General features: G+C 38.7%; 20 protein-coding genes and 4 pseudogenes across 24 annotated transcripts in view; 19 read left to right on the top strand and 5 right to left on the bottom strand.

The window, feature by feature from the left end:
* Nucleotides 1–9,063: 9,063 nt before the first annotated feature.
* LOC149115028 (trace amine-associated receptor 8c-like) lies at nt 9,064–10,240 on the top strand. The gene has a single exon (XM_089285814.1). The coding sequence runs from the start codon at nt 9,130–9,132 to the stop codon at nt 10,081–10,083; it is 954 nt and encodes a 317-aa protein (XP_089141940.1). The 5' UTR covers nt 9,064–9,129; the 3' UTR covers nt 10,084–10,240.
* A 4,176-nt stretch (nt 10,241–14,416) lies between these two features.
* On the top strand, nt 14,417–31,247 carry LOC110064808 (uncharacterized). Its single transcript, XM_089285776.1, has 12 exons — nt 14,417–15,127; nt 18,032–18,348; nt 18,744–18,891; nt 20,331–20,597; nt 21,348–21,521; nt 22,343–22,588; nt 23,262–23,447; nt 24,830–25,137; nt 26,866–27,013; nt 27,975–28,277; nt 28,932–29,222; nt 30,174–31,247. Exons 1-12 carry the CDS (start codon nt 15,055–15,057, stop codon nt 30,524–30,526), a joined length of 2,814 nt encoding a protein of 937 aa, XP_089141902.1. The 5' UTR covers nt 14,417–15,054; the 3' UTR covers nt 30,527–31,247.
* Nucleotides 31,248–32,396: 1,149 nt separating this feature from the next.
* Nucleotides 32,397–33,764, top strand: LOC149115029 (uncharacterized; annotated as a pseudogene).
* A 4,210-nt stretch (nt 33,765–37,974) lies between these two features.
* Nucleotides 37,975–43,581, top strand: LOC149115030 (perlucin-like protein). Its single transcript, XM_089285628.1, has 3 exons — nt 37,975–38,066; nt 42,650–43,054; nt 43,565–43,581. Exons 1-3 carry the CDS (start codon nt 37,994–37,996, stop codon nt 43,579–43,581), a joined length of 495 nt encoding a protein of 164 aa, XP_089141754.1. The 5' UTR covers nt 37,975–37,993.
* A 5,312-nt stretch (nt 43,582–48,893) lies between these two features.
* Nucleotides 48,894–51,097, top strand: LOC149115031 (perlucin-like protein). The gene is made up of 3 exons (XM_089285629.1): nt 48,894–48,963; nt 50,055–50,459; nt 50,907–51,097. Exons 1-3 carry the CDS (start codon nt 48,894–48,896, stop codon nt 51,095–51,097), a joined length of 666 nt encoding a protein of 221 aa, XP_089141755.1.
* A 3,565-nt stretch (nt 51,098–54,662) lies between these two features.
* Nucleotides 54,663–73,180, top strand: LOC110064778 (uncharacterized; annotated as a pseudogene). The gene is made up of 10 exons (XR_016206185.1): nt 54,663–54,995; nt 55,853–56,000; nt 56,424–56,617; nt 56,986–57,184; nt 58,923–59,168; nt 59,699–59,884; nt 62,407–62,687; nt 63,009–63,155; nt 63,956–64,258; nt 72,472–73,180. The product of XR_016206185.1 is annotated as an uncharacterized LOC110064778 (transcript).
* Nucleotides 73,181–77,296: 4,116 nt separating this feature from the next.
* LOC110064777 (macrophage mannose receptor 1-like) lies at nt 77,297–82,040 on the top strand. The gene is made up of 4 exons (XM_020771879.2): nt 77,297–77,871; nt 79,935–80,343; nt 80,774–80,818; nt 81,814–82,040. Exons 2-4 carry the CDS (start codon nt 80,010–80,012, stop codon nt 82,038–82,040), a joined length of 606 nt encoding a protein of 201 aa, XP_020627538.2. The 5' UTR covers nt 77,297–77,871; nt 79,935–80,009.
* LOC149115032 (uncharacterized) lies at nt 82,037–95,688 on the top strand. Its single transcript, XM_089285824.1, has 3 exons — nt 82,037–82,223; nt 93,386–93,676; nt 94,618–95,688. The coding sequence occupies exons 1-3, from the start codon at nt 82,037–82,039 to the stop codon at nt 94,968–94,970; spliced, it is 831 nt and encodes a 276-aa protein (XP_089141950.1). The 3' UTR covers nt 94,971–95,688.
* Nucleotides 95,689–97,761: 2,073 nt separating this feature from the next.
* Nucleotides 97,762–103,263, top strand: LOC110064775 (uncharacterized). Its single transcript, XM_089285846.1, has 5 exons — nt 97,762–97,880; nt 99,358–99,765; nt 100,936–100,983; nt 101,413–101,724; nt 102,134–103,263. The coding sequence occupies exons 1-5, from the start codon at nt 97,808–97,810 to the stop codon at nt 102,502–102,504; spliced, it is 1,212 nt and encodes a 403-aa protein (XP_089141972.1). The 5' UTR covers nt 97,762–97,807; the 3' UTR covers nt 102,505–103,263.
* A 1,671-nt stretch (nt 103,264–104,934) lies between these two features.
* Nucleotides 104,935–106,043, top strand: LOC110064776 (uncharacterized). Its single transcript, XM_089285825.1, has one exon. It carries the CDS (start codon nt 104,942–104,944, stop codon nt 105,770–105,772), a length of 831 nt encoding a protein of 276 aa, XP_089141951.1. The 5' UTR covers nt 104,935–104,941; the 3' UTR covers nt 105,773–106,043.
* A 272-nt stretch (nt 106,044–106,315) lies between these two features.
* On the bottom strand, nt 106,316–109,977 carry LOC110064773 (uncharacterized). The gene is made up of 2 exons (XM_020771874.2): nt 108,788–109,977; nt 106,316–108,386 (listed from the first exon to the last, which is right to left on the bottom strand). Exons 1-2 carry the CDS (start codon nt 109,518–109,520, stop codon nt 107,050–107,052), a joined length of 2,070 nt encoding a protein of 689 aa, XP_020627533.2. The 5' UTR covers nt 109,521–109,977; the 3' UTR covers nt 106,316–107,049.
* A 225-nt stretch (nt 109,978–110,202) lies between these two features.
* Nucleotides 110,203–132,498, top strand: LOC110064774 (crt homolog 1-like). 3 transcript variants are annotated; one of them, XM_089285793.1, is made up of 11 exons: nt 110,203–110,400; nt 113,205–113,383; nt 115,841–115,912; nt 116,846–116,915; nt 117,429–118,692; nt 122,543–123,261; nt 124,962–125,151; nt 127,928–128,121; nt 128,454–128,613; nt 129,269–129,414; nt 130,805–132,498. In XM_089285793.1, the coding sequence occupies exons 6-11, from the start codon at nt 122,744–122,746 to the stop codon at nt 130,983–130,985; spliced, it is 1,389 nt and encodes a 462-aa protein (XP_089141919.1). In that variant the 5' UTR covers nt 110,203–110,400; nt 113,205–113,383; nt 115,841–115,912; nt 116,846–116,915; nt 117,429–118,692; nt 122,543–122,743; the 3' UTR covers nt 130,986–132,498. The 3 variants fall into 3 exon arrangements, with proteins under 3 accessions (XP_089141919.1, XP_089141920.1, XP_020627534.1); XM_089285794.1 differs by lacking the exon at nt 117,429–118,692; XM_020771875.2 differs by lacking the exon at nt 110,203–110,400 and having other exon boundaries at nt 111,913–113,383.
* A 3,131-nt stretch (nt 132,499–135,629) lies between these two features.
* Nucleotides 135,630–147,067, top strand: LOC110064770 (SE-cephalotoxin-like). Its single transcript, XM_020771869.2, has 2 exons — nt 135,630–135,763; nt 141,946–147,067. The coding sequence occupies exon 2, from the start codon at nt 141,980–141,982 to the stop codon at nt 145,202–145,204; it is 3,225 nt and encodes a 1,074-aa protein (XP_020627528.2). The 5' UTR covers nt 135,630–135,763; nt 141,946–141,979; the 3' UTR covers nt 145,205–147,067.
* Nucleotides 135,773–138,612, top strand: LOC149115033 (uncharacterized). The gene has a single exon (XM_089285830.1). The coding sequence runs from the start codon at nt 136,494–136,496 to the stop codon at nt 137,280–137,282; it is 789 nt and encodes a 262-aa protein (XP_089141956.1). The 5' UTR covers nt 135,773–136,493; the 3' UTR covers nt 137,283–138,612.
* An 8,608-nt stretch (nt 147,068–155,675) lies between the features above and the next one.
* Nucleotides 155,676–175,150, top strand: LOC110064772 (uncharacterized). Its single transcript, XM_089285842.1, has 13 exons — nt 155,676–155,826; nt 158,204–158,310; nt 159,164–159,477; nt 163,558–163,705; nt 164,239–164,505; nt 165,305–165,484; nt 166,400–166,645; nt 167,648–167,833; nt 168,188–168,495; nt 171,647–171,794; nt 172,200–172,502; nt 173,116–173,424; nt 173,908–175,150. The coding sequence occupies exons 2-13, from the start codon at nt 158,238–158,240 to the stop codon at nt 174,270–174,272; spliced, it is 2,847 nt and encodes a 948-aa protein (XP_089141968.1). The 5' UTR covers nt 155,676–155,826; nt 158,204–158,237; the 3' UTR covers nt 174,273–175,150.
* Nucleotides 160,391–161,997, bottom strand: LOC149115034 (uncharacterized; annotated as a pseudogene).
* Nucleotides 174,910–188,093, bottom strand: LOC110064832 (uncharacterized). 2 transcript variants are annotated; one of them, XM_089285827.1, is made up of 10 exons: nt 187,896–188,093; nt 187,512–187,590; nt 186,554–186,607; nt 185,477–185,547; nt 182,372–182,430; nt 181,130–181,182; nt 180,881–180,939; nt 179,219–179,281; nt 177,897–177,990; nt 174,910–175,269 (listed from the first exon to the last, which is right to left on the bottom strand). In XM_089285827.1, exons 1-10 carry the CDS (start codon nt 188,091–188,093, stop codon nt 175,172–175,174), a joined length of 828 nt encoding a protein of 275 aa, XP_089141953.1. In that variant the 3' UTR covers nt 174,910–175,171. The 2 variants fall into 2 exon arrangements, with proteins under 2 accessions (XP_089141953.1, XP_089141954.1); XM_089285828.1 differs by lacking the exon at nt 177,897–177,990.
* Nucleotides 188,094–188,110: 17 nt separating this feature from the next.
* Nucleotides 188,111–193,757, top strand: LOC110064831 (uncharacterized). The gene is made up of 7 exons (XM_020771935.2): nt 188,111–188,248; nt 188,340–188,432; nt 188,706–188,819; nt 190,790–190,957; nt 191,961–192,020; nt 192,776–192,873; nt 193,369–193,757. The coding sequence occupies exons 1-7, from the start codon at nt 188,194–188,196 to the stop codon at nt 193,528–193,530; spliced, it is 750 nt and encodes a 249-aa protein (XP_020627594.2). The 5' UTR covers nt 188,111–188,193; the 3' UTR covers nt 193,531–193,757.
* Nucleotides 193,758–195,229: 1,472 nt separating this feature from the next.
* Nucleotides 195,230–198,048, bottom strand: LOC149115035 (uncharacterized). The gene is made up of 2 exons (XM_089285795.1): nt 197,285–198,048; nt 195,230–196,634 (listed from the first exon to the last, which is right to left on the bottom strand). The coding sequence occupies exons 1-2, from the start codon at nt 197,749–197,751 to the stop codon at nt 195,749–195,751; spliced, it is 1,353 nt and encodes a 450-aa protein (XP_089141921.1). The 5' UTR covers nt 197,752–198,048; the 3' UTR covers nt 195,230–195,748.
* A 1,847-nt stretch (nt 198,049–199,895) lies between these two features.
* On the top strand, nt 199,896–203,059 carry LOC110064837 (uncharacterized). Its single transcript, XM_020771941.2, has 3 exons — nt 199,896–200,236; nt 202,211–202,279; nt 202,758–203,059. Exons 1-3 carry the CDS (start codon nt 200,024–200,026, stop codon nt 202,803–202,805), a joined length of 330 nt encoding a protein of 109 aa, XP_020627600.1. The 5' UTR covers nt 199,896–200,023; the 3' UTR covers nt 202,806–203,059.
* A 7,431-nt stretch (nt 203,060–210,490) lies between these two features.
* On the top strand, nt 210,491–218,560 carry LOC149115036 (uncharacterized; annotated as a pseudogene).
* Nucleotides 218,561–236,481: 17,921 nt separating this feature from the next.
* LOC149115037 (uncharacterized) lies at nt 236,482–242,501 on the top strand. The gene is made up of 3 exons (XM_089285843.1): nt 236,482–238,038; nt 239,064–239,446; nt 241,832–242,501. Exons 1-3 carry the CDS (start codon nt 236,550–236,552, stop codon nt 241,904–241,906), a joined length of 1,947 nt encoding a protein of 648 aa, XP_089141969.1. The 5' UTR covers nt 236,482–236,549; the 3' UTR covers nt 241,907–242,501.
* LOC149115038 (zinc finger MYM-type protein 2-like) lies at nt 239,514–241,511 on the bottom strand. Its single transcript, XM_089283886.1, has 3 exons — nt 240,777–241,511; nt 240,208–240,691; nt 239,514–239,519 (listed from the first exon to the last, which is right to left on the bottom strand). Exons 1-3 carry the CDS (start codon nt 241,187–241,189, stop codon nt 239,514–239,516), a joined length of 903 nt encoding a protein of 300 aa, XP_089140012.1. The 5' UTR covers nt 241,190–241,511.
* A 12,291-nt stretch (nt 242,502–254,792) lies between the features above and the next one.
* The window catches only part of LOC149115039 (uncharacterized), a 26,482-nt gene continuing 26,274 nt past the window's right edge, over nt 254,793–255,000 (top strand). Inside the window, exon 1 of the mRNA XM_089285630.1 lies at nt 254,793–255,000. This exon is cut by the window's right edge and continues 677 nt beyond it. Coding sequence (XP_089141756.1) covers nt 254,793–255,000 — 208 coding nt within the window.

Genomic DNA, 255,000 nt, shown 5'->3' on the forward strand with positions numbered 1-255,000 from the left:
TCTGCGTCCAGTTCCTCGACACTCCTCCTTTCGGTCTGAACTATCTGAGTTGATGGTTCCGGAGGAAGTTGTGGTCCGAAATGCCTCGCCGGCACCGCTATTCCATTTACTCTATTCAATGTTCCTTCACCCGATAACGTTTCCTCTAGGCGGTCAATGTTATCCCATGCCAAAGTAGTACCAACATGAGGCTGGATGGTATCTGGCAATGGGATTTCAATTGTTGATGTCATTTTGTTAAGACACAGTGCGGTGTTGATTTCTTCAAGCTGGGAATAGGCGATTCCGTGGCCGCAGCGATTAACTCCATTTTGATGAGTTCAATGTTATCTGTCATGGCCTTCACAGCATAGGGAGGGAAGAGGGATCTGTTCGGATGGCTTAATCTTTCCTCTGCTCACTCCAAACATCAGCCGGATCTTGGGCGAAGGATTTCACCAACCTCTGCACTCTTGGATGACAGTTTTTATCTGGCCACTCTTTTTCTCCAGTCTGATATGTTTGCAAGAATGAACCCTGCTCTTTGGGAACAATCATTGCGATCTGAAGGGCGTGGAGACTATGAGATCTTGTTTTCTGTTCTTTGAATAGCTTTGCGAATGTCAATAGCAGCCCGGTGTATATTTGAGCTCCGAGAAGACTGGTTTGCATTGTCCTGTTTTTCCAGAAGAAGAGTTGTTATGTACTTGGCTACATGAAGTGTGTCAAATTGGCGGAAACTATGAAGACACTGGTGGTTTCTAACAAATTTTCAAAGAGGAGGACATCCGTCTCCGTCAGGAGATTCCGTCTGGTGTGCTTCTTTGTGGATAACTTGATTTCTTCAACAACCAAAGACGTGAGATACGTACGATATAAGTAGCTCTGTCATTTCAGTCAATCTGACTATTTTCTCGTTTGCAAGAACATCCGATCTGATGTAATCATCTGATGTAAGCATCTGATGTAAGCATCTGATGTAAGCATCTGATGTAAGCATCTGGTAAGCTTCTGACTTGAGATTAGCATACTCATCTTCTCAGCGATTCACCACAGCCATCGGAAGCTCCAGTGGACTTGCCTCAGCCCTAGTGTAGCCCTTGTAGCATGTCCTGTGGTAACAAGCTTCAGCTGTTACGATTTCACGCGACGCAATTGCGAGAATTCTACTGTCCTTTTTTTCCATGGCTGATTTTCTAATTGAGTGATCTGCACGCAAATCTCTGCATTGTTCCAAGGGTTCCCAATTTCTTGTTCCCTTAAGATACTTCTTTTCACAGAATATGCAGACATGTTCGTAAGCTGTGCTGGTGGTAGGGGACTGTCGGATCGAGGTCCTCTTAGCTGCCGTTGGTCGTCAGTTCAGCTTGTTGCTCTGAAATTGTTTCCAAGAGCTTTTTCACGGTAAACACGCTATGACATTTTCTGTGATGGTAAATGTTGGAATTTCTCCCTCATTTAATGTCTCAGCAACATCAAGGTGTTTTACGAACAGCAGCTGCTCGCCTCTTACAAGTGTACTTCAGGACTCCTCATCTTTTGGTGTAACTAGTTCCGTATCATCGTCAGTACAGTGAATAATACATGCACAACTGGACTGTTCTGAACGTGATCGCTTTTGATCGATGTTTTGTTCTTCAGGCGTCACATTTCCTCTTTTTGTGCCACCTATTCAGTGATGCAAGGTTCTACGTCAACATTAAGACTTAAAGGTTTTAAAAAGCCATTTTTAAACCGGTCTAATTTAAGCGCTGAAGTTTGTATTTATTTATTTAGGTGTTCGTTCTTCACCAAAAATGATTTTACATAAACAACAAAAGCAGCACAAAAGACCATCCGCACTGGTCATTGTAAATTAGCTTAGTCACTATCATGTATGAATGAAATCATCTTTAGCAGTGTATGAAACGACCCTCATATTAAAGGAAAACTATTATTTGATATCATTTTCCTTTTGATGTATTTCAAACTCCATATTTTTCAAAATCTCGCATTATGTCATCTACTGCTACACCTTTCGTATAAAATGACGAATGATATATACTCGAACGCCTATTTCGAGGATCTGTAAGTTTCTTGTCAAAAATCGACACTATCAGCTTAATATTTAGTTAATTGATTTCTCTAAATGTTTACCTAGATGCTTACTGTTTATTTATCCCCTGAAAACATTTCTCGTTTCTATAAGGAACCACAATTTTAGCACAAATTAGCCCTACACACCTGTCAAGAATGCCGCCATCTTGGATTTACCCATGAGGCAATGTGAATGACACCGTTGGTTGTTTATTTAGTTTTTCGTGTAATCCTAACACAAATTTCTACTTCTAACAACTTCGAGGAGAAATACAAATGTTTTTCTTTTTTTCAAATATCTAAAGTACTGATAAAACGATCATGAACATATATTTAGAGGTTCTTCTTCTGAGCCTCGTTTCCATGCTGAAGCCATTTTTTGCGAAATTTTAAATTAAAAAAATCTCACACAAAGCTACTCATTCAGAAAGGTTATCATACAAATTTGAGAACAACTCATGTAATAGTATCAGCTGATAACAATTAGGTTTTGTCCTTAGGTTTGGTACCGAAAAGTGGTCTGGCCCATGGACTAATACGGATGGGCACCAGCATGGCGTCTCCATACAAATCTCTATAAATTTGGGAAAAAAATTTCTCCGCATATCTCGCATAAGAAAAATTCTTGTGACCCGAATTTTGGCGAGTGTCTTTGCATATTTACCTTCTTTCATTTCCCAGATTCTGGACTTTATCTATTGACCGGTTTTGATTTTGATTTTGATCTATTTTTAATTGCGTGACACTGAAAACCAGCAATACTACACAACAACAGGGTAAGCAAATTTTATTCACAAAACACGAGAATAATGGAATTTTAATGCCAAACCGTTGTGTTCCCATACAAGCCCTTATAAATCGAATCTTTGTAACACAACACCGTTTATAAGCAAGAGTCACGTCCAAGGCAATCTCATAGAGAGCTTGGGCTGCCTGTGTGCTAGCTTGGGAAGGATATCTATGATATGCCCGAAGTTTGCCAAGATAAATCACCCTGTCTCGGTCACGTTTGTGACCACATTTAATGATGACTGATGACTCGTACACAGCTGTGTATTTAGCGTTTCAGCCTAAATTGTGTTTGCTGAATGAGTACATAATCAACTAAGAAAATTAAGATGTTACAAACGGTAAGCGAAACAAAGCAATGGAGCTTAGTTCAGTGTTGGGGTCAACAGCTTCAATACTTTAATGACTTTCATGACATTTTCTTACCTTATGGACTACCTTAATGATCAGTTAGGCGAATAAAATTTACTAAAGAAAGGATGAAGAAACATAGTACAAAGCGTTTTTTAATTTATTTTATTTGTTTTATTTGTTCGGTTTCCTCCCCTCCTATACTGAAACAACAAATCCAGAAAAAAAAAAAAAGAGAGAAAAAACAAACAAACAAACAAAGTAAACACAGAAATAACTGAGCTTATTTTGTTTGTGTGGTTGCCCGGGTTTGATAAATAACTAAATAACTAAATAACTAAATAACTAAATAACTAAATAACTAAATAACTAAATAACTAAATAAATAAATAATTTTTTAACCTGATTATTATTGAAGTGGAGCGTGGTCAGCATTTTGCAATAACAACCAAAGGTGAGAAAAATCAGTGTTGCATATTATAAGGATATTTACATTTCATTTTGGTTATCAAGCCAAATGAACTGAGAATTCAAAATATTTTAAAGCAGAAGCTTTACATGTGTCTTCGAAAATGTGCGTAGGTTATGTTCCTGTCCTTCTCCACCCACCTGCTCCCATTTTTCTCCTTCTGTGGTTTACATTGCGGTCTTATGCGCAACAGAGCGCGAAGAAAATAGGTGAGGTGAAAGGAGGTTTACATTGCGTAATAGTATCCTTTGATACAATTAGTGAGAGTTATTTTTGGTCAAAACGTACATTCAGGTAACTGATGAATGTCGTATGACCGAAGCGTTTTATATTACATCAAATTTTTATTATTTTTTTAACAAGTCATCAGAAGTTGTCTGTCCATTGGCCTTTTTAAACTATTTTCACAAATTCTACATGCCGTGGCTTGGGCTTCGTATCTCTTCGGGATCCTCCTGCTGACCTAACACCTTTGTTGGCTCAGGAAGCCCGCTTAAACTGCTTTTATATACATTGTATATACATGTACACTCGACTGCAGTTTATAATACAGCTAGTCGTTCCCCACCCACCCACCCCCACTTTTTATTTTTATTTTCATGGCTTACTTTACATAATAAAAGCCTTTGACACTTTTAGTAAGAAATATGTATGGGTTATTGACCAAGTGTTAGGTCAAGATGGCTGGATATTGGCCAAGTTCTTTTTTGCGTGTTTAGGGACCGAGACAGAGTCGAGGTCCATAAAGTCGCAAAAAAAGAACGAGGCCAATATCCAGCCATCTTCACTGAACAAGTTTGCTCAATAAAGGATTTATTATATGGCTTTCGCGGAAATTTTTCTTGCGGGACATGGCGGGTAGTCCCGAGCGGGCAAGATAGCTCCATTTTGCCCGCTCGAGTAGCCAATCACAGCGCAGGATTTGATTCATCTTGCCCGCTCACGGAGCTAGCCATATAATAAATTTAGTTAAAAAATAATTGTTTCATATAATTACATATACCCAACTACATGTAGGCCCTCTCCTCATTCAGCCTCATTACTTTTCACATTCCCTAACACTTACAGAGATCTCAAGAAAGTTTACTCGGAGCAAATACAAGTTAAGTCCAGGTGAAGAGAAAACTCTAACAATCACCAATTTGAAAATTGATCTTTATAGTGGCAATTTTTGAAGAGAATCCAGCGGTAGGTCTTTTATAATTTACTTTAAACTCATTCAAGGAAGTTGAAGCTACCTATTATTACACTGTCTAAATAATAAAGATGTACCTAAGGGTGTGACTTGCTATAGGGGAGCAATGCAATCTTATTTACAGTGGCCTCAAATTGCAGATAGGAGAGAGGAATTTCGTGCTTGAGATTTGAAGAAAAAAAATACCGACTTACATCTACATACTTGAAAATAACTATTGGAAAGTAGAAAATGTTTTGTATCCTGTTTCTTTTTTAGAAAAAACCGGAAAGAAAATAACAAACAGTGTGACTACGACAACTATTCTGTGTTTCTATCGAGTTACAGAAATGCGCGAGAGATGCTCACTGATTTTCTAATAATAAGGAATCATAAAAACGTTTGTCAATAAAGGGGTGGCAAAAATAAATTGAAAGAAATCCAAAAACTGATTATTGCTGAAGTGGGGCATGACCAGCATAAAATAAACATTTAGAATTTTGAGATGAGAGCAACTGGATGTTGCAAATTATACTCGTGTATTGGTCCTTTATTCCAAGTCGCACTTCAGGTAAATTCTTGTTTAACTAAGACAGTGTAATAAACACGAATTTGGGCAAGCTCAACTTTCTTGAATGGGTTTAAAGTAAAAGGCCTACTGATAAAACAATCGAAGCCTAAACGACCGAAACGATGCTAGCCAGAGTGCTCTTCCGGTAAGCCTAAAATGGTATCCAGGTAGCTTGAATAACGCTCAGGTTTGTTTTCAATAACGATAACGAGTTTCTCTTATATTTTGGTGATTTTATTTAGATTCAATAGTTTCCGCTGTCTCGATTGTTTCGGCGATTTCGTTTCGTTCGTTTCGCTTGTTCGACAAAACTTTCACAAGGCGGTTTCAAAGAGTGGACCAAAAAGCTTAGCGCAGAAATAAGACTTGCTAATAAAGAGGATTAGGTTAGAATAATTTTTCATTTGTTCATCATAAAAAGAGAAACTTCTTTAATAACTTGTTAAAAACCTTCGACCAAAAAGTGGCGGTCAGAAAGAAATTTCGATTTTTTCGATTTCGTGAGCAAATTCACGCCATGAATATAATGAACAAATGAAAGTTTCAAATTATCTTCGCAATTAAGGACCGTGCAATGGAAAAGTCAAACATATTGGTCACAGAATACATATTCACAGACATTAAAATTCATGTATCTCTAATCCTCATCCGATTTGGTAAACTCACACGGATAAAAAACAAATTAATCAAATAGCAGCTCACAAATACTGATGTTTTCTGGACCGATTACTGATTAGTCATGCACTTTTTGCACAACATGTAAGCATGGTAGTCAGTAGATTCCTTCAGAGGGATTTTATTTCACTTCTTGTTTCATTTTTCTTTTTACTATTTGTTATGTTATTTATATTGTTTCATCGGTGTAAACAACTGCATATTCGGTGTCTATTTCGTGAACAGAAGATCAATAATTATACCTCGTTAAGTTTTGTTACAATGACAGTTAAGCACCTTTAAGTTTGAGAGCCGCAAATGTTAATTCTTCTAGCAAAAGAGAAATATTCTCCTATTGAGACCCTTTCGGCAAACTTTAATTAATTTTGCTTTCTTTCTTTAAAGAAATCCACCGAGTTTATCATGGTTTATGTACTTTGGAATATTCTTAGATTTTTTTTTTTGTTTGGCTTTTTTTTTTTTTTTAAAATTCTGGCAGCAGAAAGGACCAATTTTCGATAACGAATTTAATAATATCATTACTTTGGGTTAACTTGTAGATAACTCTTCCCAATTTCCTAAATAAATTAGCGTTGCTATGATTCACTGAAATATCTAAGTTTAAACTGAGACTTGTATAGAATAGAGCTATTAAAAAAAACACATCTTGACATTATTTCTCGTCGGCTTTTAAAAGGTATCAAAGGCACAATATAGACTTATCATCTAAGAAATTAAGTGATGTGCCAGCTTTCCACAGCATAAATCTGACATAAAAGTGGAAGGCGATTGTACCGGGCTATCAAACTTTAAAAAGAGTTAATCAAAAAAGCTTAGGGCAGAACTAAGACTTGCTAATAAGAATGATTAGGTTCCTTAGAATAATTTATGACTTTTTCATAAAAAAAGAAGACAAAATTGTTTAGGAACTTGTTAAAAGCCTACAACCAAAAGTGGTACTCAGAAAGAAATTTCGACTTTTTTTCGATTTCGTGAGCAAATTCACGCCGTGAATATAATGAACAAATGAAAGGTTCAAATTATCTTTGCAATTAAGGAACGTGCAATAGAAAAATCAAACATATTGGTCACAGAATACATATTTACATACAGACATTAAAATTCATGTACCTCTAATCCTCTTCAGATTTGGCAAACTCACCCGGATAAAAAAATTAATTAATAGCAGCTCACACATGCTGATGTTTTCTAAACGGATTACTGATTCGTCATGCATTTTTTGCACAACATGTAAGCATGGTAGTCAGTAGATTCCTTCAGAGGGATTTTATTTCACTTCTTGTTTCATTTTTCTTTTTACTATTTCTTATTTTATTTATATTGTGTTATCGGTATAAAACAACTGCATATTCGGTGTCTATTACGTGAACAGAGGATCAACAATTATACCTTGTTAATTTTTATTACAATGACAGTTAAGCACCTTTAAGTTTGAGAGCCGCAAATGTTAATTCTTCTAGAAAAAGAGAAATATTCTCCTATTGAAACCCTTTCGGCAAACTTTAATTAATTTTGCTTTCTTTCTTTAAAGAAATCCACCGAGTTTATCATGGTTTATGTACTTTGGAATATTCTTAGATTTTTTTTTTTGTTTGGCTTTTTTTTTTTTTTAAAAATTCTGGCAGCAGAAAGGACCAATTTTCGATAACGAATTTAATAATATCATTACTTTGGGTTAACTTGTAGATAACTCTTCCCAATTTCCTAAATAAATTAGCGTTGCTATGATTCACTGAAATATCTAAGTTTAAACTGAGACTTGTATAGAATAGAGCTATTAAAAAAAACACATCTTGACATTATTTCTCGTCGGCTTTTAAAAGGTATCAAAGGCACAATATAGACTTATCATCTAAGAAATTAAGTGATGTGCCAGCTTTCCACAGCATAAATCTGACATAAAAGTGGAAGGCGATTGTACCGGGCTATCAAACTTTAAAAAGAGTTAATCAAAAAAGCTTAGGGCAGAACTAAGACTTGCTAATAAGAATGATTAGGTTCCTTAGAATAATTTATGACTTTTTCATAAAAAAAGAAGACAAAATTGTTTAGGAACTTGTTAAAAGCCTACAACCAAAAGTGGTACTCAGAAAGAAATTTCGACTTTTTTTCGATTTCGTGAGCAAATTCACGCCGTGAATATAATGAACAAATGAAAGGTTCAAATTATCTTTGCAATTAAGGAACGTGCAATAGAAAAATCAAACATATTGGTCACAGAATACATATTTACATACAGACATTAAAATTCATGTACCTCTAATCCTCTTCAGATTTGGCAAACTCACCCGGATAAAAAAATTAATTAATAGCAGCTCACACATGCTGATGTTTTCTAAACGGATTACTGATTCGTCATGCACTTTTTGCACAACATGTAAGCATGGTAGTCAGTAGATTCCTTCAGAGGGATTTTATTTCACTTCTTGTTTCATTTTTCTTTTTACTATTTCTTATTTTATTTATATTGTGTTATCGGTATAAAACAACTGCATATTCGGTGTCTATTACGTGAACAGAGGATCAACAATTATACCTTGTTAATTTTTATTACAATGACAGTTAAGCACCTTTAAGTTTGAGAGCCGCAAATGTTAATTCTTCTAGAAAAAGAGAAATATTCTCCTATTGAAACCCTTTCGGCAAACTTTAATTAATTTTTCTTTCTTTCTTTAAATAAATCCACCGTTTTTATTGTGGTTATGTACTTTTTAGAAATGATGTGTTCCAAGTTATCTCCCAGTTTTCCACAACATAAATCTGATATAAAACTGGAAGGCGATTGTACCGCGCTATCAAACTTTACAATGAGTTAATCAAAAAGCTTAGGGCAGAACTGAAATATCTAAGTTTAAAATGAGGCTTGTATAGAATAAAGCTATTAATCTCGTCGGCTTTCAAAACGTATCAAAGGCACAATATAGACTTATAATCTAGGAAATTTAATGATGTGCTCCAAGTTAACACCCAGTTTTCCTCAACGTAAATCTGATATAAAACTAGAGGGCGATTGTACCGGGTTATCAAACTTTCTTTCAACTCAAAATGACTAACCGGTCCGCGTCAAATCTAGGAAACATTTCCCAAGCGGTAACAAATATCACCAAGGACGGCGAAGCTCTTAACGTTCCACTCAAGGTTACCTACATCATCACCATCATATTTAACAGCATTACCTGCCCCGTTACTGTCGCTCTCAACTTGTTGGTCATAATGGCTGTGAAAAGAAGACCAAGACTTCAGAGTTACGCCAACATCTTACTCGCTTGCCTGGCGTTAACGGATACATTAACTGGTCTCCTCGTCAAGCCAACTTTCATAATCTGGGGGATATTACAGATACTTGGTGGGATAAACAATGATGCTATCTATAATCTCCACATTCTGTTTTTAGTTGCAGTTACTCTTTCGTCGGCTCTCCATTTGATGTTAGTCACTTGTGAGAGGCTAATAAGCATCAAATATACCTCTGTGTATCCTTATCTCGTTACAACACTTAACATTAAGGTGGTAGTATCTGCGTTTTGGGTTCTTGCTTTATGTTGTACAATTCTTAGACAGACATTTGTCAATCAGTTATTTAATGACGGGATGGGAAAAAAAATAGGTAACGTGATATCATTTATCGTCATGATTTCTTGCATCGTTTTCACAGTGATGTCTTACGCGATTTTGTACAAGGAAACAGCTCATCAGCAAAACAGAATTAAAACAGAACAGCTACTTCAAGAAGAGATGGAAAGATTTTTCAAAGAGAAAAAAGCACTTAAGACAACTGTTTATGTAGTCGGCGCTGTTTTGTTATGCTTTTCACCTGGGGCTGTTTTAACAATTTTGTCTTACATAGGAGATCTGGACATTCCTTATTCCGCACCATGGATCATCACAATTGTCATGTTAAACTCTCTCCTCAATCCACTGGTTTACTGTTGGCGTCAGAAAGAAATGAGACAATTTGTATTTCAAATATCCTCTCTAGCTGTAGCAGCTATAAATTAAAGGAACGAAAGACTTCGCCGCTGAAATCGATACTATCTAATTCAATATACATGTATAATTGCTAGGTCAACAATATGTACGTGGTCCTATCTAAGACATACGCGATTCCCACACTGGGTGTCCTTATTAAATGTCAGTAAAGATCAAAGAAATCGCGGACACGACTCACTGTTCAATTTTGCGCATACTTTGTACATTCGAAGGCCTTAGCAGGTGAAAAATATGTTCGTTAATATTAAACCTTCAAAGTTGTCATAAAGGGTAGCGTTGCCGAGTCAAGTCACCGCAAGTCTTAAATCAGTTTCACCCTAGTCCTAATATTAGTCTGATGCTTCTGCAATTTATATTGAATGACAGCAAAACCAACTAACAAACCAACTAACCAACTAATCTTCCCTTACATATAAAATATGTTTTTTTATTTTACAAGTGCACCTACAGCTGATCTTACATGGATTCGTTGGTACTTCAAGTAAACCAAGAAGAAAAAATAAAATGCAAATATAGCAGCAGACAACAGACCGGGTTCAGGCGGCAATTGAGCCTTTCTTGGAGTTAAAGTCAGGCGGTATTGAAAACGAATAGCAAGGCATAGCGGGTGACATTTTCGAACGAGCTTATTTTCATCGCCGAACGCCAATCATTTCTCAAGGTGAAATGAATAGTGAACTAAAAATTATTTCCGTTTCTTGAAGGGCGTAATTTGTTTTTGTCTTTGTTTTTTGCCTTTTTTTTTAACACGAAAAAGTTCTTCAGCAAAATGTAATCAAAGCTTAACAGTTACCCCAAGTAGAGGGGAAAGATTTTTCAAAGATAGAAAAGCACTTGGGACAACTGTTTATGTAGTCGGTGCTGTTTTGTTATCCTTTTCACCTACGGCCGCTTTGACAGTTCTAAGGACATTCGCGCTAATTGTTTCTGCGCATCCTTACTGCGCACCCAAATTCACACGCCACGTCATGCATAAGAGCGCGCGCTAAGTAATACAATGATAGGGCAGATGGCCATTGCTATAGCTTAGCCTGGATTTAACGATTTTATGGGATTCGGTGACCCCTACTTCTCTTTCCAGAAACAGATTTTATTTACAATTATCTCCATAATGTCCAAAACTGAACAAAAAATCAATGTGGGAAGTTAAAAAAAAATCAAGATTTCTGTCCACGGGACATCGAATCCTACCATCTTGCGGCTGCAAGGCGCGTGAAACTATGGGCGCTAAATGCGGCGAACTTGTTTTTTAAGGACCCTCACTAGTTGACTAAATTCACTTACTAGGTCTACTTAAACAATATTTGGCAGGGAACATTTCACTTCAAAGATTAAATTGCAATATTTTTGGGCTTACAGACACTGGCCTTATTCGCTAACGAAGCCCGATTTTTTCAGATTTCGGGTGTTCTTCTAGGCATGTTCTCTCCCAAACTCATCATCTTACAGTGGTAAAAGTCTCAGAAAAAAATCAATGTTGGAAAATGTACACCACTTAAAAGTAGTGTACATAGCTATAGTAGAACTGAATATTCCTTGTCCGGTACAATTGATCAATATGATTGCCATATTGAACTGTTTTCTCAATCCACTGATTTACTGTTGAAGACAGAAAGTACGTGGGCGCAGTTTTGTTTTGATTCTCGCCCGAGGCTACCCTACTACTAACTGTAGCAGAACTGAACATTCCTTATTCTGCTTCATGGTTCGCTACGATTGCCATGTTGAACTCTCTCCTCAATCCACTGGTTTACTATTGGGGACAGAAAGAAACGAGACAGTTTATTTTGTGTTTCAAATGTCCTCTCCAGCTGTAGCAGCTGTAAACTAAAGGAATGTAAAGACTTGAGAGTGAATCAAGTGGCAATTCTGGTTGTCCGAAAAAAAAGTGTGGTTTTTATGTTGTTGTAATATTTAATGTGTTAATGCTGGAGATGTCGGTTTTGCGAAAGAGTCTTAATACCGTTACTCAGTAAATGTACGCCGCGTTAACTGCGGTTTGTTAATCGAGTCGTTTGAGAACCGTTTACACAGATCTTAAAAATTTAAAGGAACCAGCAGACAGAGTCCAGTCCAATTTTTATACTATGCCAGGAATTGAGCTTTTGGCGGAGTGCAAGTCAGGTGCTGTTGAACTTGTCTCGCAGGGCATGCTGGGTGACATTTTTGATAAAGCTCATATATTTTCATCTGATCGCCTAACGGCAAACATCTCCGTGAGGTGAAAAGATATTGTGAAATTACGGTCACTTTACTGGTGAAAAAACTCTCCGAAGATATCATTTTGAAACTTTTCGAAGTTCGCTGGATTCATAAAGCGTCCATTCTTTCCCAGCGATTGGAAATTATTACTGTTTCGTTTATCTTTGAGTTCGATCTTGAACTTAGCATTCAGCACTCTTTTTTCTTTGAGATGTATCTTTAGTTATGAATGAAGCGCATTAGTGTCAGTTGCTGGTCAACAAAGTGCATCCTGTTTTGGTTTTTTGGAAGAACGAAAATTTATGAGGAAAAGCGGAAAAGCGGGGAATGAAATTCGAAAACAATTAAAGTGAGACTTGATGTAAAAATTCATTAATCGAATTTCGCTCGCTGTATTTCAGTTCTAGTCAAACGCAACTACGATGAGCTTGCATTAAAAAGAGATAGTTCTGTCTCTTTTGAAACAAAAACATTGAAAGATAGCGAATAAATATATAAATCTTAAATTGATTATTACTGAAGTGGAGCTTGGGTAGCATCTAGAATTTCGCAATAGCAACCCCCTAAGGTGATTATGAGAGCGATCAATGCACTTACCCAGACGCCATCAGCCACGCACTCGCATCCATGCTTACTTGCTGTGGCAGAAGTCTTTAGATGATACCAGCCTCTTACTAACCGAGTGCGCGGGTCATACTGGGGACTATTAGCCAGAGGTAGTACGTTGCAGAACGTACAAAAACGACCGAGGGCCAAACCCCAGTACAGGTCGAGCAAGCTACAGTTTAACACAGTAGTATATTATATGGTAGAAGAAACGAAAAGGAAATGGTCCGTATGGCAAGATCCCGACCGATAAAGAACCAATCGGTACGCTCTGATTTACCTTTAGACTACGTATACCTTTTCCGTACAATACAATGTTTGGTGTTTCGTTTGCATTGAATATGGATGACACGACAGCCTTTTCGCGGCCATCTTGTTGTAGTGTCATGTTAATGCCGCACTTTCAAACCGAAGGATGCTATTAGGCTGAAAGCTTGCAAGAAAAATGTGTGTTTTGGCCGATAGTTATAAATGCTCAGTGATCCTTACGATTTCAGATTCAGTAGAATTTGACGACGCCACGTGAAGACAAAGAACTGTGATGGCGAACAATGAAATACAAATCAGGTCCTCTTTTTGCGTAATAAGCACCATGCAGTTCTAACGTCACAACTGGGGTTTGAATTAACATTGTTATTTAGTGAGAATTGACATAATACGATTTCCAACTGAATTCATCATCATCATCATCATCATCATCATCATCATCGCAACACGTGCGCACACAAGAAAATGCATAAGTAACCTGAAAGGTATAAGCACACACGATAGGGAACTAAGGGGTCGCTGTAACTTGTTCCTGGTAATTTTTCTAGTGCAAGTACATATGTTGCAAGTGTCACGTTTTGCCAACTAAATACCGATACGACATGATAATGACGATGACAGCAATTTTTATTTATACACGATAATTAATTGAAGCTGTCGGTTCATGTGTAGAGCAACGATAGAAAAAAGGAAAACACAGTCGTTATAGAAACAAAAGCAACAGTTCGAAAACAAATGTCCCTTCGTACATTCTCAACTTAATTACATAAAGTTCTACATAGCTCCCTCTTAATTTTAAAGTACTCCTCTACTCTTCTTTTGGAATTCCCTCTCCCTGAAAAGCGATTACATGTATTTTATATGTGATGACATTTTTGTTTTTTAGTTTGTTTATTTTTACTAATATGGTAAGTGATTTCAACCCAGCCCCTTGTAACTCCTGTCCGGAAATAATTCTGACGAAAAGCCCTTCAAACAGAGGTAAATACTGTATTGTTCAAAGGTTTATTTTTAGACTTCATAAATGGCAGCGTGTATTGACAGTCACATACAACTCATATATTCTGTTAACTGTTGAATTCGGAACGACATGTGCACTGCGCATTTGGAGAATGTCCCCTCTACTTTAGTGCTCTCCAAAAGTCACAAGATGTCTTAGAAGTATTTTAATCACACAGTCACCATTTAATCACATCAAGTACAATTCTCGAACTGTCCGTAATTCTACTCGATCCTATTCTTGTATTAGCTATCTTAGTTTTGGTCACACAGGAATTTCCGGTAATTGTTAATTCTTATCTACTAGCTCAGTTTACATCAATGTGAAATCGCCATGCCGTATTTGTCACGCAACATGCTAACATGACGTTTCCGACACGCAGAGCTTAGCTTTTTTGACCAGTGAGAAAAAAGCAATTTTCTTTCCTTTCGTGACTCACTAGCATTATTGCATTCCGGACTTAAAGGCCTTACCGGATGTCAGCTTTTTGGTTGCAAGGACATCAATACCGGACCCACGTCATCGCGAGAGATATGTACAAATATCAACATGTTTAGCACCCCTATTTCGTCTTACCAAGGACCACTAAGAACATTGCGACACCGAGTGAACGAACAGTTTGCAAACAGAAAAGAAACAATCCTAACTGGTAGAAAACTGCTGACCAGTTGAATATTGACAAAGCGTGCAACACTAATGTTGAACTCGGAAATACGTAACGACAACAAATCCGCTTGTAGCAGCAAGGGTACTTGAGCAAGGAAAGTTCAGAGTTGAATTCCAGCGCCCGTAATGATAACTGGACCGCACATTCTTTCCCTTGTAATACCCATTGCCAGTATCGAAGAAAGGATAACAGCTTTTTGAAATCTACAATTTTGTGAGTGAAATAGAGTCACAAAGGCATGGGGATAAAGTTGGGTCCCGTACTCTGTTCAAGGCTCGCGTTCTTCGCAGTTTGTCTCCATTTGGTTTCCGGTGAGTACAGTTTTTTTTTGGCGATAAGTAGAATGATATTGTTTGGTTCAAGCATCTCAATGCAGTAACGTATTCAGAACCTTCCGATTAAATTTTTGTTTGCGACATGACGCAATCCCTGAACACGAATCAAGTCTGTTATAATTTGGTCTCTCATGTACCACGCTTTCAACAACACCTGTTGATACAACGTGATAACTTAAAAAATGGATCTTGCGCATAATTTCTATGATTAAGAACTTCTTGGTCTATTAGAGGACAGGAATTTTACTTGATGTCGTTTATTGACTAGGTGGTCCGATTTTTAGTATTTGTGGTATTGATTTGATCTTTCGGGGAATAGCTTTTCTAAAAACCTTATGTAAAAGATAACAACGCTTTAATTTGCAAATATATATTTTCTACATTTTCTACTTGATTCAGTTCTACATGAAATTCAGATAACTGAACGGTATTTACTTATAATCGTTATACGCAATTAGTTAGCGACATTCTTTTCCGGATAAATGATTTTTGTGGCTACCCAAGAACGATATTGAAAGTTATGTGAGTTTCCCATTGAATAGTTAATGGTGTAGCTTAGGGTGCGTTCCTTTGGGGTGATTTGGATCAGGATCAGTGATCCGAGATCACTCGGATCATGGTGCATCAAAGGTTCAGATGAATCCACTCTGATCACGGATTCATCGGTTTCTTTGATGAACTATGATCCGAGTGATCTTGGATCACTGATCCTGACCCAGATCACCCCAAAGGAACGCACCCTTATTTACATTCCTGTCTTAGCAACAAAGGATATTGTTTTTATATTTACATGCTTGGTCACACAACGATTGCTTTGATATAGGACTTCGAATCGTTAATGGCCACTTCGCACGAAGTAATGTCTTTCGGTTTTTTCCGTTCAAACAACCAAAAAAATAACAATGTAAAAACGTATGCCGGGGTGCATGCCCTTGCCCCCTGGAATACATTACTTTGACAAAATCGGTAGGTTTGGGGTCCGACATTTCCATGAATTTGTAACGAGTTTTTACAAAACTTCGCATATTTACTAAATTAGACAAGGTTAAATGATCTTTGGAAATATGCCTTTTTTCTTTATATTTATAAATTACAGGGACTTGTTCATGATTGGGTTACATCGTCAAAAGTGGTCCATTAAGGCACGCTTTTCCTGTTCTGCGATCATTTTCATGTATAATCCAATTGGGCATTTTATCTTAAAATATTTATGTTATAAATTAATGGATCGGGTGGAGCTTGAAAACAAACGTTAACCACCACGGCAACGGCAACAGGAACGTCCGTAAACAAAAGATTTGATCAGCAAGGCAATGGCTAGTCACGTGCGTCATAATTCTTGGTGCATGTCTTTATCGTCAGTGCAAAACAACAACGTGAGATGACGTGAACCACGATGTCTATTTTAAACTTATCGCTGTGTCGCCGATTTGATTTTACGATAGCTTTGACAGTGAAAAACAAAATACTGGGAGATACGTAGGTAAAATATCGTTGTCCTCGGCGTCGCCGTCGTTGATTATTTACAGGAAATCCCTATTATTAACGGCGAGACAGAATACTGTTAAAGCCGGACGACGCCATGTAGTGAGCAAATGACGTCAAATCCGCAACAAAAACGCCTTTTCCGTAAATACGACAACATTTTTTCGATGCCAACTTGTGAACAGGCATTAAACACAATAATTCAGTTTACCTTTTTTTATCATAAAAACTGCGGTGTTTTACAAGGATTTCCAGCCATGAAAATTACTGTAATTAAACTTTGATTACCAGGCGATGACGGTATGTTTGATATCATGTTTGACCCTTTAACTCTAGTTAAAGTCACTTCAAAGATTGAGCAGTAAATGCGACAGAAATTTATTAAAAATCTACCCGTATCTCGGTAACATTTTGAATACTATTTATAACATCTCACATTAATTCATTCCTCAAAGTGACACCGCGGTTAAATTCTCGAGCATTCTCGAGAAAGTTAATGTCCAACCTCGTAAAGATGCTTAAAGCGGTGATATTTTGATTTGAATTGACGTGAAACGTGCATTTTTAGGGCACTGATAACCTTTTCGGGGTCGAATTTTGCAATATTTTAAAAAGCTGCCAGAAGATAGCTCATTATCTTTGTTTTTGTCAATTCTGAACAAGAAAATATTTTTAAAGGTTTTTGTTTTCTTGCGGAGTTATGCAAAAATTGTGTTTTTGCGTGACTAAAATCTTAACTCCCAAGGTGTTATCAGATGTCAACACTCGGCAACACCTAAGAGCTCCCTCGCATGAGGCTTTTTTGGTAATTTTATTTTTGTTTTTATTGCTCGAATGTTTAGCGGAAGCCGTCTTAAATTTGTTCACCATTTTCTTTTATTTTCTTCTCAATCATTTATGGAAGTGCCAAAAAGCCTGATGACAAAAAAAAAAAAAAAGTAAAGTGGACGAGCAAATTTCGGCAGGTTTAAGTTAAGCTCATCGCCGTTCGCAAGCGAAATGTCAGCAAACCAGTTACATTAAACGAATTAAAGTATTCTTCTTTGCCATATAATAAACATCTTATTAACCGAGCTAAGTCGATCTGTATGGGGGAATCTTGACCTCGGTCGTGTGTACAGACCTCACTGCGTTCGGTCTGTACTCACGACCTCGGTCAAGATTCTCCCATACAGACCTCCAGCTCGGTTAATAAGAGCTAAATAATAATAATAATAATAATAATAATAATAGTAATATTTGATGGCTTGTATATTTCGTGTTTAACTATATATCAAGTTCAACACTCGAAGATAAATTTTATATCTACTTGCGCCCACGTATTATCCTCTTTATAAATCCCAAAATGAATTGGTACTGAAATTGTCAATATGATCATTACCCTTTCAACACAAGGAAGCTGCAATGATTTAGATCTTGGTATTAGAAGTGGATCAATTCCAGACGACAAGATAACTGCTTCTTCCGTTCAAAGTGTTCGCACATCAGCTAAGAATGGTCGATTAGGCTACACCGCAGGATCCTCCTGGTGCGCAGAAGCAAGCGATTCGAGACCATATCTACAGATTGATCTGAAGACACTTCACGTCATCTGTGCTGTGTCAACTCAGGGAAATTCACAAGAAGATGAGTGGGTTGAGACATACACATTACAGTCATCTACAGATGGGTCCCATTGGAAAGATTATTATGATGAAGCTGGGCACGTGAAGGTAAAATGTAAAGTTGTATACATCTGGATAAATGCATGGTGGCCTTGAAACGTTCTATATGGGTTAAGCAGATAGTACATTATCATACTTTAAGGTCGATAAGGCGCTTTTATCGACATCTTTTACTTTGGGAAATAAAAATACCTAGAGGCCAGTCCTAGATGTACCGACAAGTTATAATACTTTCCAATGAGCATTTGGTTCTCACATGGAAGTAATATCTTGACCTCTTTGACCTAGAGGCACTATAGACCTTGGAGGGCATGTACCTAGCTTGCGCTTGTGTCTGGTGTGTTCTGGAACTAAAGAAACCTTAGAACGTATTTATAACTTAGTTCAACACACAGTGAAAAAAATACTGATAAATGAGCAATGTTTTGGTTGGTTTCTTGCAGTTATTCAAAGCAAATGACGACAGGAATTCTGAGTTTAAACACATTCTCGATGATGGAGTCTTAGCGAAGTATTTGCGATTCTTTCCGAAAACGCACCATAACAGTATATGTATGAGAACAGAAGTCTTTGGAGCGAAACTAGAGCCAGGTAGACAGTTAGGTCCGGTTCAAGCGTCGAACTTTTCATGAACCGAACCTAATAGCCCGAATTAAGTACATGACGAGATCGATGTTTGAATCAATTAAGTTCGACACAAGTTATTTGGGTCGACCCGAGAATTACGTTCAACATGGCCAGTCGGTCAGTTCGACTACGGACAGACTCCGATTCAAACGTCGAACTTTTCATGTACCGAACCTAATGCATACATTACAAATACAGCAAATAAATTAATTTTTACCCAGAGTTCTGCATGTTTCCCATTTTTGTCATGCGTACACAGCTTGTTTTGAACTTTTGGAACAAAACGGCGGGAAGAGCGGGAAGATATGTGTTCCTCTTGCTTCGAAAGCACGAAATATACTAGCTTGATGTGCATAAACCACTTCTGTATGCGGTGTTCCATATTTAAAAGAGATAAGAGTGTAGCGGGTTGGAAAGCACTGAGGCAGTTTGGTGGCGTACTACGAGTCATGTTTTTGAGAGAAAATGACAAAATAAATGAATCTTGAAGAAACCGACGACAGGAACGAACTGGACGAGCCTCGTCACAGTTGAACTGTGATGTTTCTTTGGGAATAAGCAATAATAGAAGGCAAAACAAATTCAAAAACCATCTTCTGTTGTTAAAGGCTAACTGCATCTTGAGTCGCCTTCTTCGACTTGTTCTACCCTCCTTGATCGAACTTGCAAGAAAAGCAAGCTCGTCATTTCCACAATTCGTCTTTCCCACATTTTTTCCGCCATTTTGGTCAGCAATAACCGCCGTTTGTATTAGTGTCTCTTTTATTTTTGCAATTAAGTTCGACTAAATTAGGTTCGACGTTTGAATCAACAGCCGAACTTAATTACTTGGGTCGACCCAAATTGGTATTAGGTTCGGCGCATGTAATGTTCGATGTTTGAACCGGGCCTTAAATGTAACTTTCATAACTTCTCTTTGTTGTATAGTCCATGTCTTTTTCCTAAGGATTATGCGAATTTCGCGTCAATTACTTTCAACATGTGTGAAAACACGGAATTTGCAAAACTATAAGTGAATTGAACCATACTCTCCAAGTACACCTTTACTGAAAACTTTTAAAAAGTGCACGCACAATTTAGGTGCAATCGAAAATTTAAACCTGTCAGTCGGTATACATACTTGAACGCACGCATGCAATCCAGATTCAATTTGGGAGTTCCACGAGATCTAGGATAGCAATATGAGGTTGATGCCTCTAGCTCTGGCAAGCATGCACTGTATATCGAAAGACGGAATAGAAGTGGCGTTGAATTTTAGGGTTTGCTCGATGTGAAACTTGTCATGACTATATAGATAAAATTTAGCTTCTTTTGAAGCCTATCGAGTGGTGACCAACTCTCTCTCCTTCATTTTCTTCTCCCTCAAGCTCACTCTTGTTTCATTTTTATTCACTCTTGGACAGAGAATCTTGCCCTTGGTAAGCCTGCAGCTCAGTCCTCCGTATTTGGTAGTGGACTCAGAGAAGGTGCTGCGCGTAAAGCAGTGGACGGGAATGCTGATCCTAATTATGACAATGGACACTGTTCACATACTAATTCAGACAATCCCAGTTGGTGGCGAGTGGACCTCGGTTCAAATGACGTGCCAGTGTCCGAGGTGTTTATCGTTAACAGGTTTACATCAGACCCCAATTTACAGCTAAGGAGTAAAGATTATAAGATAACACTGGGTAAGTCATTTCAACTGCAGTAAACTGTTTTACCTTCGCATTACTAGCAAAGTGAATGGTGCCTTCAATAAAACTAACAGCAGAAAAAGCAATCCATTCTTTTTTTCCAAGGAAACTGACATTTATCAATACTAAGATATCCCTTTTTTATTTATGACTAGAAAAATACTTATTGTGATTGGCTGAGGGTAGGCAACATTATTTTATCTTTAATTTGCAATGTTATGCAAATAAACGCGCCGCATTAGTAAGCTTTCTTTTGTTACTATTATAGCAATCTACTACTTATCTCTCAAGATTATAGCGGTCTGGTTAGTTACGTTGTTCGCCGTCTATACTTTGACAGTTCTGAAAACTGTTTATCTTTTGCAGTGTTAATTGGTTTCAAAGGGACTATCTTTATCCAGTCTCGCTTATAAATAAAATTCAGATTTATACGGGAAGTATGAAAAGCCATGTTGAACACTACTACAGTCATTCAAATATAAAGGGTCAATATTGAGTAAGCAAAAACCTGTTTGGCGCGGATAACATTTTCCCGTCCAATCTGAACTACTTAGTTACATTTTACAACCTTTGTTATTCACAGCTGCAAACATATCAATCGAAAACAAACAATTACTGTTTGATATTTTTCCGCGTTAGTTGACACTACAGACTTCAACAATGCCCAAGACTTCATACAAAGCTTAATTAATTGTCATAAAACTTTTAGAAGCCAGTCCAATGTAATTGCGTCTTAAAATGCAGGTAACAACCCAAATGTGACAGAAAATCTTCAATGTATGGGACTCTACAGTTTCATTCAGTTCAAAGCATCAGCTCTATGTTTCACGAATCCACTGACGACTGGAAGATATGTTGGTATCATGACCACGAAGCAAGAGACGCTTACCCTTTGTGAAGTGGAGATATACTCAAGAGGTATTTACATTAAGCAATAGAGTACTTTTTCCGTGTTTAATTAGCCTTATCTAAACACGAGGGGGCTACATCCACGATTTCCAACGCCTCTCGAGTCTCGAATGCGGATTGAATAAATGCAAGTATAATTCAAAGTTTTCTCTTTTCATTAGTCAAGAAAACATTCTTCTTCCGGGGAGCTTTTGCAAAGCTTATAGTACATGTTTTTGAGTACATTTTGATTGTAATATGAAGTGATGCGATACAATGTAATATATGTAATGCATAATACGATGTAGAATAGGGTAAAATAGGCTGGGTTAGGGTAGATGAGGTTGGGGTGTAGGGTAGGGTGGGTAGGTAAGGAAAGAAACTGGATAGTTTGTAGGTACGAGAACAAATTAAAACATCCAAGACACTTTGCAGATAAAGAACAGGCAATTACGAATGTTTAGTTTGTATCCTGTTTCCCAGAATGCTCAAAGTTTTAATCCCATGTCCTAACGGGCAAACGAGTGATTCGAATTGAGCAAATGCGTAGAGCAGTTTAAAACCATTATTTTCAAGATCAAGCACTACTTCATGCAGACGCTTTTGCTGAATTAAATTCGTTAAAAATATCAACGTTGTCAAAACTCGATATGACTGATATTTATAGTCTATCATAACAACAACAGCAACAACAACAACAACAACAACAACAACAACAACCTTATTTTGCAAATTCAGATGGTCACTCTTGGTAGGCCGAAATTCATTGTACTAGCCACTAAAACCCACAATACAACTAAAAATGTACTTTGTGACTTACATCACAATCGATCTCTACTTTTATTTTCAAGAAAACTTGGCATCTGGACGGCACACGGATCAGATAAGTACATACAGTGGTTTCGACAGCAGCAGAGCAGTGGATGGTAACAGTAACACAAGCCTTTATGCTGGATCCGCATGCGCAAGCACAGAAAGAGCAAATCAACCCTGGTGGAGGATAGACCTGGGACGAAAAGAGCCCGTGTCTGAATTGTACATAGTTAACAGAGGTGACTGTTGTGGCGATCAATTGGAGAATTTCGAGATCAGAGTGGGTAGGTCAGGCTACTACGACGAACATGTCATTTCCGAATTACCTTAAGCCTTTTTTTCAAAGCGAGTATTGGTGCCCATCCTTTCATATGAAAATGATATTTTATTCGCATGCAAATTAAACTCATTTCATGTGAATGGTTGTGCACCAGGCCTCGCTTTGATAGAGAGGCTTAGTTCAACTCGGAAATGGGCTATTGAATCGAATGGTTGTTTAACCTGAGAGGGTAGAAAGTAAATGCTCAGTATCGGGTCGACTTTACATTTCGCATTCAAAACGCCTATTTACCAAACAGTAAGACTGTCTCTTTAGCTGAATGACGCCCTCTGACTGCATGTTCAAATTCTACAGCCGACATATCTAGAATATATAAAGGAATAACAGTTACTTCCCTAACTTTACATCGCGGTCGGAAACTCTTTCAAACGTCTTGAGACTCACGGAAGAAAGGCAACTAAAAACGTGACATTATTGCTTTAATTTATTATTTTATAGACTTTTTCAAGCGGAAACAATAGACATAACTGCCAGAGTATTGTTAATATGATCAACTCTGTATGAAAAACATCTCGAATTTTGCATGTACTGTGTAGCTTTTAATTTGTAACGGTCAAAATTTATGTCACTTTTATTTTCAATCAGCTAAAATGTCGTTGATTTTTTTCTCTAAAAAGGTTCATTGTCTAGTGATGGAGGTGTGGCTAATCCTAGGTGTGGTAGTATCCACGCCGTTCCTCAAGGAGTGGGTAAATCCTTTTACTGTCGTCCCTATTTATACGGGCGATACGTGACCATCAGAAGTCTAAGAAGCAATGAGCGACTCACACTCTGTGAAGTCGAAGTATATTCAGCAAGACGAGGTACAACATTTTTGATATAATGCTTGATCATTTAGTCTTAGTCACTAGAGGATGAATAATTATTCGCTTCGCTTCGTTTGAAACAAACCGGAACCTCCAGAAGGATGTTCCACTCAAAATCACAACACGGAAATGTAGGTGATATTGAATAGGGCGCTGCATTGTCGTCTAAGTTATTTTGTATACTCCGATCCTCACTTTTAAGGAGGCTCATAACAGCTCTTAGCATTTTTCATCACTTCTTCTTTGTTCTATCAATGGCACTTCTCGGTTTCGTTGATCATTCTCAAACATTGGTGAAAAAGTTATGGTCTTTTCCGTGATAGGTTACCATAGCAACAGTTTTCTCATGATACTTTGTGATTAGCATGTTAAAATACAAGTATTTGCCAAGTTCATTTTTTTTCGAAAGATTTAGGTGGCTCTAAATCTGCTCCCATATGGATCACGTATAACCATTACAATGAAAGATTCTCTAGATTTGAGCAGATTTTTCCTTAAGGAGAGCAGCTGCGGCGACATGTTTTGAATTTTCATTTAAGATGGTTATACATCTGCTTCCACATAGATCAGTATAACCATTGCAATTCTTTAGATTCAAACAGATTTTTCCTTAAGGAGAACTGCTACGATGATAGAGTGAGTTTTCAAGTTTGAGGTACATCCAACCGACAGTTGAATCACCCATAAATGAGCAGGAGAATCATTCCATTAATTAATCCGTTATTCAAAGAAAGACATATTGCCTACCATTTTGAAAGGTCCGGCATTATTGTTTGACTGCAGACAGAATATTTTAGACTGAGACGTTTTCGTTTTTCGACTTATTTTACCGACCTCGACATGACAAAAAGTGTCTAAATTTAGAGAAAGAAAATATATTTTGTAACGATTTGCTAATCACGCTGGAGCATCTTCATTATGTATGCTTCGTGTTAACTGTAGAGGTACTCTAGGCGGCAGATGTGATGAATCCCTAGATTTCAGATTTTGTTAGTTATGCAAGAGCCACTCGAAGGCATCTCTTTGAACTTTGCTTTCAGTTTTGTTTATTCGCTGCTGTATTTTCTGTATTATGATGTAACGCTCGCTGTATCCTGCATCAATATAATCGAGATGCCCGCTCCTAAGTCATGCTGTGTTTGTGTTTAGTTAGCTTAGTTACAAAATATTTTATAATCGTTTAAGGGTGCTTAGAGTAAAACTGCTCTTACACGGTGTGGTGTTATGAAAATATAACTAAATGAAAAAGAAAGCTACTCAAGCCACAACATTTGCTGGTACTAAGCCCAAATGTTACTCAAATAATATATCCATAAAGACAACGATAAATATTTGAACCAATAGGAATTTGCGTTACAGGCTGCTTGATTACGTTTCAGCATGTCAAATCCAGGCCATCGGAGTGGCAAGCAGCTACACTATACCAGACAGCAGTTTCTCGGCCTCGTCAACGAGGGGTAGTAATGCACCGTCTAAAGGTCGACTTAACGGACCAGGTGCTTGGTCACCCAGCAACAACAACAATCCTAACGACTATTTAGAAATTGACCTGCAATACGAGTTCCTTATCTGTGCTGTGGCTACGCAAGGAAGGTCAACCGCTGATCAATGGACAACAAAGTACAAGTTACTTACATCACTAAACAATAATGATTGGCATACTTATCAGGAAAACAAAACAGATAAGGTTTGTCTCAATGACGTGTGAGATAGTGATAACTATTGTTATTTAGCTATCTAGCATCATCAATCAAGGGAAAAAAAAAGACTCCTCTCGAAAAACAAGTATCATGTACGGTCAGATATCTATCATGTCATTGTGCATTTTGTTCCAAGCTCGTTTCACTATAGGCTAAATAACGACGGTGATTCATGGCACTGAAGAGTAACGGGCTACAATTAACTATGGGGATCTCTAAGGGGTGTTGTTCATGAATAGGGGATATTTCTGTATTAACTTGAGACAACAATAGATATATCTACTATAATAATAATGACAATAATAATAATAATAATAATAATAGTAATTATAATAATAATGATGATGATGATGATGATGATAACAAATATATGTTATTTGCCGGCTGGGAGGACCGTATAGTGAAAAACTGTGACCGGGGTCTTGAAAATGCTGAATTTTCAAGGCAGAGGTCACAGTTTTTCACAATATCGACCGACCCTAAGCGGACAAATAACATGTTCATTTTTTTTTTCCTGCGGTAACTTGGTTTTAATTACAAATGGGTTTGCTTACGAAACAGTTACTTTGTCATTGAATCGGCTTACATGCCGTCTACTAAAACTCTCACAACTTCAACACACAAAATTGAATTTACTTACAGTGACTTTCCTTTCCATTTTAAAGTAAATAAAGATAAATTTGCGTTGATTAAAGGAGAAGGTCACTCCAAAAAGGTTACTTTGTTGCCTTGACCTATAGCAATGAAACATTCAGCTTTCCTACTCACCGGAGTTTTAGCCCCCAAAGTGGCTGTTATCCTGGAGAAATTCGTCTCGAAAGAGGCCTAAATATCGACTACGGAGGCAGCCATTTTGAAACTGTATTTGGCGGCCAGGCCGTGTTTATGTGACGTCATTCTGTCCGACTCAAAATTGGTGGGAAAAAGAAAAACCTGCAACTGGCTTTGCATCCTTTACAAAGTCAGAAAAATGTATTTTTTCCAAGCGATTATCCACTTCACTTTCTTTAATGCTATCATTTTCGGAGTTTGGAGCATGTTTGGCTCAAAATAATACTGATCAAGAGTAGCCATAACCCAGAGTGGTAATTAAAAGGCTTGTCGGAAAGCCATTTAAGCAAAAGCTCTTGACGGAATGACGTCACGAAAACGCGGCCTGGTTGCTGAGTACTGTTCAAAATGGCAACAACGATGTCGAATTTTGGACTTCTTTGGAGAAGAATTTCATAAGGAAAACCTGCACTTCAGAGGCTGAAACTTCGGAAAGTGGCTAAACTAAGTGCGAGGTTTTTATTAGCGTTGACAAAAAAAATATACATTTGGGGAGTGACCTTCTCCTTTAATAGTCGATGAAAGCGTAGAAAAGACAAAAGATTGACGGGTACCGCTAGTTCGTTTACGAAAATAGACCACGACTTGTCAAGCACCATAGCTTACGTGGTTATGAACTTCTTCATATCACATCTGGTTCGCGCAAAATTCGTTTGACCGATTTTCTTTTTTTTTTTTTCGCTTCAATGAAATTCGATATACCAAACTCCAATCCATACCAGTTACTGTTGTAATTTTCATATCGATCCGATTCAAGGAAGACTGTTAAAAAAAAGCTGACTGAAAATGCTTGGAATGAACCAGAAAAGAAAAAAAAAAAGCAGTATACAGACACCTAAGTCAGGTATAGGATGTGACAATGCTGCTGCTACTTTGTTTTTTAGGTTTTCAATGGTAATTCTGGGGGAAACGATATAGTGAAACACAACCTCAAAGAAATCACAAGAGCAAGATTTATCAGGTTCCAGCCAACGCAATTCTCGACTCATAAGGCTCTCAGAGTAGAAGTGTTTGGAGTACTTAAACCTACAGGTACGTTTGTGATAGCTGCAACTATTACGAATATGATACGGTGTACAAAGGGTCCGATTTAATAATAAACAATTATTCACCGAAGTGGAGGTGAATATAAAATTGTTTTAGTATATACCACACAAGCTAAATAACTAGCGGACCAAAGAGTAACTTTATTTGTTTAAGAATAACTTTATTTGAAACGGGAAGCCATTTTGTTTTTCTTCGGCTGCTCAGAGGTGAATAGTACTTGGCTAATCACCTCCGAGCTAGCCAATCAGCCAATCAGTTCTGTAACTTTTGATGAATGGTATGGTGTGAACGGAGTAGTATATATGTATCGAGGGTAGTTATTAGCCCATTAAGGTTATTTCGGGCAGCCATGTACTCTTTTTATTTTAACTTACCTTTGTTCATCTAATTCTAATTTCTATCTCAGTACAAATAAAGTTGTTGTTGTTGTTGTTCTGAAAAGAACTGTTTTTGATAAATGACATTTCAGCAGCCTTGAAAAAAGTAATCCTGAACCTGATTGGTCAGTTTTTGCGTTGTGCTTCTTTATCGACAAGACTGGCAGAAATACCTTAAAGTTAGAAAGATAACGTAAACGAGTCACACGACATAAACAACACTGACTAACAGACCTCAAAACGACGAAGAGTCTTCCAGTGGGAGGTGCTACTGCCAATCCCTATTTAATTAAAAAAAAAAAGAAAAAAAAGAAAAAAGAAAAAGAAAGCCTCCAACATACTGAGAGCTCAGCTAGGCAAGATTGACTCTCCTTTGTTTTTGATGGTTCTGGGCTAAGCTTGACATCCATTGTGCCTTATTTTGTAGAATATTACGGGGTTTTACAAAAGGTCCATATGAGCAGGAAAAATGAAAACTGAAAAACTGATATCTGAAGGGCATTATAGTCGATATTTACCTGAAATTACATAGGTTTGTCTAAGATGTTACATAATTTTGAACACTTCAGTTCCTTCACAAGCGCCCATCGTGTTTACTGTGATGGCAACCAACTCTACCACCATTAGAGCATCGTGGCAGTTATCTCCAGGAGACTCCGAACGTGGAATCGTCAAAGGATTTAAACTGTTCTACAAAAAGAAAGACGTTGTTGGTTTGCCAACGACGTTAACTATTACCGGGTCAGAAATTCGCACTTATTATGCCACTGGACTTGATAGGAACACAGAATATGAATTTCAACTGTTGGCTTTCTCGCTTGCTGGTGATGGACCAAAGAGTTCTATGAAGGTTATGAGAACAATGGATAATGGTAAAGATTATTGTTCTGTATCCTACTTTGTAAGTTGTGGCCGTCTAGATCTTAATAAAAATAAACAGTTAAACGAGGCATTGCAAAAGTATGAATTAATTCGATTTAGTAAGCACCGTATTAGATAAAGATAACAAGTGTATTTTTGTCGATAAGTTTTGTTCTCGCTTTCAGTCGTTTTCCTATTTTAAATTGCTAAACCTTTAGGCAGCTGTGGTTCACCATACAGGAAAAAGGGTTTGGGATGCAAGCCAACCTTCCCCTGGCCTCCCATTTATTATCTTTGGGTTGCGGGTTTGCGTGTACATGAGATGGTTAATACATATCAAGAGGAAAGTTGACAACTTCATTATATGCCTTCTTCAAGGAATTCCTCTCTTCTGTGGTGTTGTAGTTGTAGGTACTAAGTGATTATATTGGTTTACCACCTGTTAAAAGGTTCTCATTTTTGCAATACGCTTATTTTTTTATCCAAAATGACTGCGTTTCTATTCATGTAGAACGTTAACAAAGTTCTGTATTGTAGCATTCTATATTGTAGTATTGTAGTACTGAAAAATAAACTTTAGACCCAATCCAAAGACCCCCCCCTCCTACACACACCCCTAAAAAAGTACAACCATATACTACAAGTAATTTTTTTTTGCCACCCAGTGCCACCCAGAATAATGAAAGACGTTTGTCCGACCTCAGTGACTTGTAAAAGGTACACAGTGTGTTCTCTTTGTTGCTACGCAACCAGTGATTCTCCAGTTAAATACTCCTGGACAAAGAATGGCAAGAAGCCAAAGAATGGGGAAATCAAGATTATAAACGACAACATTGTCATCACTCCTCGCAGTGCAAAGGATTATGGGGTGTACGTGTGCAATGCTTTAAACAGCTACGGTAGTACATCTTACGAAATTACCTTGACTGAAGACGAAATGTCACAGGAAGATGACGGTGAGTGCATTTATTCGTTTTATTTTTAATCAAGTTTTTTTTTTGTTGTTGTTAATTGGCTGGTCGGTCGACAGGATAGTCACGTGTGGTTGGTTAGTTAGTTTCGTATATATGGTTGTTTGCTTGTTTGTATTTTAATGCCATCCGTATACCGGCATGGGTAACCTTGCCCAATTGTTGTTGGTGTATGCATGGTGAATATAACACGTGGTTGTTGGCCGGCAGATCATTGTCCAGTAACTCCCATGCTCAGGGTGGAAAGGCAAATCCCATTAAAAACTACTGGTCAGTAAAGCAGTCTGTAAATATTAACTACCAATGGATCCTTGAAAAGAGTATCAGATCACCAATAAAATAAAGCGGTTTACAACTTGATGTCGCAAAGCCAAACTGAAGAAATCATTCGATCCAGTCTTAATAAAAACGAAGACAATTACCCACAGAACCAATCAAAGCTCGAAGTAAATAAAGGAAACTGACGCACAGTGTGGGAAATCGTGTGCAAACTAATAACGATTGGTTTTGATTTTCACTTCTAATTGGATTACAAAGTGGCAAAAGTACAGCACAAGCACAGTCTTCTGGCGTAGTAATGCAAAACCGAATCAAATTCCACGCTCTGGTGCAGTTTTCAATTGAGTGTCGAAAGTAATCAGGCAATTACTTTGGTTTTGGTTTTGAGGAGCTTAATTGGAAAGTAATTGGTTCGGTTTTGGTTTTACGATGAAAACCGCTCTATAAAGACATTTATACTCATAGTTGCTCATATTTTTCTTTACATTGCCGACAGCGTATCTTGTTTTTTATTGCCTGGTATCATCATTATTTTGATCAAGACGACCATAGGGACTATTAAACCCAATACTGGACTTATTTTTCCGAATCATTCATTTTCGATTGAAAGTGATAATACTTTCACTATTTTTTACTTTGCCTTTCTTAATGTAACAGGTCTATCCAGTGTCTACCGTATTATTGTCATCGCTCTCTCCTGCATTGTTTTGGTGCTACTTATTGCAGTTGGCCTGCTAACATGGCGCCTTACGCGAGCTTTGATAAACAAGAGAGAAAAGACACACGAGGGGGGCACTTCGTATGAAGTTGAGCACCATGACACACCACGTGACCAGCATGTGTCACAAGAAGATGGATATTTGGAACCTTTGGAAGTGATGCCACCGGCTATTTCACATTATCAATCAATACACAGCAATGGTACAGCTGCCAAATATGACAATTTGGTATCTAACAGTGGAACTGACAATGGTGAAGAAGACGAACTTTACTTAACAATTATTCCATGAGCTCACGTTGGATAAGAGGTTTTATAATCGTCCTGTATCCAACAACGAAGGGCAGAGGAATTGCTTTATTAACTTATTCGATCCACTAGATAATGTAGACTTTCTAGTTAGATTTAAACAAAGTGATGGTATGAAAAGGTTAGAAACTTTGTCGCGCCACTCGCACATAGTTCACTTTATGAGTTAAATGAAGCATTTTATCAAAGCGAGGGCGACAGTTTTCTTCCGAAATATTTAACCTAATATTAAGCAATGTTCACTCAAGGAAAATCGGACGTGTCACAAGATTGGTCTTCTCTAGATCCCTTTAAGAGTTCCGATATATAGCGAGAGTGATCTGTTGAAAACCTTCAGAGGAGTATTTTAGGAATAAAACCTATATTTAGTGGGGATAACTCTTGTACCCTGAATTCATTATTTCCCCTCCTCATATAGGATTATAGCCTATTTTGGATGTTCCCATGATAAATTTAGAATTAAAAGATTATAATGAGAATAAACAGGAAAATAGAACAAGCAGAAAAAAATGAACAAAAAATTCTTGTGGTAAACAGGGACTTCCTGCATCCGCCATAGACACAAAACAAAAATACAAGAAAAAAAAAAAAAAAGAACGAGAAACAAATGTAGTAAAACAGGAACAAATGAACGCAACACAAACCATGTTATCTTATTGGTATTTTATAGAAACGTTTGTAATAAACAGCAAATATAATTTTCACTGTTGGAATCACTAACTGTCTGGGTCTAAGATGTGTTGTCGGCATATGAGACATTATCGTTTGTCATCCACGTCACGGCACAAGGCATCTTTTAGCAACTTGCTTCGCTTAAAAATTCGCAGTGTACAATAATTTAGTAGAGTAGAGCGCCTTGGCAGCGTTCAGCGTAAATTTACGGGCATTTCAGTTTGTCCGATCCATTTACTAGTGACAGGATCATAACATTTTGCAGGTTTTTATGCTGCTTGACGGTGTTCACGACTTCAGAGAACTCATGTCATTCGGACGCTTCATTATTGAAGGACCGTGCCGTGGTATCTCCAAGCTTGCTACAAAATGCCATTCATCAGCCGTTTACTTGTACACTTCGCATGGTTTACACATAATAAAGGAGAGGTAGCCTCGTAGATTGACTCCACCAGCGATGGGAATTTGCCTGTGTACAGCGGCGCATCAAGCCCATTTTCTCGCTTCTCCTTGTAGCTCAACTGTTTTGTCTCACTTGTTTTCAGGGAAGTTGTACCTGTCAACATCTCTAAGTGCATTGTCAGTTCCGGGCCTGACCACACCAAGAAAATAACTAAAATTTTCGTGAGCTACAAAAACAATTCCCTCTAACATGGATTATTTCCAAAGGAAGGGGCGCTTTATCTTCCAATAAGCTCGATTTTGTACTGTACCTCGTGATGTACAGAATATGCTCTTCCCCACAAGGCGGTGTCATAACAACGTCTCCTTCTCGCCTGATCATTAAACACCAATCACACCCAGGGAAATGTATTCTGTTAGCGGTAAACAAAACAAAATCCTCATCTTCCTTTATGCTTAATATTGCGGAATCTCTGTAGTATGTGTACGGAATTAACTTCCAAACGTACGGCTAACAAATTTGATGGATGATAACTACTCGTTCTAGCAGTGAAGTATATTTTCCCATGGCAAAACATTAACTCTCGACTGTGAGTGAATCAAGGCAAAGCGTCATTTAATCGAGATCACCAAGTGTCCTCACGAGGAAATTAACATACACTATTTGCTTGTTCGTTTTTTCTGTACAAGCCACTATAACCTGCATTTCAAGGGACTTTCTAGGTCTTACAGAAACATAACCAAAGTCCTCACAGTCAATTAATACACCGATTGCAAATATGGCGACGATAACACCAAAGCGAGGCTTTTCGGTAGTAACCGTTGGTAAGGGCTGGCTGTCTCTGTTTTCCTTGGAATTTTGTAACCTTTGCACTGAGGAATCGGATACTGAAATTGAGAGAAAAGCCCGTACGCGTTCAAGAATTGATGTCCTCGAAATATTTCAAAGTACATCTTAGAGGAGGTCGGCGGCGTTTTTACTAAAACCGCCTTTGCATTTTCATTGTTATAAATTTTGAATAAATTTTGAGGCCTTACGCGCCACTTGGCGTGAAGTAGTTAGCTGAAGGTGAATAAATTTTAAAACCGTTTAGACCTTCGTTCGTTTCATTATTTCCGCGCATCTGATGACAAATATAAGATAGGCGTCCTATATTTACTTCCTTTTGTACAGTGGAAGAGGTTTTTTTTTTTTTGAAAGAAAAAAAAAAATTCACCCGCAGTGGTGACAGGCGTTCAGCAAAATGAAAATGACCATCAAGGAAAAGGAGCCTCATCTGTTTAGACAAAAAAAGAGTGATTCAGAAAAGAATGAAGAAAAATTCCCGTTCTGCCTCCAAGAGAAGGAAATGGAGAAACTGTTGGACGATCTTCCCCCATTCACGTTCAATTCTATTGTGAAGCGTGTTAGAAACTCTGATAAAAACATTCAACATTCGAGCATGGTGTAAGTTTCTTTTTCTTTTATTGAAGCTCACCTCCACAATGTTTTAGTCAAGCACCACAAAGGAAGCAAGACCTTTTACATCAGAGCCCTTTGCTATCGAAATCTTCGGGAAAAATGAATCCCCACATAAAATTAGGTTAGCAATTTCCACTGAATAACCCTATGATATCCTTGCATCATCTTGCACCTGTGTAGCTGGATCTATGTGGGCCTAATTGATCTTGTATCTCACTACTACATGACAAAAAATAAATCTATTCTTGATGATTTGGTTTGTACGTCCCTTCCCCAGCAGTGGCATTAGCCAATGGTTCTGACCTCATCAGAACCATTGATGTACATGGTTTTTTAGAAACCCATATTAGACATGCCAGGTGGGGGGACCACTTCAGTACAAACTTCACCTGGCATTTCCTGTTCATTGTATCCGGCAGTGAAGACAGCCCCAAGCAACACAGCGATTGAAGGTCTTAAACAACCTTTAACCTTTAAAATGGACTTAAAAAAAAGCCCATTGCAAAAGTCGAACAAGAACGTTTGGCTCAATTTGTACATGGATACTGAGGGTGAAAATGTACCCACCAGAGTTGGACCTGCCCCCTTGGGAGGATATTTCAACTATCAAATAGCACCCACTGAAGGAAACTTCAAAGTTGCATGTAATGTTGACTTGCCCAAGCAAAGAAACAGCGAGAATTGAGAATCAGTGAACTGAAGATGCTGCTGCATAGAAAAAGGCTACTCGTGAGAGCAACTCGGTAAAATGCTGGGGAGACATCCCGTCGAATTTTTATTAGCCACACCTAAAACGAAAATAGGACGTGTGAACAACAACAGCAAAACAAAACACATAATTCTGACTGTAACGGTAAGTATATCAAAACAATAGAGATTAAAAAAAGTCTTCCTGCATTTGTGGTTGGAAGGCTGTGATAAGTGATCTTTCCTTCGTCCGGCCCTACTCGATATCCGCTCTTACAGCATAACGGCACGCAACAGTTATCAGGCATGTTTTACCACTCAGAAAATCACTCGTATTGGGAAGAAGTCAGTTATCAGGAGTAAAACTTTTAGTGAACCCTAAATACAATGAAATGCAAAATAACAAAATGATTTTGTAGTACTATAAAAACAATTCCCTTTCTGTACAGCCTCTGTATACGATTCTGAGAACCGAACGTTCATGAGAAAGCAGGATTCGAGACGTATCTTCCAAACTATAACTTCCGTTAAAAATGGAAAATTATTTTATTTTGATGGTATTGTTTTCCAATTACTCAACTCTGATAAAAGAACGCAGGATGTAGGCCTAAGTAAACCGTAATCCAACTGGTGCTGACTGGCACAAAATACTTGAAAACAGACGCGGCCAGCCCTTAGCAACAGAGTTGCTACCGAAAATCCTCGCTTTGGAGTGATCGTCGCCATATTTGCGATCGGTATATCAGGTTTAACGCTTTCTTAGCAAGATCCAACATTCATTCTCCTTCACAAACACATTTTTCATAATATTTCCTTGACTTAGCACTAGCGCTTGTAAGTATAATCGAAGTGTACTTGAAACTTACTTTCGTAGATCAAAGAGGCCGAAGTGCGCCGCCAAGTGTGGTCTACACCACACTTGAGAACACACTTGACCAAGAGGAAATGGAAACCAACTGAAAGCGATATGCAGCGTTGCTAGAATTCTGATGAACGGTCCGATAAACAACTTGCTTGAATTTCGTTTTCATAGGTAACCTAAACCATCGCTTTTTATCAGTCATCCGACACCAAATGCTCTTCTGCAATTACAAACCAGTTGCTGTGTCAAGTTCAACCAGCTCATTTCTTTGCACCCGAACAACTCTGTTGAACATTGAACGAGTCACACGGGAATGCGTTTTCTAGGTTAGCTAAAGCCCTACAGCAATTTCTTTGCCGAAAACCGCGTTGTTGAGCCATTCTAGAGAAATACAGAAGGTGTCATTTGTTCTGTTGTGTTGCTGCCATTGCTGTGTGGCTCTTAAGCAACAAAGCAACTGTATGCATTTCTTTACGATTTTACTGCCGGACAATCGCACTTGTGATATTTATGACTGATTTTACTGCAAAAAATGCTGAAAATACTTCAAGTAATATACTTTGTCATCAGGTGTGAAGCCAAGTTTTCTAAAGTGTGAGTTGAGATTTTCAAGTATACTTGAGTCAAGTGCTTACTTAAAATTAACTTAGCTTCTAGTCTGAAGCCAAGTAAATATCAGTTTGTTATTGCCATCTGTAACTAAGACTCGCAAACAATGACGTCATCGACACTTCATTTCCATTTTGTTGTGGGTGAAAGCATCTTATAAGCATCTCTCTCATGATTTTGCCTACTACACAGTCACACTTGTTTCAATAAAGTTTTCAAATGCAAATGATTGCTTTTATATGCTACAGATCAAATCGAGCCTTCCTAGCTAAACAGACCGACCCAAATGGTCCAGCATGACATCTGCCGATTCAAGATTACCTGATTGAGGAAACAAGTTATGGCTTGAATGAACTTAACAAGAAATGGATAATTCTAAAGTACAAAAGCAGCTGATAACAACAACAGCAGCAACAACAAAAACATTTATTTTTTTTCTCTTCCTTTGGCTTACAACGATAAGAAATAGTAAGCAATTCTATTACAGCATGAACTTTATACCATCCTCAAGTTGATAATTAGCATAGTGTAGACTATAACAACATACTATAACTGCAAATGAAACAGACACAATATAATTCATTGCTATTTGTTTAGCCAAGTCTAATGCTTAACAAATCTCAATTATCACTTTTTCTAGAAAATAAATTCTTTTGAACAAACCGATAGTTGGTCAAAGGTTTATTTTGGGACAGCGGCAGCCCTCGCGTCCTTTGATACCTTTGTACAGCTCATAAATTCCCTTAACAATTGCTTTCACGTTGACTTAAAAATGAAAATTTTGACAGACCTTCCTTTTTTAGAAAATTAGAGAAAAAAAAGGTTTCCTTTTTCTCCTAACTGATCAGTATTGTTAAATGCCGGATTCCAAGCCTTTACGGATATCGGCATTTTGTTTCGGACGGGCCTCTATTTTGCCCACGTCATTGTTACAGTATATAACACTGTTCTGCAGTTTATCCGTCAGGCGTTTTCTAATTGTAACAGAAACACACGCTCATGGCGATAAAACGCGATCTCGCGTTCTGTAGACGGATTGCTCTCTTTGCTGCATTTCTTCATTTGGTGTTAGGTGAGTTTGATTTTCTTGGCAATGCCAGCTGAGGTACATCTTTTTGGTTGAAGTATCGCAATGCAGCCGCGTATATAAATACTTTTCTGATTCGATCTAAGGCATATAGCCCAATCATGCTCGAAACATATCTGTTATAGTGTGTTTTCTCATCACATTAGTTATGATAACGTAAGATCGATCTTACGTTACTTGACAACTTTTATCTCAATGAGAAGGAAGTAACGAATTTTACTTCCTAAAGAGTGGTTGTGTGATTCATTGATTCAACTTTGATAGTTGTCAGTGATGTATCAGAGAATAGCCTATCTAATTGCTTGATCTAAAGGCAATAACACCAGTTTACAAATGTAATAAAGAATTGGTTCATGCTTAACGTGGGTATATCGAGTTATGGATGCACTCGGGAAGTTTGGAGAGCACAAAAGAAGTGTAAGAGCAACTCTAACATCTTGAGTGCTCTCCAAACTTCCCAAGTGCATCCATAATTCGATATGCGCACAGCTAAAAGCATGAATTCACCAATTCTTCATTAACATGGCGACAACATCTCGGGCGCTAACAAATGATTTATTTGTGATTGACTACAAATTTCTCACAATGCACGGTGAAGAAAAACAAAGGTCATTAGGATCTTAACACGTCACAATCAGTGGAGCAACGGTTGAGCGAAAACGCTTAACGTGGTTTCTAAAATTGTCAATGAAAAATTCGCTATTTGATACCTTTGTACAGCTCATAAATTTGGCTAACAATTGATTTCGCACTGACTTGAAAATGAAAATTTTGACGGACCTTCCGTTTTTGGAAAGTAGAGAAAAAAGGGTTTCCTTTTTCTCCTTAATCATAAGTATGCAATTGTACGGGTCCGCAAATGATCCCAGGACCGCAAATGATCCCGGATCGTAAATGATCCCCATATTGGACCGCAAATGATCCCGGTCAAAAATAAGGAATGGCATGGATTTATATCAGAGGAAGGTGAGAACATATATTAAAAAAATACAAAGTAAAAAATATGTTTTATCATTTTACAAAAACATATTCCTTAGTTGCTGTTTTGTTGTTCGAAGGGTATAGTTCGTTTTCACTGTCACGCAATAACAAAAAATTAGATCGAAAACCATTCAATGGAGAAAGCTAATAAATTGCGATGTACGTTGTGCAAGATAACTAAATACGACATGTCTCCAATGTAGCGTATCTTGCATTGAATCTGGTCATAGTTTTACTGAGAATTGCAAAGAAATGCAAGCCAAGTCGTGTTTTGATGATTGAGGGGTGCAATTCATAGCATCGCAGTTAGCAACAAAATTTAGTCGAAAGTATGAAAAAAAGCAAGTTGTAAGCCATTATAATTATTTAGTATTCACGTACGCTAATTCTCTATCCACACTATTCCACCATCCATGCCATTCCTTATTTTTTGATCGGGATCATTTGCGGTCCAATATGGGGATCATTTCCGGTCCTGGATCATTTGCGGTCCAATTTGGGTAACATTAGCGGTCCGGGATCATTTGCGGACCCGAATATTGTTAAATGCTGGATTCCAAGCCTTTACGGATATAGGCATTTTGTTTCGGGCGGGCCTCTATTTTGCCCACGTCATTGTTACAATATTTAGCACTGCACTGCAGTTTATCCATCAGGCGTTTACTGATTGTAATAGAAACACACGCTCATGGCGATAAAATTCGATCTCGCGTTCTGTAGACGGATTGCTGTCTTTGCTGCATTTCTTCATTTGGTGTTAGGTGAGTTTGATTTTCTTGGCAATGCCAGCTGAAGTACATCTTTTTGGTTGAAGCACTTTAAAAAGGATTCCAATTGAAAATAAGCTTATATCGCCGAGGCAACTTCTTAATTTTCATAGCAAACGCAACAACAAAAGTCACTTACCGCAAGTTGGCAATTCAGTTCGGTCAGTGTAAATCTTCCTGGCAGGCAGAAACTTGCAGCAAAAGTTGTGAAGACTGAACTGAACTGATCTTTTCGGTAGATCAACGAATCAACCACTTTTTCCCGCTGTGTTTACCGTTTTGTAATTTCTCTTAACACTCAGGCACGTTTGATTTCTCTCGTTCATCACCTGACCAAATCATGTGACTTTACTTGCGCGGCTGCACAGCATCACATCGCGCGAATTTTGAAACATGATTGAAAAGTTCTGCAGTCTTCAGAGTCAATTTGTCGGGTACTTTCGCCTCCTTTTTATAGCGCTCGTTAGCTTTCGTTCACGGCATTGTTCGGTAATATTTCACCTCCTTTCTCTAGCCCTTGACTCGCTATATTTCACGGGATTGTTCAGTACTATTTCGCCTCCTTCCCCAGTGCTGGCCCGCTCTTTTTCGCGATCTCCTTCGCTACTTCTTTGCCTGTTAATTCTTCTGCTTTTTTGCTTCGGGGCAACCCTATCTTAAAAATATTAGATGAACCTCCGCTATCGTTTGTCGACATAACAAATAGAAATGAGTTTTCTTTTCTTTAAAAATCCCGCCAAGAAAAATGGCATTCTTCCGCTACAAACCGAGGGTGCATGTTTCTGTCAACCTATTAGCTGGAGTATGGCCGCCATGTTGGGCAACTCCGCCGCCGCCGCCGCCGCCGCCGCCGCCGTCGTCGTCGTCGTCGTGCGTACGCGCCCACGAGCAATACCGCTAGCCATGAAAACCATGAGAAAATCCATTCATGGGTTTCCTTGTCTTTCCCATATGAGTATGGGGCTCCGCTTGGCGGCCCTTCAGGCCGCCGGAGCTCCGCTAAAATTACAAGGATAAAATATAAACTTGCTGGTAAACAGCCACACATCACGCAAAGAACTTGCTGGTAAACAGCCACGCCACACACAAAGGACTTGATGGTAAACAGCTACATAACAAGACCTTGCTCGTAAACAGTTACGTCATATTGTTAGGGGACGACCTTTGAACTTTCAGGGGCTAACGAGGAATGTGTGAGCGATTCAAGTTGAGCATGAATTTTATTTATTTTCGGACCCTAAACGCTCAAGATATATCTTTCTCAGCCCTTCATGGATCATGATTTTCTTTTCTCGTTTTATCAGTATGTATTTTTTTTTGTTCTAAAAGTAGCCTGGATGACGTTTTCAACACAACTACTCACCCCACTCCCCTCAGTAGAACATTTTGCATAGCTTGATCAGCCTGCCAACCAGCCATCCAGCCTCCGGCCTGAGGAACACCTCGCTTGTCGGTTACCTAGGTCGGACATAGCATGTCCTCCAAAAAAGCGTAGTTACGTAGTTGTGCATCCTTTGAAGCATAATACTTGCTTGAGTTTTTGAACGGAAGCAAAAATCTAGCCATGGTTCATCCAGGGGTATAAAAGTAGCCCTGGATTCAGTCATTCTGGTTAGTTATACGGGTATTCAGCATTCCGTTCGATCAATCTCATGCTCAGTCGTTGTTTAGTATACGGAAATTCTTATCAAACCTCTGGTACGATCATTTTTATTCATTTCGGGAAGACATAAAGTGCTTTATTTTGCCCAATTGGCAGTTGTTACCACAGTAGTCTTCCTTGTTTTAAGAGAGTTCGTTCAGTAAAAGGCGCGCGTTGATGGTCAGGAAGGCTTTCGTGTTCTCTTTTGGGCAAAATCTACAGGTTTACCAGGGAATATCATATGCAGTCAATTAAGCGAGAACTTCTTGGCCAGCTGAGTTTGCATGGTTGGTACTGTGACTAGAGCAGCATCTTTGATTTTGGTTTTCTTTCGCTTTCGTTTTCATTTTTGTTTTGAGTTCAGAAGGCGCTTTTCTTAGGACGGGCCTAAACTATCCGTCAAATTGTACAGTTTTTTAATGGTTATTTAAAAACTCAGTAGAGTGCAATTTAAGCGCATTAGATCATATACCCATGTATTCTGCGCTATAGAAATAATAAACTTATGTTATGTTATGTTTAATTTGGTCTGAAATCATATGCTTGATTTAATAAAAAAGAAACGAGAGTTCGATTTGAAATCACGAGTATGATTTCAGACCAAAACTGTATGACACGAAGTTCAATTGCCACTTTATAACGTCCATTTTGAAATCACACGTTTAATCGCTCATAGTAATTACAGCAAGTTGTTCAGTAGTGATATTTTATTGTTCCACCTACAGTTTGTTAAAGAAGCAAAAGCCGGAAATGCTTTTACATCTTATATGCTAAACGGTAAAAGATGCAGTTTAGAGCAAAAAAAAAAAAAAAAAAGAAAAAAAAAATAGTTCAATAAATTGAGCTGGCTTTCAAGCAATCTGATTGGCTATTTTAAACAAGCCTTGAAATCCGACTGGTTGTTTAGTTTGAGTATTTCATCCTCATTGACTGGGAAAAAGATGCATGCGATTTAGAGCCAATCAGATCGCAAGGATCACTGGTGATTTCAAAATAAACGTAATAAAGTTTTAAGACTCAATAGAACGGATCAGTGTTTAATCAGCTTTTTCAAGCACTTCACTGTAATCACTTGAATTTAAAATTTACAAAAGATCCAATATTTCATCACAACAGTGAATTAATTTTCCATCAAGTCCTTCAAGTGAGCTTAATTAAACTGCAAAAATTGACTGGATTGATGAAGTCAGAATTGGACCTCTGTTCTTCCCTTGAAATATCTCTAGCCCTCTATAATGATACTTGTTGAGCAAAATTTTTTAGTTAGTGCACCGAGCTTTAAAATTTGTGAGGTATAATCATAACCTGTACAATCCATTCAATATCCAACGACATTCGACCAAGCCACAAATTGGCGATTTTGCAAAAAGAATATGCATTAATTTGCCTTTTTTGTCCCTCATGGAAATTTCCCATCGACTACAAAGGGATTTGACTTCTGGTGAAGCCACACCTTTATTTAAATTAGAGTGGTTGGTAGCTCGATAACAAAAAAACACACACCTGCTAGACAGTACATCATAACCATTACTCAGAAGGACCTTAATACAATGTGAGTAAATGAGTACATGTGCATTATAGGTTACCTAGAGACTAGGGCAAGCCTGAAAATTACTTAAATTTGTGAGGTACAATCATAACCTGTACAAAGCGTTCAATATCCAACAACTCTCTACCCGTCCACAAATTGGCAATTTTGCAAAAAAAATATGCATCAATTTACATTTTTTGTCCCACATGGAAATATGCGTGTCGAATTCCCGTCAACTGTAAAGAGATTAGACTTCTGGTGAATCCTGGTTGGCTCATTCGCTGATAGCTCGACCACACCTTTGTTTAAATTAGGGGTGGGTGGAATCTGGTGAATTCATCAGGTATTCTTTTTACCTCTTCTCCCTTTCGGTAGCCTGCGAGCAGGCTCACGTTGGAGCGAGACGAGAAAGTGAGCCTGCTCTAATCTCTGCAAATTTTTCATTTCCACCCCGGAAACCGCAGAAAAAATAAGCCAACTAATTTTCACTGGAAGTACGAACTTTGGCAGCTCAGAATTCTCGGGAAAATTGCAAATATTTTTTCATAACAACATGGAGGCCTGATATCCATTTTTGATCAACTTTTGCCGAATAAAAACCGTCAGAGCTTATGACTGGCGAGGACATACACTTCATTCCAGGGGATCTTGCTTTGGTATTTTGTTCTTTGATGATGCTGGTAATCGGGCAAACGCCTTCGTGTTGTTTTGTTGCCTCTTGCAATCACATACGTTTGTTATATTTAATTCTTGCCATATGAAGTCGGCAACACAACAAGTACGTCTTGATTGATTAGCATACTTTCAGCTGTATTTCCTGCTCCCTCTTTGGTTTGAAATTTAACCAGAATTATTAAAACATCAGTAATGCGCTCCTCATCAAACATAATGGATTGACAGTTTTCTCGCATTTTCCGCTTTTCGACCAATGGTATTTAACTTCACTCAGGCGAAGCAGAAATGAAAAAATTTCAGAGATCAAGGCAGGGTCACTTTTCCCTCTTCAACAGACTCCTTCCCGCCGGATCGCTTTGCCCTTCGCCCCTCGCGCGCGTGACTCAACGGTGAACCTGCTCGCCGGATACCCTTTCGAAAAAACAACAACAACAACAACAAAAACCTATTAGGTAGTACATCATAACCATTACACAGAAGACCTTAACACACTGAGAGTACATATACATTATAAGTTGCCTGAAGACTGGCGCGAGCCTGAAAATTACTTTATTTCTTCTAGTGCAACCCAAGAGCATATAAGGCATTTGTTCCCTAGCTCTTCGTTTGGTGATAAATTTGAGCGTTATTAGTTGAAAGACGGGAGGTGCTGTTCTCCATTCATGTACTGATACCCATCTCTTTTGACTTAAAGTTAACTGAGTTGTGTTTTGAAATTTGTATTCCAAGCCTTAGATTGTCCAAGTGGCTGGTATGGATATGGCAACTCTTGTTACATGTTTGTTATCCAGTCCTCGTCAATGCGAGGTCTCAATTGGGAAAATGCTCGCAGAGACTGCCTTGGTTATGGTGGAGACCTTGTTAGTGTAGCAAACTACTCAGAAATGAGCTTCGTTTACGGTAAATCTTCAAAAGTTTGGAATCAGTATTACTGGATTGGGCTCAATGATCGACGCAATGAAAGCTCATTTGTTTGGAGTGATGGTACACCTTATAATGCCTCAGTGTATAAAAACTGGTTTTCAGGGGAACCAACTAATCGCGCTGGTGAAGACTGCGTTGTGTTGTATAAACCACGCTGGAATGATTTAAACTGTGAAACGGAGTATGGCTATATCTGCGAAAAACCCAAAGGTAATTTGAAACTACATATCATTCACAGTATGGCATCTTGGCCTTGAATACAGAGGTACCTTGTAGATACTGTAGGTTAAAATGTATTTCGGGTCAGATTGATTTCAAGGTAAGTTTCAAAGGAAATGAAAGCAGGACTGTGTTTGCATGGTTTATTCAAGAAAGGAACGTATGTCGGTATGAAGCAGCCACATGGAGATCGGGAACTTTTCGTGACTTAAGGGCCAAAGAATTTGCTTTAAGGAAACAAAATCACTCGGGTATGAAAACCTATACTGAGCGTTTTGCTTAAGTGTCTGTAGCTGGATAATGTGGGAGTTACCGATGGTGGAGAGGGGAGGGGGACTGATGGAAGAGCTGCATGACAACTTATAAATGTGATAAAGAAAAAAATTTTTTTTCTTCTTTTCACAATGTACATTTTTGTTAGGACCTCCTATGCTTAACGTGACTCCTGTTACCCCTTTAGTCACATCTGGTGAGTTAATTATTTTGTGTACTTTTCTTCAGGATATATGGTTCATTAACTTCAATAGAGTGGCCTTTAGATAAGTCTTTTTTTATACTATATTTTTCTTATTAGAAAATATCAATCAAGTACTTAGAACTGTTAATCTATGATTGAGCTTCAAAAAAGGGTATGGCATGATTAATTGCGAGTCACTAAAAATGTGAGCCCGATGTTTTGTGAAAATGTGCTGTGTGATAGAAGTGTAACACTTCACAATTTTGTAAAGAACGCGTCTGTGTGTTATGTAGCTTTTTTGATACAAGAAGAAAAAGTGGGTTATCCGCACGACTGCTAAATACGAGCCAATCTATTCATTTAATTATTGTTTCTTTTTTTTTCACGTCCTTACTCTTTTTCACTGTAGTTTTTGTATCAGTGTGCACAGAGAATTGATAACATTTCCATTACTGCATGAACTTTAGAACATCCTAGAATTGAAACTAAAATAGACACAATATCAATCTTGCTTTTTATTTAGCCAAAGAGGATGCTTAACACAAATCTAAAATAATTATTATTTATGAAAAAATATATATTTCTAACAAATCTAGAAATAAGTCAACGGTTTATTTGAAGAATTTTTTTCATAACGACTTGATAATGGTATTTTTGACTGGACCTTCCTTTTTTGGATAAGTAAGGAAACAACGTTTTCCTGTTCCCCTAACTCATAATTATTGTTAAATGCCGGATCCCAAGCCTTTTTGAATACCGGTGTTTCTCGTAAGACGGCGTGATTTCATAATCGAACGAGAGTTCCATTTAGAATAACGGGTATGATTGCAGACGAAAATTGCATTACACGAAGTTTAATTGCTACATTAATTATCATGTTAATTTTGATATCAAACCTTTAATCCCCGATATATTGTAAATACTGGCCTTTGGTCAGTAGCAATATTTTATTGCTCTACATACAGTTTGTTAAAAAGGGTAAGTAGTTTTACATCTCATATGCAAACCAGAAAAAAATGCAATTTAGAGCAAAAAATAGTGCAACTCAAGAATAAATTGCGCTGGCTCTCAAACAATTTCATTGGCTACCTCAAGCAGGTCTTGAAATCTGATTGCTTGTTTAGTTTAAGTGTTTCATCCTCATTGCCTGGGAAAAAGATGTGATTCGTGAATAAATCTCACTGCTGAGAACCAATCAGATTGCAAGGATCACTGGTGATTTCAAAATGGATGCAACAAAGTTTAAAAATTCAATAGAATGGATCAGTGATCCTTGCAATGAAAGGTTAGGGATAATTCTCAAGAACATGAACACGTAGGCTCCCCAAGAATCGATTGAGGAAATATATAACCGATCCATTTTATAAACATTCCAACAACTTTTGGGTCCTTTGGTAAATTAAACATTTCCCGAAAGTCATTGGAAGATCAATCAGGAATGAGTTAATCACCTTATTCAAACACTTCACCAATCACTTACATCGGAGTTTCACAAATGTACAATTATTTCATCATAACAGTGAATTGGCATTCCATCAAGTTCCTCAATTGAGCTTAATTAAACTGCAAAAATTGACTGGATTGATGAAGTAAGAATTTACCGGTTACTTGAACATAAGCTTTAATTTGGTAAATTATTTCATCATACGCGTTACCTTGAGGCAGAGTTGACAGAATTATGTAATCCGAAGAGAATTTCTGAAAAAATAATAAGAAGTTAGGATAATAGTTGTACGAGCTTAGTTCTTCCAAGACAAACAGCAATAGTAAACTTAGCTTATATTTACATGCTCAGGCAAGGGAAAAGTTAATTGGACCTTTTTTTGTGCTCTTACAGTATCTCGAGCTCTCTATAATAATATTTGTTGTGCAAAATAATTTAGCTGGTGCAACGTACCTTAAAGTTTTTTTTTTAATTTTTTTTATTCTTTTTAAATGCTACTAACACTGCTTACAATACAATATTAATGTAGTTACTTACACTACCTACAAAAAACTTATTACTTACGCCACTTACGATACTAACACTTACTCTATACAATACGCATACTCACGCTACTAACAATACTAATACTTACACTGCTTACAATACAACATAATTAGATTACTTGCCCTTCTTACATTTCTAGCACGGTAAGATCATACCAGTTTACTCCTGTCACTAATGTACATTCCGAGTTGCAATTACAGAAAATATGCATGGTATATATATATATATATATATATATATATATATATATATATATATATATATAAATATATATATATATATATATATATATATATATATATATATATATATATGCGCCTTGTTTCTTTTCCTTTCATTTTTATTTTCGTTTTCAGGGGACTAGGGTCGAGTTGTCAAGAGATTACAAAAGAGGCAACAGAGGCTCCCACTTTTTTAAAACGATTGTAGTTGTATTTTTTTCCATTTCATAGATATGTTTTAAATACAGTAAGAAATCATTTAGTTTTGGAGAACATTTTTTCTGTCTACATAGCCAAATGTAATATTTAGCATTTAAGCAGCAGAAGTTAATTTGGAGTTTATGTTTAGAGCTATCCGGCCTTAGGCCCAGTGCTGTATCAGGCTCTAAGGGTGTCTCCTTGGCAATAACTTGGCAAGACTGTAGCCATACTTCAAAATTGTTCCAAAAATATTGAGTTTTTGGGCAAGCCCAAAATAAATGTACAAGTTTCTCTGTTTCTCTTTCGCAGAAAGTGCATTTCTCGCTATCGACGAGACCAATTTTTTTCAAGAAGTTGTTTGTTGATATTCTTCTATGAAGAAATTTAAAATTGAAAGTTATAAGTTTTGTGCTCTTTGTACATTGAAAAGCCATTTGGTAAACCTTTTTCCAGTTGAGCTCTTGTTTTGTTGTGAGAGTGACGTCTTCCTGCCACTTTTGTTGACTTTGGTTGGGTGGTTCACTTTTTCCTGATACAAGTTTCTTATATACTAGTCTACTAGGTTTTTTGCTTTTTAAAAATTTTGACAAGAAACTTTCATGTTTAATAGAGGTTCTGATGTTATGGGGTATATATCTTTGAAGAAGTTTTATTGAAGAAATGATTCCAAGAAAGGTTAAAGGTCGGGCTGTCAGGTCATGTATAGTTTGGAAAGCAGTGAGCGAGAGAAACTTTCCGGAGTCATCCATTAAATGTTCTACTTTTGTTATTCCTTTGAGGAACCATTCTTTAAAAAACACTGGTCTATTCCCAACTCTTATTAGTGAATTATACCATAAGGGCGATGACCGAAAGTGATAGTCTGATACAATCTTTTCTTCATAATTGGCTTCTGACCAGATTTCAAGAATTTCTTTGAAAAAAGGATCTGATACTTTAATAATGTTACGACTGTCTTTTATGTTTAGATTTCCAGTTAGTGTTACTTCACCTCCATATTTTTCAAGTTCTGAGTCAAAAAATCTTTTCCAGCTTCCATTGTTTTCCTTATCTAGATACTTCTTTATCCATGTGGCTTTGAGAGATCTATTAAAGGAGGTTATATCAATCATTTTAAGTCCCCCTTCTGAGTAATCATTAATCATTACCTTTCTTTTTATTTTGTCGCCTTTGTCATTCCATAAGAAGTTGTAAAACATTACATTTATCTCCTTTATTGCTGTATGATTTGTTTGCAGAGGAGAAAAAATATATACCAGTTGTGAAGCTATGAGGCTTTTTAAAACAGTAATTTTACCTAAAAGGCCAAGTCTGCGAAGTTTCCAGCATCCCAGAATCGATTTAATTTTTTCTATTTTATCTTCGTAATTCAAAGATATAGTTACATCAGGGTCTGTTGACAACCATACCCCTAACGCTCTGACTTTTTTTTTTGGCCATTTGAAGTCTTTTTCAGGGCAAAGTTTAAAATCCCAATCCGCACTTGCACCGATCCACAAAGCTTCTGTCTTTTTGCTGTTAAGTCTGAGGCCGGATATATCACCGAAATAGTCTATTATCTTCAAAGATTCTAGAAAGGATTCTTCGGAGCCGTCTAAAATAAGGGTCGTGTCATCTGCATATTGGCTAAGTTTAATTTCTTTGTCCTTTACAATTATGCCACGGATTTCTTTTTTTTGGCGAATTGCATTGGCGAGTACTTCCACAGAGAGAATGAATAGATACGGTGACAGAGGGCAACCTTGCCTGACTCCCCGGTTGAGCTCAAAGAAATTACTTGCCCATCCATTGTTTCAAATACAGCTTTCGCTGTTGCAGTAAAATACTTTTAACCAGTTCAGCAGTGATGGGCCGAAACCAAAGTATTGGAAGGTTTTACGAATAAAGGGCCACTCTAGGGTATCAAAGGCTTTTTCAAAATCAAGAAAAAGGAGCAGACCCGGCATATTGTTTGCTTTTGAAAATTTGATGACGCTGTCTATTAAACGAATATTTTCTCCGATGAATCTGTCTCTAATGAAGCCGGTTTGATCGTCAGAAACAAGTTTTGGCAGGAAAGTTTTGATGCGGCTTGCAATAGCTTTTGTTGCAATTTTGTAATCGCAATTCAAAAGCGTTAAAGGTCGCCAGTTCTTTATTGAATTAAGGTTAGCATCCTTTTTTGGTATGAGCTTAATAATGCCCCTCCTTTGTGATATTGAGTAACTTTCCAATTTCGTAGGAATAATTAAAAGAGTGTATCAAAATTTCCGCCACGTCATTCCAAAACACTTTGTAGAATTCGCAGGGGAGACCATCGGTTCCTGGGGATTTATCTGTCACCATACTTTTCAGCGCTTCTAAACATTCATTCTTCCTTAATTCGCCCTCACAGAGAGATTGTTCATCGTTATTTAAAACCTTTTTGTTTTCTTGCTGTGGAAAGAAGAAAGCCCCTTCTTGGTTGTCAATAGCTACATTAGAACTGTAAAGATTTTGGTAAAACGATTCACATTCTTTTAAGATCTCTTTGTCTGTACAAATGAGGTCGTTGTCATTGACTTTGAGCTGGGTTATTGTTCCTTGTTTACAATGTCTCTTTTCCAGATTGAGAAAGTATTTGGTATTTTCCCACCTTCATTGTACCATTGAGATTTAGATCTTAAAATTGCTCCTTTTGTCCTGTATTCTATTATTGCCGTCAGTTCGCGTTTCTTTGTTTCAAGGTCCGACCACACTTGTTCTCGTCGAGTTTCGTCGCTACTAAATTCAGGAAGACGTTTTTCAAGAGTTGCGATTGCTTGTTCTATTTCCTCCTCTTTTCTAGCGAGTTTCTTTTTCTTAGAAGTTCCATATTTCAAGGACTCCTCTCTCACTTTCAATTTAACCATTTCCCATAGTAAATTAGGGTTAACAGTATCATCTTGCACGTATTCAACCTTGGTTTGTTTTATGATTGATTTTATCCGATTAACATACTCAATGTCATTTAAAAAAGAGGTGTTAAGTTCCCAAAAGCCTCGTCCTCTTTTGTTAGAATGCAGCGAGATTTGTAATGTAATCATGGAATGATCCGTTTTGTATCCTGGTAATATGTCCGCACTGACGGTGTTACAAAATGTAGTCTGATTTACTAGGAAAAAGTCGAGCCTACAGCGAACTTCAGGTTTCTTTTGTCGCCACGTGAATCTGGAACTCTCAGGGTTTAAAACTCTCCATGCATCTATTAAATCCTTAAAGTTGGTGAGGTATAATCATGAACTGTACACAACATTTAATATCCAACAACATTCGACGTTTTTCTTTTGTATTAGCCCTGCAAATATCATATATAATTATCTAATGGCAGAACAGAGGGTACTGGAATTGAGGATGTTTTGGTGGTTCTCCCAATAAAGTTCGGAAAGTGTTTAATTTACCAAAGGACCCAAAATTTGTTGGAATGTTTATAAAGTGGATCGGTTTGAGATTTCCTTACTCGAGTCTTAGGGAGCCTTCGTTTTCATGTTCTTGAGAATTATCCCTAACCTTCTTTGAACCTAGCGTAGATCTGCGTGGAGTATTTTTTTTGAAACTAAAAGATAGTGATTTGCTTGTGATGGTCTTGTCCACATCACTCCCCAGTTCTTGAATAAGAATGAAACAACTGAGAACTTGGATCAGTAACTGCAGAACACCTGGCGAGTTACATAATTATAATATTGAACTTAAATAACACCACTTTTTAAAAGTGAATATATGAGAGATCATATATTTGAACTGCGGAGAAAGATATAAAGACATGATTGATCATCGCAGTTATGCACACAACTTTAGCACTTGGGAAATTAAAGCCTGAAAAAAAATCAGGCCTGAACGGGATTCGAACCCGTTGACCTCTGCGATACTGTTAAGACGGTAAAATTTTCATGCATATAGGTGTACTATTATTACGCAGAAATTTTTTGCAACTCCTGGAAATTTGAGTGCCGAATTCTTGTCAGCTACATGTTTAAAGAGATTTGGCTTCTGGTAAATCCTGGTTGGCTTGTAAGGTGACAGTTCAACAACACCGTGGCTGGCAGCCGGTGAATGTATCTCAAGACCAGTTGTATGTATGACCATTTGAATGTATTTCAAGACCATTGAAATTTCTATCTCAAGCCTTAGATTGTCCACGTGGTTGGGATGGATATGGCAACTCTTGTTACATGTTTGTTATCCAGACCTTTTCAATGCGAGGTCTCAACTGGGAAAATGCTCGCAGAGAGTGCCTTGGTTATGGTGGAGACCTTGTTAGTATAGCAAGCCAATCAGAAATGAACTTCGTTTATAATAAATCTTCAAAAGTTTGGATTCCGCATTACTGGATTGGGCTCAATGATCAACGCAATGAAAGCCAATTTGTTTGGAGTGATGGTACACCCTATAATGCCTCAGTGTACAGTAACTGGTATCCAAAGGAACCAAATAATCAGGGTGGCGAGGACTGCGTCGAGATGTATGGAACAAGTTGGAATGACTTAAACTGCAAAACGGAGTATGGCTATATCTGCGAAAGACCCAAAGGTAATTTGAAGGTATATATCATTCCCAGTGTGGCATCGTGGACTTGACTAGAGAGGTACCTTGTAGATGCTGTAGGTTAAAATGCATTTAAGGTCAAAATGATTTCAAGGTTAGTTTACAGGAAACGAAAGTGTGAGTGCTGTCGGTTTATTTCAAGAAAAGAACCTATGTCGGTTTGAAGCAGCCACATGGGGATGGGAGCTCTGCGTGACTTAAAACGTCGGCCAAAGCATTTGCTTTTAGGAGAGTACAGTCACTAGAGTATGAAAACCTATACTGAGCGTTTTGCTTAAGTGTCTGTAGCTGGATAATGTGGGTGTTACTGTAGGGAGAGGAGAGGCGGGGGGGGGGGGGAACTGGTGGAAGAGCTTTACGATAACTTCTAAATGTGATTAAGTGCTAAATGTTTTCTCTTTTCTACAATGTACATCGTATTTTTTTTGTTAGAGCCTCCTATGCTTAACCTGTCTACTGTGGTACAACCAGTCACATCTGGTGAGTCAATCATTTTGCGTACCTTTCTTCAGTATATATTTATTATTAACTTGCATGGACTGGCATATAGACAGGTTTCTCGTTTTGCAATATTTTTCTCATCGGTAAATATCAATAAAGTGCTCAGAACTTTTAATCTCTGATTGAACTTCAAAAAAAGGTATGGCCTGATGACTGACTGCGAATCAGTAAGATCTGAGCCTGATGTATAGACTATGTGATGTGTGATAAAAGCATAACACTTAAAAATTTGAAAAGAATGCGCCTGTAGAGACTTCCGTCTTTTCCAAGCTGGCTTTATTTTGCAGAGATTTTATGGTACCCCAAGTATGCCAGTTTACAGAGTTTTTATGGTGATCCGAGTATGTCAATTTACAGAGATCTTATGGTGCTCCGAGTAGGTCAATCTACGGAGATTTTATGATGCGCTACTATCATGGGAAAACTAGCATCAGATATTCGTGATAACTTAAGCGAATGCTTGTCGGACATATTTTGTATCTTGCCAAACAGCTGTTTGTTAAATACATTTTACATGATAAGGCTAAACGTGTAAAATCTTTAAAAGTGGTAGATTTACAAACATTCTTAGAAGATTTTGTAAAATCTGTAAATTATGAGTCTTATCCTCTTATTCTAGCGCAGAATTATGTAGCTTTTCTGTCCCAAGAAGAAAAACTTTTGCGTCTGCACGACTGCTAAATGCAAGCCAATCTATTAATTCAATTATTGTTCTTTTTTTTTCACTTTCTAATACATAGGTTTAGCCAAGCCTAAAAGCGGAACTGAACTTCTGATTGCAATAAGTTAGCCATAAACGAAAAAGAGGATTTGTTTTTCTTAGAATAGAAAATCCATAAAATGATCAGTTGTGAGCATGTAATAACCCCTTTCACGGTTATATTTGTCATTTGCATTACAATGTAATCCAACGTGGATGTGAGGCAATTTCGGGCTGAAACTACAAAATAGCCCGAAATTGCCTCACATACATGCTAGATTTTATTGTAATGCAAATGAGCAAAGTTAATCGTGAAAAGGGCTATTGTTCGGTGTGCAGTTTCAGTTAAAATTTGACTGTACCCAATAAGCGTAACCAATTTTTCCAAGTTTGTAGAAATTAAGGACGTTCGCTCGAAATTTTCAAGTAGATAGTTCTTTTTAAAATTTTGAGTTACTTACTTTGAGTTTAAAAACAAAAACAAAAAATTGGGGTCACCAACTTCGTCTCAGAGATAAGGCGTATGGAAAACTACCCTGATTTTGAAAAATTGGCGCACGTAATTTAACATGGTCTACAGGGGTTTATAGTTAAAAATATCGAAGGAGAGTCAACGGAGGAAAAGGATCATAGTCATGTTTTGTAGAAGTGGGCCTGTTGCGTAAATAATTCCGAATGTTACCAACGTTTTCACAAAACTTAACCCTTCAAGAGGCATTTGAAACCGTCCTAGATATAAACGAAGAGATAAAAAGAACGGAATTCGATGATGCATTTTGGAAAATTTCAAACTTCCAGTCGATTGATTTTCTTCATTTTATCGTTAAACGTAGAAAATCGGTAGAAAAAATGATTCATCAAAAGAAAAATAGTGGTCACCAAACGTCCAAGATCTTTAAATCCAGGCAAAGCTATAGCAATAGTAATCTGCCCTATAATATCATTGTTCATTATTTTTTATAATAAACCAAGCTATTCTCGCGTATTGATTGGTTCTCGCCTATGATCTAGTAGAGGACAGACGCATGATTTGATTGTTGGCACAGTTTGATTCCAGGAATTAAACTTGAAAACATCATCAGTTTAAATAAACACATAAGCTTGAGTTTAACCTTGTGTTCCAGTCCGTTTTAGAGCACAGTAACGAGAAAAGTAGCGCTCACTACAGCTCACGGCCAACTGTATCTCGGCTATAACGTGTTAGGGGAGTATGATTTCCTCCGATTTCTTTTGCAATGCAAGATGCAGTACATACGTTTTCGTTAACACATCCCAATACACTCAGGGGACCTGTGTAAGTATATAAATATTTTTCTTATTTGATTTGCGGTGTAACACACGTCTGCTATACCTCGTTTTCTCCGGAGTAATGGCAACACCTGTTGATGAAACATTTTATCGTAAGATCGGTCTCGAATTGCTTGACACCTTCTATCTCAATAAGGAGAAATGAATTTTTATTTCCTATAGTATAGTCGATTGATTCCGCAATTCAAATTTGATTAGTTGAGAATGAGAGATATCAGCGAAAAGCCGCCAATCTAAATACTCTTTCTAGAGCTGTCAACACCTGTTTTCAAATATAGCATGACTACTACATGTACTTTATATTAAGTGTAAATTCTGGGAGAAACGAATACTCGGAAAAAATCCGGGTCCCGGGTGGGATTTGAGCCCACGACCCTCCGCGATCTAGTCGGATGCTCTAACCACTGAGCTACACTGAGCAAGGGTCAAATTGTGGGTATCGACTGGAACCGCATCGCGCGGCTACACAGCCACGTAATGACTCCCACACTATAATAACAGTATCGCGCTGTCACATTAAGACAACTAGGGTTGTGGGTTCAAATCCTACTCGGGACTCGGATTTTTTCCGAGTATACGTTTTTCCCAGAATTTACATTTAATATCATGTTGTTGTTGTTTCTCCGTTTGACTACTACTTTCATTCTTATTTAAATTCAGATATTTAGAAATAAAAAAAAAAAAACAAAGATAGATACAGTTACGTCACCATGCACCTGAGTAACTGTGCTGACACGCAAGCTGAATATTTATTCTGGATTTTGACTTTAAGGCTGCCCACATATGATATTGCGGATTATCTGAGCTTTTGAATAATAAATAGGTGTCGCTAATTTATAGCCTTTTCTTAGCAGTGTAAAGGTATTGTATGATTACAGTGCTGACATAGTTGGTCACACATTAATTGTAGTATTGTTACTACTGTTCCATGATCATCTTAAGTTTGAGACCAGAATTATCAATGCCGACGATTTATGCAACTTTAGTATTTTTGCAGAGCAGGAAACTCAGTAAACCTAAAAGCGATAATGAAAGAATAGATGACAATCAATCTGCAACTTAAACGCTTTTTCTGTAGACATGAAGGGATAATTCGATGCCAGTAAGAGCATTCATACACTCTTTTTTTTTATGAGGGTATGTTTTATAAGAGTATCGATGCTGAAATTTGCAAGATTTTAACAATAATTATTTTAAGAATAAACTCGACGCTAAGATTTTGAAAAGAAGATAACTTTTCTGTGTTAAAAAAATTGTAAATGCAATACATGATATGTTTTTGCCTATACCGCATAAAATTCTTTTTTCTCTCTAAACGGCAAAACTGCCCAAACAGCACTAGCCTTATGTTCGATACTAATAACATTTCCGAAAGAAGTTATGTAACAGCATCAGGCTATAATGCCTGCAGGCTGGCTCCAAAATTACTTCAACACCATCAAGGCACCAAATACATTCCAAAAAAGATATGTCATATGCTATAATCTAAGAATATTCCCAGGAATATTTTTAGCTTGAAATCGGCAGAAAAACAAGTGTATTCAGCCTCGACCGAAGAAAACAACATTGTTATAAAAAAAAAAAAATACTTTTTCTAATAATCATTCAGCCGTTTACAGTTTAAGACCAAGAGCACATTTAATGAATCCGTGTTGAAGTTGATTCTATAATCACTGCCCTTTTCCCTCACGTCAGGAAGCTGTACCGAATTGGATCTTGGAATTGGAAGTAGATCAATTCCAGACAACAAGATAACTGCTTCTTCCGTTCAAAGTGCTCGCACGCCAGCTAAAAATGCTCGAGTGAACTACACAGGAGGATCCTCCTGGTGTGCAGGAGCAAGCGATCCTAGACCATATCTACAGATTGACTTGCAGACACTTCATATCATCTGTGCTGTGTCAACCCAGGGAAATTCACAAGAAGATGAGTGGGTGGAAACATATACATTACAATCATCTAAAGACGGATTAGTTTGGACAGATTACAATGCTGGAGCTTGTGAAGTGCAGGTAAACTCAGTGGAAAATGTTTGTATCTGGGTAAATGTGGTTGCCGTAAACATTGCAATGAGACGAGGTTTTAGAGATACAGTGCAATACATTGACGATCTAGGTGATCAAATCATATTCTCTCTGACAATCTGATAAATAGACATAAGGTATAGGAGTTTTCTAAAAAGACATGATTTTTCTCCTAGTTACTCTGGGCCTTCCCCGCTCTCTTTTAGTCCCACAGAGTACAGAAAAAAATAATAACCTCTTTGGTAGATCACAGTACTTTCTTGACACATGTCCAATTTACGTCCACTTTTTTTTTTCGGGCTTAACCCACCAAGACGTTCTCTTGCCTACAGGTTTTGGTTGTTTTTGTTGTTGTTTTGTTTTGTTTTTACTCCCAAGTTAGGAAGTGCAAATCTCGCCGCTTTCAATAGTTGTTGAAGTGTTTTCCAACTTTCTAGGCCATACAGTAGCCCTGTTCTCAACAATGGAGTCCCATTTTTGTGCCAAATAAATTTAAAAAAATAATCGAGTTATGATGTGTGCGGGAAGCTTGGAAAGAAGCGTAAGATGTCGCTCGAGGCGTAGCCGAATGTAACTGCATGTCTGTTGTTCAATCTTCCCAAGAACATCATAACTCCATAATGCACAGCTAAAAAGCATGAGTCACTTGTTTTATAATTGTCAATGGAAACATTTTTTTCTTGTGATGGGAAACTAAACGTATTAGCTTGCATCCATGGATTATGATGCCCGCTTACGTCTTCAGAGTTTGATTGCGGGGGTTTGCTAGCCAGGTTTTATTTTGTTGTTGCCCATGAGAAAGCAAATATTGACAAAATAGTAAGCTTTTGTTTGTTCTGTTGCAGGTATTCCAGGGAAATTATGACAGAAACTCTGAGGTCAAGCACGTTGTCGTTGATGGAGTCGTAGCAAAGTATTTGCGATTCTTGCCAAAAACGCACCGTAACAGTATATGTATGAGAACAGAAGTCTTTGGAGTGAAACAAGAGCCAGGTAAAGGCCGTGCTCTTAAAAATGCTGCACACGCTATTCAGAATTGAAAATTTCAACTGAGTCAGTCTAAACTTGCTTAAGGGGACTGGTAACAGTTTGTAGCACTTTCCAGCAGTTACACTTTGACAGATCTATACTATCACTGCACAATTTAGCGAGCGATGTTACAATGGTGATATGACACAAATGGCCAGTAACTGGTGAACAATCTTTGAGCTCTAAGATTAATTCACTGCCCATTCCTGAATGAGCCCCCCACCCCCACCCCCCCGTTCCCCTCGTTGACCGTTTCGTTTGATTGCTGAGAAACTAGTCATGACTACAAAAATACCATCATCGTATTCCGAAGCACATCCAAAGGTCCACCGTTTCTTTCATTCTTTTCTTCTTCAAGCTCACTAGGTTTCATTTGCACTTAAACAGAAAACCTTGCTCTTGACAAGCCCTCGGCTCAGTCCTCCACATATGGTAATGTTCACTCATCGGGTGTACCAGAGAAAGCAGTGGACGGGAATCCCGATGCTAATTTTGATCATGGGCACTGTTCGCACACCCAAGCAAGTAACCCAAGTTGGTGGCGAGTAGACCTGGGCCCAAATGGCTCAGCCGTGTCCGAGGTATCCATCGTCAACAGGTTTTCGTCGGACCCTAAAGTAAGGCTTAGGAGCAAGGACTATAAGATAACATTGGGTACGAATTATTTTCAGCTAAAGTAAACAGTTTACTTTTGTAAGACCACTAAAGTGTGCGCCCCCTTCAATGTAACTGACAGTAGAAGGATCAGTCCTTCAGCAAGGAAACTGACATTTATAACTGCTGATATGTCGATCGTCCTTAATACTCAGGAACAGTCTACCATAATAGGAACATCTCTTTTTACACCATGAGACCTTAAATTGACTTAGTGATGGCTTAATTGGTTAATCCAGTGACTGCATAATATGTTTAGTTCTCGTGAAACGGTTTAGAAGCTATTGCAATGTAATTTGGTTTGAAAATGGCAGGTGACAACACAGATGTGACACGTAATGCTCAATGTATGGGGCTCTACAGTTTTATTCAATTCAAAGCTTCAGCTCTCTGTTTCACGAATCCACTGACGACTGGCAGATATGTTGGCATCATGACCACGGTCGCGAAGCAAGAGTGGCTAACCCTTTGTGAAGTGGAGATCTACTCAAGAGGTAATTGAACATAACTTTCAGATGATTTGATACCAACATCTAATTGAAATGGCAAGACAGAACTTTTAGACAACTTCACCTATTTATATTTCGAAGTTCTTCTTGTTTCCGAAATAAACTGACACACCTCAATCTATATCCTGATCATTTCGTATCACCAGCGGGTCCAATATCAACCTTGATACATGTGCGCATTATGCAAAGATAAAACAACACGTCGCTTGACATTGGCTGATTTAGAATAAACTCTCCTTAGCTGGAGCTGTAGAAATGTTGGTAGCGCAGCTTTCTTTCTTACAAGTTGAGTGTAAAGTACTGAAATTTACCCCAGTATACCCTACCTAACCCTACAAAACACCTTGCATTGCCTTGCGTCAACTTGCATTGCCTTTGACTGCACTACAATTAAGAAATATAAAACATGTATCGTGTTTCTATCGAGACCTGTGGAAGTTTGTGGGAACGAGAAATGCTGTGGGAACACGAGCCTTCCACAGCTTTTTCGAGTTCTGTCAAACTTTCACGAGTATTTCTATTAAGCAATTAGATTATGAGCTCGGGATTTCTATCACGTGATAGTTGACGAGGGCGCCCCCGAGTCAACTATCACGCATAGAAATCGAGAGCGAATAATCTAATTGTTTTAGTATAAATCTACTGGTCGTTCAAAACTTTATCTAAATCCTCTTCACAGACTCTTCGAAAACGCCCAGAAGCGGACGTCATTTTGTGAACAAGGGCACGCTGCTACGCTACTCACTATCTATCACAGAATGCATAGTGAGTAGCCTAGCCAATCAGCGAACAGCATTCGTGATAGAACGCTAGTAGATTTATACTAAAACTCAATAGAAACACAGAACCAGCACGAGCTGTTGACGTAATGGTGGCGCGAACAAAGAGAATTTACATTTTGTTAATCAAAGTCAACAAGTTATTTTCCTTTTTTTCCTCGCGGTGTTTTCTAAACGAAATAGAAAACATGTTCTCCGTGTTTCTATCGAGTTTTAGTATAAGTCTACTAGCGTTCTATCACGAATGCCATTCTCTGATTGGCTGCGCTACTCACTATCTATTCTGTGGTAGATAGTGAGTAGCATAGCAGTGTGCCCTTGTTAACGAAATTACGGCCGCTTCTTGGCGTTTTCGAAGTGTTTGTGAAGAAGATTTAGACAAAACTTTGAACGTCTAGTAGATTTATTCTAAAATAATTAGATTATTCACTCTCGATTTCTATGCGTGATAGTTGACTCGTGGTGCGCCCTCGTCAACTGTCAAGGGATAGAAATCTCGAGCTCATAATCTAATTGTTTAATAGAAACACGATTTTAAACCAATCAGCGCGCGTATTTTCTAAGGACTGTTTTTTAACACAATAAATTGCATTATATCCTATACACTACATTACATGCATTGCGTTTAATGTAACCAAGTCTTAAAACTAATCCGCAGTACAGAGTAACATAAGACATCAGGTATTTCACAGGCATGAAAATTTTCTTTTCAAGAATGCTCAAAGTAGTCATCGCAGTTTCTATCGAGTGAAGAACTGATACAGCAGTTAAGTCTCCTTCCTTCTTTTTGGTCTGAACCAAACGGGAAATACAATAACACCAAAGTCATCAAAATTCGCCATGACTGATTTTTAAAGCATATTTTGTACCAGCTGCGGCAATCCACAATACAACTGAAGAACTACTTTGTGACTTAAATGGCCATCACTGCTTTTATTTTCCAGAAAATCTTGCATTTGGCAAGCAAACGGACCAGATAAGTACTAACCTTGGTTTCGTCAGTAGCAGAGCAGTCGATGGTAACAGTAACACAAACCTTAATGTTGGATCTTCATGTGCAAGCACAGAAAGAGCTTATCAGCCTTGGTGGAGAGTAGACCTGGGACGAGAAGAGCCAGTGTCTGAATTGTACATAGTTAACAGAGGTGACTGTTGTGGAGATCAACTGGAGAATTTCTAGATCAGAGTGGGTAGGTCAGAGTACACTAGATTCGATGGTTGCTTGACATGAACGGTTAGGTAACCATCCAGAAATACAGAGGTGTGTAAACTCAAACCATCTACAGTGCATTGCTGGTTTTCATTGTCACACCACCTTAGAGTAAAATCTAAAGCTTAAGGAATTAACTAGAACAAGCCAAGAATTTCCGACCACATTATAGAAGATTCGTAAACAATCATCTTCTCGTAGTCTCAGGTGCGTGATATATTATGTACTCAAGTTACCAGTCACTTAGGATGGGAAACGCCACATTTTGAGCCAAAAATGAATTTCAAAGCCACGTTAAGCTTGAACTGTTTCAAATTCGCGCGAAAACCCTTGGATACGTAATGCTGTTGGTAATACGGCTATAAAAACAGTATAAAAACAACTGAAATTTTTAAAATGCATCGCGTGCAGTTTTATTTATTTTTTTTGCATTTAAAGGTCAAAAGATGTCATTCTTATCTTCAGTTATTATTAACGTGTGTGGATTTCTGTCTTTTTTTCTCTAAAAAGGTTCAATGTCTAGTGATGGAGGCGTGGCTAATCCAAGGTGTGGTGGGACCCATGCTGTTCCTCAAGGCCAGGGTAAATCCTTTTACTGTCGTCCCTTTTTGTACGGACGATACGTGACCATCAGAAGTCTAAGAAGCAATGAAATGCTCACACTCTGTGAAGTCGAGGTGTATTCAGCAAGACGAGGTATAAAAGGCGTGATACTTAATAATGAAGTCTACCTTCTTAGAAGCTAAAACTTAAATGGGACCAGAAACTGTCTTGAGTGTTCGGATATATCTTGTAAATGGAAACTAAAACAAAAGGAAAAACTGAGAAATAAAATCGCAAACATATATGTAAATTACGATCAGGTATCCAACCCTCATCACGGTCATGGTTTCTTGGTTTTATACTTGCTGGATCAGTAATGAGTTTTGAGAATTTTAGGCGGTCTGACAAGAGTTTTTGAGGAGGTACATACAGCATACGACTCTGAAATCACCAATATATATATATATATATATATATATATATATCAACGAATCGTTGATATTGCCTGATGAGTGTGGTCATCCTTTGACCATACGAAACAGCGTTGTCGTAATAAAACGATGAATTGAAGTCTTGCTACCATTGTTTATTATCTACACTGCTCCTCTCACAGTCGAGCGCTCTATAAATTTATTTCTGTTCAAGTTCATGAAGTATATATATATATATATATATATATATATATATATATATAGGCAATTGTGGAAAACGAGGACGGACAACTTCGAGCGAAAAAAAAATATATATATACAGTAAAAAATCTAAGAAATCTAAAAAAAGGTTTAAAAATTTAATAAAAATAAACGTTTCGGTCAAAGACCTTCATCAGTTGCAGTGCAAGTGAATAATAAATTACAATGACCTTAAATAAGTTTACAGTATAAAAAATGACATCATATTACAAAGATGATTACATAACAGGGCGTGGTAACACATGAAAACGAAAAAATTAACCAATGATAAACAATCGGTGATTACTAAGCGAGATACTATGACAATGCGGTACAAAACTCAAAAGACACAAACCAAATAAGAATAAATAATCGAATATAATACAAATAAGATTAATATCAAAAAAGTAACGCGATTCGTCGAGTCAGCCGAAAGTGTGAAGGGACCCGCGTGTAAAATATTCAATGTTCAAAAAAGGCGGTCCCAAAATCCCCAAACAAAGCCCTTGAAACTATGCCGCGGCAAGGCACAACAGGCGCCCTAAACAGGGCCCTTAAACAACAATAATGTAATAAATTCCCCGATGGGAGCCCCTGAGAAAACCTAGCGCTAACAAAGCTAACAAGATCCAAGGTCAGGGCCTTTGAACACCTGAACTAAGATAACCGCCAAATTTGCAAGTTATTTTTGCGCTAATTGTAGTTTATTCTTTTTTTCGAGTGGAATTCCTGACGTTTGTTCAAGCCAAAAGGTGCCAGAGAGAACAACTGTGCACTCCAATATGCCTCTTTAGTGATTAAAAGCTTTTCGATGTTACTTGTATTGTTTGCATTTATCTGCACTTGATCAATACACTGGAAAGAAAAGTCGTTTAAGTCGTGTGGTGTTCTGTTGAAATGCACCGCTACCTCACAAGTCTTTTTCTTGGTCAGCATAGCAGACTTGTGGTTGCGAAATCTAACTCTAAAATCTGTTGTTGTAGAGCCAATGTATTGTAAGTTACATTTCTTACACGAAGCCAAATAAAATCATTTATTTAAGATTTCTTAGATTTTTTACTGTATATATATATTTTTTTTTTCGCTCGAAGTTGTCCGTCCTCGTTTTCCACAATTGCCTACAAATTTCATTACTCGAGGTTTGGACTACGAATCCTTTTGGATCCTTCTGGCGCGTGGCATCCCTGTTGGCTCGAAGCATCTTAACTTTATATATATATATATATATATATATATATATATATATATATATATATGGAGCAGGAAGATTCTCTCTTTGAGAAGAGCCTGCAGGGAATCTTGGACTGGATATTTGTTTTCATGAATGTAGCTACCATGATTCCCTGCAGGCACGTCTCATGGACGGAATTGGTCATTAATGTTATTGAAAGGAAGACATATGTCTAAAATGTTTGAAAGTTCTTGCATCAACCATTTTAGACTGGGAATAAACTGAGAGAGAAGAAACCATTTTCTTAGGCCCTGCCACCAACACTATCCCAGAGAAATGTTCAAACGATGTTTCATTTTTGCGGTTTGGCCTACCATCCACACTAATCCGTCACGAAAACGGTACTTTTCGAAAACGCTCTTCAAACCGGCGGAAATTCACATAGGCCGCATTTTTGTAGTGAGCAAAAACATTTTGAAAAGGGAGCTTCTCGAAAACGTTGAAGTCACGACAATCACGTCATTCCTCTGCCCGAGTGATTGTTGTCTTTTCAAATTTCCCCGATGTGACTTGGACGGAAAACATCATGCGTTTTCAGAATGTAAAACGCCGTTTTCAAATTTCTCCGGCGCAGTGTGGTTACATGTAGTTTGCGTGGTGCCAAGAAAATGTAACCTAAGGAAAGAGCAACTTTTTTCCCTTAAAATTACCCAATGTACGACGATGCATTTGATACAAATGCTACTGACCACAGAAAACATACAGTAAACATAACGATAAATGTTCAAGAGCCAATAGGAATTAGTGGTGCATGCCACTTGATTACGTTTCAGCATGTCAAATCCAGTCCATCGGAGTGGCAAGCAGTTACACTATACCGGACAGCAGTTTTTCAGCCTCGTCAACAAGAGGTAGAGACACACCTGCGAACGGTCGACTTAATGGACCAGGTGCTTGGTCACCCAGCAACGACAACAATGATAACGATTATTTAGAAGTTGACCTGCAATACGAGTTCCTTATCTGTGCTGTAGCTACTCAAGGAAAGTCAACCGCTGATCACTGGACAATCAGAATTGGGTTACCTACCAAGAAAACAACATGGATGAGGTTTGTTTGATTGAAGTGTCAGAACTTGATGTGTTCTGATTATTTCGAAACATCTAGGGACCTTAGGCATCCCAAAGTACAAGTTACATGAGAACTGGGTTACAAACCCAGGCTATAGAAACAAGAGCAGAAACGTTTGTCAGAATTGTTTTCCAGCATGGTGTACATGTAGAGCCCAAGACTTTTCTAACAGTATTTTATATTAAGAACGTCTTCCTATTGAACGAGAACAATAAAGAATCCATGACATTAAAGACTAACTGGTTACGATGTAGGTAATTCAGCATTAGGAAGTGATGATACTGTCACTGCTTTGGTTTCTAAGTCTTCAATGGTAATTCTGGGAGAAACGACATAGTGAAACACAACCTTAAGGAAATCAAGAGCGCGAGATTTATCAGGTTCCAGCCAACGCTTTTCTCGACTCGCAAGGCTCTAAGAGTGGAGGTTTTTGGAGTACTTAAACCTGCAGGTATTTTACCAGAAGCTCTCACTATTGTTCTAAGATAAACTGCAAACAGGGGCTGATATCAAACTGTTTAAAACCAGGCGTTATCTGCAGTAGCTCGTATACTTTTGTTTTGGTCCTATTTTTTTCATTTCATTTCGTTTTGTTTTGTTTTGTTTTGATTTGTATTTAATTTGTTTGCGATTTTGTTCTTTTTTTTTTCTATCAAAATATGTTTTTTATTGCTTTGCATTATTTTTCTTTATTTGTGTTGTTCTTTGTTTTCGCTTGTTCCATTGCTTTCCTTTCTTGGCTTGATTGTGCTTTCCTGTACTGTGCTGGTGTTGTATAAAACACGTAAAAATGCATTTTGTTTTGTTTGTTTGTTTTCTTTTGCTTTTACCGTCCTTAAAAAAAAGTCTCGTAACTCGATCTGGAAACAGTTGAAGAGGAGTTTCTCCGTAGTATGCGCTACAGCCAATTTAATAGAAGATCTAAATTAAAATCCAGCTTTATCCTATATTTATTCATGCCCAAGACTACGATATATTTATATTTTCAACAACGTCCCGGTCATGTGTTAGAAAATCGTCCAAAGAGATCTAGAACTGAGCAAGTCAAGCTTGACTTCTCTCTGTAGTGGACGTCCAAGTGCAAGTCTTGCATTGAGGGGTTTAAATTTTGTACCCGGTTTTACAACAGGCCCATTAGAACTGCGAAAACATATATTCGTGGAGCATTTGCTGGTATACCCAATTAAGAAATGACAAAAGAAATGTGCTTTAGGTTCTTAACACATTAATTATTTAACTAAATCATTTCAGTTCCTTCACAAGCACCCACCGCGTTAACTGTGACTGCAACCAACTCTACCACTATTAAAGCATTGTGGCAATTATCCCCAGCCGACTCCAGACGTGGAATAATCAAAGGATTTAAACTGTTTTACAAAAAGAAAGACATTGTTGGACTGCCAACCGAAGTCACTATGAACGGGTCAGAAATTCGCTTCCATTATGCCACTGGACTTGACGAGAACACAGAATATGAATTTCAAGTGTTGACTTCCTCTTCTGCTGGTGACGGACCAAAGAGTGCTTTTAAAGTTCAGAGAACTACAGCATATGGTAAAAATACATGTTTCGTATCCTACTGTTCAGCTGTATTTAATTTAGTAAAACAAATGGTGGTCTACTTTCTTTTATTTTATCTTATAGATGTCTAGCATTCATGTTCGTTACGAGACAAAGCAGCTCAATTTAGTGAACACAGTATTATAAACAATTACTGGATGAGGTTTTTGTGATATCCAGAATGATCAAGGTCGAGGTAGGAGGTTATCAGCCGAAGCTGAAGGTTGAGGCTGATTACCCTTACCAAGACCCTGGTTATTCTAGATATAACAAAAACTGAATCTAATAATTGTTTTATTATACATTGAACGAAAAGAAAAAAGGAAGTCAAGTTCTTGCTTCCTCACTGACGGCAAGCAACACAAAGCGCGCGAACTTGGCATGATCACCCTTAGAAAAACATGGACCGCTGTCACACACGACATGATTACCCGTGACCTTGGGTGTCCTTGACATGATTATTACATAATCTGCAGCTAGATGACATCACAGGCGTGGATTTCGAAAATTCAACAGAAAATAGATAGTAAATTCAATGTATAATAAGATGTATTATTGTGATCATTTTTTGTTGTTTTCGATCAGCTCCTCCTTGTTTTACATTTTATTTATCTTTTATGTCCCGGAAGTACATACACATACTTAGCTCCAGAGTTATTTATTTTTTACTTTAGTTAGCTATAGCAACGTTCAGGTCGTTGGTATAGAGTCATTTTTTTTTACCTCTTTCCCAAGGCACTTCCCTGACTGATATAATTTTGCAAGAAAATGAGCAGTTTGATGAGCGGTTGACTGACAATCTTGATGACAATAGTTTTGAATAGTTTTCTCCTATCCCTCCCCTGCTAAGTATGGTTTTTGTCCTAGACACTTCGCCCTGTAGGTCTAGCAGGTTTTAGGGGCGACTAGAAAGGCGAAATTTTGTCCGATAACATGGAGTTTATACATGGCGGTTAACGCGGCATGAAGATGGTTTTTGGTTCGATCTGTGGAGTTGTAAAATGAAAAGTTGTTAAGCTAAGCAACAGTAGCTGCGACAAATGGACATGGAAAGACTCGAAGGAAGTACTATACCATTCTTGTGCGGCAGCATAGCATATCGCGGCACGAGGATGGTTTTTCGTTCAATTTTAACGAGGAGACCTTCGTGGAGTGGTAAAATGGAAAATCATTAAGCTAAGGAACACTAGCTTCGGCAATGGACATTGAAATCCTGAAAGCTACGAGGCTTCCTGCGAAATCTTACAAGCTACGATGCTAAAAAACGACGATTTCGCGACCGAAGACGAATCGTTGTGAAGTCTTTTAAAATGTCACAGGAGGGGAATGAATCGTGTATCATCTGGAAGCTAAGGTAAGCCTCCTTGTTGTGTCGTATCTTTTACTATGCCTCTTATACTGGGAGGATTATTTCGTTCGGAAAGTAGCACTGGTACAGGGTCGACCGCTCTTTGAATGAAAAACAAAGACAGTTTTTTCATCATGTCTTACATTCAATTAAAACAAAAGATGACCCTCTAAGATTGCTCTTAGTGGAAGTGCTGGAGATGGCAGGTATATGTTGCAGGTTGCAGGTTGCAGGTTGAAATTTAATTATAACTGGAAAACCGCTGGCACTAAAAATAATTAATAACCTATATACTCGTCAGAGGTTCTTACATAAAGTAGTTCGCGTCTTTCACATAGTAAAAACACGATCGATCCGCTATAAGTACTTATTGATCGACACGATGATCACATGAGACCAGTGAAATCTCTTCAAAGCCATCTGGATGGCCACTCCACAGATGTTTTCATCGATTCCAGATTTGGCTCGGGCCTTCCCTCAACAACAGAAGATTGCCATCACAAATGAAGCAAGTAAATAAAGAAATGAAATAATATAAGTCTTAAGATTTTAACCGACGGAATATACTAGCACAAGCTCAGTGTGCTTTCATTTTGGTACTCACGGGGGAGAAACCGAAATTCAGCAGATATTTCAGATGATATTTCAGATGTTTCTTCAAAAACAATAATTCATTGCAGGTTTAAACTAATAGGAGTATACTCTCCTCCCATCGCTTCGGCCGGTTTGGGACTCAGTGGAAGCCACCTCACGGAGCGATTGTAAACGGTGTCATACCTGCCAATAGAGGTTTGAGTATTATGCACTGGACAGTGACAGACTGAATACCATTAGAGCAAAACTAAACAGACCTTGGGTGAATTTCAGTGATGAGATTTCTATGGTTGAAATTGTCATGTTCAACTTTTTGAACTTAAGGTTACAACAAATTATGGGAACTAATGAACCATTTGGTGAAATAAGCTTGGTAACTGTTGGAGATCTTTTCCAGCTTAAGCCAGTTTTTGATAAGTGGATCTTTGAAAATTGTCAATCTGGCTATAATGAATTTGTAACTAACGTTTGGACAGAGTACTTCACCCTCTTTGAATTGACATAAATAATGAGACAAAAAGATGACAAAGAATTTGCTCAGCTACTCAATCCTTTGAGAGAGGGAAAGCACTCTGAAGATGATATAACCATTTTGAAAGAAAGACTTCTGAATGTAAGGCCTGGACAAGATAATTACCCTATGAACATGGCACATTTATTTACTACAAATGCATCCCGTAGATGCTCACAACAATGCTCTGTTTACCCTCTCTAAAGCTGATAAAGCCAGGATTAAGGCTGTGGACATAATAGTCAGGGACATTTCTGATGATCTCAAGAAGCAAATGAAAAACAAAATCCCAGATGATCCATCAAACACAATGGGTTTATACTCGCTAGTGTCAGTAGCAACTGCAGCAAAATATGACTGACAACTAATATTGATGTGACTGACAGACTCACCAATGGTGCAGAGTGTGTCGTAGAACACATAGACTACTGAGTTGAAAATTCCACTAGACCAAGTATTATTTGGGTCTCATTTCCACATCCTGACATAGGCAGTAACTAGCGTAGAGAAAATGCACATTTGTACAAGGCAACTATAAATAGAAATTTGACGGATGTGTCGAAAACCCAAAAAGACCCAAAAACGAAGACCGAAGACCTAAGACCCTGTGGTCTAAAACGAAGACCCTGTGGTCTAAAACGAAGACCCTGTAGTCTAAAACGAAGACCCTGTGGTCTAAAACGAAGACCCACCAGTCTAAAACGAAGACCCACCGGTCTAAAACGAAGACCCACGGGTCTAAAACGAAGGCCCACCGGTCTAAAACGAAGACCCACTGGTCTAAAACCTTTTTGTCTTCAAGAAAGACTATACACTAGTCAGTCGGTACAACGTGTCAAATTGTGTAACGCAATGAAATTCCAACAGTATAGAGATATAGTTTAGTGACGATTTTAGTATAATTTGTCGTCACCACTATTCTATTTTTCAAATGCGTATGAGCAAATTATGATGAGGTGACTTTATTACTTTGCTTTACTGTCCTTATCATATAAAGGCGCAAAGGTCCACTGTGCGTGACTCGCAAATTTATTAATCACGTGCTACAAGAATTTGATTTTCCCGGGAAAATTACGTGATCACTTTCACTTGCATCCCTGCGTTGAGGATGTCGTTTTTTCGGCATTCCAAGCTTCCCCAATTCTTAAAAAAGCAACAATCTTCTGCGGAAAGTATCGCGGACGTAAAAGTCTTTGATTGCAACGCTCTGCAAGTTAAAAAGCGGCTCGGTCAAGGTGCTTTTGGCGATGTGTACACCAGAGAATATGGAACTGAGGAAAATGTCAAAACAGTGGTTGTCAAAAAAATGTTGCATGTCCTTGACCAAGACGAGAAGAAACTTTTCTTCAAAGAAGTAGCTCTTCTCAATAGACTTCTGCACCCCAACACTTTGAAACTGCTTGGAGTGTAAACGTGATCTGATACAAAATGAAGAGCCTGTTTAGTAAAAAGTCAAAGTAATAAACTTTTTTGTTTGTATGATGAGACTAAAATGAAATTTTCAAATTTGGTGTATGACAATTTTGACATATATCAAAACCGCAACAGTTCTGTAACTGTTGTTCGTTTTTACACTAGGCCAATATATAATCAATTACAAATATTGGTGAAGAAATAAAATCGTCACTAAAACGTATATTTTTATACTGTTGGAATTTAATTGCGTTACACAATTTGACACGTGGTACCGATTGAGATAAAGTACTTATCGAGTTTGTGGCGCGCTCAGATGACATTTTAATTGATGCGCTACAAAATGAGAGCAATTTAGCCTAGTGTATAGTCTTTCCCTGAAGAAAAAAAGGTTTTGGACCGGTGGGTCTTCGTTTTAGACCGATGGGGCTTCGTTTTAGACCGGTGGGTCTTCGTTTTAGACCAGTGGGTCTTCGTTCTAGACCAGTGGATCTTCGTTTTAGACCGGTGGGTCTTCGTCTTTGACCACAAGGTCTTAGGTCTTCGGTCTTCGTTTTGGGTCTTCGTTTTCGAGACATCCAAATTGGACACCAGTATTGGAAGTAACATGACAATTACGAGTCAATAAAAAAAGTAAAGTCCAAATTCTCCAGTGCTAATTTCCACTTAGACCCGCTGCTGCCAAGACTATTCACCGCTGTCAAGGCGACACATTAAACGAGGCAGTTGTTGATTTCCCAGCATCCACAAGAGAGCACATGCATTATGTTGGCTTGAGCCGTGTACGAAACAGCTCTGGACTGCATATCCTTAATTTGAATGAAAACAAAATAAAGGTTAGTGAGAAAGTTAGAAGTGAGATGAGCAGACTAAGAACACTTGTAAGCCTTGTGCCTTTAGCAGTCACGGACTGGCAATTTACCCCAAACAAAAACAATCTTGTTTCAGAATGTTAGATCTCTCCACCTCCACATAGATGATGTGCGAAGTGATTGCATCATTCAAGAAGCTGATGTCAACATTTTTGTTAAATAAAAACTTTTCTTGTTAGATAGGGATGATGCATATCAGCTTAGTGAATTTACTCTTTACAGAAATGACTTTAATCAGTCTAACATAGGAACTTGCTATGGAACTGCTTTGTACATTAAGAATGATTTGAATTGTACTAAAATTCCATACAGATATAACTTCTATTAATAATTTGGAAATCACTGTTATGGTGTTGAGCCAACCAATTCCAAATATTCATGTCATTAACTGGTATCTATCTCTTGAAAACTAAGTTACAATTTCACAGTTAATTGATGCTCTTACTCGTCTTCACGACTCAGTATTAATAGAATCTACAATTCCGACTGTACTGCTTGGAGATTTCAATATTGATCCAATGCAGGCAAATTCAGAACAAAAGGCTCTAAAAAATATCTTATAACAGACAAAGGATACACTCAGTTAACCAGTTTACTATGACTGCCGTACACAGATAGGTCATGTTTATACCACCGTACCACAATGTGTACAATCAGCAGGTACCCTGGAGTCTTACTACAGTGATCATACTTGCCTATTTATATTTCTATGAAAGCTGTTTGAATATTTCCCTGTATGTATCATATGAGATCATTATTAAATTAAATATATAATTTAGCTGAATATGGAAACTTTACATACCCAATAAATACATGCATCTAAATGCATCAAGCAACTATTTAAATCACACAGTAAAACAGTCAGGAAATTGATCGCCAGAAACAAAGAATGGTTTGAATTTACTGTGCTATTCATGTCCCTAAATTTCTAGCCTTCATAGAGATTCAAAATTACTTGTAACCCTACCAAAATTTGCAGATGCCTTACGTAACAATAATTTTTTTCAGGTAAAAGACTTATTTTAGCTCCAATGTTTCTTGAGGGAGAGCACGACATTTTAACTGGCATTTTCTTTCTTAACCCTTTCCAGAAAAGCAAGAACTATCACTTGGGCACCTTAGTTAGGTACTTAGCTCATTTTTATTGGGGGGGGGGGGGGGGAGGGAGGGGGGGAGGAAAGGAAGAAAATTAAAGATATACATATTTTTTCTGCATGTAATCATTTATACCCTTTTAAAATGTGTCACTATTATCTTTATTGTGTATTGCAGGTGAAGCAAGTTTTGCTATTGTGCATCTGCGTATAACCCAGATGAACACTGCAATAACAACATTACTGATGCTATACATGTTTATCAGCTGTCAAAAATAATATCAAAAGACTTACTAGAAACTGGCTTCAACAACACAAGTCACCCTTAAAACTTCATGGAATTATTGGAGAGCTTAAGCACAGACATTTTTGAGTCAAGGACGTCAACTGGAAGTCGAAGCTTCTCCTCTTAGACACGTATTACTCCCTTTTCATTGAAAATGTCAAGCTGTAAATGCTAAAATGAGAGCTTTGTAACTCATTTGTCGGGCATGAAAACGTGCTAAAAGCAAGAACATAAACTTCCGGTTGACGTCCGTGGCTCAAAAACGTCTGTGCTTAAGCTCTCTAATCTGAGAATTACAGATGGATGTCGAATTCTCCTGCTTACAAAGAGAATAAGACGCTTTCAAGACTTGTGTCAGCTGACGCTTGAACTGTTGAAACTCATTCTTTGCAAAAGACATTGGTTACAAGCATATAAAATGGCTCTCCAAACTGCAAGTATAATTACAGATTTGGAAACACTTAAGAACTTTATCCATGTATGTTCTTAAAGTCAAGAATGTCAACAAGTGAAATCAAACCTTAACTCAAGAAATGAACCTATAGCTTTACAGTGGAATACAGAAATTATAATACAGAAACTTAAAATTAGCAGTTCTATATAACAATAATAATAATTACTTTTACCAATTTATATAGGACATATTTACATATTCTGATCAATAACGCTTTACAATCACCATAAAAATAAAATAAATTTATAAATTTTAAAAAATTCTTTTCTAAAAATACTTCTTAAGTCTTAAGTCGAGATTTAAAACTGGCAAGTGATGTTGCTTGACAAAGCTCCACAGGTAGGCCATTCCAGAGTTTCGTAGCTGCTGCTGAAAATGATCTGGCTCCCAATTTTATATATGTCCATATACATGTACATGAACATATACATGTAGAGTATCACAATCAGTCTTTATATAAGGACTACAATTGAATGAAACTACTAGACCCCATCATAAAGGAACACAAAAGTTGAAAGTGTTAATCTGTCTGTATTAATAAAATACAAATTTTGCATTGTTTATTTGAAGTATAAGCTGTCCTAACTGTTCCAGCTTAAACCTGTTGAATTTCCATTCAGTTTTTAAAATGGTGGTTATCATGCTGTACTTCTGCTACATGTGTGTCCTGCTGCTGTAAAGATTGTTATTTATGACTCAGCAAAAATGGTATAATCTGTGTCTATAGGACACTGCTGGCTAGAATGTCTTCTCTTAGCTTTTATATGCTACATCATGGTAGTCAGTATTTTAGTGGACTTAATAGAAAAGAAAATGCTCCTAATAAAAGCAGTGTTCATCTTGATTTTGTTGTTGCACTCTGTTGAAATCTATTTTGAATTATGTAATAAATAATTAATTATGGTTTATAAAATAACTTTACCAGAGAGTAAATTCAGCCACCTAAAGGGTAGGAGGCGTGATAGCCTCATGATTAGTGCGCTCGTCTTCAGATCAAGCGGTCCAGGTTCGAGCCCTGGCCGTGGACATTGCGTTGTGTTCTTGGGCAAGACACTACTCTCACAGTGCCTCTCTCTACCCCCGTGTATAAATGGGTACCGGGGAACTTAATGCTAGGGGTAACCCTGAAATGGACTAGCATCCCATCCAGGGAGGAGTAGAAATACTCCTAGTCGCTTCATGTTACAGAAACCGGGATAAGCTCCGGCCTGGTGGGCCACTTGGCCTGTATGCAGACTTGACCTTTACCTAAAGGGTGTCAATAAGCAACCACTGGACATCAGAACCCATGCATCAAAGGATGTTTATTATCCTGTTTTTCGCTGCTGTACCAAGAAGAACTCCACAATGATCAATTCCTCTCCTCTCTTTATTCAACTAACTTTCCTACATTCATCCAATTCATCCATGAACTGGCTCACAGGAGCCTTTGATTACGTTCCATCATCAAGTTAAATACTTTACGATTTTCAAAAAAGTCACATCGTGTAGAGTAAGCTGTAGGCTATCTCTAAAACAGAAAATAGTTTCAATGTGGCTTATCACAACGACAACCCTATGGAGATGATGTGGTAGTAATGGGCATAACGTAATTGAGCCATATGTAATTTCGTTTTTTTTGTAATCTATGCATAGTGCCACCCAGAATAATGAAAGACGTTTCACCAGCTTCCGTGGTATGTGAAAAGCACACGCTGTGTTGTCTTTGTTGCTACGCAACCAGTGATTCTCCAGTTAGTTACTATTGGACAAAGAATGGACAGGATCTAATTAATGACGACATCAAGGCTATTTACAACAACATTGTTGTCACTCCTCGCAGCGCACAGGATTATGGGGTGTACGTGTGCAACGCCTCAAACAGCTTTGGTAGTGCATCTTATGAAATAATCTTAATTGAAGACCAAAAGTCATCGAAAAAAGCAATTACAGAGGGAGCTGACAGTGAGTGTATTCTTCTTGTTTGTTTATTTGATTATTTGGTTGTTTGCATTTCGCATTTTGCATTTTTGCCATCGTACAAATACCTGAGTAACCTTGGACACTTGCTTTTGCTGTGTGTTGGAAGCAAAACGTGATTGCTAGCGGGTGGAATATCGCTTAGTAACTTGTACGTTGATTTAACGATCCTCGGAGAAGTAATTTAACAACATAACAACGGGCCGCGCGAAAGAGCTTTTTTCGTGCGGCCAATTTCGTTCCGCTCGTAAGGGAACGCTTACTGCATAGGCTGAAATCATAGTGACCCTACATGTTTCTTCAAGCCATCAAATGTATTGAATCCTGAAGCCGTGTTAAATTATTTCAATATTCCCTGACTTTTTCTTTCCAGAACATTTTCTGACCTGTAGCAACCCTGTTAAACTCGTGACAATGTCTTTTTTCTTTGCTTTTTTTTGAACGTCTTGCAGGCTTTTCCAATATCTACCGTGTCATTGTTATCGCTCTGTCCTGCCTTGTTTTGGTGCTGCTTATTGCAGTTAGCATGTTGACATGGCGCCTTCGACGAGCTGTGAAAACAAGAGAGAAAAGACGCCACAGAGGCACACCTCTGATGAGGTTGAGTGGCATGACTCAACACGTGACCAGCATGTACCAGAAGAACTGTCATATACATGTATGAATTCAAACCTGGACCTTTGGAAGAGCTGCCACGCTCAACGCAAAATTATCAGTCAGTAAAGGGCACAGCCACGTCCTCTGCATATTACAATGCAGGATTTAACCGTGGAAATAGTAATCAAGAAGACGAAATTTACTATGAAATAGGAAATGCCCAATGTTAATTTTTCCCACTTTTAGATCACGATAACGCAACTGATCACGTAATCATCTATGCAAATAAAATTAAAAATTGTCGTACTCCGAGAAGGCCACAGCGTGTAGGCATAAAACGATGACGTCTAAAAGTCACTATACTTACGAGTAACCACGAGTAACCACGAGTGACCATGAGTGATCACGAGTGACCACGGGTGAGATTACGTCAAAGAATGTCAGTGATGTTATCATGACGTCATTAAGAAGTCATTGTGAGGTCATTTCATCAAATAATGACCTTACCAGTTACCATCAAACGGAGGCTATTTACTAGAGTGGTTATCAAAGTTGGAAGCACTGCCTGTGCAGTGGCGGATCCAGACCTTGAGCTAAGGGGGGAGCGGTATCCAGACCTTGAGCTATGGGGGGCCCTGGTTTTTTTTTTTTCTTTTTCCTTTTTTTTTTTTTTGCTTGCCCTGCCGGCTTTTCGTCCTTCTGCGATTCTTCTTTTTTACCCCCGTCCCCCTCCCCTAGATCCGCCACTGCTGTGCGTTCACACTTCGGTTGTTTTTTTCCTCTACAAATATTGGCTGTTGATCCTCTGTTCTTTCATGCTTCATATGTGATCTTTTTTCAATTGTGAAAGGTAAGAAAATCAGAGCGATTTTATTAAACGAAGTGGGGTTCAAAACTTCACGCCTGGACTTTGCCCGTTTTGTTTGATCGAATAACACATAACGATCTGCACGTGAGGCTGAACTACTAATAAATGAATTAAACTTGACAAACTATAAACTTTGTATCTAGGAAAAGCATTTCTTTAAGATTTGATTCCGAAACTGAACGCTCAATTTCAGGACGCCAAAACTTGTAATAAATATTTCTTGAGAAAATAAAGTTTCAGCCAGCCGACCTGCCTCACAGCGCGTCGCCAAAAATTTTTACCTCACGTTTGTATTTGTTTAAATTGCGCGCGTCTTGCTTTCACAATTCCAAGAATGCTAATCTTGGAACGAATAAACCATTCTGACGACTTATCGCGGCCTATTGGTAAAAACACATCATGGTCATTTGCTTAGCAAAAAGTCGCAAATTTATTTTTCAACTTGTTTTCAATCTATTTTCATATTTTGGGTTTCCCTTTCATTCTATGACATGCAATCTGAAATCTGTAGTCCACATACCACGATTTTAAACATCTCCGGGGGGAGGACATAGGGGAGGACCTAAAGGAGACATAGGGGAAGACGTAGAGGAGACACCTCCTTTACACTGAGTCGTCGCTAAAAATTATCGGACGTGTTCTAGTTACCCTAGTTGTGTTCACGTGGTGTAACGCAATCTAGTCCAGTCCGTATGAGATTTTCCACCTAGTTTTGTAGGTTGCCAAAAGGCCGTATTTTCTGGCCAGGATGGTTTACCTGTAATTCGATCAAACAAAGCATGCAAGGCCCACGCGCAGTTTTGAGTGTCGCTTGATTTAGTAAAATCGGGCGAATTTTTCTTCACTTTCACAAATAAAAAAGCAGCCAATATTTGAAAAGGAAAAAACAAAATTGTGAGGCACGGCCAATGCTCTAATCTTTGATTTCTACACCAGTTTAATAGCCTCCGTTTGGTGGTAAGGTCATTATTTGAAGAAATGACCTCGCAAAGACTTCTTAATGATGCCATAATAACATCACTGACATTTTTTGATGTAATCTCAGTCGTGGTCACTCGTGGTCATTCGTGGTCACTGGTAGTAACTCGCGGCCATGATCACTCGTGGTCACTCGTTCTCACTCGTGCTCACTCGTGCTCACTCGTGCTCACTCGTGAGTACTTTTAGACCTTAGCGGCATAAAACTGCAGGTTTTAGTGTAAAAGTGGGTGCTGGCGAGGGGGAAGCCGTCCAAGTAAAGTGCGGAGAGATTGAGGTCAGTGGAAGAGAAGTGTAAGCAATGTAAAGAGTGTTGAAGATTTTTCGGAGATAATTCAAACAGCAAACATCATTTCATATTAATATGGAGCTGGAAGAACATTTCGACTCAGAGATGGAGCATTTTGTCTCAACGCGCGAGGAACATTTATATCTCGCCTTCCAACCCTTTTTCTTTTTTTTTTCTTTGTACATCGTCACTTTTTGGAAAAAAAAAATTAATAGTGATTTCACCCTAGCTCGTTTTTAATGGTCCGAGCGACCAACGAAAATAAGGCCTGTAGAATTTTTGAATTTTTTTTTTTTATGCGGATAGAAAGAAATGGGCTGGGAAAAAGAATGAAAAATTAACAAATGAGTGGAATAAACTAGCACCACAGAAAAGGGAAACTTAAAACGCTTCGGTAGAAAATGGGTGAAGAAGAAGAAAAGCCAAACGGACCGTTCAGTTCCAGAGAATAAGCAATTTATAAGCATTTATTACAATGGCATGATAAACTAAATGTGTAAGAAGAATGAGAAATCTGTAAAATTGCCAACACGTATTGTATATATCTCACTGATTCAATACTGAATACGATGTATTTACTGCATTAAATAATTCCTAAAATGTGTCATGCATATTAAAAAAATATGTGCACACAAAGCACGTGTCGTTAAGTAACTGTTGAGCATTTGAAATGTATAAATAAACCTTCTAGGCAACACGCGCTAAGCGTAATTGGAGACATAAGAGACGACTTCATGTACTCCCGGCTTTCCCCCATGCTCCACTTGATCCCGTGCGCTCGTCGTTCCCGCTAAAATATCGCCGCCAGCAGGTCCACCAGGCAGAGAAAAATTTAAAATTAATCTAAATATCAATTGTTGTACGATAGTTTTGGCTTCGACGTTATTGAATGAAAGAATCTAAAACCAGGCGTTTTTGTTATGGACAACTAGTCTGTGAGACAGGATGTGGCAGCCCGTAAGCCTTTTGTTTTGGCTGCGGTTTCAGAGCAAAAGCATGCATTCACGCAGCACACGCTAGTTTCCGGGTTCTCTCATTCTTTCAAAATAATAATAGTTAAAAAAAACAAAATATTCAGTTACAAATATCTCGAAAAAGAAAAGAATCACATTTCCTGTTTCCAAAGAGCGTCCGTTGCAAAAAAAGTAAACATTTTCACAGCCGTTATGAGTTTTCTAAGACTCAGTGGTGTTTAAATTTGTTTCATCTATCCCTGTTCCGTACAGGTTTGATATTTAGGGGTAAGGGAGGAAGAGGGGGGTTGGGGGGGGGGGGGGAAGGAAACCCACAAATATTTCAACATCTCTCTCGAGTTCGTCTTATTAATAAGTATTTCAGTGTTGACAACATTACTATGACAAACATTACTTCACCACGCAGTTTTTCTGCGACAGAACCGTATAGAGTTGTAGGCTGATAAGGTAAATTGTAAACGATGACATCAGCGTGAATTTCCTTACAGGTACATTAGATAGTTATCCTGGTTAAACTTACATCATTGGCTAAAACAAAGCTACAACGTACCTATTCATACAGCCGAGGTGGTCATTCTTCGCGAGGCATTGTTTCGTGGAAATGATTTAAGATGGAAGCAAGAATTCCACTGACTAGAAGGCATACTTAGGATTGCCAACAATCCCTTTGAGCCCGACTTTAAGTACAAGACCCTGAGATTGGAACAGGATAGTCCACTTCCCGCAATGTTCTGGGCCATCGACTGTGTTATTCCAATGTTTTCCGTGGGGTTGAATATCTGAAGCAGTTCGTGGGGCCGATATAAGTATGTCACTAATCGCTGCTGAACAATTTATTATGTTTTCTTTGCTTAACTGAAGAGGGGATTTAAAGATAATGTTTTGCAGTGCTACAGCATCTTCCAGTGCTTCGTGGGCTTTGAAGTCTTCGTTGAAAAGGTGCGAGGACGAAGAGGATTGGTTTGTCTTGCAAAGCTGTCCTAATGGGAGTTGAAGAGCCGGATGTTTTTGTTTCAACAGATCTTTGGCAAAAATGTAACTGTCAGCAAAATAAATGTTAAAAATCTTAAAAATGATAATTTTGGCAGACCTTCTTTTTTTGGAAGAGTAGAGAAAAAAGGTTTCCTTTTTCTCCTAACTCATAAGTGTTGCTAAATGTCGGATTCCAAACATTTTCGGATATCGGCATTTTGGTTCGGCGGGCTTCTATTCTGCCCACGTCATTGTTGCAGTATTTAGCACTGTTCTGCGGTTTAATCCGTGAGGCGTTTTCTGATGGTAACAAAAACACACGTTCATGGCGTTAAAATTCGATATCGCGTTTTGTAGACGGGTCGCGGTCTTCGCTGTATTTCTTCATTTGGTGTTAGGTGAGTTTGATTTCCTTGGCAATGCCAGCTGAAGTACATATTTTTTGGTTGAAGCATCACAATGCAGCGGCATATATAACTACTCTTCTGACGTACGACTCAGGCAGTAACACCAGTTTACAAATGTAAGATGACTTCTACTTTCTGATTCAGATATTTACAGGTAAATAATAGCCAAACAGGTAAAAAGTAGCCACAAAAACACGCTAGTGAAGCATTTATTCTGGATATAGACTTTGAGGTTACCCAGATTTGATATAGACTTTGAGGTTACCCATGTATGATATTGCACATTATTTAAACTTTCGAATAATAAATAGGCGTCGCTTATTTATAGAGCGTTTTCATTGTCACGCAATAAAAAAATAAAATCAAAAACCATTCGGTGGATAAGGTCAAGAAATTGTGATATTACAGAAGATAAATAAAGAAGACAGTTCTCCAAGTTTAAGGTGTATGCGTTGTCCCAAAGTTGAGATATTCGTCGAAATGTTCCGCGCAAAATTACAGAGCCTAGAATGGAGCCGCCATGTTGGTGTTCCTCTGTGGTACACCAATATGGCGGCCGGAAAATAGTGTTAACATCTGGATTACTTTGGTTATCTAGGACAATGATTATCTGCACTGAAAGAGTAAACATTTAAATGAGCACTTTTGCAAATACGACAACGTCTCACGAGATAAATACATATTTTTCGACAAACGCGATCGCAGCTTTGTGTCACGCACCGCTATAACTTCGAAATTCAAAATGCGCTGGTTTCCAAACGAAGGGAGCTATTGAGCTGGAAAGTTGTAAACAGATATAACTTTAGTACCTCTTATGCCTGATGAGGATAAAACTTTGGCGGCTCTTTAGTTTTGGATTTAAGAATTTGATGACGTCACGTGAAAACGCTCCATAGCCTTGTTTTTGCACAAATGGATATTGCATCATTGACGAGCTGACATGGTTGGCCACATATTGATTGCTTCTATTGCTCCTCGAATCAAAGCTAATCAAGAAACAGTTCATGGCTTGAATGAACTAAACAAAACAAGCTGATGGCAACAACAACAATAATAACAACAACTTCATACTTATCTGTGTCAAAGGAAAAAGAGTACTTTTTTCCTGCCTTTCTCTAGTCTCAAAACGACATAAAACGGGCAAAGTGCAGTGTGGGTAATTGTGTATGCTTTCAAGCATGTTACTTACTTGAGTTTTTGAACGGAAGCAAAAATCGAGCCATGGTTCAACGAGGGGAGTAAAAGTAGCCCTGGAATCAGTCATTCTGGCTAGTTACACGGGGGTATCACGGAGTCATTCAGCATTCAGTGCGACCAATTTCACGCTCAATCGTTGTTTAGTATAAGCAAAGTTCTTATCGAACCTCTGATACTGTCATGTTTATTCATTTCGGGAAGAGTTAAAATGCTTTATTTTGCCCAATTGCCAGACGTTGCCACAGTAGTCTTAAAAATCTGTCTTACAGATTTTGAGCTAGTTTTGATTTCACATTTTCTTAGTTTGCGAAAAATCTGTCTTATTTTACTTTGCATGAATGTTAAATCAAAGCCAATTTCTTATTCCTAAAATTTTGAGGTGGGGTCATACGGGTAGATTTTGAGAAAAACGTGATTTAACCTACTAGCGCCCAGTCTCCCCTTAGGTACTCGGTCGTTCATTTTGGTCATTTGTTGACGTTCAATTGTTCAAGTTTCACATAGAGTGGTAAAAAACTTAAGTAAACAGTAAGTAGACAAAGGAAAAACATCTTGGAACATTTTTCAATAGAGTTAGAAGTTGGGCTGTTATAATCCATCAAAACTGTAGTAAGCCACCTTGACACATTGTAAGTACATGTACATTATAGGTTGCCTGAAGACTAGGCCAAAATTACTTTTCTTTGCACCAGTGCAACCAATAACATCCAAGACCTCAGTTTCCTAGCTCCTCTTTTGGTGAAAAATTTGAAAGTTGCTAGGAGAACGATGTGAGGTGCTGTTCTCCATACATGTACTTATATCCATCTCTTTTGACTTAAAGTAAACTGAGTTGTGTTTTTAAATTTGTATCCCAGGCCTTAGATAACTGTCCCAGTGGCTGGGATGGATAGGGCAGCTCCTGTTACAAGTTTATCATCCAGTCCTCGTCAATGCGAGGCCTCAACTGGGAAAGTGCTCGCAGAGATTGCCTTGGTTCTTGTGGAGACCTTGTTACTATAGCAGACCAATTAGAAATGAGCTTTGTTTATAACAATTTTTCAAAGGTTTGGAATCAGCATTACTGGATTGGGCTCAATGATCGACCCAATGAAAGCCAATTTGTTTGGAGTGATGGTACACCCTATAATGCCTCAGTGTATAGTAACTGGCATCCAGGAGAACCAAATGATCGCTCTGGTGAAGACTGCGTTGAGTTGTATAGAACACGTTGGAATGACAATGGTTGCAAAGACAATGGCTGCTATATCTGCGAAAAACCCAAGGGTAATTCTATATATCAATCACAGTGTGGCATCGTGGACTTGAGTACAGTGGTTCCTTGTAGATGCTGTAGGTTAAAATGTATTTTAGGTCAGAATGATTTCAAAGTTAGTTTACATGGAAATGAAAGCAGGACTGTGGTTGGTATATTTAAAGAAAGGAACATATGTCGCTTTGAAGCCACCACATGGGGATCGGGAGTTTTGCGTGACTTAACGGCCAAAGCATTTGCTTTAAGGAGAGTACCATCACATGAGTATGAAAACCTATACTGAAGGTTTGGTTAACAGTCTGTAGCTGGATAATGTGGGAGTTACTGTCGGAGGAAGGGGGGGGGGGGGGGAACTGATGGAGGACCTACATGACAACTTAGAAATGTAATAGTGCTAAATTTTCTTTTCTTTCCACAATGTACATTTTACTTTTTTGTTAGGACCTCCTAAACACGTGATTCCTGTGACCCCACCGGTCACAACTGGTGAGTCAATTATTTTGTGTACTTTTCTTCAGTATATATTTATTGACTTGAATAGAGTGGCCCATAGATATACAATATTTTTCTTATTAGTAAATATCAATTAAGTGCTTAGAACTGTTAATCTTTGACTGAGCTGCGATCAAGGGTATGGCATGATTAACTGGGAGTCACTAAAAATCTGAGCCCGATTGTTGAAAATTTGCTGTGTGATAAAAGTGTAAAACTTCAAAACTTTTCGAAGAATGCGTCTGTAGCGCAGAATTATTTAACCTTTCTGATGCTAGAAGAAAAAGTGGTGTATCTGCCTGACAACTAAATACAAGCCAATCTATTCATTTAATTATTGTTGTTTTCACTTCATTACTCTTTTTCATTGCAGTTTTTGTACCAATGTGTATAGCTCATTGATAAAATTCCCATAGCTACGTGAACTTTATAACATCTTCAAGATGTGAATTAGTGTGGTGTAGATTATAATAACATTCTATAATTGCAACTGAAACAGACGTAATATCAATCAAATCAAATATCAAATCTCAAATAATTATTGTGTATGAAAAAAAAAATATATTCTTAATAAATCTAGAAATTAGTCAAAGGCTTATTTTAAGAATTGTTTTCATAACGACTTGAAAATGATACTTTGACAGGGTCTTCCTTTTTTGGAAAAGTAAGGAAACAAGGTTTTCCTGTTCCCCTAACCCATAATTATTGTTAAATGCCGGATTCCAAGTCTTTTTGGAAATCGGCGTTTCTCGTAGGACGATGTGACTTCATATTCGAACGAGACGGCTCGATTTGAAATCACGGGTATGATTTCAGACTAAATTGCATGACAGTCACACGAAGTTCAATTGCTACATTGTTATATCCAGCTCTTCCTTTGCTGATAAATTTGAATGTTGATACAGGAACGTTGGAAGGTGCTGTCCTCCATACATGTACTGATATCCCAAAAATTAAATTGAGTTTTGTTTTCAAATTTGTATCCCAAGCCTCAGATTGCCCAAGTGGCTGGGATGGATATGGCAATTCTTGTTACAAGTTTGTTATCCAGCCTTCGTCAATGCAAGGTCTCAACTGGGAAAATGCTCGCAGAGATTGCCTTGGTTACGGTGGAGACCTTGTTAGTATAGCAAACCAATCAGAAATGAGCTTCGTTTATTATATACTAAATCTTCAAAATTCTGGAGTCAGCATTACTGGATTGGCCTCTAAATGATCGACGCAATGAAAGCCAATTTGTTTGGAGTGATGGTACACCCTATAATGCCTCAGTGTATAGTAACTGGTATCCAATGGAACCAAATGATCCGGATGGCGAGGACTGCGTTGAGTTGTATAGGACACATTGGAATGACGAAAACTGCAAAAAGGAGTATGGCTATATCTGCGAAAAACCCAGGTATTTTGAAACTATATGTCATTTACAGTGTGGCATCGTGGACTTGAGTACAGTGGTACCTTGTAGATGATGTAGGTTAAAATGTAGTTTAGGTCAGAATGATTTCAAGGTAAGTTTACAAGGAAATGAAAGCAGGAGTGTGGTTGGTTTATTTGAATAAAAGAATAAATGAACAAATGAATACTTTATTAAACCTCCCCAATGGGGCTTTTTAGGATCAATAATGATTACAAAGTAAGAATTTACATAGTTATTAAATTATTTACAAGATTAAAAGGATTATTACAAGATTATTTGAAGAAAAGAAAGCCAATTTGTTTGGAGTGATAGTACACCCTTCCTGTCCTTCTTCTCCTCGCCATCTACTGGCCAGTATGTTACGGACTCACAGTGTGACCAGCTCCCAGTTGGCTTGATAGCTCAGTTGTTAGCGCACTGCACCGGTATCGCAGAGATCATGGGTTCGAGTCCCGTTCAGGCCTGAATTTTTTTCAGGCTTTAATTTCAAAACTGCTTAAGTTGTGTGTATAACTGTGATGATCAATCATATCTTCAAAGGAACGTATGTTGGTTTGAAGCAACCACATGGGGATCAAGAGCATTTGCTTTAAGGAGAGTGCAGTCACTCGAGTATGACAACCTATACTGAGCGTTTCAAGTGCCAATGAAGTAAAAAATAATTGCTGCTTATCTTTTTCTCAGCTCGTGAGCGGGCGGAATTCAACAAATCCTGCAATCTGATTGGTTCCTGGAGCGGGCGAAATTTTCTCATCCGGACTGCCACAGCGGGCGGAATCCGTCAAGTTGATCTATTTTAGTGAACGAAGTAGCGGTAATCGTCATCTTTCGCCCTTTTTGCACTTCCATAGACGATTAATCAACGCAAGTTTATCGCTATTCACCTTTAAGAGCTTCTGCCTGAGAGACCGGGGCAGACTTGGAAATGAAGGTTGGCCGATTTCGCTTAAAATTGGTACACAAAGTCATTATGTGGACTTATGTAATATGCCAAAGTTTCAGCTTCAACGACGTTCTTTTAGTCGAGTTCTGGATATCAGCCCCTCAGGGGTCCCCAGAGGCTGATTTTCAGTGCAATTCTGGCCACTTTTCAATCTCTCTTTTAGCAATGTAAAATCAATTTCAGACAAAAACAAAACCATGTTTGCAATGCCCTATTCTTAGGCTTCTATGGGTAAAAACATTAGCTCGCGGGAATTTTTCGTTAGCCTGTGGCTGTTATCACAACTTGGTCCTATTTGAAGCATATGGGAAGCAACCGGAAATGGCCTGTTTTTAAGACCGCATATTTTCCGTGCCCGTGTTTTACATCCTGAAATCTTAGTATCCTTGCAAGGTTCAGCCCTTAGTTTAGTAATATCAAGAAAAAAATACTAAGGTTGAGGCCTTTTTACTAAGAAAAAACTTACGAGAAGATGACTAACCAGGCCACTTCCGGTTAAAATTTCAACAAAGCGTGTCTGTAAAAATCCGCCATTTAATTTCGATTAATACCTTTTTTTATTCTAAGTCATGAATTAGAGACTCTGAAGTTAATTGTAACCAAAAAGAGTTACCGTTAATCAGAAATTTTCATGTGATTTTGTCTTTGGACCGATCAGATTTTGGTCCAGCAAAGGTTATAAATTTTGTGGAAGAAGTCTTGAAAATTACGGATAATGTCAGTTTTCCCCGCCAAGTCGCTGAATGTCTGACCAAATTGCCAGAAAATTACTCATTGGCACACTTTCCATTTCTCTATCGGGATTTTCCATTTGTTGCATTTTCAGTTAGCACAGATCCAGACTAAATCAGTGTACTGCATATATCCAAAGATAGGACAGAGGAGGAGTGGATTTTCCTTCAAAGACTACTGCTTATGGCACCCTTAGCTGTAGAATTGCTGGCCCTTAACTCCAATTTCCATAATAAGAAGTGATAATCCCCAGGACGACCAGTATGCTTGCTGTGGGTGATATGGTAAGTCGTGACAAGGTCCAGTTCCTCATACCTGCTGGAGCTTAAATTGGTTATTGCTCTTCTTCCCTGGACAGGATGACAATCACTGGCTCTCATTTATACATCTGGGTGGAGAGAAGCACTGTGAAAGAAAATTGCCTTTTCCAAGACGACATGGCAACACCCTAGTAACCAGGAACGGTCGATCTGGAGTCCAGCCCCTTAACCATTAGGCCGCGACCATGCTGTGCGCTAGGCAGTTGCTTTTGTATAGGATCCGAATGCGTTATTACATTACATGTTTACTTAGTCTGTCCTAAATTGATAAAACGCAACCGGGAAATGAATATATGGCCAGCACGTGGATATCTTGCTGGCTGGATTGTTTATTTACAAGTAAAGAAACTATCCGCGATCAATTAATTAAACTTATTAAATCTATTCAGTCTGTAAGTGAATTTGTTTCATTTGAGTGTGCTTGAAAGGCAGAGGAGTAAAAGTCTGGCTATTACCCTTTTTATTCCCGTGCAAAATTAAAAACGTGTATACGGTGTCCTTTTGGAAAGAAGATGACATTTGCGGGGCATGAGATAACAAGACATCAGAGCCTGCTGTGACTCTCCCTTTAGCGACGTTAGATCGAGATGTTACCCACCTACTGGTCAAATTAAAATGGGCACTGGTGGTAATAAACTGGCCGTGTCTCACAGAGTTGACAACTTCCCTGAATGGAAGTTAAAGTATGAATTAAAGAAGATTGTGATTTGCCCACGTCACCGTGGAAAATTCACCTGTTTGCGTGACCAAAGTGCGCCATGTCAACACCCTTTTTTCCATCCAGGAGAAAGCAGAAATTGAAGAAACTGAAAAAAGTTATTGCTAACATTTCAGATAGCATATTTGAGGAGTTCGGCATTGTAATACCTATTGCATCCCATAAGTATCCTAGGGTAGAGTGACTGCATGCATGTACATCAGACATAAATTTATTTTGCACGTTCAAAGAGTTTTTTTTACACGCTTTAATGTCTTTAATTCGTTCCACTGGTTCAAGGATGGTTGTTCCATCATTGTGGTGGTTCGGGCGCAAGTAGACCAAAAGAGCTTATACAATAACAACAACAAGATTTATTTCTGCTCCCATTTCTCCGACCACATGCTTAGGTTAACCGCATCCCGTAATAGACCAGTGATCATGTGACTGACACGTCACAACAGAAACACTACATCTCCCCCTAAGTTATTACAAATGTCAGCACTAGAGAAAACTAAATGAACAGTATTACAAATCTAATTAATAGTCCTTAAAACAAACAGTCTCTCTCTTTATGTCTCTTGCACATTCTAAAACTAAGTGCATACGTAGTCTTTTAAATAGGCGGGTGGTTGTCTAGAGCGCGCAGGTCGCAAAACAACTGAATCGCCCGGCAAAGGGTTGGGTGGAGTCTCTTGCACCTCTGCTGGCTGGCTTGCAATTGTCATTGGATGCGTTTGTTCCACCTGGTCTGGCTCTTGGGGTAGTTGTGCTGGCTGTACCTGGTCTTCCTTTTCAGTGGTTTCAGGTGCAACAAATTTCTTCATGTGGGCTATGTTTCGCATTTTATTGTTCCCATTGGTGTCTTCCAGTATGACGGCATTTCCATCTTTGTGAACGACCTTGTATGGCTCAGGTTCATAATTGGGTGAGAGTTTGTTCTCTCGAACCTGTTTCAGTAGGACTTGATCACCCTCTTCAATGTCGCTGAATTTGGCAGCGCGTGTTCTGTCTGCATACTCCTTCTGTCTAAGTTTAGCATGAGCATCCCTCTCTTTTAAGAGCAGCTGCCACTGTGCTTCAGTGGCTCGATCCTTGGGGATTTGGACTTTTGGAAGTTTGTCACGTAGCTTCCTCCCCATCAGTAGTTCTGCTGGTGATATCCCAGTAACAGTATGAGGGGTAACTCTGTACTGGAATAGAAAGTCTGCGAGTGCTTTTCGCCAATCTTTACCCTCTAGGCGCGCGATTCTCACGATTTTCAGTAAGGTCTCATTGCAACGCTCCACCTCTCCATTGCTTTGGGGCCAATAGGGCACGCCCTTTTTGTGTTCAATTGCTAGATACTCTAGGAATCCCTCGAATTCCTTGGATGCAAATGGAGGTCCGTTATCACTACGGACAGTCTCTGGTAGACCATGTGTTCTAAAAATAGCCTCCATGGACTTGATTACATTTTGTAAATCTGTTTTCTTGAGAAGGACAGCTTCGATCCAGCGAGAATAGTAGTCTACAACTACCAGGAGGTGATCTCCACTTGTAATCTCGAGAAGGTCAACTGAGATTTCTTGCCACGGGGAGTCTGGTAGTCTGGTTGATCTCACCGGCTCTGGTTTGGATCGGGGTCCGACAAGCTGGCAGGGGTGACATGTTCGTATTGCTTGCTCTACTTGCTTGTCCATTCGTGGTCACCATACTTTCTCTCGCAACCTGGCTTTAGTTCGGACCATACCTTGGTGTCCTTCGTGAGCCAACATTATGGTGCGCTTTTGAAGGCTCTGTGGAATGAGGATGCGGCTTCCTCTCATCACCACCTGTCCTATCACCCACAGTCCATCTTTAACTGCTTTGTAAATTGTGCCTTGTAACTGGCTCCAATCATCTGTCATTACAGCCTGCCGTAACATCTTTAGCGTTGGGTCTTTTTCAGAAGCGATTTCAACCTCCTTTGGCACCAACGCAGCTGGTACAGCCTCACTTACTACGCTGTACGCAAACTCTTCTGTAGCTTGAGTTTCGTGATCATGGGTAGTACCCACCGGTAGGCGGCTCAGGACGTCTGCAGCATTGTCCTTGCCCCGTATATGTGTCAACTTGTATTGAAACTGCTGTAAGTAGAGAAGCCATCTTTCTATTCGTGCTGATGGGGGCTTTGACTTTGCTCCGAGTACGATGAGAAGAGGCTTGTGATCAGTGCAGATTTCAAAGCTAATGCCATAGAGGTACAAGTAGAACTTTTCACAAGCCCACCTTACAGCCAGAGCTTCTCTTTCAAATTGGGAGTACCTCATTTCAATCTTACTCAGCTTTCTGCTGGCATAATATATTGGCCTGTAGCTCCCATCTTTTTGCTTCTGTTCCAGAATCGCCCCAACTCCCACTGGTGATGCATCGGTTGTCAGACGAGTTTCTGCGCCCTGTCTGAAATATGCCATCACTGGTGCACGAGTCAGCCGGTCTTTTATCTCTTGGAATGACTTTGCTTCCTTTACTCCCCACTTCCACTTGATGTCTTTCGCGGTGAGGTCCCACAATGGACTCGATATTGATGCAAAGTTGGGGATGAACTTTGAACAGAACTGCACGGAGCCAAGAAAACTTCTTACTTCTGATGGGTTTTGGGGTGCTGGTGCCTCAACAATAGCTTTCACACGTTGACTAGGCACTTTCAGCCCTTCCCCAGAGAGTACATCACCCATGTAGATCATGCTGCCAACACCAATTTCACATTTATCATAGTTAAGCGTAAGCCCACTTTCTTCAAGCTTGCGCATGACCCTCTCTAAGTTTTCGTCATGCTCTTCATCATTTGTGCCAACAACTCGTAGGTCATCGTGCAGGTTGTATGCCCCTGGGCAGTATTGGATGATCTGCCAAACAATTTGCTGGAATTTTTCCGTGGCCATGTTTACACCAAAAAGCAGGCGCTTGTATCTGTAAAGGCCATTAGGCGCAGCAAAGGTTGTAATGTCCCTTGAGTCTGGGTGTAACTCAATTTGGTGAAAAGCCATATTTAAATCTAATTTAGAGAAAACTTTGGCATTCGAAACTTCTTGGAGTGTTTCCTCTACGGTGGGGACTGGGTGTTTCTCCCGCACAATGGCTTGGTTCGCTTGTCTCATGTCTAGACAGATTCTAATGTCACCGTTAGGCTTCTCGACCACTACTAAGGGGTTGACCCAGCTGGTAGGTCCCTCTACTTTTTCGATAACATCAAGCTTCAGTAACTCTTCCAATTTCTCCGTGACTTTTTCTCGTCTACTAAAAGGAATTCTTCGTGGGGGTTGAGCAACTGGTTGTACTTTTTCATCAATGTGTAACTTGAGCTGGTACCCTTTGAGCTTCCCCAGGCCCTGGAAAACTTTGGGAAACTTTGCCCTTAGGGAGGCCTTTCTATCTGCTTGTTTTGGATTGTTACTAGCACCATCAGATTCAACATCACAGCTGTTAACAGGGATACCAACCCTTAAAACACCAAGCAACTCAGATGCATCGCGGCCTAATAGCGTCGCAGCTTTGCCAAGCATAACATAAAACTCAACATTCAGGGACTTTTGGGTTTGTGGCACACGTACATCAAGATTACATTTTCCTTTGATTTGGAGTGGCTCTTCAGATGCATAAGCAAAAACTCTTTTGTTGCACTCCAACAATTTAACATTACCCCCCGTTACAAGGTTAAATACTTCTTCGGACATTAAATTACAACTAGCACCAGAGTCTATAATAACGTTGATAGTCTTATCTGCAATCTCCAGCTTCAGAGTGTTCCCGTCATCTGTCTCCCCAGTGTAGAACACGTAGAAATCATCCTTCCTTGCGGAGTTTCCAGTAGTCACGTCTTCGGTTACTTGGCGTACATCACGTTGACCCTGTGAACTTCCTCCTCTTCGTCCACGGCTTTGCTTTCTTCCAGAGTTTCCACGGTATTCGTTTCCACGACCACGACTCGAACTGCGACTAGAATCTCGCCCTTTACTCTGTTTGGAGTGACAGCACACTTCGAAATGACCCACGTTGCCACATTTCCCGCATTTGTGGTCACGCGAACGAAGACATTCCTTCGCGAAGTGTCCCGCTTTATCGCACCGCCAACATTTTCCCCCTTGTTTGGCGTCTGCAGATATGTTATTCACTCGGCCATCACGGATAAGAACGAGGGCTTCTTTGTCATGGTATTGACTAACGATTTCCAATAGTTTGCTCAATGTTAATGCTTCTTCGCGATACAACTTGGCCTTGAGGTTTTTGTCTTGAATGAAAGAAATCGCACGATCTCTCACCTGGTTGTCCCTTTCACCTTCGTATTCACAATGATCGGCTAATTTCTGCAGGCGTGTGATGAAATTGTAAATGGTTTCTCCAGCGGTTGGTTGAGCTGCGAGAAACGCCTGTCTTGCCATCGGCGCGTTTTTTCTCGGTTTGAAATGTTCGGATAGGCTGTCCATAGCTTTCTTGTAATCCTTCGCTTCGCCTCGTTTGTCGGCAGGAATTGAGTTATTAAAAACGTCTCTGACTTGGGGCCCGGCGAGGTGAAGTAGAAGCGCCTTCTTCTGTGTTGGGTCGCTGATTCCCGAGGCAGTCACGTACAATTCGAATTCGTCTTTCCAAGTTAGCCATCGTTGTGCGAGTGTAGCTGGCTCGCCCACAGCGTTGAATGTTTGTAAACCTGGCAGTCCGCTCAAGGATACGGCCATCTGTGCGAGTTTTCCACTGTTTAAACTCGTTATCCACTTTTTATCCGGTTTTCCTCGTCGCCAAATGTGGTGGTTCGGGCGCAAGTAGACCAAAAGAGCTTATACAATAACAACAACAAGATTTATTTCTGCTCCCATTTCTACGACCACATGCTTCGGTTAACCGCATCCCATAATAGACCAGTGATCATGTGACTGACACGTCACAACAGAAACACTACAATCATCATCTGCATACACATTTGAACAAAATGTCTCTAACTTAAATTGTCTACCCACACACAATTCAATTGCTAACATTTTCTACATTTTGCTAACGTTGGATGTTGTTTCACTTGAAGAGTCGAAAGGTCTTGGAGATGAATTAAGTAGTTTCATATGCTTAATATTAAATAACAGAGGAGACGCTTCGCATGTCATGCAAAAAAATGTAATCTCCGGACCCTCTATTGTATTATGAGGCTTACTTACCGACAGTCTCTATCGTACGATGGTATTCGTATTTAGAATCGATACCAAAGAGGAGCAAAGATTGAAGCTTGAAGGAGAGCACCTCTGGGTGTGTTGCAATTAAGTCGGAAATTTCAGTACCACTAGCCACACAAAGTATTTATGATCTTCTGGCAGGGGGAAGGAGAAAAAAACTCACGGCTTAAAATTCTAATAATAGTGAATAGTCAGCTATGAAGGCACGTGACGTCAGAATGTCATAAATTCCAAAACATCTGTCGTATTGAATCTGCTAGTCTCTAATATCATTTTTGCCAATCATAACAAACTTAAAAGAGAAGAGAAAGGGTACTAAAGGAATGAAAACGTGCAAAAACCTATGTTTGTCCCAAGAAACTTGAAAACGGCAATAAAAAACAGAGAATTAGATTAGAAAACTCAAACTTAGGGTAATTATGCCTGACAAAGCAAGGTTGCCATGGAAACAAGGCAGAGTCCCATAAATAGCGCTTTTGGTGTGTGTGTTTTTTGCTCAGCTTTTCCCACCTAACTTATACACTCAGTAAACAGCTTGTTTCATTGTATTTTGATTGCTTTTCTTGTTATCAACGTATAAAGTTTCCCCCTCACCTTCCAGTCACCTGGGTACAGGGTACAAATTTAGTTTCAAATCCGTCAGTAGGAAAATTGATTTCTAGTTTATCGTTTGGAAATATATATTTCCTTTAAACAATTACTTTGGGATAATTGATTGGCTGTTAATTGTGCGGCTGGCGTCTAAAAATCTCTCCTAATAAGGAAATTAGACCTTGACAGGAAGTGCGTAGTAGGTAATTTCTCTTAAAGTGTTTCCTAGTAAAAAAGCCTCAACCTTAGTATTTTTTTCTTGATATTACTTAACTAAGAGCTGAACTTTGCAGGGATACTAAGACTTTACCGTGTAAAACATGGGCATGGAAATTATGCGATCTGAAAAACAGGCCATTTCCGGTTGCTACCCACATGCTTCAAATAGGACCAAGTTGTGATAACAGCCACAGGCTATCAAAAAAATCCCGTGACCTAATGTTTTCACTCATAAGTGCCTAAGGATAGCGCATTACAAATATGGTTTTGGGTTTGTCTGAAATTAATTGTACGTTGCTAAAAGAGAGATTGAAAAGTGGCCAAAGTTACACTGAAAATCATCTTCTGGGGACCCCTGAGGGGCTGATATCCAAAACTCGGCTAAAAAATGGTCGTTGAAGCTGAACCTTTGGCATATTACATAAGTCCACATAACGACTTTGTGTACCAATTTTAAGCGAAATCGGTCAACCTTCATTTTCAAGTCTGCCCCGGTCTCTCAGGCAGAAGCTCTTAAATGCTAAGGAAAGTCACTGTAAGTAAATTCAATTGAGTTTTTTTGAAGTTGTGAGAGTTTGTTTGGCTGTTTGTAGCTCGGCGCTGTAATGGCGCGTAATCCTGTGTCTCTCGCTGTACAATTTTAAGTAAAAAATGAGTCAATTTCAGTCGAGTTTACCTCTCCGATCGTTGCCGTATTTGAGAGAATTTCTGTGGAATACACTTCACGAATTTCCTCGGTATCTACCACTCAATTTACGGTAGAAAAGTCTGATTTCGACTGATTCGCAACGACTGACAGAAACTGTTTTTGTAGCACAACTTCAAACTTTGCACGAGATTTCACGCCGGAAAAACACTTTTAGAGAACTTAAATGGTGAACTAAATGCAACTAACATAAAGAAGTTCGGTATAAATCTGTTCTTTAATACATCTTTCTTTGTCTAGTATCTGAGTTACTCGCTCGTTCGCTCGTTAGAGTTTTTTACGAATGATTTGTAGAGTCTGTAGACGGCGCGTAGGCCGATTCAGTGACAAAGCTGCGTAAACAAACCCACTTGTAAGCCAATTTACCGCAATATTAGAAAAAAAGATAAACATGTTATTGTCCGGCTTGGGGTCGGTCCGTATAGTGAAAAACTGTGATCTCGGGCTTGAAAATGCTGCCCTCTGCCTGCGGCCTCGGGCAGCATTTTCAAGACCTCGGTCACAGTTTTTCCCTATACGGACCTCCCAGCCGGCAGATAACATATATTTATTTGAAAGGCTTTTCAAAGTAAAGAAGAATGGCGTTTTCCTTTTTGGAATATCTTTTTTCGTTTTAGAGATATTTACGATTTTGAATTATGCAAAAATGAAAACTGAATGCAGGAAAAACGAAAACTGAAAAACTGATATCTGAAGGGCATTATAGTCGATAAGTACTTGAAATTACATAGGTTTGTCTAAGATGTTACATAATTTTAAACATATCAGTTCCGTCACAAGCGCCCATCGTGTTTACAGTTATTGCAACCAACTCTACCACTATTAAAGCATCGTGGCGTTTTATCTCCAGTTGACTCCGAACGTGGAATCATCAAAGGATTTAAACCGTTCTGCAAAAAGAAAGACGTTGTTGGTTTGCCAACGACGTTAACTATTAACAGGTCAGACATTCGCACTTATTATGCCGCTGGACTTGATAAGAATACAGAATATGAACTTCAACTGTTGGCTTTCTCTTTTGCTGGTGATGGTCCAAAGAGTTCTGTAAAGGTTGTGAGAACAATGGATAATGGTAAAGATTAATGTTCTATATCCTACTTCCTGTTCTTGTATTTTTTTTGTTAAAATAGTTGTGGCCATCTAGATCTTAATAGAAATAAACAGTTAAACGAGGCATTGTAAAAGTATTAACTAATTCGTTCTAGTAAGCACCGGATTAGATAAAGATAACAAGTGTATATTTGTCGATAATTTTTTTTCTCGCTTTCAGTCGTTTTCCTATTTTAAATTGCTAAATCTTTAGGCAGCTGTAGTTCACCCTACAGGGAAAAGGGTTTGGGAAGCAGGCCAACCTTCCCCTGGTCTCCCATTTATTACCGTTGGGGGCGGGTTTGCGTGTACGTTAGATGGTTAATACATATCAAGAGGAAAGTTGATAACTTCATTATATGCCCTCTTCAAGGAATTTCTCTCTTCTGTGGTGTTGTAGTTGTGGGTAGTAAGTGATTACATTGGTTTACCACTTGTTAAAAGGTTTTAATTTTTGCAATACGTTTAATTTGTTATCCAAAATGGCTGCGTTTCTATTCATGTAGAACGTTTACAAAGTTCTGTATTGTAGCATTCTATATTGTAGTATTGTAGTACTGAAAAATAAACTTAACACTTAATCAGAAGACCACCCCCCCTCCTACACACACCCCTAAAAAAATACAACCATATACTAAAAGTAATTTTTTTCTTTGCCACCCAGTGCCACCCAGAATAATGAAAGATGTTTGTCCGACCTCAGTGACTTGTAAAAGGTACACAGTGTGTTCTCTTTGTTGCTACGCAACCAGTGATTCTCCAGTTAAATACTCCTGGACAAAGAATGGCAAGAAGCCAAAGAATGGGGAAATCAAGATCATAAACGACAACATTGTCATCACTCCTCGCAGTGCAAAGGATTATGGGGTGTACGTGTGCAAAGCTTTAAACAGCTACGGTAGTACATCTTACGAAACTACCTTGACTGAAGACGACATGTCACAAGAAGATGACGGTGAGTGCATTTATTCATTTCTTTATTTTTAATCATGTTTTTTTTTGTTGTTGTTAATTGGCTGGTCGGTCGATTTCGTATATATGGTTGTTTGCTTGTTTGTATTTTAATGCCATCCGTATACCGGCATGGGTAACCTTGCCCAATTGTTGTTGGTGTATGCATGGTGAATATAAACGTGGTTGTTAGCGGGCGGATTATTGTCCAGTAACTCCCATGCTCAGGGTGGACTGGCAAATCCCATTAATAACTACTGGTTAGTAATGTCTGCAAATATTAACGACCAGTTAATCCTTGAAAAGAGGTATCAGATCACCAATAAAATGAAGCGGTTTACAACTGGATGTCGTAAAGCCAAACTGAAGTAATCATTCGATCCAGTCTTAAAAACGAAGACAATTACCCACAGAACCAATCAAAGCTCGAAGTAAATAAAGGAAACTGACGCATAGTGCGGGAAATCGTGTACAAACTAATAACGATCGGTTTTGATTTTCACTCCTAACTGGATTACAAATTGGCAAAAGTACAGCACAAGCACAGTCTTCTGGCGTAGTAATGCAAAACCAAATCAAATTCCACGCTCTGGTGCGGTTTTCAATTGAGTGTCGAAAGTAATCAGGCAATTACTTTGGTTTTGGTTTTGAGGAGCTTGATTGGAAAGTAATTGGTTCGGTTTTGGTTTTACGATGAAAACCGCTCTATAAAGACATTTATACTCATAGTTGCTCATATTTTTCTTTACCTTGCTGACAGTGTATCTTGTTTTTTGGCCTGGTATCATCATCCTTTTGATCAAGACGACCATAGGGCCTATTAAAGCCAATACTGGACTTACTTTTCCGAATCATTCATTTTCGATTGAAAGCGATAATACTCTGTCTATCAAAGATTAAACATAAAGTTTGATATGTCTTACTTTGCCTTTCTTAATGTAACAGGTCTATCCAGTATCTACCGTATTATTGTCATCGTTCTCTCCTGCATTGTTTTGGTGCTACTTATTGCAGTTGGCCTGCTGACATGGCGCCTTACACGAGCTTTGATAAACAAGAGAGAAAAGACACAAGAGGGGGGCACTTCGTATGAAGTTGAGCACCATGACACACCACGTGACCAGCATGTGTCACAAGGAGATGGATATTTGGAACCTTTGGAAGTTATGCCACCGGCTATTTCACATTACCAATCGGTACACAGCAATGGTACGTCTGCCAAATATGACAATTTGGTATCTAACAGTGGAACTGACAATGGTGAAGAAGACCAACTTTACTTAACAATTATTCCATGAGCTCACGTTGGATAAGAGGTTTTATAATCGTCCCGTATCCAACAACGAAGGGCAGAAGAATTGCTTTATTAACTTATTCGATCCACTAGATAATGTAGACGTTCTAGTTAGATTTAAACAAAGTGATGGTATGAAAAGGTTAGAAACTTTGTCGCGCCACTCGCACGTAGTTCACTTTATGAGTTAACTGAAGCATTTTATCAAAGCGAGGAGACAGTTTTCTTCCGAAATATTTAACCTAATATTAAACAATGTTCACTTAAGGAAAATCGGACGTGTCATGAGATTAGTCTTCTGTAGATCCCTTTAAGAGTTCCCATATATAGCGAGAGTGATCTGTTGAAAACCTTAAGAGGAGTATTTTAGGAATAAGACCTATATTTAGTGGGGGTAACTCTTGTACCCTGAATTCTTTATTTCCCCTCCTCATATAGGATTATAGCCTATTTTGGATGTCCCCATGATAAATTTAGAATTAAAAGATTATACAGAGAATAAACAAGAAAATAGAACAAGCAGAAAAAAATGAACAAAAAATTCTTGTGGTAAACAGGGACTCCCTGCATCTGCCATAGACACAAAACAAAACTACAAAAAAAGAAGAAAAAGAGCGAGAAACAAACGTAGTAAAACAGGAACAAATGAACGCAACACAAACCATGTTATCTCATTGGTATTTTATAGAAACGTTTATAATAAACGGTAAATATAATTTGCACTGTTAGAATCACTAACTGTCTGGGTCTAAGGTATGTACGTTGTCTACATATGAGACATTATCGTTTGTCATCTTCGTCACGGCACAAGGCATCTTTTAGCAACTTGCTTGGCTTAAAAATTCGCAGTGTACAATAATTTAGTAGAGTAGAGCGCCTTGGCAGCGTTCAGCGTAAATTCACGGGCATTTCAGTTTGTCCGATCCATTTACTAGTGACAGGATCATAAAACATTCTGCAGGTTTTTATGCTGCTTGACGGTGTTCACTGTTTCAGAGAACTCTTGTCATTACGACGCATCATTATAGGAGGACCGTGCCGTGGTATCCTCAAGCTTGCTATAAAATGCCATTCATCAGTCGTTTACTTGTACACTTCGCATGGTTTACACATAATAGAGTAAAGGTGGCTTTGTAGATTGACTCCATCAACGATGGTAATTTGTCGGTGTGCAGCGGCTCCTCAAGCTCACTTTCTCGCTTCTCCTTGTAGCTCAGCTATTTTGTCTCACTTGGTTTGGGGGAAGTTGTACCTGTCAGCATCTCTTGGAGCAATGTCAGCTCCGCGCCTGGCTACAACACCAAGAAAATACATAAAATTGTCGTGAGCTACAATACAAATTCCATCTAACATGGATTATTTCTAAAGGAAGGGGTGCTATATCTTCTCATAAGCTCGATTTGGTATTGTACTTCGTGATGTACAGAACATGCTCTTCCCCACATGGCGGTGCCATAGCAAATCTGTTCTTTAACCAGCAATCACACCTAGACACATGCATTCTGTTAGCGGTAAGCAGAGCAAAAACTTCATATTCCTTTATGCTCAATATTCTTACGAAAATCTCTGTAGTCTGTGTACGGAATTGATCTCCAAAAGGCTAACAAATTTGATGGATGATCACTACTCGTTCTCGAGGAATATTTTCCCATATGCATGGCAGAACAAAAACTGTCGACTGCGAGTGAATCAAGGCAAAAATCATTTAATCGACAGCAAGTGTCCTCACGAGGAAAGTAATATACACTATTAGTTTTTTTTCTTTTGTTTTTTTTTCTGTACAAGCCACTATAACCGGAATCTCTTTATCAAGGGACTTTCTAGGTCCTACAGAAACATATTTTAGCAAGATCCAAACAACGTTTATTGTCCCTCACGAACACATTTGTCATAATATTAGCTTGTTATTGCCATCGGTAACTAAGACTCTCAATCAATGACGTCATCGACACTTCATTTGCTCTTCAAAATCAGGGACTTTGACGTCATATGAGACAAGAAACATCTTGCTGTGGGTGAAAGCACTTATAAGCATCTCTCTCATAATTTTGCTTACTACACAGTTACACTGGTTTCAATAAAGTTTTTAAAATGCAAAAGATTACTTTTATATGATACAGATCAAATCGAGCCTTCCTAGATAAAAAAACCGACCCAACTAGTCCAGCATAACATCTGCCGATTCAAGATTACCTGATTGAAGAAACAATTAATGGCTTGAATGAACTTAACAGGAAATGGATTATTCTAAAGTAGAAAACAAGCTGATAACAACAACAGCAGCAACAAAGACTTTTTCCCTGCCTTTGGTTCACAACGATAAAAAGCAGTAACTGCAAACTTTTCCATTACTACATGAACTTTATACCATCCTCAAGATGGAAATAAGTGTAGTGTAGACTATAACAACATACTACAATTGCAAAATGAAACAGACACAATATAAATCATTGCTATTTGTTTAGCCACGTGTGATGTTTAGCAAACCTCAAATTATTAATATTTCTGGAAAATGAATTATTTTCATCCAACCCAGAAATTGGTCAAGGGTTTCTTTTGGGACATTGGCAATCCTCGCGTCCTTTGACACCTTTGTACAGCTCATAAATTCGGCAACGGTTAAGAATTGTTTTCATGTTGGCTTGGAAAAGCAGAGAAAGAAGGTTTCCTTTTTCTCCCAACTCATAAGTATTGTTAAATACCGGATTCCAAGCCTTTTCGGATATCGGCATTTTGTTTCGGACGGGCCTCTATTTTGCCCACGTCATTGTTACAGTATTAAGCACTGTTCTGGGGTTTAATCCGTCAGGCGTTTTGTGATGGTAACAGAAACACACGTTCATGGCGATAAAATTCGATCTCGCGTTTTGTAGACGGGTCGCTGTCTTCGCTGTATTTCTTCATTTGGTGTTAGGTGAGTTTGATTTTCTTGCCAAAGCCAGCTGAAGTACATATTTTTTGGTTAAAGCATCACAATGTAGCGGCGTATATAAATACTTTTCTGATTTGATTTGAGGTATATAGCCCAATCATGCTCGAAACATATTTGTTATAGTGTGTTTTCATCACTTTGGTTATGATAACGTCAGATCGATCTTACGTTACTTGCCAACTTCTATCTCAATGAGAAGACAGTAACGAATTTTACTTCCTATAGAGTGGTTGAGTGATTGAGTGGTTGAACTTTGATAGTTGCATTGATATATCAGAGAATAGCCTATCTAATTGCTTTTTCTAGAGGCAGTAACACCAGTTTACAAATGTAACATGACTTCTACTTTCTAATTCAGACATTTACAGGTAAAGAATAGCCAAACAGGTAAAAAGTAGCCACAAAAACACACTAGTGAAACATTTATTCTGGATATAGACTTTGAGGTTACGCAGATTCGATATAGACTTTGAGGTTACCCATATTTGATATTGCACATTATTTGAGCTTTCTAATAGTAAATAGGTGTCACTTATTTATAGCAAAAGGATATTGTATCATTGACGAGCTGACATGGTTGGCCATATATTGATTGCTTCTATTGCTGTTCGAATCAAGAAACAATTCATGGCTTGAATAAAGTTAACAAAGCTGATGCCAACAACAACTGCATATTTATTTGTGTCAAAGGAAAAAAAGTACTTTTTTCCTGCTTTTGTCTTAAAACGAGAAAAACGGGGCAAAGTGGGTAGTTGTGTATGCTTTCAACCATGTTACTTACTTGAGTTTTTGAACGGAAGCAAAAATCGAGCCATGGTTCAAAGAGGGGAGTAAAAGTAGCCCTGGATCCAGTCATTCAGGTTAGTTGCACGGGGGTATCACGTAGTCATTCAGCATTCAGTAAGACCAATTCCACGCTCAATCGTTGTTGAGTATGCGTATGGTACTGTCATTTTTATTCATTTCGGGAAGAAATAAAATGCTTTATTTTGCCCGATTGGCAGACGTTACCACAGTAGTCTTAGAATGGATCGGTGTTCAGTCAACCTTTTCAAGTACTTCACTAATCATCTGCATTAAGATTTCACAAAAGATCCAATATTTCATCACAACAGCTAATTTCGAAAAAAAAAAAACAAAAACAAAACAAAACAAAACAAAACAAAAAAACACACCCTCTAGGTAATAGACCATAACCATTACACAGAAAGACCTTAACACATTGTGAGTACATGTACATTATAGGTTGCCTGAAGACTAGACCAAGCCTGAAAATTACTTTTCTTTGCACCGGTGCAACCAATAACATATAAGGCATTAGTTCCCTAGCTCTTCTTTTGGTGACAAATTTGAAAGTTTTAGAGGAATGATGTAAGGTACTGTTCTCCATACATGTACTTATATCCATCTCTTTTGACTTAAAGTAAACTGAGTTGTGTTTTGAAATTTGTATCCCAAGCCTTAGATAATTGTCCCGGTGGCTGGCATGGATATGGCAACTCTTGTTACAAGTTTGTTCACCAGTCCTCGTCAATGCGAGGCCTCAACTGGGAAAGTGCTCGTAGAAATTGCCTTGATTCTGGTGGAGACCTTGTTAGTATAACAGACCAATCAGAAATGAGCTTCGTTTCTAACAAATCTTTAAATGTTTGGAATCAGCATTACTGGATTGGGCTCAATGATCGACGCAATGAAAGCCAATTTGTTTGGAGTGATGGTACACCCTACAATGCCTCAGTATATAGTAACTGGCATCCAATGGAACCAAATGATCAGGGTGGCGAGGACTGCGTTGAGTTGAAAAGGACACGTTGGAATGACGAAAGCTGCAAAAAGAAGTCTGGCTATATCTGCGAAAAACCCAAAGGTATTTTGAAACTATATATCATTCACAGTGCAGCATCTTGAACTTTAGTACAGTGGTACCTCGTAGATGCTCGAAAGTAAAATGTATTTTAGGTCAGAATGATTTCAAGGTAAGTTTACAGGGAAACGAAAGCAGGACTGTGGTTGGTTTATTTCAAGAAAGGAAAGCCAATTTGCTTGGAGTAATGGTAAATCTTTCCTGTCCTTCTTCTCCTCGCCATCGACGGGAGTATTACGAACTCACAATGTGACCAGCTCCCAGTTGGCTTGATAGCTCAGTTGGCAGAGCACTGCACCGGTATCGCAGAGGTCATGGGTTCGAATCCTGTTCAGGCCTGATTTTTTTTTTTTTTGTACAATTGCGATGATCAATCATATCTTCAAAGGAACGTATGTCGGTTTGAAGCAACCACATGGGGATCCAGAGCATTTGCTTTGAAGGAGATGTACAGTCACTCGACTATGACAACCTATACTGAGCGTTTTGCTAAAGGTGATTCCCTAGTAAAAGAACCCGCTATAAATTTCCCATGAAACTGTTGTTGTCACAGGACAAGGAGATATTAAAAACGTAGTAAAAAGAGGGGGTCACCGTGCTTGCTTTCACGCCACAATGCTGACAAATACGGTTATTTAGGTGACTTTTGGTAATCTCCGTACGCAACAAATAAGCTCGATTATTTTGCAATGCAGCGTGTTATATCACACAAAGTTTGACTTTCTTTGATTGTTTATTCACCTACGTCCCAGAAAAAATGTCTTCAAATACCCTGCATTTCTATCCTTTAAGGGAAACATATTTTGGGCATGCGCTGTTGGGCCCGTTATGTCTCCCTCTGTAGTATTTATTTCATTTGCCAAAAAAGTGGCCATAGATTTCTACTCATTTTTTCTCAGTTATTGAGGATATTGTTCTCATTGAAGTTATGAAATGAAAAGTGGGGGTCACCGTGCTCGTTTAAGAGAAAACGAGCATTTATTTTGCTATCGAGCTTAGTTTGAGGGAAACGTCTTAAGTTTTGTACGCGCACGCGCCTATGTACGCGCGCTAATGACGCGAAAATCGTGCTCAGTAGGGATGCACAATGCAATACTAAGGAACTGATAAATGTGATAAAGTCCTCATTTTTTTCTTCTTTCTACGATGCACTTTGTATCTTTTTTTTGTTAGGACCTCATAGGATTAACGTGACTACAGTGATACCATCAGTCACATCTGGTGAGTGAATTATTTTGCCTCAGTATCTATTTATTAACTTGAATAGAGTGGCCTATAGAAAAGTCTTTTTTTACAATATTTTTCTTATTAGTAAATATCAACTAAGTGCTTAGAACTGACAATCTTTGATTGAGCTGCGAAAAAGAGTATGGCGTGATTAACCTCAAATCACTAAGAATCTGAGCCCGATGTGTAAAATATGTGCTGTGTGATAGAAGTGTAAAACTTAGAAGTGCAAAGAATGCGTCTGTAGCGCAGGATTATGTAGCAGCTGCATGACTACTAAATACGAGCCAATCTATTCATTTAATCATTGTGTTTTTTCACTTTGCAATGTATAGATTTAGCGAAGCCCAGATATGGTGTCGTAGTTGTGGGTATAAAGTAATTGAACCAAGTATGATTTCCTTTTTTGTAATCTACATATAGTGCCACCTAGAATACTGAACCACGTTTCACCAACTTCCGTAATATGTGAAAAATACACGCTGTGTTGTCTTTGTTGCTACGCAACCAGTGATTCTCCAGTTACCTACGCGTGGACAAAGAATGGACAGGATCCAATTAATGACGACATCAAGGTCATAAACAACAACATGATTTTCGTCACTCCTGGCAGTGCGCAGGATTATGGGGTGTACGTGTGCAACGCTTCAAACAGCTTTGGTAGTACAACCTGCGAAATAACCTTAACTGAATACCGAAAGTCAGCAACTAAAGCAACTACCAAGGGAGAGGACAGTGAGTGCATTTTGCTTGATTGTCTGTTTGTTTATTTGTTTGTTTGCATTGTAATGCCATGGTACAAATACCTGGATAACCTTGGCTGGCCACTGGTTGTTGATGTATGGTGGATGCAGCACGTGACACACAATGCCAGACAAAGTAGCGGCTTCTAATAACCTCCCATGACAGCCGTCATAAGGCTGATAAGTTTTCAATACATTTTCCTTTTATCAAGTGACCCCAATTTTTTTTTCCACCCTTCAATGGGGTTTAATCAGCCGTGTTAAATAATTTCAATTTTCCCTCTCTTTTCTTCAAGAGGAAAAAACTTTTCCCCAGAACATTCGTGATCTGTGGCAAACCTGCGAAACTCATGACAAAACTCTTTATGTTTTTCTCTTTCCTTTTTCTAAACGTCTAACAGGTTTTTCCAATATCTACCGTATTATTGTCATCGCTTTGTCCTGCCTTGTTTTGGTGCTGCTTATTGCAGTTAGCCTGCTGACATGGCGCCTTAGACGAGCTGTGAATAACAAGAGAGAAAAGACGCCACGGAGGGACACCTCTGATGAAGTCAAGCAGCATGACTCAACACGTGACCAGTATGTACCAGAAGAACTTTCATATATGGAACTCAAACCTATACCTTTGGAAGAGCGGCCACACGCAACTCAAAATTATCAGTCACTACAGGACGCAGTAACGTCCTCTACATATTACAATGCGGGATTTAAATGTGGAAATAATAATCAAGAAGACGAAATTTACTATGAAATAGGAAATGCCCAATGCTAATTTTTTCATTTCCCACAGTTAGATAACGATACCTCAACTGATCACGTAATCACCTATGCGAATACAATTAGAATTGTCATTCGCCATGAAAGCCACAGCGTGTAGTCATAGAACTAGAGGTTTTAGTGTAACAGTGGGTGTTGGCGATGAAAAGCCGTCAAAGTAATGTACGAAGAGAGTGAGGTCAGTGGAGGAGAAGTGTAAGCAATGTGAAGAGTGTTGATATTAATATAGAGTTGGAAGAACATTTCGACTCAGAGGTCCGACATTTTGCCTCAACGCGCAAGGAACATTTATTTCACGCCTACATCCTTTTGTTTTCCGTGTACATTGTCAATTGTTTGGGGAAAAAATATTATAGTGATTACAGCCTGGCTCGTTTTGGATGGTCCGAGCGACCAACAGAAACAGGGCTTGTAGGCCATGTGGTTTTGTAGAATTCTTTTGTAGAATTTTTTCATGCGGATGTTGAGGAACAAATGGGCTGAGAAAAAGAATGAAAAATTAACAAATGCGTGGAGTGAACTAGCACTGCAGAAACGGGAAACTTAAAACGCTTCGGTAGAAAATGGGTGAAAAAGAGGAAAAGCCAAAGGGGCTGTTCCAGAGAATAACCATTTATTACAATGGCATGATAAACTAGATGTGTTACAAGAATAAGAAATCAGTAAAATTTGCAACACTTATTATATAAATCTCACTGATTCAATACCGAATACAATGTAATGACTGCATTAATAGAATTCCCAAAATGTGTCATTGGCTCTCAGTCTTGCAGATTTAAAAAAAAATATGTAGACACAAAGCATGGGTCGTTAAGTTGAGCATTTGAAATGTTTAAATAAACCTTATGCGCAACACACGCTAAACATAACCGGAAACATAAGAGGCGACTCATTTACGTCATACCTATAATCCTGGCTTTCCCCTCGTGCGTTGGTCGTTTCCGCTAAAATTTTGCCCCCAGCAGGTCCACCTGGCAAAGAAAAATTTAAAATCAATCTAAATATGAATTGTTTTAGGATAGTTTTGGCCTCAACCTGATCGAATGAAAGAATCTAAAACCAGGCCGTTTTGACATGGACAACTACACGCAATCGTGAACAAAAAGTCGTTGGGACATTTACACGATGCAACGAATTATCTGTGTTTTACAACTGAAGTTTGGAAAAAAGCACTGCTATCCTTAAAAAAACGCGTTGAGCAGCCAATAAAAATTAAGCACTTCATGCCAGTTAGCTAATAATAATTACCTAGCCTATGTTAGCCGATCAAAACCAAGGAACATTTCACAAGTGAACAGGCTGAAAGGTCCAGATGCATATCAAACATGGATGAAATTAACTGGTCCAATGACTTTTATTCAGATAGAAGAATCGCATGTGCTCTTGCATTTAAATCTTTGATTCCTGAGTTTCTTGCATTTTGTTATTGACACTATTAATTGGTAATTCAGGGGTAATCGTGCTCGTAATTTCAAATCAGCCTCACGCTACGCACTCAGCCAATTTGAAATCACTTAATTGCCTGATTACTCCCTGAATTGTACTCCACTCAGTCCTATTACCATTACTTATTACATGGCATAATACCATCATTTTAAAAAGAATAGCTTGTTTCATAATCATTACTTTATTTCTTATGTGGTAGTCTATTGAATACAGCATACAGTTCGACTGGCTTGTTTGCTCTAATCCGCTGTTTATAATTTCATACATTTGTATGGTTTTGAATCTAGAGTCCACAGACCAGTATGCTGTAAAATATCGATTACATCTCAAATTAGATGTCATTGTGAAGGATGTCAATCATGTGTGAATGCTTGAGTGATTTGTGTTATTTTCAGAATAAATTATTACAAACACTGTTAAAAATAATCAGCCAATTTTTGCCCCACAATAATAACAAATTTTTTCATTATCAATTAAATGACCTTGTTGTATTTTTGCAATTGCAGTACGTGATATGGGTAGATTCTTGAAAGGTTTCTTCAGTATTACTTGTCCATCCTTGATCCATTTAAGTGTTTCATTTACTGTCATTGAGAAATGTAGATTTTTGTATGTTGGGAAGGCAGTAATTACAGGTGATATTGTCTAAGTATTGATTTCATAGCCTTAGCTATAGATAAATTATAGTTTTTGGTGTTTAGAAATATTTATTTGACAGAATTGATATTTCCAACATAGAAGAATTTTTTTTTCCATTTGATTATACACTGTATCTTTTAGTCTTTTATTTTAGAATTATAAATTAGTGTGCAACCATACTGCAGCATTGCCAAATAAAATATTCATCTCAAACAGTAATAAATAATTGATACAGCAAAGGTTTAACTTAAGTTCAATGAAGCTCGTTGTTTGTTGGTAGAAACTGTTGCTATGAAATTATATGCTTTCCTATAGTTAGATGAAACAAATCTCCACGATCAGACACTATGGGCGACTTTTCAAACGACTGCAACATAACCAGAAAAGCCTTTGAAACTGCAGCAAAGAAAACATTAGATGTTTTGGATTTAAACAGGAAAAGCATTGAACAGATTCCAAGTGGATTGCATCAACTCAAACTCTCCAGTCTGAAATACCTCTATCTTGAAGGCAACAGGATTTCATCTCTACCTGAAGATTTCTTTGTTTGTGTAGCCAGTTTAGAATGGTTCGATCTCAGGAACAACAGACTTTGTGAAATCCCTAAAAACATTGGAGAGCACAAGAATTTAAAGACACTGCTGCTAGGGAGAAATCAGCTCACATTTTTACCTGCGGAAATAGGATTGTTGAAAACCTTGACAGGACTGAACTTATCTGATAATCTGCTGGAAGAGCCTCCACAATCTGTAATTGCTGAAGGTGTTTACGCCATCAAAGCGTATCTGCTGATAAAGCTTGGGTTGAACCCTGAGGAAGTTTACAGCGAAGACTCTGAATCAGAGCACCAAAGTATAGAAAGTGGAGAAAATGTCTCAGGAGATGGCGATGAAATGAGTAGAGATAGTGGCAGCATAAATGATAAAGGAAAAGAGAGAAATGAAGGAGATGCGTTAAATTACCACAACAATTTCACTAAAGTTGACCTTCACACAACAGAATCTGTTCACCCCAAAGTCGTCGCCATGTCGTATTATGGAGCACTGCTGGGTGACATTCCAAATTCATACATTTTTAAGCCCTGGAAAACTGGAGTATTCTTTAAAAAGGAGGAGAGAGAGAATAAGCTATCGGCTCGAAACCTAACTTCAGAACAACATTATGACAAAAGACAGTGAAATAAGCATTTCCGAACTTGATGAAAGAAACTGAACGATATTCACCGAAAATTTGAAAAGCCAGCTAGAGCATGTTGAGCTCTTTTAGCTCCGTCTTCGCAATAATTGACATGCCGAAATTTTTTAAGCATTCCTCGTGTGGACCAACGTTACATTATTTGTGTTTTTACTGCTGTAACATCAGATGAATGTAATTTGAAATTGCAACATTCTAAATTCAACAGAAACATTGTTAGTTTGTCAGCAAACAATAAAAGACTCCAGAAAGAAAGCAAGCATTTAAATTTGTTAATTAAATAAACAGTGATAGTTTGATAATTCTTGAGAGACTCTGTCTGATTTGCAAATATAATTTATATGCTTGTAAGTTTTCAAGGAGTGGTATTAATGCAGTTTGACTGAGGAATTTTTTATTACTCTTTTCCATGCAGTTGCAAAACCTGGTCTGTCAAGAAAAGTGGCAATGCAAAAGTACATCTATTAAATATTGTGTTATTGTCTTTTTTATCTGCGAACTTGAACTTGGAAATGACCATGGACCAGTCAAAATATTGTTTGTTTTTATTGCTGATTCTTATAAAATAATAAATGTCTTAAAGAAATGAACTGAACATATTTATTGGCTAGCTGATAAATTGATTGATTGATTTATATTGATTATTTGTAAATTTAGTGATGGTTGATTGATTGTTGGACTGGGCTGACTGGCTTGCTGATTGCTTTATTACACTGTAATAAATTGATTGATCTGACGAATACCACTAGAGGTCGAGATCTAGATGTTATGACCATTTGAAAACTCGAGAATTCAGTACTTTCGTTTACAAGCGAGAAGTGTTTGCCCTCCAGTGAAATATTCCATAATTAAGCGCAATTCAGTAATAACAAAAAGAAGTCGGATTCTTATACTTATTGGAAGTAGAATATGTGAGGATAAATTAACAAGGATGGTAAGTTTCGGACTTGCAAAGTGCAAGGAAAGAATTTTACGGCAGTTTGAAAACTTGGAAAACTATAAGGATTTGGATGAAAGATCACTGGAGCGTGACCGGGTGGCAAAGCGTCGTCCTTCCATACAAATCCTTCTAATTACTGGCCTCCGTAACTAATTCTGCGTAAACGATACGAGTCTGAAAATCTGCATGGCAACATATTATTTTAAGCCGCTATTTTCATTTGTGGGAAAATTATTTGTTAAAACCGGCTGAATCATTGTTTACGAAAAGGAGGTCACGTGACGAACTGTTGCAAATGGCCTATTCAGTATATCCTTGTTGTTATGTTTCTGGCATCTTGAGAAGCAAGCAAGAAAAATGAAACAGCACCATCGAGTCATCTTCGCAGACGGTTTTGCGAGAATCAGAACAGGCTGATTTGTAAGAGGCCATTAACTGCAGAGCTTCTTCTTTCCTGTTTAACTCCTCTAAACAAGCCACTTGCACATAATATGCAAACACCAAAGCTGGCGCTCGTACAAACCCATTCTGTTGCACATGATGACCAAGGTTTCCGTCCAAGGTGATCTCTTCGCTCGTGTCATATTCCAAACACTCGAGCATCTCTGAAGACGCGCTTTCTTGTACCCCTCGTTTAGCGAACGAAATGGCCTCGTCGAAACGGTCGTTTCTGTACAAAAACATGCTTAACTCGACATGATGGCTAGCTTTGTCTGGCTGAAGATCTACAGACTTCTTCAGCATTGTTTCTGCATGCGATAGGTGCTCTTTATTTACAGTCAACCCGTCATCTGAATCCCCGTATGCTTGAACGTGGTACCGGCACCCAGCATTGTGACAAAGGTGAGCACCCAGTTCGTTGCTGCCTGTGGCATCGTGCAGAGCTGAGAGAATTTCGTCATCTAAAAAGCCAAGAATTCTCATAGAAACCAAGCGAGCTGCGGCATGTCTGTCATCGCCGCGTGCAGAACAACTGACAAGATAATTGCAGAGTAATTCTAGCGCGTTTGTACACTTTCCCACAGTTTTCAAAATGGCCACAACGCACTGGATGTAGTTCAAACCTTTCTGCGCCGTTTCTGGCTCACCATTCAACAACGACAAGGCCAGGTTATAAAAGTGAAATTTCAGCAAGTCTTTCAATTCGCCTTCCTTTTCTGGAGAGCCATCGTGTTCTCTAAGGAGTGCGATCAGCTTGTTGCACCCCTTCTCTCTGGGTCCTGCACTCATCACTAACTCCAGGCGTTCCATGATTTTTGATGAGTTGGTAAAGCTTAGGATAGGACTTGAAATAACCTTCATCAGTTCGTTAGACATAGCCTCGCAAGAATCCTTGGGAACCGTTTGCAGGAGATTCCCTTGTCTCAAGAAGTAGTTGGGGAGCAAGTGGCCACGCAAGCATTCAGCAAGCTTGTTCAATGCCATAAGGACGCAGTTTCCAAGATTTGAGCTTCTCCAGACACTAGTTTCTGCGTCCTCCAATAACCAAAAGAAGCTGCATTTGATGTAGTAGGAAGGTATGACATTGCATTTGAGGTCTTTGATGAGGCTTTTGACTAGCAGGTAGCACTGTCTTTGCACTGGGGTGAGACTGCGAGCTAGCAATATTTCAGATAAGGAAAACGACAGCCTCCATTCGAGGTGTGAGGTTGCACTTTCTGTAATAACAACAAGGTTTTGCACCCATGAACAAAGAAATCAATGAGAATTAAAAAAAACAATTGTTCCGCTGGCTTTCATAAGGTGAGGTGTATGACTGTTAGAATGCCTTTTCTACCAACAGGCCCAAAGGGCGAGAGTCCTTGGGTTAATTATTACCTCCCTCCCTCTTTAAATCATCGTGTACTTACAGCTTTAGTTTGACATGGATAAGGGGATTGCCCGTTTCTAGAGGTACTCCTCAACCTCTCCTAGGCGCGCATTTCACTCGATGTCCCGTTTTCCTTACGCCATGCCCCATCTCTGGAATGGAGGCATACCATTCACCAGAAGACGAAACAATAACAGCGTAGGCTGCTTATAATTAAAAGAAAATTACAATTTAAATGTTGAATGTTACCTGCAAATCCCTTCGCAACTGCAGCGCAACCCTGTTGAATTATTCCGTGAATGGTTTCTGGAGTTGGCCAGTGTCGCTTTCGATTCACCCATTCCCTTGCAGCGGACGGCCATTGCGGGCAGCGAAAGGCGAAGACTAGATCAACAGATTTCATGATGCCAAATGAACTCTTATGTTGAATGTGTTCTGAGGCTATGAACTGCGACGGTCCGGCCTCTTGTGTCTTGCTTAAGTGCTTTCCAAATAACCCACTAAACTTGGAGCTTGAAATGTAAACAACATCTCTTCCCTCGCCGCTTTCCAGTATCTCGTCAGGTAGTTTTGATTTGCAAGAGTTATTCACCCGAAGTTTTATGTAGCCTGGGGTTTCCGTATCCTCGATGTAGGCGATAATTTCACTTGAGATAACATCTTTGCCGGATTCTTCGGTTTCTTCAACTTTTGAATCCCAAATCACGACTTTCTGCGGTATAAGCATGACATCAAGATCGGCTTCGTAGTTCAGCCAACTACTTCCGGTTTCGTCAGCCGCTTTTAAACTTGGTAAATACAATTTCTCCGCCAAACTTCCGCTTTGTATATTGGTAAAACTCGATTCCCAGGGAAATATCTTGCGAAGGGCATCCTCTGTAACTCGAAAGTCCAGCGTTCCGAAGTTTGGACTATGCCATTCCGAGAAAGTTGCCAATTGACAAAGAAGGCCAAAAAGATCTGTGTCAATTTCATTTGCCATTACTTTCGACTATGATGTGAAATATTATCTTATCTCCTTTTAAGCTCTGTCTTTAAAACGGGTCATTACAGACTTTCGTAGATACTTCCAAACGCTTTGACAAACATTTACAAAACCGCAACATTCAGCTCCGGTCAACACGAATTTAACATTCGGCTGGTGAGCTAGTGGTCAGTCCCTATCGCGATCTAACCATGATGCCATTGGTTCCTCAATCAGTTTGGCCCATATGATTTATCACGCATATTGGTCGATTAGGGCTTAAGCTGGGTCAGTATTGGCCCATTGTGACCCATATTGGCCAATAACAACCCAACGTGAGCTATATTTGCCGATATTGGCCCAGGATAACCAACAACCCAGCGGCCTCAGCGTAGTATCAGGCGATATTCGGCGCGATTTCCCGGGACAATTGTCAAATACAGTATGTCAAAATATACATCCCTGGGAACTACTATTGGCCAATTTACCAATCTTTGAAGAAACATAGATACAGCCTCTAGTGGTATGAAATTTTGATGTACCGGCTTTAAACCCAGGCCGCGTTGTATCTCGCGCCGATAAAATATGTCCTCTTTGCAAGCCCATTCGCCAGAAATAGCAATGAGTCGCGCCTCTGGGGAAGAGTTGAAATCGGGGAACATGTCGGCGCGCCCCGCGCTGCGTGTGTTTCCTTCGGGCTCTCCCGCTGGACTCTATGCGGTTCTAATGCATGGTTACCAAGCAAGCTCGAGATGCTGCAAAGCAATCTTCATATGTATCCAGCATCACGATTTTCAGAAAAGAGAGAGTTTTTGTAATTTCAGTGAAAGTGATATGGATCTTAGGAATAGTGTACTTCACATCAGATTCCGGATTTCTAAGAGGCGATCCACCTAAGGTATGTCAGTGGCTTATTTTAATTCGTCTGCACGGAGTTAGGATATAATTATTACATAAGCTGAAGATTTAAATAATTTGACTAAATTTCGAATTTGTCTAGATCGACCGGTCTCGCCATAATAAAACAAATCTGGTAAAGAAATGAATGTACAGTTGATTGAACTTAACGATGGAATACCACTGAGACTTTAAAAAGTGCTATTATCTGCGTCAAAGGTTTCCATATTTTGTGTTTGTCGAGTTCTTTTTGGATGCATGTAAAGGATCCTTATGAATTTTTGAATGTTTGTTATGCTTTTCAACTTTCATCTCTTTTTACAACTTCTCAAACCAAAGGGTGAATGTATGCACGTAGATAAATTTGACCAAAGGAGATTTTCCATAGATATCCTCGTGCCGAAACATAAGCTTAAAATTTACATTGCTTTTAAAACTTAAGATTAGTTTAATATCAATAAAAAAATTTACGACGTGTAATTAACAAATTTACTTCAGTTTTTCATGCGTCTGTTCTGTCATTAATCATGAATTTCGTCATAACATTGTCAAAGTAGCTGTGGATCTACAAAGTGAGAGCTGAACGGATCTGCCGACTACTTTGACTATGATATGACAAAATTCATTGTCAATAACAGGACAGACACATGAAAAACTGACGTCAAATTGTTTTTACAATATCAAATTGTCAAATTGTTCGCTCTTGCTCATTGACAGATCACATTATAAAATCATGTCTGTCTGCTTATTGGCAATGAAAATTAGTCAATGAGCGTGTGAGAATTTCTGCAGTTATCATAAAATATCAATTTTGGCAGCACTTTGTTGACATGCGGCTAGCATGCTAAAATTTATTAATAAGGAATTAGAAGTTTTCACCAGTTCAATCTGGCAAAGCTCTTATTACGCATCTGAAAAGGCTACTTGCTGGTAAATTAAGTCTTAATTCAATATAACATTTTTGAAAAGAAATGGTGAAACAATCCTCCATAGGTAAAAAGATGGTGGCTGTACATTTTACCACAATACCATGCGAGCCTAATACAACCCGTAAAGTACAAAAAAAGTTACATTTTTGTGGTATTTTTCCTCTTGCTAGCCACATTGTGTATTCTAGGTTTGAAGGTTATAAAATGTTTCTGTGCATTTTTATGAGCATTGTCTAAGTTTCGGTGTGCTAAGAATTATGGGTAAATGTACCAGTCGCCATCTTTTTACCTACAGCAGATTGATGTTAGTACACAAACATTATTTATCATTCAGAAGGAAATTTGAGGTGTATAGGCTCAGATATAACGAAACTTAATTTCCTAAGATCTTTACACATGATATTATCAGTGATTGAATACCATGCAGCTCTGAAATATTACATCTCTGTTGACAAAAAAGTAAATAACTTTAAAACTGTTATGAGTTAATGTTTGGTGAAATTTGCCTTTCACTTAGACTTTCTGAAAAGTCCTTCGTCTTGTTTATTCAGTTTACATGTACCTTTCACTAAAATGTGTTCATCTTCTACTTACAGTAACAAAAACTGAAAATAATTGATTCTAAATAGTAGGTTAGTTTGTTTATATAAACTAGCTTTATTCTAGAACTTTATATTTGGCTTCATCCTCAGTCCAGCTAGGTGGGGTTCTGACAAGTTTATTTTGGGTACCAGTAAAAATTTTCAGTAACATGTTTGTTTGTTACTTCAATTATGAATTCTTCCATTTTCAATTATAACATGCCCTGTATTGTTTTACGAAGTACCACACAGCCTTGTGGCCAAGTAGGAATTTTGTACTTCTCAATACCATTACACTAATATTTATCTTAAGGTTCTAAATTATGTGCAATTTAATTTAAAGAAGAGGTCGACCAAATTTTGAAGTCATTTGATTTCCAAGAGGCAAATTGTGTTTGCATGTTGTGCTTAGAGAAAATGTATGAGGAGGCTTTTTGGCCAGGACACAACTGCTTTTACAGTATAGTAGGGCCATACCCTCACAATATTAAAATAACCCTTTTTAAAGGGCTGAATGTAGCATCCACATGTTGTAGGTCAAAATGAAATCCAGGTTAACATGAAATTCCTTTGTCTCTTAACCCTAATTATACTGTCTGAAGACAAAGATAATTGAGAGTCAAACCAGGTCAAAATCATCTTAACCTGAATTTCATTTTGACCTACAACATATATATTCTCCCAGCCAGTCCTCATACATACTTTATACATGTACTGTAATTAAGGAGAATTAAATACTTGAGTATGATATGATTATTTTTTACTCTCATGAATTTTACAATGTGTTGTTTCACCTCTGAAAATTTCATGTTAGTAATCCTTTTATACACCTTCCATGACACCTGAGCCCTTCTGTATTACTACCAACAGGGCTGCCTGCCTTTACAGTTAACTTTTCCGTGACCTTGTTTTTCACAATAACCTCATCAAGACTCTCTCTTTAGCATCAGGCATTTCAAACTAGATCATGCTCCTTCTGCTTCTGTTGCAGTTTTTTTTTTTTTTTCCCCGAAAGGTGGAGTATTCAATGAATATAATGTATCTGCTCCATACCTGTGGAAATCCAATGTAAATTGCAGTTACTTTTCTCCTCAAAATTGTGGCATTTGAGAATCTCTCTCCCTGTACGTGGATCTCATATGGATATTTTCTTGAACTGTTCAGATTCTAAATTGTTTTAGTTATTTATACCAGTACCTAATAATCGAAAGGTATTTTTAAAGGTCTGCTCACATGACTCCAATTGCCAAGGGCTAGTACAATGGTATTCAATTAATTCATTAATGTCTTATTAGTATATCCATGAAGAAGAAGAAGTGAGGAGGCCACTATAATTTTAATGAAGAAGCTGATACGAGCTGAAAGGTGTGGCATTGGAAGGAGGAGAGGACAGGTATAACAGAAATCAATTTAATCAGGCTTCCAGTGATGCTCTTGGTGGAGACAGAAGTATTCCAGACACAAGAAACTCACAGTAAGTTTAATTTGAAATCTTGTTGAAAATTTGTATTTCTTTATTTGTCAAGTGGTCTCAGAGTTTTTTTTTTTATTACATTGCATTACATGCACAACGTACATTAACAATAGTTACAATAAGATACCACAATGCAAACTGTTTACAACACGTTTGCAATACCAACATAAGTGGAAGAATATACGTGATGTATATATTTTGTTTATTTTTGGTCCTTTTAAGTGTGTCTAATTTGAGCAGTCTCAGAGTTTCTTGAATGTGTAATCTAGATTGCTGGATTTTCTTGCTGGCTTATTTACTCAAAGAGTTTAAATCCATTTGTGTTGTGTTCTGACAGTCAGTGACCACTTAAGAGGATGTCAATTGAAATATTCAAGTCTAGAATTGGACACTAGACAATGTAAATGATGTTTTTCTCCCTGTAGATCTTAGCTTGTAAATTCAATTTCAAAGTGTTTTATGTGTTTCATTTGTAATAACTGCTCTTTTCTGAAGGAAGATGGTACGTACATTTCACCTTCCTGAGTGACTTCTATCATTGCATTTGCTCGCAATATCTCTGGATAGCCACATAGTTTAATACATCTCTTCTAGGGAGCCCCTTTCAACTAAATGAGTTTAGTAAAGAAAGTTTTAAGCAAAATGAAAGTCAGTGACAGAAACTTGAAAATTGTGAATCCTTTAATATGTGCACAGGATGCCCACACATTGTAAGTTCTATGTTGGCCTTTAGTCACTCATGTGCTCAAGTGAACATAATTTATTGTAATTGAAAGCAATGTCTATGAAGAGTCTGAATGTTAAATAAATGTTATTATCTTAAACCATTTTATATGTCAACACTCACTTTTAAACATGGTTCATAGTCTTGGTGGACAGGGGATATTAAGACTGATTCTGCCCAAAGTTCGAGCAATAAGTGCAAAAATTATTTACTAAATATCTACTCATAGCACGCTAATTTTGGGAATACTATTTAAAACAACTCACTTTAGTTCGTTTCTGTAAGTGACCCTGCGATTGAATTCTCAAGCATTCTCCAGAAAGTTTACCTAATGTCAAACCTGGTAAGAATGCTTAAAGCGTGTGTTTTTGTGTTTTTAACTAACACGAAACGTCTGTTTTAATTGAAATATGGATAACATAAAGTTCAATTTTCTCTGATGGGATCAGCTTGAGAGCTTAAGTCTCAATAAAATCTTCTTAACTGTATTCAAAATATTACCATGAGGTTTTTTGGGTAACTTAATTTCTGCCATAATTACTCGCCGCATGTCCCGCAGAAATCATCTTATTAATTAACGGTAACCTGCAAAACCTGACCTTTCTTCAGGCTGTCCCCTCTAGACCAGTTGATCCTATTTGAGTACACTGAAGGATAGATCTGAGGGATAGATCTACTATAAAATAAATGTACTTATCCAAGCTTTGTTTCTTGAAAGTGGATTGCAAGTCCTTTTCTTGTCTAAGAGAACAGATTAATACTGACAATATACTTGTGCATGTCCTTGTTCATTTGTCTCAATCTTTATTTTTTTGTGATGCCAGGTGCAGACACCATGAATACCCTAATCTGTAATTATAACATTTCATGATGAAGGCAGATCAACACTTCTTAGAACTATTTCAAGGTAGCTTAATAAAGATTTCTCTTTTGTCGGAATACTCTTCACATTTTCATATTTAGAGATATGAGAAACTGTCGCTCATGAAAATTTTACATGCTTGATTATTTGCATGCTCAAGAATCTTGTGACTAGCCACCCATCCACATAACAACTGTGCTTTGTCTTGATTCACTTAATGCAGGGACAGGCTGGTAAAAAAAAAAAAAAAAAAAAAGTAAACAGATCTAGGATATGAAGATAATTAGAGAGTTTAGATGTAATTTTAAGAAACAACACAACGTTTTTTAAATACATGTACATGTTTCAACAGAATCTTCTGTCATCTTCAATTTAAATTACAAAGTACAGAGTTGAATAGTATATAGTGTGTGCAAAATGCTAATTGCATATAAGAACAAAAGGAAACAAGACAATGTAAAATATTATAGAGAAAGTTTTACATTAACATGATAAAGTTGATGATTTAGTGTAGGTTTTTAGAGTTTAGATCTAGAATAAGGCAATTGGGATTCTGGGATATACTATGGTTTATTAGTGATGAATTGAAGTGTGGGTATTTACAAAAAGTAACAAAGATAGTGGAGGTGTTTAGACTAAAATAAGGTTGCATTAAAAGTAATCAAGCTCATGCAGTCTGGTCTAGTGGCAAGCCTGTAGCCAAACCGTCTGGGTATCTTACCCTGGTTAAGACTTGTATGGTAACATGTACTGTAAATATGGTGTGAGTTAATATACACATGATGCATGTTTTAGTTATTGATTTTCAGCATTAGTTTTTTTTTTATTATTATTTCTTTTCTTTGTAAATTTCCCATGTTCTTCTTTTCAGCATTTGAAATACAAGTCCTCCAAGCTTAACAAAAGAAATAATATTGACCAGTGGATGATTACAGTGACCATTGTGAGTTCTCTTTATAACATACTGGTACTCTAGTATTAATTTTGAAGAGAGAAAACTACATTCAATTTAAATTAATTGATGGCAGAGTATACTAGCCCTCTTTGACTAAGCCCATTTATTATTGCCTAGCTCAGTCATAGTCTTTTTCATTGCTGTTGAATGTACAGCCACAACAGCCCATTTTTCATGTGGGCTAATTATCTTGAGCAACAGGCTCCAGTCCTTCTGAGGGCGTAGTTAATTAGCCACAACTGGGTCATCATTATAAGGCCATTAGGGTTCAAGGATTTTCCGGGAATATGTTGTAGTTTAATTTTACCCTTGGTCTAATTTTTTCTTCCCTTTGTTTTAAGCTAATTATGATACATTATCATACACTGCCCTACCTCCAAAAAAGGGAGGGAAAAAAAAAGGGGATAAAATTGAACCACAGCTGAACAAATACTTTGAGTTACATAGAGTAACAGCAGATTGACTATACCAGCAGATAGACTGCCCACCTGCCTTTTGCATATCACCACCGACATCTATATTTACCCTCTTTAAAAGTAAGTGACGGTCATGCCCCAATTTTGCAACTACAAACCACTTAAATGGCAGGTTGGACATTTGTAGAAATAAGTCCTTAAACTTTGAGTGACTTAATTTTAATTTGTAGGCAGTAACAATCAAAGAAACTGTCTCAACTAATACAACTATGCCTTCGAAAAGGCCAAAAACCAGTCTGGAAAAGCAGAAAATATTATTTAATGTTATTTTACTGTTATAGTATTTTGTTGAAACATTCTTGCCGGGGACTCCTATACAAAAATAATGTGTGCACAGATAATTTTCTGTTTTGCATAATGGGCATGATCACTCCTTTTAATTTCAGAAACATTTTTGTTATTGATCGTTTTACGTAATTTAATTTCTTGCTTTTTTTCTTGGCAGCTGCTAATGGAGAACTCTTGATTGGACTTCCGAAAGGAAACTGAAGTTCTTAGAAATGACAGAAGAGAAGGTACAAAGTTATATTGGCACTTTAAAAACATTGTGCTAACTGCAAAATTTAAGACGGATTGTTTTTCGCTGCGTGATCTATGAACATGAACAGGAACAGCCCGCGATTTACGAAGAATGCGTGACTTTGAACAATGCGTGATTATCGAAATATGCGTGATTATTTTTCTATGCATGTTTCTCTGTGGTTTAGCGATTGCGGTTACCTGTATATGACAGCTCATGAACAGCGTGTTTTCCTTTATTACAGCTCACGAATAGCTCGTTTAGGACTAGAATTTTAGGCTTTGATTTCAGTTGCGATCAGCGTCAGTATTGCGAACATTCAATTGTATTCAAGCCTCATCGTATTAGTTCTTCCAAGCCACAGAGATCCACTCTTCAGAATCTACTAATAAACTACAATAAAGATTAAAGAAATCTCTGGTGGTTTTATACGTTTGTCGCCTTCTGCACCAAGGTTGGTTATTTAACTTGCAGTAATTTATTGCAAGTATTGTGTTTTCTTCCTTAGGTCTCTGCTAAGTACTTTTGTAAGAAGAGAATAGGATGTAGAAAGACGACTGTTTTTGTACATTCTGCCTTGAGATAATTTTTGTACACTAAATGATCTGCTTCTTATTGCAAACGAGTGATCTAGCAAGCAAATGCAAATGTATCAAAGTGGAAGTTTATTTTAAAGGAGTTGTTGCTTGAGTATCTATCTGTTAGTGCTGCTGTATTGTAATACTATTTTTATTGATATACAAATTACATGGTTTTATACATACTTCTACTACTGCTACAAGAAATTGTCAACAATAGCAACCGTTGTTTCCAGCGATGAATGTACTGAACAATTGTTGGTAAAGCGTGTAAACATCTTTGTATCTCTTCGATGAACTTCGGAAATCTCGGGACTAAATTTCAGAAAATAACTGTAAATTTTCTGGGCAATCTTGAGGGAATGCTTAGAATATATGTAATCATTTAGTTTTTTATGTAAACTACAACAGGGTCTCTGCAATTTGAAAATATGAAGACTTCGGCGCGCTCAAGTTGATCTTGTTGATTCAAATCACCATGGGTGATCCCTAGTCTCCCACGCTGTCAAACGACTACGTGGGAAGGTACATGATCCCCGACGTGATAAAACTTACATACGTGCGATCGCGTTACTCTGTTGTCACGCTGCCATTGAAATCCTATCCGCGAGCCGCGAATAGGATGTCAACAGCAGTGTAACCTTATCGCATGTATGTAGTGTGATCACGTCCCGGGGAATTCCCATCAACAAGATCGATTCGCGCTACAATTGCACGATGAATTTAACTGGTAATACGGTCAAATAGGACTCCTCTGCTCCCTGTGCCCAAGTGCCCAACACTCGCCTGCGCCTCTTGCTTCTTCGGACGTTCTTTGGCGGTTGGATTGCGTGACAGATCACACTTGCAATTGCTCACTACACAAGCTTGCGGGAGCATCCGGTAACTCCAGCCGAAAAAACCGGATGCTCTCTGATGCTAACTCAAAATACCAGTCCACTAACAGAGACATAAATTCTTCAGAGTTACAGTTACCCTTAACATGCATTAGCGACTTCGCAGTAGTGGCAATTTCCGTTGTTGGTGCGGACATGCATGACGTCAGTCTTTTGCATGCGCCTAGTCACACACGCTTAGTTACATGAGCTGGGTCGTGCTTAGTCCGCGTTTTAAATCGTCGAATTGAATGTTGACAACGCTTCCAGACTAGATTCATTGAATTGGAACTTTGCTTTATGCTTTAGAAGCAGTATGGTCAGTTGTTTCTCTATGAATTTTTTGTCCTTGATTTCGCTTTTTCATTTGTCCTTTGATACCCCTTGAAAACCCTGACCGAGTAGTGATATTTGTAGTATATTAATCGTTTGTGATTTTATTTTAACTGTACGTATTGTAAAATTTTCATATACTAGAAATTTGTATTTAATCATGATTTACCGCTGGCTGCCTCACTTTTTAACCGGCGATATCAATTAAAGCACGTAACTATGTATTTTATATGCATTTGTGGCTTCTCTTCCATTCGGATCGGCTGGCGCCGACGTTAACCCGGCATAAATCATGCTTCGAATGGTTGCGCCTAATAGAATGTACTAAACATTTCTATTTGTTACGCTAGCTTGCGTTTAGTTTTGATCTCGACCTACTGGTGATTATTCAAATTTAATAGTAGTAGTTGAATCGAGTAGTTGTAATAAAAACAGCGATTTCTCTTGGTTCCTCAGTTTCCGCATGTTCCGCGGTTCCGCGGTTCCTCGGTTTGCAGTTCCACAAGTTAGTAATCTATACACACGGACAAGTTGACAGTACGGGAAGTTGTTTATTAATGACCAAAAAAACCTGACCGAGTTGTGATATCAGTGGATTCTCTTCCATTGGATCCCGGCATTCTCAATCCATAATAATTAATCGATTATTACCGATTGGTCCTATAAAGCGATGAAAATCTTGAAAACGACAAAAATCGATAGAAATCGATAATAATCGATGAAAGTTTATAGTCACACTCACCTTAATCTTCTCGATTTCCGAATATTTTAATAAATCGATTTTAATCGATTAAAAATAGCAATTAATATTGCTATCGATTAATATGGATTATCGATTTTTCAGCGATTGGGCACGCCCTGATTGCATCGACAGAAGAGAAAGCAACGCGGTCTTCTTGAGCACGTGATTTGATGTGTTTATTATCATGTGTCTCCAATCGTAAGAACTTTAGGGCGAATGTTGCTGCGTACCAAACGGAACAATATTTTTTGCCATACATTCTATAAACAACCCAACGTTGATGAAATTGAACGTACTGGGATGATTTTTGTCCGTCGTGGTTGAGATTCCTCGGTGACGAACATCGAAGCCACATATGAACCACGAATGGCTATCTGTAAATAACAACGGAGAATGAAGGAAGGGACGGGGATTGGGTACTGGAGAATCTCTAACATAGGGAATCTCCGAAACGGGGAATCTTTAAAATTGGGAATCTCTAAAACGGGAAATCTCTACATCAAATAATCGAACCCAATCGAGCAACCTTAATACCACCATGAATCCAACGTCGACCATTGTTTTGCGTGACATCCAGCCTCAAATCGAACGCGATCGAACCTAATCGCACTCAATCCAATTAATTGAACTTAATTGAATGTTCGATTGCTTTCGATGGCTCAAAATTTGTTGTCAGAGTTCGATTGAGTTCGATTACCGAACTCAGTCGAACCTAATCGCGTGATTGCGGTTCAAATAAGTTCGATCAAGAGAGAATAAAAGGTCCTTTTATCCTCTCTTGGTTCGATTGAGTTCGATTTGGTTCGATTAGTAGCGTCAGCATATCCAAAGCTATTGATCTTCGATTTCCGCGAAGTTATCGATGACTCGAGTAAATTTCTGGTAGCTAATTTTACTCAAAGTGTAGACACCTGTTGTCTGACTCACCTCCCGTAATCGACCATCTATATGCATGACATTTTGAGTGACCGCTTTTTTGTTGTTGTTTTGAATGAATGAAACTTTATTGCACACTCCCAATGGGTTTTTCAGTGAACAATACAAATCACGATCGCTTCACAGGTAACTCAAGCTCTAGGATATGTATAAATTCTTGGCCTTCGGTCGCGGTGATAAACATTTCAAAAACATGCATTTTACGAACTTGACGTGTCATATGCTAGTCAAACATACATATGTGTGTTGACAGTTTGTAACGTAAACACTGGCGCGCGCACGTAGTTTATTAGAGAAAATTATAAGGATTTACATGGAGGAAAAAGTATTGAATTTGAAGGCAAAATTAGGAATGATTTGTCAATGAAAATTTCTCACCTAAATTCTTCTGTAGTTCCTTTTGTGTCTTGTGTGGTTTGTAGGTCAATTTGAGGCGGTTTCGTGAGGTTTCTGTTCCAAAATATAGAGAGAAGCCGTTGAAACAGAAACCCCGGCCAAATTCCTTGTAAGTTAAAAATCACTGATAGTGGTAGTAAGATAAAAATCAAATGAAATGTCTGTGCAGTTGCTAAAAATACTTTATTTTTAAAATAACTGACAATTGAAACCCCGATCCCCCAACCCCCGGGACATAGCGGGGAATTTAACATTTACCCCAGGGCCAAGAAGTCTGTTAAAAGTTCCGTACAGCAGGGGCATCCGAACACCGGAACCAAATAAAGAAACAACTCAAATTGGCAAGTCAAAGGTTCTCGTTTCTATCACTAAAAACTCCAGGTTCGACCGTACTATATTGTCTTCTTCTGCAATCGTCATTTGCTGCGAAAAGTGGCCTTTTAATAGACGTTGTGTTGGGCGTTAGCAAATTGAAAATCGCTAAAATTAGGTAAGAGTTCCATGGATTTTGGTATTACATAAATGCATGGGTGTATTTTTAAACTGTAAAGTGCAGTTGGATCAGCACATAACATATTACAGTAATGTGATGCTTCAGTGCCCTCAGTGACTCGAGTGTAACTCTCGCCTTGGACATGTTCTGTGTATTCATTCTCCTTGACACCAAATCGTTGCTAACGTCGACACACTATATCTGATAGGACGGTGGATAGTCGATATCTCAAAGGGCTCGTGAATATTAAAGGTCGATTGAAAGTGCATTTATTTGAAATAAATCTCAAATTAACAGGACGAAAATGCTAGAACCTGTTCTTATAATCCATCAAATATTTTCGCTCGCGCGCGATTAGTCCAAACGCGTCACGTGACCGAATATTCCCCAATTTTCAAAACTGCGCGTGTTGCGAGAAATATTTGAAGGATAATAAGCACAATAGCCTCCATTTGACTTTGAAAATATGTTCGGATATTTGTCCTTGAACATTGTCTGTTACTCAAAGATCGCAGTTTTCCTCGAGCTACGCTCTCGGAAAACTGTTCGCTTCTCGGAACAGATAATGTCGGACAAATATCCGAGCATATTTTCGCGCCAAATGGAGGCTATCGTTCATTTATTCAAACTACTCTGTCAACAATAATTCAATCCGTATCAACTCAACCATATTAGTTACCTACAGCAATTGGACAGGCAACTTGCCGTTAAAATAGGTATCTCCGTCAAAAATATTCTAACTTTAAATATTCTAACCTTAACTACAGTATTCTGGAATACTTTAACGATTCAAGTTTGATCAAAATTAACGATTTAACTTTGATTCAATCCGTACAAACGTATTAAACTGCTTCAAAAAGCGTCCTTTTCCTCGGGTGCACTATACACAGCTGGATTTCACTCAAGTATGGCTAAAGAGAAACCGATATCAATGAATTAAAAACGTTCGAACCTCTCTCTTCACCGACATCATCTTTGAAGACGAGAATTCGGTTTAGTCCCAGCTGTTAAATCCCGGCTGTTGCCCCCGCTTCCGGTGATCGCACGTGCTGTTAAATCGCCGCCCCACGCCTCCGGCATAGGTATAATAGTTTCGACCACTTCCCTTACAGACATTTTTTTTGTTGTTAGATCTACCGGCCCCCGGGGCCAACGCGTCGTTAAAAGTAATCGCGGCTTTGGCCGCGTTAAACCCCCGCTATGTCCCGGGGTTCGGGTGCCGGGGTTTCAATTGACTGATGCATTACTTTGTTGCTGTTTCCATTTTAGACATGGTTAGCACGCGTGTGCAGGGTGCCCAAAGGACGCGGGCAAGAACGCTCCGATGCAACATGTGATAAACATTTGATGTTAAAGGCAATCCCCTCGGGCAGCTTTTATGTTTTTTTAAAGATCGGAACAAGAAAAATCTCGTGTCCCAACTGAAACAAGAGACTTGAATTGTTACGGGTCGGTTTTCAGCCGTCAGAAATGGCTAAAACTGCTTCCATCGAGTCACCTTTACCGGACGAAACGGTACGTAACCTGTCTGCTGATGTTTCGTCGCAGAAAACGATGTCACTACAAGGAAAACCGAAACGACTGAATGTAGGATTGTGCGAAGTTCCCTTTTTTGTGGCAAATTTGTGCTTTGCAGTTATCGTGTTAGTCGGCGAAGTTGGGCACAAAGTGACTTTGCCAATGTGGTTGGACCACGCAAATGCAACTGACTGCACAGAGTCCTCGCTCGACAATTACTTCGTTTTGTCGTTTTCGTCTCTAGTCTTTGTCTTCACATTTGGGTTGGGAACACTGTTCATTCGAGTCTTTTCGCCCAAAGATATTGGCGAGACGGAAAGAAACTTTCCTCATCGGCTGTTTTTCCTTGTTGGACTCAGTGATGCCATTAATGGAGTACTGGTAGTTTTCGCCGCAAAAGGGACCAGAACTCCTCCATATCTACAAGCAATTCTTGGGAATTTTCTAATTCCCCTGACAGTCTTATTCAGGTAGGTGAATTTGCCAGCCTGCATGACAGGAGTCTCGCGCATCCGTTTCCCTATCTTCTCCTCCCCCCACCCCCCCCTCCCCTTCCACCCCCTGTACAGTGCCCTACACTCGTGCTACAGCGTGCTAGCAAGCTCTCCGCGGACAGCCGTGGGGCCTACTTGCAGGCTACGTCAGCCTGTAAGCAGGCTACTTTGTAAGGTACTGGACAACCGAAGAGAGTGTCAAGACGAAATACTTTGGCGAGCCGAGCGGGGCCCGTAGAGACCCTTTATAAAAGGGGAAAACTCACCCTCATTTATTCTCTTCCCGCGTTCGTTTTGAACCCCATACTCCAAAGAGGAGTCTGTCGACAGGCTAAAGACATACAGGCTGTAGTTTGTAAGTAAGCCGGATCCACAAGAACAAATTGTTCGCAATATTTTCTGAGACAACTTTTCTGCGACAATTTTTATTTGCTCGCGTACATGAGAAAATTTGCTCGAATTTTATACGGCAAATTCGCTTGCTGAAAAACTGGGGGAAAGAAAACTTGATCTTGACTGATCTTGTAGGATGCAGCTTAAAGAGCGCTACAATTTAATGTCTGGTTAAAGTCACGAAACTGATTGAAACCAAAGCGATCTAGCTTTTAGTGTTACGTTTCGAAGTCTGGGGAGCGCACATTCTGGTGAAGGGTGCTCCCCTTTTCAGCGAAGCTCGATTTTAATGGAAAGGAAAGTTGAATTGAACCCAGAGTGGCTATCGAGTAAGGAAATCAAAAGATGGCTCAGCACTCTGCTGATGGCAATTTTAAAACGAGATTTTTGGCGGACCATCATCAAGTGTCGTGGTAATTTTTTCACGTGCGCGACGGAGTGTCTTCCTTCTTTAGCGTGACTCTTGCGAGCCCAGACAAAATCAAATCTGTATCGGTAGTGTGTGGAGAGATCTTGTTCTCTTGAAATTCGGGTAGCTGTGCCGAGGCACCAACAGCAGGAATCTTGATATATGAGAGTTTAAACCTGACAAGTCGCAGAGGAAAAATAATTGGCCGTAATTCCGGCTAAATGTGCTGCGAAAATAGATAACTCACGAGACTGGTACAAAGGGTCATGCGGCTTTTCTTACGCGTCTGTCATAACTTCACCCGTAAGACGAAAGCCGATAGTGGTGACCCCGTGAAGTCTCCCTGAGAGAATTGACAGAATTCCACCGATCACGTCGCCTGTTCCAGGCGTTTAGATTGTGGGGAGCGGCGAAAATCGTCGCGACTGATGAAAGATCTTGCGAGTGCAATCTCTCCCTAGCTTCTCCTCGTTTTTATGCCGCTCGCTCACAATATGTTTTATTCTCACGACGATTTTCGGCGCTCCCCACAATCTGAACAGTTGGAACATGCTACCGGTCGCGTGACATGATCGCACGAAAAATACACGAAGAAGTACAAGTCTTACACGCACTGGGCCCTATCTTGGTAAAGACTCGCTCTCACAACAAAAGGTGCCCTAATATTGTGACAACTGAATGAACACGGTACATTTTGGGGCCGTTAACAAACCACCCGTAACCGGGCACCACTGGGACTGTGAACCACTGTCCCTCCGCTTACGAGAAGTGGTTATGAATGAAGGGATTTATATAGCTAATTCTCAATTGCAAACAAGGGGGATCAATTAATGACATACTGACCAATCTCTGAATGTTCTTTATTGCATCACAGACTGATCATTTTGCGCAGGAAGCCCACCCTTCTCAAGCTACTATGTAGTTTCGCTGTGATCATCGGTCTTTTCATCTGCATCATTCCAACAGTGTTTCCCGAAATTGATTCCAAAATCAGCGACGAAACCACTATTGAGATTGACTCTTTCTCCAGGGTGATGTGGCCGATCATATTCATGCTTGGAAGCGTACGTAGTGTTCTTTGGTTGCTCCCCTTTAAACCAACTAGTCTGCACGTCAAAGGTTTCTATCGTCTATTATAGTTCACCAGTTAATGTTCTCCAAGTCTGATTGGTTCAAATTGATCACGTGACGTCATTTGCGGAGAGACACTATTCAACAGTTACTCGCCCAAGGCGAAGTAAATGTTGGTGTATATTCCCCGAGACGAAGTCTGTCACTTCCCCCCTAAATTTTCTCTGAGCATAATTGGTTTAATTTGATCGCGTGACGTCATACGCGGAGAGACTATCCTCCGAAAATACCCAGATGGATAGTTCTCATCCCTTGTTTTTCTATTAGCCCTTCTCACGATTAATTTTTCTCATTTGCATTACAATGTCATCCAACGCGGATGCGCGGCAATTTCGGGTTAAAACTACAATCAAGATAGCCCGAAATTGTCTCACACACAGGCTAGATTTTATTGTAATGCAAATGAACAAAGTTAACCGTGAAAAGGGCTATTCATTAACACATTGTAATTTTGTAAGTGCGCTAAGCAGTAAAAAGATAGAGTGTTTCTGCGTGTGTCGGAACTATCAAAGGGGTAGTTGACCCTTAAGCTAGCATATTAACATTTCCAGGGGCCACTATCACTTAAAGCTCCTTGTGTAACCACTAACCAATCAGGTCGCGAGTTACCTGATATCTGTCACTGGGTTATGTTAATAGCTGACATAGGTAAGAGTTAGGAGGCGGATGAGTGGAATAAGTCAAAAAGACGGCTGGAGCCCATACAACCACCTCTAGTCCAAGATTCTTCAAAGTATGACTCTTAGGAAGGCACTTATATGACACTAGGGAGTTTACGAAACCACGACGGCGACGCCGAGGGCAACGTCGATTAGAAATATGAATTTACATTTTACCTACGAATCACGCGATACTCTAAAGCCATTTACTTTGTTTACCACTGTCAAAACTATCGCAAAACTAACTCCGGAACACAGCGATAAATTTGAAATAAAAATTTAAAAAATTAGCCGTCGCGGTTCACGTTCTCCAGACAACGCAAAATTTGGTCATTTCACGTTGTTAGGGAGCTTAAGCAATGACGACGGCAACGCAAAGGACGACGGCTGGAAAAAAATGGACTTAAATTTTACCTTTGAATTTTGCAATTATCTAGAACTGTTCTGCAAGCCGAGCAGTCTAAGACCCTACTCAAACTAAAGATGTAACGCCAGCGAACAATTCTATATCAGACTTTGTGTTTAATTTTTGGACAATGGCACACCGTTTATGGGCATTTTTTATTGTTTGCAGCTTGAAAGGCGCTATTGTTTCTAGAACAAAGAACCGACTCTCAGCCAATTTCCGAGCGCGAGATTCAAAATCTTCGCTGACGACCAGATGCTGACAATATCACCCTTCTCGTGGTGGGGTAGGGGAAATGTCGCTCAGTACAGCGACATTTTTCCGGGGTACGGAAGGGAAAATTTGTTACATGAAGCGCGGGCTGTAGAAGTTATTTCTTTCTTGTTGCAAACCGGCGAACGCCAACGTTCAGAAACGCACGCTTAAATTGCCAGGGTGTGTATTTTAAAATACAAATGAAAAAGCGAAAAATAAACTGCAAGTAAAACCCAGTCATCGGCAAAGAAAAGTGAAGCGAAGAAATAAGCCTTTTTTTCTGGTCTGTTTAATGCTCTGCAATAGGCCAGCCGCTAGTAAGCCAAACACGCTGCGTGGAAAGTAGCCTACTTGCAGCGACGAACTGCCGTAGTTTCCGCCACTATCAATTATGTTCGAAATATCAGTAAACTCTTGGGAGGGTTAAATTGTCATGATAAAATTATTGAATGTCTTTAAGTATAAGAAAACAAAAGCGCCTTTCGTGTTATTTAAAAACACAATTGCGCTATTAGTGCTGTTACTCCCCCAATTCAAACTAATCGATTTTCACCCACCCCCGAATGGTTTGTCTTTGTTTTCCCAAGTAGGTTACCCTTCGGGAAAATATGTCATCAGTGACAATTTGCCGACTAAATCCGATATGACCCGAGTATAATTTCGTGAAACCGGACGAAAAATCCCTAAGGAACAGACAACAAAAGGCTCATTGTCTTAAAAAAATTAAACATAAACAATAGGCAAAGCTTGATACGGGGCGGAAGAAAATACGAAAAATTAGCCGTCGTGGCTCACGTTTTTCAAAATACCCAAAACTTGGTCATTTCACGTTGCTGTTTTGCAGAATACGGCATAGAAATGTACAAAGATTTATAACGCGCGTGCACATGTACTGTTCTGCTCATTAAACCTTTTGTCTGGTGACGTTCTCGTTGCGTCGTCGTCGTCGTGGTTTGCTTAAGATCCCTTATAACGTACGTGTACAGCCATTGTACTGCTCATTAAACCTTTAATTCAGTGACGTTCCCGTTGCCGTCGTGGTTTCGTAAACTCCCTACTGTCTTCTGCCAAACACGAATAGCCAATTACAATTGGGCACGAGTAGACGCCCATTCCTGCTTAGGCTTTTCACGAGGGTAAAAGCGGTGTTTTTTTTTTTTTTTTTCAAAAACTTCAAAAATCATCATGCAATGAAGATTCCCTCTCCCTGAAACTCCACATTTTTGTTTGATTGAACTTGAGCCCCTCATCCTTTTGGTCCGCAACTGGTACCGTTCAGATCGCCGGCTCTGGGAAAGATTTTTGACATGGTGCCCTCACTAGCCATGTTTTATAGTAATGTGTCTCGTCACAAAATTCTAATTTCATTTTTTGTTTCTGTAAATTTAGGTTCCAGAAGCTACCATGAGAGTGTATGAGGAGCGTGGTGTAAAGATCGAAGATGACACATCAAATGAGCAAATCAATCTGGTGTACTTTTTATTTTGGACATCAACCTACGAGCTTCTCTCTGTCGCTCTGTTCTTCTGGGTGGATCTCCTTCCGTGGTACGGAGACACTAAAATAAACAATTTTGGAACAAAGTATGTGTATTTCAATTCTAAAAAACTACATACCATAACATGTACCCTCAGAGCAGGTGGTCTTGTTGGCTGACTCTTTTGCGAGCGGCGAAGTCGAAAGCTACGAACTTTGCTTGCAAGCTCACCTGAACAAGCGAGACCGCCTGCTCGCCGGCTACAAAACACGTGACCTGATGCCCAAGGGTTAGTTTCTGAAGAAAATGGGTTGAGCGCTGCGTTGGTGGGAGTGTATGAAAACGAATTTGGTTTCATCAAGAGAGCCACAGGAGTAACCACGAGTAACAGGTCGACCTATAAGGGAAAAAACCTACAATTTTCTCTTTTGTTTGCAGATGGAGGACAGGGTTTCAATGTTTCTTCGGTGGGGCAGGCTGTAGTGCTACCCCAGGTATCGCGGGAGTCATTTATATTGTCACACATGTTATGTCGCACGTCGGTGCTGCAAATCTCTTGAGGCACTCAGAAGGAGCAACATTGCTGGCTATTGTAATGGTGAGCGTGGTTACCCAGTAGGGCCGACAGGTTTTAAGCAGCTCATTTTGGAAAAGACTAGGTCCGAGTGGCCGCGCAAGCGATTGTGGAATTGTTTGGGGGGACACGATTGTTTCTTCACAATACCGGCGTCCCACAATCCCTAAGGCGGCACTGTCGATCCCAGTCTTTTCCGAGGAGAGCTTTTCATATTCTACTGATCTGCAGCAGTTTACTGCGAACTCCCCCGATGTATTTCTTAATCTTGTAAACGTTTTCAACACGTTCAGGCGTTTGGAAAATCAAATTTCTGAGATTGAATACTGTCATCGTAAAATTGGATTGTGCCCGAATAACTGAGGGAAGCGGGAGAGGGGGGACGGGAGGGCGAGAAGCGGGGGTTCTGAAAGGGGGTGGAGGCTGGAAAGAAATGATTTATCGGGAGCGGAAGCAACTCGGAAAAATGAGGAATTTGGGAGAGAAAGGTTCAGAAGGCGGGAGAACAGGATACAGGAAGTGGGAGGTTTTGACCCCCCCTATTCCCCCCCCCCCTTACCAAACCATCCACAACGAAAAAAAAGTTAAAACAGATGCAAACTAAAAAATTGTGACTTGGTAATGGTGCCTCGCGCGCAACACAGTAACATCGATCAGTAAATTACTTTTTTTTTGGCAGTCACTCGAAACGCCGCTTGGATTCCTTTTCTGGACTTTGTTCAAGGAAGTACCGTTCAAGTGGCAGCCGGAAGGTCACATTGGCACTTGGTTCAGCATCGGTGGGCTGGCCATCATGGTTCCCTCCATTTATATTTACAACACAGGGTAAGTGTTGTCCACCCGCTGTGATTTTAAAAAGAACCTCACCGTGTCAAAATGTAATGCGTGACCTCTCTGTGTGCATAATCTAATTTAGCTCATTTCGTACGTTTGTTAAAAGCAGGAGGTCGTCATGGAAAAGATTAGATTGCCAAACAGTACAAATCCGTATGTTTGCGTTCGTATGAAAGCACGTGATGTTTGAACGTAAAGTCTGAAGCGGGCGATGAAATGGAAAGTGAAACTGTGGGACTAGCAGACTCGCGCAATGCGTAAGATTCCGGACTACTTTTCATTTCGTGATGGTGCTTAAAACTAAACAGATTTCGGTGGTTTCTGAGAAAAGAAAGTATGGAGGTTAAAACCAAACAAATTTCCGTGGTTACTGAGAAAAGAAACGGTATCCGTATATTGAAAAACCGTTTGTTTCAGCGGTTAAATGAGGTGGCAGTTTTGCGGATAACATACGATCTAATTTTGATGGTTCGTTTGTCTGACCTCAGTGCAATTTCTTCGTACACGAAATTCACCTTCTGTTTTGTTGTCCCAAGTATTCATCGATTACAATAGTTCATAGAATCTCGAACATCAAGGAGTTACTATTCACTTACTTTATTATAGAATTAATGAAATCCAGCTACAATTTCAGCGCGATTTGGTTAAGAGAGTCAAGAAGTCCGGCATTGAAATTCGCATTAAGTTTCAAACACATTCGACACCTCTGCGATATCGCGATAATATATCGCCCCTAGATTACACACGCGGCGGAAAACCGCGAATTGAGCGCGACTAAAGTACAGTTATAGCAAGTAGCACCAGAGAACGCGCAATACTGACATATGTAAATATGCCTTTTGGTTTTCACAACGATTGCACATTATCACTGCTGAGATTTCATAGGAGACTGTTATTGTTGTTGTTGTTGTTTATGCTGGTTTCGACTGAGCGTCGAATGTAATTGTCATCTTAGTTTGTTTTGCATTATTTCGCTATGTGATTGGCCTCTTTTTCAACCAGTGAGTACGAAAAACCAAACCAAAACCACTTGCTGCTACGCACTTTGCCGCCCTCGGCGCCCAGTACGTGTAATTTCTCCAACTTATGATTCGTTTATAGCGTTACTTGTTTGCATCCATCATGATTAGTCAGAATATTTGCTCACTTTGGAAAAGACTGGGACCGAGTGGGCCACGAAGCGATTGTGGGATTGTTTGGGGGGACGCTATTGCAAAGAAACAGTCCCACAGTCCCCCACACGGTACTCTCGATCCCAGTCTTTTCCAAAGTGAGCTGCTTTGGTTTTACGAAATTCATTTGGAACTCGCTCTAAAGGAGGCTTGTAGTCATTCATGGATAAACAATGCGATGGTTCTTGTATTTTGTTTTCTTTTTTCAGTGCGTCAGAGATTTCCGTGGCTCCTGACGAAACAGAGCATCCGTGGGAAAGAAATCACAGTGCCGATTCTTTTTCTGATCTCTACTACTCAGCCACCAATCCAGAAGAACCTCTACTCTCTAACAGCATCCAAGTAACCAGCTATAACTCCTTCAAAAACTCAGTTTCTTCGCTGGTGTAAAGATATTTTAAACCTGTAGCAAACCGTGGGAGAAAATTGAGCCGTGAGAATTCTCCACAAAAGTACGACAAAATTGCATTGAAATAGATACTGAATTAATTTTAGACCGACACAGGACTGTCTTCCAAGTAAATGGCGCCAAGTTGCATTGCGTAGCCTGTTCCAAAGAAATGAAGATGTATTGGATAGCCTGTGCATAGCTGCAGCAAAATTGCTCTGAACTTTTGCGGGCCCTGAATCTTACTGGCTTGTTCCTCGTCGTTAGAGTGTACACAAACCAATTATTTTCATATACTTCATACACAAACCTCAAAATGCATGGTGACGAATAGCCTCGATCTATCTTAACAATGCTTTACTGGCAGGAACAGTGATCAGTACTTAAGTCAAATGGAACTGATGAATTCTAAGATTGTAAATGAGATGTCAACACAGATGACTGGGAATTAAGTTGGGCTCGATCTTGACCTGGCAACGAGCATGCGCGCTTTATAACTCTTTTCCTTCATTTTGATAGAATTTCAAGTGGTTTGTGGAGTATAGTTTTTGTTAATTATTATTTTCTGTTAAGAAAGGAGGTTCATTATTATTTGATCTGTCACCGATGTTTGCGAGTCGTTAGACATTTTTTAAAATTACTTCAAAAACTCATTGGTAATTCATAAAGGAAATACAATAGAAATTAATGTTTAATGATTGTCTTTATATCTGGTATAGATAGGGCTAAATTTTACGTCCGATTTTCGAGACCAAAATAACCCGTAATCAAAATGTTCCTGTAAGAATGAATAGATGTACTATAGCGCAATGGACAGAATACTGTTTACTGAGACTACAAAGAATACGCGTTAGTATGGCGGAGTTTGGGCAGGAAAATCATGCGAGGCCCGCCATGCCCGTGATGTAGCCATGTAACTCAAGTCAGAACATTCAGCGTTGGTAAGGTATTTGCTCAAATTTTTAATATTAAGACTAGCAGCTCTCAGGAATATTCTATATTTTAATTCTGATTTTATCTCAGCGAATATAGTAATTGTAAGTTGTAATTTTATTGTAAATAGTTCCCCACGATCCACATTCGCGTTCCGCGTTCCGAGTTCAAGGTTCCAAGTTTCAAGTTCGGGAAAATTTGTTAAACAAATACTCTCGAGCAATTTTGAGTATTTGTGGCATCAAACTTCATCGGATCTCGAAATCTCGACAGCCTTTGCGATCTCATTCACAGTGCATTTATTTCGGTGTCGAAAGCTTGCATGTTTTGGTCTTGGTCTCGGCGTCTCGGCGACATTCGTCACCCCTAATAATTGCAGCATCATTAGCTTTGAAAAGAGCAGTGTTATGGATTGCTAGCCTGAGTAAACCTCTGGAATCAAAATTAGACCTGATTTCCCATGGTAAACGAAAAATAACAGCCAAATTTTCTTCAAAACGGCTATTTTAGCTCACAAATGAAATCAATTTTGAAATGTTTTTGGCTACGCATAGCTAAGATAATAAAAGGCCTCTATGAGGACATGTGCTTACTGGTATTTAAATAGAATGATGTTGACAGTCAAACAAGACAGGGTAGGTAGAAAACGCGGGACCGGGCTCCCGGGGTGCGGGGTCTTGGGGTGCGGGGTCCCGGAGTGAGGAAAACACGGGATGTGGGGAACACAGGGTCTGTTGGAAAACACGGGGTCTGATGGAAAACACGAGGTCTGGTGGGAAGCACGCGGTCTGGTGGAAAACACGGGATCTGGTGGAAAACACGGAGTCTGAGTACAAAACACGGTGTCTGAGTGGAAAACGCGGGGTCTAAGTGGAAAACACGGGGAATTTTCCTCGCTAAAATGAGAAGCCAAAATTTTGAATTTAATGGTAAAGTAACACCTAGAATGGGTGAAACTCTGCCTTCAGTGGCAGAGTATTTTGATGTTTCAGTCCTGGGTTCACTTAACTTTATGTGCGTTGTGGCAAAATCAACGCGGCCGACAAATTAGCGCCCGCTTCTTTGTTTACTCAAATAACAAAAAAATCTATTTAGCTCACACTCAAGGAAACGTGAATTACTAGCACTTCGTGGAAATTTTGGTCACTATAACTAATGCTTTTAGTTTAAAATATACATATAGTGGAGAAAGCGTCACCTACTCGGTACGGCAGTGTTTTGACGAGCGAGATGTTTATAAAGTCGGTTTGGCTGTAACGTCTCGAGCATATGTTTTTAAATCCTGTGTTCTATTCCCCTCCGGCTCCTTATTTCTTATTTCGTTCCGCAGCCACTGAGCTTGTGCCTCTGCTCTGGTAGTCGCTGTACGTAATTGCAGCAAATAAGATGTCACGTACAACTTTTAGACTGCCTAAGCGCCAATATGGTAGTCGGTGACCTTATTACATTTGGGGCCAAATTGTATTGCATTTAAGGCCAAATTTAATTACATTTAGGACGTCCTTTATTACATTTAGGGACACTGATTTGTTACATTTGAGACCCCAACAGCGGCTAGTGGGGCCGAGCAAGTACAGAAACAAATAATTCAAATAAGAATTATTAATTCATAATATGATAAGAATCCCAACTGGCCAGAGGTAAGGCAATTGGCTATTTGCAAGAATGACCGAAAAGCTGAACCGGGGACTACCTAAGAACAACACCGGCTAGTGGCTAGAGCGAGCCGGGGTGACCGTCTTGAAATCCAGCACCCTAACCGCTCGGGCATCCTGCTTCCATCCTTTCAATTGGTGATGGCAGCGTAATATTGAGACCTAATCCGCTTTACTTAAATCACTTTCTGATGAATTCATGATCATTACATTACAATACAATAATGATTACATTACGTTACGTTACGTTGCGTTACGTTGCGTTGCGTTACGTTACACTGCATTACATTACATTTTGTTGAGTCTAAACACACTTGACTCAGTATTGACTAAATGCTACGAAGGACCATCTGAGAAATCATATGCCACGTGATTATTACATAAAAACCAACTAGCAATTACTAAACTATTAACGCCACGATGGGAATTGATTTTTATTTTATAGACTCAATTAGATGTATTCAATTTGAACTGTGTTCCCTCTGACACAGATGATTAAACAGGTGTTTATCTTCCCATTGCAAACATTGGTAGATAATTCAGCTTCCGCTTTGCGGTTTCTAAAAAATATGGAGACAATCGACTGGCAGTTACTAAAGTACTTACTCCGATGATGGAATTTTTATTTTATAGACTCAATTAGACATATTCCGTTTGAACTGAATTACCTCTGACACAGAAGATTCGACAAGTGTTTTTCTTCCTATTGCAAACATTGGTAGATAATTCAGCTTCCGCATTGCGGTTTAAAAGTTAAGGAGGCTTAAAATGAACAGACTAAAACTGAAAAATCGACTGGCAATTACTAAAGGGCTTATTACGCCATGATGGAATTTTATTTTATAGACTCAATTAGATATATTTCATTCGAACTGTGTTACATCTGACACAGAAGATGAGACAGGTGTTTTTCTTCCCGTTGCAAACATTGGTAGATAATTCAGCTTCCGCTTTGCACTTTACAAAAATTAGGGAGACTTAAAGTAAACAGACTAAAACTGAAAAATCGACTCGCAGTTACTAAAGTACTTACGCCATGATAGAATTTTTATTTCAAAGACTCAATTAGATATATTCGATTTGAACTGTATTACCTCAGACACAGAAGATGAGACAGGTGTTTTTCTTCCCATTGCAAACATTGGTAGATAATTCATCTTCCGCTTCGCGGTTTCCAAAAAGTAAAGAGACTTAAAATGAACAGACTAAAACTGAAAAATCGACTCGCAGTTTACTAAAGTACTTACGCCATGATGGAATTTTTATTTCATAGACGCAATTAGATATATTCGATTTGAACTGCGTTACCTCTGTCACATAAGATTAGACAAGTGTTTTTCTTCCCATTGCAAACATCGCAGTTTCCAAAACATATGGAGACTTAAAATGAACAGACTAAAACTGAAAAATCGACTGTTTACAGTTACCAAAGTATTTACGCCATGATGGGATCAGTTATTTTGTAGACTCAATTAGATGTATTTGATTTGAATTGTATTACGTCTAACACAGAAGGTGAGATAAGTGTTAATCTTCAATTTGCAAACATTGATAGATAATTCAGTTTCCGCTTTGCGGTCTACGATTAAAGAGACTTAAAAATTAACAGATTTGATTACAAAGCCGTTTGTGTAAAATTAAACAATACAATACGAACCGCTTGATTTGCTGGAATCGCCTTATCGCGAGGTAGAATATCCCAAAGCCGGCGAGCTTATTAATTAATTGAAAATTCGCACTTATGAAAATCTGAGTATTAAAACTTCCTTGTTTCGATTGACACATTTCAAATCGTACATCAATTGAAGACGAGCCACAGCATTCGAAAGGGCGAATGGATTTAAGCGATATCGATGAAATAGAAAAGTAAGTTACGCTTTTGATTGCTTGAAAATTGTTTCATTTTCGTACTCTAAAGCAGAGACGGGGCAGAGGACTAATCAATGAGGATTTGCACCATCGGAAACACGTTTTCAAATGTTTACGCTGCCGCAGACAATTCGCTTGACTTAATTCCGCAGTACTGTCAAGGAAGCACATTGTTAAGTGCCATGCTGACGAGCGGATTATCAGTCATCCCTATTATACACTTCCTGCTTTTCTCCTTGTGAGGGTATAAATATTAGATTTGAATGTAGCCATACCACCAGTTCATTCGCGTGAGTGACTTTTGCGTGAACATCTTTCAACAGGTGAGTTTAATGGAATATTTAGACCTACGCAAAACGTAATTTTGCTTCAGTATTTTTAGAAACGGTAACCTCTCTGACTACGCAACTATTCCTTGTTACCGACGGTTTCGTTTTTGCGTGAATTGTGCGGTGGACCCCCTATTTTAGTGACCTATTCTAAATGCACGGTGATCCGCTTAGTATGTGCTAAATGGCTGGGATAGTCGCTCGGCTTCGTACTACGTGTAGCTAAGCAATTGTCGTGAAAAATGATCGTTTCCTACAGTTTTGGAAATTTATACGAAAAAGTAATTATTATTATTTTTTTTTTATCGCCGAGTGAGTTACAGCTCTAAGAAACTTAGATTACTGCCTCACTTAGATTAGAATTAAACTGTTCATTATAATGACGGAAACCAACCTCTTCTGCCTTCGAAATTGATAAGAAAATTAAATAAAATGAATTATTTCTTTTTCTTGACCTGGCTGTGTAGACATATTTCTAAGCAATCTCGAATTTGACACTATGATCGAAATGAGACTAGGCGACAGAAGGATTACGATGATGTCGAACCGTCGCAACGAAATCGGAAAGCTATTAAGGACACTCCTTTACAGGTATTTGGGCCAACCTGTTTCTTCAATTTGTCGCTAGCAGTGCGAAAAATACACTCTCGAGCTCTCCGTAATTTCTTCTATTTGTAGCAATTTATTGCAAATGGTTTAAGCTTTTCTCCAGCTAGTTTCATTTATGAGTATAAAAACAAGGTCTAAAGCGCGAAAACACGAAATGACGAGCGATTCGGCCGACTCTTCGCGTAAGCTGGATGACATTCTTGCCAAGATGGACGTGCTCATTACAGCGAAGAATGAGATGTTGACCAAACTAAATAAGTTGGAGCTAGCACTAAGTACAATCATCAAGGATGTAGAAGACCTGAAGAATAGTTTTCAAGAGACGGATATAGAAATTCGAGAGTGCAATTCTAAGTTGTCGCTGAAAGCAGACAGGACGGAGGTTGAGGCTCTGAAGGAGAAGATTGACGACCTAGAGAACCGCTGCAAAAGAAACAACGTGGTCATTGGGGGCATTTCAGAGGGGAGTGAGGAAGATTTTACCTCGATGGAGGAATTTATTGAGGTTGAACTCTTGCAACGCCACATGAAGTTAGAGAGAAAAATCGAAGTGATGTGGGCACACAGAAGTAGCTTTAGACGGAATCCATCTGAGAACGAGACGCCAAAGGCAAGACCGGTCCACGTGTACTTGCTAAGGTGCACTGATAAATTTAATCTTCTCAAACTGGCGGCAAGTAAGTTAAAGGATAACAAATATAAAGAATCAATGATCTTTATCTCGGATGATGTTTCGAAATCTGTACGCGATGATCGGTCGAAGTTGAGGAAAAATTATCTTCAAGAAATTAAAGCCAGGCCTGAAGTTCAGTTTGCTTTTATACCATGGAGCGTTCCGGCTAGAATTCTGTATAAGAAGGAAGGAATGGACAGCTTAAAGTCATTTTACCTACCTAAAGCTTAACTTTCTAAGTTATAATTGGACAGTGCTTTATTCCTGGACCACGCAGACTTTTATACCATGGAGTTTTTATTTTATTATTTTTTTTCCACTTATTAATTTAGTTTGTAATTTTACCGTTCACTTAATATATTAAGAAATTCGGAGTTGCTCGGCGAAAGTGTACCTAGAAACCGGGCTGCCAAAGCCATGGTAAGTACGCTTTCGAATTTCTGTTTGTGTGTGTTTTGTTTTTGTTGGTTTCGTCTTGGTTTTGTGTATGTATTTCCATGTTTTGTTTTTCCACATTTCCGATTGCAAATTCACAAATGGTGTGAATATGTTAATTTAAACACAATGTTGTCAATAACCTTGAAACATTCAAAACAACTAATCCAAAATATTTCAAATGACCAATTCTAAAATGAAACCTGACAGCCTGAAATTGCTCTCTCTTAATGTTAGAGGTCTTGGCAATTTCCGAAAGCGAAGAGCTATTTTTACCTGGTGTCGTAAACAAAAAACAGATCTAACTTTTCTTCAGGAAACACATACAACAAAGAACAGTGAGAGTCAATGGAAAAAAGAATGGGGTTCTTCTATTATGTTTTCTCATGGGGGCACAAATGCGAGGGGTGTCGCTGTATTAATTAGGAGTGGTTTGGACATTGTTATTCAGCACGAACATTGTGATTCAAAAGGCCGGCTAATAATGCTTAATGCAAAAATCAAAGATAAAAATTACTTTCTGGTAAACCTTTATGGTCCGAATAAAGATGCAGAAGCTGTTCGCTTTTATCAGGATTTGTCGACTGCTTTACGAGGTATTGACTTGGACAGTGATAGCAATGGCATCGTAGGTGGAGACTTTAATTGTCCGTTAGATCCTACTATAGACAAAAAAGGCGGCATTTTAATTCCTCGACAACATGTGATAAATTCGATTGAAAACATTCAAAATGAATCCAGTCTCCACGATATCTGGCGTATTAAGAATCCGAATACTCGCAGCTACACATGGAGTAAAAGCTCTCCTTTCATCTTCTGCAGACTTGATTACTGGCTTATTTCGGACAAATTGAATGATTAAGTCACACAGGTTGATATTGTGGCCTCAATTAAAACTGACCACTCTTGTATAGTACTAGAATTAGAAAACATTAAGGAGAGCTGCAAAGAACCTGGTTTTTGGAAACTAAATACTTCCATGCTGGACAGGCCAGATTACCTGGACATGATTAATAGTGAATTGCCAAACTGGTTAGATGATGCAAGGGATTTATCAGACAATAGGGCAAAATGGGATTGGCTAAAATTTAAAATTAAAACAAGCTCAATCACTTATTCTAAAAAATTAGCACAAGAACGTAAAAAGCGAGAAGAGGAGCTTAACTTCAACTATCAAGATGCGTTAAATAAATTTCAAGAAAACCCCGACGAATTCACAAGACTAGAAATTGACAAATTTAAAAATGAACTTGAAACACTATACGATGAAATAGTAGAAGGAATTGTTGTTCGTGCAAGAGCAAGATGGCACGAGCACGGTGAAAAGAGCAGTAAATATTATTTAAATCTAGAAAAACGCAATAACATTAAAAAGCATGTAAGGAAATTATACCTTAGTGGTTCGTTTTCGACCGATCCGTTTGAGATATTGAATGCTGAAAAACTTTTCTACAGCAAGCTGTATAGTAGACAAAGAGTAAATCTGAACAGTGAACAAGCTAAAAGCTTTTTGGAAAACCCAAATATATTGAAACTCTCTGACGAACTAAGCTCACGTTGCGAAGGAAAAATAACCTTTCAGGAGTGCGAGTCTATCTTGGGTTCCTTTCAAGTGGGTAAAACACCCGGAAATGATGGCATTCCAATAGAGTTCTGCAAAATTTTCTGGCCCTTAATAGGTGAATTTATGATTGCATCTTTTAATGAGGCCTTTGATAATAAGGAAATGTCTTGCTCTCAAAAGCAAGCTTTAATTACACTCACTGGAAAGAAAGGAAAAGATAGAAACTATTTAGAAAATTGGAGACCAATATCCTTAATTAATTTAGATGCCAAAATTGCTTCCAAAGTAATTGCAGCAAGAATTATCAAAGTCCTTCCAGAGATAATACATACTAACCAAACAGGTTATGTTAAGGGTAGGTTCATTGGTGAAGCGGCAAGGTCAATTATAGACGTTATGGAGTATACAACACAACAAAATATACCAGGCATATTATTGTTTATTGATTTTGAAAAGGCGTTCGATAGTATTGACTGGAATTTTATGCTAAAATGCTTAGATGCTTTCGGTTTTGGGCCTACCCTCATAAGATGGGTAGAAACATTTTATAGAGACATAACTAGTTGTGTATTAAATAATGGTATTTGTACACCATATTTTGAATTACAGAGAGGAGTAAGACAAGGAGATCCGTTATCACCAAATTTATTTATTATTGCAGCCGAAATTTTAGCAGTCGCTATTCGAAGCAGAGAAGACATTCAAGGCCTAATGATAGGGCAGGAAGAATTTAAGCTGGTACAATATGCTGATGACCTGACTCTGTTTGTACCTAATATTGAATGTGTAAAACTCATCCTTCAATTGCTTGATCGATTTACAATTTGTTCAGGCTTAAAGATTAATTATACTAAAACTGAGGCAATGTGGATCGGTTCATGCAGACAAAATACAGCGACACCTCTGGGGCTAAAGTGGAGCAAAAGTGTCAAAGCCCTGGGGATAGTATTTACCTATAATGATACTGACCAATTACAGAAAAATTTTTATGATAAATTAAAAGACATTCGAACACAAATACGGTTATGGAATTGCCGAGGTCTCTCACTATTTGGCAAAGTTACTTCTGCTTCTCAAAATGCTATATGTATTCTCAGTTCTAACAACTCCAGAAGAATTTATAAAGCAATTAAACACTATTATTTATAGTTTTTTATGGAAAGGGACAGATAAAATAGCTAGACTGGCAGCTGTAAATGACTTGAAATACGGAGGCTTGAACTTAATGGACCTTGAAACGTATGTTAAGTCGTCAAGATTAGCTTGGCTTGGTAGAATTTTTTCAGAAAGCTCGTCCCCATGGAAAGCTTATATTACTTATTTGCTTGAGGATTTTGGCGGGGTTTTTCTACTTGGTTGGAATTACGATGTCAAAGACTGTAAAATTAATTCCACTTTTTGTAGAGAACTTCTCCAATGGTGGGCTGACTTTAAAATTGCCTTTTCAACAAAGCCATCTACATCTTATAATATAATTTGGAACAACAAAGATATCAAGATAGATAATAAAACAATATATTATTCAAATTATGTTAAAGCAGGTATCCTCCTTATTAACCACTTGCAATTCAACAAGAATAATATAGAATCTTATAATAGTGCTAAAAGTAAAGGTTTGAAGCATACAAATTTTTTAGTCTGGTCAGAAATTCGTTCTGCTGTTCCTGCCCACCTGAAGGATTTGGATGTGACCGAAAGTGAACTAGAGAGCTGTTTGGAATTTCAATGTGGGGAGAAAAAATTTAATCCTACTGTATGTAAAAATAAACACTTCTATGAATTGCTTGTTTCGGGTAGGTACGAGTCTCAAGGGGCTTTGCTAAACTGAAAGAAGACTTTGGTTTAGCAGATTCAGCTGTTACTAAAGCGTTCATAAAAGTCAAGGCTGTCTCATCCGAAATGTTTATCAGAAGCTTCCAATTCAAGATTTTAAATAATATCACTTTCACTAATTCTCGTCTAGCCAAAATAGGTTATGTTCAAGACGATTCTTGCACATTTTGTAGAGTTAGCTCAGAAACTGTTAATCATTTATTTTATGAATGTTTTCATACTAACCAGTTTTGGAAAGATTTCAAAAGTTTTTGGTTTGCACTTTCTGGTAAACAGGTTGAATTTTCCTTGCAGGATGTTTTGATAGGCAAATTAGATGAAGTAAGTGACTTACTACATTACTTTTTAATTGTTGCAAAATGGCATATCTGGACGAGTCGTAAACGAAGTCTCAGCCCAAATATTACTGTTTTTAAAGAAATGATTAATATGAAATATAAGACTGAAAAGTACATAGCTTTAAAAAACAACACGCAAAGGAAATTTCAGGCCAGATGGAAATTATTTATTGGTAGTAGAGTATGATTTCTTACACTATATAGTTCAAATAATTATATTATTATCAACGTTTTGTAATTATGTTATTGACACTTAATATTAGCGCTGTACTTTGTATTTAATAATGGAAATAAAAATGTGGGGAAAAAAAAAAAAAGAAATAAAACGGTGTCCTGATGGCCCGATTGTTTTCTTCAAAACAAAATTCTTTTCAAAGGCCAGTTTGATATAAATTTCAGTCCTAAAAGGAACTCTTATTTTATGACTGACTTCCCTGCCTAGAATGATCCTGCAAATAGAGCGTGTTTGTTGCTATTTACGCTCAAGTTTTTTCTCCGAATACCCGCTATTTTACTGAGCCAGAATACGCACCCGCTTAGTGTGCTCTTATCGGAGTTCGGTCAGGTTCGTCAAACTCTTGTTTCCGATCTTTTTTGAGGCGAAAACCATTCTCGCGATAAGTCGTTTTCCATAATTGATCTTTACCAAATTTGCCCTTTCTCCAAGAAAGATGAATTTTGCTCCAATGTATTAAAACGTGTTTTAATTTTCATTTCTTTGCAGTATAATTGACGCGGGATTTGTTTTCGCCAGAGAAATGAGGAAGGTAGTTTGGTTAGCAGAAATGCTGTGGCTTTCATGGTTTTTCTGTTCAATAAGTTCCGGGCTGGACCCTGGAGAGCAGGCCAAGGTAACTACGGCTCTCGAAACTGCTCAGTTTGTACTGAATTCTATTGACGAAGACTATAAAGCTCAAGCAAAGGCCATCAGAGAGTTGCAGAAGGTTTCGGCTCAATCGAGAAGCGCTGAACTATTGGATAAGCAGACGAAATTAGCCAAGATCGGTTCCAAAGTTGGCAAAGCTCTCAAAGCAGTGCAGGCTGCATCTGCCATTGCAAGTTTTGTCTTTACTTTCTTCATGCCAAGTGAGCTCGATGTCATCACGGGCTTGATAAACAAACGCTTCAACGAAGTCAATAACAAGCTCGATCGTCTGGATGAGAAACTCGACGAAATAGAGAAATCTATCAAGGCGAATACCGCTTTCAACACTTTCTTGTCTGCCTGGATCAAATGGGAGTATAAATCGAGGAATGGAGCCAAGAAACTAACCAACATCCGTAAGCTAATGGGGACCAAAACACGAAGAATAGACCAAGTAAAGCTCGCCGAAGAATACGTTAAATACTATGAAAACAACAACTTGGACGGCAACCTTCTGAACCTCTACAGAATGGCAGCCCACCCAAAAGCTATCACCCAACGAAACATCTTCGATATATTTATTGCTCAATTTGGCTGCGATATAACGAAGCTGTCAGAGTTAATGATCCTCGTCAAAAACATAATGACCAGCGCTGCCCAGCAGAAAATGACCTACTATTATTTCAAGGGCTACCAAAGCAGAGCCAAGAAAAGTTTCAAAGATATCCAGACGTACTTTTTCAAAATTCGTCGAGCCTTTGACGATCGGGTCTGGCACTGCAGAAGAAACTCTCTGAACCACGCTAAGAGGGATGCTAACAAGATTTTGAAGAATATGAGGGGATCTGCACAGGAAAGCATAGTTCGAGCCATCTTTAATGAACTTAAAGTCAAGTACCCCTGGTACACCTGGGCTGTGGCAGCAGTCAAGAATGACCGTCCAAGGATTCACGGTCTTGAGTTGAGAGGCAGTACATACTTTCGGTTAGATGACCGGTCGGATCCCAAGAAGGTAAAGGTGTATTTTGTGGTCCACGAGGACACAAAGTCGTCTGCAAACTGCATTGACATTACACAAGCCAAGACCTTACTGGTTTTCAAAAAATGCGACGGGTGCAATTCCGACTATATCTACGCCGCTGATAACATTCTGTCCAAGAAGAGATGTGGAAGCTCGACGCTTGAACGGGCTGCTGATATTAAACAACAGTGCTCCGGATATCGCCACAGTACCACCTGTGCCAATCGCGTGAGAACGAAAATCCGAACGTGGGCTTTTATCGCATCAGCAGTCAGCACTGTCAATGGCATATGTCAGTCGGACAGCTGCAATAGTCACGGTCAGTGTAGGCAACTACCATTTACGAAAACTCATCAATGTATCTGTGAGAAGAACTACGAAGGAGAATCGTGTGAAAAACGCATATACTTTGACGACACCATAGAAAAGCTGATCGCGGAATTAAGAAAAACTTTCAAAGTTGTAAATTACGTTCCTACCACTGTAGACGTGTTCTTCTCCATAAGGTCGTTGTCCAAGAAGTTAAACGTGGTTTTACAGAAGATCAAGGCCTCCTTTACTCATACGAACAACATCATCAAGCATTCTCAAAACATTTACAACGTCGAAGACATAGCCGATCTCTATGCAAAACTGCAGAAGAACGAGATGACTTTTGATCAGTTTGGCCGAAAAATCGATAAGTATTTGCAGACAGTTTCTACCTATAAGCTACAGAACAGATTGAAAAAGATGATTCTTGGTCAAGGTACTTTAGACACCCCTGGAAATGACATCTATAATTCGTACAAGCGAGAATACCTAAATCACAATGGAGGCGGTTGCTCGGCAAAGTACAATGAAGATATCAAGGGTTTCAGGGATAACTTAGCCTACTTGGACCAAGCATTGGGAGAGGCGCTGTTACTGCATCAAAAGTGGTTGCTTGAAACCAAAGGAAAAACAGAAGACCTCCGCAAAAAGTACAAGAAAGAAGCAGAGTACATCCGAAACATCTTCAAAAGTCGACAGCAGAAATACAACCAATACTGGAAGAAATACAGCTGTGGTCTTGTTAGTGTTGATGGTACGAGTGTTTCGTGCAAGGACGAGCTGACCTTCGAAGGCATGACTGTAACTTTAAGGTGCGACAAGCAGAGGCGCTCGACTCCGGGAAAAGTTACTTGCAAGAGGATCGGCAATATCTTGAAATGGGACTCTCAACCAAAATGTAAATACCTTTGGGGAAATTTTGGTAGCTGGGGTCGTTGTTCCAAGACCTGCGGTGGAGGAGTCAAGTTTCGTTACAGACGTTGCTTAGGATCAAGCAATGTCAATAACTGCATAAGAGACCAGGGTGGATCAAATTACCAAACTACAAAATGCGAGACCCAAGATTGCTGCTCTGCTCGGTACGGGAAGTTCAGATGTTCGAATGGAAGATGTATAAGGAAAACCTGGCTCTGTGATGGAGACAATGATTGTCGCAACAACGATGACGAAAGCCGGTCTCGATGTCCAAACTTCATTCGATCGGGTGACCTGATAGCATTAAGAAGCAACGCCAGAAGAAATCAGTGGTTGAGCTGTTATTGCACTGTCAACTGTGGTGTTGATCGTTGCAAACTTCGAGGTTGTCCTGGTAGTCAAATGACAGGCAGCGATTGGAGATCGTGCAACAGTGAGACATTCATACTGTACTCGACACATTACCGTCCTGGGGAACCTGTTAGATATGGTGACTCAATCGCACTTTATTACGGTGCGGGCCACTGGCTGAGTTGCTGGGGTAGTGGGGGTGTTTGTCCGACGAGGAGTTGTCCCGGCTACGGCAGGTGGGATTCCAGAGATACAAGGAACTGTCGCGGGGAAAGATTCTGGATTTATTCACCCGAACGTGAAGGCAGCTGTTCAAGCGATACAAGAGTTGGTTGTCGAGGAAAGCCAATACAGAAGGGTGATAACGTCTTCATACAATATTCCATAAAACGCGGCCGGAGAGGGTATTGGCTGAGCCAAGACAATAAGGACATTAAAACCCGAACCTGTCCTGGCATTTACATCAGCAAATATGACAAAAGATGCAGAAGTGAAAGCTGGAACATTTTTGCCCGTTAGAGGTCATGTAGACGGCAGGACATTTAGGGCTGATGATGTGATTCGTTTTTTTTTTCTTTTGCAAACATTTAGGAACCTCCCGTTTTCACTATCATCATCATATCCATATCATATTCATATTTATCATGATTTAGCCGATTTAGGTGGTACGAACATCGTTGAAGGCGACAGGTTTAGACGGGAAGCCTGCGATAATAAATAAACTATTCTATTACACAAATTATAAGCCCAGGCTTATTCTAATGTGCATCACAAATTGAAATCAAACTCGGACCCAAATTACGACACAACTGATGTTTTCAGTAAATGCAACGTGTTACTCGTTGAGCACGACACTCAAATGTCGTGGGATTTTGAAACATGTCTTTAAAACTCCTCGAAAATCGTATGCTCAGGCAGTATTGAAAGAGTAGAGTTGCATGTGTACACGTGGAAGTTGCAAAACGACACCGTATCGTCTAAATCGGCTAAATCAAAATTCTTCATTTAAAGGGGCTATGTCATGGTTATTTTTCGGTCTTTGGGAACCCAACATTCGGGTTAATTAAGAATTAAGAACATTTTTATACTCAAATTGGTCTTAGATATCCAATAGAAAGAGAAGTAAAAGTTAACTTTTAAAGACGCCCAACGCATAATCGGTTTATAATGGTTCTTACTAGACAGGAAAGCTGAAACTTGAAAAACAGCGGCCCGCTGTTTTTCAAGTTTCAACCCATTTCCATGCTGACCATCTGTAGCATTATTTTAAGTTTCCATCTGTACAAACATCTCCTGTGGCTTGTTAAATTCATACCAAACACTCGTGACATGGCCTTTTTAAGAGTTTGCTATGTTTCATCTAAAACTATCCCACAGACAAGTAACACTCTTGTTACTCTTCCACTATGTTTTTGTTTTACTCTTTTATCAAATATTTTAAGTTGGGGTTGATAGACAGAGAACTAGCCCGACTGCGGTCCAGGTAAGGACTGTGGAACTACTAAGTTCCATCGTAGAATAACACTCTAAAACTCCAACCTGTTTGGGTTTAGGATAGACCAGCTTAGAGCCATTTGGTTGCCTTAGTTTTATTAACATTTTTGTTTTAAGAAGAAGGGACCACTTCGCAAAACGTACCGCCAGTAATTCAAGCATCAAGATTGATAGAGTGCTTGGAAGCAAACCGTTAAACTGACTGTCAGTAGTTTTGAAGACTAACATAGAATTTGAACTGAGCTGTTTTCGAATAGGTTAGTGATTTCAGCTCGAATAAAGAGGCCACCTTTTCAGTGGTGCAAACAACCATTCTTTGCATCGGGTTGCACGACTTCTAACCACCGTGGTTCCTTTCGCTTTAATTTCTGCTGTTACTGCACAAACGCAGTCCAGCAAGAACAAATAGACAGCTCGAATTCTCGATTCAAAATCTGTCGCCCAACAGGATTGTGACTTTTTAATCTTGGTGATTTTCTTAAGTTCAGTAAAAATGGGATAATTCCAATGATTTTGCTGATTAGCTGGAAATCTATTGTGTACTAGGTAGTATGTAGCGGTATAAAGTGGTGGATTAAATTCTCTCTAATAGGCAGCTCTCACTATAGAGTCATTTGACTAAAGCTACCAGAATTCATTTTGTTTTTCCTTCATCATTTAATTTTGTATTCCCAGCGGGGTAGAAATAACAATGGCTGTAGTTAGCACGAGAAAAACGAAACCCGAAGGATTCTGGTAGTTGTAGTCAACTGGCGTCATCACGCAAATGTCCTATTGATGATGACATGTACAAGCAATTATGTGTAGTTGGACTTGACCGGATTTGACGTTATGAACGGTCAACTGGATCGAATGATCAGCAATAAACTCGTTGACCACAATAAATAACTAGCGAATTTCATTGTCTCACGATGCGCTAATGGTGAAACGTTGAAATACCTCATGTAGGAAGACAACTACAGACTGTTTTTTTTTTTTAAGGCCAGGATAGGGCCACGCCTAGACAGAAGGAACCAGATGACATCATAATCCAACTGTCTTAGGCCCTGTCTACACAAACGCGCTTTTAAAACTTCCCTGTTTATATATTCCAAACGTTTGCGCTTTCGTTCAGGTACTTGATGCGTTTCAAAACTCTTACATTGTCGAAGGATGCCACTTTTGAGACCGTTTTAAAGATTTTCCATTTTCCATGTGTTCTAGCTGAAACTTTAAACTGCTGACCCCAGAATCCTTTAGTTTGCAAGGGATTTGGAAAACTTATTACATCATGAGCTTTTTCTACGCCTCCTGCAGCGGTTGGTTCCAACCACACATTTGCAGATATCGTTAAACTGCCAGGAGCGCAACTTGCTTGGGAGGTGTAAATGGGGGAGAAGAAGCGAGGATGTGAAGGAGAATTTCACTCCCAATGCCTGTTTACACCTGCTAAACAGGCTGCGAGGAGCCTCAAAATGTTAGCTTTCTGGCATGCGCTACGACTGCTTTTGATTTGTGCTCTCTCAATTTCCTTCACTTTTTGGCGTACTCGGCCACTTAGGTTATGTTAAGTCTCGCAATCATGACATTTATTGTAATAGAAAATGTTATCGCTTGTGGTTCATTATTATTATAACAACAACAACAACAACAACAACAATAATAATAGTAATAGTAATAGTAATAGTAATAGTAATAGTAATAGTAATAGTAATAGTAATAGTAATAGTAATAGTAATAGTAATAGTAATAGTAATAGTAATAGTAATAGTAATAGTAATAGTAATAGTAATAGTAATAGTAATAGTAATAGTAATAGTAATAGTAATAGTAATAGTAATAGTAATAGTAATAGTAATAGTAATAATAATAATAATAATAAAGAGAGGAGTATAAACAAGTGATGGAAGCATTTTAAAAAGCTACGAATAACCCTTCTGAGACTACAATTATGGTAACAATTATTAGGATATGCCACACAAGTGAATAGTACTTTTCGCGCTCGCTGATTAGCTAGCTCGGAGGTGATTAGCCAAGCACTATTCACCTCCGAGCAGCCGAAGAAAAACAAAATGGCTTCCCGTTTCAAATAAAGTTACTCTTAAACAAATAATGTTATTTTTTGGTCCGCTAGTTATTCAGCTTGTGTGGTATATACTAAAACAATTATTCACCTCCACTTTGGTGAATAATTGTTAACTATTATCATAGTGTACGTTTGATAGTTTGATGATTTGACAGTTATTATTATTATTATTATTATTATTATTATTATTATTATTATTATTATTATCATCATTATTATGTCCTCTCTCATAGGGCGGAGACCAAACCATGGTCCTGAGGCACCACAGGGCTATAAGAGTACCTCTATTTCATTGATAACACCCTCCTCAGAATGTAAGATGTTCCCAGTAAAGCGATCCTTTGCAACTCGCCACTGTTTCATTAGCCAAGGATCTTTGCTGTGTAGTTTTATTGTTCCTTTTTGATAGTTCCGAGCGCTCTAATGATAACTGGTACTGTTTCCGTCCTCATTCCTCACATTAGGCTTGTTTCGATCTCCAGGTCCTCATATTTGAACAGTTTTCCAATGAACTTTAATGATGTGTTTCTGTCTGAAGGTATTGTCGTGTGTTGCATATAGGGAGTTTAAGATTGGACTAAGAGTACGAGATTGAGTACGAGTTCGATTTTTGGTTTCAAACCAGTGACGTTTCTAGAGCCCTCGCTTTTCATGTTGGTTTTAGGCAGAGGGGGAAGCTCATGGGATGAAATGGGTCTGCGATTTGATAATGTGAAGCCTGAAAACCAGAATTGAAAAGTCGTTCTCGTACTCGATCTCGTATTCGTACTCAAATTTAAGTTCAAAGCTTAAAATCAAAGGATTTTAAGCTTAAAATCAAAAGATTTTAAACTGCTCTACAAAAAGAAAGACGTTGTTGGTTGATTGCCAACCGAAATAACTGTGAACGGGTCAGCAATTCGCACCAATTATGCCACTGGACTTGATGAGAATACGAAATATGAATTTGAGGTCTTAGCCTTCGCTTCTGCTGGCGATGGACCAACGAGTTCAGTAAAGGTTATGAGAACAGTAGAAGATGGTAAAAATACATGTTTCGTATTTTACTGTTGCGCTGTTTTTAAGTTAGAAAAACATATGGTGGCTACTTTCTTTATTTTCTCTTATAGATATCGAGCATCGATGTTCGTTATTTGGCAAAACCATGCAAAAAAAAAAAAAAGAAAGAAAAAGATTCAATTCACTAAGCACTGTATATTAATTAACGACAATCGGTGTATGTTTGTGATCGTTTTTTTTTTTTTCATTTTCTATATCGGTTCCTTCGTGTTTCACATTCTTTTTATCTTGTATGTACAAGAAATATGTACACATATTAAACTCCAGAGTTATTTATTCCTACTACAAAAACGTTTATTACATTAGGTCGTTGTGAAAGAGTCATCTTTTAACCCCCTTCGCAAGACACTTCCCTTACTGAAATAGTTTGTAAGAAAATGAGCGTTTTCACGTGGAACCAGCAAAAGCAAAATCAGTTTGATAAACGGTTGGCTTATAATCTTGATAACTCTGCATGCTAGGCGGCCCCGAGGAGGGGGGTGGGGGTGGTAGATTTCGGATGATACAGTACTTTTACCCCTAAATTATGTGCACTTGGCAGACCTCGGTATATTTTGGACATCGCTTACAAGGCGAGCCAGGGTGGTAGCGTACAAGGTGTACGCAATATTCACTACTCGATGCTGAAACTTTTAGTGGGTCTTCATTCATACCCCGTCAAAATTTTGATGTGTCAACTGTTTCCCCAAGTCATTTGACATTGCCATAAAACCATATCTTGTCATGTAAATTCTACGTTCTTTCCAATTTTCTTGAGTAGTGAATCCATTTTACACTTTTACATTATCAAGTTAAATGCTTTATTTTCTGATGTTATGTGAAAATGTGAAACCTTAATGACGGCATGTGGAATCACATGGGGTCACATCAAGTGTGAGAAAGGTAACATCGTGTAGAGTAAGCTGAAGGCTATCTCTGAAATATAAAATAGCGGTGGTGTCGTAGTTGTGGATATAAAGTAATTGAACCAGGTGCGAGTTTTCTTTTCTTTTTTTTTTTTGGTAATCTACGTATAGTGCACCCCCCCCCCCCCACCAGAATAATGAAGGACGTTTCACCAACGTCCGTGATATGTGAAGAGCACACGCTGTGTTGTTTTTGTTGCTATGCAATCAGTGACTCTCCAGTTAGTTACTCTTGGACAAAGAATGGACCGGATCCAATTAATGACGACATCAAGGCTATAAACAATAACATTTTCATCACTCCTCGCGGTGCAAAGGATTATGGGGCGTACGTGTGCAACGCTTCAAACAGCTTTGGTACTACAACTTCCGAAATAACCTTAACTGAAGACCGAAAGTCATCGACTAAAGCAACTACAAAGGGAGATGACAGTGAGTGCATTTTGCTTGTATGCTTGTTTGTTTGATTATTTGTTTCTTTGCATTCTAATGCCATCGTGCAAACACCTGGGTAGCCTTGGCCACTGACTGTTGGTGTATGATAAAAACAACACGTGATTGCTAGTGGGTAGAATATTGCTTGGTAGATTCTATCATGGTTTGTCAATCCTTGGAGAGGTAACTTTTAAAATACAACATAACCGACGGAAATTTCAACGTTCTAGCAATGTAAACAATGTACCTTGCTCAGTGTCATCAGACTTTTCATCAAGACGCCAGTAAAGAAGCGCGATTTTTTTTACGAATCAAAAGACCTAAGAACAACCAAGCCTTGAAAGAAATATGTATTCGTTTCTGATCTAAACATGGTTGCCACGTGCATCACTTCAAAAGTCCCTGACTTTTCCTTGGTTTAAATAAAAAAAAAACTTCCCTAACCAAATAAATATAAAATGTCAGACAAAGTAGCGGATTCTAACCTCCAATGACAGCCATCATTATGACTGACAAGTTTTCAGCAAATTTTCCTTTTTCATTAAATCTAATAAAAAAAAAAATCGTCAAGATCACAGTTACCCCAAATTAATTTTTTCCAGCCTTCAATGGTGTTTAATCAGCCGTGTTAAATTATTTCAATTTTCCTTCACTTTTCTTCACGAGGAATGAATTTTTCTCCAGAACATTTCATAACCTGTGGCAAACCTGCGAAACTCATGACAATACTCTTACTGTCTTTTTCTTTGCTTTTTTTGAACGTTTTCCAGGTTTTTCCAATATCTACCTTGTCATTGTCATCGCTTTGTCCTGCCTTGTTTTGGTGCTGCTTATTGCAGTTAGCCTGCTGACATGGCGCTTTAGACGAGCTGGAAATAATAAGAGAGAAAAGACGCCACAGAGGGACACCTCTGATGAAGTTGAGCGACATGGCTCAAGACGTGACCAGCATATACCAGAAGAACTTTCTTACATGGAACTCAAACCCGGGCCTTTGGAAGAGCTGCCACAAGCAACTCAAAATTATCAGTCATTACAAGGCGCAAATTTGTCTTCTGCATATTACAATGCAGGATATGATATAGCCCTGGGAAGAGTAATCAGGAGGATGAAATTTACTACCGCAACTGATCACGTAACCATCTATATATTATAAATAATCACCTTTGAATATCCCGAAAAAGAAAAGAATCATATCCTTGTTTCCATAGGGAGTCTGTTGCAAATGAATAAGCATTTTTACAGCCGTTTTGAGACTAATTTACCAAAAAGAAAAAAGAAAAAGACTAATTTGTGTTTAAATTTGTTTTATCTTTCCCTACTCCGTACAGGTTGGATGTTTGGGGGGGGGGGGGGGGGGGAGGAGTGAGAAAACCCATAAATATTTCAACATCTCTGTCGAGTTCTTGTAACAAATGAGCGTTTCAGTCTATCGAAATATAATTATAGAAACAATTACCTGCATGTACTTCAGTAAAGGTAAAATACTTTTTAGCTATATAAAAACAAAACGTTAAAAAGTTTTTTACCTTTATTGAAAAAAATGTAGGTAATTACTTACGGCAACTATCAAACTGAAGCTTCGGAGAGCAATACCAAAGGGTCAATACAGGAAACAGCTAAACATCACCAAACTTATAAGTGTACCAACACCAACAAAGATGACTTTGTTTTGGAACTGAGGAATCATTTTAGCTTGCTTTCTACCGTAACTGAGGAAGAAGACCCCGACGTTAACCGTAAATGGAGTACCATTGACAACCATGCTTTGAAACTACAAAGCATGTTGTGGGCTACAGACAGAACAAGGTCAAAGCATGGCTAACACCTGGTACATGGCAGAAGATAGATGAAAGAAAACAGTTTAAGAACAAGTTGATTAAGAGGTCCTATATAGAGAAGCTCGCTGATGAAGCTGTACAAGGGGCTGTCGGGGGTTAGATGAGTGTCCTCTACAAGATCGCTAAGCGCGTTTGTGGTAACAACACCAACCAAACTGCCCCTGTCAAAGATAAGAATGGCAATGCTTTAACAACAGAACGTAAACAAGCAACCAGATGGGTACAGCACTCGCAAGAGGTGCCTAACACTCCAGAACCAGATGAACCAGTCAACCCTCCACCAGCTGAGGACGTCCTTCAAATTAACACCAACCCACTCACCGAAGCTGAAGGTAGAGCTGCCATCAAAGCCATAAAGAGTGGAAAGCTTCTGGGATTGACTCCATCCATGCTGAGATGCTGAAAGCTGACATTGATACATCTACAAAAATTCTGACTGACCTCTTCACAACCATCTGGACCAAGGATAACATCCCAGCTGACTGGACAAAAGGCCTTATTGTCAAACTATCAGAGAAAGGGGATCTTCACAATTGCAACAGCTAGCGAGGGATAACTCGTTTCTATCTGTCCCTACATGTAGAAAAATTTTCTGTAGAATTCTTCTGGTGAAGATCGAGGCAGCTATTGAAAGCAAGCTGAGGCAGAAGCAAGCAGGGTTTACGAAAAGTAGAGGATGTATTGAACCATTTTCTCTTGATTGAACAAACTTTCGCTGCGGAAAATCATCGAGCAGTGCTTAGAGTGGAACACATCTTTGTTTATTAACTTTATTGACTTCACGACGGCATTCGACAGTGTGCACCGGGCAACTCTGTGGAAGATTCTGCATTCATATGGAGTTCCAGCTAAGATTGTCACCGTGATTGAGAAATTCTACGATCACTTGAATGCAGCGACATCTTGGATGATACTACTCTCTCTGAGTGGTTCCCAGTGAAGTCTGAAGTGAGGCAGGGGTGTATCCGTTTGCCCATCCTCTTCTTTGTCATCATTGACTGGTCCATGAGGAAGACCACCTCAGACAAACCCAGAGGCATCCAATGGAGCTTGTTTTCTCACCTAGAAGACCTCGAGTTTGCTGATGACCTCGCTCTTCTCTCCACAAACCATTCCAACTTACGAGAGAAGACTGCTAGACTGGAAACCTATATTAAGCAAACAGGTCTTAATATCAACACAACCAAGACTCAAGCAATGTGGCACTGCTACCCCGACTGCACCGATAACAGTCAGTGGTGAGTCACGTGAGTTTGTGGAGGACTTTACATACCTGGGCAGTCTTATCACTAAAGACAATGGGGCACAAAAGGACACCAAAGCTAGGCTTGGCGAAGCTCGCGGTGCATTTGTCCGAACTTCATCCCATCTGGAAGTCAAACCAGTACAGTCTCAAGACCAAGGTCCGACTGTATAACAACAATGTGAAATCTGTCCTGCAGTCTGCATGGGTCTGAGTGCTGGCGTGTCATAAAGTCGCACATGAGTAAACTTGAATCCTTCCACAATGGGTGTCTCCGAAAAATTTGCCACATCTTCTACTCAAATAAGATCTCGGGAGCTTAACAGGAAAACTGGTTGCTAGAGTGTTGTCGTGGACATTAAACGTAGACAAATCCGATGGCTGGGCCACCTACTTAGAATGAGTCAGTCTCTTATTCCCAAGCTAGGATTGCCTTGTAATGGACACCACCTGGCAAAAGGAAACCAGGTCGGCCAAAAACCACCTGGCGCCGAACTGTCATGACTGATCTCAGTTAGGTAGAATTCACTTGGGGTGAGGCACAACATGTCACACAAAATAGGGATAAATTTAGAGGGATTGTTGTTGTCTTATGTCTCACAGGGGATGAAAAGGATTAAGTAAGTAAGTACATTTTAGCTATATAACTTAAATACATGTACATGTTGACAACATTACTTTGACAAATTTTTTTCCACGACAGAACCGTATAGGGTTAGATTTCATCGCTGATTTAATATCTCAACGTCTCCTACAATGTAGAAGATTGCAGCCACCTCAAAATTAAAGATCGACAAGGAGTATGAAAGTGCATCGTAAACGAAACACTTTGAAACACTTCGGTCTCTTGAAATTTGCTCCTCCATGGTAGAGAAACCTCAACGAAACTGTTCAAAGTCGTGATTGAACACGGTGTTAAAGGGAAGCATAAAATTTTAAATATGAATGTGAAAAATTACCTAAACAAAGCAAGCTTTGCAAAGACTGTGGAACGTTTGACTTCTTGACTTCCTAATTTTGCTCACGATTCTGTGGCTATCACGACACGATTCGTCAGTCTACGAAGGTTTGCATAAGCAAACGAGCATCGAACATGTGATTTCAGAACGTTTCTTAGTCCAAGAATACTTAACGAATCGAATGTTAGATAATTAACCAGGTTAAACTTACACTACTGGCTGAAACACAGCTACATTTTACCTATTTATACAACTGAAGTGGCCATTCTTCGCGAGCTGTTGTCTCGTGAAAGTGATTTAAGATGGCAGCAAGAATTCGCTTTGTATGGGTTACACGAGGCAGCTTTCATAAACACTGACTGGAAGGCATCCTCAGGATTGCCAACAATCCCTTTTTGCCCGACTTTAAGTAAAAGGCCCTGAGATTGGAATAGGATAGTCCACTACCAGCAATGTCCCGGGCCTTCGACTGTGTTCTGATTCAAATGTTTTCAGTGGGGTTGACTGTCTGAAGTAGTTCGTGGCGCCGATGTAAGAACACGTATGTCAGGTTGTCAACTGCTTGTGAAATGCTAATCGCTGCTGAACAATTTACTATATTTTCTTTGCTTAACTGAAGGGGATTTAAAAATGATTTTTTGCAGTGCTACAGCATCTTCCAGTGCTTCTTGGGTTTCGAAGTCTTCACTGAAAAGGTGCGAGTACAGAGAGGATTGGTTTGACTTGCAAAAGCTATCCTGATGGGAGTTGAAGAGCCGGATGTTTTTGTTTCAACAGATCTTTGACAAGAATGTAACTGTCAGCAAAACAAACGTTAAAAATTTATTAAACTTGTTAATTGTAATTTTGACAGACCTCCCTTTTTTTGGAAAAATAGAGAAAAAAAGGTTTCCGTTTTCCCCTAACTCATAAGTATTGTTGTATACCGGATTCCAAGCCTTTTTGGATATCAGCGTTTTGTTTAGGACGGGCCTCTATTTTGCCTACGTCATTATTACAGTATTTAGCACTGTTCTGCTGTTTTTAATCCGTCAGGCGTCTTGTGATTGTAACAGAAACACACGTTCATGGCGATAAAATTCGATCTCGCACTTTTTAGACGTGTCGCTGTCTTCACAGTATTTCTTCATTTGGTGTTAGGTGAGTTTGATTTCCTTTGCAATGCCAGATGAAGTATATACGTTTTGGTTGAAGTGTCACAATACAGCTGCGTTTATAGATACTTTTCTAATTCTATTTGAAGTATATAGCCCAATCATACTTGAAACATATCTGTTATAGTGTGTCAGATCGCTCTTACGTTTCTTGACAACTTCTATCTCAGTGAAAGTAACAAATTTTACTTCCTATGAGTGTGGTTTTAGTGATTGAGTGTCAACGTTTTGATAGCTGTATTGATATGTCAGAGAATAGCCATTCTGATGGCTTTATCTAGAGGTAGTAACACCAGTTTACAAATGAAATATGACTTGTACTTTCTAATTCAGGTATTTACAGATAAAAAGATGGATACAGCTTCCTGCACCCAAGTAGCCACATTAACACACTAGTGAAACTTTTATTCTGGATATAGACAAAGATGATATAGACCTTGAGGTTACCCATATATGACATTGCACATTATTTGAGCTTTTGAATAATAAATAGGTGTCGCTCATTTAGAGTCTGGTTTATGCACAAAAGGAAATTGTATCATTAAAGTACTGACATGGCTTGCCACATATTAATTGCTTGTAAAGCTCTTCGAATCAAGAAACAATTTATGGCTTGAATGAACGTAACAAAACAAGCTGATACCAACAACAATAGAAACAGCAACAACAACCACAATATTTATTTGTGCCACAGGAAAAAATAATTTTTTCCTGCCTTTGTCTAACAAGGGTAAAAATAGGTCCACTATGCGTAATTGTGTATGCTTTCAAGCATGAAACTCTGCCAAGTTTTTGCCCGTGTACGGAAGCAAAAATCTAGCTATGGTACAACGAGAGGAGTAAAAGTAGCCCTGGAATCCGTCATTCTGGTTATTTATTTCGGTTATCACGTAATCATTCAGCATCCAATGCGACCTCCGTACTCTCGATCGTTGTTTAGTATAAGGAAAATTTTTTCTCAAACCTCTGGTACTATCATTTTTAAGTTTTTCCTTTCGGGCAGCGATAAAAAATGCCATATTTTTGCCCCATTGGGAGATTCTATTACAATAGTCTTCTTTTTTACAAGAGTGCCGTTCAGTAAAAGGCCCTCACGGTCAGGAAATCTTTACGGTTCTCTGGTTATGACAAACTCTACGGGTTTAACAGGGGAAATCACATGCAGCCAGGTAAGCAAAAGCTTCTTGGCCAGCAGAATTGGCATGTTTGGTGCTATGACCAGAGCAACATTTTTGTTTTTGTTTTGTAATTTGTTTTTGAATTTGTTTTGTTTTGAATTCAATAAGGTTGGCAAATAACACAGCTGTGAAATATTCACCACGATGCTAATCTGAGTAGTTACACGAGGGTCTATTATAGCGGGTCGTACATTCCGCACACCGTCATATTTTGTTCTTTCGGGAAACCGCAGACCCGACGCTTTCGTTTTCTCCTAAAACCACAAACGCCCTACTATTAGGACGATTATCATCATAACTGATCTTTCAAAATTCTATACGATACGTTAGCTCAATATAATCGTTTTTCTCCTCACAAAGACCACAAAATCTTAAGAACAGAACAAATTGTTTCTAACTTCATTCAGTAACCAGCGAACAAAAAGGTTTGAAGTCTTGTGGGCTGTTCTCAAACACAAAGATTTCTCGAGATGCTTGAATGACCGCCACGAAAACACGCCAAAAGCGAAAACCGCGAGCTAAATTTTTGAAATCCCGCAACTGCGCGATAATTTTGTTAACGGTAAACCGCCAGATCAATGTGATTGTACCCACAAAGCGGCAATCAAAATCGGCTTTAACCGCCAAACCGCCAGAGTATAATAGACCCTCTTAAACGTTATATTAAACATTTCATCAATTTGCGCATCTTTACCAAAGTAATGGTTAATAACATTTCCATTACTGTGTAAACTTTATACCATCATCAAGATGTGAATTAGTGTAGTGTAAATTATAGTAACATTCTATAATCGCAACTGAAACAGACACGATATCAATCGTTGCTATTTGTTTAGCCAAGGAGGATGCTCAACACAAATCTCGAATAATCATTATTATTTCTGAAAAAGAAGTTCTTTTGAACAAATCTAGAAATTGGGCAACGGTTTATTTTAAGAATCGTTTTCATAATGAATTGAAAAGGATAATTTTGACAGGACCTCCTTTTTTTTTGGAAAAAAAAGGAAACAAGAATTTCTTTGCCCCCTAACAGGTCCTAACAGGTAAGTGTTGTTGTATGCCGGATTCCAAGCCTTTTCGGATATCGATGCTTTTCTTAGGACGGGCCTCTATTCTGCCCACGTCATCTCTAGAAATACATGTGTCACCGTATTTAGCTCTGTTCTGCTGTTTTTAATCCGTCAGGCGTCTTGTGATTGTAACAGAAACACACGTTCATATGGCGATAAAATTCGATCTCGCACTTTGTGGACGGGTCGCTGTCTTCGCAGTATTTCTTCATTTGGTGTTAGGTGAGTATGATTTCCTTTGCAATTCCAGATGAGGTACATACTTCTTGATTGAAGCACCCAATACAGCGGCGTATGTAAATATTTTTTTCGAATTTGATTTGCGGTATAACCCAATCATGCTCGAATTATGTCAGATATAGCTTGTTTTCACCACAGTAATTGCAAGACCTGTTGTTATAACATGGTAACATAGGATTGCCCTTGAACAGTAGTTAAAAGTTAAGACACACTAGTTAAAAGGTTTTTTTTGTTGTTTTGTTTTGTTTTGTGTTTTTTGGATATAGACTTTGAGGTTGGCCACATATGATATTGCACATTGTTTGAACTTACGAATAATAAATAGGTGTCGCTTATTTATAGCCTTGTCTTGACAGCTAAAGGGTATTGTATCATTACAGTACTAACATGGTTGGTTTCATACTGATTGCTCGTATTGCTCTTCGAATTATATTGATAATTACACGCTAGTCTGGAAACCAGAATTAGGTCTTATTTCTTGAAATGGGATAATATGCTTATTGGACTACGTTGAGCCTTAAAGCAAACATTTTGAAGCCCGAAACTTTATGCAACTGTAGTCAGTATTTCTGCAGAAGCAGACTAAACTAAACCTAAAAGCAATAATAAGAGAATAGATGTCGCCCAATGTGCAACCCAAACGGCACTGCAGATGAAAAGGAATAATTAGATGCCAGCTTGAATAAGTTGTTTACTCTCAGCCAGTGAGAGGATACATATCCAAAAGATATACATGTATAGTCACTCAGTTTAGCTTTGGCAAAGCCCAAAAGCAAATTGAATGAATCGGTGTTGAAGTTGTTTCCATGGCCATTGCACTTTTCCTTCACGCCAGGAAACTGTAACGATTTGAATCTTGGGATTGGAAGTGGCACAATTCCAGACAACAAGATAACTGCTTCTTCCGTTCAGAGTGCGCGCACGCCAGCCAAGAATGGTCGAGTGAACTACACAGCAGAATCTTCCTGGTGTGCAGGAGCAAGCGATCCTAGTCCATATCTACAGATTGACCTGCAGACACTTCACATCATCTGTGCTGTGTCAACCCAGGGAAATTCACAGGAAGATCATTGGGTGGAAACATATACATTGCAATCATCTACAGATGGATTAGTTTGGACAGATTACAATGACGCTTGTCAAGTGAAGGTAAATTGGACATGTGTACTTGGCTAAATGTGGTTGCCGTAGACATCGTAAGGAGCCGAGTTTTAGAGATAAAATACAATACCTTGACCATCTAGATGAGTATGGTGGCTCCCTGTTGTTTTGCCATCGCTCGCGCGCTGAGGACGAAAGCTCAAGTAATCTGCGCGCGCTCGAAGGAGAACGCCTGTGTTTTTCGATATTCATGACGTCAACATGAGCACAAAAAGTGAAACTGACAGTAAATTCCTCCCGTTTCCTTGGGTAAAATTCCGTAAAACTTGGCAGACTGGTAGTAAATATTTTACTTTAGTCGGAGCTTGTTTTTCAGGGAAATCTACAGGACCAGTTTTATTGCAACGGTGCAGGACAGAAATTTGCAAAAATTGAAAAAACTGCCTTTACAAACCCTACCTTTTTCGTGTTTAAAATTCGTATCTCAGAGAATGCAATATGCCGTGAAAATTTTGGAAAATTTCACCGAAGTAAATTTAAGAAAATCACAAATAAAGCCATAAAAAGTAAAAAAAAAAAAAACACATTTGTTTGGGCATTCATAACTCAAAACAAAAGCCCAACATTTTCACAGAGATGACAGTAAAACACTATTTAATCATTGCTTATTACATGTAATAAGTTTGAGAGGGCTGGGTGTAATCCAGCAATCAAAACATAATACTTGTGCATGCTTGCAACACAGTTTTTCTATCGATCTGAAAATAGACATAGGCATAGGCCTTTCCAAAACAATACATGATTCTTCTCAGGGTTACTTTGGGCCTTTCTCTTTGTCTTTTATTCACTCAGTATCTAGAACAAACCTTCTTTAGCAAATCGTACTCCTTTCTTGACACACGTCCAATTCATGCGCATTTCCTTCGGGCTTACTCGACCAAGACGTCATCTTGCCTACAGATTTCTTTCTTTTTTTTTTGTAGTTTCAAGTTGGGAATTGCAAAATATCTCCCTTTTTGAATAATTGCCGAGGGGTTTTCCAGCTTTCCAGACCATACAGAAACATTGTTTTCCACAATCAAGTTAAAATAGCTTTATTTTGGATTTATAAGAAACGATTTGGAAATACATGAAACAAGAAATATGAGCGATAGAAACAGACGTTTCGGTGCATCTTGCGCCATTATCAAGGTTACGTAATTAAAGATAAAAAGCGGTTTGTGAATGGGCTAAGTTGAAGAGAATTTGCATAAGAGAGTGCCAAGCTAATTACATGAATACTTTAGCACGAAGAGAATCAGACTGCACATTCAGTGCTGGTTTAAGATCTTGAATACAAAGCATTTCATTAAAAAGGCAGTCAAATTTGTTCGTGCATTGCTTGATTACACTGTAGCGTGCTAAGAAATTGGTCGGAACAGCAGTGTTATGTTCTTTGGAATAATGTTTGTAAATAGATGACGCCTTTTGACGGTGTCCCTCAACGCGCGTGTGAAGGTGGCCCTTTGTGTACCCAACAGAACCTGCATCACACACGTCACACTTGAATAAATAAAAGACGCATTGCTGGGTTACGATGCTAGGCTTGGGCTCACGCAGGCTTAGATCTTGTTTAAGCTTGCGGCTAGTAAACACGGGTTGGATGGTCTCTTGCACCCTGCTGCTAAGATCTCTAAGTTGTCGTTTGACAGACACTGCAGCATCCTGATCTTTATAGGGGATAACTATCCGATGGCGTCATCGGTATGCTGCTTGGGCTAGACCAATGCGACACTCGAGGTGATAAACCTGTTGATGACGGAATCAATAAGGTGATTAGGATACCTCAGCTTACAGAAGACTCCTCTCAAGCGTTCACACTTTTCTGAGAAATGCGCCCAAGATGACGATAGCCGGTGCGCGCGATCAAGCATGGTGACGAGCAAACCGTGCTTGTAGCGGCTGCCACATGGCTATGATAGTGCAGGAGTAGCCCAGTGTTTGTCGGCTTAACGTAAACCCGTAAACCTTTGTTTCAACACCTGGTGCACGATTTAGAAACTGCACCCCAAGGAAAGGGAGCATCCCATTTTCCTCTACTTCTATAGTGAAGCTGGCGGCGCTATGGGCGTGGTTCAAGGTATCCAGAAATACTGTAGCTGCTGCAAGATCTGGCATCTTGACTAGAGTGTCATCCACGTAGCGGCGGTAAAATTGTGGAAGTTTTCCTTGACTTTCTAGGGACTCTTCAGTAGAGCACATGAATACATTAGCCAAAAGGAGTCCAAGGGGAGACCCCATAGCTACTCCATCGGCCTGTTCGTACAGAGCCCCGTCAAACTGAAACAGCTGCCCCTTTGTAGCAACGTGTAGAGGATATCAACGAGATCAGATCTAGCCAAGTTTAGATCATAGGTGTTATTGAACCAGTTGTTCTCGAAAGCTTTGCGTGCCAGGATGTCAATTGTTTCGTCTAAGGGTACATTTGTGAAGAGCGATGAGATGTCATAAGAGACCAAGATTTCTTCCGGGTTTATCTTAACTCCACAAAGGTCGTTTGTGAAGGCAAAGATATCAGTGATGGTATGTTCATTTACCGACAGAGGCTTAAGCTTAGCATCAAGCCATTTAGCAAGAGCGTAGTTGTAAGTGCCCGTAGCAGATAATATAGGACGCATTGCTAACTGCCTCTTGTGGGTCTTGGGATACCCGTATAAGTGAGCGAGTCTTGATCCAGTAGGTCGAATGGAGTCAGCAATCCCCGATGGTAAAATTCTGCGTACTGTTGATTGGCTGACTGGTTGCACACTGTTGACATGAACATACCATCACTGATATCTTTGCCTTCACAAATGAAATTTGTGGAGTTAAGATAAACCCGGGAGAAATCTTGATCTCTTATGACGTCTCATCGCTCTTCACAAATGTACCCTTTGACGAAACAATTGACATCCTGGCACGCAAAGCTTTCGAGAACAACTGGTTCAATAACACCTATGATCTAAACTTGGCTAGATCTGATCTCGTTGATATCTTCTACACGTTGCTACAAAGGGGCAGCTGTTTCAGTTTGACGGGGCTCTGTACGAACAGACCGATGGAGTGGCTATGGGGTCTCCCCTTGGACTCCTTTTGGCTAATGTATTCATGTGCTCTACTGAAGAGTACCTAGAAAGTCAAGGAAAACTCTCACAATTTTACCGCCGCAACGTGGATGACACTCTAGTCAAGATGCCAGATCTTGCAGCAGCTACAGTATTTCTGGATACCTTGAACCACGCCCATAGCGCCGCCAGCTTCACTATGGAGGTAGAGGAAAATGGGGTGCTCCCTTTCCTTGGGATGCAGCTTCTAAATCGCGTACCACGTGTTGAAACAAAGGTTTACGTTACGCCGACAAACACTGGGCTACTCCTGCACTATCATAGCCATGTGGACAGCCGCTACAAGCATGGTTTGCTCGTCACCATGCTTGATCGCGCGCACCGGCTATCGTCATCTTGGGCGCATTTCTCAGAAAAGTGTGAACGCTTGAGAGGAGTCTTCTATAAGCAGAGGTATCCTGATCACCTTATTGATTCCGTCCCTACCCCGAAGCCAGTGCTCTTCCATTTTGGTCATTTTTTTGTTGATCTTAATTAAGTACGTCATGTAAGCTTGTTCAGTCGATTCTGCCACAGCTTAAATTAGCCTTGTCCTCAGGCTGACACTGTTGATTCCAAGATAATTTATTGCTAAAAATCACTTTTTGCTCAAAATAAATTTCAATTAAAAAAAGACCTCTTAACAAACTTATGAAGTGATAAAATACTCTTCGCTATCTACAAACCTCCCCTGCGCTTTGGCCGATACATATTCCAAGATACCTTGAGTTTTGAAGGAATTAGTCTTGTTGACAGCTCAGGTAACTTGCTTTGTGTATCACCGGACAATCGATTTCCTCTTTAACGTGCATTATCGAGTTATGATGCGCGCGGGAAGTTTGGAGACCACGAAATAGGCGTTAGACGTTGCTCAGGGCACAGCAGGTTACGTGTGCAGAGTTTGATAGCGGAGGTTTGCTAGCTATATTATAAAATTTATTTTTGTTTTTTCCCATGAAAAAGTAAATATTGCCAAAGTAGTAACCTTTGGTTTGTTTTGCTGTAGTTATTTCAGGGAAATTATGACCGAAATTCTGAGGTCAAGCACGTTCTTATTGATGGAGTGTTAACGAAGTATTTGCGATTCTTGCCAAAAACGCATCACAACAGTATATGTATGAGAACAGAAGTCTTTGGGGTGAAACAAGAACCAGGTAAAGACTTACATTTTTCTTAAATGAGAGATAAATGCTGTCCTCGTTATATAGTCGACGCCGTTGCAGTTCACCCTAAACTCGCGTCAAACTACTTAAAACCGCCAATATACGTGATAACACAGTCGTCCTTTTCTGTACCTTAACAAAGGTGCACACGCGATTCAGAATAAAAAAATGCACTTAAATCAGTCTGAACTTTTAAAGGTGGCTGACATTTCGAACACTTTCCAGGAGTTATACTTTGACGGATCTAGAACAACATTGCACTTTTTATAAAGTAATGAAACAATAGTGATATGACACAAACGCTCAGTCATTGGGGAACAAATTGTGATCATCCCCATCTTTGAGCTGTAAGTTTCATAATTTCCCTTTAATTACTTGAATGAGGTTTCCCCGATTTACCCGATTTGGTTTGACTGCTGTGAAACTACTCATGCATGGCTACAGACATTTCTTTATCGTATTCCGAAACACATCTAACCGTCTACCATTTTCAAGCTTACTGTGTTTTATTTACACTTGAACAGAGAACCTTGCTCTTGGGAAGCCCGCGGCTCAATCTTCTACATATGGTAATGTTCACTCGTTAGGTGAAGCAGGGAAAGCAGTGGACGGGAATCCCGATGCTGATTTTAATGATGGACACTGTTCGCACACTTTTCGAAACAATCCAAGTTGGTGGCGAGTAGACCTGGGCCCAAATGGCGTGCCAGTGTCCGAGGTGTCCATCGTCAACAGGTTTTCGTCGAACCCTAATGTAAGGCTCAGGAGTAAGGACTATAAGATAACATTGGGTAAGTATTATTTTCAGCTACGGTGAACGGTTTTACTTACTTTAGTAAGTCCACTAAAGTGACCGCGGTCCTCAATATAACTGACAGCAGAAGGATCAATCGTAGGAAAAGTGGCATTTATAAATTCTGAGATAGCCTTCTTAATACTCACTTACAGTCTACTATTTATTATGAAATAACTGAGCTTCTGCGCGAGTGCTCATTGGTCGATAGGTGTGTTTAGATGAGAGTATGTAAACACGATTGTGACGTTTCAGATTCGCGCGTATTTTTGAGAATTATTTTACAAAAGCAATAGAGCATTTTTTCCATGTTTACATAGCCTCATCTAAACACTCGGGGGCTGGGAGAATTCTCGAAAGTTATGCAAACCCTCGACTACGTCTCGGGTTTGCATAACTATCTCGAATTCTCCCAGCCCTCCTCGTGTTTAGATGAGGCTATGTAAACACGGAAAAAGTGCTCTATTGCTTAACTAGTTACCTGTCACCATTACGGCAATCTCATCGGCTATGTTCTTCGACGTCTATCTATATCATGACAGCCTGGAAAACTACTCCACTTATGAAGGGTCATTCTCGCTTGTAATTTAGCTTTAATGAAAAATATAATAAGCCATGCAAACCAGCACTACAGATAATAATATATCAAGTCACAACATAGTAAAACTACACGTTCACTGCCAGGAAAGTTCTGTGCAAGCAAACTTCAATGATTAATCCAATGACTTCATAATATCCTTAGTTTTCATAGAACATTTAAGAAGCCACTGTGATGTAATTTGGTCTAAAAATGGCAGGTGACAACACAGATGTGACTCGAAATCCTCAATGTATGGGACTCTACAGTTTTATTCAGTTCAAAGCATCAGCTCTATGTTTCACGAATCCACTGACGACTGGCAGATATGTTGGTATCATGACCACGGTAGCGAAGCCAGAGTGGCTAGCCCTTTGTGAAGTGGAGATCTACTCAAGAGGTATTTGTATATAGCTTTCAGATCATTTGATACAAGTAACTAATTTTAATGGGAAGACAGACCTTTTAGACAACCTCACTTAAATTAGTTATATTAGTTATATTAGTTAGAGTTCCTCTTGTTTCCGAGATAAAACACACTCCAATCCACATCCTCACGATTTCCTATCACCAGTTTCGATTCGACTATTACTGGACTCAGTTATCCTGGGTCCAAGATTAACCTTGATACATGCATGTACATATTATGTAGATTTAAAGCAAACTTTCAGTTCACTTTGGCAGATTTAGAATTAACTCTCCATAGCTGGAACTGTAGAAATGCTGGTAGTGCAATTTTCGTCTTACAATTTGAGCATGAAGTATTAAAATTTACCCCACCATGCACTACCCTACCCTACCAACCCTATATCACATCACCATGCATTTCCTTGCATTTCCTTGCATTGCCTTACATTGCATTACACTGCACAGCACTGCTCTACAACACAATAATTTCATCACATATACTGCATGTTTGCATTGTCAGTAATGTAACGTCTAATGTAGCCAAGCCCTAAACCTAATCTGGAACAAAGAACAAAATAAGAAAGTAGATATTTTACAGACATAAAAACATATCCATTCCAGGTAATTAACAAGTCAGGAAAAGGCAACTGCGAATGGCCACTTTCAATTTTCTTTTCCTAGAATGCTCAAAATCGTCATCGCAATTCCTACCGAGTAAAGAACTGATTTAGCAGTTTAGCCCCCTTCTTTTCTGGCTGAACCAAATGGGAAATGTAATAACATAAAAGTCATCAAAACTCGCCATGACTGATTATTAAAGTCTATTTTGAACCAGCTGCGACAACCCAAAATACAACTGAAAAACCACTTTGTGACTTACATGGCCATCACTGCTTTTATTTTCCAGAAAACCTGGCATTTGGCAAGCAAACGGATCAGATTAGCACGTACTTTGGTTTCGACAGTAGCAAAGCAGTGGATGGTAACAGTAACACAAGCTTTACTGTTGGATCTTCATGCGCATGCACAGAGAGAGCAAATCAGCCTTGGTGGAGAGTAGACCTCGGACGAGAAGAGCCAGTGTCTGAATTGTACATAGTTAACAGAGGTGACTGCTGTGGATCTCGTCTGGAGAATTTCGAGATCAGAGTGGGTAAGTCAGACTACACTGGATTCAATGTTTGTTTGATATGAGGCGGTACAGAGGCGGGTAAACTCAAGCCATGCTTGCTGTCATTGTCGCGCGAACTTAGACTTGTAAAGCACTAAATAAATGTAGAAGTCAAGAACCCACCACGTTATAAAAAGATTCGTGAATAATCATCTTCGCCTTGTCTTGCAGGTTTGTGATGTACTATTTATTGAATTTATTAGTCAATTAGAATGGTAAACGCCATACTTTTGTCCCGCGGAGGGGCCCAAAAATAGGACGGCCGGAAATCAATCACTTTACCCCTGCTATTTAAAGTCATAATATAGACCTCATGAAACAGCAGGCATTCGCATATTCACTATTATGAATACGTTAATTGTTCAGTCCACTTGAAAACACAGGATGAGTCATTCTTTACAAGGTACGCAGCAGCCTTCTTGCGGCCATCCCGATGTCGTGTGGTGTGAAAACTTGGATGTTAGAAATTCCCTTGTTACCAACCGAAGAATGATATTGAGTTGAAAGCTTAAAAAGAAAATATATATATTGGGGCCTTGAAGCCGCTCTGTTTTTTAGAATTTGATGATGTCACGTGAAGACAGGAAACTATAAAGTAAGAACACAATAAACTCTGAATGACTTTCCTTGCATGTTCAAATTTTACAGCAGACAAGTCCAGGATATCTACACGAATGAAAGTTATCACAGCACTCTCAAACTTCGTGAACGTTTTTCTCACGAAAGAAAGGCAACAAAACATGAAACAAATGAGTTTCAAAGCCACGTTAAGTGTGAACTAATTCAAAATCGCACGGAAACCCCTGGATATTACTGTTGGCAATACGATTATAAAAACAGTATGAAAACGACTGAAATTTACATGTACAGTGTGCAGGGGTTTTTTTTATTTCTTTTTTTTTTTTCTTTTAATTTGCTTGTACCTAAAGGTCGAAAGAAGGTCACGCTGTTGTTGTTGTTGTTGTTGTTGTTTTCCTCTAAAAGGGTCACAGAACAGTGATGGAGGCGTGGCTAATCCTAGATGTGGTGGTATCCATGCCGTCCCTCAAGGCGAGGGCAAATCCTTTTACTGTCGTCCCTTTTTGTACGGACGATACGTGACCATCAGAAGTCTAAGAAGCAATAACCTGCTCACACTCTGTGAAGTCGAGGTGTTTTCAGCAAGACGAGGTATAACATGCTTGATGCTTGATCATTTAGTCTACCTTCTTCTTGGGCTGAAACTTATATGTGACCGAACACTGTCTTGAGTGTTCGGATATATCTTCTTAATCCAAAACGTAAGAGTAAAACCAAGGGGAAAACTGCGAAATAAAATCGTAAAGATCTATGCAAATTACGATCAGAAATGGCTTAAAATTTTGAAAGGTCTGGCATCAGCTGTTCGACTGCATGCAAACAGGATATTATAGACTGAGAGCAAAGATACCATTTCCTTAGCTCAACAAACACACTGTAAACACAGAGATAAATGTTTGAGAGCAAATAAAAATTAGCGTTGTACGCCACTTGATTACGTTTCAGCGTGTCAAATTCAGGCCATCGGAGTAGGAAGCAGATACACTATTCCAGACAGCAGTTTCTCGGCCTCGTCAACAAGTGGTAGTAATGCACCATCTAAAGGTCGACTAAACGGACAAGGTGCTTGGTCACCCAGCAACGACAACATTACTAACGACTATTTAGAAATTGACCTGCAATACGAGTTCCTTATCTGCGCTGTGGCTACGCAAGGAAAGTCAACCGCTGATCAATGGACAACAAAGTACAAGCTACTTACATCACTAAACAATAAGAATTGGGTTACCTACCAGGAAAGCAACATGGACAAGGTTTGTTTGATTGAAGTCTCAGGACATGATATGTTGTTATTATTTGGGAGCTTCATCTAGGGACCTTAAAATTTAGAGGCTTCATCTAGGGACCTTAAAGGAGTAGGTCACTCCAAAAACCGTGTATTTTTTTCCATCGCCAATAAAAAGTTCACACTGAGTTGAGTTACTCACCGTTGTTTTAGCTTCTGAAGTGGATGCGATCCCAATGAAAAAGAAGTGAAAAGTTCGACACCGGGAGCCGCCATTATAAAAGGATCTAGAAGGCCAGGCCGCATATCCGTGACGTCATTCCGTCCGAATTGGCGCAAAGCTCAAATGCTAAAGCTCCTCTTTTCTGTTCTAAATTCAGTTGTGAGCTAAAAAATTCGGTCCGGGCTGTAAAACTGGAACCAAAAAGGATAGGGAAAGAGAAGTGACTTTCCTTAACTTGCCTAAAAAGAGCAAAAAATTGCCAAAGAAGTGGTTCGAACAGCTACGTCGGGATTAGAGATTCATGCCAAAAAAACTCGAAAATGTGTATGTGTGCAATGAGCATTTCGCATACGACTGTTTCAAAACTCAATACCGATTTGAGCTTGTGGCTGGAAACACAAGAAGGAGGTCATTGAAGAAAAATGCTAATTCCGACAATTTTTCAACCGAAGGCCGTTGTAAAGGCACGTATTGCAAGCGAACGGCGCATCGCAAGGAACGAAAAGAGGTAGCTATCAATTATACTTTTCATTTTTAAAAATATTTTTGCCCGGCAGAGCTGTCGTTGACTTGACGGGGTAAATATTATTTCTGCGCAAGAAATTGAAGCTCTTCGCAGGACTACAGGGCTTCAATTTCAAGAAAAAACTTTGGGGCCAGTTGGCCCCCTAAGTTTTCAGGTTTAGTCGCCAAAAATTTTCGACCCTTCAGGTAATATATTTTCATGAAAATGACGCTAAAACAGCGTGAAGCACGGGTCAGTTTTTATGTATAATCAGTTTGCCGCTTTTTTTATTTTTTCTATAATAGGGAAAATGGCTGAATGAAATTCTTTTCTTCATTTACCATTTCGTAGACTGGCGCTAGGGTTTTCGTGTTTTCGTGTTCATTGATGCATAGCGACTGCATGCGTTTTTTTGAAGTGATTTATTAAATTTCTTAGGGTACCATGGGAACTTCAAATGCCCTGCAGATTTCTTTAAAATTACAAGTCAGACTAACCCTGTACGGTTTTCTTTTATCAAAAAAGTATTTTTCGCTTTATAAATCTCTTGTGTGGGCTAAAATCAGAGCGTGTTTAATAATCATAGGCCTTGACAGCCGGGGATGAGGTAAACTACTTAAAATTTTTAAATGCTGTCTAATTTGATTTGGAATACATCGGAAGAAGTAGTTAACTGTACATCAGTCATATCGACATATCGACAATTACCGATAACAAGTCCTTCTATAGCGAAATGCGATATCCGCATGTAAATGATATTTTGTCTGAAATGTCTTACAATTTGTTTTCAATTTAATCAACACGATTAAGTTTTTGCATTCACATCATTTTTGGGAATTGTAGTTGCTAATGAAAGCAAATCTACGGTAAAAAATGAAGCTTTAATTTTACCGCATGCTTTGTCAAGTAACGAGGCGAGTAAACAAGACACTTGCGATACGGATAGACACACTAGCAGAGTGAATTTTCCTTCATCAGCTAATGTTTACGCATGTAAAAGTTCCATATACTTTTTTTTCTTCTATCCAAAATATATTACATACGCTTAGCTTTCCACAAAAAATCTTATGTAATGATAAGGAATGTCGTCAATTTCACATTTCACGTCAAAGACGACGATTTCACTTCGCATCTTACATGTAGAGTCACTGCGTATTTCACAAGAGTCCACGTAGTCCATAAGCGTAAAGAAACCTGGCAAACACGTATGAGCACGGGCAAAAAGTATCCAAATTTTATAAGTACAAACACACACTTGTGAGGTAAAAGCATTCGCCCGATTTAAACACACCATTGAAAACTCGTCAGTTTCTGTGATATCAGAACTCCCTCCGCATTGAACCGCCAGTAAAATAAAAATGGAGACAAATCAGATCAAAAGCATTATACTGGGGATTTATTTAAGCCACCAATTCAATTTTGAGCGCAATATACAATTAAAAATAAACTTCCTCTTCCGCTAACTGCGTCCATTGTAATTGTACTGCAAAATGTACCTTCCATCTTGGTGACCTACTCCGGCTGTTCTCGGCAACAAACACATTCTCTTTGCGTCGGCATGGTTGCACATCTCTCACAAGTACACCACAGAGCATTTTCCAACCAATCTTCCATTCAACTTGATTATTAACATCCCCGGAATCACTAGCACGCTCTAGCTTCAAGCGCAGCCATACTAAAGCTCAAATGAACAAACACATTCTCGGACGGAATGACGTCACGGATATGTGGCCTCGCCTTCAAGATCCTTTCAAAATGGCGGCTCCCGGTGTCGAACTTTTCACTTCTTTTTCATTGGGATCACATCCACTTCAGAAGTTAAAACAACGGTGAGTAACTCAACTCAATGTGAACTTTTTACTGGTGATGGAAAAAATACACGGTTTTTGGAGTAAGCTACTCCTTTAAACACCCTAATTTTCACGTTTTTTTCTTTCGTTCTGAATTACAACTGGGTTACAAACCGCGGCTATAGAAAGCAATAGCAGCAACGTTAGTCAGACTTGTTTTCCAGCATGGTGTAGAGCCCAAGATATTTTAAAGCGTGTTTTCTTTTAAGGACGTCCTCCTATTGAACAATAACAGTAAGAATCCATCACAAACTCATTAATGATTCATCAAGTTTAAACAGAGGAAATCATGACCAGGACAGTGTTTGGATATCTGATCTTAATTAGCATAGATTTTTACGATTTTGTTTCTCCTTTTTTGTCCTTAGTTTTAGCTTTGATTGAGAAGATATATCAAACACTCAAGACAGTGTTTGACCATATTTCCAAACATCTCGAAGATCGTCAAAAATACTCTGCTGCGCGTCGTATTTTCAACTCTCTTCTCGGTGTTTGGAAATGTGGTAACGGTCTTTCGTGTTTGATATATTACTTCAGATTACGATATAGCTCATTCAGCAATAGGGCGTGATGATGCTGTAAGTGCTTCTTTGGTTTCTAGATCTTCAATGGTAATTCTGGAAGAAACGACATAGTGAAACACAACCTTAAGAAAATCACAAGAGCAAGATTTATCAGGTTCCAGCCAACGCTTTTCTCGACTCGTAAGGCTTTGAGAGTAGAAGTGTTTGGAGTACTTAAACCTGCAGGTACGCCAATAGATGTGATTGGAAGAAAGATTTAACTTGAACGGTATTCAAACCCATGACCCTGCGGTACCAGTGCAGCACTAGAACCAACTGAACCAACGTGACTGCATGAAATAGGATACATGGTAATAGTAGAAATTCTGCCATGCTGGTTGGAAAAATAATAGGGCAACCTCCAGAGCTATCACGGGAACTCAGCCAGTCAGGCTTTTCTCTGTATTGTTCCGGTGCTCGTATTGCCATCGAGCACGGCGAATTACAATTTGTTCGATGTGACCGGTTTTACAACAGGCATTAGAACTGCGAAAGCATTTGCATTTGCTGGTATATATTTAATTAACAAATGGACAAAAAAAAAAAATGAGCTTTAGGTTCTTAGCGCATAATTTAACTGAACCATTTCAGTTCCTTCACAAGCGCCCATCGTGTTTACTGTGATTGCAACCAACTCTACCACTATTAAAGCATCGTGGCAGTTATCCCCAGCAGACTCAAGACCTGAAATCATCAAAGGATTTAAACTGTTCTACAATAAGAAAGACGTTGTTGGATTGCCAACCGAAATAACTATGAACGGGTCAGCAACTCGCACATATTATGCCACTGGGCTTGATGAGAACACAGACTATGAATTTCAAGTGTTGGCCTTCACTGCTTCTGGTGATGGACCAAAGAGTGCTGTAAAAGTTCAGAGAACTATAGCAGATGGTAAAATACATGTTTCGTATCTTACTGTTGAGCTGTTTTCATTATATGGCTAAGCAACGCAGAAATGGTTGATTCAATTTAGTGAGCACAGTATTGAGTAAAGACAATAGGTGTATTTTTGTGATCACTTTTCTCGTTTTCGATCACTTCCTTCGTGTTTTGCGTGTCATTTGACATTACCATAAAACCATATCTTGTCAAATGAATTCAACGTTTTTTTCCACTTTTCTTGAGTGTTTAATTCCTTTTTACATTCCATTATCAAGTTAAATGCTTTATTTTGTTATTTTCTGACAAAATATGAAATCCTAGATTAAAGGATACAAGATGACGGTCTCATGACGGCATGGGCATCACATGAAGTCATGACCAACAAAAAAGTCACATCTTGTAGAATAAGCTGAAGGTTATCTAGAAAACAGAAAATAATTTTAATATGGCTTAATAATAATCTTTATTGAGGAAACTTTTTCACGTACATGTGGTTTTCGAAAAGGACCTCAAAGATTAATATTAATTAATCACAACAATAACCCCATAGAGATGGTGTCGTAGTTGTGGGTATAAAGTAATTGAACCACGTGCGATTTCTGTTTTTGTTATTTACTTATAGTGCCACCCAGAATAATGAAAGACGTTACACCGACTTCCGTGATATGTGAAAAGTATACCCTGTGTGCTCTTTGTTGCTATGCAACCAGTGATTCTCCAGTTAGTTACTCTTGGACAAAAAATGGACAGGATCCCATTAATGACGACATCAAGGTTATGAACAACAACATTGTCATCATTCCTCGTAGCGCGCAGGATTATGGGTTGTACTTGTGTAACGCTTCAAACAGGTTTGGTAGTACATCTTATGAAATAACCGTAGTTGAAGACCGAAAGTCATCGACTAAAGCAACTGCAAAGGGACATGAAAGTGAGTGCATTTTGCAATTGCTTGCTTGCTTGTTTGTTTGTTTGATGATTTGTTTGTTTGCATTGTAATGCCTTCGTATAAATACCTGGGTAACCTTGGCCACTGGCTGTTGGTGTATCGTGGACGTAACGCGTGATTGCTAGCGGGTAGAATATTGCTTAGTAACTTCTATGATGGTTTGACAATCCTCAGAGAAGTAATTTATATACAACATAACAACGGGCCGGGCGAAAGAGCTTTTTTCGCGCGGCCGATTTTGTCCCGCTCTTAGGGGATCACAGTGACCCCAAATGTTTCTTCCAGCGATCAAAGGTATCGAGTCCTGAAGCCGTGTTAAGTTATTTCAATATTCCCTGACTTCTCTTCAAACTATCAATTTCCCTTTTCTTAAGAATTTTTTTCCTGAACATTTCCTGACATGTGGCAATCCTGTTAAACTCATGACAATGTCTTTTTTCTTTGCATTTTTTGTACGTCTTACAGGTTTTTCCAATATCTACCGTATTATAGTCATCGCTTTGTCTTGCCTTGTTTTCGTGGTACTTATTGCAGTGAGCCTGCTGACATGGCGCCTTAGACGAGCTGTGAACAAAAGTGAACAGACGCCACAGAGGCACACCTCTAATGAAGTCGAGCAGCATAACTCAACACGTGACCAGCATGTACCAGAAGAACTTTCATATATGGAACTCAAACCTGGGCCTTTAAAAGGGCTGCCACGCGCAACTCAAACTTATCAGTCATTACAGGGGGCTAATACGTCCCCTGCTTACTACAATGCAGGATTTAACCGTGGAAACAATAATCAAGAAGACGAAATTTACTACGAAATAGGAAATGTCCAGTGATACCTCAAGTTATCACGAGATCACCTATACAAATACAGTTAAGTACTTGTACCATTAAAATCCTTATTCGCCTAGAAAGCCACAGCGTGTAGGTGTAAAACTAAAGGTTTTAGTGTAAGAGTGGGTGTTCGCGAGGAGAAAGCCGTCAAAGTAGTGGACGTAGAGAATATAGGTCAGTGGAAGAGAAGTGTAAGCAATGTGAAGAGTGGTAAAGATTATTCGGAGATAATTCACACAGCAAACATCATATCAATATGGAGCTGGAAGAATATTTCGACTCAGAGGTCGAACATTTTGGCTCAACGCGCGAGGAACATTTATTTCACACCTTCCACCCCCTTTGGTTTTCTTGTGTATTGTCACTTGTTTGGAAAATAATTACATTAATAGTGATTTTACCCTGGCTAGTTTTAGATGGTGTGAGCGACCAACAAAAACAAGGCCTGTAGGGCATATGGCTTTGTAGAAATCTTTTATTTTATTTTTTTATTTTTTAATGCGGATATTAAGAAACAAATGGGCTGAGAAAAAGACCGAAAAACGAACAAATGCGTGGAATGAACTAGCACTACAGAAAAGGGAAACTTAATACGCTTCGGTAGAAAATGGGTGAAAAAGAAGAAAATGTTCTAGAGAATAAGCAATTTATGGGCATTTATTCCAATGACATCATAAACAAAATGTGTTGCAAGAATGAGAAATCTGTAAAATTGCCAACACTTATATATGTCACTGATTTAATGACGAATACAAAGTATTGACTGCATTAATAATAATTATTGTCAAAATGTGTCATTCACTTTGTCATGCAGATTTAAAAAGAGGTGTGTCGTTATGTTGAACATTTGAAATGTATAAATAAACGCCCCAAAACGTAACTGTAGGCGTAAGAGGAGACTTCATGTGCGCCACACAGAGAATCCTGGCTTTCCCCCATGCTCCACTTGATCTCGTGCGCTCGTCGTTCCCGCTAAAATATCGCCGCCAGCAGGTCCACCTGACAAAGAAAAATTGAAAATCAATCTAAATATCAACTGCTGTGCGATAGTTTTGGCTCCGACCTGCTGATCGAATGAAAGAGTCTAAAATGAGGTAGTTTTGTTATGGACAACTACACTGTACATGTAGTAATCTAGTCTGTGAAACAGGTTTTGGCAGCCCGTACGTGCCTTTATAATATGACCCGTACGGCCCCGCGCGCAATTTCCTTAAAAAACCATAAGAAAAAAAGATCCCGTATGAGGGCCGTACGCGTCGCAGTGATAGGGCCGGAAAAACGCGTACGACGCTTCTAGAAATGCGCACGGCCCTACTAGAACTGCGTACGTCTCTACAAGGAACGCGAACGGCCAAATCGATGCGAGTTTATGACAAAAACAATTTTGTTGCTGCAAAATTTTGTTCTCTTCAAAATGAGTGATGAAAGTGAACATTCTGAGAGCGAATTTTACTATCCAGGCGAACTGTCCCATGCAGAACTACCTCAGTCGCCAACTCACTCCGAAAGCACAGAAAAGAAGTCAACACTCCTCACAAATGAAGAGGTTCACAACTTTCTCAGAAGCCAACAACAAGCAAATAGGCGCTCAAGAAAACAACTTTTCCGGATTCAGAACTGTCCGATAATTTACCTTTGGAATAAGCAAACAGTCTCGAGGCGAAACTTCTTCTAGTGGAAAGCATCGAGAATTCATCGTGGGTCAAAAGCAAGAAAACCGGCAACGTGAAGAAAACAAAGTACGATATAAATGTTTTCTTCGAGTTTCCAGAGCCTCTGGGAGAAGTTGGTTAAACCAGAGAAATCACAAACGTACCTTGTGTACAGTAGGTTAAATTGAAGAGACAAAACTGTGTACGAACACAAATTCATTACTGTACAGTCCATCCAGACAATAAAACTCGCATGTCATTAGTACCTCCACGGATATCTTGTAGAAAATCCCATATGAACCCCTATAATTCGATGCCATATTGTGTTGCTTGTGTGGTTCATAGAGACAGCTTGGGCTGCCTGTGGTACAATTTCCACTACACAGCAAAGCCAGCAAAGTCAGCAACCCCAGGCTCTGTTTGTGGGAGCCAACATCGGTGTCTAATATTCAGTTGCTGGTTCTCCCTTGGTCAAGAGAATCCAAGAGGTCGACAAAAAGCTTGAAACGACGCCGACATTTTCTTGAGTCTTCAGATGAAGAATATTTGTGGACAGTTTCAGTGAAGAGTGAAGCGAACTTTTGTCACCGGCCAAGTTTTTTATGGTTTTGACATATTTTTGACAGCTTTACGTCAACTTTCTGTTGGCTTTTTAGCGTGAATTATAATTGTGGACATACATTTAAAAACAAAAATGAGAAAATGAGTCGTTTTTTTCGATGAATTGTGAGTTTCTAGTTCGACACGAAGATTTGATTGTAGAATCTTTTCTGTAGTTGTTCCGCGCGCGGCCGTCTGATGTCACGTAATCGCGTCCTATAGACCTTTTTCGACTGGGCGGTTTGTGGCTCCATTTCAGACCATGTGATGATACTCTTGAGAATTCTTCCTTTCAGATTTTCAAACAGTCGTGTGCATATGAATAATTTTAGATGGATGAAAGAACAATTCTTTAGAGAATATCATGTGGTCTGTAATGGGACAACAAACCGCCCAAAAGAAAAAGGTCTATTCAGGTTCAAACAGAATTTTCAAAATTTTCAACACTAAGTGGTCATATGATAAAATGCCTATTGACTGAGTAAGGTGACGTGCCGGGCGGGAAAATATTTGGCTCGAGGTCAGGACGTACGGTCGAGCCAATAAGTACATATTATTTTACGCAGCGGTTTCAGAGCAAAAGCATGCAGTGAGGCAGCACACGCCAGTTACCGCGTCCTCTCATTAAAATAGTAATAGTAAAATAATAATAATAATAATAATAATAATAATAATAATAATAATAATAATAATAATAATAAGCTATATATAAAATCCCGAAAAAGAAAAGAATCAAAGTCCTTGTTTCCAGAGAACGTCTGTTGCAAATGAGTAGACATTTTCACAGCCGTCTTGAGTTTTCCAAGACTCAATGGTGTTTGAATTTGTTTTACTTTTCCCTGTTCCGTACAAGTTGGATGTTTGGGAGAGTGAGAAAACCCACGAACTTTTCAACATCTCTTTCGAGTTCTTCTAATCAATGAGTGTTTCAATCTATGTAAAACTGACTATAGATTGAAACAACTACCTGTTTCAATACAGGTAAAATACTTTTTAGCCATATAACTTTAATACATGTTGACAACATTACTGTGACGAACATTACTTAATCTCGCTTCAGTTTTTTTTTTTTTTTTTTTTTTCCCGCAACAGAACCGTATAGTGGTTAGATTTCATCGCTGATTTCAAATCTCAACGTTACTTACAAATAATGTAGCAGATTGCAGCCATCTCAAAATTAAAAACCGACAAGGAGTAAGGAACTGTATCGTAAACGAAACACTTTGAACAACTTCAATCAGTCTCTGGAAATTTGCTCCTCCATGGTAGAGAAACCTTAACGAAACTGTTCAAAGTCGTGAATGAACATGGTGTTACCGGGAAGCATTCAGTTTTAAACTATGGAGAATTAAATAAACAAAGCAAATGTCCTACCAAGAGGAAACTCAGAGCTCTCTTGATTGCTGCGCCGCTTAGAAAAAGGGTCCGACTGCAGAACATAAGCTGAACCTGGCCGAGAGAAAGCCGCCTACAGGAGAAATGGAAAGATAGGAATTACAGGGAAACAATGAAAGCACGACTTCTGAAGTCGAAACCTTACAAAAACAAGCTAAAAGCTCTTTACAGATTAATCTCCCTTCAGCAGTTCACTTTATGGTCCATTCCACATGAGAACGAAGAAAAAGACCATTTTTAAAATAAACTCATTTAGGATTTTAAGAGCATAGCCAAAATGCAAGGACTGCAGTTTCAAAAACTATCATGACTAAGTGCGGATTGCATCATGTACTACTGAGGAGGGTACCCAAAGTAAGCGACTACTAATTAACAAATGGTAACATAACATTGAAACATTGGAACAACATAAGTCCTTTTATTGAGCTACATCACAAAAAAATGTAGTCTTACATGACAAGAGAAAACAAGCGCGCGAAAATTCATTCATGACAACCGACTGCACACCAGTAACTCGATAAAGTTTCATCTTCACACAACTGTGAAGACAGTTTCGCATTTCTGGGAGAAAGACGTCGGCCATTACTTTGGAATCAATGTCTGTCAAAAGATTTGCTTTGTGAACATTAGCACACACGTCAGCAGCGTACACCCATGGGCAAATAGTAGACGCTAAATTAACCAATCAGAGCGCGCGCCTTGCTTTAGTTATGTTATAAAAGCTCCTATATAGGTATAACGGATGCATTAATCTTTTAGCCACAATTAAACCAACTGAGTTTAGTAAATCTCAAATGTAATATCAGATGTTTAGTTTAACCAAAGTTCTCCATTGGAAACCAAAGTACAGTTTATTTTCGTTTTATATTTCTTCCGAGAAATGTGCAACTGCGAAAAATAATACCATGGTCGTTACGTAACGTCCCTAAAATGTGAAGCTTTTTTTTTTTCTCTCATGGCTTGTGTCTAAGCCCGATATAAAAAGTGGCATAGATCCTTTTTAACTTGACCAAGTAACGTGCATGTATATCTGTGACGACAATACGATCGTGGAATGACCCTTATATATTAGCTCTTCCTAGAAATATGAACGGTTTAAAACTCAAAATTTTACAAAGAATGAATGGACTCACTTTCAAAAGACAATATCGCCGTGAATATCACACCCTAAGAGCTAAAAAATTCATCAGTTACTACGTTTGACAAGCTCTTTAAATGTTTGGGGTCAGTTCGTATCTACAATCAGCATGATGCCTTCTCTAAGCAAAGTCGTATATCCACTATTTTAAAAGGATCCTTACCATTCTTGCTTTGGGACCTGATCCAGGCCTTCCTGCTGAACCAACTCTGGACGGGTCCTCCAGCTGCAATTCCCAAAAACATATAAGCAAAGGTCCATGTAGTCCAATCCGTAGCAGGGCTGTGCTCTAGATGCACCCGGGTGCCACAGGTATTTAACTATTGCCTTTGGACGACTGAAAAAACTTACTTTTTTCATATACCGGTAAGCTTATTAGTGCTGGGCCGCACCCAGGATTTCATGGTAAGGGACCTTTGGGTTTATGTCATCTTTCCTGTAACATCAACAACTCTTCTTGGCAGGTTGTAATCAATCCAAACAAATCAAAATTGTTAATAGAGAAGCTTTCAATAGGTCACTGTCACTTGTGAGATACTGTTGTCAGATGGGGTAGTGTACGAAATCACCCATTCACGCAAATTTGTACAAATCAGCATTAATTTTCTCTTTTTCGGTAAGATCTAGTCAACATTATTGGACACGCATCAAAAAAAGCATAGAAAGATTGGTAAAAAAGAAAATACTGTAAAATAAATAAGGAAACATATTGTAGTTAATGAAATAAATGACGACCAAATAATCAGCTTGAGTCTGATTAACAGTTACCGTAAACACCGGCGGGTAAGTCGTACCTTTTTACTCAAAATTTTCCTTAAAAATCGGGAATGCGGCTTATTTGCAAGGACATCTGAACAATGTGCCATAAATGTGCATATTAAATTAACACTAATTGTCGAAAATTTATAAGTATGTATTAAGCTTAAAAGCAAACTAAAAAGAACTTCTGAAAATCAATAATATCAGAGTACGCATTGATCATTTCTCAAAATAGCTGTTCTTGTTAATAAGCGTAAACCTGGTACATTTCTTGCTGTTAAACGCTATTAACCCATTGACTCCTGTGCCGGCCGTAACCGGCCGTGACGAGCCTTGGCCTTTCTTCCACTTCTGACATCATCACCTTTGACTGTTAAAAATTGGCATCATCTATGCTCAACTTCTGCAGGAGAAAAAGATCTTTCCAATGATACCCAGATCAGAGTGATCGGCCCAATGGAGCCTAAGATATGCACAGAAATGCTCAAAAAGTTGAGTGAAAAACTCAGAGCAAAATTTTCTGCCACTACACGTGGCTACTCCATAGCAAGAATTACCCGTCTCGATGATGCTTTCTCAGAATGTTTTGAACTGGAAGCAAGCCCAGTAGAAGGTCAATCACTGCAGCAAAAAGAAAAGAAAGGAGAAAGAGGAAAGGCCCAAAAAAAAAAGTAAACGAATCGAAAAGCTTAAATCAAAATTTTGATTTCTGCGCATGCCCGAGCAAAAATGTCTTAAAACGCGATGCTACTGGAAAGAAGGACATGCTGTCATGTTGCAAATGCCTTTTTGAGTAGATTGGAACTAATTTGGCCCATATCCAGGCTGAAAATCTCCAAAATGTCCAAAAACTGCGTTTTTGGCAAAAAGCTCCAGGACTCAATGGGTCAAATAAGGAAGGTACGTTAAAAGAAATCTTTGAACCAGTTTCAGTGGCGAGTGCGGCTCATCTACCGGTGATTACGGTATTTTGTTTCAAGTTAGGTATCACTTAAAAAGATGATTGTCTTGAAAGTTTGAGACAAGTCATGTCTTCAGCATAACTTTTCTCACAATCTTTAGTTACCTTTTTAATTATTCCCTTTTCTATAAGTTCCTGTTTGGATGTCCTGGGGCAACCAAGAGCTGAAATCGTAACACGCAAAAAAATAATTTTAAGACACTGCTACTGGGACGTTGGATATTCACACTAATTTTAAAGTATAGTGCATGTAGCTATGCCGGTGCAAGTACATAATGTCGCCCGTAGAAATTTATATACTGCTGGAATATACTACAGTGTATATGCATATTTAGAGTCTTAATACACTTGTACCTGCAAAGTGTGGCCAAACTTTGTCAGAGGCTGAAGCAAAATCCTTTGCACTCCTAAAACATTAGAATAGATAGATTAGTAGGTAGATAGCCAATACCTACGCTCACCATATTTGTAGAGTATGGTATAATATTGGCTTATAACCCATGATAGCAAAGCCAATGAAAACTCTCGAATTGCATCATGCAATGATCCAGTTTTTAATGATAAATAATATTATGCTCCCTCATCATAGGCCTGCAATGCGTGCAGAGAGCTTTTATGCTCCCTCATCATAGGCCTGCAATGCGTGCAGAGAGCTTTTATGCTCCCTCATCATAGGCCTGCAATGCGTGCAGAGAGCTTTATTGTTTATACATGTACATGTATATGCTGTAGCTATGATAGAAGTACCAAATTGTATACAAGCTGCATATCCTTTGTGAGATAAAATTGTACCAAAATGAAAGTGATTAGTCACAGAGTCTGTTTTTCTCACATAATTATTTCTAGTATGTAATTTTAGCTGGGATATGAAATGTACTGCAGCTGCTATATTTTAAATAAGCTGACAGTAAAATTCTCTATAGATTGTGAATTTATTTCAATTACAGTACATGTAACAGTATCCATGTGTTTCCATGTGTTCACTTCTAGCTGTGATAATGCTGTGCAGTGCACAGTCTGCAGTCCGTCTATTACAGTAATCATCTTACATAACAGTGCAAGCAGCATGCACATGAACATGTTTGGCGTGTGTGTAATAATTACAAATTATGTGATGTTGAAGACAATTTAAGAGACATCAGCATCCCATTCTGTCATGTACATGACTGTGCTAAAATATTTTGTGTACGTTTTAGCAGTGACAATATTCACTTAGAAAGTTTTGATTACGAATATAAATCAGGGATAATAAATTCAAATGACGTTTCAATGACTCGTTCATCATTTTCAAATTCTAAAAGTCATATTCTTATAAGTTCTTTATATATTGAGAATGCATGTAAAGTCTCGTTGCATGTGATTAAAAGCTCTACAATGTGGAATGCATGCAACAAGACTTTCACACACATTCTCAATGTATAAAGAACTTATAGGAATCTAACGTTCAGAATTTGAAAATGATGAACAAATCATCGAAATGTCATTTCGAAATTATTATCACTGATTTTTATTCTTAATTGTTCGTCGAAAGCCTCTGTTATTAAAGATTTGAGTCAAAGGAAATCTATTCAGTCAATAAATGCATACACAGTTTACCTTCCTTCACTATCAGGTAGTTCTGGTTGTGCATTTCTCTCCAAAAGAAGCATCACAATCTACATAATTGAGTCACAAAATCAGTGAAACCTTGTTTATGGAAATTGCTGGCCATACATGTACATGCTAAACTACAGTGTACACGTATGTAGTATGCAATTTGGGATTCAAGTTCTGTTTATAAAATTAAAAGGATGATCATACATAGATCTTTTCTTGACTACTCTTTCATAATTGTATTTATTATTTTTTAATGTCAGTAATTAGTAATACTTTTAATTATTAGAGTTTATTTACAATTGTAATTCAGTCAGAGATAATTGTGACCTAAAGAGTATTAACTTGTTACACAATAATTAATTGGCAACCCTCTCTAGGGGATAGGTTGCCAGTGAGAGGAGCTGCCTTTGGAAAAACACATACAGTGCAGCTCAGATGTATGCGAACTACGCCTACGCGTATTATACGAGCGTATTTTGCGTATACGCGTATGTTAATACGCGTATGTTAATACGCGCACATATACGCGTATATACGCGCACATATGCGCGTATATACGCGCGTATATGTCTCTTTGTTATGCATTCCCACAAGTTTCTTTATGTGAAGCAGTGTTTGTTAAACAAAGGACATTACATTTCTGGGAATGAAAAAGGCTTCAAAGCGAAATTTGCATGTTTTCTAAAACGTCCTGCCGATCAATGAAAGCTATCATATTTCGAGTTTTCGATTCACTTCGCAAATTCACCGACAAACCACCGTTTATTAACACTTGCTTGATCTTAAGCTACCAAAAATGGGAAGAAAATTGAAACCGTCGCTTGAACTCCCTATTTTAACACGTGAACTTAATGTTTTTACAAGTAAAGATCTGTGTTTCGGCACGTGTCGGCAAGTCGTTTGCGAAATGTTTGTGTGAATTAAGCGTTCTGAAGATCCTCGTCGAAAAAATGATATCTCCGGTTATATTTGACACAGGTCATTCATTCAAATGGTAAAATAATCTTTCCTTGACGAAAAGATTGTTTATTAAAGTTTCTATGGTGCGCCGCTCACGTTTAGTTACTTTTTCTTCAAGGAAAAGTTCTGTGTTTTGGCACGCGTCGGCAAGTCGTTTGGAAAGTGTTTATTGTCTGAACCATTCTTAAGATCTTCGTTGAAAAAATGACATCTCCGGTTTTATTTGACACAAATCGTTCATTCAAACGGTAAAATGCTCTTTCTTTAGCTAAATATTAGTTTATCAAAGTTTCTATGGCGCGCTGCTCACGGTTAGTTATTTTTTTCTTCAAGGAAAAGTTCTGTGTTTAGGCATGCGTCGGCAAGTCGCTTGCGAGATGGTTATCGTTTGAAGCGTTCCGAAGACCTTGCCGAAAAAATTATATCTCCGGTTATATTTGACACAAATCGTTCATTCAAACGGTAAAATGCTCTTTCTCTAGCCAAATAATTGTTTAGCCAAGTTTCACTGGCGCGTCGCTCACGTTTAGTTATTTTTTCTTCGAGGAAAAGTTCTGTGTTTCGGCATGCGTCGGCAAGTCGCTTGCGAAAATGTTTATTGTCTGAAGCGTTCCGAAGACCTTGTCGAGAAAAGAATATTTCCGGTTATATCTGACACAAACCGTTGCAAATGGTAAAATACTCTTTCCACGACGAAAGAATTGTTTCCTGAAGTTTCTATGGTGCGCCGCTCACATTTTGTTATTTTTAATTTTCTTCAAGAAAAAGTTCTGTGTTTCGGCACACGTTTCCAAGTCGCGCGCTTACTTGGACCGTGTTTACTTTGTGTCGAAAAAAAGTTCATTCGGTTGTGTTTGCTCCATGAAGATGGGATTGTTGAAGCGTGTAGGTTCTATTTGACAAAAACAAAGCGGTAAATATTTGATTTAACGGCAAAATACTCTCTCTTTTAATTATATTCAGTCAGTTAATTTTCTGTCAAGTGCCCAATTGCAAAATGTTAGTTTCAGCCAACATTTTCCTAATAACTCTAGTCTGAAGGCATACGCGCGTATACTGTATACGCGTATTCAAAATAAAGAAAACTCTTTCTCGCTCTGTGGCAAGCAGTCAAGCCATTGAAAACAACAATGTCTTGTTAAGAAAAGAAAAAACAATAGGTTAGCTCATACATACTAATCAGGTATACGCGTATGTACTGTATACGCGTATGTGCGTATATGCATACGCGTATGTGCGTATATCCATACGCGTATACGCGTATTGGGCTGACGCGAATTACGCGTATATTTTGGTTCGGATATATCTGAGCTGCACTGTACAGCTGTACATGACTGTATACAACTGTATCTAGACAATTGTACACCTTAGAAACTTTTGAAACAGAATCATCTGTGATGACCCTGGGGGAATTTAAACCTATAGACGTTATGCATCTATAGATCTTACAAGATCCTTTGTAGACATTCTAAATATCATTTTGCAAAGATCCTTTAATAAAAGGTCTTGTATAATCTAGTTAAGATCTTTGCAAGGATCTTGAACCATGATCTTCAGAGAACTTTAGCTGGCAAGATCTTTGATCTAAATCTTTGAAGTTAAGATCTCTGGAGATCATGGTCGATGGAGGATCTTTGTCAAGATTTTTGATGATTGTGGCAATGATTATCATGAAGATTGTTAGAGATCTACATGTACATGTATCCTTAAAGATCTTGCAAGGATATTTGAGGATCTTTCAAGACCAAGGTCCTTGATAATATCCCTGAGACAATATGTTCTTGATAACTTTATGACATATATCAAGGATTCTTGAGGACTGTTGATCGATTTTCACCATTGGAAGTCCCAATGTCTCATATTTATATATTTCTCTGTGATGCATTAATTTATTGGTCGTAGTCTCAGATTTTTAATCTTGTATTATGTAAGAACCTCAGTGTGTTAACAAGTCTCAGATTGCACCATTCATCATCCCAAATGTTGCACAGTTAATTGCAAAATCAAATGCAGGCCTGTGTTAAGTTTACAAGCTCTTTGAGCAGAGTTCTCACCACTGTTCACTAATACTGATTGAAAGAGCTTTGACAATAATATAGCATGTATGTACTTGTAATTAAACTACAAAATAATTATTTATCATACTTTTCCATGCTCCTGAAATGTTGCAGCATGCAGTGGTGTCCAGAGAGTATCTTTGTTCTGTGCATTGATGTCTGAAAAGATAGAAAAAAAGGAATCAACACAAATGAAGGTATGCGCACACATACATGCGTCTCTGGAGCCAGTAAAGGACTATTCTGTGCACTTGGGTATCATACTCACATCATTGGGGTGTCCATGTACAGCTAAGAATAATCACAAAACATTGTTTTACTAGAACCCAGAATTTCTTTAGAACCTTTTCCTTGGTTCAATATCGTGCAATTTCCTTTTTTTTTTTTTGTTTATAGCAAATTGCATCCAGGTGATACCTGAGTGTGAAACACACAAAACGTTGAATTTGAACCAAGGATACATTTGTGCCACAAATATATATCTTTAGAAAGACACACTGTCGAAAAGGGCACCACTGCTTATTGACAAAAAAATAGACATGAGGTATTTCCATTTTTGGCAAAAGATCTCCCACAAAATTATAGCCTTTGACGTACTTGTAACGTACAATCAGGTAAATACATGTATACATGGATGAATTTTTGATAGGCAAAATTGACAGAGCAATTGCAAAGTAACCAATGGGAATATTCATTTGATAAAGCCTCACACAGTTTTGCAGAATGCCTCTTGTCATTGATATAAAATGTACACACTGCAGTGCAGTACTTGCTTGTGTAGTTGAGTTTGATATCTGCCAAATTAGCTGGAAATAACACAAGACATTTTGGGTTCCTAGCTAGGCCACTGTGCCTGCCTTCTTACCTGTGGTTAGATATGACTGGAGCAAAATAGTTTTTATCTTTAAGCTTTAATAATAATTAAAAAGCTTTGCATTGGTGTATGATTTGTTGTCAGGTTGGCTTTAAAACAGATCATTGACACTACTTTGATAATAATTTAATAATCCTCAAAAAAATGATATAGTGATTATGATTATGATTATGATTATGACACAAGTAATGTAGTTTTAAAGCTGAGACTAATTTGATAGCTTGATGTCAAATGTACATTTAAGAATAACTCTGCCAGTTTAACTGTTCAGTACAGTTGACAGTACCATACCTGCCCCTTTGTCCAGAAGAGTTTTCACTACATCATGAAAGCCCCAGAAACATGCTAGAAACAATGAAAACAGGTACATATATAACACTAAATTCGGTCATCATAGACAAAGAGTACATGACTTGTATAACATTCATTTAATTCATTCCCCTTATGACTTGGACACAATTGAAGTTTATAGTGGGTATTAAGGAGTGAGTGTACAGTATTATATATACAATGTAGCTGTAGAAGTAATATGGCGAGTCAATTTCATAGCTTAACTTAAGATGAATCACCCCAAGGAGGTGTATTCCAACACTTTTCAAGCCTGGGGATGAAAATATGCACAATAAAAACACTAAAAGTTTTAGTGCCTGAGGATTTTGGCCAGGAATAAGATAATGAATGAATGAAAATATCCCAGTTGACCAACAATTTTTGGTATATCATAATATAGAGGAAGCAAAGCTGAATAATAGTCACCAATGAGCCTTGATCTCTTCTGTCCTCCAATTACATTGTTAGACATAACTAGGATGGAGGCTAACCCTACTGAAAACCATCCAATGCCCATTTCATTTAATTCCCTGAGAATCAGCTCATTTAGCCTCGATCGAGATTAGAATGAGGTAAATACATTATTTGAACAACCTGTCCTGAACTTAAATACTCTGAGCTTATATAACTGTAAATATATTTGTATTGAGAAATAAAGATGTTGCTATTGTTGTTGTTGTTGTTGTTTCTGTTGTTGTTGTTTTTTTTTGGTTGTTACTGTTGTTATTGTTGCTGTTGTTGTTGCGGACGCTGCTGCTGCTGCTGCTGCTTTTAAGTCTTAAAACCACCACTGGTCACTACACAGCCCAGTTTTTCTGTGATATTGCCAAAAAAGAAAATTCGCGAGTTTATCAATACAATTGTACATATAGATTACTACATATAATTGTGTAATCTCACCAATGTCCCTGATACCTACCAATATATAACTGACTTTGAAGCTTTTCATCCACTCCTCCGCCGATTTGGACATCTTCGGTCAGAAACTGTTCAACAAGCTGAAGAAGCGGGAGAACTTATTAATAACGCCACAGTAAAAATATATTTTAAAATTGTCATGAACACTTTCTTTGAGTACCTTGTCTGTCCTTTCCTGTACATGTAAGCTTAAACGTATTCCAGAGCTCAAGCTTACGTTAACTTTGAAAGTACTCAGAAATAAGTTTACAGTGATCTGAAAGCTTTAGATTACTCTGGCAAACAAAAGAAATTTCTAACTCTGGGGTGAAATATAAGTTTTTCATATTGTTGTTGTTGATTCTTCAGCATTATTTCGCGCATCCAGAAATTAAACTAACATTACCTTTTCATCTCCCTTTTGCGCCAATGTAGAAAGGTCAGGCGTCCGTGTGTTGACTCCTTTTAAATGTCTTTGCAAGTCATAATCAACATCTTCCAACGATTTGTCATTCCCATCAGAAACTGCCGCCATTTTGTCCCTCTCACTTAAGTGGATATACCGGTGAACCTTACATAGTGCAGTTCGAAAACCGCCGCCCATGATTATGGAGGCTCAATTGAAACATGGCGGCGAAATCGAAGATCATGGGAAAGATCGTCGAAAAGATATTTTCAGGTTAAGTTGAATTTAAACGAGGAACATGACTTTTAACGGTCAAAGAATAAGTCAGTTCGCCAAGAATGTGGCCTGGGCAGGTAGGAAGAGAAATCAGGAATCCCTATGAACTATCATCTAGATCAGCTTCAATTTGTGTTGATCGATCGATTTTCTTTCGTTAAATTCAAGTTGTCATTGGATCTGGGGGAAGTCTTTTACTGAACACAGTACGCCGTGATTCAGAAAGAGCTCAAAGGTTGCTTGGTTATGCTGCCGTTTCCGGTATGTTGATTTATGTCTTTTTTTCTCTGTAATTACATGTATGATTGATGGCTGAGTACCCTTGGAATTAACCTGCGATCAGGCTTTTTTTTTTTTTTTTGGACTGAATATAAGGGAGGGAGGGTATGATCGCAGGTTACCTTGGAATTTCATGTGATATCAGGATTTCATGCCCATATTTACCTACAATGTTATGCGTGGTATAACCGATGTCTGTCACGTCACCCCTGGACCTACATTGTAGATTGAAATAACCACTATTTCCTTTCCCAGGTTTGGCTGGTGCAAGTATTGGCTTCACTTATGGGATGATGAGGAGACAGCACCCAGTTGTCTTTACTCTGTCTGCTGGTTCAGGTGTTTTTGCCATTTCTGGCATATTTTTTGGTGAGTCTACCATGTACACTGTAGTTGCACTGCATATATTGTATATAAACTTAATTAATTGCATCACTCAGGGATTTTAATAAAATGACTGATAAGTGGGTGTCAGTCAGAGTTACTGTATTGTGTCCTGGAGCCGACCACTGAGCTATCTGTAACCTAGCAAAATTCTGTTTAGAGGCCCTCCAATGGTACTGCCATCATGTCTAGTTTGAGAACCAGTAGTTATAGCAATTGTAATGCCACAAAAGATTGATCAGCATTATTCATAGTATAAGCAGTGTGTCCCATATCAGAATGCTAACTTTAAATGTACTTTTATTGCGTTCGACAGAACGCAGTTCTAATCGCGTAATGCATAAAAATTTGAGACCTGTGTATCTATCAATCTATAGGGGGACACCAATTTGGCCCCCCCAAAAAATTCTTCAAGGGCGAATGACATCATGTCCATTTTTGAGGAAAAGGTTATTGTTATTCATCGTGGTAGATGCAATAATAAAGTGTAACAACAACAACAACAACAGGAGAACGGTACAACAGCGGACCACTGAGGGAACAGCTACTCGTCGGAATAATGGAACAATAGGAGGATCGAAATGCACCAATCACAGCCGACCTTTGTGATATAAATGATACCGTGCAATCAGTCGACCTTATCGCCTGAAGAAGACTAGCAGTAAGCAGTCGAAACGTCGCGATCTACATCTCAAGTGACTACATCGTGAGACAAACAATAATACACTTTATTATCATGTCCATTCTTGTCGCGTCTCCATGTGTTCGTCACGTCTCCATGTGTTCATCTGCTGTTACCGGCAAGTTGTGTATTTGAAGTTTGAAGTTAGAGTTACATGTATGGCGTTAAATGACCTTATAGCTAAGATTTATCGATGTCTTCACGAAATGTATATGACTTTTGGGACAAACACAAAGACGCCATTCGGCTGCCTGTTGTCTACCACCTTGTCTTTGACCAAAAACCAATCCTGCTTTGTGCATAATAAATCGGTGGAGAAAATGTATCCTTTCACTTTTCTGGCTTTGATTTCTGTGCGCAAAATATATTACTTTAACTTACCAAGTTGTGTAGCTCGGCAGATGGCCATGATTCGCGGTTATAGTACCATCATACTGAGTTGTCTAGCTTGTTAAAGCGGGTTAAATGAATGGAAACAGAAGCCGTACATTTAACTAGAGAATGTTGGTATGTAAACAAACACCTAGAAAGAATGGTCAGCTAATTAAACGGCTTAGTGAATAAGAGTTTATTTATTTTACATGAACATAAATGATTATGTTGTTCTGGTCCCCTTTAGTCTCAGGTCATTGAAAGTAAATTAAAAAATTAATAGCAAACAAAACTTGGCATATACGCAGAGCCTGAATTATGAAATTGTGCAAACCAAATCGAATTTCCCTTTGGGCAAACGAGAAGATTTTCATGAACGCAAATCGAATGGGAGCTTTAAAATTGTTGTTTATGTTTTGAATTCATGCTGAGTTTACGTCAAAACATGAAATTTTGAAGGCCTACTACTTTGCGAGTCTATGAAACTGGCGCCATCACGCAATGTTTTGAACAACAAATTGGCCATCGTAGTCTATACAGGGGACATCTTCACTGGCATGGACTTTGACACTATATCTGTCTGTGTACAACCTCGGTTGTTCATGAAAAATGTTGATTTTAGCAAGAGAGAGAGGTTGAAAGTCAGCTAGTTAAGTCATTTAAGGTATATATATGAAAGTGACGGTGTCGAACGCACTCATGATCTTTGATTACTGCTAGTTACTTAAACACTAGAAGACTGAATTTACTGAAGTGTGGGGCTGTGTGGAGGGAGGAAGTCTTAAAATTAATGTAGACTGGATTTTGATATCATAAAAAGAAACTCCATTAAAAAAGTGCTGCCAAATTAATTTTTTTTTTATTTTTATTTATTTATTTTTTTCATTTATCAAATCATCAGTTGTTAGGGACAATCTACTCATCTCATCAAAGGCTCATGAATGGAGAAGAACATTGGATGAGCTTCGGGGAAACAACACCATAACAACGAGACAAGAGGCGATGACTGGCATGCAAGCAAGTGCTTTTAGCGGTGCTGCTACTGGATTCTTGCTTGCATGTACCTTATGTAAGTTACAGAAATGTTTAATATCATAGCTTCTTGTAGTAATTTTTATATTAATAACATTTTACCTGGTGACTGCTTTTTCATTGTTATGGTTAATTGATTGCATTACATAAGGCATGCATGATGCCAAAAGCTATTCAGGAACAGCAGCGTTCTGTGCAGGAAAAGGCACTGGTTGATCAAAACGACAAATCGGCTCGGAAAATCATTCTTACCAGGTCACCTTCTCTTTTTAATGATTTTATGATTATTGTACACTCTTTGTCTTACATGTAGATCTGAAGGTAAAATTTCCCTGGGAGATAAATGCATACAGTAAGAGTGAACAGACTTGCTATGTCACACCCTTTTGCAGACAGAACTTTGTCATTTCCCTCTAGCACCAATGACCATGTCATATTTTCCCTTGCAATGCAGTCAAATCAGATGTTACCACCAGTGACCTTCACACCAAAGTCACAACCTGAGTTGTGAAAAAATACCATGTTTCACATCTGTGCACATATTGTTTCACTTGTTGATTGCATGTAATTGAATAAGAAAAAAAAAATGAAAATGTTGTAATTAATTCAAATTAATTGCGACATCCTGAAAATCGCAAACATTAATAGCCAGCAAGAAAAACCAGTCTTTACGGTCAGAAAAATTAGTACCAACAAAATCAAAAAATGCTAATCCACGAAACTCCTGCAAAAACTTGGCTCACACAGTAGAAGGCTAAAAAAGACACATATTACTCAAAAAGTAAATGGTACATGTAGCCTGGTTATGATCTGTCTCAAGTGATCAGATTTTGTTAATTTTTCCTCAGCAGAGTTATCTTAATTAATTAACAATTATTGATTGATTGATTGATTGATTGATTGCTTGCTTGATTGATTGAGTGACTGATTGATTGACTGATTGATTGATTGATTGATTGATCAATCAATTGATCTTTTAATTAATTTAGCAGGAACATTTACACTTTGCCAATTTAATTATTTGGTCTTATTTTCAAAAGGGAGAGGTTTCAGTGTGGTCATCAGTACAGCATTACAAGGTGCAGCATTGGGTGTAGTTGGTGAGTGTCTAATTGTACATGTAAGTTCAAATGGTACGAAACATACTGAACGGATGCAAACTTGTTGCTTTGGTATGTAAGAAATAATATACTATAATGTAGAACTTAAGATTGAACTACACCTTTAAAAACATACATTAACCAGTTTACAAGGTAGAAAAAAGGACACAGAGATTACAACACTTGTAATTTCCCATATTGGAAAGTAGCTGTTTATGGCTGAATAAGGTTGTAATCTTAGCGTTTTTGACTATGTGGCATTGTAACCTTGTGTCAGTTTCATGCAATAACAAATTCACAAATGAATGAAATAGCCAATGAAATAGACTGAAGCGTTTATAACAAGTTTTGAATCTCCCACTTTTAAAAATGACAAAGATGCACCATTTGCTCAACCTTTTGTTCAGATCCAGCCTAGAACTAAGGGTGCGTTCCTTTGAGGTGATCTGGATCAGGATCAGTGATCCAAGATTACTCTGGATCGTGTTACATCAAAGGAATCGATGAATCCGTGACCAGAGTGGATTCATCACTTCCTTTGATGCACCATGATCTGAGTCTTGGATCACTGATCCTGATCCAGATCACCCCAAAGGAACGCACCCTTAGTTCTGGGCTGGATCTGAACAAAAGGTTGAGCAAATGGTGCATCTTTGTCTTTTTTAAAAGTAGGAGATTGAAAACTTGATATTCAACTGCTTCAGTCTATTTCATTGGCTGAAAAAGATGAATAATTCAGAACATTTCATTTTCAGGTCAGTGGTCTGCTTACAAGTGCCAGCAATGGATTTTAGATGAAGCAATCAGATATCATTACCCAGAACTTGTGGCTAACGCTAAGGTTTACGAGGAGGTACAAATTCCGAAGATTCCCGGACATTTTTGAAAGATTTCCCGAATATTACCCGAACACTTACGAATTTCCCTGATTATAATCCATCAAATATTTTCGCTCACGCGAGATTGGTCTTGACGCGTCATGTGACTGAATATGCCCCAGCTACTCCGCAATTTTCAGAACTACATGTGAAGGACAATAAACACAATAGCCTCTTTTTAGCGTGAAAATGTACTCCTTGGACATTATCTGTTCCTCAAAGCTCTCGGTTTTCCGAGAGTCAAGCTCGAGGAAAACCGTCACCTTTGAGGAGTACAGGTAAATAATATCCAAGAACAAATATCCAAGCATATTTTCTCGCCAAATGGAGGCTATTGTTTATATATACGTAGTTTGTCATTTATTCACCGTGTTCAAGAAGAATCGTTTAGTATTTTCAGCCTTGAAGTATTTTTAAATTGGCCTGCCCCGCTCATACTTATTCCATCATCATTGTTATAATTCGTGTAGGGCTGGCAAGAGTGGGCATATCGGCTTCTCACAACCAGAACTCACAGCTCAATCATTGACGAAAAATTACAAAGCTACGAAATTCAGCTGGACATCCTTCAAGAGGAAGAAGAGAGATTGCTTCGGCTACTTGAAGAGCGAGGAAACAAAGATGAAGCGTAAATAAGAATGTGAAAGTTTGCACCGGGGTTTGGACATCGTCTGTAACAGACATGAACAATTGAACTCTCCTGTCGAACAAACCATCTGATGAAGAAATTTACGTTCTACTCGCGATATAGAGATGTTTATCTCTGCCATAAAGCGCTAGTACTGTTACAGTCTGTGCATGTAGCTGAAATTGATGATGGAGAATCTGGGAGGCAATAAATAAAAACAGTGGAATAGTATACTATTTTTCTCTCTCTCTTTGTTTTTTTTTTTCTTTGTTTTTTTTTTTGTAAAGCAATTGTTTATGAAATTGAGAATATCCAGTTTGTCTCTTAATCAACAATAAGATGGTAAATTCAGAACCTAAAGAAACCAAACGTGAAAAGTCTTCTTGTATAAGTGGCCTTAAACTCACCACATCGGTAACCTGTTTTATTGCAGGTTTTGCTTAAAATGTCGTCATTAAATTTTACGACTCCAGTGGAACAATAAGTTTCGGGCCAGTAGTGCTACGGTCAATTCAATTACCGTACCCAAATTCGCAATTAGCTAATCAGAAGCCGTGTCTACTCTCCTGATATCTTGCGATACCAAGTCATTGACTTGACATGGCTACGACATCATGGTCACTTGGCCCAATTTGGGTACGGTAAATACCTAATCGTACCTTTTCGGTACTCTTCAGTGGTATATCAGACTCGTTTGCTCTCGCCATGGGTATTTTGGCGAGACGTAGTCGAGCCAAAATACGAACCATGGCTTGACCAAACTCTCCTGGGATGCCACTGAAGAGTACCGAAAAGGTACGATTAGGTTTAAACAGAGTGTACACCATGGAAAAAATGTGGTAGATTTTTTTTCTTTTTTTAACTGGTTTGTTTGTTTCTTTGTATTTGTTTTATCTTTGTTTTTTTGTTTGTTTGTTTTTTTTTTTTTGCGATAACATTGAACATTTATCTGTGATTATCAACTGAAATCAAGAGGAAAGCAGGAAACTCACTGTTTCTGTCAGTCTTTTTTGTACAACTCATCTATCGATCTATCAAGCAAAAAAGGTATTTTTAATTCAGAAACGTAATGAAAATGCGGCGACGTTGAAGTCATTTTGATTGACCAGCTCCTGGTGTCGTGTGCCGATCGTCAGAGTCTTTATGTTATTACGACGAACAAAATAATCTATAGACAAACAAGCAAACCTCAAATTACTTATTTACTATACTGAAAATTTTTAACAGAAAAGAGGTCATAAAGTTATGCCCCGTCAACACTTCGCCGGAGAAATCAGTTATTTCTACGGTTAGGCCTACTGTCTACACTAATCCGTCACGAAAACGGAGTTGTTCAAAAACGCTCTTCAAACCGGAGAAATTTGAAAACGCCGACTTTGCGTTTTCGTGTGGACGGAAAACATTTTGAAAACGGAGCTTTTCGAAAACTAAGACATCGCGCTAATCATATCCTCCTGCCCGAGATTTCAGACACAAATCCAAAATCGCCGGTAATTGTTGCGTTTTCGAAATCTCCGGCGTAGTGCGGACGGAAAACATTTGATGCGTTCAAAAGGAACATGTATTGTTGATGTTTGCAAAGATGGAGAAGAATTACAGTTGGCGTGTTTTTAAATGCGCGCCGTGTTTGAGACGGAGTTCGCATTTTCCATGGATTCTGGGGAGAATATAACGAATTTAATAGATAAGAGAGACTTCGATAATTTGTCGTGGGTTTATTTCTTTATTTTCATTTGTTCGGCGATGGAGATAACTCGAAGACAGTAATCTTGTCAAGAGGGCTTTATCGCGTCTAATGGAAATAGCACTTTGATTAGCTGCATTAGATGTTAGAAACGTTTGGTTTGGATGATATACGAATTTGTTGAGAACTTCGTACACACGTGTCTGCGACAACAAAGGTTGTGTAAAGTCAACGCGTGTGTGATCAGAGGGCGTGTTTCCGCTTAGAGTGCTGCTATGGCTAAAGCGCGTCTATAAAAGTTTGTTAGTTTTCGACGACAGTTTGATTTTTCTATTCACGGTTTGCAGCTAAATTGGAAACGAAGGTGAGATTGCAGAGCAGAGAATGCTGATAAGGTCAGTTTAGGAAAGATTTATTGGATGATGGCGTTCAGCGTTTCTTCAGGGTTGGAAACGTTAAGCTAGAGACGCGTGGCCATAGTGCGACAGAGTTTTCGGTGAGGACAGTAGGAGCAGTTTCTCGTAACAGACCAGAGAAACTAGCACCCTTTTCTTCCGCAACCTCGATGGAACCGCTTAGAATCCATTGCCCTCTTTCTGTTGGTGGTGTCGTGGTACTTTTGAGTGAGCGCCCCATGTGCGCGCCTCAAGTTTTTCTTGGTGTCTTGTCGCTTAGTCTTTTTCTCCGCCAAAGCGCGGCTTCTTTCCTCGCTGAAGTCCTTGCAGCAGACACTCAAGTAACAGCCCCGTGGAGGTTCACGAAATAGCGCACTACGACACCCTCGATCTTCGGAGTTTTCCACAGAAAGGAGGTTTTTACTACAGGACAACAGCTGCAGAATCTGCGCCCACAGGAACATTGCGGCTCTTGGTACCTGGTGTCGCAGCTGTGTGGTCAGCTGAGAAGTCCTTTCACAGATGTCGCTGATCGCAGAGATAGCGGGCTTTGTAAACCACTTGTGGTCGACTTCGTCCGATTCATCTGCTTGAAATTCCGCTGGCCACTCCTCTGGTTGTCCTGTGTGCCATTCTAATGCTAGCAGAGGCTCGGGGGTGTGCGTGGGCTCAAGACAAGCTTGATCAACAATGGCTGACTCCTGCGACTGAGTGGTTTTCGCGACCGCGTTGAACTTGCGTCTTTTCCTGATTGACAGCTTTACCAAGTCGTACACGTGATCATCGCTCAGAGTCACGCACACTGGTAGTTTCCCAGAGTCTCCGTCGATTCCCGCCACAAACTCAAAAGCTCGTTTCCGTTTGATGTTAGCAAGGTCCCACAACAGCTTTTTCACAGGTGAAGGCTCGAATTGGACGACAGACCTGCATAGGTCGTCCACGAACACATGCTTGGACTGTGGGTTTACTGACTTGATGGTCGGCTCACTCCTTATCATTTGCATTCCTTGCACGCTTGGTAAATCAAGACTGAATAGGGCATGAAATGACATGACTATTGTTATGAATTTAATAGGGTTCTATCACGAATGACGCTCATTACTGGCTATGCTACTCGCTATCTATTCTGTTGTGTGTGGTTGTTAGCAAAATGGAGGCTGCTTCTTTGCCCTTTCAAAGTGTCTGTGAAGGGGATTCAGATAGAGTTTTAACTTTTTAACTGGTAGTTTTACACTAAAACAATTAAATTATGACCTCGAGATTTCTATCGCGTATTAGTATTGGCTACGCTACTCACTATCTATTCTGTGATAGATAGTGAGTAGCGTAGCAGTGTGCCCTTGCTAACAAAATGACGGCCGCTTCTTGGCGTTTCTCAGTGTCAGTGAAGAGGATTTAGATAAAGTTTTGAACGACTAGTAGATTTATACTAAGACAATTAGATTATTCGCTCTCGATTTCTATGCGTGACAGTTGATTCGAGCTCATAATCTAATTGTTTAATAGTTGACGAGGGCACACACAATCTCGAGCTCATAATCTAATTGTTAAATAGAAGTGCCTTTTTAATTTAGGACACGCTTTCTTATAAGGTGTTTTCTAAATATTATTGAGTTTCAGTAGCCGTGGATGGGGAAGGTAAGTTGAAACCCGTGGGAGGGGGTACGGGTGATATTTACCTTTTAACTTTAAAGCGAAAAGTTGGAATATTTCCCAAAGTGCCAAGAGGTCGCGGTACTTTCATAGACAACATTTCTAACCAGGAATTCTTCTGCTGTAATCGCTCCGTATCCCACAACTCGCCCGCGGGAATCTTATACTTCAAGGGCCGCACGATCTTATAAGGTTGCACCATCTTTCTTGGAAGTACGCGAGAGATCATTTTACCGTGGAAGTATTTTTGAGATTTTTTGATATTCCCCTCACTGGCTTCCTCAATCGATAAAGGTTTTACTTCACCAATCTTGCGCCGGAAAATGCGCTCATCCACGATCACATAATCGTTCAAGATTACTGTGTCTTCGTCTGTCAGTTCTACATCAACCAGCAGCCAATCTCCCTCCTCGGACTCGACAATGAAGCATTCCTGTCTTGAATTTATGTTGTCCTCTGGAGCGTAAATCCATTTTCCCAACAAGCTTATCATTACAGACGCGAATCCAGTAGATGGTGGTAGTTTGGCCTCCTCTGGAGAAGGACGTTAAAGATCTTAGTAACTGCCAGCTGGAAATTACGTCATAAAGTTCTGATTTTTAATACAGCGTTTTATATTACGTCATGAATAATAATTTATGATGAGCTTGAACGCGCGTGATTCGATCGAATATCACAGGGAAGAGCGCCGAGCAAGACGTTGTGAATTTGTACTTAAGCCTTTTTTTTAAACCTTGCATGTCGAGCTACATGGTTACATTTGTTGGACGGTAATGGCATTTAAAAGTGGTTAATATGTTCCAGTGTCCAGAGGCTGCGTCCAGACCAGCTTGAAGGCCACTCGCGCACTGGATGAAGATTATGAACAAATGATTACGACATAATAGTAACGTACAAACATGCACTTGGCAAATTCGAACGAACAAAGAATAACTCCGCCCAAAAACGTGCAACTGCGACAAAAATAGTAATTCGTCGCTCCCCTTGCGGCCAAGCACCGTTCTTGTTATAAGTTACGTTTCTATTTTCATCTATATTTCAGGTAGGTCGCACCACGCCCCGCGCGGCCAACAATTGCTGGTTTTCAGTGTCACGCAATTCAAAATAGATCAAAATAAATATCAAAACCGGTCAATAGATAAAGTCCAGAATCTGGGAAATGAAAGAAGGTAAATATGCAAAGACTCTCGCCAAAATTCTAGTCACAGTAATTTTTCTTATGCGAGATATGCGGAGAAATTTTTTACCCAGATTTATAGAGATTTGTATGGAAACGCCATGCTGGTGCCCATCCGTATGGGCACCATCATGGCGGTCGGAAACCAACAGAAACATCTGTCACTGATCATGAGTTTTGTTACAAAAGCGTGAATTTATCCCTCGAGGAACTCTAAAACATTAAAATAATACTTTTTCTAAGACATGAACTGTTCAGATAGCCAAGTTCCCCGAAATAAGTCACTTTTTTCAACCATCATGACAGCTCCCTAGGCCGTCATGTAAATGCCGCGTCACGCAAAAGCTTAGAAACTCAAGCGTAGTGTATTACAAAACCAAGAACCCATTCGGAGCGAAAATTTGCATGGATGTTAGTTTTCAGCTGCTCTTATACATCATTTAAGTAAAATCTGAGGAAGATCAATAGGTCTTGTAGTTCGAATTTTGGTGACGTCATGTGAAAACCAGCTATACCGCCAAACCGCTGGAGGGGAGGGTTAGGAGAGGCATAACAGCTAGCCAGAGGTGAATTAAAGTGTAGGGTGAGGGAGTGGGGAATTTGCAGAAAACCAACTTTGCACAGAGGTAACAGTGAGTTTCAACGAGGATTGACGATCAAGACACTACCTCTAAAATGTTTCCCGTAAGTTACCTGCCTTATCCAAAACAACCAAAGAAGGAGGGTTTCAATTTGAAGTATGCCTATGTAAGAGCGAGGTTAACTGCTTGAGCTGCGCTTGCTGACCAGCATAGAGTTCTCACCAGATGCTTGAAAACCAACGCAATTTCTGCTGTCAACGCAAATTGAGAATTAACAACGTCCTTTACTCCAAACTAAACTGACAAAGAAAGAAAAAAATATATACATACCTGGACGGTGAAAAAGGCTTAGGGCTAATACAAAATATCAACGATAGGGAAATTTTTTAAATTTAATTATTTCGCTGGGTTTCTACAGACAGCCCTTGTAGACATCTCAGTAACACCCTACGTTTATATCAAAGGAAATAATGTCAGACAAAGAGGGCGTTTTGGCTGAGTGACCACAAAATTTATTTGCATATCCTGCTGCGAGTGTCAAACAATATCATCGGCAGCCTAGCTTTTTGAAAAAGAAGCTTCTCCCTTATTTTTGTGAGCGAAAATGCAGTTGATCTTTAGCCGCTTGTTCTCTATAGCCTCCACGAGTTTCTTGTTTGTTACTGTTGTTCTCGTTTTCTTCTTTTCACGGCAAAAAGTTTTTGTGAACTGAAACTCTTGCATGACAAACGTGGTATACAAACGCCTATTTGTTTCGATGTTTGGTCTAGACAGGAAAGTGGAAGAGCTTTGGTCAAAGGTCGTTTATTTTTGTTCACCAATGAGGAAATTTGTTTGGTCCGTCGCGAAGTAACATGTGCGATAAACAGCTTTCAAATCAAGGCCCCTTGTTGCTCGGAAACTTAAAAAACTTCGGGGAAGTCAAAAGTCGCGAACGTCTGCTTAAGAGAGTGCCAAGTATTCTTACAGGCAGTTTTGCATTCAACGGCTACATTACATTCAAAAACATGACTGACTGGTCAAGCGGTTTGTGCGCCTGCTTCGAAAATGTTGGCATCTGTATCAAGACCTATTTCTGCCCGTGTATAGTTGCGGGGAAAATCGGTGAAGCTTTGGGAGAAAATTGCTGCTACCACGGGTTCTGCTCTCTGATGGGCCCCATCGGAATCTACTGTGGCGCCCAAAATCGAGGAAAACTCCGAGATAAATTCCAAATTCCGGTGAGTTTTTCGCTTCCTTGTTCACTAGGTCAACGAAATATTTATGATTAGAGAACGTCTCAGAGAATACGTTTATTCTGCGATGGATGTTTGGATCACAAAATGTTAGCATCGTTCGCGCTCCCCACTGAGTCATCTCATGTTTACTTTCACAATTCCAAGGCGTTATGTTACACGGAAACTCATGCGAGAGTATCTAATTGTGGATTATTTTCGGTGGATTAGAAGAGGAGCAACTAGCGATTTATAGATTTTCCACCACATCGAGCACACCTCCAAATGTGGGATTCTGCGTGCGTAACAACAGACTGAAACAAAGTATCATCTGTATACTTTAGTCAACAAAAATGAAAAACTGAAAATAAAGCATTGAATTGTAGAAGATCGCAGGAGGCTTCGAAAGCTGTCCTATCGCTAGCAGATGAATTAATTAACTCGGCGTAAGTAAACAAAAGCTATTTCTTAAAAAACAAACAAAGATTGTTGCGGCATCGAGACCCATTTGTTTTCATGCGATAAGCACACCGAAACCTCGTGAGTAAAATGACACCCATAGCAAAACATTAAAAAAAACATTACGACCAAAGAACAAGCTGGGTTAACTGGAGGAAATATATAAAAGAAAATGAACAAAATATTGTTATGATTGTATTCAAGAATTTTTTTGAATTTAATCTTAGTCTATTTCTTTTAATATATGCATTTTTTTTTTTCTCGATGGGCCTAAAGTAAATACAACGTAGGTTGCAATAATGAAGTTTTACCAAATATATTTTATGGTTACAAGTAAACATTTAGGGAACCTAATAAAACAACTTGTAACTCGGAGTCAAAAAGAAAATAAAAAGATAATTAATTCTCTTCGGCAGTAAAATTGTACGTGTGTTACCATGGGTTGTCATGGAAATGGAACTACCGTACAGAACTAACACGAATTGTTGTGATAATAATGCGGGAGTAGAGGAAATTTACGTTTTAACAGTCAAAACGAACGTGGGATTTTGCCTTCATTCTCTTGCAGTGCTTTTAACAGAAATAGACAGAATTTTCTCCGCGTTCCTTAGAGCTATAGAAATAGGCGTGAAATTTTGTGAGAACTCGAAAAGATGTACAGCTGGTTTTCCCGCAGTGTTTTTCTCTATTTTTCCAATTGTCTCGGGAAAATATTGGTTATTATTGCGATCGATCAATTCTCGGTAAACATGCTCGCAAAAGGTAAGTATTGATTTACGCTTTTAAGGTCACTTTCGTGAAAGTTAAACTCACATTGTTTTCCAAATTTGAAGGAAACTTATTTATTTTTAACAAAACACTGCTAGATCTGTGCAATGTTGGAAAAAGCAATTCGTTAAAACTAATTTTTTAGTGGTCCACTTTAGCGGTCTATATTGTAGAATAATGATCATTCAGGGAATCAATCAGAATTCCCCTTTTCATCTTGCACAAGTTTGCCATATAACAAAATTCTGTCTTACCAACGGATCATCACTCTGATATACCGCTACATATCATCCTTATGGGCTTGAATAAATTTATGCCTGTCTGACTGAGTGAATGACTGTGACAGACGGAGGGACGGACTGATTGACTGACAGACGGACGGGAGGACGGACGGGCGGCCTGACTCGCTGACTGACTGACTGATAGATGAACAGAAGGACGGACGGACGGACGGAATGACTGACTGACGGACTGACTGACTGACTGACTGACTAATTGACTGAGTCACGACTGACTGACTGACTGACTGACTGACTGACTGACTGACTGACTGACTGACTAACCGACCAACGAAGGAACCAGCGAGCAAAAGACTGGACAAGCGGACGGACGGATTGATGGGGGTCAACAGCTGAACGAATGAAATTTCTTAACTGGACGAATAATGACGACGAACGGACGCACGGACGGGGCTAAAAAAATGAAAGAAATTTACTATATTTATTTGAATTTGTTTGATGGTCTGACCAACAGGGAACGTTTGTTAACGACTGCCTTATGCATTGGTGCTGTCCATTCTGTGCGTACGCTCAGGAGGCCAGGGTAGGTTGATCAGAATCTCTTAGTTATATGAACATTGTATTCCTATCTACGTTTAGGTCACAACGTCCTCTGCCGAGTAAAATTACTTGTTTGATTCTACTTGATTCCTGCGTTCAAATGAGTTTACGCTGAAAACTGAAATGCTGAGACGGGAATAGATACCCTCAAAACACCTGTATGCATAAAAAATAGCGGTGTACTTCATAGCCACCTCTGTCAACTTCACGACTATTAACGTAAAGTTCTGAAAGTCAAGGTTCCCCCCCCCTTCCCCTACCCCCCCGAAATTGAGAAGCCATGATTTTTTCGCGGTCGTTAAAAATACTTAAAGTAGCTAAGTATACCCAAACTAACTAATTCTGCGGGAGTTGAACTGTTTTCCTATGTCAAAAATTTGCACGGCTGATGGTCACGTGAGTGAAAACGGTTGGTTGGATGTTGGACGGTAGAAAAACTGATTTCCTTTTATTGATCACAGGAACTTCAATCCCGTATGCCAGCCGGTAGCTCCATGGCAAGATCATGATTCTGAAGAAATCGAAAGCAGCGCTGTTTCTTTCCAAGAAATCTGCCTTCAACCCTCTTTTTTAGTGTGTGTTTCTAAGCCTGTAATTTTTATTCTTACTTTTTATGATATTATTTTGTTTTAACGTTTTATGCACGACGAATCTTTTTTTTTTTCTTTCAGTTAACATACCGTGTAGCAATAGACGTGGGATATTAAATTTCATAGCTATAATAAACAGATACGCACCCACGTGTGTAAACCAAGTGATCTCATTTGCCTTTCGTATTGCTGTTATACATGTACCCCTATAGTTATGCCTCCATAGTTATGGCTCTTGTCCTTGTTTAATTTACACCTTACTTCCGTGTTTATTACGGTAAAATAATATAAGTGGATCCTTCTCCCTTATAATCTATGCACTACATATCCAAGGGAACAGGTTGTCGGGCCGGAACCAGACAAAAATGAAGTCCGCGGTTTTGTTTTGTTCTTTTTGCTGTTTTTTCCCCAGCTCCTTTTCTTGTCGTCGTTTCTTCTTCTTCGAATTTACTCGCTTTCTTGGGACAATCGAGCTTTCCTTTACGCATGAAACTCAAAAAGTACGGGAGAAGCGTTAGAGTTGCCCGGGGAGTAGCCGAGAGCAGCTCCAAATTCTTGAGTGAACTCCAAACTACAGCAAAAGGCATGAATCAGCTAAAAGTATGAAACAGTTCTTTTGCAACATTAACAAGGAAAATAGATTTCTGTCGCCAAGCGAAGTTGTTTGTTCACGCCCAGAGCGCGCATCATTTCATTTTATAAATTAACTGAGCCACTACGCGCGCTCTCACTAGTTGGTAGGTGAGTTAAGACTGTTGTGACATTTTAGATTCACGCCTATTTTTGAGAATTACTTTTTTAAAAGCAATAGAGCACTTTTTCCACGTTTACATAGCCTCATCTAAACACTCGGTGTGTTGGGAGAATTCTCGAAAGTTATGCAAACCCTCGACTACGTCTCGCCGTCCACAACTGTCTCGACTTCTCCCAACCCTCCTCGTGTTTAGATGAGGCTATGTAAATACGAAAAAGTGCATGTTGCTTAAATGATGCTCTCTTATATATACTGAGTTTGATGGCGTTGCTTTGCTAGGATCCTCCATTTACAGTGGAATCCCGGCTTACGGTCACGTTAATAACGTCGCCTCGTTATTACGGCTACCTTTTTTGTCCTGGCGAACGGCCCATACATTTTCTGATAAGAAAACCCCGTTAATGCAGCCACCCCGTTGATACGGCCAAAAACAGCCACATTCTGAAATCCCAACCTGCACCATCCTTTATATTTTCATACCCTGTTTATACGGCCACTCAAACCAGTTGTGTTCAACTGTCCATTGTTAACACTGCATGTACTGATTGAAGTTTCATTAAAAAAAAAAAAAAAAAACCTATATTTACCTGCATTCCGATGCTTATTAAAGAAACGTTTTTCAGAGGTGCAATTAAGATGTATCTGTTAAGAAGTCACTCCATTTAAGCCAGTCATGAAATTTAACTCTACCCCATTACCCTCGGACGTACAAGCTAACTCATACCCCAACCGTGGTACATGGGGGGGGGGGGGGGGATTGGAGCCTCCCGCCCTTGGGGTTTCGTTCTGTTACGGCACAGTGAAATAAATTTACATTGTTGAGATAGCCCTGAGCATGCTCTACAAAATGATACCATATTTGTTGCTTGTGACGTCATATAGCGTTAAATGACGTCATTTGACCCGCCATTTTGGATCCGCCATCTTGGATTTTACTCTTTTCTTAGAAAGTCAGGAAAGAACGAAAATCAATACAAAATCGAGCCGGAATGCTTACGAAATGTACAAGTCACTAAATTTCTGGAATTTGATGAAGAAAACTGGAAAATACAGAATTATGCCAAAAATGTTGATTTTTGGCACCTACAGGAAATATGCGGTTGCCATGGACACGTCAAAAATGATGGACACACAATTGACATATCAAAAATTTCCGCGAAGGATGAATAAGCAACTACTGAAAGTTTCTGCCCCTTAGAGTAAATCGTCCTTTTAAAACTTTAAAATCCCCACCCACCAACCCCCGCCCCCCTTCCCCCCACATTGTACGTCCCAGGGTTACGACCAAATTTCTATGGCGCGCTGGTGGCTACACTGTAGTATTTTTCAAAAAAATATAATAACAAGAGTCGAAAGCTTTGGAACGATTCGTTTGAAAATCGCTCGCACAACAGACGTAACAGCTAGACTGTCTTGGTGCTGATGTACACGTACCTAGAAAACATAAAGATCGGGGTCGATACATGTCGATTTTAGCAAATAGCATTTCTGAATTTGGTATCCCGAGTCTACTGACCTTTCCACGTAAGACTTGGCAGTGTAATAAAGTACAGTTCATGACCGAAGATATGCTTCTGTTTAAGATTTGCAATAGTGCGGCCGTCTCAAAGTTGCCTTTTGCTTTAGACAATTTTATTTTGAAATCAGATCAAGAAGATAATTAAGGTGAATAGGGAAATCAATTCTTTTCAGTGCTAGATGTATACTAAAAGAAGTTTATTAAAACATACAGCATTGCTCCCTTCAATCAAAGCAGTCCCGTGTGGGCTAAAACCTCGTAAGCATCACTAATGATTTTGACCCTATAAATGAGTTTCAGAACAATAGCGTTTCATCGAATAAGCCCAAAATTTCAACAATTGTTATTTTTGTTGTTATTATTGTTGATCCAAACAGGGCACTATCATGGCCATAGCTTCTAAAGGTCAAAACCCTGAAAGCCACGTTGTCATTGAAGGAAACGTTAATTCAATACCCTATTTTTGTTAAAAATTACTATTTTAGTGCACAAAAGCCATGCAAAGAGTGGTATGATGTCAAATTAAGAAGATACGGTTCGGCATACATTTCAGTTCAAATTGTGTCGTCGTGTGCGTCCTGAAAAAAATCACTAAAAACTAATTACAATTTGAATTGCTCGCCGTTCAGAAATTCATTCAATTCATCTTGGAGTTTGAACACCTTTTTGTATGCCAGCAAAGGGACTGAGTTGTAATTTCTAATTTTAGCATTGCTTAGACCACATATGCAGCAAAATCACTACCATGTTCGGCCCCTCTCAATTTCCCAGCCAGTGGAAGAAAAGGTTCTTTATTTTACTTACAACAGGTGGCACCACCAATATCTTTGCTTGTTTACTTCTCCGGTGTGTAAACTACTACACTAAAAGCTGTTTGCAACCTGATTATTTCGAGATCGCAAGGGCCTCTGAGCAACCTGCAGCGCAAATATTGTTTTTTTATCCTTTTTCATGCAGTAGCTATTTTATAAGAAATTGACCACACTAGACTATATTAGCGTTAAGTAAACAACATACGGCTGAACATTACCAAAACCACGAGGAAAGGTTTGCAAATACGACTCATTAGAACAAAATTTTGCAGCTGGGATGTCGTAAGAAGGAATCAAGTTGAAGCAAATTCGAAGAAAAGCGAGTAGCTGTCGGCATCTTTAAGGTAACAGTAAATTAACGCATTCTTTTTCCTATTTAGTCAACTTGAAAAAGAATCATATAGATATCGGAACTGACTTGGATAATACCGCTTGCTAAAGTTTACTTATAGAAGCAAAAACTGTTAAATGATATATCATTTGTAATCATTGTTTGGAACGCTCTTAAACTTCACGAAAATACAAATTTGCTATAACATAAACTTTTGAGGCGCTTGATGTTACTTCACTTTTGGATATGAGGGATTTAAATTTTGAATGAATTATATTAAAGCACAACGTAATTCGAAACTCCAGTAAAAGACAGTTGTTTCTCAAACACTAGGAAATCAAGAAGCCTCGCCCTGTCAAAAGTCTGATAAAGAAGAAGAAGAGAGCACACAAACATTTCGTACTGAAGTTATCAGGGAAAGCGTGTGGCTGTACACAAACGTAGATACCTTTGAGGTACGTACAGTCAAACCCTCACTAACGGCCACTTAATTCTCTACAACGGCCACCTCGCGATAACGGCCACTCTTTTATGTTCAGGCCGATGGTCCTTATATATTCATTCTTGTTTAAACCTCTCTACAATGGCCTCCTCTCCACAACGGCAACGTCCAATAAAGCGCTTCGTAACGACCCAAAGGCTAGCCTCCCGAACTGAGGCCAATTAATCAGACTGAAAACGGTGCATACAAAACCTCGTAGTTTTTTGTAAAAGGTCACGAAACTCGATTAGTATCGCTCGTCGCTGAGATGTTTTGATTGCGTTATCTTTTTATACGCTGTAATAAGCACTTTTTTTTAAAAAACAAAAATGTCGCACCACGGAAAAAAAAATGAGAAAAACAATGGTTTCATCCAGGACAAAGGCTGCTTTCCTCTCTCCCCAAAGTGGGCGTTGCGGAGACGTTCGACTGTAGTTTAATCACGAAAATGATGTGATAAACATATTAAGAAGTAGATTCTGCTACTTACTACATTTTACTTTTGGAAAAAAGATTGTTGAATGAAGTGAAACTGATGTTCTGAACGATTTAAATTTTGAACTTATAAAGATCTATAAAGTGTGTATTTCTTGGACAATTAATGACTTTAAATGTCACGTTGAGAGAGATTCATTTTTATCGTGAAGAAATAGTTTTAAAGTTTGTCACGGTCCTGCGGTTTGTAGCAAACAAGCTAGGGCAATTGTATACTTCATTTTTTTAGTCAACTGCTGACTCACATATATGATCTTCCCAAAACAATCTCATTTGGTGGCTTGTAGTATGTTTACCATATAGAACGTAATTGAACATCCCCGGCTCCAGTGCATAACATTAATGGCGTTTGTCGGCGCTGCAGTACATCACTCCGCTGTCCCCCAAGTTGCAAAGCACGCTGTGAACGATTGTTAAAAAGACCATAGACAAACGGTCGCAACTGAAATTCATTCAAAGAGTAAAGAAATGTTTGAACAGCAAACCTCACCTTCGACGATGTAACAGGAATTCTGCAAACTCACTGTCTGTGCGTTCTGAAAATCCCAGAGCTTCTTTTCCATCCCTCCAGAGATTAAAAACAGATTCCCTCAACCGAATCGACTTCAAAGAGCCAGGTAACTTTGGTCTCCCAACACGACGGCGTGTAATGGCGGCCATTTGGTCAGGTACACAAAGTCTTCACAGAACAAAATTTACGAATATATACAGAATATTTACAATATACTTTCAGAAATATAAACAATGACGACAAGAGAAAGAGTGAAAAATATTCCAAGGATTGCTTTAGGAACAAGCGATGCAAGTTTGCTTCGGAAAATTCGGAAAATTCGGTAATTTCGTGTAACACGAAATCCAGGATCAAAGTACCACGGCGCGCAATGCATCAAGGGTGAAAATGGGCCTTTAAAAACTTGACACACATCAGGTTCATGAAAACAAAGCATACTTCAAATCCCTCCTAGAAGTAGTACCTAGTTTTGAAAAACAATCGTTCGTTATTTCTTATTAAGCTACGATGGAAAAAAAAAGAAAAGAAAAAGAGTATTTAGTGAAAACTTTGCTTAAACCTTTTCGTTATATCCTAAGTTTAAATTCTTCAGTAATACACTTAAATGTTACTTGACTGTGACTGACAAAGAACAGTGCAGTTCAAAAGTGAAATCGGTACAAAAAGTATAACACGAGTGCAAAGTTGTAAAACGAACGCAAATTACAACGAAGATTACGAAAATAGTACGAAAAAAACTTAGGAACAGCCAATGGTCATCTGAGTCATTTTGAAGGCGATCGAAGTTCGCGGAAAATTTTCCGAAAATCGCGGAAGACAAAAAGTCGTTTTCCGAATACTTCTGAAGGTCACTTGGGCCCTTCCTCTGATTTATGAATATCAACCAAACATTTTTAAATACAATCGACGATTTCCGAAGAGTTCCGAAGATTATCCGAAGATTGCTAAAGATTACATGAACACTGCTGAAGATTTTCCAACATTGTCGGAAGTAGTAATAAAGTGTATTATCGTTTGTCTCACGATTTAGTCACTTGAGATGTAGATCGCGACGTTTCGACTGCTTACTGCTAGTCTTCTTCAGGCGATAAGGTCGACTGATTGCACGGTATCGTTTATATCACAAAGGTCGGCTGTGATTGGTGCATTTCGATCCTCCTATTGTTCCATTGTTCCGGCGAGCACCTGTTCCCTCAGTGGTCCGCTGTTGTACCGTTCTCCTGTTGTTGTGTTTTGCAAAAATGTTTGGAAATTTCTTAAGATGGGAATCAAGTAAAGTTAATTCGGCTGCATGCAACTATTTTTTGTTTGTTTGTTTGTTTGTTTGTTTGTTTGTTTGTTTTTCAATTGCATTACTAACAAGTAATCATATGATTATTAACGTGCACTGATTTAGAATTTGGAGTAAATAAATACTTGTAAAATTTTGGAAGACTACAAAGTGTAAAAAGACTGCAAAGTTTGCTCCCGCGCTATTTATTGAATTGCACTCAAAATCGTGGCAGCTAAATTGTTTTACTTACAGGTTGTAGTGCTTCACATCGTCATTATGGAAGGGAAATTATTTTTCTCAATGAAAATAATTGTCTGGCTGTTCTTGGTCATGTGCAATGAGCAAAGCTCTTCGCATTCACAAGGTGAGTCTAACTGCATCTCCTTATATGAGGGGCTTGAAACTCGTTCACCTGGGTATTTGTCGCGTGTGACACCACGGGCACTTTCTATTCAACCAAAAATTCCGAAAATTTCGAAACCGGGGCAAATGGTACGGAAATCTCCTTCGGAATGTCTCCAAAAAATCCGAGAATTGTTGGGATGTGGGGTGGGATGAGGGTATCATACAAGCAAAGTTAGGTGCATTTAATTGAAACAAGAGGGTCAGACATCATTTAGCGGCATCTTCTCAAAACTGTCTGTGTTACCGGCCGCGTGAAATTTATGTTACACGAGCCAATTCTTAACGCCGATTTTAATCCATGTTTCACTAGACAACTTTTGACGCAACTTTGCCGTTGCCGCAACTTTGTTGCGGCAATGGTCCGCAACGGTATGTTTAGCGCAACATGTAAATTTCGGGCAACAATGCTGCCTCAACGAGATGTTGCGTTAAAAGTCGCCCTGTGCGCCATGTTACACGACATCGATTTTGCGTTAAAAGACGAAGTTGCACGCATAAGCCAAAACCAAACAAAACAATATGGTGGACAAAAACGAACCTCGAGTGTTTTTTCCAAAATACTTCGCGAATAAATAAGTTCATTTAAGGGGGGAAGGGTAGTTTCAGTTTCTTCATGTCTTCTTATCCACAACATCTCAACTACTTTTGTGAATTACTGTGGAGTTGCCACGAAACGGAAATGCGAGTAAACGTACGTATAATTCACTGTTGTGTATCCCATTTGTCAAAGTTGTTTTCTAAATAGTCTCTGTAGATTTTGGCGTCGTGCAACTGGTCTCTCTAGTAACGGCTGCTTAAATATGAACTTGCTTTGGCCGAAGCAAGACTCCTGTCGTCAATGTAGCTACAGTAGTTTAAACTCTACTAGACCGTTTCAATGCAATTCCTTCTATAAGACGCACCCGCAAGGATACATGGCAGTTGTATTTAACAAAACAAATATTCAGTCCAAAATTGCCAGATTTCATAGTGTGGGTAACTGAAACTAGTTAAGCATTTGCCGGACGGAAGTGGGAGAAAACAATGGCGGTGGAAGCGAAAAATTTCAGTGTAGAAAGAGTCAAAAAGGCACTTCATGAAAATAATTCTCTTGAATCCTTTGACAGCCAAACATTGGCAAAATTTTGTCAGGAGCTGCAAATTAAAACATCTGGAACGAAGAAGGAATTGATAAAACGATTGCTTCCACTTGAGACGAAGACTTACTTGACAGGAGGGGAAACAGCATTTGCATAGAGTACAAATTTTCAACAGCTCTTTCAAGGGAGGATATTTTACCACCTACAGCCGGATGGAAGTGCGACACTTTGCTTTTCCCGAAAGTTCAAAAGGAAGTCATAAAAAAAAACAATCATCTAAACGGTAAGGAATGATGGGGCAGTTTCGCAAGGCTCAAAGAATGTTCTCTTCGAGAAGAATGAAAACTGTAAAGGCTTTCAATGATGGCAACAAACTATTCGTCAAATGCCTGAACCATTTTAAAAAGCTTTACATTGGAAGTAACTCGGACAGCTATTCTCCTTTTCGTCGACAACATTCCTCCTAAGGGTTTTTGCGAGTGCCCAGTAGGGAAATATGGTCTTTGTTGTCATGTCATTGTAATACTTCTTCAGCTCGAGCGTTTGACACATGTTAACGAGCTCTTTTTGTCGTTGACATGTACTTAGAAATTACAGAAATGGCACCGACCAACAAAAGTTAGCAAATCAGAAATCACGACTGTATGTCATATTCGGTTAAAATATTTAGGAACGCGAGATCAGCAAGGCAAGTGGTTAATACGCAAAGAAGACAGAAAAAGAAAGTTGCTACCTCACAGGGAAAGATTGACTCTTGCAGAGACCAAAGTGACGGGCTCAAGAGAGACGTTTCACAAATGAGCTCTAAAGTATCAGGTGGAATATCAAAGTGTAATGTGGACGTATCAAGTCATTTTCTTCAGACATTGCAAAAGTATGGAATCAAACAATCTGGGTTGTATTCCCACCTATAATACAGAAGTGCTTATTTAAATGAAATTATACACAAAGAGCAGGACTATGCAAAGCAAACTCCCATTAATGATGAAAGTATGCTTGAACCAACATTTACAGCAGAGAGTGAAGATATCTGGCACCGTGCATTGGTTACTTCAGATGCCAACAGATCAAAGATATTAGCAATGATCATTACACTTCTGCAGACTCTGTCTGTAATGAAAATTTCGTTTGTCCTGAAAAAACTCAAACACGAAGGAAGCGGAGTCCTGCTCGTAGGAGCTTTTCTGGGAGTACTTTTCTCTTTGGACGACGTAGAAGACAGCAATCTCCTTGCACATTTCAGTTTTCGTTTCAGCTCGACAGTTGGTTTTTTGGAGTACTCCTCCGCTATTTTTTCAGCACACTCCTGCGAAAAAATTACGTCTGTTCATTGGTCTTCAGATTTTCTTCCTGTGCTCCAGTGGGCACCGCAGATTACATGTTTCTGCCATTTTACATTCTCGTTCATAAGAACTTTTGCGGAGCCCTTTCGCAGTTCAGGGTCGGACTGTAACGTGTAATAAATACCTTTTGAACGAAAATTGTTTTTACATAAAGCACTGGCACAGTTCCAGTAACATCCAGTGTGCTTTCTCATTATTATATCTATGGCGGCACTTCCGTCCGGGGAACAATGAAACTCGATTCCAGTTCCTTAACTATATGAAATCTGGCAATGATGAATACAACTACCATGATTCCCTGCGGGCGCATCTCGTAGAGAAAATTAGGCATTATTGAACTTGGATACCCGTTTTACTACCTAATTACTGTCATTATATCGTTGGCTTGGGATATGTTTATTTGATTAAAACTTTGTTTTACTTCCATGTCTGTTGTGCGCTAAATACTAGGATTCTTTTATCATTTCTGGGGCTTAGGGTCACGATAATAAATGACTTTATGTGGTGTAACCTGGGAAGTTTGGCGCGACTGGCTCAAAATCAGTGATCCGTTAAACGGCGAAAGAAAATGGGGGTCGGGTTTAAGCATTGTAGGAGAAGCATTGCTTGACGAGTCAAATAAGGGCTGCGAAAGAGACTACATGATAATGTAAGAAACAAGCATCTTTCTTTATGTCGTTATGCTCATGTTAACTACCTGATGTTATGTTGTTGAGTGTCTATACTGAAATTAGGCATTACTGATATACTGTACACATTGAGCCGATCAAAGGAAAATACGAAATACCATCCTGCAACAGCAATAGCAAAAACACTTATTTTTCGTATAAATACGCATTGTCTTGACCTAATTAGATATATTAACCACTTTAAGTTGTTCTTAAAACAGAGTCGCCCGAAGTTGAGATGCTTCTATCAGCTTCAGTTATAAAGTTGTTGCCAGGTTACAACGTGTCATGTTCAGCTAAAGGAACACGCCCTATATACACAGCAATAAGGTGGAACTCAACAGTGTTGGTGAATACGACAGCCGTTAAAGCGAAGACACAAGTGAACGTACAGGGAAACTACACGTGCCTGGGCACTAACAAGTACGGAACTGGCAAGGCAGAAGTGACAGTTATTTTCGCAGGTATACGTAGTGAGGAGTGTATTGTCTGTCTCATATCAGTTGTTGCATTTTGATGTTTAGATAATGTTGTTCAAAATGCACGAAGCAGTTTGATCTGAACTGCAAGAATAACAGAGCAAACACAGGACTTTTTCTTTCCTCGAATTTTTCATTTAACCCTCGGACGTACTGCGTACGTTGGGTAACTATAACTAGCCCGACGGGGGTAATCAGCATCGATTTATCGACAGCCAATGGCTGTCACTGCCTGTGTTTCACCCGCCATCTTGGATTTACCATCTTGGATTTCACTATTTTCCTAACCCTCAGACGCACAAAGGGGTGGGAGGGGGTCGGGATGGATGTCTCCCAACACCCTCCTACATAAGGTTTTTTCAAAATTTTGAAATGACGGTTTACTTTAAGGGGCTGAAACTTTCAGTAGTTGTTCACTCATCATCCATGGAAATTTTGATATGTCAAATGCGTGGCCATCATTTTGGACGTCGCCATGACAACCGAAAATTTCACGTAGGTCTGGCCAAGAACCGCTTTTTTGCATAGTCTATATTTTTTCCGGTTCTCATCAAATTGCAGAAATTCCCAAATCTGTACAGCTTTTAACCATTCTGACTTGATTTTATATTAAGTTCCGTCATTTCTTGACTTTTTAAGAAAGCAGTGAAATACAAGATGGTGAATCTAAGATGACAAATCAAATGACGTCATAATCTTCCCAAATGGTTTCATCTTGTAGAGCAGGGTTATATAATCAATTTAAATTTGGAACGAAAACCCAGAGGAAGGGTACCATCCAGCGCCCCCACCCCCACCGCCCTTGTACCACGGATGGGGTGTGAGTAAGGTTGTACGTCCGGGGGTTAATAAGTCAAGGAATAACAAAAACTAATACAAAATCAAGCCAGAAATACAGCATTATGCCAAAGAAGTTGATTTTTTGCCAGACCTTCTAGGTAGCTGGCTGGCTGACCTACTGGCTGACTGACTGAGTGACTGAGTGTATGACTGACTGGTAGAATGACTCGCTGACTGACCGACCGACCGACAGACCGACTGACTGATTAACTGACTGGCTGACTGACTGACTGACTGACTGACTGGCTGACTGACTGACTGACTAACTGACTAACTGACTGACTGACTGGCTGGCTGACTGGCGACTGGCTGACTGGCTGACTGACTGCTGCCTGGCTGGCGGGCTAACTGACTGACTGAGTGGCTGATTGTGTCACTCGTACTGACCACTCTTCGCTGTTGTGAGGAATATTACGAGACCGCTAACGTTTAACCTTTATTATTTTTTGTATTTTCATTCAGATTGTGGACCTGAAGAGTGTTATTATGGAAGGCGTCTATATTATACCATTGCAACATTCCACGTTTATTGGGAAAATATGCTTTTTTGCGGGAGTATAACATCAGCCGTGAAATGCGCTTCAAGGATAACAGAAAAGTTGTAAGTAAAGGTTTTTTAAAGCAGTATTTTGTAGATGCTGTTGAACTGGCCTCTGGTTCACATGTGGGAAACATAAAGTCCCCAAACATTTTATGGCTTTTTTGAGAACTTTAGTAATTGCTCTTATTATCCACGCTAGAATAATATATATTTGTTGTTACACATTGCAGATATTTTCCATCAATCAAAGGATATTAACAACACTAAGAAATATGTACTTAAGATGGAACCAGATTGCCAAGTTTATACAAATAATTGTGCTTTGAGACTGATCACTGCAAAACATGATCAAGCGGACTTCATTTTCACATTGTCTTTGTTGTTGTAGAAATACTAGACCAAAGACAGCTAATTTCATATGCATAACTTATGGTGACAAAAGACCATTTTCCAGGACGTTCCCCTTACTTTTGCCCTACTTATTCACTCTCCAAACCCAACATTTGTGCCAAGTTTGAGCGAAATCGGTGATTTGAGCTGTATCACCTCCTACCTGGTTTTGTCTGGTTTCCGCAAAGACAGAGATGTAAAGTCACTCATAGATGTAAAGTCACTGACGTCTTTTCTGATGAGTAACATCCTCCGAAGAACTGGGTACCACGTCTAAAAATAACTTAAGAGGAATCACCTTAGTTAGAGGACCTATATGGGGGATTCACTCTCTTACCTTGATAATCTCTTGATATATGTTATAACACAGAGATTTGTCTTCAAACGAGATTACAAGTATTCCAGCAAGATCATTCGCAACACTAACAAAATTAGGATGGCTGTGAGTAAGGAAGAAGGGTTGGGTGGGAGTGGATAATCCGGCATCTACAGCTGTACAAATACGAAATGGTGTCAGGCTTATGTACGGCTGTTAGAGGTTGCTGTTACTATTGTAGCGCTCCAAACCAATGCACAGTGGAACCTGGTTAAAATGGTCACCAACGGGCCATGAACATTTGACCGTATTAACGTGATGATCCTATTAAAGGGGTGAAGTCAAAACTCATGATTAGTCTAAATTGAGTGACAGATACATCGCAATTATACTCCTAAACAGATGTTCCTTAAAAAGCATTAATTTGAATCAGTGTGTAAAATATCAACATGGAAAAATGAGCATACCTGGATTGAGTGGCCGTATAAACGAGGTAAAATTATAAAGGATTCCACAAGTGTGGATTTCAGAATGTGGCCTTTAGCTGCATCAACGGGTGACCGCATCAAGGGGGTTTTCATATAAAAAAAAAATGCATGGGCGTTTCGCTGTGACAAAAAAACCAGTGGTCGTAAAAACGAGATGACCGTATTAACGAGGTGGCCGTAAGGCGAGGTTCAATTGTATTCTCAAAGAGTTAAACGTTTAGTTCTGGGTATGTTTCATATAATTAACGAATTAGACTAACGATTAGCCAAGGCAAAATACTTTTCCTTAAAAAAATAAAAATGATGCGAAGCACCTGATTATTACAGTCGACCATAATTCGTGAAGTAAATACTAACAAAACCTGACATAAGTCCCTAATGCATCAGTAATTCCCCAATCACAACATTATGTATCTTTGCAGATATCTGGAATCAAACGCGATTGAAGTTCTACCTGACACAGTGTTTAGCAATCTGATACATCTGAAATACCTGTAAGTGAAACAGGACTGCGGTGCAAAGTACCCATTGGTGGAGACTAGTAAATATTATATTTCAAAAGCTCTCCAGTTGTTTCACTTATTGAATGTACGTTGTTTATCACAGAGAGGAGTTTTAAGACATTAGTGGAAAGTTTCCAGTGATTTTGGCTTCTTTGTGAAGTAATTTATCAAACAGGAAGACCGTGTTTGACCGTGCATGCACATTTCCAAACACTGAGAAGAGAGTTGAAAATACGACGCGTAGCGGAGTATTTGGACGAACTTCGAGATATTGGAAATGTGGTACAACACCGACTTGAGTGTATGATACATCTTCTCAATCGAAACTAAAAGCAAGGAGAAAACGGAGAATAATATAATCGTAAAAATCTATGCTAATTAAGATCGGATATCCAAACACTGTCATGGTCAAGATTTTCTTTGCTTAAACTTCAGTTGATGAATTATTAAGGAATTTGAGAATATTGGTTCTTTATTGGTTCTTTTCTTTCTACATTAAAGACTTAGTTCGTATTGTGTGATCGTCCGGGTGGGGGTAGTTCTGAAAAGAACTGTTGTTGGTGACTGACGTGTCGACAACCTGAGCGGAAGTCATCTTCAGAGTCAAGTGAATAGTGTTTGTCTGTCGATGATGTTATAAGTCTGGTCCGTTGAACGTTATTGGTCAGTTTAGCCATGATGGTATTGGCTGAAAGACTCGTGTAAAGTTTGTCATCAGGCATTGATCGGTTTCGAGCCGTCTATTGTTAGTTTTCGATACCGACAAACGTACTTCTAACAGACCGACTTAATTTGACTTACAATAGACGGACCTAAAACCGACCAATTTGACTAAACGTCAGTCACGAACAACAGTTCTTTTAAGAGCTACCCTCGCCCGGACGATCACACAATACGAAGTACTGATACTCCTGGGTTCAAACCATTTACTATTAAAGACTTTGTTGTACTAACGTACTTTTCCGAATGCAAATTAGCCTTTACCATTTACACTAACTATCATTCAGTCAATTCCGTGACTCATCTTCTACAGATACTTGTCTTCAAATGCAATTTCATTCCTGCCTGACAGAGTGTTTGCTAACCTGACAAACTTAGAATATCTGTAAGTGACACGAATAACATTACATTGAGAATTGTGCACTACTTTGAATTTTATTTCCTCGAAAAATTGTCGACCCACCATCTTCAGAGTTTTCTAGGAAAGATTAGTTTAGGTTTCTACGTGACAATCACTTTATGGTTAAGTTACCAAAGTGCAGGTTTGGAACGTTATAGCTCATGTTCATGTACAGTAGTTAGGTTTATAAATACGTTATGGCTTTCTTGAATAAAGAAAATAAGGTATATGATTTGTCATAACAGTTCCGAAACTCACAATTAGCCAATCAGAAACTGTCAATTATTCACCGAAGTGGAGGTAAATATCCGCCACTTTCACCGACACTGAGGTGAATAATTGTTTTAGTATATACCACACAAGTTGAATAACAAGCGGACCAAAGAGTAACCTTATTTGTTTAAGGGTAACTTTATTTGAAACGGGAAGCCATTTTGCTTTTCTTCGGCTGCTCGGAGGGAATAGTACTTGGCTAATCACCTCCGAGCTAGCCAATCAGCATGCGCGAAAAGTACTATTCACTTGTGTGGTATATACTAATGCCAGATATCATGGATTAATTTACGTTGGTAATTTGGGCTTCGTTCTTCCAAAATCTTTATGTATTATACTTTAACATTATTGCATTATGTCATTTTGCAGAGATTTGTCTTATAACGCTCTTCAAAATCTAACAGACAGAGTGTTTGCCACTCTGAAAGATCTGTCTGAACTGTAAGTGAGAGGAAGAGTAATACATCGCGAATATTACTTGGGTTGCAACTATCAAAAAAATTATTAATGAGGAAATATCAACCCCGTCCCCCTCCTCCCGAAACATAATAAAAAAAAAAGTCACCTAAAAAGGTTAGTAGACATTTTTTCCCCTTTTATGTTAGGTATTTCAGTTAGGAGTAAATTTCCCTCGAAACGAAATTAAAACTGAGTTTTAAAGAGTGTTGCAAATCTGCTCTTTTAGACTCAAATCATTTTTTTATTTTTTTTAAGAAGTATTTTTTTAAAGTTAATTGCTACTTACACTGCTTACAATACAATATTAATGTAGTTACTCACACTACTTACAAAAACTTATTACTTACGCCACTTACGATACTAACACTTACTCTATACAATACGCATACTCACGCTACTAACAATACTAATACTTACACTGCTTACAATACAACATGATTAGACTACTTGCGCTACTTAGACTCAAATCATTAGTTGCCACTCTTTTACTTACTACATTGCATATTGTATATTGACAGACATTTTTCCTCAAATGACATTAAAATTCTACCTGACACAGTGTTTGCCAACCTAGAAGAGCTGACTATTCTGTAAGCTTAAGCAACAACAACAAAGACAACAACAACAACCTTTGTCTATACCAAAACTGAAATAAAGAAGAATACGTTAATTTTGAAGTTTTAAATTGGTATTAGCTGCCTGTAACAACCATACAGCTAAAAAAAATTAGGCAGCTATCTATATGATAAAATTGATGAAATTACGGTCATGTGTATTAAATATAAAGCAAAAGTAACGTAATAAATTGTAATATAAACTAAAACACACAAAAAAAGTTAAAAGCAAACATTGCAACAAGGCAAGAAAAAACAATTCATCACGAGAAACAGTGATTTTTACAACACCAAGAATAGAGAGACAAGTGCTAGTAAAGCTATTTACAATATAATATAGTATAACTTCAGGTACAGACCTACACTTGAAAAAAAATATCCCTATCCTGCAGAACGGGAAAAGACAAAATCACATTTCCAGTTGGATTATACCGTTTACGATATTACAAATCAGTCTTTATGTGTGGGCTCCATCTATACTCTTCTTTAATTAATGTCCCTTTGAACGGCATTATTTCGTAAGTTACGGAATTGTCTAGTGCAAAAAACCTAATAGACTGCATTTTTCAACACACATTAACCCTTACACGTACAACGGAGATGGGATGGATGCTACATGCACCACTTTTTCCCCCTCCTGCCTCCTCAAAAAAGTTTCTATTCTATCTTTTTTTTTTGTTATTACTGAAGTTTAATTTACAGGACACCCACTTAAACTACTTACAGAGCTAATATTATACTAGTACATAATACACTTACACTGTACTTCCTACTTACACAATATTTACTCGCACTACTTATTATATATAAATACACTTAAACTAATTACATTACTCTACTTTACTAATAATATACAAGCAACAATTTCTGCAGTCTGATTGGCTGAGAACATGTCAATTAATCCCAAATCAGTGATCAGTGCAATTTCACCAGTGCAAAAAAGTGAAATTGAGTGCAATACGGTGAAATTAAAAATGATTGACAGCTCCGACAAAATTGAGTTAGGACACAAAATGGCGGACAAAAACGAGACGAAGATTGATACTCTTTACCTAAATTTTAATACAAAGACTTAACAACAAAGCAAAATACAAAGTTCAGCAAAAATTACCAAACTAGTCATCGCAAAGCGTGTCAGATAAGAAATATACACAAAATTCGTGAGGAGAGAAACATAAGTTAAACTTGAGTTGACTGAATTGAAATACCGGAGCCGATCGCGACGGCATGACTAAATCCCAGTTGAAAAAGTCAATTTTAAAATTCCGTCAGTACTACGAAGCAAAACGCGAGGAAGAACCAGCAAGACGTCCTAAGAACCTGTTACGTCTTATTAGTTTTGAAGACGAAAGGTGCAACAAAGCTTGGAGATTAGGTAAGATAGTTCACAAACAAAACGCGACAAACGCAAATCTAACCTGTAAAACGGCCAGTGAAGAAGTTAAAGTCAGGAAGCAACAAGATGAAGTTAATAAATGACCTTCAGTGCTAAGAAAATCCGTTTCTTGGCAGATTTTAGCTTCGTTTCTCGGCATTTTGGTTAAAGCAACTTGTGCTGGGTTGAAGAGTTTCTTCTCGGCGAAGATAAACTTGAACACGGCACAGAGTTTTTCAACAAATCGAAAAACAGTTGTAAAGAAGGCCGCATCAAAACCACAAGGAGGTTTTCTTTTGCGTTCGGGTCAAGTTCTTTAATTCAACTGTTAAAAAAGACTGCTTTTCACAGCTAAAAGAAACTGCTCAGTTTTCATACATGACTTGGAGGGAGTGAATTAATTTTTACGCTTGAATCCACAAGTCAAATTTTCATCCAATAAAGTTGAAATACCTTGACCCTTCATTTGTCACGTAAAATACTGAGGCGTCACTGAAATTGCCACTTGTATATTATTAACAAGTAATCAAACAATTTTTCTCATTCAATTTGGAATAAATAAACACTCGTAAATTTTTCAAAGACTACAAATTGCACTCGCCCTACGGGCTCGTGCAATTTTTTGTAGTCTTAGAAAAATTTATTTGTGCTTATTTATTCCAAATTGCACTCGAAATCATTTGATTACCTATAATAATTACATTATTCTATTTTACAAGGAAATTACGCTGTTATTTTGCAATTTATTTTAGAGCGATTTTGATGTGTCTATTACTTCGCTGTACCATTTTATTTGGTCTTAGAAAGCGCATTTTGAGATGCTGGTCGATCTAACAAATCAGTTCGTCTTTGAGCTTTTTGACATAATCTTTGTTCGTCTTGAACAGCTCCTCAAACAGATAAGAAAAAGACTTTTTCAAAATAGTCAGATCTTGGATGGCAGATGCAAGATAACGTACTCCCCTTGCTGCCGCACCGAAAAAGCAAAACAATTTTCCTCTTGCATACAATTCAAAGATCTATCTTCTAGGTATTTTCTTATTGTATGTATCTTATTAGAATGAAAACAGAAAGGGTTTTGCTCAACCAGTACTTTTCCCATTACCTATTAAAACACTCACTGTCGTGATATTCCTAGATATCATGAATTAAAATCGCTAATTTGGGTTTCGTTCATTCAAAATCTTCATATATCATACTTTAACCTATTGCATTGTGTAATTTTGCAGAGATTTGTCTTCTAACGCTATTCAAAATCTAACTGACAGAGTGTTTGCCAATCTGAAAGAACTGTCTCTTCTGTAAGTGAAACGAACAGTACTGTATTGCGAATATGACTGGGTTGATACCGATTTAATAATAATAATAATAATAATAATAATAATGAATATATGTAAAAAAACCCGCAACATAATAATATAAAGAATTCGACCCAAAAGGTTGACTAATAAATGTATATTATATATAAGGAATTTTAAGAGTAGATTTCCCTCGAACGAAATTAAAACTACATCTTATGGAAGTCGACAAATCTGCAAATTTTGTCTTTTTGACATTATTCTTCGTTCTTTTTGAAAGAGCTTTGCAGAAAATAAGACTATTGTTATTATCATGTTTCCCCACCCAGAAGAAAACAGGGAGATCTAAGGTAGCACATGCAAGATAACATCCTCCTTCAGAGGTCGCCGAACAAAAAATAAAACAAGCAAAAAGTCTCCTCTTGCATAGAATTCAGAGATCTATCCACTGGGCATTCAATGGTCTTTATGTATCTTATTAGAACCAAAATCGAAAGGGCTTGCACCTATAACTCTTTTCCTATCACCCATCGAGAAAGTTCACCGTGCGCGTCACCATCACACTCTGATTGGCTCTCCTTGAGTATGCGCTTGTAAGTTATCCTGGAATCTCTCCTCCCCCTCTGGGTTCAACTCCTATATAGAGCGAGGAGGGGAGGGTTTAGGGACTGGACTAAAGATGGACTCACAACTCGATTTGTAAGAGACGCACGTTAATCACTACGATTTACTTCGATTTCTCCACGAAATATTTTGAACTGTAAAGGCCACGTCATTCTTTCCATTCCGCTAGTTCTTTCTACTCAGTTATATCTCTGAGCCCAAATGTTAGTTTTGTACCAGAGAAAAATACCTGTATTCTACAAAATCTCTAAATCATATTACAACAAGTGCTTAGCAGTGATAAGCAATCCTTGTCAACTCATCGAAACATGAAAAACTACCAACACCTTTTTCGAACTCGCTGATATTCCTTTCAAACGTTCTCCTAACAATGAAATACCTGCACAGGAATTTGTCTTCAAACAGCATCTCATATCTTCATGACCGAGCGTTTTCATCATTGGAGGAGCTACGTTGGCTGTAAGTAACTTGTTCCTATTTGAATTTCCCGCCATTTTGTTACGATATTTGGTAAAGATTAAACTTCAAAACACTTCCACTATTGCTCGACGCTAACTCTGTCATCAGGGGTTTAATTATTACAGATTATTTTGAACTATATGTGCCTCCATGAACAGTTTCTGTTGTTGTTGTTGTTGTTGTTTGTGTTGTTGTTGTGGCTGTTGTTGCTGTTGCGGTGGTGGATGGTTGTATGGAGGTTTTTGGATGGCTGCTCTTCAATTAACGAAGGAACAATTAACTGAACACTTGAAACTTTCGGTAAAAGACCAACTTTCCAGTTGGATGGTGAACTGCATGAACAAATAGCTGTTATTGCAGTTTAGTCTGCGGTTAAGTATTCTTTTGTTTTAAAAGGCACGCAAACGTGGCGAAAGGGCCAATACAATGTAGGATTGACCCTTTTGCCTTGTTTGCGTGTCAAGCCGCTGATAACAGCAATAACAGCTATATATGGCATGGCTATGGAGGTGCGCCCCTGGGACCCCCTACTATGAAACACTTTTATGTGTTGTTTGGAGGAGAAACTACGCAGACTGGCAAATGCCAAGTTTCCATAAGCGGTATGTTGACAATACCCTCTCAATGATGCCTGGTCTCCAAGAAACAGCTGCTTTTAAACCAGTGGCTCAAAGACAATATTGCACCTACCAACTGAGCTATAGGAACGTGGCACAAAAACACGATGCAATAAGTCATTTTTTAAAATTCATAAATGGCTCCGAGGCTTGGGGTAATAAAACAGAAAAAAATTACTTTCTAATCCCTCAACCTCGATTTGATTTCTTTTGTTTTACCCGTAAGCCTCGGAGCCATGCTACACCTTTAATATATCGAAAACTGCCTATTAATGCCACTAAAGCAATTATGCATACAGCGCCTTACCAAAATTGTTTATTACTCAGATTTAAACGAATGAATCCAAAAAAACAAAACGGTTGTTTTAAAGTCAATGATCCAGTGTTCCAATATTCGAGCTACAAGAACTATTTGTTTAATTACAGAGTATTTTTGGGACTCGTTTCTTGGCGAATTCCTCGACTACTATTAAAAAAAAATCAAACACAAAATGGATGTTTCAATGTTTGTTATATAGGAATGCTTCTCACCAAATATCTGAAGTAAAGGTCTAACATTCGAGCTATACGAATTATTTAATTATTTAATTTTATTTATTTTCTTTCTTGTTTGTGTAATTATTTTTGCTGTTGTTTTTGTTTTGAAGCTACAGTGTGTCTGTATGTTTTATCATCTGCAGTGGTAGTCGAAAGCTAGGCAAACTTATTAACATAATTTCAATTATTGCAATTTTCAGAAGTTTGTCTTCAAACGCTATTAGAGCTCTACCTGACAGCATATTTAATAAATTGGAGGCGTTGGGACATCTGTGAGTAAATGAAAAATGCTGGATTGGAATTTCGTTTCGGTTGAAACTACTAAGTAATAGTAATTGGACCGAGTGGAGTACAATTCAGGGAGTAATCGCGCGAGTAATTTCAAAATCGGACGAGAGCGAAGTACGAAGCCAATTTGAAATTACGAGCACGATCACTCCCTGAATCGTACTACGCGAGGTACAATTACTAATTAATCGTTTCTATAATAAATTTCAGAATGAAGGATGTCTTTTGGGAACTTCTTTTGAACGAAAACATCTGTAGCGCTTTTCATAAGTTTTAAAAACTAAAGGAAGCATTGCGAAGGAAGCCATTAAAGCTCACGTAATTGACGTGCGAATAACGTGGGTATCCAATTACAGGTATCCAGTTACAAAAAGCTCAAATTGGATACCTGTAATTGGACACCCACGAGATCGCGCACCGATTACGTGACTAATCAAAACTATAACAAAATTCTCGCACGTGATTGGCTATCAGCAGCCCGATTTGAGCATTAATTGGACAGTGTACGCGTCATGCTTGTAATTGGACAGTACGCGTCATTTTGCGCGCGCTGTTGCGCTGCACTTTGTTGAGTAAACTGCTGTGTTTTTCGGCATTCATAACGACGTTTAATCGTTCAGCAATCATTCGATGGTTTGTTCGTTTCTCGAATTTTGTCATAGTTTTGATTAATTGGTAACAGGACATCGTGTCGTCCAATTTAGTCTGTAATCATACTCGTGATTAACCGCTCGTATGATAACAGACCGAATTGGACTCCACTCAGTCCTGTTACCATTATAAATAGGCGCACGGAGAACAAATCACGATCGAGAATTTTGTTACAGATACGATTAAGACCAAAACGTTACATATACAAGAATTTAACAGTTGGGCTTACCAGGCCGAGGTTAAAGTGAATGCAAACTCCTCAGAGGCTTCAACCAATTTTTCAAATGAGGTTTTTTCTGTGATGCTGAAACTTTTCGCGGATGTGTCAATTGTTTCCCCACGTCATTTGATATCAAAAAAGCAAATATGTGTTAACATGCAGATTAAGCTAAATGTTGTCTTCTTTGATAGGTTTCTTCGTTTCTCCAGTTTTCTTGACCAGCTTTGCAGAATTAATAGCTCTGTGCATTGCATTTTGGATCAAGTTTCCACTAACCAGGTTATGTTCTGGTTGTAATCCAAAATGGTGCACCTGCGATGGCTGGCCTTATGATGTCATAGCCAATGAAAAATGAAACATTATAGTTAACCTATCAGTACGTTTCTCTAGTTAGATTCTGATGAAGTCAAATACTATTTTGAGTTTTCATATTTATTTCATTTAGTGATCTTTCCTACAACAAAATCCAGTCGTTACCAGGTGACTTATTTTGTTGTTTGCCAAGGCTTAGCCTCTTGTAAGTACATCATTTGTAATAATTAAACTCACTTGATTACTTTGAAATGATTCCTGACGTCTTTGGTAAAACATTTTAATCTGACAATAAGCCCAACTAACTTTACAATCCCTTTACTGAGTATCTTGGCAAATTCGCATTTCCCTCGTTTTGCGTTAATACGGATTGTGATTGACACAAAAATACTCGCACCACTTTTTAATCCAGTCGCAGACAAAAACTACAGTCGTGGCTCTGTCGCACGTGTTTCTTGCGTGTGGTGTTAGCTGCATTTGTTTCGAGTTTTCATTAGTTCTCTTGATTGACTATATTCCTTAAGCCCGGCCCTGTCGCATACGTGGGTTGAGTTTTTTGTTGGGTCTCGCCTTGCTCTGAGGGTTTTTCTCTAAATATTGTAATTTATTTTATCGTTTGTTTTTGTTCATCTATTTGGCAGAGTGATACAGTGTTTGTTTGTTTGTTTGTGTGTGTGTTTGTCTCGCTCCAAAAAACTTATTCATCGGGAAATTACATCGTTTTAAAATAGTTCTTTTGGCTTTATTTTATTTTGTTGCTTTTTCTTTGTGTTCTCTGTAACACTCTTTTAATAGAGGGAAAAAAGTCCGCTATCCCACAACTAATTGCTGATTAACATTGCTAGGTCTCTGAGCAGTAACAAGATAACTTTTATATCTAACGAGACATTTGCAAGAACCACCGGAATTGCAAATCTGTATGTATTTTAAAACCACAACACGCCACGCAATTTCACTTTGTGTCGATCATTGGCCCAGCCTGCCGTAGCTACCTTTGGTTGACGTAAAAATTGAAAAAAATTATAATTATAATTGACGAGCGCTTTCTTTTCACACCTAATTCATAGCAAATGTTCAACATACTATTTTCGGCCTTACCTTTTCAGGCTCGAGGAATAAGAGATGCAAAAATACTCCGCGCCCAGACGTTGAACGTTTAAAAAAACAATTTATTATATAGACACGAGGGTTTTACTGGAACATACACCACTCGTGAGGCAAAGCACTCATAACATAAACATCACCAGGAACACAACCGTGCAAAAATAAAACGAGAAGGAAAAGCACCACACAAGCCCGGCGTTTGTGAGACAAAGCTCGCATTCTATGAAAAACAGTTCTGTAACTTTACAGTTAAAGCGAAATACTAAAAGGGCGTGGGGAAGGGAAAATCATGGATAAAAGCCAGGAAACGAAACAAAGAACAAGGCGCTCGTGAACGACGTAAAGTTACAAATCACAAGAAAAAGTCCTGATATACCAGTAAAAGTACAAGGTTTGAGTCTCAATGAACTGGGCCTGCTCCACGTGCTTGCTCCGGATGAATGAGTCAGGAACTGTGCAAACAGCATGGATGAGAACTTGTGTATCCGGCATAGGTTAAAACACGTAAGGTTCTGAAGTAAAGGATGTGTACGCGAATTGGACTGAAATGGAGTAGAGAGCTCTTATTTCTTTTGCCATTGAGAGGAGTTTTACTTTATTCAGGCTGGGCTTTTCTGGGTCGTCTGAGCCAGGGAGGTTTTTAAGGTCTCTTCCCTTGTAGCATGAAAACTACAACAAAGAAACTTGGAATATTTAGAGAACGTCTAGAAATATTTTCTTTTAGGTCCTTGACATGATGTGACGTGTGGAAATGAAAACATTGTTTCAAAACCGCAAATATCTTAGATCTGCTATCTTGGATTTTCTGTAACCTCAACAATGGTTCACAAAGTAGCCTAATTAGAAAAGAAATATAAATTTCTTTAAAACCAGAATCCTCGAGTTAATTATAAAGTGAGGCCAAACCAAATTAAGCATTGTGCAAAGTGGTGGACATTATGAAATGCCCCTCGTCTTCTCCACCTATAACGTCACGATTGGCTCGAGCTTATCACGTATGAAAACAAGCTTAGGGCTGGATGCATTATACGCCTTCAAATGTATTCAAGAAGTCCATAGTGGGCACAACAAGCCCCTACCCACCCACCTTTTAGGTTCAGGCTATAAGGTGAGGGAACTCTACTTTTCTTAATAAGCCGTTTATTATTATTATCTTCTAGATTTCTGAGTGCTAACCAGTTGGAGATTATTCCGCGTAGAGCTTTCGCTAATATCGATCGAGACTTCTGGGGGTTCCGCGAAGAACATATTTTGTAAGTATGATGACCTTGCACTGTTGAGAGTGGTTTAATTTGTCCCATCGACGTAATTAAGCGTATAATTACAAATGGAGAACGTTGCCCCGGCGTGAATAATTCAAATCTTAAGAGCGTGTCCGTGTGAGAACCGACCACTCAAATTTTCGTGGAAAATGGATTGCCTTCTACACAAGTCAAGCAACATATATGCAATGAACGAAAATGACCTTTAATTTGGAAGATTCGCTTTCTGTATTTTTATAGGAATTTTTTGTAGGAACCTCGAAACCACATAAAGTCGAAAATTGAAACTCCAAATTTTGGGGGTTGAGTTATGTTTGCTTAAAACTCGACAATTTTATGGAACCTCTTTATTCGTTCAGAATTACTGCATAATTCTTTCTCCTTTCTAGACAACTAAAGACTATTTGCTTGTCTCAAACACAGGCAAAGTTATGACGTTTTTCCATATCCTCTTATAAACGTCTTTGCCATTTTTGCTGACATAACCCCAAAACAAACAAGTTTTTTTCAAAAGTGGGACTTCTACATGAACGATGACTGTTATCACGCTAATGTACTACGCCTAAACTGCAAATATCTGTATTAAAAGTTGTCGGCACTCTTAGGTTTGACGCGCCAAAAAGTCGAGCAAGTAGCTGAAAATTCAACATTTTGTGTAGAAATGACGAATCGACTTCTTTGACATAACCTGATTAGATTTGTTGACTTAACGTTTGGAGAACTTTTTGAGACTTATATTAGACCCAAAATGTCAGGAAATCTTTCATGCTTTGCCTTGCTTTTGATTTCTTGCACATATCACTGATCGCCGCCTTTCCGTCACGCATCACCATTCTTCATCACCATTTCCATTTTTAGAGGTACCCTCAACAACAAAAAATAGTCTATTCATTGCCTGAGACGTCTAAAGCATTTTACGGCGGTTATTTTGCTTTCCTTTGCTATGTGGCGTTGGTGATACGTACATTGCATTCTAGAACCTCTTCAGTGGCGGATCTACTGTAGGGGAGGCGCCCGGGGGGGAACAAGAAATCACAGAAGGGAGAAAAGCCGGCAGGGCAAGCAAAACAAATTCCTCCCCTCTCCCCCTCCCCTCCCCCCCTTTAGCTCAAGGTCTGGATCCACTACTGCTCTTTCCTGGGTCCTGTTCGTGGTCAACGTTATCTAACGAATCAGCAGCCAGAGGTAAAAAGTGAATTTGTTAATGGTAATTACTTTAAACATTAAATTTCTCAGCTTTGATTAAATAGATCTCTTCGAGAGGATTCTTTAGAGCTTTGGGGAAAAAAAAAAAAAAAACAGACCTGAAGAAAATTGCACTGCTTTCAACTGCCGCTTTTAGGACCTGTCTCTATTTAAGTGATGTACATGTGTGTTTAGACGGATAGAGTGTATAAATATAATTAGAGACATTTTTCGTTTACGAAAAGATCGTCGGAGAGAAGCGTCCAGGATTATAACACGAAGTTTATCTTCCACTTCATTCGTCCTTTAATACGTTCCATTGACTTTTTGCTTTGGTTTACGCAGAGAGAATGGCATCAATTAAACAACAACAACAAAAAAGCACCACCACAAAACAACAACAGTGACAACATTACGACACCAACCTACCGGAACACCCCCTTCCTCGTCCCTTTTTAAAATTCGTATCGGTCATATTCCATACTTTGAGAAATATTTCAAGGATTTCACGAAAACATTGAAATGCATCACAGTTAAAGCCGCATAAACACTTTAAAATCATTTTGTTTGGAGAATTTAAATTGAGGGTCTAAAGCCGTCTTTGGTTGATCATTACTTCATCATTCCTCATTACTTTTAAATATAAAATCTTTCTGAGCCACAACTTAATTGTTTTTCTTACCGCTTCACATTAAATATATAGAGCGGATATATCTGTGTGAATTTCCTCCCAGGAAAAAATAAAAAATAAAACAATTACCACAGAATTATCAGTTGTCAATGATAGTCTTGATACAGAGCTTTCCCAAGGAGCTTTGGACAGCGTTTGATTCCAGCTCAAATGGAAGTAAATAACTCTTCTGTGTGCCTTTTCAAGCAAGGAAGACTACATTTCCGGTCTTATCACTGAATCACGGAGTGTTCAATTTAATTTAATTAGCGGTTACAATTTGATTAACACCGTGACAAAAAAATATCAAGATCCCGGCAGAAAGCTGATCTGTGAAAGTTGTAGTGGTCGCTTGATTTTGTACGTGAACCAAGTATCTCAAAATACCCTGACTGAGCTCCTTTCACTTCTTTGCACTGTTTTCTAAAATAGAAAGGAAGTATGTTTTTTGGTGTTTCTATCTAGTTTAGTAGCGACTCAGCTGTGTTATTTTAGAAATCCGCGAATCTGGTTGGTTCTCTCATCGTTTTCTATTTAACAAATGGATTCCATGTTGCCATGCGTCTGTTCAGTAATATATCACATATGACGTCACTGATGTTGCTGAACAGAGGCACGGCAACATGGAATCTAATTGTTTTATATAATCAAGCAGCAATGTTAATGACGTCATCTCTGTGTCTGTTCTCCAATAGACCATAAGTAAGAACATACTTCTATTTTTTGATGTGCTTTTTTATTGTTATAATAATAATGATAATGATAATGATAATGATAATAATAATAATGATGATGATGATGATGATGATGATAATTGAATTTATTCAAGGATGTTCTCGGACAATCCGATAAAGGCGATCGAACCAAAGGCATTTAGATGGAGCAGTTATAGAACTGGAATGCAGGTGTAAGTTGCTGGTATCTCATTGCTATCTTTTGCTTTCTTGAGACAAAGAGACAGACCGAGGTATTATTCTTTGCACTTAACCTTAGGTCTTTATGTCGGTGTACACATTACTGACATAGTCGATTATGACGTTTTCGTTACATTGTTTTGTCGCTAGTGTCAATTAGGCCTTAGGTGAAAAGAAGACTTAACTAATGGAGGTAAAAGGTAAGTCTGCATACGAGCCAAGTGGCCCGTCAGTCCGTAGCTTATCCTGGCGTCTGTGGCATGAATCGACTAGGAGTATGTCTACTCCTAGTTATCAAGTTCCAGCTGATAAACCTGTACTGTTTACTTTTGATGTGAATCGTTAGAAGCTTTATCACACAGCTCTTTATACAACTGTCTGCTAACAGCCACTTGATGATTAATATGGAATCCAGGAAAAAACGTGGATGCACTCTTCTATCCAGAAACTATGATGCAAACTACCAGTCAATCATCAGCGTATACTTTTAACCTCACAAGGATCTATCATAAGAAGCGTGCAAACTGTATGAACAATATGTTTTTTTATCAATTTTACTGCATGTACAGTAACATTTTACCACATTTTGCATCACCTTAAAGCTGGCAATCAACAAAATAACCTATTTCCTGTATGCAAATTGATTATTCTTATTATATTCCTCATGATGACAGTCGTGACAAAACGTATTCAGAATATCAGTGGAATCAACACCACTGACAAGGTGTCTATTTGGGACAACTGTTGAATTCTCAGTTGCTGCCTACATCATGTAACTGGCTTAGATATTCCAGCAAACCCTCTTGACAGTACATGTACAAGTTAATTTGATATCTGGAAACAATCTTTCGCTGTCAATAAAATTTGTTTAAAATTTATAACAACTCACCTCTGTTGATACCTAATAATCTATATTATTATCTAATTTATTGAAATTTATACCTTTATCTTTCTAGTGATGGCATATTCACTTGTAATGCTTAAATTCTCAAGTTCTGACGTTTAAAACTAGCACTCTAACTGAATGGAATAAAAGTAAATCTAAGCACACACAAGTACGCTTTGCGGACCTATGTTCAGTTATTTTATAATTACTCGTAGATGTTTAGCACAGAGTATGGACGACTTCCCATACCAGGTAATCTGCAACGAAATTAAAAGTCCGCACTTTTATTTCAGATATTTGTTACGGACAAAGCTGAAGATATTGAGTCTGGATTCGTTCTTTGGTCTCAGTATTCAAGATGCTCGAATGTGATGTATCCTTTAAGCAATTAGCCGAAATTTCTATATGTTGGTTAATTTTTTGGTCTTTCTCCTATCTTTCTGTTTGTCATGTCTGTCTGTCTGTCTGTCTGTCTGTGTATGTCGGCTGGTCTATTTGTCTGTCTGTCTGTCTGCTTGTGTGGATGTCTGGTTGTGAATTAGTGAATGAACTTTATTTAAGTGTCGGAGTGTTTAGCTAGATATTAGGTAATACTGGACACTAAAAGAACATTCAAAATACAAAATAAAGCAAATTAAAATAGAGATGCTACGAATGTTAATAATCTGTTATAAAAATTTGCAATCGTTTTAAAATAGTTCGAAATTTACAATTTTGAATTATTATTTTTTCTTAGAATATTCACAAATTTATAATTTTATGATTTCTATCAGTCTACTTGCCTTTCTGTCTATCTCTCTATCCGTCTTTCAGTCTTCTGTGTGTCTTTCGTCTGTGTATCTGTCTACCTCTTTATCTGTCTGTCTGTCTTTCTACCTATCTTTGTCCGTCAGTTGATTGGTTTGTCTGTCTATCGAATTTAACAAAACCATGATATATAGAATGGAAGTTTAAAATTCCACCACTAACACTTTTGTTTCTGTTTTTGTTGTTGTTATTTTTGTAGGATGATAGATAGTAGAAAGTTTGCAAAAGTGACATATGTAACAGCCCCAGTAGAGATGAATATTACAATATATCTGTAAGTGCGAACAACTACGGAGCTTCCTTATTTTGCTTTTAAATGCACAAGTTTTAAATCAGACACTTCAATGAAATATAGAATATATGCAGTCAGTAGGCCATCACTAGGAGCGTGCAACTCCCATACTAAGCCCATGTCACGGCATTTTTACCGACCGGTCTATTTTTAGGCTTCGTTTCCAGCGAAATAGGTCAGTTCTTATCTACATGAGCGCGCATCAGTAAGGAAAAAAAATGGCGGCCTCTGTTTGTTTTTCTTTGTAATCTTCCGGTGAAATGATGACGTCAGTTAAATATTAAGTTTGTAGTTTTGATTGGTCACTGAGGTTCCCGTGGGGGTGAAATTCAAGCTAAAAATAGATGGGTCTGTGGAAACGCCGTGACAGGAATATGGGGTAGTTGCGCACTCCTAGTGATGGACTCCTGATGCAATGCAAGGCAAATACGTCGATTGGCGGGTTCCTCTGTCTGCATGTCTTGCTTTCGGTCTCTTTGTCTGATTTACTGTCCATTTTTCTGCCTGTCTGTCTCTCTGGGTCAGTCAGCTGGTCGGTTAATAGCTTTGTCTGTTTATCCCTGGCTTTTTCTTCCCATTTCTTCCTTCCTGCCTACCTTCCTTCCTTCCTTTCTTCTCTTTCCACCCCTCAAAGTGTCTTGCGCGATGGTTTTACAAAGCCAGCTAATCATACAGTACAACTCGAAAATAATGCGCGCGCAAGAACTTCTTTTTGCGTCCGCAAGCTACAACTTCTTGTGGCTACTTACGGATCATTTGCGCTAAAAGAGACCATTTTACAGTTGTCTGTTCAGTGACTTGGCCTTTGAATGGCAACGAGGCTGTAGGTGATCTTGTTTTGATTAAGACCTCACTGGTTTTGATGTGTAAGTAAAGTTGTTTCTTATGCTAACTAGTTGGCATTTAAATGAGAAAAGCAGCGAGGTCTGTATGAAAGTAAGGTCACCTCCAGCCTCGCTAGCATTCATAGGCCAAGTAACTAAGCACACAACTGAAAAATGGCCTATTCAGCAGGCACAAGAACGGTTAGAACGCTTCTTTGCGGTTAGAAATTAAACCCGCTAGAAGTTCTTTGCGGTAAGCTATCAGCTCTGCAAGAACTTATTTGCATTTAACTATAATTTATACATAAAACCGAGAGAAAATGAAAAAATTCCGCGTTACAAGACGAAAAGTTGCGATCGTTATCTTGAATCACGTGAGAGTGAGCTGTTGTCTGCAAGTTTTACAGAGCATTTATATCCATCGAAACGTAATTGAAACAAATACATGATCAAAAAGATCCAGATCCTGTTAAACAGATCATTTTAAGGCTAAGTTAGGGCCTTCAGAAAGAACTGGGCAAACACATATAACCGGAGAGGGGTTACGGTCTCGCAGTTCCGTATATTCCCCTCCGTGTGACGAACAACAAATTATCGCGTAACCAAGGCTACGCTTGCACTACACGTGTTGGAGAGTTTGCTATTGATGTGACTAAAGTAACGTTGTAAAGTGTTAGCCATAAAAAATTCTAAACCCCATAGTCCTATTTGGAATGATTATACGTCCGGAAAGAACAAATTATTCGGTAGATTTTAGACTTTACCGCCGATTATGTTCGAGTTTCATGACGCCGAATGTACTAAATAGATCTTAATATAAACATCGAACGTCTTACACAGTTTACAGCACCTGTCCTTTTCCCTGTAAGTTAAACCGTAATGTTCCAATTTTCAAAATCATATCTTTCCAAAAGTTTCGAAGCTCTCTGCCTGAACAAAAATCGTTCTGACACTAATGGCGAGATTATGATAAAAAAAACCGCCTCACAGGATTTAGAATTTTAATGATATCACGCGTAAATGTCCTCTTCTCTCTTAGGAATTCTATCCTTTCACCAGAAGAAGCTATTCGAGTTGTCTATCCGGATATATATGTAAACCTTCTCTCTGCTTACTTGGCCTCGGGATTCAGAAGAATAGCTGACAACAACTCGATCGTAGCAACATTGTTGCCATGTCCTCTTGGCACATTTTCTAATTCTTCAGCAAAAGGCGCTGATGGATGCGTGACATGTCCCCCAGGTATGCTATGGAATGTGCTATCAGATTATGTAACTTATCAGAACATTTAAAAGCATGTCACAAGTAAATAAATAATTCACATGTCAAATGCTAGTGTTTGGTATATCAATGCTAACATTTTTAATTTGCGTTTTAATGTGGACGGAAAACATTTATAAAGGAAGATAACGGTATGATAATCATATTCTTCTGCCTGCGTTTTCCTCAATCACTACTCCAAAATGACCAGTTTTTGCTGTGTTTTCAAATTCCTCCGGCGTAGTGTGGACAGAAAACGTTTGTAATGCTTTCAGAGTGAAACCTCCGTTTTCAAATTCATCCGGCTTAGTGTGGACGAGGCCCTAGGCAAGACATTCTAACTACTCAATTTCATTATATTCTGAAGCGCCATGGGCAATTTGTAGAAACTATCAGTAAGGCGCTATAGAAGTGCAATAATTATCGTCATTATTCTGAAGCGTAGGACAGGCAAAATAATGTTATGATTTGATTTATCCTTCGATATCTTAATGGCATCTTTCCCAGTAATTAAATCATAGTACTTAAATAAAGATTAAATGTAAATGTTGTGTATTTGGGTTCGGAATACCACCATAGAGTACGCAATGAATCGTGACGAGTGTTCTACACAACTGCTTTATTAGAACTGAACAAAAGTAGTCTATGTACAATAATATAATGGTATAATCACGTGACTGCGGTTTAGGGTGTGCTGAACCAATGAGTACAGGATTACAGGTTATCTTACAAATAAGGCATTCATAAAATAGGAACAAACACTACACTTATCATAGTCTATAACATGTATGGCAAAAGCACATGCCATTATCCACATTAAATATCAAATTTATTGATTGACATTGATAGACACAGTCCATTCATTTTCTCGATATTTAAAATTCGATCTTTAATTCTTGTATTAAAATGTAATGTGAATTACAAAACCAAATTTACTTTCCAAGACCATAAAACTTAGTCAGTTATAGGGGAGTATCACAATACCTGGTGTAGCAAAATCTTGCGACATTATGGATATGGCATACCTTTTATGGAAAGTGCGAGCTCGCAGACCAAAACCTAATGGAAATATGTCCATATTTTCGAATGCCTCAAATCAAATGATCTTGAGGTGTGATCGACTCATGGAAGGATACAATAGATCAGTTTTCACTTGCATGTCGACAGTAATATGCATTTGCTTTGGTTTTGCATTATCGCGCTAAGCGTTTGGTCTAATACAACTCCCGCCACTTTGTCAACCAGTCCAAACTAAAACCAAAACCAATATTGAGTGGCGCGCAAGTTTTCCCGTGCATTACATCTACTACATGTATTTGCTTTGAGTATCGATTGACTCTCTGGATTGGCTGTGTAAATTGTGATTGGACAGAATGATGAATTTGTTGTTGTTGTTGTTGTTTCGTTTTCTTTTTTCACGACGCTCGGTTGAAGACTGCAATAATGTAGCCATTCGTGGCTGTTAACGTTGATATTGTCTGCTGTTTGTAAAAGTGTTTAAGTTTAAATATATGTGGTTATTGCCGTTTCAGGGGGATTTTACTCTGACGATATCGGCTACGTGGCCAAAAGCTGCAAGAAATGTCCGAATGGATCTTTTGTTGCATTTGACAAAGCATCAGGCACACGTAAACAAGATTGCAAGTCATGTCCTGAAGGTAAAATCACGATTTCTTTTCTTCTATTCCCAATTCCTTTTACTTCTCCATAAATATAGCTTCCTTTGCTGATTTTGAGGCATCTTAGTGGTTTGTAAACGTTTTGAATTATCATGTCGTTTAAATTAGATTCAAGGTGGCAGCTTTCAGAAATAGTCACGTCGTTCTAAGTCAAATGACATCCTCATTCCATAGAGGACCCTACAAGAAATACTTCTCGACGTATTATCAGTCCACCAACTTCCAATGTTATTGCTAAGACTCGCATCCACCAGTTCCACAAGACCAAAAAAAATTTTTGGACTTAAAAGGGATAAATTCTCTTGATTGTTTCGCTTCTCCGATGACATTCAAGAGTAAACTCGAAGTGAAAATATGAAAAGCTTACTCTCTCTAAGACAAACAATAAATCTTGGCGTCTGAGAAAGATAAGCTAAGATTTTAAACGAATCTTGCTTAGGTATTTTACAAGAGAATAAATTAAACCGACGGATGGCAAAACGGCCATCAAAATAAGTTGATTAAGCGGGCAGTGGAAGTGGTAGATTTTTTTTCCACCTTTTTAATTTTTTTTCTTTTGTTATTCCTCCTAAAGACTAACATATCACTCTAATTTTTTTCTGAAATAAACATTCATCTCTTATTACAAAATCAACAGGAACAGACACTGATTTTTTCGCTGGATACCGTGCTTGTAAATGTTTGGAGGGATTTTATCGAACCCATATGTTTGAGAAATGTCACAAATGTGCACGAGGACTGGAATGCAAAGATGATGCCATCACCTTGAAATCCGGTTATTGGTGGGAATGGCGGAACGAGACTTACAGAGATCGTTACAGAGATTTTATTACGAATCTTATGGCGTCTTTACCAGCATTAGATGCTTCCAGTGTACAGTACCCATTTCACGTACCAACGCCTTACAAGTGTCCAAGAGAAGAGTCTTGCGATGGTGGTATAAATTCTCAGTGTCAAAGTGGATACGAAGGCCCACTTTGTGAAGTTTGCAGCTTAGGATACTATAAACAATTAAAGACGTGCAAGGAATGTCCATCAAAGAAGTGGATTGTGGGACAGCTATCCATCGTTACAGCTATTATTTTTTTCATCGCTATAGCTTTGCCTTTGATGGTAAGAAGAATGAAGAAAGGAACAAGAAAACGGCCACTTGTAGATACATTGTTGTCCAAACTCAAAATTGTGATTGGCTTTTATCAGGTGACCTATGGTTTACTTCAGGCTTTCTCGTACATAAAGTGGCCAGGAACTTTGCAAGTAATCGCCCAATATTCAGAAATACTGCAGATGGATGTTTATCAGATAGCACCCATTCACTGTCTTTTCCCAGGATTTCGCGTCAATGCTTTTGGAAGTTTGTTTACAATCATGACAATGAATGCTGCTGTCATTGGTATTTCTTCTATTACTTACGGAGTGCGTAAAGTAATAATCTTACGACGTCGAAGCCCACAGAGTGATGATAAGTCAAAAAGCATCGCAGGGACAAAAGAGATAGTGTTCAAAAATTTATTTTTCTTCCTCTATGTGACTTACCTGAGCACATGCGTCAAGACAGCCAATGTCCTGCCACTTGCTTGCCAGAAACTTTGTCGAGATGAAAAAGAGGAGCCTTGTAGCTATTATATGAAAGCAGACTACAGCATACAGTGTCAAGGTACTAAGTACAATCATTGGCTTATCCTGGCGTACGTTTCTGCAGCCTATATCTTTGTCCTTCCTCTTTCCTCGTTCATCGTCCTTTGGAGACAAAGAAGATTAGTAGTCATAGCAGGCGCCAACCTCTTTCAGGATTCACGCTCTGGCATGGAAATCGTCTCCGGATTGTGTTTTCTTTTTAAAAATTACAACAATTGCACATGGTATTGGGAATTAGTTGAAATGTCTCGTAAGGTAATCCTTACATCAGGTCTGATTCTAGTGGGTCAAGAGAGCCGATCTTACATTGGTTTGGCATGGGTCATCGCTGGGATGTATGGAGTGTTTTTCTCCTGGATGAAACCCATTAAAGATGCGACCGAGAACAAATTAATGGCGACGTCCCTTGCTGTTACTGTTGTCAACTTGGGTATTGGAGCAGTAAGTAGAATTCCTGCAGAGAACATATCAGCCACTGTAGACTCCTACACGGACTCTGTTTTGTTCAAGGTATTGGTGCTTGGCGCAAACACTTTGGTGATTGGTGTACTTGTTGGTAAGGTCACAGTGTTTAGTATATTTCTTACCCATACAGTAAGAAAGTGTGATCAATTATAGAAAGAACTCCACTTTTCCCAGACACAATATGGTAATAAAAGATAGATGCCCCAGTATTGCCGTCATAGCGTGATTTGGGTGTCACGAGATTAGTTCCAAGTATGTTTTGATGTTTTATATACACCATCTAAGTTTAACGTTATGGCCAAATGAAGGATATTTGTTTTCCATAACACTTTTTCTTTTGACTGATTTTGTTTTCAAATTTGAATGAAAATTGTCTCCTTTATTTTCATGCAAGGAGTGCAGTCTCCCTGCCATTCCTGGGGTCTGTATTCCCCTGCTATCTGGTTCAGACACAAAGTGCCAATTTGTACCTAGGGGCCCTACGTCTAATGAAGGGCTGTGTGGCAATGTTTGGCCTAACACAATCCCATTAATTGAAATGATCTAATTGATATGTACAAGTAAGTTAATTTTGTGATATGAAACTTTAGTCTATACTAATGAAGTGGCTTCGAAACAAATGATTGTGGCAAAAAAAGCTCTGAAAGAATCAGTGATGCAATATATTCTCTAACGTTATTAAGGGGAAATGGTCACGAATTATGCATGTCTAAGTTTTCGCTCAAAACATAGACAGTTTAGGCTTAACTTTTCAAGTTTTATTCGATAAATTCAAAATAGTGTCGATTAGCGCGACCCCCTTGTTTCTCAACACGGGACAAGTAGGGTAAAAAAAAAGACTATGCTACAAAAAGGACGAGAGAGAGACATAACAAGAGGATAACTTGGAATTGAAAATGCATCATATCCGCCCAGTATTGCTCTTGGGAATGATGCCTTGTCCGACTTGCAGGAATTCCGTATTGTACATCAAAAACAAACAAGGGTGTGTCAAGCACATACGTTCATGGTTATTCGAAAACCCGGGTGAAATGCAAATTGTAAGTTTTTGTTTCATCGCGACTTTTCAGTTTGAGAAGCTTTGTTCATAATCCTTTACTTCTTGTCTACTTTCAGTTCAGTACGTAGTGTTCCTGTGCCGTTACATTAAGGAATGGCGCAGAAACCCACATTGGTCTTTTTCTTGCTGTCTCACCGCACTTTTACCTCTCAACGATTTACATAGCGAAATCCGTGGGTTAGTGGAAGTGAACGTTCTTCAAAACCAGCTAAAAACCGGGAAATTTGAAAAACCCACGATTCTTTCTGTGGTGAAGGACAGTGGGGTGATTGATGTCAGTTTGGAAGAATACAAACAAGATGACGATTACACAGTGGAGACAGATGCTGAAGATTGTCAAGGGTTCAAGCATGGCGACACGAGGTGCCATCGAGGGACACAAACTGAGTTGTTTTCACTTTCCATCGCTGACATCGTGGTTCATAAGACTAACCAAAAGGTACATAAGGGACGTCTGTATGAAAAAAAATGCAGAAACACTCAAACACTTGAAATATCGCGTAGTGTCACTGCTGCAATGAAGACGCTCGTAAATAGACGGTCAAACGATCGGTATGATAATTCTAAATTATCTCTTTTTTCGGCTTTTTACAATCAATTTTGATAATTTGTTCTCAAACTCATTAATTATTCTTGAGCTGATGACCCAATCAGCTCGCATCAATTGGGTCAGGTGCATGTATGTTGATACCCAATGAACATACCGATCAACACACGGTAGATTAGTTCAAAAACTGATCAAGACACTGATCAAGAAACTTGAATTTTAATCAGTCTTAATTATAATTCTAAATACAGCATTTTTCCCGCTTAAATCATTGCTTACAACAACAATACAGCAACATATTATTCCTTCTTAGACATCGTTACATTAATTGTACAGTTTTTGAATTTTCCTTTCTGGAAAACAACATCCGTTAAAGATTGATCCTGTTTCTCTGTGGTAAAACATGTAGTTGTACTAACAACACTTGGACCTAGGATCTTTGAAACTTTAGACACATTTTCTTCTGTAGGCTTTTCGTACTGCAACAATGCATTAGAACGATGCCCCGACCTTTCGCGAATCAATTTTTCTTCAACCCCAGAATTGAACAGGGAGGAAACACAAGTAACGCGCAAACTGTGAGCGGTTTTGCGTTTAAAGCCTGCCGCGTCGCACATGTCAGGCAAAATCTTGTTCAAGCTGTTGATGCCTACGGGCGCTTTATCGAATGCGAACCTAGTTTTTGATGGCTTAAAGTAAAATGCAGTAACTTCCTTTGTCTCAACTAACCCTACATACAATCTGAATATCTCAACAAGGCACGGCTCGTGCTTTTCCTCAATAGAGTGACAAACGTGCTTGACCACTCGCGGCACATACTTTAGATCACAAAGACCTCCATGATAAGTTTTAGAGCCATTTTCTTCAAACTTAATAAAATTTGGACCAATTTCAAAGTTGTTTACAACAATATTTCTGTGATCTCCCCCCCGCAACCCAAAAACTTTTCCGTTATAGAAATAGATCGTGTTCAATAACGACTTAGCTGATGTAGTTCCCAGCAATTTCTTTTGCCAGAATACTGCTTCTTCTTGCTCGCTCACAAACTCCTTTTCCTCTTTCTTACACTTAATGTGAAGCCCTTCTCGAACGCCATTCTTCATCTCGGCATCTAAGCAACGTCGGAAAAGGACAAACCTTCAAAAAATAACACACAAAATTAAAGTCCTGAAACAGTGCATTTTAAATTACTAACCAATTCGGTCTAAAAGTTGTCAAGTACCTTTTGTCACTAGCGTCCAGAGGATTCAAAGCTTCTGATCCATTTTTCTCCTCCAAATAACGCTTGAGGGCACAAATGATACCATAAACAGACTTCGGAGGGTATCTTTCACCGGACTTTTTAGCTACCTCCATCACAAATTTTGACAACCAATAGTTCAGCGACAGAGCGTCCATTCCAACAATATCTACACTCACAGCGGTAACATTGTGTAAATCGTAGTCCTTGAAGAGACCGCCACAATCTAATACCGGAACTTTAACCTCTCTCAACCTCTGCCATTCGGCAAAAATGTTCACAGCCCACTTGTTTTTATACTTAGTTGAAATTGGAACAGCATCATTCACCAAAACATTTTCTTGAGAAGAGGTTTTTGGAACTCGAAAACGTTCTGATCTCCACTCGATCTCCATCACGCGGCATAATGTTAATTTATTAAAAATTCAACCTTTAAAACTTGCCCACATGGCCGCATATAAAAGATTCATTTCATTTACCATATGAATAAAAAACAGACAATAGCCTATTGAGCACGCCTACTAATTACCTATTCTTCGAAAAAAATTCTCATGCTACTTTGAGAAGCCAGCTCAAAAACTCGTGCTTCGTTTTTCATCAGGGGTTCCAAACACCTCGAAACAATAAAAGCACTCCGCCTTCGGCGTCGTGCTTTCATCTGTTTCTCGGTGTTTGGAACCCCTGATGAAAAACTCGCACTCGTTTTTGATCTATTACATCAAAGCAGGGCATTTTGAATTGATTTCCTTTTGTTTTGGTGCCTCGAGTTTGATACAAGCTACAACAGAGTATTTTGGGTGTTTTTGTTTGTTTGTTTGTTTTTGTTTGTTTGTCTGTTTGTTTGTTTGTTTTGAAAAATGTAATAAGTGGTATCATAAAATACTTATTGGATGAGTTACACCGGACCAGAATTAAAATATCTAGCTCTCGGTCAGGAAGTGTAAAGGACCTCGAGCCAAATATTGTCCCTTTCGGTTCTTCTACTCGATCAGTCAGTAAGGTCATATTAATGCATTCCCGTCTTTTTGCAATTTCAGTTTCTTTCTGCCAGCTGTCATCACTCGGTAACAGAAGTATTACGTTTGAAGATTGGGGTACCGGTAAAGAAGTAGTCAAACAGCAAATGCAGATGGATGAAAAGTGATCAAAGGCCTTTCAACTTGCCTCTGCGTTGTTCACAGAGCTCGAGAGCGCCAGTGAGCAGATTGTACAAAGAATTTACTACTACAGTTTGTTTAGCTTTTAGTTTGAATTCAAAGAAAAGGGCATCGCATTTAATATAAAACCCTTTGGGTGGCTCACTTTGCAGAGCATAAGTTATGCTGAACTTTTCTACAGTCCGGGCTTAGATAACCTCGTCTAAATAAGTAAGCTTTCTTTCCTCCACTAGTAGATGCGATCGAAAGCCTTGCGGGGAAAATATCTCACGCTTAAAACTCCTGAATGTACCACTGGGCTCGTAGACCTTTGCACCAATCACAAAACATCCCTACTAAACGATTTTTTAGTGGGTAAATAAGTTTTTATTAAACATACTTCGTACGAACGTAGAAAATGTAAGAGTCTTGTGCTGCTTGAGCCATGTCAAACGCTTAAATCGTTTGCATTGATGACTGAGATTGATTGAGGAACTGTCGAATATAGCGGTGTATTTTCGGCAGCAATAGTTTAGTTAAACAACCGGACTCTTTCATCAAAAGATCATTAAAGTGCCACTGAAACGAAATTTTCGTTCTCCCTTTTATTAGCCCAATTTGTAGTTTCAAACGTGCTTAAAATAATGCTGAACTTTATTTCTGTCAAATCCTAACGGAAAGTGCTTTTTTTAGCTGCTGAAATCGACTTTTTGGAGCAAAACTGTGTCCGGGCTCTGGAACCGAGTTTAAGGACCTTGTGACGTCACTGGTTGTATTCACGCAAGAAGCGCCATAGATTCTCTCTTGTTTTCACTTGATTTATTAAGTTTATTCTTCATATTGTCGATACCTGCTAGTTTTCTACCTTGTAATTTCTGTCCAGTCTTGACAGGAAATACATATCATGAACGTTGGAGGGCGCCAAAAAGTGAAGATTCACCAAAATAAATGCTACAGATTAGAACAGTACTCGATTGGAGATTTCGAAGACGAGTGTGGCAACTTTTATATCACGTCCTAAAGCCTAAACACGATAATTCGTCGTCTGTTTTCAGCCTGGTTCTGAGATTTGGATTCTCACGTTCATCTAAGGTCTGTTACACAAGGTTCGAATATATCCTCGGCAACTTTACTGCAGTAAAAGCCGTAAGCGCATCAGCCATCCGCACAATCACGAAGTTATTAACGGTCCACAAGCTTTGAGTGGAGTACTTCTTTGCACACAGAGGGCATCTTTTTATGATACTAATAAGTGAGAGTTCCTGTGGTAGACAAAATGTATCTTTGAAAATTGTGATCCGCAGCAGGGTTTGCTTTATCGCCGCACACGCATCAGTGTAAACAAAGCGGGAATTTCGCTTCTCTTTTACACGTATCTCCCAATTGCAATATTTCACGGTCGATGGATTACTTTGAGTTCTTTAGCACGTACTTATGTCTATGATCTTCATTTAATGGTATCCAAGTTCAAAGCAATTCGTTAAACGTCACTAGTTTACACTCCTTTCGAAGGTTTATTAAACAGAATTTGAACTAATTTGCATATATCACCTTTCGCCGCCGACATTGTCACGCTTTCTCTTGTTTCCTGAAAACATACCTGTAGGGTCATGACAGCTTAGTTTACCTTTATAGTTTAAATTCGCTCCCTCATGTGAAAGAAGAGGGTTTCTTAAATTGTTGCTGTTTTGATAACTTGTAGGATGTAGCAGATACAACTGAACTAAAGGTCACTGTAGCACAATCTCGTCCGCAGTGAAACTCACAAAGCGTCCGGTTTTCTCGAAGCGAAGCGACTCGAAACTCGAAGCGTTGTTGCTGCGATTCGTGCAGCAGCAGTCCGGATAATATTTTCAGAAGCCGCTTTCTCTTGTTTTCATGTCTTTTTTACTTTATGAGTGTAGATACTGTTTAATTGAGTGGTGGCCATTTCACCAAGAGTCCCGATCGTTTTGCGATCTAAGAAGTCCCAGTCGTTTGCTTGCTTACATAAAATATCCTGTAAATATCCAATTAATAGACTGGAAAGCCCCAGGATCGACTCTCCACCTCTTCATGTCTAAGGCTACTGTTATTATCTGCTTTACAGCTCTGAGATGTCCTTAAGATGTTTTTTGGGGGGCTTCGAACAGTATTCTCTTCTCCCATAATCACTCTAAATTTTCAGCGCGGCATGAGAGTAATACAACCAGTGACGTCACTAGGTTGTTTTGGCCGCGCCAAGATGGCCGCCAATTTTGGGCTTAACCAGCCAACTTCGAACGGCTGAAAAAGCAGTTTTCGCTTACCGTATGCGAAAAAAAAGCCTGCAGTGTTTCCAAGTAAGGTTGAAACTTAATTACTAAGCAAAAATCTCACATACAAAAATTTCGTTTCAGTGGCACTTTAAAGGTGGTCAGGCATAGACTTAACGTCTTCAAGTTTGGTTTCCATCCCGTTTATCCTGTAGTACTATTTTAGGAAACAACGTAATATATTTTGAGTCTGTGGTAAAGGTTCCTGTCAAGCAGTTTCAACTTTTGTACAAATTTGATTACATTAAACTTTCTGCAACATTGAATGGCTGAAGAAGAGGTAAAATTATGTAAATCAGCTATCCGCATGCTGAGGTACAGAGAAATGCTGAAATTAAAATCACCATCTCTCTCATCTTTACCTTACTAAAATTGTTTGCTACAATAAATTGTCTTTCACCTTGCGCTTGTTCGCCTGCCGTTTGGGTGAGGCTAACGCCAGAATAAGTTCAACTTCATTATCTATGTCGTGAAACGCAAACATCGCATTATGGCCGTCATATACCGCTAACAGCTAAGTAAAGGAATACATTTCTCTGCTCTGTTCCTGTCTATTTCGTCATGACCACTTTGGCCACCCACAATCGATAGAAAAGAACAAGTATCTTCCATATTTCCTCGGTGGCTTGCAACCACTAGCCGTTTATTTTTATAGAAAAGTTAATCTTTTTGACACAGATTTCAAAACCTGAATGTATCTGTTATAAAATTCAATTTTAAGTGTCAGCCAGTTTATATAATTTAAACGTTTTTAATGGTAATGATCTATACACATAAAATGGTCGAAACGTCTAAGAAATTTATAAACAATGCTGTTTCTTGTGAAGGTGAATTAATCAACATGACACGAGCGTGGGACAAAGAGAGGGAGTTAATGGATTCGATTCCTGTCGGGGATTCAGAATTTTTCTTTGTCCCAGGCTCGTGTCATGTTGATTAATTCACCTTCACATTTCATTACCGAGCTTAAAATTCACCATCTTTATTAGCTTTATTAACTTAATTCTGTTTCTTGTTCTTTGTTGGCAAAAATATCTGCATACGAGCCAGTTGCAAATCAGGCCGGAGCTTATCGCGGTTTCTGTAGCATGAAGCGACTAGGAGTGTTTCTTCTCCCCACTGGATGGGATGCTAGTCCATCGTAGGCTTACCCCCGGCAGTAAGTTCGCCATTATCCATTTACACACCTTGGTGGAGAAAGGTACTATGAGAGTGAAGTGTCTTGCCCAAGAACACAACACGAAGTTCCCGGTCAGGGCTCGAACCCAGACCGCTCCATCCGGAGACGAGCGTGATAACCATGCAACCTTTGTTGACATTCCCTTTTTTCAGTCACTCGAAGAGAAGGATTTTGCTCTTTGTCGCTTAACACCGCATCTTATCAGTCTATCTCTTCGCTAATTTAGAGGGTGCCAACATCAACATCAATCAGATTCGTTTAATAGCCCACAAACCTTGCGACTATTTAACTTTTTACTGATTTATTATATTTAAGACAACTATTAAATTTCGGCTTGGAAAATGTCATTGATCGGTTTCAGAAACAACAAGACGTTACGTTAATTAATCATTCAAATGTCTCAAATTTTAGCCAAAATTTGTTCAACTTGGAAGAGTTCATGTGAAGCCCGGAAGAGTGCTCCCAAAAATGGCCTATATATGCTTGATGTTCAACAGTAATATTGTTTATTAACTTCATTGCAAGGGTTTTAAAAAGGGATGCATTGTTCTTACGAAGGTATGTGGAAGGGGCAGCTTTTTTTCAAGTCAGAGATCAAAGGTATACAAAAGGGGATACCTTTTCTGTTGAAATGGTGTGCGAAAGGGAAAGTGGTTGGACCTTGGGGCGGAGCCTCCCGAGGTGTGAAGCGCGAACTAAATTACCCAAGGCGGCTTTTACATGACTTACTACATTATTTAACTACCTCGTGGCTCGAATCTTAGGGTAAACCAAGATGTAACACATGTCAAAAAATTTAATCGCAACTTTCAGCTTAAATATAACATCCTGTCAGTTGAGAAAGAAGCAGGTATAAAATATTATTGTTTGGCTTCCAAATTATCGCTAACTTGAAAATTTACTACCGAACTAGAAGTAAAACCCTTTATTATATGGCTAGCTCCGTGAGCGGGCAAGATGAATCAAATCCTGCGCTGTGATTGGCTACCCGAGCGGGCAAGATAGAGCTATCTTGCCCGCTCGGGACTACCCGCCGTGTCCCGCAAGAAAAATTTCCGCGAAAGCCATATAATAAATCCTTTATTGACCAAGCTTGTTCGGTCAAGGTGGCTGGATATTGGCCTCGTTCTCTTTTTGCGAGTTTATGGACCTCGACTCCGTCTCGGTCCATAAACACGCAAAAAAAGAACTTGGCCAATATCCAGCCATCTTGACCTCACACTTGGTCAATAACCCATACGTATAAATTAATGCATCGGTAAATATTGTATCTCGCTTTCTTCCCCTTTGCATGCAAGCGAAGTTTTTAGATCGGTTCGTGCTGTCTTAAATTTTGGCTGGTTTAAAGTCGTCGACAACAAAAATAGCTTTTGTCGATTTTCTCTAAATTGAGGAGGCCTTTCTGAAAACTAACTACATCACGTTTAGTAACTTACTAATATGGGTGGACAAAGTATAAGCAAAAAAAAAGAACAGCTCTGGCCGCGAAATTTCGATTTTGCTCGATATTTTCGGGGAGTGGCTCTTATTTGCTAAAAATGATTTCACACTGCTCTCCCTTTAACAATTGACTGATAATAGCTTCATTCTTGGGTTTTGAAACGAGCAAGGTGGTGAGTCGTAATTTTGGCATTGGTTTGACCCATATATAGCAAAATCACCGTCATAGTTTCATGTTAAATTTCCCAGCCAGTTGAACAAACAAATGCTTAGTTTGCACCTCAAGGACGAAAAGGGGGCACTACAACATCTTTGCTTGTCAACCCTTTGTTACCGCTCGGTTGTTTAAAGTTATCATTTCAGCATCCTCAAGATCGCAACAGGCTGTGAACAAGCTGCAGCGTAAATTTATCATTAGCACGTTGAAATGTCACACGGCTTTATAACACCCCAAACATTCACAAACCTGCAGCTGGGATGTTAAAATTCTCAAAACAGAACACTAATTTATGTGGAGTTCAAGCAATTCGAGAATGGCGAGGAGCTGTAGATGTCTTCAGCTGAGGTAATTTAAGCCCTTTTTCAGTCTATGTAAAAGCAGTAGCTATTCAGGTACTGAGGAATTTATTTACAGAAAGAAAAAAATGAAGAATATGGATCACTTATACAAAATTACTCACTTTTCCTTTAGGTCTTATGTTACTTGTGGGTTTAATTTTTTCAAACTTCGATTGCACTATATGAACAGCAAAACGTAACTCCAAATCCTACTAAGCTTTGTCTCTGGTAAAAGATTCAAAGAAAAGAAGAAAGCGGACATACATTTCGAACCGCTTTAATCGTCAGCGAAACAATAATCGCAAAGTTCATGATCATGTCTTCTAGTATGTAATCCACAATGCTTTTGTAAAAATCGTTTATAAACAGGCATGGGTATTTTGCCACATTAGTTTGCAGGTACTCAAAGCGTAAACCAAATTTGCTTGAAAATGAACATAGCGTTTCTGACTCGCTTTTGAGAAATAAGTGGACTTCATCCAAATGGGATGGCATCGTGGCAAAATAAAAACCGATACACGTTCGACACCAAGTGGGGGTGATATACATGTTAACAATTACATACTGCCACTTATTGCATTTTACTTCAGGAAAAAGTCTTGTTGAATGACCTAGAATTGCTGTTCTGAACACAATAGATCTTGATATATATATTTTGCAAATTTAACAATGTGATGGCCTGGATGTCTCACTTGTAGATTTGAAAATTTCAATCGGAGGCTGATTTGACGATATAAAAAGCCAAACATGATTTGACACCTTAATGAAATTCAATTAGGAAGGAAAAGGAATCCTGGTCTTTTAAGAAACTTCCCTCCACATATAACAAAAAAATAGACACGTTTTGATCCATTTTATTTTTTAGCAAAATCTAGTAGTAATGTCTTTTTGTTATACATGTAGTCCCTCTTTTTGTAGCTAACAAGGAAATTTGCACGCTTCGTTTATCAACATACTGCTGTTCTTTTCTTCTCTTACGGTAGAACGCAATTGAAGATCCCTCCAGTGTATAACATTAATGGCTTTTCCCGGTGCAGTATATCACAGCATTGTTCCCCAAGTTACTGATCAAGCTGTGAACGATTGTTCCGTAAAACACGTTTATCTTCTGCTATTGTCAAAGAAAGAGAGCATTATGTACCACCGGCGCTTAAAAAATGCCATATGGCTCAGTGTAATTATTGATAGCGAACAATAAAAGGGTTGCAAATGAAATTCAGTGAACAATTAGCGGCAAGGAATGTTTGAACTTTCAAGCTCTTGAAAGCAAAAAGTAATTTGGAACACTCTATGCTGAATTGTGAAAGTCCTATTACACGAGGAAGTAGCAAACCCCCCAGTTTTTCCTCTTGTCAAATGGAAAAGAATGAGTAATGCTGGTTTCTTAAAATTTCTGAAGAATGCAATCTGACAGAGTTTGTCGATTAAAGTGCGTCAGAAGGGAATCAAAGTCTGCACATCTGATTTGAACTGAATGTGAATTCCTGATCCTCGCACTTTTTTTCGAGAACTATAATATATAACTATACTATTTTTCCAAAGAAAAATTTCAAAGCTAAAACCACTCGATTCTATCTTTTTTTATCTGGCCACACAGAAGCCAAGTTGTTCTATTTTATTCGAAATATGTGATAATTCGCGTATAAAGTCATCATAGAAGACCAGAGTGTTGACGCAAACTTAGTTGAAAGTTCGTTAGTTGATACATATGCTTATCCGCGAAGATAAAGAAAACCAATCCATTGAATGATTTTGTCTTTTAGCATCCTTCTATTCGCTTTAATTCATTTAAACTAGTGTAATTAAAGTACGTTGTTCCCATTTCTCCTTATACTATTTTTACATACAGAAATTGAGGTGCCTTAGTACAGATGAAATACCCCTCATCTTAAATATGGACGGAAATTTATTTTTCTCCATTAAAATAATACTCTTGCTATCCTCGTTCACGGGGAATGTGCAGAGCACTCTGGCGTCGCATTCACAAGGTGAGCGCATCAGTATATCCTTATGTAACGTGCACTAAGTAACAACATAGAAAAGAAGGCAGCATTTCAAGACATATATTGAGGTTTCCATCCCAGTCCTCTTGAACGCATGGTACGAGTGACGCATCTGTTTTCAGGTCGATAAAGAAGATAAGAATGTGGACAGGGTACTTTATTCCTTAAGATGGCTTTAAACAGTCTTCAACACTTTCCAGACTTAGGTTTTAATGAGTCAGATGATGCTATAATCATGGCATCAAAATCTGGCCTGTCATCGCTGAGAACGTTTTTATCATTTTCGTGGCACAAAAGATTTTCAAAGCAACACAGTCACTGCGGCCTTCTTAAAACAACCTTAGTTTGGGCTTTAATTGCTAATAACTCAAAAGCGAGCTTGATGACCCCTATTTTATTATCGAATTAGCAGGATAAGACTATAAATTTGGTACATGGGGCTTAGAACCACCTTTAATTAAAAAAAATTAAACAGAGTTAAGCGGTATTTACACAATTTTTTGGAAAGAAGCATTGAGTGACGACGTTAACAACGGCGGCAATGGAGACTGCAAGATAATATAAGGAACAGGCGTATTTTCTATTATGTCGTCATGCCAATTTTTATTGATTTTTTTTTATGTCGTCATGTCAGTTTTTACTGATGTAGTTCACTCTAACCACACAGCAATTTTAATTGCTGTGCTGGCTAGAGTGAACTACATCAGGCATGACTGATTCACTCTACTTATTAGCAAATCTTAGGAAAACAAGAAATACTTGCTGCAAGAACAGCATTTATCCGTCGTATAAATGTCGTGGCGCATAGTCCAGACTTTAATTGACCGATTTTAATTGTTCTGTGTCTTAAAATAGGGACACCCAAAGTAGAGTTCCCGGCTCCAGTTATAAGGCTGTTACCAGGTTACAACCTGTCTTGTTTAACCGGTGGAGCACGCCCCATATACGTAGCAATATCGTGGAACTCAACAGTGATGGCGAATACAACAAACTACGCCAAGATACAAGTGAACGCAGAAGGAAACTACACATGCCTGGGCACTAACGAGTACGGGACTGATAAGACCACAGTGACAGTTATTTTTGAAGGTAGAGAAGGCAATACGTTAATTAAGTCATTTTATCATTTAATTTTGTTGTTTACAGAACTTTGTTTACTGATATATATATATATTTCTTATTTTATTTAACTTCACCTAACTAAAATACTAACTTATATACAGTAAAAATTCTTTAGGACATCAAGACAGTATGACGTAACATTTTAGGCAAAACGGGGAAACACAGTGTTTTTATCTGGAGGTTGCTATTTTAGGGTTATTTCGGAATTATGAGGGTCTAAGTGGTAATAACTATTGGACCAAAAATCTCGACCCAAAATAATTAGCTTTAGTAGTAAGACAACCTTTATCATAAAAAAATTTCTATGCACGATTTGTAACTTTTCATTTTCAATATATCTCTGGAGACTTTTATGTGTCCCGCCATTTTGTGGCTATGATGGCTTTCTCTATTCCTTGCTACCGTGACTAACTGACCGTCCGACCAAGAGACAGGCTGACTCGACGATCGACCGACCGACCGACTGACCGACCGACCGGCTGACTGACTGACTGACTGACTGAATGAATGACTGAATGACTGAATGACTGAATGACTGAATGACTGACTGACTGACTGACTCAGTGACTGTGTAATCCACACCACTCTCTTCGCTTTTGCAAGGATTTTTAATATAACAAGGCTATTACGTTTTCTTTCTTCTTCTTCTTCTTTTTTTTTTTCATTAAGATTGTGACTTTCAGGAGTGTTTTTATGGAAGGCTTCTATACTATTTACTTTTCCATTTGTATTGGGAAAACGTTCTGTTTTGCCGAAACATAACATCAGCCGTTAAATGCGCTTCAAGGATAACAGAAAAGTTGTAAGTAAAGGTGTTTTAAGGAGCATTTTTTAGATGTCATTGAGTAAGCGTCAGGTCGCAATTAGGGAAACACTGTGAAAGAAATAAAATCGGCCAAATGACCTTACATCGCCTGCAATTGACATGGAAAGGAAGCAAACATCACAAAAGGCATCTTGAATGCAAGGCAAGTCTTCTTCACTGACACTGAGATTCCGAATTTATCTCTTGTAAAAAGGAATCCAAACTAAAAGGTTTTCACCCTCCCCTCCCCTGGGTTATCGTTCTGTTGAGGCAAAGCGTATTAAATTTACATTCATTAGATAGCCATGAGCTTGCTCTACGGTGGTTATGACGCCGTATGACGTCAAATGACGTCAATTGACCAGCCATCCTGGATCCGCCATCTTGGATTTCAGTATTTTCTTAAAAAGTAACAAAAACCCAAATTAATGCAAAAACAAGCCACAATGCTTACGAAATGGACAAATTCGTGAATTTCTGCAATTTGATGAAGAAAACTTCAAAAAAAATTATGTCAAAACAATTGATTTTTGGCCAAATTTGTGGTTGCCATGGCAACGTCAAAAATGATAAACATACAATTGGCATATCAAAATTTCCGCAAAGGATGAATGAACAGCTCCTGAAAGTTTCAGTTCCTCACAGTAAGTCTTTTACAAAACCTTATGGGGGTGGCATCTACCCCTCCTCCTCACCCCATGTGTAGGTCCGAGGGATCTTCGCCGCTCTCCTCAAAACGTCACAGGTGGGCATGATCTTTGGGATCGCCGGATGAAGAGCCCACTGAAAAGAATTTGTGTGTAGGAGGTTATTAAACGATAACAATGATTCGAAATAAAGTAAATGAATCACCGTCTAGCATATTACCATTATTCTATACGGAAATTGAATTTTCTTGCTGAAAGCAAAACAACACCGCAGTAAACGCAATACGTTAACTAAAGAAACTTTACTTTGTTTAGTTTCTGTTTATCAAGGATAATGGAAAGCTTGATTAAATCACTAATGTTGATTTTGAGAAATTCAGCCAATTGTAACACGTTATAGGGACTTGTCTTCAAATGAGATTAGAAGTCTTCCTGATGGAAGTTTCGCAACTCTAACAAGTTTAAAATGGCTGTGAGTAAGGAAGAGTACAAAAACAATCCGGAAGCTGCAAGTATAAGTTTAGGAAATCAGTTCACCGCGCGTTGATCCGTCGGTGTTCAGAGGCTGTCCCGAGTATTACAACCCTCAAAGCAAAGTATTCTCAAGGGTAGAGCCTTGAGTCCTAGCATATTTAACAGAGAGGAATAGATATACAAAACCGACAAAGTTACTTATTGAATGTTTCTTGTCCACTTTTCTTGACCTTGACGTGCAGAAAACACCACTGCATACATCCCAGCCGTCCTATATTGCCTATTTTTCCTTTATATTTTATAGGATCCTATAAAACTTCTATAATTGGCCAAAAACTCCTACATTTTCTATAAATACTCCCTTAGTGATAACTAAGAAAATAAAGAAAGGAGGTCCAACAGATCAGACTGAGTTTTTGTTGACTGTATTGGCTAAATATGTTGTCCCCTGTGGTTTGGTGTTATTCCTGGAGAATTTAATTAGACTGGGAGCTAGTTTTTCAAGGTAAGAGCGCGTCAACCATTTGGCACACAAAGAATTGGAAATTGGAGAACAAACCCGTAGAGAAATTGGGTTAGGGTTTAGGGTTAGAAGAAAAGCAAAAGAAGTTTGTCCTGGGAGCCAAATTATTTCTCGTAGCTGCAACAAAGCATCTAGTTGAATAAAACTACCACTTGACACCATTATCCTGAGAAGCGGCAAGGTACTACAACCCGAAGCCCGTTCAGAAGATTGGACCCTAAAGGCAATTAAAATACTGGCAAAGAAGCTGAACGTAGGTGTGGATCTGGACAAACTGGCTGATGAGCGGAGAATCTATCAAGTAATCAACCAGTCAATCAATTTATTAAAGTCATTGCACTGCATTGGTAATGCAGAGGTTAAAAGGGGATTTTCAGAGAGTGGAAAAAGTGTAACAGATGATAGGGTTCGGCTAAGTGAAGCCTCAATCAATGGGAGTCATGCAAGTGTCTGTTGCCCAAGCAATGATTGAAGCTGCACATGCAAGAGAAGATCATATTAATGTTAATACAGCGATGCAGCAGACAAGGGAGAAGCAAAGATCTCTTTCAAAACGAAAGCAAACCATAATAAACACCTTTTTGTCACAGCCCAGGAAGCCAAGTCATGAATGCTTATGTTAAAGACTTTGATTTACAAATTTACTGGACACTTTGGCACTTGTGTTGTTAGTCGAAGGTCACCAAAAAAGGTACTGTTAATAGAGTGGGCTGCTATCAGCACATGTGTATCCAAGCAAATTTCACAAACTAAGAAGTTGGAAACTGTTGAAGTCATCTCAATCCTGTTGTTGAGAATCTTTTTTGTGGTGAAAAGTGACAAAAGAAAAGTGGATGCATCAAGCTACAGCTCATAGCTTTACACAGTGATTGGTTACTTATTCAAAATATTATGTTAGCTCCCTGAGCTTTATTTAGCCGACTTAGCATAAGTGTTGAGTTTTTTGGAGGTTGTAAGGGATCAGGTGATCGCTGTTAACATTTTGTAAATCATGATATTGGTGAGCACTGAGTTTCTTTATTTGTGAAAGATGTATGTCAAGTCTTAGTAATGATGTGTATGAAACACTAATTAAAATTACTTTTTAACTAGTATCGCATCTGAGTGGGTCCATAAATTCTCCAATAAAACTCCTTTACTTTCCCCTTTTGTGCTCCTATTTTTTCAATATATTTTTTTGAAAAATGGCTGGGATGTATGCAATTGTTGTTTATCACTGATTGAAGAACTAGCCAATATAAACGTTTCGGCTACACATTTCATGCACAGTATACGAGCACAAAACAACGTGTTCTTCTCGGTTGTGGATCTTCCAGCATAAATTGATTTTGGAACTTATCTTGGCTCCCTTTGTGATTGCCTGGATTCATAACCATCCCCCCCTCCCCCCGTCCAACTATTAACTACGGTTCTAGCTAGGTATGTTTTAACTAATTAACGACTTATAAAAGAGTCAGTCAGTTTGTCAGTCTGCTCTAAAAAACTTTCTCAAGAATAATTTCAGCTAGTTATAATTTACTTTGGACCATAATTTCAGAAACTTGATCGTTTTAAGGCTTTATACCCACACAAAAAAAAAAACGTGGCAACAATTCCTCTCTCACAGCATTATGTATCTTCGTAGATATTTGGATTCAAACGCGATTGACGTTCTACCTGACACAGTGTTTACTAATCTGATAAATTTGGAATACTTGTAAGTGAACCAGGGCGCTGCACTGCAAAGCACCAATTTGTGTAAACTGGTAAACGTTATGTTTAATTAATTGCTTTTAAGGAAATCAACAAGGAAACCGTAACCAACTACGTATTAAAAATGAATGCCAAGAAATCCACTGGCCCCGACGGTTTCTCTCCAAAGATTGTTAAACTTTCCGCTATAGCCGTGGCTACTCCGTTAACGTCTTTGTTTAATTACTGTATTCGCACGAGTACTCTGCCCAAAGAATGGAAAATGAGTAATGTCACCCCCATCCATAAGAAGGGCGATGTGACCGATAAAAACAATTACCGACCAGTCAGCG

Source organism: Orbicella faveolata, unplaced genomic scaffold (genome assembly GCF_042242905.1).
Source record: "Orbicella faveolata isolate gen_17 unplaced genomic scaffold, um_ofav_v1 contig_13, whole genome shotgun sequence".
Classification (NCBI taxonomy): Eukaryota; Metazoa; Cnidaria; class Anthozoa; order Scleractinia; family Merulinidae; genus Orbicella; species Orbicella faveolata.

Bases quoted from the DNA above. Each gene is read 5' to 3' on its own strand.
- LOC110064774 (XM_089285793.1), top strand. From the start codon at position 122,744: ATGGCTAAAACTGCTTCCATCGAGTCACCTTTACCGGACGAAACGGTA. The intron at 125,152-127,927 runs GTACGTAGTGTT...CTGTAAATTTAG, and splicing joins TCATATTCATGCTTGGAAGC to GTTCCAGAAGCTACCATGAG. The intron at 128,614-129,268 runs GTGAGCGTGGTT...TTTTTTTGGCAG, and splicing joins CATTGCTGGCTATTGTAATG to TCACTCGAAACGCCGCTTGG.
- LOC149115030 (XM_089285628.1), top strand. From the start codon at position 37,994: ATGGCGATAAAATTCGATCTCGCGTTCTGTAGACGGATTGCTGTCTTT. The intron at 38,067-42,649 runs GTGAGTTTGATT...TTGTATTCCAAG, and splicing joins ATTTCTTCATTTGGTGTTAG to CCTTAGATTGTCCAAGTGGC.
- LOC110064773 (XM_020771874.2), bottom strand. From the start codon at position 109,520: ATGGCAAATGAAATTGACACAGATCTTTTTGGCCTTCTTTGTCAATTG. The intron at 108,387-108,787 runs GTAACATTCAAC...TTGTTATTACAG, and splicing joins AGTTGCGAAGGGATTTGCAG to AAAGTGCAACCTCACACCTC.
- LOC110064808 (XM_089285776.1), top strand. From the start codon at position 15,055: ATGGGGATAAAGTTGGGTCCCGTACTCTGTTCAAGGCTCGCGTTCTTC. The intron at 18,349-18,743 runs GTAAAATGTAAA...GGTTTCTTGCAG, and splicing joins ATGAAGCTGGGCACGTGAAG to TTATTCAAAGCAAATGACGA. The intron at 18,892-20,330 runs GTAGACAGTTAG...ACTCTTGGACAG, and splicing joins TGGAGCGAAACTAGAGCCAG to AGAATCTTGCCCTTGGTAAG.
- LOC149115031 (XM_089285629.1), top strand. From the start codon at position 48,894: ATGTCATTTAAAAAAGAGGTGTTAAGTTCCCAAAAGCCTCGTCCTCTT. The intron at 48,964-50,054 runs GTAATGTAATCA...TTCTATCTCAAG, and splicing joins GTTAGAATGCAGCGAGATTT to CCTTAGATTGTCCACGTGGT. The intron at 50,460-50,906 runs GTAATTTGAAGG...TTTTTTTGTTAG, and splicing joins TATCTGCGAAAGACCCAAAG to AGCCTCCTATGCTTAACCTG.
- LOC110064777 (XM_020771879.2), top strand. From the start codon at position 80,010: ATGCGAGGCCTCAACTGGGAAAGTGCTCGCAGAGATTGCCTTGGTTCT. The intron at 80,344-80,773 runs GTAATTCTATAT...CTTTTTTGTTAG, and splicing joins TATCTGCGAAAAACCCAAGG to GACCTCCTAAACACGTGATT. The intron at 80,819-81,813 runs GTGAGTCAATTA...TTGTATCCCAAG, and splicing joins GACCCCACCGGTCACAACTG to CCTCAGATTGCCCAAGTGGC.
- LOC149115037 (XM_089285843.1), top strand. From the start codon at position 236,550: ATGTTTGAGAAATGTCACAAATGTGCACGAGGACTGGAATGCAAAGAT. The intron at 238,039-239,063 runs GTAAGGTCACAG...GTCTACTTTCAG, and splicing joins GGTGATTGGTGTACTTGTTG to TTCAGTACGTAGTGTTCCTG. The intron at 239,447-241,831 runs GTACATAAGGGA...TTGCAATTTCAG, and splicing joins TTCATAAGACTAACCAAAAG to TTTCTTTCTGCCAGCTGTCA.
- LOC110064837 (XM_020771941.2), top strand. From the start codon at position 200,024: ATGACTGACTGGTCAAGCGGTTTGTGCGCCTGCTTCGAAAATGTTGGC. The intron at 200,237-202,210 runs GTGAGTTTTTCG...TCTGACCAACAG, and splicing joins GAGATAAATTCCAAATTCCG to GGAACGTTTGTTAACGACTG. The intron at 202,280-202,757 runs GTAGGTTGATCA...TATTGATCACAG, and splicing joins CGTACGCTCAGGAGGCCAGG to GAACTTCAATCCCGTATGCC.
- LOC110064776 (XM_089285825.1), top strand. From the start codon at position 104,942: ATGGGCGACTTTTCAAACGACTGCAACATAACCAGAAAAGCCTTTGAA.
- LOC110064832 (XM_089285827.1), bottom strand. From the start codon at position 188,093: ATGGGCGGCGGTTTTCGAACTGCACTATGTAAGGTTCACCGGTATATC. The intron at 186,608-187,511 runs GTAGGTATCAGG...CATTGTTTCTAG, and splicing joins TCAAAGTCAGTTATATATTG to CATGTTTCTGGGGCTTTCAT. The intron at 179,282-180,880 runs GTAACTAAAGAT...TGGGAATTGCAG, and splicing joins AAAAGGGAATAATTAAAAAG to CTGGAGGACCCGTCCAGAGT.
- LOC110064772 (XM_089285842.1), top strand. From the start codon at position 158,238: ATGGCGATAAAATTCGATCTCGCACTTTGTGGACGGGTCGCTGTCTTC. The intron at 158,311-159,163 runs GTGAGTATGATT...CCTTCACGCCAG, and splicing joins ATTTCTTCATTTGGTGTTAG to GAAACTGTAACGATTTGAAT. The intron at 173,425-173,907 runs GTGAGTGCATTT...TACGTCTTACAG, and splicing joins AACTGCAAAGGGACATGAAA to GTTTTTCCAATATCTACCGT.
- LOC149115033 (XM_089285830.1), top strand. From the start codon at position 136,494: ATGAGTATAAAAACAAGGTCTAAAGCGCGAAAACACGAAATGACGAGC.
- LOC149115028 (XM_089285814.1), top strand. From the start codon at position 9,130: ATGACTAACCGGTCCGCGTCAAATCTAGGAAACATTTCCCAAGCGGTA.
- LOC110064775 (XM_089285846.1), top strand. From the start codon at position 97,808: ATGGCGATAAAATTCGATCTCGCGTTTTGTAGACGGGTCGCTGTCTTC. The intron at 97,881-99,357 runs GTGAGTTTGATT...TTGTATCCCAAG, and splicing joins ATTTCTTCATTTGGTGTTAG to CCTTAGATAATTGTCCCGGT. The intron at 100,984-101,412 runs GTGAGTGAATTA...ATCTACATATAG, and splicing joins GATACCATCAGTCACATCTG to TGCCACCTAGAATACTGAAC.
- LOC149115032 (XM_089285824.1), top strand. From the start codon at position 82,037: ATGATCGACGCAATGAAAGCCAATTTGTTTGGAGTGATGGTACACCCT. The intron at 82,224-93,385 runs GTATTTTGAAAC...TTTGCCACCCAG, and splicing joins TATATCTGCGAAAAACCCAG to TGCCACCCAGAATAATGAAA. The intron at 93,677-94,617 runs GTGAGTGCATTT...TTAATGTAACAG, and splicing joins CATGTCACAAGAAGATGACG to GTCTATCCAGTATCTACCGT.
- LOC149115035 (XM_089285795.1), bottom strand. From the start codon at position 197,751: ATGATAAGCTTGTTGGGAAAATGGATTTACGCTCCAGAGGACAACATA. The intron at 196,635-197,284 runs GTAAATATCACC...TGCCCTATTCAG, and splicing joins TTTCGCTTTAAAGTTAAAAG to TCTTGATTTACCAAGCGTGC.
- LOC149115038 (XM_089283886.1), bottom strand. From the start codon at position 241,189: ATGGAGATCGAGTGGAGATCAGAACGTTTTCGAGTTCCAAAAACCTCT. The intron at 240,692-240,776 runs GTACTTGACAAC...TATTTTTTGAAG, and splicing joins CTGGACGCTAGTGACAAAAG to GTTTGTCCTTTTCCGACGTT.
- LOC110064770 (XM_020771869.2), top strand. From the start codon at position 141,980: ATGAGGAAGGTAGTTTGGTTAGCAGAAATGCTGTGGCTTTCATGGTTT.
- LOC110064831 (XM_020771935.2), top strand. From the start codon at position 188,194: ATGACTTTTAACGGTCAAAGAATAAGTCAGTTCGCCAAGAATGTGGCC. The intron at 188,249-188,339 runs GTAGGAAGAGAA...GTTAAATTCAAG, and splicing joins CAAGAATGTGGCCTGGGCAG to TTGTCATTGGATCTGGGGGA. The intron at 192,021-192,775 runs GTGAGTGTCTAA...TTTCATTTTCAG, and splicing joins TGCAGCATTGGGTGTAGTTG to GTCAGTGGTCTGCTTACAAG.